The sequence below is a fragment of the Hypanus sabinus genome, chromosome 6, assembly GCF_030144855.1.
Source record: "Hypanus sabinus isolate sHypSab1 chromosome 6, sHypSab1.hap1, whole genome shotgun sequence".
In the NCBI taxonomy this organism is placed as follows: Eukaryota; Metazoa; Chordata; class Chondrichthyes; order Myliobatiformes; family Dasyatidae; genus Hypanus; species Hypanus sabinus.
This window is the reverse complement of record NC_082711.1, coordinates 157,048,530-157,336,887: the sequence shown is the minus strand read 5'-3', so window position 1 is coordinate 157,336,887 and position 288,358 is coordinate 157,048,530. Positions and strand designations below refer to the sequence as shown.

Genomic DNA, 288,358 nt, shown 5'->3' with positions numbered 1-288,358 from the left:
CTCTATTTCCTGCTGCCATCAAGAAAAAGGTACAGGAGCCTTAGGATCCACAGCAACAGGTTCAGGTCCAGTTATTACCCTTCAACCACCAGCCTCTTGAACCAGAAGAGTTAACTTAGCTCAACTTCACCTGCCCCATCACTGAACTGTTCCAACTGAACTGGATTCACTTTCAAGGACTCCTCACCTTATGTTCTCAATATTTATTGTTTATTAATTATTGTTAGTATTATTTCTTCTTGTCTCTTTTTATATTTGTACAGCTGTTGTTGGTTGTTGTCTGCCCACTTTGGGTGTTGTCTTTCAATTCATTCTATTGTGTTTCTTGTATTTATTGAGATTGCCTGCAAGAAATGGAATCTTAGGTGTTATTAAATGTACTTCGAAAATAAATTTGCTTTGAACTTTGAATTCAAACATGGCTCATTTATTTTTCAGCAATACACATTTAAATACAAACAACATTCAAAAATCACCATTAAAACTTAGAGGATTTCTACCTTATAAAAGATTTCACAATTACAAACCATTTTTAAAACACTAAGGATTTCTAAAACACAGGTAAAATTCCTATAATTTGAAAAGGCTTACCCATGAATTGCAGATGAACCAGTCATCTATCACAGAAATCAAAGACAAATAGATTCTAGTTCACCCCATTTTTCTGTCATTCTTCTTTATGCTCTTTAACCTATTGATGCTAATAAACCTGAACTCTCTTCATTTATACTAATTTTCTTCACTTGGGAGACTTCTCACAAATATGATATTCTTTAAGACATCTTTTCATACTGGTAGGCTGAAAGCTTCTAGGGCAGGGGTTTCCAACTTGTTTTATGCCATTAACCGAGGGGTCCATGGAACTCTGGTTGGGAACCTGTTCTAAGGACAGAGTTCCCAGGTACCTGCAATTAATACTGTGAAGCTGAATCTCTGAGCACAAAACTCTCCCAACTATTAACAGATAAGCTATTTGATGTGATAAATGATTCTATCAATCTGGTCCGTAAGCTAAATAACTTAGCCAGTGTTTGTGGTTTGAAACAAACCCAATTAAATAACCCATTCACTTACATTTCAACTCTTGAGCAGTCAGCCCAGGTGGTGTGGGCAGGCAAGTCTGCTCTATAGATACTGCTTGCTTGCAAAGCTGTCCTTTTAATTTCAAACTGAGTATTGCTTGTCATTTACATTGAGAACTGAAGACTGGCTCCCATTTAGAACCAGAAGCTGAACAAAGAATGTTGGTTGGATGTTTAATATACTTAAAAATAACCATCTGATTGTTAGAAATTCATGTTGGCTATGAGAGCAAGCTAAGCTTGGCAAAACAGAAGGGCCCCTCTAACCCTGGCCAGTGTATATCTATCACATGGAGAATGGCTAGGGTGAGTGGGATCCTTGATTATGTTAGCTGCTTTCCTGAAGCAGCAGAAGGTATGGACAGAGACAATGGAGGGGTGAGTGTTTCTTTTCATATGACAGACTGAGCTATGTTCACAACTCTGAAATTTGTTGCAGTTCTAGGTAAGTTTAATATCACTGGGATATGCCATGAAATCTGCTGTATGTGACAGCTGTACATTGCAGTCCTAATAACTTTTAAAAACTATATATTTGAATAAGAAATATGTATAGATAAAATTAAATTAAGTAGTGCAAATCAAGTGCAAAAAAGGTGAGGTGGTCCACTTAGAAATCAGATGCCAGAGGGGAAGAAGCTGTTCCTGAAACACTGAATGTGCCTCCAGGCTCCTGTACTTCCTCCTTGATGTAGCAATGCAAAGAGGACACTTCCTGGGTGATGTGGTTTCTTAACGATAGATGCTGTCTTCTTGAGGCATCGCCTTCCCTGATACTGGACAGGCAGGTTCCCCTGATGGGGCTGACTCTGTGCAGCTTTTTCTGATCCTGAGCCCTTTTATGCCAGACAACGATGCAACCATTTAGAATGCTCTCCACAGTACACCTGTCTAAACTTGTGAGAGTTGCTGGTGACATACCAAGTCTCCAAAACTCCAAAGAAATATAGCTGCTGTCAGGCCTTCTTCATAATTGCATTACTATGTTTGACCCAGCATAGATCTTCAGAGATGTTGACACCCAGGTTTTTGAAACTGCTCACCTTTTCCATTGCTGATGGACTGGTGTGTATTCCTTCAATTTCTTGTTCCTGAAATCCACATTCAATTCCTTAGTCTTACTAACGTTGAGTGCAAGGTTGTTGTTGTGACACCACTCAACTAGTTGAACTATTTTACTCCTATACATCTCCTTGTCACCATCTGAAATTCTACTAACGATGTCATCGGCAAATTTATAGATGGCATTTCAGCTGTGCCTAGTCATACAGTTATGGGTATAGACAGACTAGAGCAGTGGGCTAAGCACTCTTCCTTAAGGTGTACCAGTGTTGATTGTCATCTAGGTTCTGATGTTATTTCCAATCCACACTGAACTGTGATCTCCTGGCGAGGAAGTCAAAAATCCGATTGAATAGGGATGTCCAGGTTTTGGAGCTTGTTAATGCGAAATGAGGGTAGGACTGTGTTTTACGCAGACCTGTAATCACTAAACAGAACACTGAGGTAGGTATTGTTATTGTCCAGCTGATCCAAGGCCGAGTGGAGAACCAGTGCGACTGCATCTGCTGTAGATCTACAGTAGCGATAGGCAAATTGCAGAGGGTCCAGGTCCTTACTGTGATGAAGTGCTTTGAGATTCTGGCCATGATCAACCTCTCAAAGCATCTCATCACCGTAGAGTTGAATGCAACTGGGGGATAGTCATTGAGCCAGCTCTCTCTACTCTTCTTGGGCATCAGTATGATTGTCACGTTTTTGAAGTAGGTGGGGACTTACGATTGCAGCAGTAAAAGATTGAAGATGTCCTTGAACATTCCAACCAGTTGGCTGGCACAGACTTTTAATGCCCTACCAGGTACACCATCTGGTCCTAACGCCTTGCAAGAGTTCGCCCTCTTGAAAAATGTTCTGACCTCAGTATCCGAGGCATAGATCACAGGGTTACCAGAAACTGCAGAGATTCACACAGGTGTGGTTTTATTCTCTCTTTCAAAGAGTGCATAAAAGGCATTCAGCTCATCTGAGAATGAAACATCATAGCTATTCATCTTAGGTTTTGCCTGGTAGGAAGTGATAGCCGGCACACCCCATCAGAATCTGATTCAGTCTCTGACATCAACTGGAATTGAAAAGGGAGTTAATGCTTTTTCCATTTACGATGGAGATGGAGAAGAATGGCTCCCTTCCTTTCCTGGACATTCTAATATGACGGAAACTGGACAGTAACCTGGGGCATGGCGTCTATTGGAAATCCACTCACATGGACTTATACCTCAAAATTAATAGTCACCATCACACCTCTCAACATAGAATGGTTCTTTCTACTTTGAGTAACTGTGTGAAAACTATTTTGGACACAGAGATTCTTCATGAAGAAATAAGACAATTATGCATGATGTTCCCACAGAATGGTTACAAGGTGCAGGAAATCAATTGGGCCCTTAAAAGGGATGACAGAAAAACCAGAAACCTAGCAACAAGGAGGAGCCCATCGCTACCACCTGACTTCCCCCTATTTCCACACTTTCTGGAAAGATTGCCTGGATCCTGAAGAAATATCAGATTTTTATCATCCACAAACCCGTAAGAAAGCTCAAATCCCAGCTTATGTGGGTCAAAGATGACCTGGGTCTTAGGAAGGCTGGCATTTACAGGATTCCCTGTGAATGTGGAGCAGCATACACAGGCAGGAAGGTGGAAACCTGCTTCATGGAGCATAGGAGGAGTACCCGCTTGGGTTACCTAGAGAAATCAGCAGTTGCAGAACATTGTATCCGCAATGGGCATAAAATTGATTTCAACAGCATGAGCTACTGTACCACACCAATGACTTTTGGGACCGGCTGGTGAAGGAAGCCGTTGAAATAAAACTAGAGAAAAGGAATTTTAACAAAGATGAAAGGTTTGATCTAAGTAAGAACTGGAATGTGATTGTAAACTAGGTGGGACAGTGGAAATCTGATTGGTTGAGGACTAACTCAATCAGGAGAGATGGATAATGGGGGTATATTTACCACTGGACTAGACATTCCTAGATGTCATCCCTGATAAAGATGGCAGTGTCTGTCATTGAAATGTTGGTTAAAATCAATACCTCTCCCTGACTGGAGGCCCCAAAAGAGTTTATTCTTCAACTGGAATTGTTTATTTGCCCTTAAAATGACCTTCTGTAGGTCAAACCTGGACTTCTTGTACAGTGTTGGATTACTAGCCTTGAATGTCTCAGATCTTGCCCATGAGCCAGATCAAGCACAACCACTTACTTAAAGCAGCTCTCAATGCAGTCTTTCAGTTGTGCCAAGTTTGGATTTAGTAATGAAGTTTATTGAACCTAGAATTAGATTTGTGCCAAGACCATGCCACACTAATAGGAGGGATGTTAACCTAATCTGCCCAGCAGGAAACTGACTGAGGTGTACTCTAATTTATTTTGCTTTTCATTGTGGTGGATCGATTCAAAAAAACCTTCCAATGTTTCCACAGTGGAAATTTGGCAGCACCATATAAATACCATATACCATATATATACCATATAAATATTTCTAGATGCACAGGGAGGGACTACATCAGGTTGGCTGGTTTCTAAATATTGCTTCTCCAGCTATCAAAGTCGTGCAAAGCAGCAAATCCTAACCACTGAAAATGAGCTTGCAAATATTTTCTTCAGTAACAAGTTCCTGTCATTTGTCAATTCATGAGGTAATGGCCACTTAAATGCAGCTCCCCTAGAGATCTGGACAACCTACGTGATTGATATTACCAACTATGCCATCACAAGACACAACATACCAAATCAATACAAAATGTGAGAAGGCAAAGGAAGCAAGTCAGCAATTATAACAACACTTCACTGCCAACAAAGGGCCTTTGATGTGATTTCACTGTTGCATTGCAGCAAAATGAGGTAACGATTTTATACATAGCAAGTTTCCACACATATCAAAGGAACAATGACTGGGTAATTTAGTTCAGGCATTGATTTAGGGATAAATATTGGCTGGAACACAATATAAACACTGGTTGGAATCATGGAAGATTTGCAACTCACCTGGAGACAATTCAGCCTCTTGTGCTCAAGCTAGTAGAAAAAGAACTAGCTAGCCTACTCCCTCCAGTGCTGTTCATAGCAATATTTCAACTAAACACTGTGTATATATATATATACTGGAGATTTCTGTCTTGACCACCCTTTTAAGCAGTGAGTTCAAGACCCTCACCGACCTCATTGAAAAAATCTGTGCTCCATGTCTCTGCTTGAGGCAATAGGCCCTTCCCAGGCTGATTATTATACTATACATCTGAATTAAGTCTGCACTCATTCTCTTCTGTTCCAAAGAAAACAGCGTGAACAAGGTGATGTCTTGTTTTCATTGCTACTATCAGGAAGCCTGAAGGCTTCAGGGACAGCTTTTTCCATTCTGCCGTCCAATTTCTGAATGGACGTTGAACACATGAGCACAACCTGACTACTGTTTCATTTCTATTTTTGCACTACTTATTTAATTTAACTATTTATTATATAAATACTTATTGTAATTTAGTTTTTTATTATTATTGCACTGTACTCCTGCCACAAAAACAACTAATTTCACGACATATCAAGTCAAGTCAAGTCAACAGGTATAATAACAGGGGTCATATGCCCCTGCTATTACACCTGATTCTGATTAGCTTATGTAGTACTTGCTGGAAACACTCAGCAAGCTCTTGTAGAAAGAGACACATTTAATTTCAAAGGAGTCTGATGAAGGGCCTTCAAATTAAATCCCAAATCTATGTCTCTCTGTGCAGATGCTGCCTGACCTGTCGTGTGTTTTCTGTTTTCATTTCACATTTCCAGTCTCGACAGTTTTTTGGATTTTCAGCAAGGTTATTTACACTTTCTTCATAACTACAATTTCCAATTTCTGGTAACATTCTTTTAAGTCTCTGTACCTGCTCCAGTTTAATCACAGTCGATGTGGTGACTAGAACTGTATGTGTTTCTCACACTGTGGTTCAGATTTGCCAATCTTCTGTGAAGCAGACTAGACCATCTATATCTCTTGCAGTCTGAAGGTTTAATTCTCACTATCAACTGCATGGCCAATTTCTTTATTATGTCTCCTACACTGAAGTCCGTGCTGCAAAACGAATGTGTCTGACTACTGAGTTCTGCAGAGACGCACTGGCGACAGAGATCCAGTCACATAATGTTCCATTCAGCAATTACCTTCTGCTTCCTACCATTTAGTCACCTTGATACTTAATTTACCAACCACAAATCCCATGAGCACTTGATTTTGTGATCAGCTTGCCAGGTGGAATTTTATCAAAAACCTTATTTAAATCCATGTAGCTGAGAACAAATGTTCCATTCTCTCTGAAACTTCTTATTCGTGCCTAAATAAAGCTCTACCTGGTTAATGGATACAGACTTTCCTTAGCTCTGTTTGCTCTCCCATTGAACTAGAAGGAAGACAGGACTACTGTCTACTAAAAGCTGTGTATAAAATACCAGGTCAAAGGATAGGTGTTGACCAAGTGTTCTACCTTCCAACTCCCCACAGAAATCAGGAATGCAAAGAAAAAATTCTCCACTTGCATGGATACAGTTTTTGTAATATTTGACAAGTTTGACACAATTCTGGACAGAATATCCTGATAAGTGGCAACTTTTTAGGGGTAACACTTTACAGCGCCAACTGTAAGATCAGGGTTCAATTTCCGCTGCTGTCTATAAGAAGTTCATGACTATGTGGGTTTCCTCTGGGTGTTACTGTTTCCTCCCATTTTCCAAAGGTGTACAAGTTAGGGTTTGTAAAGTTGTAGGCAGACTGTTTTGGCACCAAAAGCACGCCAACACTTATGTCTTTCACTGTATGTTCTGAAGTACATGTCACAAATAAAGCTAATCTTTATAACTTTATTTTTAATTCACCGCACTAAACAATCACTTGCTCTACCACCAACTGTGTTAATCATCTACAAGATGAATCGCAACAGATTGCCAAGCTTATTCAAAACTTTACCACCTAGATGGCCAAGTAGAGCAATGTTAAGGGATTGCCTACAGCTGTAAATTCCTTTCTAGGTTATCATGTCACGTATGACTTGGAAATACATTACTGACCTCTCACAAAATGCTGGAGGATCTCAGCAGGCTGGGCAGCATCTATGGAAAGGAGTACGGTCGATCCTTTGGGCTGAGGCCCTTCAGCAGGATAGGTGAAGGGTCTCGGCCCGAATCGTCAACTGTACTTTTTGCCATAGATGCTGCCTGGCCTGATGAGTTCCTCCAGCACTTTGTGTGTGTGGCTTGGATTTCCAGCATCTGCAGATTTTCTCTTCTTTGTTACTGACCCCTCAATACTTTTGCATCCGAGTCATTGACATCTTGTTGAATTCAGTTCCCAGAATTAATAGCTAAATTTGTTAAGAACATTGAATATCTGAAAATGTTTTAGGTATTTTCAAATATTCAAAAAATTCAAAAACTATGAGAAGGTTAACAATGCTCCTTTTTCTCAGTGGAGAGATAAGTGGTTTAAAAATGTAAACACAGACAGCAGGAATCAAATAAAAGCAGAATTCATTTAAATAAATTCACTTTGGTTACCTTGTATTTGTACTTCTGTTTGTAGTCACTTCTTTGAGGTCACATTGATGGATTTGCTGGACTTGTACCAGATTAACCAGTCACATTACAGATTCAGCAGGTGGACTTCCTAGAAGAGGTGCTGGCAAAACTTGGGAAATTTATGACGGCACATTGGACTAAACAAGGAGTGCAATGGCAGAATAGAGATGCCCAGGGATGGTGGCACTCAGTTGCATAAAATTTCATGGCTTCACCCTTAACTGGGAATCCTAAACTTCTACCTAATTATGTAGGAAGAAGCCGAATGAACCAAATAGAACTGCCAACTTTTTAATATCAATGCACTGAATTTACAGAATAGCAGGCCATTTAGCCCAATTCAGCCTATGCTGTTGTTTATAGTGTGCATCACTCTCCAATCCCAGCCTTGAATCTACCCTAATGTATATATTTTTCTGTTTCTTTCTTCCTCTTTGCTAACCACTGTCTGGATAAAGAAACTGGCTGTTTTATCTTTCTGCTAGTGATGATTTCAGGTCTGCAAGATTTGTGAATAATAATTTGCCTTCAAATAAATATTAATGCCAACATTTGGCTAAGTTTCTGTTAGTGATGATTCACTCTCCCTATTCATGAACTCTGAGCATCTATGATATTTGCTCCAAAGACAATTGATGAAAAACTGAATGAATAATAATACTACTTATTGTGCCAATCAATCTTTCATTGATGTATTTAGCCAGTGCCGGCCGAGCATTTTCCATTTTATGCAAATTCTGTAAGCAATTACCTTGTCTATCCAAAGCATGATATCGTAATATTTTACTAGCTGAAATACATTCATACATTAACTGTTGGAGGCAGAATGCTAAGTATTCGCCAAAAATAAAAATGGCGGAGCTCAAAGCATCTCTGATTCCTGGAAGATAACATTTTTCCTAAGAAATGTTTATCTGACTTTGACATTTTTACTGTTCAATTTGAAGTACCTAATTAGTAAAGTGTAAACATTTGTCAAAGTTGGGCAATTTATTGTGACCAATGTCTTTGCTGTATTCATTTAGCGGACAGCAATTTGCAGGTGAAGTTCACAGTAAGTGAATTGAATTACAGTAGATATCCATTTGTTTATCGAGCATATGACAGAGCGTCTCCTTGTAACGGATGCAGCAACTGCCCTCTCTGCAGATATTTTGATAAGTGCATGGTTGGAAGCTAGAATATTATTAATTTGTATCATCCCCTTAAAAATTGGTTTTTCAATTAAAAATCTTATAATGAGACTGGACAGCCTTGCTGACAGTGATATCCACTGATGAATTATTTAAGCATAAGAGCAGTTAGAATGTGAGATATTTTGACTGAAAGCCTCAAAGGGAGATTGGGTGAGTAAGTGTTCTTGAGAAACAGGGCCAGAGCCATATTGGATATTGATGGAGGGTTAAAGGCCATTTACCACAATAACACGGCAAAACAAGAAATCTATTTCAATTCCTTGCACTCTTTATCAATATGAAGTCACCACAATGAGAGCACCGTTGCCTTCACGACGCAGGAGAAAGGACTTTGTGGAGTAGGTCAGATGCAGTAGATTGAGGGGAAAAATTCCCAGCAGGAATAACTTGGCTCAAACTGGCCCAAGAATAACATGGTAATCTTCCTCAGTAATTATCATCCAGTAGTGTCTTGCATCCACTGTAATAAAGTGCTTTGACAGATTACTCATGAGACATATCAGCTCCTGCCTGAGGAGTGATCTCTACAGATGCACCACGGTGAGTATCCTAACTGATGCATCATGGTCTGGTATGTAAACACCAACACCAATGAATGGAAAAGCCTACAAAAAGTAGTAGATACAGCCCAGTCCATCAGAGGAAACGCTCTCTTTACCATTGAGCACATCTACAAAGAGCACCACCACACGAAAGAAATATCCATCATCGAGGACAACCACCATCCAGGCCATGCTCTGTTCTTGCTACTGTCATCTGGAAGGAGATTCAGCAGCCTTAGGTCCCTCACTACCCATTTCAGGAACTACGCATCTATAGATGGTTTTCAAAGTTTGGATGGCATGCCAAATCCGCACAAACTTCTAAGAAGGTTGAAGACCTACCATACCTTCTTTGCAATGGTATTTAGGTGCTGGTGCCGAGACCGATTCTCTGGTATAACACCTGGGAATATAAAGTTACTGACCCTCTCCACATCCATTCCCTTAATAAGTATTGGCTCACAGACCCCCATTTTCTTCCTCCTGTAGTCAATAATCAGCTCAATTGGTTTTGCTAACCATCAGGCTACTAAACCAGTGTGGATAACTTCACTCACTGAACTGAACTGATTCCACAACCTCAACTTCACTTCAACAATGTACTGATTCCACAACCTGTGGATTCACTTTCAAGGAATTTACAACTCACGTTCTCAATATTAGTTAATTACATTTATTCTCTTTTTTACCAGGCATGCCCGCAAGAAAAATGAATCTCGGAGTAGTATATATTGACATGTATGTACTTTGATAATGAATTTACTTTGAACTTTTAAATGGTTTGTTTTTTAAGTTGCAAGTTCTCTGCAACATTTTCCTGTCCAGATTATTATTTTCTAGTTTCAACTACCACTACTGATTATTTAGATGTCAGATAAACCTAAAAATCAAGTATATTTTAGTGTTGTCAATAAATTTTAGGCTGCTTGCACTCGCTGGGTTCCTAGTCCTTAGGTCTGGAATTTATTTCCTCAATGATCTTTGAATGGCATTATGTTCCTATTACATCTCACAGTTCAAAGTACATATATGTCACCACTTACAACGTTGAAAGTCACTTTCTTGAGAACATATTCAATAAATTCAATAAAGTAGAATAATATCCATAATAGAATCAATGAAAGACTTCACTAACTTGGATGTTCAACCAGTATGCAAAAGACAACAAACTGTGCAAATACAAAAAGAAAGGAATAGCAATAATATGTAAATAAATATCGAGAATATGAGATCAAGAGTCCATAAGACCATAAGATTTAGGAGCAGAATTAGGCCATTTGGTCTGCTCCGCTCCATCAGGTCCTTGAAAGAGAGTCTGTATATTGTGAGAACATTTCAATAATCGGGCAGGTGAAGTTGAGTGAAGTTCTGTGGTGTAACTTGAGATATTTTCCCACATTTTAAGCATGATATCAATGGCATTTGGTGCTAAAAACAAAATGGAAATAGAAATATAAAACCTGCAATCTCTGTGCCATATCTGTGTTGTGTGCTGTTCTTTCAAATTCCAATCACATTTAAGTGCTTCTTATATTTGAAATTTTAAAATTGCAGATGCTGCACATCTGAAATTTTAGAAAAACAGAAAATTCTGGGACAATTCTGAAAATACTGGGGAGGCGGCATCCGTTTAAAAAAAAGACTATTTAATATTTCAGGATGAGGAAATTTTATTGGGATGAAGGATAGAAAGCAAGTTAGACCAGTTAGCAGAGGAGGAAGGCCCTGAGCGATCAATGGATCAAAAGGAATGTGTGTAACAGGGAAACATAATATAACCATTAAATAGACAGCTTACCTCCGTCATAAACACAAGAGATTCTGCAGATTCTGGGAATCCAGAGCAACACATGCACAAAAATGCTGGAGGAACTCAGACACACAAAATGCAGGAGAATCTCGGCATGTCAGGCAGCATCTATGGAAAGGAATAAACAGTTGACATTTCAGACAGAGACCTTTCATCAGTACTCAATTTTTCTCTTGTCTATGTAATGTGTTGCTGATATTATATTATTGTACCCATTATTGTTGGACCAATAAATCATCAAAAACAATTACTCATTAATAATTACTAATTGCCAGAGCCCATATTGAAATGCAACACTTTTGAAATTATCCTATTTCACTTCTCCATTTTTTTCTCTATTTCATAAGCTTATGTTAGTTTTTGATGGTACTGATAGCTGGAATTGTGCAAAATTAATTTTGTCCTGGATTTTCTTCTTTGTTCTGTAATGAAACAGTTATCAATTAAAACCATACAATAACCAGGTACTAAAGTAGTGTCCATTAACTTATTTACAGTTAGTACAAAAATTTGCATATACAGATTCATTATCCCCTCTTCAAGGTTTTGAGAAAATCATTAAATCCTCTTATTAGGCAGAGTCATTGAATAAAACAGCATGGAAACAGGCTTGACATTGAGTTCAAGATGCCTATTTACACTAATCCTACACTGATCCCATTTTATTCTGTCCACCTTTCCAGATTCCACCATTCATCCATATTTTATGTGCAATTCATAGTAGCCAATTGATCCAGCTAATGCACGTGTCATTGGAGTGTGGGAGAAGCTGGAACGAAACCTACTGGTCTTTCTGCTTTCATTGAGAAACTTGGTTTGGTTGGGACTGAACTGGAGAAAATAAAGAAACCAACAAAGTAAAAGAATGGGTTCAGCTCCTTCGAACAGAGTTCCAAATTGCATCTTCTTGTATAAAGAAGGGAAGATGCAGAGGAAGTTATTCCTGTTCTTACACCTTAAAACAGAAGCAAATTGGAAACTTGGCTACTAAATGCAATGAGAATCTAACTGGAGCCACTACTGAGTGTCACAACCACGGGCTCTGTTGTGGGGTCTACGCACCCCCACGGGATAGCTGCACAGCAGGTTTGGCAAATGTGCTTGTGAATACTCACGTTCCAGTTAATTACTGTTTCATTATAGCAGCATGTAACTCCCTTCTTTTCATTGTAGTCTTGTCAAGACTTGACCAAAATCATTGTTACACTCCCTGCTTGGCCTCATACTTGTCTGGGAAAGGAGGGGTTTTTGTTTAGTTCTTAGATAACTGTTTTCAGCTGCGGTGTTGGCATTTTATTTTCCATTTGAAAGCTTGAGTTAATGGCTTGTTGGCCTAGCATTTATTATTTTCCTTTTCTTGAAATTCTGAAACAATTCTTATTAAAATCAGTGAACTGTCGACCCACTTCAGTGATCCTCTCCGAACCTGGGCCCTATTCAAATGTTCTGACTCTGAGGGGACACAAGAGACTGCATATGCTGGAATCTGAAGCAACAGACAACCTGCTAGAAGAACGCAGCAGGTCAGGTAACACCCGTGGGAAGAAAGGAATTGCTGGTGTTTCAGGTTGAAACCTACATCAGAAACCCCATCTGACTTCATGATTTCAATGAGCTTTGTCCTATCAAATAGGTTGGACTGAAATCATGCCTGGTTCTAGCAACCTATGAAAAGGTTAAACCACTTAGCTCCTAAAATCTGTTTCACTACTTGGAAGGTTTATGCTGGGATTCAGACATTGCCATTAGAAGCGTTGTTTTACAGCTGCTAGCGAAACAATACCATTATACTGGTCACACATGCTGTTTAATGCACATATATAGTTGCGAATTTGACTGATATCATTGTTAGACTCCAAGATCAAAAGTTTTTAATTTTTTAAAGATTCAGATAAATACTCATAATTTTCTCCTCACGTATTTTGAATATTTCCAACCAGTTTCTTGACATTTGGAATTATTTCAAAGAACCTACTATGGATTAACAACACAAAAGAAATGACAATCATCACATGAAAGAAATATCTCTGAATATATAACAAGCCAAACCAAAGTAGATATCAAACAGCAAGTAGAGAATCTTTAGGAGACAACTCAAAATTATGGATAAAAGTGAAGGTAGAGTATTTTTGAAGGCAAGGTAAGTATCCAATTAAAATGATGCCCTGAAATTGAAGTTTCATTCCAGTGTGGAATCATCAGGAGGCCATGGTCAGAACTTTGGAATCAGAAAAAGAGAATATAATGAGTAATGGGAGTTGAAGTCATTTACGATGTTATTAGAGTAAAGTTGCTGTAAATGGTTTCATTGTGTGTTGAGATTACATTGCAGTCTTACTAAACGCTATGCATATTTTAAGAAATAAAAAGACTGATTTTTTCAACAACTTATAAAATAATGTGTTCATATGTATTGTTTTTTTCATTATTCTGGTATTTATCCTATTGTGATTTTTTTTTGTGCTGCATCGAATCTGAAGTAGCAATTAATTTGTTTCCCCTTTATATTGTGTACTGGAAATGACATTAAACATACTTGAACTGAACAATGATGGAGTAACTGTAGTTTGCATTAACCCTTTAATGTTTACTGCATTTTCAGCCCATCCTTGCTAATTAATCTGTCCAGGGAGAGGAATGTTGCTGCTAGTGGAAATATCTATTGCATCAATCACATATCTATTCTCAGGTCGTTGGTAAAAACACAATTTGTCTTGGTCAAGTTCAGTAAGGGAAGATCCAAACTGAGATCCAGACTTCCATTTTAAAATTCTGATTCAGAAAGTCATTTAAACGGGTTTCAGAAGAACTCTAAAAATGCATTAGATTGTCTGATGGAAAGTTACTGGCAAAGAGAGAACCTTCTTACCCAATCACGGAATAGCAAGAAAGGAAATGGTATTAAGGCTTTGGGACATTAGGCATAGAACTAAATGAAGTGAGAATGTAAACATGGCAGCGATGAGGAGGCTGAAAAAATTCATGCAGGCAGCAGCTCTAGAGGTGCACAAACGGCCCACTGTTCACTCAAAAGTACGTGGCAGAAATCATGCAGTGCAGGAAAACACAGCCAACGATTTGCACGTTGCTGCTTTTAAATAGATTATGATGTTAATGGCATCTAACACTCTGAAAATGTAACGTGATCCCTTAGGGTCATTATTCAAACTGAGTGTTAGAGCAGATTCAGCAATGTTACTTGCAATGACTATTGTAGAATATCTGGCTGTATTAAATTCAACTGAAATTAACACTATTTGGAGCAAAAAAAACTGGTTTTGATTCAGTGGCTCAAGCAGCATGTGTGGAGGCAAAGGGACAGTCAACATTTTGGGTCAAAACCCTTCATCAGGACCTATTGAATTTCTCCATCAGTTTGTTTCCTGCTCCGGGATCAAAATCAAGTTTAATATCATGGGCATAAGTAATGAGATTTGTTGTCTTTGTGGCAGCAGTACAATGCAATACATACTAATAGAAAACAGTGTGAATGACAGTAAATATATGTATATTAAATAGTTAAAATAAATAATTAGTGCAAAAATATAAATAAAAAGTAGTGAGGTAAGTGTTCATGGATTCAATGACCATTCAGAAATCAGATGGCAGAGGAGAAGAAGCTGTTTCTGAATCAGTGAATCTGTGCATTCTTGCTTCTATACCTCCTTCCTGATGGTAGCAATGAGAACAAAGTATGAACCGGTTGATGGGGGTCCTTAACGATGGATGATACCTCATGTACCATTTTCAAAACACCTTTCCTTTTTCAGCAATCCAGATACAGAGCTGCATCAGTAAAGAAAGATTATAAGCAAGAGCAAGAGGTAGCCATGTGACCTCTTAAGCCCAGCCTGTTATTTAACAAGGTCAGAGATGACTCTCTTTCCTCATCATAGCCCTCTATTGTTTCATTCTGTAAAAGCATTACATGGTACCTTCGAACTCAGAGTACATAGTCAGTTCTTCAGTTTGTTCTTGTCAACACACTGAACCAGCAATGGCATGTGTACTGTTTATTTTCTCACCCAAATGTTTCTAACTTATCAATATGTCACAGAAAATGTATCTTCCTGCGTAAAGTTTCGTCAGTCTTCCTGGTGCAAGTGTCAGAATATGTGTAAAGTTTAAGCAGATGCTAGATTTATTGTGCCAGAATCGAGTAACTTTTTTCTCAGCCAGCATCAAACCCCATTTTGTACTCTGCAATCTAGCCCAGATTTGAACCTTCGGGTACACTCAAAAGTCCTGACAGACTCTGGCAGTTGCCAATGATGTTGTTGTGCCTCCAGGGCTTCCTCACCAAATATAGTTCAGGACTGTAGTGAGACAAGGAGCAGTTACATGAAGTCATCACTAAAGCAGGCTCTTTGTCCCATCACATCCATGTTGATATTATGTACTCATCTATGTTCACCCATTTTACAAAGAAGACACAAAATGAACTGATGAAGGCAGATCAGACTTAGCCTTGCCAATTCAAGTGCTCATCTAGATATTTAAATTTGAGCATACCTGTGTCCACTGTGCAGTCAGACAGATTTCAGCCAGTATCCAGATAAAAATATTCTTCTACAGATCCCTGCTCAATCTCTTTTTCCCTTTCATAAACCTGTGTCCTCTAATTTTGACCCCTTTGCAGTGGAAAAAAATCATTAAAGCTGTTAACAAACATAAAGGGTTCCAGCATTGATTTCTGTTGTACATCACTGATCAGAGACTTCCAATCTCAAACACAACCGTCCATCATCAACCTCTTCCTCACGTTACCGACCCACTTTTCAATCTATATGCTAAATTGCTTCAGATTCCATGGGCTCGAAACTTTTGGGCTAGTTTCTCAAATATGATATTGTCAAAAGCCTTACAGAAGTCTATATAGATAATAAAAACTTCACTGCCTTCATCAGTTCATATCTTGTTCCTTTTAAAAAACCAGTTAAATTGGTTAGAAATAAACTCCACCAAACAAGGTCATACTGACTGTTTGATTAATTCATGCCTTTCTAACTATAGATTAATATGTCGCCCATAGCATTCTCCAATAACTTCCTGAACACTGGTGCTAGACTCATAGGTCAGGAAATTACCAGGCCTATCCCTGCTGCCTTTACCCTCCAGTCATTTGGCATCTCATGATGATTTAATAATCTCTGTGAAGGCTCTAGCTATCTGCTTCCTCAACTCCCATAGCAGGCTGGAATCTATCTCAGCCAGCCTGGATATTTAATCACCTTAAAGTCTGCTTAGATGTCACAACCCTCAAATTAATAATAGTATTTTTCAAATTTCATTGTCCCTCTCCCTAAACTCTCAAAACTACAACATCCTTTGCCTTGGTGAGTACAGGTAAGGGAAATTTATCTTACCACCTCACCTGAATCCTGTGGTTCCATTCATAGATTAACACTTTGTACTCTAATGGGATCTACTCTTTCCCTATTACTAATTTTTCCTTAAGTATACTTACTAAAAGCTTTGGGATTTTCCTTAATCATAACCACCAGTGATAACCTGTTTCAGCACTTTGCGCTCCTGCTCTTAAGTATTACTGCCACCCAGATTTCAGATTTCTTCATCACATGTACATTGAAACATACAGTGAAATGTGCAATCTATGTTAAGAACCAGCTTGCGCAAGGATGTGTTAGGGGCAGCCAGCAAGTGTCTCCACACACTCCGGCACCAGCAGAGCGTGGCTACAATGTTCCACAGAACAACATTAGGAGCAAAAGACACAAAAACATAACAAAACAAGACCACAGCAAAAAGAAAACCCCTCCTTTTTCATCCCACCCACCCACTGGCACACCCAGATAGGCCTCCAACACCAGGACAGGCCATCTTTAGGCCTTCAGTACTTCTCACTGGATTCTCAGATTCACAGACATCGAGCTTCCTACATCAGACTTCTCCCCAGGACACTGATCATGGGTTGCATCTTTAGGCCTTGACTTCTAGACTTGCACAGACCTCCAACTCCGATGACCTGAGTCCCTGTGACTTTTTCAGACCATCATGACTACTTTGACCTTCAACTTTAGTTTATAATAAAACAACAAAAATAACTGGGCCCAGAACACACACACTCTTACAGCTCAAGCACACTTTAACAGTTTGTGCACAAGGAGAACAGCATGGCTCCTGTCACCACAGTGTTCTGAAGCCAGGACAGAAAACTGTTCTTTTAATACAGAGTTGGATTATCAGTTATTGATATTAACCATTTGGTGAATGGTGTATAGTTGGACTCCTGACCTGCAAGATCAATTACCATCCACAACAGAGATGTTAGAAGTCAATACAAACTACTAACTGACAACCAATGTCACTTTGAAGTTAATAAAGCAATTTGTCCCTTATTTGTAGGGTGTGTTTCACGTCTTTCCATTATTCCTATCTTGTCTGTCTCTGGCACCGCTTACTGTGTAAAGAGAAGCTATGCTCTTCCAGGTTGATTACACACTACCACAGTCATTTTCAGGTAACTCACCTGCAGTAATAAGGCTGGCTCCAGTGATGTAACTTCAAAAGTCTCCCTTGACTACAGCTGCCCCTAACTGTACTTGCTTGTACATTGTCTTTAACCCTTGCCGTACCCCAATATCCACACTCCCTCCTCTTTGTCCTATAGAGGACAACATAAATCTTACAGAATTTCAATAGCATTAAGTCTCTGAAACTCAGTGGCAGTTTCATCAGGAATAACTAGAGTGGGTAGGCGGTACAGTTACGGTATTACATTGGCCAGGTAACAACAACCCCTCCATGGATTCAGTTCAGGCCAAAGATCCCATTTTAGACGGGGTACCCCTTGCAGCCAGTGACAGACCTGATGGCCACATACCCAGTAAATCCCAACAACAGGATTCAGGCAAGGATGTAGGCTTCTGCTCAGGTTTAAAGGTTCAGTTGCTTGAGCAGAACAGGAGGGAAGGTAGTTGTGCCACCTCAACTCCTAAACAAGCAACACATACTCTGTTTCCTCTAGGATTTTCCACTAAAGTTTTCCCCAGTATCAGATCAAGAGGAAAAGACATCATAGAAAAACTAGGCCAGATGGGTATACATCAGGTGATATTTTAGAACAGGCAGAATTAAAATTGTACAAGTTCTTAGGTACAATCCGGGAATAGATTATTTTAAGTAAACTGCATAGCCTATTGTGCTGGCTGAGGCAGCAACTGCTATCAAAGTTGCCTTGGCCTGAGGGAATCTTTGAGCTCGGTAGCCAGGTTCTCCACATAGAAAACATACCCATTGCAGACATCCCAATGTTCTACACCTACCATGTTTATCATCCATTCCATGTTTGTTAGGTGAATCAAAAAACTACAAATGTTGTATAAAATATACATTTAGAACAGCATATTTTAAAAATACGTATATGCTGTGCAAAACAAAAATAGTACCAGTCAAAGTAGGTCACACAAACCATATGTGTATAAAGCAGATCATATAAAAATAAGTTTCCAAAAAATTTTAAACTGATGTTGATTTGGTCATTGTAATTGTGTTTAAATTCAAAGCTTCCAGTTAAAATAACATTCAAATTGTATGGGACGATACCACAATACTTATAAAACAATGTACAGTATTGCCCAGAGGCTATAATGGAGTTGCTAGGAATTCTCACAAAAGTATTGTCCCCATTCCCCTAACAGGTTCAATCCTTTGATGTTAAAATTTCATTTGGCAATATCGTGAAATGCTCACAATTTTGGTTAACTCTCTCATCTTACATAAGTAACAGTATATGTTTTCCTTTAACCTAGGTTGCAACTTACTTAAGTAAAACTTATAGAATAGGTGTCCCTGCTTTCCTTATGCCAATATACTGAGCAAGGGAAACATTATCCTAGAACTCCTACCAGATCAGTTACCAGTACACTTAAGTCGACATTTCACTCATCCCCTGCACCTCCCGTCTCCTGCTGTGCTACTGGGAGTCAGTACCAGTGGAAGGACACTGGCTGATGGCAGCCTCACTGACTACTCACCATGGGCTTTGTTGAAACCATTCCTGGGATAAGAAGAGGAACAGCATCTAGTTCATCCTCATACTCTGGTGCTAATGGGTCGAGGTTGGAGGGTGGATGTTTAGATAGTGCTGAGGAAGCAATGCAATCGCAGCAGGACTTAGACAAATGGGCAAAAGAGCGGCAGATTGAATACAGTGTTAGGAAATGTATGATCATGCGTTTTGGTAAAAGGAACAGTAGTGTGGACTGTTATCTAAATGGGGAGAAGGTTCAAACATCAGAGGTGCAGAGGGACTTAGGAGTCCTCTACAAGTCTTCCAGAAGGTTATTTTACAGGTTGAGTTGTAGCAAAGAAGGCAACTGCAATGTTAGCATTTATTTCAAGGGGAATAGAATATAAAGGCAAGGAGATAATGCCGAGGCTTTATAAGACACCAGTCAGGCCTCACTTGGAGTATTCTTCAACAGTTTTTTTTGACCCCATACCTCAGAAAAGATGTGTTGTCATTGGAAAGAGTCCAGAGGAGGTTCAGGAGGATGATTCCAGGAATGAAGGGGTTAAGATATGAGGAGCATTTGACGGCATTGTACCTATACTCACTGGAATTTAGAAGAATGTGGGGGGCATCTAATTGAAACCTACCGAATACTGAAAGGACTAGATAGGGTGGATGTGAAGAGGATGTTTCCTGTGGTGGGGTATCCAAAACCCAAGAATACAGCCTCAAAACAGAGGGGCAACCTTTTAAAACAAAGGAAAGGAGGAATTTTTTTAGCCAGAGGACAGTGAATCTATGGAATATGCTGCCACAGTCTGTGACAGAGGCCAAGTCCGTGGGTATACTTAAGGTGGGAATTGATAGTTTCCTGATTGGTGAGGGCATCAAAAGATAGGGTGAGAAGACAGGTGTATTGGGTTGAGTGGGATCGTGGGTCAGCCATGATGAAATGGTGAGCAGACTCAATGGGCTGAATGGCCCAATTCTGCTCTTATGTCTTATGCTTCTTTTCAAACACTGAGGTAGACACTGTTGTTTTTTGCCTGTTCTTTCTGTGCTTTTTTAAAAACTTTTTTAACCTTTCCACACTTTCTCTGCTTTTTTTAAATACAGGATTCATTATTTAACTGTTTTTGTATTTCACATCAGTATTGAACAGTCATAGTTCACCCTACAGTCTTCTCACATTGTCCTTTCTCTAACAACATGTCTGTAGACAGTCATTCAGTCCATTCCACCCATCCAACATACTTCTCAACATACTCAATGCTTTTTGGCCCATAATGTATAAACAAGCACTCTACCAGAGTCCTGGAATAGAGGATGTTCACGTTACCATTGTGTATTTAATGTATCAGAAATATTTGAGTAATATTGCAAATATATTGGTTGATTAAGCATTTTTTGAATATTTAAACAATTCATTGCAGGTTTTATGTAAATGTACATGAATGGCATAAGTAATTACTCCACCACATCATACATGCGTGCACCTCACTAGAAGTAAAATTAAGCTAAGCATACACTGTTAAATAAGCTAAACCTATTCCCAGCACTGTGCTTTCCTTTCAATTAGTTTTATGTCTTGGAGTTTCATAAACAGCGGTGACGAGGAAGTTTTAAATAAACCCTTTTATCTACCTAATGCTGTGCAATGAGAACCTGAGTTTAAAAAAACTGCAATAAGTCATTCGAATTTTAAAAAAGTGCAGTGAAAAACGGTCGAGTAAAAAAATGCAGCTTGTGCTTCAGCGAGAAGGGACAGACTTAATCAAAAATGCAGAAAAAGGGTTAAATTCATGGGTTCATAAATAGGGAGTACTACGTGATGAAATTAATAAATTCAATAAAACAGAAATGCTGGCTGGCTACATCAGAAAGATAGACATGTTTGAATCCACAAAAGATAATTGGATATTGTATACTGAGCAAATTGAACAATATTTTGAAGCAAATAAAATAGCCAATGAAAAGTGAGTGCCAGTTTTGCAAGTGCGTTGGGTGGAACAGCATACAGTTTGCTTTGAAGTTTATCTGCTCAAACAAAACCAGCCAAAAAGAGCTTTGCTGATATTGAAAAGGTAATGCAGCAACATTTAAAAACAAAACCATAATTGACAGCAGAATGACTTAGGTTTCCCTAGTGGAATCAATTGAAAACGGAGTCCATTTCAGCATATGCAGCTGAATTTGAGACATGGAGCACTGCCAATTCAGTGATGAGCTTGGGCTTACACTGAGAGATTGTTTAGTTTGTGGGATCTTACAAGAAAGCATTCAAAAATGGCTCCAACTTGAAGCACAACTCACATTTAAGAGAGCAAATGAAATTGCTGTATCAATAGAAGTAGCGGCCAGAAATGCAGTTAAGTTGCATTCAGGAATGAAAGTAAAAGTGAACAAAATTGCAATGTCTAAGCAGAAACCCAACTGGCTGAACAAATTGTGTTACTGTTGTAGTGGGGCTCACATGCACCAAACCAATGCAAGTTTAAAGGGGAAAGTTGCAGAAAATGCAACAAAGTAGGACACGTACAAAGAACATGTAGTACTGCACATGGAAAAGAAAAAGATAAAAAGTCAAGTTACAGTTTAAAAAGGGCTCTAATCTACATGCTGTTGTTGAAAGATATGATAATGATGAAAGTGATACGAGACTGGAAGCTCTGAGATATACAATGTGAAAGCTAACAGTATGTAAACAATATGGCTTACACCAGAAGTGAAAGGCAAATTAATTTAAATGGACTTGAACACAGGCTTGGCTGTTTCAGCCATTCCACAAAATGTGCTAGAACAGCATTTCAAAATTACTGAACTGAAGCCTGCCGGTGTTCAACTAAGAACTTATAATGGAGAAAGACAACTCCTGTGAAAATGACATTCATAACATTGAGTTACAACAACCAACAAGCCAGATTGGGTTAAAAACAGAAAGGCTAGCATTGATTGTGAGTGTCTAAGACAAATACAACTTGTTTGGAGATCCATCCGCCATTTGAATGCCACATCCCCTGCAAAAGAGTCAACTGAATGCAGATTAAGAAAGATACTGGATGATGCCACAGCATTGGAAAGCTCAAATATGTCAAAGGTAAAATAGTATTAAATGAAAGTGCCACACCCATGTTCTACAAACCCCATTCAGTTCCTTATATCATCTCTGATAAAGTAGACAGGAAGCTAGATTGCAATGGACAAAACAGTGTGAGATGGCTTTCAAAAAGTTAAAGAAAATGGTGATATCAGAAATGTACTGTATGTTCACCATCATCCAGTGAAGCTTGTTTGTGACACTCCACCTTATGCTATGTGTTGGCGCGTGGCCTAGTGGGCAAGGCATCAGACATCAAATGCAGAGATGGGCTCTGCTTCTTGGAGGACACAATTACAAGTTTGAATTCAAGAGGAGAGCTAATTATAGAAATGCAGATAAATTGTCCCATTTACTCCTTCGAGAAAAAAACCTAAAAATTTTTTTCAAAAAGTCACTCTTGTTGACATATTCTCCTACTGCGAGTCAAAAGTCTCCCTATTATGGCAAGGATTATCCAAAGAGAAACCAGAAAAGACCTCAAACTGTCTCAGGTCTACATGGTCACCCAAAATGGTCGGAATGTGCAACAGAAATTCCAGTTCCCTCATTTTTACCCATGCCGGGATGAACTTGCTCTTGACAGAGGTTGTCTTACGTGAGGATTGAGAGATGTTGTACCATCCAAGCTGAGAGCTGAGGTTTTGAGGAACTATGTGCTGTTCATCTAGGTGTGGTCAAAATACAAAAAAAACATTGGCTCAAAGCTTAGTCTGGTGGCCAGGGATAGATCAACGGATTGAGAAGTTTGCCATGCACTGTTCAGGATACCAGCACATCCAGAAGATGCCCAGAACAGTGCCTTTACTTTGAATGGCCTGCATTGCCCTAGCAGAGAATTCATGTGGATTTTTCCAGACCATTCATTCATGGGCACAAGTTTCTTAGTAGTAGTGGATGCAGCTACAAAGTGGCCACAATTATCCCTGATAGCCTTTACTGCATCCTTACACGCTGTCGAGGTGTTGAAAAGCCTCTTCTCAAGGACTGGTGTTCCAGAACACTTCGTCAGTGACCGCAGTTTGTTGTGGAACAGTTTCAGTCATTCCTGAAAGTGAACTTAATAGGGCATATTACATCTACACTGTCCCACCCAGCTACAAATGACTTGGCAGAATAGTTTGTCCAGAGTCTAAAGTAAACATTATGAGCAATGTTAGCAGAACACATTAAACTGAATCAGAAGCTCACCAGTTTCCTCCTTGTATTTCACAGTGCAGCACACTCCACAACCAATAACTCACAGCTATGCTGTTCCTGGACTGTCACTTGCATTCATGCTTGGATCTTCTCAAACCCCATTTCAGAAGGAGTATGCCAGACAAACAGCTGAGACAATTTCAGGGCTTTTTGAACATGTTTCACTTCCAAACAAGCAGTCCTGGTGACGTACTACAGTGGTGATCAAGATTGTGCATTTGGGAAAATTAAAAACAGAATTGGGAACTCTCCTATACCATGAAGATTGCATCTGATGTCATTTGGAAATGATGCATTGAACAGTTGAGGAGAACGGGGTCAATTGTTAGAGAAGAAAAATCTCCAGAGCTGTCAGAACTACTTCCTACAGTCCCAGAGTCAACTCCGACAACCACCATGGAGGAGAGCCCAGAACCTGAGATTCTTTCATAGCCACAAGTCTCTCCTGCCAAGCAGAATGACCCCACTTCTCAGTAAAGATGTTATCCCACAACAGTTAGAAATCCTCCACCGTGATTAAATCTTTTGGCCTGAATGGGACAATTTTAAAATTGACTGTGCTGTGGAGGTTGTATTATATTGTATACTCTGTATACAAGGGCTGATTGATAAGTTTGTGGCCTAAGGTAGAAGGTGGCAAGTTACACAGCTCTTGTTACAGGCACGTGCAGTTCAACTCTTTGAGTGATTATGCAGAAAGTTTGAAGTTAATAACTCATCTCCTTCTACCTTATCAATCACCCCAAGTTGTGGACCACCTCTGGTGGTGCAAGACGCCAACTTCTACTAAGGGATCTGTATGCTCCACAACCGTTGGACTAAGTGTGTAAATGTAGGGAAAATAAATATGCTAGGTTTTCTAAAATTTACCTTAAGTCATGAACTTATCAATCACCCGTATAGTTGGGGTACATTCTACATTAAGTTATGTGTTTTTAATATATCAGTAATATTTTGAATAATATTATAAATGCCTTGTTTGATTAAGCATTCTTTGTTTGCTTAAATAATTCATTATGGGTTGTATGCAAAAATACATGAACAGCACACATCGTTATACCACCATGTCATTCATGCGCATGTATTGCTAAAAGTGAAATTAATTTAAATGTACACGAGTTATTCTCAACTCCATGGTTTCCTTTCAGTTAGTCTTATGTTTTGGAGTTACAAAACATAACAACTAACAATCATGCACACATAATAAAGGCACACACACACACACAGGCACACGTACACGCATACACGCACACACACAGACACACACACACACACAGACATACAGACATGCACATTTTGGAACTCCTTTGTTTTTAACATACAATTAGGCAAAATTTTCCCATACTCCTCATGGGACCCAACCTGGACCCAGGCAACTTCGTGCGGGACCCGGTCCAGACCAACAGCAGCTTCTTACTTCCCGGCGGGACCTGACCTAGACCAGCCTAACTATTTTAATGCTGCAGCTTCCCTATGCCAGTGAGTAAGATGCTGGTGAACCTTGACTGCTGCACACAGGAGGAAATACGCTTTCCAGCAGCAGACTCAGGCTCTTGCTCAGATATGAGCAGCCTAGCATTTAGGACTAAGCTGCTACTGGGATTGAATTCCTTTCTCCTGTATAATGAAATCAAGGGTTAGCCATCTTAGTGGAACCTCCAAGTACTACCATTGCCCATAGTAACTAAAAAACTGGGTCCAGAAAACACACATATACACAAACATACTTTATTTACTTGCGTGCAAGGAGAACAACATGGCCCCTGTAGCCACACTGCTCTGAAGCCAGGACAGAAAACCATTGTATTCATACAGAATTGGCTTACAAATTATGAATAGGGGCATTTGGTAAATTGTACACATATGCTTGAATTCTTTACTTGAAAGAACAATTGCCATTTGCAATAGAGATGTTAAAAAATAATGGAAATTGCGAGCTGACATCCAATAGCATTCTGAAGTTAGTAAAGTAATTGTTCCTCAGTTGCAGGGTGTATTTTTACATCCTTCCATTATTCCGGTCTCACCCCCTACTGTGTAAAGGGAAACTCTGTCCTTCTAAGTTGATTACACACTACTACAGTTATTTTCACCAATCTCATCTGCAGTGAGTAAGGTTAGCTCCAGGAGTCTCACTTCAAAGGTCTCACTTTAATACAGCTGCCCCAGGTTACCCTTGTGTTACCCCCTTCATCAGGCTTCTATGCAAACTTGGCTTGTTTGCCGGCTCTGCTAACATCCAAAGGGACTCAACGGCGAGAAGGCCACCTTTATCTATCTAGGGTCAGTATGATTTGGGGCTCAACCAAGCAGGAACGTCTTGGTGGTCAAATTATAGAAACTTGGATTTGAGTGAATGTTGTGTAAGTACTGCCCATACACAATTATCAGTCTGCAAGAACTAACAAGTCGTACACTGCATAAAATTAAAGAAAGTATATTTACAAATTTCAGCTTTATCAAACAGTTAGTAGAAAAAAAAGAAAAAAAAAGAAAAGAGCCCATTACAGTAAACCCAGTCCAATTGTGCACATAAAGCTGAAGCTCATGACTAGACCCACGGAAAGCACACACCACTTTCTGAACTTCACTCCAAATCCATCTCCAACAAGCAGACTCTTCTCAGGAGTATTGCCCAGTCCTCCTTGGAGCCATTTATCTGCGCAAAGCACTTCATACAGTAGGGACGCTCCTTCCCATGGCATTCTCAGCCATCTTCCCTCCTGTCCTCTCTGCAGCTCCCGCCAAAAAGACCCTGAACCAGACTACTGTCCGTCACAAGCCTCTCTCCGCTCTGCTCTCTCAAACTTTCTCCAGATGCCACCATCCTGATTGGCCGATCCAACATTCCTAAGTTGGGCTGCAGGGCTTCTTCTCTCTCGCCGAAACCAAAACGTTCTACCAGCAGGACACACTGCTTATGCAGAAGCTGCTAAAATGAAATATCTACAGCATAACAGTAAAATTCTTAACCAGGGCATTACATTTGCCTGGACATTGTCTTTAACCCTTGCCTTACTGCAACACCCTCATGACTATTGCACATACAGGACCTGTAGATCGCTCATCTTCTCAGTGCCTGAGATACGGCTTCTGGGATTGCTGACATTTAACCATGGAGCAACCTGAACTGGACGCAGACTCCTACCCAGGCTTTTCATTTGCTATCGCTGACCTCTAACCCTCTCACATTTCTGACCCCCAAACCCTAACCTGTTTGCTACCGATTCTCTCTGACCCCAAAACCATCCCTACAAGCTTAACAAAAATAATTAAGTCTGAGTCACAATACTGACAGACGTTACAGCTCAACACCATCTTCACTTCCCATCCTCTTGCAAGGCTCAATTTGCAATTATCCAAAAACTAGCAACAATGCTTCTTTCTTTTCTCTTGATCCAGGCTTTACTATTTCTTGGCAGGATTCATGAGACTTTGCTGCTGTCTAGCTCCCACGGAGAGTATTGAAATCACTAAAATTGATCTTCAGTGAGGTTTTCAAGCACATTGGTCTGAATCACCAATAAAGTTCTTTTCTCACAGAAGAACTAGCTTTTCACTAACATTGAAGTCTCCACAGGAAACATCATGCGTGTATTTGTGTACTTTAATGAGATCATCTCTCATTCCTCTAAGCTAGAGAACATGCCCACTCAGGAATCCACCTCTAATACGCTCCATCCATCGCAAGCATATTCCTCCTAAGGGTGGGGGATCCAGGATTGCATAATATTCAGCTGTGGTCTCACCAGTGGTCTATATAATTGAAGTAAGATTTCTTCATTCTTATACTCAAGTTCTCTAGCAATAATGGCCAACATAGCATTGCCTTCCTAATTACTTGCATAGCCCCTTGCTAACTTTCAGTAATTATGTCCAGGTTCCTCGAAGCACCAAAACATACATTATTTAAGAAATGCTCCACTTTTCTATTTTTCTATCACAATGGACAACCGCACATTTTTTCCAAATGATGTTCTTGGCGCTTTCACTTAATCTATCTATATCCCCCTGAATCCTCTCTAATTCTCCTTACAACCGGCACTGGAAATCAGACGTTCCATTCTCTCATCCTGTTTATTGATAGAGATTGTGAATAGTGGCACTCTCCACACTAATGCCTGCACTATGCAACTAGTTGCAACATTTCAGTTTGAAAATTACCCATTTGTTTCTATTCTATTTTCTATTCAAACAGGCAATAAAACAATTCCATGATAAGTTTAGAGATTGCTAATACTGCTTTAACACCAGAAAGCCCAGATAGAATTCCTAAAGCACTAACTTTTAGATGATCCATTAAATAGAAGACTTACCTGCCCTCGCAGATGACTATGATCAATCTTGGCTAACAAAGAATGGCAGAAAAGTAACCCCAGATCTCTTGCTCAGTTTGTATTATCAATCCACATTAAAACACATTATCCGGTAATTATTGTAAGTTTGGTGGCTTGTTTAGTTTAAATTAGCTGCCATGTACTTTACCCTACATTACAACAGATTGGGTGTAAAGCACATTGAGACATCGTAAAAGGGAGGTATAATATACTATATAAATACATGCATATTTGTTAAAAATCACTTTGAATAAAAATATCTACTTCTCAAAGCTCTTATCTTATTTATTCATGCACCAGATGGCACAGTGCTTTGCTTCAGAAGTCAGTGAATCACATTTTTATCTCTTCCTTGTAAAAATCATCATGAGTTTGCAAGTTTATACAGTAAACTTCTGTCACATCATACAAAAGAGTTTAAACCCAGCATTAATTTATTCACCATACATTAGTCCTTAGAATTAATTCTGTGGCTTTTGTCCTCACTGCATTACTTTGATAAACACATTTGTATGATGTTTTCTTAGGACAGGATAGCTTTTTTAATGTCTTCTGCCAAACTATGCTTTTATGAGCTTAATGAATTAAATACGAACGAGGAAATTCAGCTTATAGACAATCAGTTCAATCTAAAAGACCAATCAAAAGATGAAACAACTTGTAAAGTCGTCAACATTATCCTTTATGAGTTGATGAATGAAGCATAATTTTCAGGTCATCCATTTCTGATGTTAAAGTCCTTACTTATTGGATTGTACTGCCTAATCAGTAAAGAATGAAAAAGGACAGAACCAACTCATTCTCCAGTTCAAGCTTATTTCTAAAAAGAATTGCATTTGGAAAAGTTGCTAATTTCAGCACTCTGAGGTGTTAACAGGATTGGAATCTAGAATATTGAAGATCAGCATGGAGCCAAAAATTGAAGATCAATGCGTGGAGCCAAAAGAGATAGGAGAGATCTTAAGTGGATTTTTATGTATTTGTATTTACTTGGGAGATGGCCACAGAATTTGTAGAACTGAGGCAAAACAGTAGTGAGGTCATAGAACATATCTGGATTTCAGAAGGGGAGACATTTTTAGAACTCTTGAGGCAAATTAGTGTGGAGAATTATTCAGGACCTGACAAGGTGTCCCCTCAAATCTCATGGAAGGCTAGTGCAGAAATTGCACGGTGCTTGGCAGATGTATTTAAAACATTCTTAGCCATAGGTGAGGTGCCAGAGCACTGGAGGATAGCTAATGTTGTTCCATTGTTCAACAAAGTCTCTTAAAATAAGCTGGCAAATTATACTTAGTGAGCCTGACGTAAACAGTAGGAAATTATTGTAAGGTTTTCTAAGGGACAAGATATTTAAGTATTTGGATAGAAAGAGCCTGATTAAGGATAGTCAGCCTGGCTTTGTGCGTGGTAGGTTATGTCTAAGAAATCTTATAGAGTATATTGAGGAGGTTACCAGTATATTGATGAAGGAAAGACAGTGGACATTGTCTACATGGATGTCATGGATTGTTTATAAGCATGCCCTTACACAAAGTCCCACATGCGAATCTGGTCCAGAAGATTCCACTGATTGGCATTCAGGATGAAGTAGTAAACTAGATTCAACATCAGCCTGGCATGAGAAACCAGAGGTGGCATTAGAAGGTTGCATTCTGACTTGTGTGACTGACAGTAAACCGAAAGGAAGCTACTGACATGATGAAGGAAGCTGTGAACACCATCAGTGAAGGAAGACCTTCATTGCTGCCCTAGATGCCCGAGGTGTAATGGACAAAAGAAGTGTGAGATGTTGCAACTTGGAAGGAGGCCTATCACTAATGGTAAGCTGCAGGGGTCAGTGCTAGGTCCGTCACTGTGGTAAACTGGATCAGAAAATACGCGGATGTCACCGAGACTGAGGGTATAGTAGACAACAAAAATGGCTATGGTAGCATGCAGCAGGATCTGGATGAGCTGGGAAAACTGGACGAGAAAAGGCAGATGGAATTTAATGAAGATATGTGAGACCTTCTTAGAGGTCCTCAACCTTGTCATGGTTTGGAGGCACGCATGCCTCAATCACCCAGAGAGTTACATTGGCTGGAGTCAGAGATTTATGCTTTGGCCCTTGGTAGGGTCACCCATGCCAAACAGGTCAAAGGTTAGAGTCCAGACTATGAATGGTCCATCGACCCTCCAGGTTCGGGGGTACAGCTCAGGGCTAGCAACTCTATCTGGTCAAACAAAGCTGCTATGGAAAAAGTGCAATGAAGAATCCTTCTATATCTGAGTGCAATGGTATTCCTGAGTCCCTACCCAGGACTTGCATTACTGACAGTAAACCGAGAGGAAGCTACTGACACGATGAAGGAAGCTGGGAACACCATCAGTGAAGGAAGACTTTCATTGCTGCCCTAGATGCCCAAGGTGTAATGGGCAAAGAAAGTGTGAGATGTTGCAACTTGGAAGGACAAACCAAGATAGCTTTTGACACATCACAAATAGAGAATTGAGGATCGGAGCTGGGATGGTAGATTGAAGTTTTATAAGACTTTGGTAAGGCAAAATTTAGAGTATTGTCTGTAGTTCTGGCCACCTATAGGAAAGATATCAATAAGATTGAAAGAGTACAGAATAAATTACAAGGCTGTTGCTGGACCTGAGTTACAGAGAATGGTTGAATAGGTTCGGACATTTATCCCTGAAGCATTGGAGACTGAGGAGTGATTTGATAGAGGTATATATTTATTAGGGGTAGACATAGGGTAAGTACAAACAGGCTTTTTCCACTGATATTCTGTGAGATTAGATATACTGGAGGTGATAGATTAAGGATAAAAGGTGAAATATTTAAAGGAACCCTGAGGAAGAACTTCTTCACTCAGAAGGTGGTAACTCCGTGGAGCAATTACAAGCCGAAGTGGAGGAATGGGGTTTAACTGCAACCTTAAGGGGACAACACAGTAGCGTAGGGGTTAGCACAATGCTTTACAGTACAGGTGACCCGGGTTCAGTTCCGGCTGCTGCCTGTAAGGAGGTTGTACATTCTCCCCATGGCTGTGTGGGTTTCCTCCAGGTGCTCTGGTTTCCACCTGCTGTCCAAAGATGTATTGGTTGGTTGGTCACTGTAAACTCTCCCGTGATTAGGCTAGCATTAAAATTGGAGGAATGCTGGGCAGCATGGCTCAAAAGGGCAGAAGGGCCTACTTCATGCTGTATCTCTATAAAAAAATAAAAAATAAGAGAAGTTTGTGTAACTACATATATGGAAGGCGTATGGATGACTATGGACCAGGTGTGGGTTGATGGGACCAAATAGAATTACAGTTCAGCATGGACTAGATGGGCCAAAGGCCTTGTTTCTGTGCTGTACTTTCCCATGACTCTGTAATATTGGTTTCCTGCCATATTGAAAGTCACTTTAGTATATTTAAATGTTAGAACTCTAATGCTTAAAGGAAAGTTTTGTTTTATTGCTGGTAGTAACATTTTCTACTGTGAATTCCTTCCTCTCTATGGAAGAAAAAAAGTACAACTGTCGCAAAACATACAGTACACTGAAGTGCATTTGCTGCTATAGATTTTAACATAACTAGAATCTAAGTGGGAAATTAATCTAGTTTTAAAAAGCCTTTTAAAGAACAAATGAATGTTTGTTCAATGAAAACGTAAGTACTGGCACAGCAGATTTTTCACTCAATAATGGATTTCCTGTACAACTTTATTTGGTAAGCAGCTCCATATTGTTTACTCACTCATTAATGAAACATTTATTTTCCTAACCTTTCAGGTTAAGATAGAATACATAACAGTAATCAGACTGGAAATATATTTGTTATTAGCATTCCAGCTGATTAATTGTTGAACTCTCATTATAATCTACAAATACAGTTACTATTTCAGGTGAAAAAAACTTGCAAGGTTACAACAACAGTCTGCATTTAAATCCCTCTTTGCATGTAGAAAAATATCCGAACATACTGCATTTCGCAAAAGTGTTATCAAACAACATTAAGCACCGAACCACATATCAATATAATAGGGCTGGCCAGAGTGGTCAGCCTTGAGCATTTTGAAGGGATTCAGCTTATTTTAGCAGAGACACATTAATTGGCATCACAGGTAAGGCTGAATAATTGAAGCTGAACATGTTAAATCTATCCTAGAGGAAGTGGAAAGGTGTAGGGAGGGAAGTGTAGGGTCTAAGAAACTGAAGATGAGACAGCATTACTTTTTAATCATAGAGCTGATTTGATTATGCAACTAAGTACTTTCACTGGGCATTTAGTGAAAAAAAAATCTCATGAATGTAATGATGCTGTGATCACTACTGAGCACTGACTGAACATTAAAAATTGATTAGCACAGTTGTGACTAAGGGCACAATTTTCCAAGATTATACCTCAGTATAATTTTAATATGTTTAACTAGTGTTGTTTGTTTGACTGTGTTTTTCATTATCACAACCCAGTTATGACTAAAAAAAAGTGGAGGTGGGCCATCTAGTTTACCCACCAGCATCATGTCAGGCCCTTGTACACATTTTTTTTAATGTCCGAGTATAGCTTTTCTCAACCAGCATGCAGAGGATTGTCATAGCATCATAGAGTCGTTCAGCATGGAAAAGGACTCTTTGTCCCAAGCAAAATGTCCATCTTAGTTCTATTTGCCCACAATTGCCCCATGTCCTTTTAAACTTTTCCAATCAATGTACCTGCCCAAGTACTTTTTAAATGCTGCTAATGTCTTGTTAAACATTGTTCATTATTCCCATCCGGTGTGGAGAGGACTGTCATAAAGAGTTATGGAGTCATATTGTTGATTGTGTAATGCCCCTGCAAATAAGCCCTGTAAATGATTAAATCTGTTTTTGTGCATGCCACCAAACTCTAATCACCCCATTCCCCTATTGAAAGTACCCTGCTGTTAACGTAAGAAGTTGCAGAAGTTTCTGTTTCCATTCCTCTTCAAGCAGACTGTTTTCTGAGTAAATTAGCCCCATCCAGACAACAACTCATAGCTCGTGCAGCATTGCCAGTAGACATGTGTTTTCCTTTGGAAGTAAGACTGAACCACTAATGATGGAGTGAAGAATGACATGAAGTGCAAGTTTAAAAAATAAATTAATTTGAATGCAAATTGTCTGAACTGCGCAATTAAATAAATGAGGATATGTTGGAGTAATTGTCGTACAAATACAGAAGCTGTGCACCACATTCAGTATGTAATCAGCACAGAGTTTACGGTACCTCATGGACAATTTGATGACCTACAACCTGTTTAATGGCTAAATTCTAAAGGCCCATTAATTTGAGAATGAAGTCCTCTTGACGACCTCCTTCACAGAATTTGTTTCTGTACCAGTGGGGCAGTTGCTTGGTATGGGATTACTCAGAGGTTTCCATTCAGCTTCTTGAGATGTGGTACATTAAAAAAATTAGTTAATTCAACTTCCAGGTCATATGTCATGGCACACGAAGAGTTTATTTTCAAAATAATATATTTATTCCAATTTTCTAAGTCAAAGCATAAGTAACAGAACATTTCTTGTAGTAATAACTTAGAAAGAGGTAGCAGGGGAAGTTGAAAAGAGCTTTGAGATGAAAGAAGAGCTTGTCAGACCAGGAGCAAACTTGTCCTCTGGATACTTAAACCTCCATCTTCTTTTTCAGCCAGTGTTTCTCACTGGGCTAATGTTCTCTGCACTAAAGTCTGGTGCAGCCTTTTGAAGATTGCAACAAATTAATTCTCCAAAAAAAAAGAAACTATTCTGTCACTTAACCAGGCTGAAACCAGCAGGAAGGTAGAAACACAACAAATATAAACTGAAGAGGCAGGTTAGCATGTGGCAGGATATTTGTACAGATTAAAAGGCTCATTACCTGCTTAAAAGGTGCTGAAGGATTATCTGTAGAGATGCCCATGATAATTGTTTGCTAAAATCTCAGCTGCATTAACAAAGCAATATTTCAGAATCATGGTTTTCTTAGCAGGACTCAAATTATGAGTTACTTCATATCAATAAATAGTACTATCACATTGCCATTCCTTACATAATGATGTGTATCATGCAAAAATCTCGATACAAAGAGGTAATTCCTGATTCCAAAGGTTCAGAACTGTGCGATAAGAGTGATGTCACAGCAAACTAAGATCAGACAAAATTTCTTCCTCAACAGGCTAGATAATCTGTGGAATTCTCTTCCCTGGAATGCAATAGACTTCAAGACATTCAATTCTGAATATTCAAGAAAGTATGTATGTATTTCTGAAGACACAAAGGATCCAAGCATACGATGAGAACGGGGGAAGAAAGTACTGAAGTGGATGATCAACTACCATCAATAGGACTTAAGACAGTGTAACGATTAGTATAATGTTTTACAACACCAGTGATGGGAAAATCAGGGCTCGCTTCCCACTGTAAGGAGTTTGTACATTGTTCCTGTGACCATGTGGTTTTCCACTGGGTGATCCGGTTTCCTCCCCAAGACATAAGAATTAAGGTTAGTAGATGGTGAACATATTACGTTGGCGCCGGAAGCAGAGCAACACTTACAGGCTATTTCTAACACGTCCTCGACTGTGCTGGTCATTGATGCAAGTGCTGCATTACACCATTTGTTTCGATGTAAGTGTGACAAATAATGCTAACCGTTGATCTTTAATCTACTCCTGCTCCTATTTTCCATGTTTCTATATGAGCGTGCTGCCGCCTAACTCCCTGGGGAAACTCTCAAGTTCGGTGATGACTTTGCTGATTCCATATTATACATGCAAAGAACACAAAATTTCTAAACACTGACTTGCCTTGATCTGTAAAACTGTCCAAGTTTAATTGCCTAGAAATTGGACAATACTCTCTTTACTTGCGGTATAGAATTTAACTTTGCTAAATATAATAGAAAGTCAGTGGCTTTACGTTTGTGGCAATTGTATTTCACTTTCATAACTTTGAATCCTACATTCATAGCTCAGAACTTCAGCCGCTCACTGTGACGCCTGCTTCCATGTAACTTGAAGGAAATCCACCTGACCTGGTCCTAGACTGGTGACCCTTAAGGTTGAAACATAAGTGGCACGAATTGAGAACCCAATTCCTCCCCCAACATCCTTGGAACATTCCTGGGGCAATGCTTGTCCTCAAGCTCACAATCCACACATGACCCATTTCCCACCAAACAGTCAGATTCCTACTGATTTTCACCCACAAAACCTCTCTCCCAGATTCCAGCTTTTAGTTATAACTCTGATTACCACATCTAAGCCGACTATCTAACTTAACCTACTACACTTCCATCTGTCATCCTAAGTCTTCCACTTCTGACCTTGGCAGCTAAGACTTTTATTCTCCTCCAGTAACACTGCCAGTCCCACACCCAGCCTCTGCCCTGGATTTACTTGACTTTCTTTGCCACTATGTGTAACCCCCTGGGTCACCTCAGGCTCGCTCACACTCGTTCTCGTCTAGGGCGAGCAGCCTTCGGCCCCGCCAAACTGGGTAATCAGCTGGTGTGGATGCTGTGTGATGTCCTCGCCTCGCCCAAAAACAGACAGTACACCATATGCGATTAAATGAGTACAAGTTATAAAGGTTACTATAACTAAGTGATTAATAACGACACAGTATATATGAAGAGAAAAAAAATAAAGAAAAGGCGCCAAGCTTATCAAAGTCCAAACCACTTCGTGCACAACCGTTGGAGCTCAATTTCTGAAGTCTTCTGGCCACCATTCGATCCCCTCCGAACTCCTCGACTCGCAGCTCAGGACCCTCCGAACTCCTCGACTCACAGCTCAGGACCCTCCGAGTGGTCAACCAAGCACATCTAGCTTCATCCCCCCCTCCTCGGAGTACCTCCCGGCCTCGGACCCCCGATTGGGATCCGATCCTCGCCCAGCTTACAGCATTGCGTCCTCTCTCTCGACCCTCTCGTACCGATCTGCCCAAAAGCCCGTCAACAAAAGCTTACAGACTCAGAAGAAAGAACATTAATCCTCATTTGGTTTACAAAGGAATACATTTCTCCCAGCACTCTCTCGCAACAAAGAAGCATTCCTGCTAGTTAACAAGATAAAAGAAGCCCTTTTGATTACATACACAGTAACAAAGAAAAAAACCCCTTTACAATGTATTTACAAAAAAAAGGCCATGATTGTGTATAGTGGCATCGCGAGATACAACATGGAAACAGGCCATTCAACCTGCTGAGAGGATCACTGGGACATTTATCAGAAGTGCTGCATGTACAAGGCCCTCCCTTGGCATGGTCAAGCATCCTCCCATCCGTCCCAGAATCTCAAGGACCACTACTATCAGGAAGGAGGTATGGTAGCTTTAAGACAAGGACTGTTAGAATGGGAAACAGCTTCTTCCCTCAGACCAAGAGACTCTTAACTCCCCGCCACCACCCAGGTGTCATCACAAATGAAGCGCCAGTAGCATTATACTGCTTACTTTTCAACTTGTTCGTAAATGCTAAATGTCAATCTTCTGGAATATACTTTATTATTTGCTAATTTATTTTAGTAATATTACTTTGTGTACTGTGTTGTGCATCTTGGTTCGGAGGAACATTGTTTTGTTTGGGGGTATACATGTATGCAGGTATATAACAATAAACTTCAACTTGAATTTCAAAGTCCAAAGCAAATTTATTATCAAAAACAACATATGTCACCATATGCAAGTCTGAGATTCATTTTCTTGTGAGCATACTCAATAAATCTACAATAGAATAATGATCAAAATAGAATCAATGAAAGAACACACCAGCTCATGTGCAAAAGACACAAACAGTACAATAAAAAAAGAAAGAAATTATAATAACAAGTAAATAAGCAACAAATATCATGAACATGAGAAGAAGAGTCCTTGAAAATGAGTCCATAGGTTGTGGGAGAATTGAAGTTGAAAGAAGTTATCCCCTTTGGTTCAAGAGCCTAATGATTGAGGGATAATATCTGTTGCTAGACCTGGTGGTGGGAATATTGAAGGCTTCTGTACGTTCTTCCAGATGACAGCAATGTGAATCCAACACATTGTCCTGGGTGGTTGACGACCCTGATGATGGATGCTGCTCTCCTGCAACAAAATCTCATGTAGATGTGCTCAATGGTGGGAAGGGCTTTGCCCAAAAAATACTGTAGGAAATCAGCAGACCAGGCAGCAACTATGGAAAAGAGTAAACAATGGACGTTTTGGACTGAGAGCCTTCTTCAGGACTCTCGCTTTGGATTTCCAGCATTCACAGATTTTGTCGTGTTTGTAGGGCTTTACCCACGATGGACTGAACTGTATCCACTACTTTTTGTATGATTTTATGTCCAAAGGCTTTGAACATTGTTTCCTTACCAGGCTGCGATGCAGCCAGTCAATATACACTCGACCATACATTTATAGAAGTTTGTCAAAGTTTCAGAAGTCATTCCGAATCTTCACAAACTCCTGAAGAAGTAGAGTTGCTGCCATGCTTTCTTCATAACTGCGCATATCTGCTGGGCCTAGGACAGATCCTCCAAAATAAAAACACTCGGGAATTTGAAGTTGCTGACCCTCTCCACCTCTGAGGTGTGGCTCATGAAGCTCAGGTTTATTCCTCCTGAATTCAATAATCAGCTCCTTGGTCTTGCTGACTGAGTGAGGGGTTGTTGTTATAGCACCACTCAGCCAGATTTTTAACCTCCCTGATTCATCACCACCTTTGATTTGGCCAAAGACAGTGGCGTCATCCGCAAACTTGATTATGGCATTGGCGCTGTGCTTAGCCATGCAGTCATTAGTGTAAATCAAGTAGAACAGAGGGCTAAGCACACAGCCTTGAGGTGCACCTATGCTGATGGAGATTGTGGAAGAGATGCTTTGAGAATCTGAACTGACTGAGGTCTGCAAGTAAGGAAATCAAGGATCCAATTGCCCAAGGAGGTATTGTGGCTTATTGATTAGCTTTGAGGGGACAATGGTATTGAATGCTGAGCTGTGGTTGACAAAGTGAATTCTGACATGTGCACTTTTGCCATCAAGATGTTTCAGGGCTGAGTGAAGAGCCAGTGAGATAGCATCTGCTGAGGGCCTGTTGCTCCAGTAGGCAAATTGGAGTGGATCCAAATCACTTCTCAGGCAGGAATTGATACATTTCATCACCAACCTCTCAAAGCATTTTATTACAGTGGATGTAAGTGCTACTGGATGACAGTCATTGAGGCAGGTTCCACGTTCTACTGAAGCCTGCTTGTAGCAAGTGGGTACCTCAGGCTGCTGAAGCAAGAGGTTAAAGATCTCAGTGAACACTCCAACCAGCTGACCAGCACAGGTTTTTACTACTTGGCCAAGTACCTCACCTGGGCCGGATGTTTTCATGGGTTTACCCTCCTGAAGGCTGCTTGGACACTGGACTCAGAGGATAATCAGAGGTTGTAGGAGTTTGTGATGGTTCCTCCGTGTTTTGATGATCAAAGCAAGCATCAAAGGCATTGAGCTCAACTGGAAGCGAAGCCCTGTTGTTGTCTATGTCACTTGATTTAATTTTATAAGAGGTGATAATAATCAAGTCCTGTCACAACTGTAGAGCTTATTCAAGTTTAGTCTGGAATCGCCACTTAGCATGTGAAATGGCTTTCCAGAGATTGTACCTGGACCACTTGTAACTTTCTTGGTCACTTGACTTGAATGTCTCTGGCCCTCAGCAGATCAGATTGACTCTGTCTATATGCAGGGAGGGGTAGGACAGCCAAACAATAATTTTTTACCAAAATGCAGTCAAGGCATGGAACAATAGGCATTCCTTATCTTAATTGTAATCTCTGGTGCTACAGGTTACATTTTGATGGTAACTGAGCAGGGTTTTCTTCAAACAAGCCTGATCATAGTTCCCAATTATGATTTGAAATGCATTGAGATGAACTATTTCTTGTTTAGAGATGGCATAGTGCAGATGATATGCACACTGTGGTCAGGATTATGGAAGCAAACTCTCTAAGTAAATTAAATGGATGGCACTTAACTGTGAGATGTTCAAGTCTGGAGGAAAATGAGTTCGACAAAACCTCCACTTTGGAGCACCACCAAGAGTTTATCATGAAACACACACCTCCACCGTTTTTTCTTTTCCAAAGCAGCAGTTTGATCCGTCCTAGAAACTTCTGGCCTGATCACTGAATTTGGCATGCCGGCAGAAAGCCATCTGGTAGTGTTTTATGATTTTATATGAATAATGTTAAAGTCGTTGCATATTAGAGCTCTTTCTCCTGATTAAACATAAAAAGATAAATATACTCATTAGGAGCATGAATAGGTCACTTGGCCACAAGAGCCTCCACATCAAATCAATAAGCTTTTGTCTGATCTGAGTGTAACCTCAGATCTATATTCTGCTTGCACCATAACACTTCACTCTTTTGAATGTTAAGAATTTATCTGTCACTGTTCGAAAAGACTCTTCTTGCACTTTGAAGAAAGTGTTCCTTCTATGATTGATTGAAGTCTGTTAAAAAAATATGAAGGTATATCATTGTTCATGTCAAAACCATCACAGCTTCCAAGTCTATGCAACAAGGCCATGTATCCAGAATCATCCTATTGATCAATATTCAAGAACATTGGCTGCTAATTTTAACTGAGCTAGTGAGGTTAGCACTGGCTTGTCACAGATACCCCAGAAAAGATCAATACTGCTTGGGTTCTTTGATCTGTCAAAGGCACCACTAATGCTATAATTTAGTACAAGGTGGAAACAAACTGAAGGAAGTTTAAAGTAAAATGAAATGTGAAAGCTTCTAATAGGGTTTGACGAGATTGATTCCCCATGGGGGAATTTTTGAGGTAGGTAAATGGTTCCAGAATAAAGAATTACTCACTTTAGGCAGAGATAAAGAAGTATTACTGCTCTCATAGGGAAATGAATCTTTGGAATTATTTCCTTCAGACAGCTTGGAGACTGAGATATGGACAGTCTCTAGATGCAATGGGAAGTCAAGGGTTATAGAAATTGTGAAGAGACTAAACGTGAGTCAAGATCAGATTAGTCATTATAGACTGGGGGCCATATGGCTTATTCTTGCTCCTCTTTTTTTACAACCTTGTGTTGAATATTTTCAGTCTCATTAAGAGAAGATGGTCATGGAAACCTTTAAGTATAGAATGCATTGGGTGGATCAAAGGTCTCTCCAAATACATTAAAGTGCATAAATTGGTTGGAACTAGACACTGAATATTTGAACTCAAAACAATGTTTTCTTTCTCAGCTAATGCCCTTGGAGGAATATTCATACTGAATGCATAGTACGCAAATAGTACGTGGTTACTGAAAATCACTGTTATGATATTAGGTTTCTTCCAACCAGATGGTATTTTACATTAACACTGTGAAGATGCAGCTAAGGCAAGGTCTTGATCCTAAATGTCAATTATTGCTCTGCCTTCACAGAATTTGCTCCAACCACTGAATCCCTTCAGCAGTCTGTTATTTTTGCCCCTGATTCTAGCACATGCAGTTTTTACTGTCTTTGTGATAAAGCTGATTGCCCCAAGCACCATTCCCTGCATTTATTCATCTCTGCTGATAATAAATTGGCTTGGACAAGAATAAATAGGCTACAGTTCAGAGATGTTCTTTTCAAATGATAGGTGCTCTGCAGTTATGATTTTCCTTGATGTTTCCTTCACAGCACCTTTACAGTAATTTCTGATGGGGATAATTGCCATACAAATGTACTTAATGATGGCAATTGATAATTTATTTTATTGATCCACAGACCTGAGAACTTTATCTAATTATCTCCGCCCTTTGAGCAGAGGGTTTATCGCATTTCTATGCGGGGATGGAATTAGTCATTTCCTAGGCTGAATAAAAATGTCAGACCTCCTTTCATGAAGCACTTTACCAAAGCAATTGAATTTTTAAAACAGTTTGTAAGAGTAGTAAGATAGATGGATAGATAAATAGTTAAGTAAATAAATAAATAAGCTGTCAGATTGATCAATAAATAATTAAACAAAAAAAACGAAGGTAAAAATTAATAATATACACAATATTTGAAGCATTAGTTCGTGTTATTGCTCTTAATGTAATGGGGCTTTGTTTAAGTCCTGGTTTTGATATCTTCCAGCAATCTCCTGCATGATAGATTGTTGTGAGTGTGTATACCATAGTATTTAATGCGTGCTTCTCTGTTCTGAGTTTGCATGTTGGTGGAATAACAAAACGTCGATACTTCAGCTGAACAGTGGAGAGTAAAGGACACCCCAGGCGATAATTTTCAGCAGTGATGAACCTGCAGTCTCTACCTCGGCATAAGTATCATGGACCGTTGTAGGGTTTAAAAAGCCAAAGGCTCTGTTTTGTGAATGGTGTTTTTGTATTCATTTCTGAGCTTTTTAAAATATTTTTATTACCTTTCTACTGATTTTCCAAGTGGTGAAGCAGTAAATCATTCATGCATAAATGATATTCTGATAGGTTTTAAAACGTTAAAGCCACAAGTTCCAAAAGATGTATATTGTTACAGGTAAGTGCCAATGACTTTCGTTTCCACAGCACCTTTCCCATCACAATGTCCAAGACTATTGACCAGCAGTAAGGTTCTTTGCAAGTGCTGGTAGAGGTTGCAATGTAGGAGTGAATCTGCATGCATGAAAAGCAGGGAGTTTGGAGATAATTTGCCCTTGTGACAGTGATGGAGGAATTGCATGCTGCATGAAGGCTACCTCCACTGTGCCTCAGTGAACAGGTGGTAGTTGTAAAAGGAAAGACTGAACAACTAAAAGACCCAACCATTAGCTACAGCCACCATTTACTCTTGCAAACACTGCACCAGAATATGTGGATCCTAAATTAGCCTCTACAGCCACCCAAGGACATGCCAATAGATAACAGGGGTTCACAGACCCCTTGGTTAATGGTGAGGCTCCATGGCATAAAGGTTGGGAACTCCTGCCTTAGAAGAACACCATACTTGAGAGATCACACTACGACTACTTAGAAATTACTATTGACTAATAAATCGGGGATCACCTTAGAAATAGCTCATGGATTGTTTATACAAGAAATAGGAACATGAGCAGGCACCTCTACTCTCTTCTGCCAGCCAATAAGATCATAGGTAATCCAAGTTTGGCCCCAAACAGTTTCTCCATACCCCTTGATTCCCTTGTCATTCCAACATCTCTCAAATTCTATTATGCTTTAACCTTCACCAATTTTTATAGATGCACCACAGAAGGCATCTAATCCGGATGCATCATGGCTTGCTATGGCAAATTCTCTGCCAGAGATCACAAGAAACTGCAGAGGTTTGTGGACAGAGCTCAGCGAATCACAGGAACTAGACTCTGTCTACACTTCTTGCTCCTTTGGAGCCAACATATCGAAACATTCCACACTCCTCAGACATTCCCTCTTCTCCCATCCCATCAGACAGAAGATGCAAAAAGCCTGAAAGCCTGCACCACCAGACTCAAGGACAGTTTCCACAACCCTGTTATAAGACTACGGAATGGTCTGTGTCACGTTCTCCTTCGGGTGTAACGAAACGCCGAATTTAACGTCCGGATAAACCACAGTTAATAAGAACCAGATCGCAGTAAGATTAACCATTTACTGTTCACTCTTCACATTAACATATGGTGAAAACTGTTGATAAAACAATACAAGATTGATACAGTATTTGTTCCTTCCTTAATATCACATTTCAAGTGTAAATACTTGCAAAGGTGACTATAACTACATTACACTAAGGTGCAGTATACAGGGAGAGTTTACCTGCTCCATTGACTACTTTAAATACACTTCCATGCAAACTATCCGCGACTCTTTAACTAACGAAAGCATAAACATTATCTACCGTCGTTACCTCTAACAGGATCAGCATTAATATCTTAGTTCAATATATCGATTATCTATTAACTTACAGCGTTGCTCTCACTGTGATTTCTCATGCCTGCAAAACTGCTTGTGCTCAGGTGAGCCTCGTGGAAAGCCCCCACCCTCGCGCTAATTTCAAACCGGTGTTTTCCCACAAGACGCAGCGAAACCGGATGTGACGTCATCGCATGCCGATATATTTTACATGCAATGAATACACTTTAAACACTTCTAATTCTAACTAGAAAATACTATTGAATGAATTACTAAGCGAAAATATTATAAACTAAATAACTGTCGTAAAGACAGCACACTCCCCGCTTGACCTTCGTAAGGTCACAATGAGCAGAGTACAAAACTTAGTCTCTTAATCAGTCATTGGGTAGAAGTAGAATAACTTCTGTAACTGGCCCTTGGTAAATTTTCACATCGCCTTGGTCGGTAGTCTTCAATTCGATCTTCCTGACATGTCCATCCCCGCTAGGGAATGTAGCAGTGATTCTGGCCGTTGGCCAGCTGTTGCGAGCGACTTGCTTGTCCCTGAGCAGGACTAAGTCTCCAACTTGAAGATTCCTTCGGGGTTCTGTCCACTTTTGTCTCTGTTGCAACAAAGGTAGATATTTTTGTCTCCAGCGAGGCCAGAACTGATTTGCCAGAGCCTGGACTTGTCTCCATTGCTTTGTGTACAAATCCTTGTCTGAAAAGTCTCCTGGTGGAGGAGGTGCTCCTGCCTTCTGCGTAAGGAGCGTTGATGGCGAAAGTATAAAGGGGTTTTCTGGGTCAGAAGACACAGGTAGGAATGATTGTGCGTTTATAATGGCTGTGACCTCTGCCATTAGGGTGCACAGTACCTCGTGGGCCAATCGGGTGTGTTGCTGCATCTCAGGTTTCCTTTTCTGGGTTTTCCGTAAGGACGTGAACCGTTTGACTGCCTGCTCTTTGTTATCTGGTGAGCGCTGGCGTGGTTCTCTGATTGGCAATGGGGCAACCCCATTATTTGCTTCATCTCTGAAGACCTTGGTGTCTTTGGGTTTTAAAGAAATGGTATCTTGAGCTGATTGTGCAAGTTTGTTTCCGTGCTCGGTTTGAACGAAAACTGACTGACCTAGCGTCTCGTCGGTTACTTTACGCTTGGTAATGTCTTGTTGTGCTTCTTTAGGGTACACCTCAGTGAGGCAGATCTCGGAACAAGAACGGCTTGACTGAGTTTGACCGCAAACTTCTGTACAGTTCGAGCTGACAATTGTTGTCCTGGAGTGAACCTCTCCCTCCCCGCCGTCCTGTTGTGGGGGTGAAGGAGCGTTGTCGGTTCTTTCATTCTTGACTTCATCACGGAGCCGTGAGGGTAAATTTCCTTCCTCGTATGGATGTGATGCAATCGTGACTCTCTGAGGTTCCTCGTAGCTGGGGAAGTTATCGAATACGTATGGAGAGGGGAGACGAGCCTGCCTGTCTATTTGAGATTGTACATAGTCGCTTGTGCGTTCCAGTCTGGTCCTTTCTAAAGTAGATCTTGCTGCGGTCAGATCACGCGACCCTTCAGCTTCTTCTATGTACTTTGCTTCCGCCATGGCAGCAGCTTCTTCTCTTTCTAGCTGCAGCACTTGCAACTCTGTCGATATTTTTGCCATTTCCAACTGGATTTCGGCTTCTCGGGCGGCCGCTTTCCTTTGTCTGGCGGCCTTTTCCTTCTGGATTTCGGCTTCTCTGGCGGCCCTTTCTTTCTGGATTTCGGCTTCTCTGGCGGCCCTTTCTTTCTGGATTTCGGCTTCTCTGGCGGCCCTTTCTTTCTGGATTTCGGCTTCTCTGGCGGCCCTTTCTTTCTGGATTTCGGCTTCTCTGGCAGCCTTTTCTTTTTCTCTGGCAGCCTCTTCTCTTTGTCTGGCGGCCCTTTCGGCCTCTTTGGTGGCCAGTTTCATTTTCAAAACTGCCTCTTGTTTGGCGTAATGCAGTCGCACCTTGGCGGCTTCTGCCTTGGCTCTTGCCTGTGTGGACTTACTTGATGTCGTTCTACTGCCCTTGTCGCTGGGCGCCATCGACTTGATCCCGGATCGAGCTGACATTGCAGCACTTGGAACACCTGATAACGCCTGGGTGGGCTTACTTGATGTCGGTTTACTGCCCTTGTCGCTGGGCGGCGTCGACTTGATGCTGGATTGAGCTGACATTGCAGCACTTGAAACACCTGATAATGCCGCTTTTTCACTGTCACGTTCTCCTTCGGGTGTAACGAAACGCCGAATTTAACGTCCGGATAAACCACAGTTAATAAGAACCAGATCGCAGTAAGATTAACCATTTACTGTTCACTCTTCACATTAACATATGGTGAAAACTGTTGATAAAACAATACAAGATTGATACAGTATTTGTTCCTTCCTTAATATCACATTTCAAGTGTAAATACTTGCAAAGGTGACTATAACTACATTACACTAAGGTGCAGTATACAGGGAGAGTTTACCTGCTCCATTGACTACTTTAAATACACTTCCATGCAAACTATCCGCGACTCTTTAACTAACGAAAGCATAAACATTATCTACCGTCGTTACCTCTAACAGGATCAGCATTAATATCTTAGTTCAATATATCGATTATCTATTAACTTACAGCGTTGCTCTCACTGTGATTTCTCATGCCTGCAAAACTGCTTGTGCTCAGGTGAGCCTCGTGGAAAGCCCCCACCCTCGCGCTAATTTCAAACCGGTGTTTTCCCACAAGACGCAGCGAAACCGGATGTGACGTCATCGCATGCCGATATATTTTACATGCAATGAATACACTTTAAACACTTCTAATTCTAACTAGAAAATACTATTGAATGAATTACTAAGCGAAAATATTATAAACTAAATAACTGTCGTAAAGACAGCACAGTCTGCTAACATGATAAGATGTGATAACACTTTTGATCTGGATGGCCTGCAAAACAAGACTCTTCTCTGTACTTGTGATGATAATAAACCAACTTACCAATTTACCACTTTCAACTTCTGCTTTTAGAACTCTCTGAGGTAGAGAATTTCACTCTCGGCCCTGAGACGAGGATTCCTCCTCATGTCTTAAATGGGTGTTGCCTAATTTGGACATTCCAGTTCTAGATAATCTCAATGGGGCAGCATCTTCCCACATCAGAATATTCCATGTTTCAATGTAAACAACCCCAGTCTTCTACACTCCATCAAGCATAGGGCCAATCTGCTCATTGTCTCTTCTTACACTAACCCCTTCATCCCTGGAATTAACCCAGTTAATATTCTCTGCACTGGCATCACTGACAGTATACCCTTTCATTAAAACTATATATAGAAGTTTATACCGTACCAATCCCCCAGCTGTGATCTCACCTGTGCCCTGCAAAGCTGCACCAAAACTTCCTGGTTTACATCCTCAAATCCCTTTGCAACAAAGCCCAAAAATCCCATTAGAAATCTTCAAATTACTTGTTGAACTTAAACAGCAAACCTTTGTGCTACATCCACTTGGAGCCCAGGGTTCCTTTATACCTCAGAGAGCAGCAATGCTCTGGTTTAAATATCCTTAGTAGGGCAACTACAACAGTAGCACACTCTTTATTTTATCTTTACATTGGACTTGATCTCTGGCCTCGTGACTCAGGGGTGAGGGAGGCACCACTGAACCAGGGTTGACACACTGATGCAGAAAAGTAAACAGGAACACAGCAGTGAACCAACAATGAGAATAGATGGGATTATAAAGCAAAGTTACCAGGATATACAGTCTTTCCTTCTTTGACTGACAACATTGATTACTGAGCGAGCACTTTCCAACATTAGTTTCAAAGTGCCATGAGGCAATGTCTGACAGATATGGGTCTTTAGGCTACAGTATGCAGTTTCCATTATTAGTTCTAGCTTTTCTAACCACACACACACTTCACCAACAGCAGAAAGCCATAAACCCCTACCCATTCTGGACTACATTCTGTGGCGAAAGTTGACTAATTGTCCTATTGAAACCTTGATAAAATCATCTCCAAACTGCTCTTCCCTTCTTGTGCCATGGGCAATTTTTAAAATATATTTGATTACATAAAAATCTGCAGCTGAGTGCATCTATTACATGCTCTGCTCTGATTCCATTGGCTGCGGAAAATTTATCTCCAGGTGAGACAAAGCCAGAAGACCTGTCAATGCTAATGTTTGCTGCAACAAAGCTGTCCAATTAAACAATGTTTAACTATGTATTTAACCCTCTTTGTAAAGGAAGAAGAGTTCCAAGTGATTCTGTACTATGGTAAATTTATACTCTACATACATTTTTGAATAAAAGAAAATATTGACATTAATTAAATATTGATGCATTTGTTGCAGTTATATGTATATCTCTGGTATGAAGATATAATGCCAGGATTTCACTATGATTGTATGTAGAACTGACAGCTTGGTCACATCTTCAAAATATTATAAAGAATGTATTTGACAAGAAGTAGACAAACTTCATTTTGGCAAATCTTCTTAATGACATTGAATTCACTGAGACAAGGGACAAGAGATAATTCTGCAGTTTGCCAAACAGGATTATAATATTCCATTTTTTTTGTACAGTATGACTGCTGTTGATTTTCTCAGGCAATGATAATTTTTCTTAAGGTTTCTTTCAGTATTTTTGAATGACTTATACAGCCTGCTTCATATAAATGCAAATGCTTTCTCTTCCCTTCTTGCTTCAGTAGAACACCAGCAAAATCACTGAGATGGATGCTTGTAATCAAAGGTAGCTGGTTGCAGATGAGTATGAAACATTACTAGGAAGTTTCTCCAGTAGAACTATTGACATGATTTTCACAGCACTGAGGATTAAAGAGCATTTATAAAACCATTCTATTTCTATCTGGTTATACAGATTTCTCAGCTGCACGATTATGCCTCACACTGTAAAGATTTGTAGCCTAATGCAACAATGGCTACAGCACACCTGCATAATGTTTGTTTCAGAGCTGGCCACATGACGTTTGCATAATCCTCTACTAGTTCCGGCTTTCATATCTAGAAACCCTATGTCATCTGAGTCAGTATTCAGAAAGGATCTCTTTCCAAATACATTAGAATGTTTATGATTGCTCTCAATTACAAATTTTCACACTCTGATGTATATAATACACTAAAGTACTTCCTCCAATATCTCTGTGGACAAACCTAAACTCCTGCAAGTACTTGTGAGCGAAAGTATATAGCTACTTCCTCTCTATGCCTTGTAGCGCATTGGGGAGCAACTTTGTCATTTTTTAGTATTTTTCAGTTTTTGTTTATAAGGCCAAGTTGCTAGCTCAACACTCAACTAGCACGGATGGAAAGCATGCATGGAACTGGCTGGATTTGAACCCAGAACCACTTGCCTCAAAGCCCAGTGTGGATGCCACTACACCATCTGCTGGCTTGGAAGCTATATGTTATGGAAATATTCTTTCTGAGGTCATCTTGTATAAGTTCATCAGCTAATATATCTGTCCAGTTTCTTGGTTATCAGCCCAGCCCTCTTTGCCAAGTCAAAAAGCTTTGGATACAATACTCATTCCAGATACATAAACACAAAACTTCAACTGACATTTACCTGTTGTAGCAAGGATTACATAGTCAGAGAATTATATTTTAAAATCAAAGTCTCATTTGCTCTTTAGGTTTAATATAAAATGCCCCATGGCAATACATTAATGAAGAGTTTTTTTCATTGGTGACTTCAATCAGCAACTCCAAATGCATTGGATACAACGAAGCTATGAGCCCTGACTCTGTTCTAGCAATTGTATTGAGGATCTGTGCTCTAGAACTTGTCAAGTTCCAAGTACAACCACAAAATTTCTACCCAACAATGTGGAAATTGCCCAGTTAAGCCCCAGGAAGCAGGCAGGACATCTCCAACACATCACTTACTGCCCAATTAAATGACTCTTGATTAGCAACAAAATGATGGAAGGGATAATTAATTGGCACTTGTTTAACAACAATTTCCTCATGGACGTACAGTTTTAGTTCCCACAAAGTCACTCAGCAACTGACCTCATGACAGACTTGGTCCAACGTGGACAAAAGAGCTGAACTCCAGAGATCAAGTGAAGATAGTTGTCCTTGACATTAAGGCGGTATTCAATTGAGTAGGGTATCAAGGAGCCCTGGCTCAAAGAAAATCAGAGGTGAAATCCTCCATTGATTAGAACCATACTAGCACAAATGAAGATGGCTGCGTGGTGGATGGAGATAAATCATCTCTGCAGGGGTTCCTCAGGATGATGTCCTAGGCCCAGCCATCTTCAGCTGCTGCATCGATTACCTTCCTTCACCTGGAAGGTCAGAAGCATGGATATTCACTGATGATTGCTCAATGCTCAGCACCATTTGAGATTCCTCCGATAATGAAGCAGCCAATCCAAATGCAGCGAGACCTGTTAGGTGGTGTGGTGCATTCAAGCAACACAAGTGCCAGGCAGTGACGATATCCAATGAAAGAAAATCAAGCAATCGCCCTTTGAGTTCATTTCTCACTGTCAATATCTTGGGGAGGGGGTGCTGACCATAGATCAGAAACTGAACTAGAAAAGATATATACATATGAGCAAGTCAGCGGCTAGGAATCTTGCAACTCACTCCTAACTTCCCAAACCCTGACTTTCATCTACAAGCCTCAAGTCAGGAGTGTGATGGAATACTCTCCACTAGCCTGGATGAGGGCAGCTTAACAACATTCAAGAAGTTTACTGCCGTATTGAACATTGTAGCCCACTTGATCAGCACCCCATCCACATCTATTCACTCACTCTTTCACCAGCGCACAGTAGTAGCAGATTGTACCATCTACAGGATGTACTGCTGCAAGTTACCATGAATCCTCCGTCAAACCCACCATCTTAGACATGCCTCCCTGACATCATTGTGGGTAGAACCACACCTCAAGGACTGCAATGATTTAATAAGGTACAGTGGCTACCATCACCTTCTCTAGGGTTGTTAGAAATGGCCAAGTAAAAGCTGACTTAGTCTGCAAAGCCCAAATCCCCTGAATGAATGAATGAATCACAGATGATTGCATTGATGTTTATAGAATAAATTTATTGGCTGTGTCAATAAATGTATCAGTTGGTAAGAGCTTAGTTTATAAAAGTCTTGATAACACTTCAAGGGTATTGCTTCAGTACTTGTAAATTCTCTTTCGGAACACTTCATTCTTTTAAAAATCTGGCTGGTTCTTCAGCAGATTTTTTTGACGTTTAAAATGTCAGGTGGCATGTGCCATATGAAACAATTGCTGCACACTTTTTGTCTCAGCGTGCTTGGTTTCACTCATGTTTCTTTCAAAAGTCTGAAATTGTTTTGTAGGAAGTGAACATTGTACCTAAACAAATTTACATTTTCTTTTTCAATTTTTGCTCCGTGTTCTCACTTGATATGATAATATCATCTATTATACCTATCACTCCTGTGTATACCTTAGCATCAACGATACACTGTTTCTGAAAGCTGGGGAACTGAGATATTCAGAGAGGGTGTTTGGATTTGTGCAGTTCTGTCAAAGAGACTATTAGAAGTGCGAAATCTCTGACAGATGCTCATCCAAATGCTTTCTGCAATAGCCTCAGATTGCAGCAAGACCCAATCAAAAAGAAGGCACGTCATAACCCTTGCAAGGACAACCAGAGATTTACAGCAGATGCCAGCAAAGTCTACTTCGTGAGAGCTGTTTGGATGTTTGACATGCAAGAACTGTCTGCTTCTCAACTTGCGAATTCAGAATGTGCCACTAGCCTTTATCCTGACTGTCATATTTCATTTGACAACTTTTTTTTAAAACACAAATAATTTAAAGATAGCACTTCCTTTAAATATTTATTGAAGAAAATGTATTCTTATTATTCTTTTTTTGAAAAGTAGCACCTGGCTGAAAAGTGTTGATCTGCTAAAAGGAGCCATTTCATGGTTGACAGAAACAAGACTGACTTTTAACTTCTCTTTGACATGATCTACCAAACAGTTACATCAGAGTGGAAAAAAAAAATGATGGATCACCTAGCATTTGTTTACAACTTGGATTTAGATACAGCAATAGTTTCCCTTTCGCATTCAGCTTTGGGACAGGTTGGTATGTTGGCAGGATTGTCCTATTAACCAGCCAGACAGACATACTCACAGAGGTAGATTGTGAACTATTATCTCACAAACTTCCATCATAAACCCCTGGGCATTTATGTTCAGTCCCATTAACAGGACTGACACAGAGCAATGAATCAGTCCAATGATAACAATGATGTGAGGAAGGCATCCTTAGCACCCTTAATGTTGACTCCAGGTCACCAAGATTGAGTTCATAGCACTGTCACTGAGCAAACTGGTTGAGCCCTAAAAGACACTGTTCCCACACCGGTCTTGTACAGCTGATATCAGAGACCCCGTCACGTCGAGTTTATTGTCATGTTCACAATTATAGTGAGGTACAGGTACACACTGGAAAGCTTGCATGCAGCAATGTCATAGGCAACACACAGAATATTAATTATACATAAATTATACAAGTCAATACTGTGCAAAATAAAATATTACTTCAAAGACTATAATTTGAATCAAGTTGTTGGAAGTGCAGGAGATGGCCATAGTGTTCCATTAGGATTGTGAAGGCTGCTTCGAGAAATCGAAGGGGATGAGAGGAAGTACAGGAGCCTGATGAACTGTGCTCAACGTTTCAAGAGCAGCTTCTTCCCCTTCATCATGAGATTTCTGAATGGTCCATGACTGCATGAATATGACTTCTCTATTCAACACCCACAAAATGCTAGAAGAACTCAGCAGGCCAGGCAACATCTATAAATATAAAAAAGTACAGTTGATGTTTAAGGCCGAGACCGCTCTATTCCTCTTTTGCACAAATTATTTGTTGTAACTTATAGTAATTTCTATGTTTTTCCCTGTACTACTGCAATAAAACAACAATTTTCATGACATATATTATGTCAGTGTTAATAATCAGATTCTGACTCTGGTTGTAGGAAAGTAGCTGTTTCTGAACCCAGTGGTGTGAGGCCTCAGGCTTCTGCATCTCCCTACTGACAGTAACAAGGAGAAAAGGCATGGCTCATGTGGTGGGGATCCTTGCTGAGAGATGATGTCTTTTGAGGCAGCACCTCCTGTAGACACTTTTGATGGTGATGCTGTTTTCAACAACAATGTACCAAATGCAGAAGCATTTGTCTACAATGTCATTGACAGAAATGGCTACCACAGAGTGGAGACAAAGATGTGCCTGTGGTGAACTACATATACCTGTCTGGACACGCCCCCTGCTGACTGCTCCTGTGGCTCCTCCCACAGACTCCGGTATAAAGGCGATTGAGGCCGGAGCCCGGCCTCTCTGTCTCCAGGATGTAGTATGGTGGTCACTCACTGCTTGTTCCTTCTTCCAGTCAATAAAAGCCGATATCTCGCCTTCACGTCTCAGAGAGAGTTATTGATGGTGCATCAGTGCCTTAACAACAAGGATGCTTACTGATAAGTGAAGTGGAATGTGTTAAAAACAGTGTGAGGTGCCAACTGAATAAAGCTGTGAGCATTCAACAAATGACAAGTAACGTTCATACCACTTAAATGGCAGGCATCGACCATACTCTGATCAGAAGAATAGGTCGGAAGCTGGGAATTCTGTAGCAAATAATTCATTTCCTGACTTTCCAAAATGTCCGCCATATCAAAGATGCATGTCAGGAGGTTGAGGGAACATTCTTCACTTGTCCGCAAGAGTGTAATCTCTGCAACATTAAAAAAAGTCAATGTCCTCCAAACCGGAGTTGCCCACTGGATCTGCAACCAAACCGTTGCACCAAACATTCAATCTCTCCACAACCGGGGCACTTTAGCTGCAGTGTATACAAAATGCACTGCAGTTTCTCTCAGCAAGCCAGGCACTAATCATTGTGTCAAGCATGCTATGGTATATCTACTTTGAGCCTTTACTAGTATGGTTGGAGCTACACTACCAACCCATAATGTCCTGTGCTTCCTGTGTACAATACCAGAGAGTTAAGATACTGTTTGGTACCTGAAAATCACATGATTTTTCCATGCCCATAAACTTAGCTTGAGTACATTCCAGTAGAGTTTTTTGGGTCTCTACTTAGCTTGTGAAATTCACATCACATGGACCTTTAAATGTGACCACACAAACCATTTTTGTTCAGTAATCAGCCTTTGAGTTTTCATTTATTATCATATCTTGATGTGTTTCTCCTTGTCTGTGAAAGATTTGCACTCCCAAGATTGGCCTTTTGTGTTAGACTGTTACAAACCAATCAATATATTCTCCTTAAGCTCAAAAGATTGTGTCAAAAGAGTTACAGTAACCTTCTAACTCTGACTCCTCATCTTTTTTTCTTCAGTCCTGATGCAGGGTCTCAGCTCAAAACATATTGACTGTACTCTTTTCTACAGAGATTGCTTGATCTGTTGAGTTCCTGCAGCAGATTTTCAAAAGACTTTCACATGTTATGTTCTATTAAGCTTTGAAACTTTCTTCATGCTTGCTCACTGTAGACATACATGTCCATTGTCACTTGCAAACAACAAAGTGTTTATGTGTCCATGTTGGTTGTGGCTGAAAGCACTTCTAAACCCTTGGCTTCTGATTTCTCCATATTTCATGATATTCCTTTCAATTCCCTCAGGGTTTTGATCTTTTTTACTACAGATCGTGCCCTTAGATACAAAGCATCTGTCACCAAGTAGACATTTAAACACTCATCAGAAGACTTTCTGCAGTATGGCACAAACAGATACAGTACAGATTGGCTTAATTCCAACTGAAATGGTAGCACGTTGGGACAATTGAGATTCAAATGCTGTAGACCTGTTTAATTGCTGTATTTTTTTTCCTCCTGAGAGCATGGTACATCCATACCAAATCACTCACTCTAAATTATGGAGAGCTTAACAAATGTGACATATAGAAGGGAATTAAAACATTTCTATTAAAATAGCTACCTTTTTTTAGTTGAATGTCTGAGGCTGCTCTTCAATTGGTGTTTCCCTTAGTTCTGAGCAAGAAAATATTCCTAGATCTGGAATGTAACCTGTGTTTTGGCTACAGTCTAGACTGGGTAGTGCTGATGCACAGCTAGTGGTTCTGTAGAGAATCATGCTAGCGTATGGTACGGCAGGGGACAACACCAGCAGAGCAGTAAGCGTAATCATTTTTACAGTGCAAGCGATCACCGATTGGTAAGGTGATCGGTAAGATCACCACTCTCTGTAAGGAGTTTACAACACAAGTTTCCTCTGGGTGCTCTGGTTTCCTCCCACATTCCAAAGACATACAGTTAAAAAAAATAGGGTTAGTGAATTGTGCACATGCTATGTTAGCGCCGAAAGTGTAGCAACATTTGTGGGCCTCCCCCAGCACAATTGCTGCTAATTTGAGTTGATGCAAATGACACACTTCACCGTATGCTTTGATGTACATGTGACAAATGAAGCTAATTTTCTATTTTTAAAAAAAAATCTCCAACTAACTCCAGCATACAGTATATAGTCATGCATTCCTGATCTCCAAGTCCTCACATGGCAGAGCGGAATTGGAGAATGCAATCAAATTCAAATACACCTAGATTTGACATATTGCTCCACCTCTGGCCTCACTGGTGCATTTGGGGGCCTTCTGAATAGCATATGCTTCCTGCCAGCAAGAGCTGGTGCATAAAATGCAAATCCTCTGAAATGAATAGGATCACTGATCTTAATCTAGAATGCAAACTTAAAATCTTGCAACATTTCTTTATGATATATTTTTGATATTAACAGCAATTGTGTTCTAGTTTCAAAGGTTTCAAAGGCACATTTAATGTCAGAGAAATGTATACAATAAACATCCAGAAATTCTTTTTCGTCGCAACCATCCACAAAAACAGAGGAGTGCCCCCAAAGAATGAACGACAGTTGAATGTTAGAACCTCAAAGTCCCTCTCCTCCACTCCTCTCCCTCCCGCACATAAGCGGCAGCAAGCAACAATCCCCCCTCCCTTCACCAGCAAAAAAAATGCTTATGCTCTTGAGGTTCCATTTTTTTTAAAACATATATTATTTTCTTTTTTTTACGTTTTAAAATTTCTCATTTTGAGAGAATGAAGAGCGAGAGACTCCTTTGACTGATTTCTGGGGAGGTTATTTGTTTCTACTGCCGGCCTGTTCCCAACTTAGTACTCTCAGCCCACAATGCCTTGTAGAGGCAGCAAAATGCACCATGAGAGCTGGAGAGATACAATGTTTTAAACTTATTTAAGTTTAATTCTATGTTAATTTATGTTTGTCAAGTTCGTAATAGACAATAGACAATAGATGCAGAAGTAGACCATTCGGTCCTCTGAGCTTGCACCGTCATTCTGAGATCATGGCTGATCATCTACTATCAATACCCGGTTCCTGCCTTGTTCCCATATCCCTTGATTCCCCTATCCATAAGATACCTATCTAGCTCCTTCTTCAAAGCATCCAGAGAATTGGCCTCCACTGCCTTCTGAGTTAGTGCATTCCAGGCCCCCACAACTCTCTGGGAGAAGAAGTTTTTCCTTAACTATTGCTTTGCTTCTGTAGAAAGTTAATTTTTCATGGCATTTATACTCTGAGCATGTAAACCTATGGCAACAATAAATTTGGACTTGATTGAGCGAAATCTTGGAGTGAGGGCAATCATCTTCCACAGCATGTAGGCCAAGACCACTGCAATTAAGTCCACTCCATTAAAGGATTGTTTAGGGTACTAACTGCTGATTGAAGACCAATAAATTAAATTGAAAATAAATAATCTAACACAGAACTTGAGAGAAATTAGTTACCTAGGATAAATTAGGAAGGACATGAGGAAAAACCTTTACCTTTAAATAGGGTGTGTTGTAGGAATTGGGAATCCTTTGCTTATGGACCAGGTGCGTTCCATTGTGGCCATCAGGAGGGGGCTGGATGGATGTGTGATGGAGAAATATTTGCAAGGCTACAGAGAAAGAGACCATGAACGGATTAAGAGCGTTGTGCTGGTAGAGAGTTAGAAATGTTGGGCTGAATGGCTTCCTTCTATGTTGTAACCATTCTCTGATTTTTCAGAAGCCCTGTATTTGACCTCCTGCTCATATGTGCTGCAGTACTGAGCCCTGGAAGGTACAAGAATATACACTGCAGATAATCAACTGTTCTCTGTACAGTCATCAGTATAACCCAGCCCAATGATACACACACTACCTCTAAAGAGAAAGGGTTACAAACAGAACAAATAAATGAGACAGTAGTTTTTTTATTAACAACATTTAATGATTAGATTCCAAAATCTTATTACCACCTTCGGAATGAACGCAGAAGATCTTCAGGATGATAGCTTGGATTGAGAGTTCCCATGGAAACAAACTGGTCTTAATCTAGTGCCTGTCTCCCAAGTGTCTCTGTGTCAGCAACTGTGAAGAACCTTTTGGCTTCTCTACCAGATAAACCCAAGATTGTTTTGTCGAGAGTGACCTGGAACTAATTAAATGTGAATGTTCATGGGGAAAAAAAAATTCTCAAAGGGCAAACATAGAAATTTACACTACCTGGAGGCTGAGGTCCAACAAAATGCCCTCAAGGTAAACAACAGATGGTGTGTGGAATTAATGCAGGAGATGCAACAACAAACTGACATCCATGATATGGGTGGAATCTTCAGTGTTGACAAAACAGTCTACAGCTCAAATACCTAAAAATCAATCTTGCTGAGAGCCAAGATGACAAAGACAGAGAGGCAGTCAGTGCCCACTAGAGGGAGCACAGCAAGGATTCCTCAGTTGAGACCATCTTTGATCTGCTTGTCTTTGACTCAATCCCACAGCTGTCTATAAAGGCAAAGTGCCGGAGGAACTCAGCGGGTCTGACAGCACCTATGGAAAAGAGTGAACAGTTGATGTTTCAGGCCAACACCCTTCATCAGGACTGGAGAGAAAAGATGAAAAGTCAGAGTAAGAAGGTGGGGGAAGGGGAGGAAGAAATACAAAGTAGTGGATGATTGGTGAATCTGGGAGAGGGGGATGGGTGAAGTAAAGAGCTGGGAAGTCGATTGGTACATGAGAGAAATGTCTGGAGAAGGGGGAATCTGATAGGAGAGGCTAGAAGGCCATGGAGGGAAGGGAAGGGGGAGGAGCAGCAGAGGGAGGTGATGGGCAGGTAAGGAGATAAGGTGAGAGAGGGAAAGGGGAATGGTGAAGGAGAGAGGATGGGGACATTACTGGAAGTTCAAGAAATCAATGTTCATGCCATCAGGTCGCCCTGCCACAGGGAAGAATTCTCAACTACTTAATCTTAGTGGCAGTGTAACCCCTCCCAAAATCAGAGTGAATTCTATTTTTTGAGAGAACAATGGACATGATCTTCATGAAGCAACACATCCAAGAAAATATTGGGATCAGAATCAACAACTCACTGGAATGATGAAGAATTCTTTTGAAATCAATCTGCCCTCAGAAATGCATGGCCTTTTTCTCTGCCATGTATGACACGCAAGACCCAATTCTAGTCAATGCATTCACCACGGACACAAACCAACTGTAAATGGGGATCAAGCAAAGCATTGTCACTTGAGCAATTCTCTTGACCCACAATTTGGTTGGATCTCAAATTTGATCTACACTGTGTGGTCAGTTTATTATGTACTTCTTGTACCCTGTAAAATGGCACAGAGTCATGGTCTTCTGCTGCTGTAGCCCATCCACTTCAATGTTCAATGTGTTGTGTGTTTGGAGATGCTCTTCTGCACACCACTGTTGCAATGCATAATTATTTGAGTTATTGTCACCTTCCTGTCAGCTGTCATCCAATAACTAGTGTGTTCCTCAGGAGCTGGTGTTGGGACCACTTCTTTCTATGATGTATATCTATGATTTAGATGATAGAATAGGTGGCTTTGTGGCCAGGTTTGCAGATGATAATAAGGTTGGTGGAGGAACAGATAGTATTGAGGAAATAGGTAGGATGCAGAGAGACTTAGATTTGAGGAATGGGCAAGTAAGTGGCAAATGAAATACAATGTTGGAAAATACATGGTCATGCACCTTGGTAGTAAAAATAAATGTGTGGACTATTTTCTAAATGGGGAGAAAATCCAAAAATCTGAGGTGCAAAGGGACTTGGGAGTCCTTGTGCAGAACACCCTAAAGGTTAACTTGCAGGTTGAGTTGGTGGTGAGGAAGGCAAATGCAATATCAGCATTCATTTCAAGAGGTCTAGAATACAAGAGCATGAATATGATGCTGAGGCTTTATAGGGCACTGGTGAGGCCTCACCTTGAGTATTGTGAACAGTTCTGGGCACCTAATCTTAGAAAAGATGTGCTGGCATTGGAGAGGGTCCAGAGAAGGTTCACAAGGTTGATTCCAGGAATGAAAGGGTTCTCATACAAGGAACGTTTGATGGCTCTGGGTCTGTACTTGCTGGAATTCAGAAGGATGAGGGAGAATCTCATTGGATCCTTTCAAATGTTAAAAGGTCTAGTCAGAGTAAATGTGGAAAGGATGTTTCCCATGGTGAGAGTCTAGGGCACAGCCTCAGGATAGAGGGGCACTCTTTCAAAGCAGGGATGCAGAGAAATTTCTTGAGCAAAAGGGTGGTGAATTTGTGGAATTTGTTGCCACATGCAGCTATAGAGGCCAGGTCATTAGGTGCATTTAAGGCAGAGATTGATAGGTTCTTGATTGGACATGGCATTAAAGGTTACGGAGAGAAGACCAGGAACTGGGGTTGAGGAGGCGAAGAAAAAAGGATCAGTCCTGATTGAATGTTGGAGCAGACTTTATGGGCCAGATGGCCTAACTCTGCTATGTCTTATGGCCTTATGGTCTCAAAATTAATAAGGCATTTTCGTCCACAGAACTGGCACTCACTGGATGTTTTTTTGGGGGGTTTTTTGCACCCTTTCTATAAATTTGAGAGACTGTTAAAATCCCTGGAGATCAACAGTTTCTGAGAAACTCAAAATTGGGGGAGATATACCCAAAATGGTAGGTGAAGATGCTTATTGTGGTGAACTACATATCCCTGTCTGGACATGCCCCTACCCCCCCCCCCCCCCCCGCTGTCTGCTCCTGTGGCTCCTCCCATGGACCCCGGTATAAAGGTGATTGGAGACACCCGCTCTGGCCTCAGTCTCCAGGATGCAGTGTGGTGGTCAATTGTGGCTTGTTCTTCCTTCCAGTCAATAAAAGCGTATATCTCGCCTCACGTCTCTGAAGGTTATTGATGGTGCATCACTTAAACTATCTGCAACTTCTAAATTAGAATAGAGTTAAGTTGAGGAGGCATGAGAAGGAAAATGAATGGGTATTATATTTACATAGCTGCTGCTAGGACTCGAAGGAGGTTGTGCAACCTAGAATATTATTCCTCAGAATGTAGAAGATTGAGGGGTGACTTTACGGAGATGTATACAATCATGAGGAGCATAGATATGGGGAATACACAGTCTTTTTCCCAGGGAAGGGGAACTAAATACCAGAGGGCAGAGGTTTAAGGTGAGAGGTGAAAGATTTAAAAGAGTCCTGAGGAGCAAACACATCACTGAAAGGGTGGGCTGCATACAGGAAGTGGTTCAGGTAGATACAATAACAATATTAAACAGATATTGGATAAGTATATGGATGGGAGGGGCTTAGATAGACATGAAAGAACCAGATTCACAGACAAGTGGGGCCAGTTTGGTAGCCATCATGACTGGCTTGTACACAATAGGCTGAAAGGCCTCTTTCCATGCAGTTATTCTGTGACTGCATTGGCATTCCTCCCTCATAGATTTTTGCGAGATATTCTGTTCTTCCTCTCTTGCCGAATGCCTGGATTACATGGGGAGATGATAAAGCAAAGCAAAATGAATAGGACTGTTTCCCAAGGTGATTTCACCATGACAAAATGCAGATCACTTTAAAGTACATACTCTGAATGAAAATCATACCCTGGATTTTCACCTAGTAGCTTAACACCATGCCACCTATCAAATATGAATAGATAATACATTTTTTCAAATGACTTTGGCAACGATGAAGCCATGAAAGCCTTAAGAAACTGTGCCATGCATCACTGTCACCGTGAGGTAAAAATTGGACTTTACTCCATCATCTTGCAAGCATGAAATGAGAGCGACAGAAACTAATTTTCTGTGACGACTAAATTGAGCCCCAAAGTCCATTGAAAATGTATGATCTGATTATATTTTGATCAATGGTATAATGAATAAGTTAATGGATGAACATAATGGAAGAGCTTAGAACTATAGAGTAATAGTGAGAAAGCAGGGAAACAGCGCTTCATCCCAAATCATCCATGCCAAGCGACTTGCTTCTTGAACTACTCCTATTTGTCTGCATTAGGCCCATATCCCTCTAAACCTTTCCTACCTATGTCCAGCTGAAATTTCATTTAAAAGTTGTAATGGTACGAGCTTCTACCGCTTCCTCTGATAGTTTGTTCCATAAACCCACACCTCTGCCTGAAAATATTGTTCTCATGTCCCCTTTAAATCTTATTCCTGTCACAGTAAGCCTATGCCCTCTTGTTTTATACATCCTGGGGAAAAGACTGTAACCATTCACCTTATCTATCTCCCTCATCATTTTATATACTTCTATAAGGTCATCCCTCAGCCTCCTGCACTCCAGGATAAGAAGTCCCAACCTATCCAGTCTCTCCTTATAATTCAAGCTCTTCAGTTCTGGTAAAAGCTTCATGAGCCTTTTCTACTCCCTTTCTCTCTGACAGATATCTTTCCTATTGCTAGGTGACCAGAAAAGCACACAATGTTCCAAGTATGTTCTCACACACCTGAAACGTGACAGCCCATCTCTTGTATCTGTGGCAGCTGAGGAATTTAAATTCAAGTGATTAAATAAATTTCGAATGAAGGCTATTAACAACAATGAAATCGCAATACTACCAGACTGTTGTAAAAAAAAACAAATCTGTTCCATTAATGTTCCTCTGGACAAGAAATCTGCCACCTTTATCACAATCAGGCCTACCTGGGACTCCAGCTCAAGCAATGTATTTGACTGTAAACTGCCTCTTCAGTAGAAAAGTGGAGGGGCAGTAAACGCTGACATTGCCAGTGATGTCCACATCTCATGTCAATAAATAACTAAACAGAAGAAATGTCGGATATGGAGGTGGCCTCTTCAAATAAACCAAGTGCTTGTTTCAGGAAAATTGGGAAGATAAGATTCCTTCGCATTTCCCTGGGCATCTTTCTGGTGTTGCAGAAATTTCTTCCAGCGCTTTATTTCAGATTTAGAGAGTCACAGAGCTGGATCATCATACAGGATGGAAACAGGTCCTTCTGCCAGATTGGTCCATGCTGTTGAAGAACGCATCTCAGCTAGTCCCATTTTCCAGTAGTTAGACCATATCCCACTAAACCAGGGGTTCTCAACTGGGGGTCCCTGGACCTCTTGATTACAGGTATTGGTCCATGGCATAAAAAGGTTGGGAACCCCTGCTCAAAGCCTTTTCTTTTCATGTACCTGTCCAAGCACCTTTATAATATTAGTATACCAAACTCAACCACTTCCCTATCAACTCATTCCATATACTGATCATATTCCATATACTGAAAATGTTTCTCCTCAGGGTCCTATTAAATCTCTCCATTCTCACCTTAAGCCTAACTCCATAGTTTTTGATTCCCCAACCCTGACACTATGTGCACTCACTCTATGTATACCTATCAAGATATTCTGCACCTCTATAAGATCACCCCTCACTCTCCTACATTCCAGTGTAAAAATCTATCCTGCTCAAACTCTCTCCATAACCCAGTCCTTCAAGTCCAGGCAACATCCTGGGAAGTCTCCTTTGCACTCTTCCCAGATTTCTAATGTCACTGATGTCAGTAAGTGTTCATTCCACATGCAAGTAATCTATCAGTCGCTACTGATTGAACATGCTCATAATATAGTAAAAAAGTCATGTCTCTGTTCTCCTTGGAAAGTCATTTTTCAAATTGATTTGCTGCCTTATATCATTGTTCCATCACCACAGTGTCCTGCTTATACTGAAGCACCTTCTACAAATAGAATACTTGGAAAATAGCAATCTTTTGTCCCTGTCTAATTGTCAGAACTGATGCTGAGAATGACAGGACATTGATAAAATCTTGAATTCAGTCAATTTTGTTTTCCAGATAACTTTCAGCTTTTTCAATCATCTGGGTGCAATTAAAATTCTCCAGCTGACGTCTGCTGAACATCCATCAATCTCGGGAAAGGCTCTGCCTAACCAGATAAATAAATCTATTTATTTGATCCGACATTATCCTAGTATACAGTATGTGCCTGCTGTTATATGAATAGTAGTGATTGGTTGGGTTCTTAAGTACAATCCAAAATTTCTATTGACCGTATCCACTGACCTACCTTCATCATCATGCAATTAATGTCAAATCATCTTCAAATTCAAGCTTCCAAGGACACCAATACTGATTTACATACCCCGTCATTAATAATTAATGACATTTTGGGATTGCATCGAAAAATAATGTGACAATACACGTGCTTCTCCAACCTTGGCATTTGATTTAAACTGTCTATAACTACAATGCCTTTATACTCGGTGGCCAGTTTAATAGGTACACTTGGTTGTTAATGGAAATATCTAATCAACCAATTATGTGGCAGCAACTCAGTGCATCAAAGAATGCAGACTTGGTCAAGAGGTTCGGTTGTTGTTCACACCAAACAAAAGAACAGGGAAGAAATGTGAGTTAGGTGACTTTGACCGTGGAATGATGGTGTGGCTTGACTATCTCAGAAACTGCTGATCTGTTGGCATTTTTATCACTAGCAGTCTCTAGAGTTCACAGTGGTGGAAAAAAACCAAAACAAAACATTGTAGAGAAAAACAAAAAAAAACGTAGAAGAATGAGGGAAGATTTGATAGAGTTGTATAAAGTTATGATGGGTATAGATAGAGTGAATGCAAGCAGACTTTTTCCACTGAGGCTGGGGAGAAAAAAAAACAAAGGACATGGGTTAAGGGTGAAAAGGGAAAAGTTTAAAGGGAACATTAGGGGGGGCTTCTTCACACAGAGATTAGTGGGAGTGTGGAATGAGCTGCCAGTTGAAATAGTGAATGCAGGCTCACTTTTAACATTTAAGAAAAAATTGGGCAGGTACATGGATGAGAGAAGTATGAAGGGATATGGTCTAGGTGCAGGTCAGTGGGACTAGACAGAAAAATGGTTTGGCACAGCAAAGAAGGGCCAAAAGGCTTTTTTCTGTGCTGTAATGTTCTATGGTTCAATGGCTCTATCCAGCGAGCAAAAATGCCTTGTTAATGAGAGGTCAGAGGAGAATGGCCAGAATAGTTCAACTTCACAGAAGGGTGACAGTAACTCAAATAACCACATGTTACAACAGTCAATGTCAAAGTCAAAGTAAATTTATCAAAGTACATATACAGTGCCTGTTAAAAGTATTCACTCCCTTCCCCCGGAATTTTTCATGTTTTATTGTTTTAAAACATTGATTCACAATGGATTTAATTTGGCTTTTTTGACACTGGTCAGCAGAAGACTCTTTCATGTCAAAGTGAAAACAGATCTCTACAAAGTGATCTAGATTAATTACAAATATAAAACAAAAAAAATTGATTACATAAGTATTCATCCCCCTTTTATATGGCACACCAAATCATCACTGCAGCCAATTGATTTTAGAAGTCACATAATTAGTTAAATGGAGATTTGTTCTTGGAGACCAGTGTGCAGTCAAAGTGTTTCAATTGGCTATAGTCAAAATACACCCGTATCTAGAAAGTCAAACTGCTGATGAGTCAGTTTCTTGGCAAAAACTACACCATGAAGACAAAAGAACACTTCAAGTTACTCTGCGAAAAGGTTATTGAAAAACATAAGTCTGGAGTAGGATACAAGAAAACTTCCAAGTCACTGAATATCCCTTGGAGTACAGCTGAAAAAAAACCTCACATGAAATCTCCATTAGAGTTTGCCAGAGGGCATGTGGGAGACTCTGAAGTCAGCTAGAAGAAGGTTCTATGGTCTGATGAAACCAAAATTGATCTTTCTGGCCATCAGACTAAGCACTATGTTTGGCATCATCACACATCACCAAAACCACACCATTCCAACCGTGAAGCATGGTGGTGGCTGCGTCATGCTGTGGGGATAATTCAATGCAGCAGGCCCTGGTGGGCTTGTGAAATGAATTCAGCAAAATATAAGGAAATCCTGGAGGAAAATCTGAAGCTGTCTACAAGAGAACTGCAACTTGCATGAAGATTTGTTTTCCAGCAAGACAATGACCCCAAGCATGAAGCTAAAGCTACACGGGAATGGCTTGAAAACAAAGTTAATGTCCTGGAGTGGCCAAGTTATAGTCCAGACCTTAATCTAATTGAATATTTGTGGCTGGACTTGAAAAGGACTGTTCACTCATGACCCCTATGCAATCTGACAGAGCTTGAGCAGTTTTGTAAAGAATGGGGAAAAACTGCAGTGCCCAGATGTGCAAAGCTGATAGAGACCTATTCACATAGACTCAAGACTGTAATTGCTGCTAAAGGTACATCTACTAAGTACTGACTTAAAACAGGTTAATACTTATGCAATCAATTATTTTGTGTTTTATACTTGTAATTAATTTAGATCACTTTCTAGCAATCTGTTTTCACTTTGACGCAAGAGAATCATTTTCTGTTGGTCAGCCTCAAAGAAAAGCCAAATTAAATCCACTGTGATTCAATGTTATAAAACAGTAAAACATGAAAACTTCTGGGGGGTGGTGAGGGGTGAATACTTTTTACACTGCATGTTGCCTTGTACTACCCTGATTCATTTTCTTGTGGGCATTCACAAGAAACACAATAAAATCAATTTAAAGACCACACCAAACAAGATGGTTAAATACCACTGTGCAAAAGACAACCAAATGTGCAATTTAAAAAAGAAAAAGAGTAATAAATAAATAATATTGAGAACATCGGATGAAGAGTCCTTGAAAGTGAGTACATAGGCTGTGGGAACAGTTCAGTGATCATGTGAGTGAATTTGAGTGGTTATCCCCTCTTGTTCAAGAATTTGATGGTTGAAGTGTGATAACTGTTCCTGAACCTGATGGTGTGGGTCCTGCGGCTCCTGTACCCCTTTCCTGGTGCCAGCAGTGAGAAGAGAGCATAGCCTGGATGGTGTGGGGCCTTGATGATAGATGCTATTATCCTGCAATGGCGCTGCATGTAGGTATGCTCAAAGGTGTTGAAGGCTTTGCTCGTGATGGACTGGACCATATCCACCACATTTTGTAAGATTTTCTATACAGTGGTATTGGTGCTTCCATACCAGGCCATGATGCAACTAATCAATACATTCTCCAGTGCATATCTATGGAAGTTTGTCAAAGTTTTACATGATGTGCTGAAATTTTGCAAATTTCTAGGTGACTAGAGGAGCTGCCATGCTTTCTTTGTAATGGTACTTATGTGTGGGACCCAGGACAAATCCTCAGAAATTAAAAAAATGAGGAATTTAGAGTTTCAGACCTCCTCCATGTCTAATCTCCTGATGAGGACTGGCTCATGGACCTGAGTTTCCTCTTCCTGTAAGTCAACGATGAGCTCTTTGGTCTTCCTGAGAGTTTGCTGTGGTGGCACCACTCAGACATATTTTCAATCTCCCTCTTACATCTTGACTCATCACCACTTCTGTTTCGGCCAATGACAGTGGTGTCAGCAGTCTTAAATATGGATTGGAGCTGAGCTTAGTCTTGCAGTCATAAGTATAATGCAAGTGGATCAGGGGGCGAAGCACACAGCCTTCTGATGTATCTGTATTGATGGTGATTGCAGGTTGTGGTATTGTTGCCAATCTGAACTGAATGTAGTCTCCAAGTGGGGCAGTTGAGGGTCCAGTTGCACAAGGAGGTAATGAGGCCAAGGTCTTGAAGCTTACCGATTATTTTTGAGAGGAATATGGTATTAAATGCCGAGCTGTGGTCCATGAAGTGCATTCTGCATCTTCACTGTCCAGATGTTCGAGGATTAAGTGAAGAGCCAATGAGATGGCACCTGCTGTTGACCTGTTGTGACAGTAGGCAAATTAGAGTGGATCCAAGTCACTTCTCAGGCAGTAGTTGATACATTTCATCAGCAACCTCTCAAAGAACTTCATCACAGTGGATGTAAATGCTACTGGATGATAGGCTTTGAGGCAGGTTACCACATTCTTCTTGGGCACCAGGTATAATTGAAGCTCACTTGAAGGAGCAGTGTACCTCAGACTGCTGAAGTAAGATGTTGAAGACATCAGTGAACAGTCCAGTCAGTTCATCAGCACAGATCATTAGTACTCAGCCAAATGCCCTATCTGGGCCAGAGGCTTTCCATGGGTTCACCCTGAGATGCTCTCATGTAGGCCTCAGATACTGAAATCACAGATCATTGGGGGCTATGGGAGTTGATGAAGGATCCTCCATGTTTTGGTAATCAAAGCAAGCATAAAGGCATTGAGTTTATCTGGGAACAATGCTTTGTTGTCACCTATGTCACCTGTTTTACTTTGTAGGAGGTTGATAGTATTCAGTCCCTGCCATAGTTGTCGAGCACGCTGTAGTGATTCAAGTTTGGTCCGGAACTGCTACTTCACATGTGAAATGACTCCCCGGAGGCTGTTCCTATTTCCCTTGGTCACCAGACCTGAACACCACTGATCTGGCCCTCAGCAGATTGCAGATCTCATGATTTATTTAGTGAGGCAGTATAGAGTAGGCCCATGGTGCCCCAGCAATCTCACAACCGCAATTAACCCTAATCTAATTACAGGACAATTTAAAACAACCAATTACCTACCTGGTATGTCTTTGGACTGTGAGAGGAAACCAGGGCACCCAGAGAAAACCCTAATGCATCCCACGGGGAGGACTCACCGCAGAATAGTGCTGGAATTGATTTCCTAACTCTGGAACGCCCCGAGCTGTAATAGTGTCGCTCTAACCGCTAGGCTGCTGTGGCACCCAAATACATCTGCAATGGACTTACTACTACATTGCCAATCTTACTTCGATGCCAGACCTGAAGGCACTGATCTGGCACTCAGTAGATAATGGATCTCATGGTTCATCCTAAGCTTCTGGTGGGGGAATATTCTGAATGATATTGTGGGGACACACTTGTCTAGAGCTAATGTAATGAAGTCTTTGATAATCGTGGTATATTCATTCAGATCTTCTGATGAGCCCTTGAAAACATTCCATTGACTCAAAGCTGCTTCTCTGCCTCCCGGCACCACCTCCCCCCCCCGCAACCACCTCTGGAGTCTTGCTCTTTAGCATCTACTTGTATACATGTAGGAAGGGGACAGCCAGATGATCAGATTTTCTGAAATACAGTCTAAGTATTGGTTAAAGTAATGGTTAAAGTTAAAGTCTATCCTGAGACTTTAGGGTCATCAGGCCAGTTCTTATGCCGGTTTCTGTGGCGTGAAGTGACTGAGAGTACGAGACTCCGAGACTGCCCCCCCCCCCCCCCCCCCGCCGGATGGGACACCAGTCTATCGCGAGGTTAACCCCCAGCAGTTTGCCAGTACCCATTTTCAGCTGGGTGGACTGGAGCAGTGTGTGGTTAAATGCCTTGCTCAAGGACACAACACATTGCCTCGGCTGAGACTCGAACCTTCAGATCGCTAGTCGAACGCCTTTACCACTTGGCCATGTGCCCACACTGGTATTGAACGGTGGGCATTCCTAATCATAGTATAACAGTGGTCAAGTGTGTTGGAGCCCCTGGTGCTGCAGATGATATCTTGATGATAATTAGGCAGAGATTTCCTTAAGCAAGACTGATTGAAGCTCCCGACAATAATTTGAGGTAGTCTACTTCTTGTTTGAAGATGGCAGCATTCAAACATTGAGTCCTTGCCTCACATTAGCCTTTGCTGTTTTGTAAACTGCGATGTGCAGAAGAGCATCTTTGAATGCACAGCACCTCAAAACTTAAGGTGGGCTGAAGTAGCAGAAGACCACGGACATACACTCACTGGCCACTTTATTAGGTACAGGTCATACCTAAAAAAAAATGGCCACTGACAGTATAATACATGTTATAGGGTGCTATCAAAATCATCAATAAGAATATTTCTCGCAGACATGTTGTAAACTCTTATAACTTCAGACATAGTCTGTTTGCTTCAAAGATCTATTTATTTATCATTGCAGATATCAATATTATCTGAAATTGATTAATAGGTTTCCTATGTGCTGATTTGGCCTATAGTGAATAATTGATGGTTGCACTGTAGCCGCTAAGAAGTTTTACTGATTGGATTAATTCCCCTCCCACTATAAATCAGTGCAATAGGTCATCTATCCATATTCCTGAAGACATTTTTGCATATTCCAAAATGCACGGCATCAAATGAACCTGATGCACCTCGACTTTCAGTGTAGCATTTGTGAAATGTTCCCTCTACCCCAACGGTTCTGTTTCCTTGCAGCTCCATCACCTCCTCTCTTTAGCCCTCTACCTTGGTTTCCAGAGGGTTTTTTTGTGGGTGTCACAATATCATAAATATTTGAATCCATCATATTTTGTTGACTGCATTGTTGCCATCACTGCCTCTGGCTGTCATCCTAATTACTGTCTGCAAATTGTTGACTTTTGTTGACCATGTAGCTGCTTTGCAACTCTAGGAGGACCCATGGGAATATGCAGGTTTCAAGCAGAATCACTCTACCTTTTCTTTTTAAACCTTACAGTTATCACAGAAAGCCATCCTCCTAATCGTATTAAGATGTTTCCAGGTAAACACTGAGACAACTGTTGGCCTTTCCTCTGGAACTCCAAAACGTGCATCGTTTAATTAACTAACCTAACACTTTCACATTAGCCTTGGAGAAGTAACCTCTTCCCCTCTTTAGTGTTTCCTATTTCACTCCATCATCTGTTCTGCACTTTAAATCACTTGGGCTATTTACAAAGGAAATTATGACCCCATCCACTCTTACCTGATTATCTGGGCATTCTCCCTCTTCTGCTTGTTTGACTACCTCATTATTTCATATGGCCTATGGGAAAAATTTCCAACAGTGCAACCTCCTGTGCCAACTTTCAGCAGAAACAAGGTTACCCCCAGCAACCTTAACACTACCAGGTAGTCACCCAGCAATCATAGTCATAGTCCTAAAATCATAGAGCAGAAAACAGACCTGCCCAAGTCCACCCTGTCCTCTACTATCTGTGCTAACCCGATATACCCATTCTGTTCATCTCTGCACCTGGTTCACCCTAGGCGGTTCCCTGGGCCATCACCCTTTCACATCTACTTCAGCCATGTCACTTGCAGGTCCACCCTTTCATCACCTTTTTACGTCTACATGAGCCCCACCCAGCCTCATCGCTCTTTCAGGTCTGCATTGAGTTACCTACGCCTTGTAGGTTACCACCGTACCGTTAGCTGCAGCTTGCTCTCACCCTTTCCCATCCTCATGAGTTCCATACCATCATGTCTCTTTAGTTCTACCTGAGTCCCATACTGCCACATCTATTCCAGGTCCGCGTGAGCTCCTCAGGTCTGTACCTGTATCAAACCACGGTCTTCCATTCGCAGCCAATCTTGACATCAGATTGGATCATGCTGAGAGTTCCAGACCGGACCTCTTGCTTCACCACACAACTACAAATTGACACAGCTGACATTTCTTGCACAGCCCCAATTCATTTGAATGGCATCACTGACTATTAAAAAGAAAAGACTTATTTGCTTTAATATTGCTGCTTCAATTAATTAACAATTGTTGAGTCTTTATATGTTTTAATTATTGAATTTTTAATATTTAACTTATTTTTCCATCTTTTAATGCCTCCTACAATCCAAGACTTCTGCGAACATAGAAAATGCCCTTGGTCAGCACAGGGTAATTTGTGGATGGAGTCTTACTTTCTGCCATCTGTGGTGTAGTCACAACTGAAAGCCCGCTGTGCTTCATGGAAAGACTGCAGTTACTAACGTTGGCAGTGCTTTAGGTTATCTGCAGGATGTATACCAGGCTCAGCATGATTCAGTTCACTAGAAGCATTTCAGCCTAGAGTGAGAATGTGAGAATTGCATTAACAACACCTTGGAGATCTTGATAGCTTGCCACCTAATGACCCATTGAGTCTATTGTTAGAATCTAATAGATTTTTATATAGATTCCGGATTGGACATCTCCCTAATAAAGTTCACAACAATCATCAAAATAACACTTTGCTAACAGAAGAACATTGTATTCACTTTTCTTGATGTTTATTTTCTATTTCTTGGTGGATAGATTTTACCAGGAATTGGATTAATGAAATAGCCCTGCATTTGTAAGTGAGGAACCTTATGTCAAGAATTATAAAGGCTTTTCATTTATTTCTAGATGAATTATTTCAGAAGATCGCCACATAAACTGCTTCATCAAAATTAATTATCATGGCTAATCCTTTATCAAAGGTTTATACTTAATAATAAAAGGAATTAACTATATCACAGTGACACTGTTCAGAGGATGAAAAATAACCTGGAAAGATTTGACATGGCAGGAGGACTGAAAGGCAATTAGTTTTCATTTTATTTCAGTTTTGTTTCCACCCAAAGGTTGTCCCTCAAAGAGAGACTGTGTCGCGTTATCAATCAATTGATTGTACGAATATAGTATTTTTTTTAAATCGCCAGGAATTGATAATTAAAAAGATAAGAAAAAATTTATATATACTTGTCTGAATGAATAGGCTTTGAATCAGAATGAGGATTAGTGGAGATTTAAAAGGGAAAAGGCTTGCAGTGGTTACTGAATTGTATAGACTCTCTCAGTAAGTTGTACCTGCAGAACTTGCCTGCAGTTGTCAGTCAGAGCAACTGACATTTATTCTTCTATATAGAAGTAAGTCCAGGTCTTCCCTGCAATCATATTCGGACATAAATGTCATGAACCTATTGGAAAATTTGGAATGCAAAACATGACTGCTTGTTTCACAATGCCTCAGCATTTGCACTGGGAGATAGCTTCTTGGATTCTAAACTGAATCAGAATGGGGGCAGGATTCGTGATGGTATCAACTTAAATAGTGAATCTAAAACTATGAAAATGAAGTAAAGGAGATAAACTCATTCCTTTTCTAATTGAGATTTAGTTTAATCTTTTAATTACTTTTGCATTTTAGAAGCTTTTAGTTTTTCCAAAAATGTAATTCTATAACAGATAACAGTACAGAAGTATTTGGTTAACTGTGCTAGTTCTAGTCCTTTGAAGAAGCTATCCAATTCGTTCCACTTTCTAGATCTTTCCCACTGTCCTGCGATTTTCTCCTCTTCAAGAATGTTCATCCTGCCGGAGTGCAAATTTAAATCAATTTCAACAAATTTAGTAGTATGTCCAGGTGCATTTTATATCCCTATTAAAGTGCACATACAAATTTAAAAGAAAGCTTTAAGTTGTTGACGCTGGCTTTGCTGATGAAACCAGCTCCTGATCTACACCTGTTACCGCAGGAACAAGGAATGAAAGGGAGCTGCTTATCTAAATTTTTGATATGCAGGGAATTAACATTGCAATGGGAGCAATATAACGATGTCCTTTTTCAAATGAATGACAGGTTTTCAAATACAATGGATGCTGTTCAAGAATTTTGAGAGGTGTTTTTTGGTTCGGCAATCTTAGGCAAACTTGAAACATGATGCTATTGTAGAGAACGGAACAAACCCAAACGTAGGACATTGGCACGGAGATTGAGTTGGGATGCAGACGAGGGTGTGGGAGTGGCTGGAGCTGAAAGGCAAACCGGAGGGTGAACAGGAAAGCAGGAGGCAGGCAGAACTTATCTTGACATGGAGCATAGAAAGGCAAGCGACAGACAATACTTTTCTTGACATGGAGAGATGGAGTTACACAGGTAATCCTCGGTACTGAAGTAAAACTTAGAATACACAATCCTAAGTGGCTGGGAATGTTAATTATCAAACTGGATAAAACAACAATCTGGCAACAAGTGGATGCAAAGCCAGGGTTTTTTATGCTGCCGGTCTTGATGAGAACCAGGTGTGCCACCATCAAAGGGAATTAGGAGAAAATGAGAAATTAACGATCTGGACCATGACAGATGCTGTTCAAGTATCTACTGATGAAAAGTAATGACTCCCTTTTTGACTATACTCTTGTGCTATTCCCCATGGTCACACTTTAACATGTTGTGATGCCCCCGATGGTTTGGGGGCATCAGCCATGAGGCTGAATTGGCCACAAGTAGTGACTAGATCTCAGGTAATAGAACTATGACCTTATTTCCCAGGAATGTCCTGATAACCTTTTAACAGCATATGTTGTCAGAGGCTTTTTCCATTACCTCTGTGACCAGAGATAATTTGAAGTAGTTGATATAAATCAGTGGCCACTTTATTAGGTACACCAGTTGACTTGCTCACTAATGAAATATCTAATCAGCCAATTATGTGGTGGCAGCTCAGTACATGAAAGCATGCAGACATGGTCAAGAGGATCAGTTGTTGTTCAGACCAAACATCAGAATGGGAACAAAATGAGATATAAGTGACTTTGACTGCGGAATGGTTGTTGGTTGCTGGACGGAGTGGTTTGAGGATCTCAGAAACTGCTTATCACCTGGGATTTTCACATGCAGCAGTCTTTAGAGTTTACAGAGAATAGAGTGAAATATAAACACCATTAAGTGGGTGACATTTCTGGGGTGAAGTGCCTGGGTAATTAGAGAGATCAGAGGAGAATTGCAAGACTGGTTCAAGCTGACAGGGAGGTGAGAGTAACTCAAAATAATCACACATTACAACAATGATGTGCAGAAGAGCATCTTTGAATCCATAACACATGAAAGTGGATGGAATATAGAGGCAGAAGACCACACCAGATTCTACTCTTGTACCTAATAACATGACCACAAGATAATGAAAACAACTTTTTAAATAATCCTAAAAGATTATAAGACATTATAAACATAAATTTGTTGTAAACTTTAATATTAATTAAAAACAAGTGAAATCACTTAGCATCACTTGCCTTTTTAATGAATGTTAGTATCCCCGTTTAAATGGGGATACCCCCGCTAGATGTGGCTGGTGTGGAACTGAAGGATCAGGTACAAATCTCATCTAGTCCTTCATCTTAGAATGATCAGAAACCAGCCTTGGATTCAGTCTTGTTTCAGTATTTTCACGCTGCATTGCAGATACAGATCCACGGCTAACTACAGAAATGCTGGCTACCCATCAACACAAGCTAGACCTCCTTCTGTTGTCAAAACCAACCATGCCAAGTAACCCCAACTGTTCTCAGTTTATATATTTATGACAAGCCTACAAAATGCTTTAGCGGTGCTAAGTAATGTTGATGCAGCATAGTGGGTCACCTAACTCTGCTCATGGAAGTCTGATAAATCAGTTAGGAGGTTCACAACACCGTGTTGTTAGGCTCCTCTGCTTTAGTTTCTGTGTGCTGCATTCCAAGGAAAATAATTCTAAAAGGTCAGGAGTCAAATTCTGCAGAGGGCCTCACAGATGCCCTCAATGTCGCTCTACTCCAAATGCAGTTTGGATAACTTCATAAATGGAGGAATATCTAGACTATGGTTTAAAAGCTGAATGATTCTCAATCTGACCCACAGCTCCCACTTACCACCCTACCTCATCAACTATGCTAATCCCATACCTGCACGTCCCTGCCACCATTTCCAGGTGCAATGCACAACACTTTTGGGATTGTTCATAAGATTTTATAGACCATGGTGAATGAAACGAATAATGCTCAATATGACTTTTACCATGAGGCATTGATCGTGTGGACAGTCAGAGACTTTTTCCCAGAGCTGAAATGGTTGCCACAAGAGGACACAGGCTGGGGAGTAGGTACAGAGGAGATGTCAGGGTAAGTTTTTTATTCAGAGAGTGGTGAGTGCATGGAATGGGCTGCCAGCAATGGTGGTGGAGGTGGATACGATAGGGTCTTTTAAGAGACTTTTGGATAGGTACATGGAACTTAAAAAAATAGAGGGCTATGGGTAAGCCTAGTAATTTCTAAGGCAGGGACATGTTCGGAACAATTTTGTGGGCCGAAGGGCCTATATTGTGCAGTAGGTTTTCTATGCTAATGCCGTAGCTGAACATCCCTTCGCAAATCCTACAGAAACAAAATGGAGCATCAGTCTGGTAGCCTTTGACAGCTCACTAGCATCCAAGGTATTTTCACTGCTTTTAAATGCCTCCTCTCAGAATGAACTGGAACTGGCTCTGGTGCCGTATAAAGTCCAGTTAGAAGGTGGGAGCTCAGAAGTGGCAACACCAGATCTCCAGCTGTTCCGGGTGTCCGTGTGGTGCAGGTGCAGAAGCTGTGCTGTACATGGAAGCTGGGTGGTCGGTGTTCCCTGCAGAACTACTACCCACATCAAAAGTCATCAAAACCCAACATTCTCCATGCCCTTTTCAAAACAGTCCCATGCAGTTGTGATGACACTTGGCTCTGCAGGTGTGATTTATAGCTCTTCAAACTCTAAACAGATTATGGCAGAGAAAAGCATTAAAACATCTAAAAGAGAACTATTTCGTACAAAAAAAGCTGTTGCTGGGAGTCAAGGGACTGAATTAGGGAGAGAGTCTGAGCTGGTTGTGACTTTATTCCACTGGAGAAATGTATAAAATTATGAGGAGCACAATGAGATGAATGCGCAGCATTGTGGAATCAAGAACCGGAGTGTATAAATTTGAGGCAATACCCCTATCAAGTCTCTCCTTAAGGAATTAAGTCTTAACCTAGACAGTCTATTGGGCCTCCACTGTAGCATAGCTATCACAGCTCAAGGCATCGGAGTTTAGAGTTCAATTCCGCTGTCCTCTGTAGCTAGTTTTTACATCCTTCACATGTGCGCATCTGTTGTACCTGGGGCTGAACAGAACTTGGGATGAACAGCTGATCCGAAGGACCGTTCCTAGGAATCTCCCCTTATGCTTGGGCCTTGCGAACAAAAGCCTTGGTTCCCCAACAAATTGGTGCTACCACCCTGGCTTGGAGCAAAATGGTGGTAGGCTGCTCCTCTCATTCCTGTTCATCAAACTGACAGGACAAGGCATCTGGCTTCTGGTTCTTTGACCCTGGTCGATAGGTCAAGATGAAATCAAAGCAGTTAAAGAATAAAGACCACCTGGTCTTCATGGAATTCAGCCTCTTAGCCTCCTGAACGTAAGTCAGGTTCTTGTGGTTAGACCAAACAATAAAAGGATTCTTAGCCCCCTCTAGCCAGTGATGCCATTCCTCCAAAACTACCGTTACCGCAAGAAGCTCCCGATTCCTGGTATCATTGTTCCACTCTGCCAGGGATAGCCAACTGGAGAAGGAATGCACATTTACCGCCTAAAGGTGATCATTGAGACAAGACAGTACCCAGTGCGATGTCTGAGGTGTCCACCTCTACGATGAAGGGATGGTCCGAGTTTGGAGAAACCAAGATGGGATCTGTTGTGAACCACTGTCTAAGCTCTGCCAAAGCAGCCTCCGCTTCAGTAGTCCAGACAGAAGGGCCCGTGGATTTCTAAGTTGCTGCTGTCAGCAGAGCTGCCATTGACCTGAAGTTCTTGATGAGCTTCCGGTAGAATTTGGCAAACACCAGGAATTGTTTGGGCTTGTTTGAAACTGGGTGGTGGTGGGCCTTGGTAGGGTCCATCTTGTGATTGCCATTGAAACCCAAAAATGAAACAGTCTTCATGTGATACTTGGACTTCTCCAAGTCCGTGGTCCAGAAGCTTCTTTAAAATGTCCCTGATATGAGCGACATGTTCCTCCATGGACCTTGAGAAGATTAGAATTTCATTCGTGTAGATGAAGGCATACTTATGGAGTCTCCCCAAGCACATTGTTTATAAAGGCCAGAAAAATGGCTGGAGTGTTCCTAAGGCCGATGGGCATAACTAAGTATATGTAGTTTCCTGTCAGTGTAATGAATGAAGTCTTCCAGTTATTGCCTTCCTTTATACAGACCAGATTGGGTCTGGTAGGACTAGTTTTGTGAATGCTCTCGCTTCTTGGAGCATCTTGAGGGCCGTATTCATGAGTGGAAGGGGGTAACAATTCTTGGCCATTATGTGGTTTAATCCCCTATAATCAATGCACGACTTCAGGCTCCCATCTTTCTTTTTTACGTAGAAGAACCCTGCACCAGTGGGTGTGCAGGAGGGCCAAATGAAATCCATGGCAAGAGTCTCCTTTATATACTCTTCCATTGCACTTCTCTCTGGGCCCGAGAGCATGTATAATTGACCCTGCAGGTTACAAGTCCCGGGCAGCAGATCAAGAGCACAGTCAGTGCGATGGAAGAGTCAAGGCCTTTCCTTTGCTAAAAACCTCCTCCAAGTCCTTATAGACAGAAGGGATTTTGACCAGGTTGGGTGTTACTATCTCCTCTAGTCCTTCCTTTGAGAATGACTCCCGAGGCTCTGTAGGTAGCAGGGGTTACTCGACAGGCCTCAGAGTACAAAGTTCATTCGCAGAAGCGGTGGCCAAATCAGAGTCCAAATCCCCGTCTGTATCCTCAGACAATGGCCGTGTCGCGTTACAGATGGTTCTTGCCCCACCCCGAGGATTAAGCTTCAAGGATCAGCGTAAAGGAGCCATTCCTTTCCTTGAAACCTGACAGCTGAATTCCTTAAGCTTAGCTGCAAATCTTCCAGACTGCTCAGACACATCTTTGGCCCTCTCCTGAACTAGAGATTCCCTCTCTCTAGTTCCCATGTGGTCCCAACTAGACAGTGTCAGGACTCACACAGTCCTGTTGGCCAGAGCTGGCTCATCTGTTCTTCAGGGCAGGACTAGGTCTCTAGAACATCTCAGGTTCCTTTGCACTGAGGGCTGCCCCCTTATTGGTCATCGGTCAAAGCGGTGTCTGAGTGTCAGAACACCATGCCACAAACAAACCCTCTTACACTGATTGGACCAAGCAATGATTCTCCCCTCCCTCCAGTCCAAGGATGGGACAACCAAGGGTACCTAAGGATCAGGGGTATGAGTGGAGAGTCAATAATGTAGAAACTAATATCTTCCACATGATTCCCTATCCTCCTCTGCAAAACCACAGCCTGTTGCTGGATCTACCCAGAGTCTAGCAGGCGGCCGTCCAAGGCAGTTGTGGGCGTGGACTGGCTCAACTCTTGCAGTAGTATGTTGTACTGATGGGCAGTTCCTAAATCTAGAAAATCACCCTCTGCCCCTGAGTCCACAAAAGCCTTCACCTGCCTCAAGTTCCTAACCCAGGTAAACTCTGTCTTCAATACAAAACCAGAATCCATGGGATTGGGTGTAGAGGCTGCTACCATCACGGCGCTCCCAACACTGGATGATCTTAGCAGTTTTCCCACCAGCTGCAGCCTGGGATATTCGGCCCACAGGTGACCTGCTTTCCCACAGTAAAAGCAGCTACCTTGCCTCCTGATGCACCATCAATAACTCTTGGAGACGTGAGGCGAAATATAGGCTTTTATTGGCTGGAAGAAAGAACAAGCAGCAATTGACCATCACACTGCATCCTGGAGACCGAGGCCGGGGCAGAGTCCCCAACCGCCTTTATACAGGGGTCTGTGGGAGGAGCCACAGGAGCAGTCAGCGGTGGGGGGGGGGCATGTCCAGACAGGTATATGTAGTTCACCACACCTCCGACGCCGGGACCTCTTATCGGTGAGGAGTCTAGTGCAGCCAACCTGCACAGGCTCGTCAGGATTTTGAGCAGGAGACGGGCTGGTCATGGTCGGAGGTTGGGGAGCGGAGCTGTGATGCATTGGGACTGGGCTCAGAGCTGGTCTCTCGACCTTCTGAAGTAGTCCCTTTTTTGCTCAGCTGGGCGAGTATCGAGACAATTGGACTGGTCGACCAGAACCTCTGAGCACTCTGCTGGCTTTCCCAAGGCAAAGGTGCCCTTCAGTTCATCTCGGAGTCCATGGCAGTATAAAGTGTCCAAGGCTTCCCTGTTCCAACCACTCTCTTGGGCCAAGGTCTGAATTTCGATCACTTAGTTGCCGCTGACCATCCACCTTGTCGATCTTCATCAGGTGGTCAAAGACTTGTCTGACTCTGGCGGAGTAATGGAACACCTTTCCTATGGTGGCCATGAATTCCTCTGAATCCAAGCAAACCTCTGACCTGCATTCCCAAAGCAGAGAGGCTCAGGCCAGGGTTGTTCCAGTCGAAAGAGAGATATTGAAGTCCACCTTTCCACACTCGGATGACTGGAGTTCAAGCAGTAATGAGCATTGGATGAGGAAGCCATGCCAAGAACCCAGGTCAGCGTGCAATCTCTCCAGGGTTGGAAGATGAACCGGCTCCGCAGAGCGACTGACTGGCTCTCCCCAGCAAATCTGACTTCTCGCTTGTGAAAGTTGACAATGGCCACCTGGAGGTCATGAGTCTCCAGGCTCTGTCTGGAAATTCTCTCACTGTGCTCGGCACAGCGGACAAAAGACTCCGATATTCTGCTGGGTCCATGCTGACTCAATCGTACTGTGACAAGTATCCCTGACAAGGATGGTTTGGACCCAAATGCAGAAGTAGCTGAAGCAAGGATCAAGACATGATATCAGACTGGATCGAGAACTGAGCACAGGGCAAACTCTAGACAATATCACTCGTAAGGTTTATGACTGAACCCTGAGGCTCCATTCAGGTGCTCTTTAAGTTTCAGTTCTTGCCATCTAAAACATGATTGCCAATTAGCGGGACTGTTCTGAACCCTTCAAGGGGTCACGCCAGCTATCCATACTCCGGAGAGTTTGAACGTCTAAATCCCGGAAGCTGGCGTGGATAGAGGCATCTGATAATAGATGGGAGTTATATGCAGGCCTCCGGAAAGTAGCCAGGATGTGGACTATAAATTACAGTACAGTACAACAAGAAGAAAAACAAATACAAATGTTGAATGTACTCAGCAGGTCAAGCAGCACCTGTGGAGGGAAATGCTGCCTGGTCCGTGAACATTCCCACGGTTTTTAATACAAAGAGCTGAGAACATAAGAGATCAATCCAACAATCATCCCATGTGCATGGATGTGAATTAGCACATTGAAGTGTTTATTGTGTTTACTATAAAGTTTGTCCACAGATCCTTGATAAATGGCTCTTGAGTGTTTTAATGAATTACTATTTATGCAATATGTAGTCAGTAGTGCATGCATTGTTATGGAAAGCTCTATATGAATAGTTCAGTCAGATTAGCTATTTATTACAACACAACTTAAGAGAATGGTCTATCCATTCATACATTTAAGTGGGTTATACACTTCCATTCATATGAATGTCATATTGCATAGGTTATGTTTTATAACTTCAAAATATTAAATTAATTCAAAAGGAAGTACAGAGTCTGAAGTGCGGGTGCGGCTTGAGATTACTCTAAGCGAAGCACCCACATATCACATGATAGTGTGATGACATATGCGATTAACGTAGTTGTACATATAATCTGTAATGAATTATTTAAACAAACAAGAATACTGAATCAAGTAATATATATACAAGACTACTCAAGTATTATTGAAATATTAAATCCACGGGGGTATGGGTTTAGGGGTGGGGTGGGGTAGCTTAAAGGTGAGCATAATCACTTTCGTTGTGGGAATGCTATGATTGACGTTGGAAGCATGACGCAAAACAACACATTGCTCTTTATGTTTTAATGTTCCAATGTGCCTGTGTCAAATAAAGCTGATCTTCTTAATCTAACGTGGAGAGATGCATGTAGAAACTTAAATTATAGGGTAACCCGACTGAAAATTGGAGTTTAAAGACCTTGTTTGGTACATTGAGATAGGCTACCAATGGCACTATGATCCATGTTGTTAAAGTTATTACCTACAGAGTCTGAAATGCTGTACTTCCAATTACCTTTCAGAAAGATCAAACAATCGCATAGAGGATAGATTTTATATTCAAGAGTATCAGGGGATAGGAGCAAGTGGAGAAAATTGTCGGTGTGGTGAAAGACCAGCCAATGATCTTGCAGGTGAACATGAAGGGTTAATTGGGCTACTCCTGCCCTGATCTCTTACATTCTCACCTCTTTGTATTAAAAACAGGAAACAGTGAGAACGTTCAGCAGACCAGGCAGCATTTTCCTCCACGGATGCTGATTGACCTGCTGTGTACATTCAGCATTTCTATTTGTTTCCCTGCTCTACCTTGATTTTCTATTGACACACTCATACTTTCAGCATCTTTTCCTCCCCCTAATAATCACTAAATATCTCAGAAAATAACAGCAATGCAGCACCATGATCAGGCATAATTATCCATTTTCAAAGTGCCTTTTGAGGATATGAGTATAAATTTGATAGTATCCACATACCCAATTGGTGATGCCTGTTTTCTTAGTCACTCCAATTTGTATCAATGATGGCATGCAGAAGGGCTAAAATATATTAATCCCTTTGGTACAGGTGTACACATGCAACACTTCTCTTCATCCTTTTTTTAGCACATCACACGAACTATCAGTTACTGTTTCAGTAAGACTTCTTGTTGAAAATTTGTTAAGCTAAAGGAATGGAATTATACATTGCTGAGTGGTTTCTGAACCTCATCGTGCTCAGGAGACTTCCAATTATTTTTGCTGCGCACTTCATTCCAAAGCATTTCTAACTCATTGGCATGTCGCCCTGGTATCACAGTCTAATTTGTCTATTTCAGGATTTAGCTGAATACCAAGATATATTCAGCTAAATTGCAAATATTTTCAGCTTTAAAATGCATTGCAGAAAGAACTGTACACTGTAAATGACAATTTAACATCCTTTTCACTGTGATGTATAAACTCACAGAGCATTGACTTTATTTGTCATACAATCTCGTGATTTCATTCTAAATTAAATACTTTAACCCAGTTTATGTGCACTAAACCATTCCATGAACTATTCTACAAAGTTCAATGAAAGTATGCAAAGAAAAACAGCATTTTCTTTTCTTTTTGTTGTCCTCCGGACCTGTTTGTACATACTTTTTTCACCTCAGTGATCTCATACATACAGATTCAAGTTCTTTCAATTTGTAGAGCAGAAATTATAAAGAATCTTGCGTTCAGAAACTTGAGATTATGAAAATGTTTGAAAACAAATTCTTTTTTGCAATCATATTCAGATGATTTTCCCAAACAAATTATTATATTCTCCCTTTCTTTATCCATCTACTGTATCTATCATCTGCCAGTTCTGGTTCCACCCATACCCCTCACCTCGTTATACTGACAATCTCTCCTCCCTCCGTCGAGATGAAGGGTTGACCTGAAATGACAGCTTCCCATTTCCCTCCACAAATGCTGCCTGGCCCACTGAGTTCCTCACGAAGTTTGCTTTTGCTTGTCCAGAATTTACTGCTAGTGAAGAGCTGTTCCATTTGCCATTGATGTACAAGCCTTATGTCACAGGGAGGACCAGAACACATAGCCCAGATCAAATAGCTAAAAAAATACTGGATGAGCAGGTAAATCATATCAGTGGACTCATCAAACTGTCAAAGCTCTCAAATATTAATTGTTTCATTTCTAAGTATCTTTGCCATTTGGGGCCATTGACGGGACATAGGACAGTACAACATAGGAACAGGCCCTTGGGCTCAAGTTATCTACATCAAATATGATGCCAAATTAAACCAGTCCTCATCTTTCTGTACTTGATTCATATCCCTTGATTCCTGCATATTCATGTGTCAATCTAACAGATTCTTCAACACTACTATCAGATTCTCTTCCACCATTACTCCCAGCAACCCATCCCAGGAACCTACCATTTTTGGTGTTAAAAAATGCCCAATGCATCTTGTTAAAACTCTTTTCCTTGTGCTAAACTTCTTTTCCTCATGCCTTCTCCACATGTCATCTAGTATTTGATATTTCCACCTTGGGAATAAGATATTTCTGCCTTCCCTATCTACATCTCTTAGCTTCTATCAAGTCTTTCCATGACCTCCAACAATCTAGAAAAACAAATCCAAGTTTGCCCAATCTCTTCTTTTTACTCAGACCCGTTAATTCAGGCAACATCTTGGTAAACCGCTTCTGCATCTTATCCAAGCTACTCAAAGCCATTAAGATCCAAACAATTATTTTCTTTAAAACAATTATAAGATTTAATCAAATAAAGAAAAAAAAACAATGCAAGAACACTCCATATTAGGAATTACCTAACTAAATTAATTGAAAAGTAATAATAATCGATAAAAGATCCAAATAGTTCTTGGTATCACAATTGATTCGAAACTGGGACTCAAAATGTCAGTCTAAGAAATCTCGATTTTCTGTGTTCAAGTATTAATCACAGCTGTTCAAATCACTAGCAGAAAGGTGTCTGTAGATAATAGAGGAAACTGGTATATTATTGCAAACTGGCTGACTAAAGTTGGGCTGCTGAGAGAGCCTCCAGATGGCTATGGATCAAGAGGTGTAACCCGTGGACCAGTGCTGCTGGGACACAAGGCAGGGCCTGATCAGCAGCTTGGGCAACAGTGTCTGATGTTGAATGACCCAAAACACCTGCTGACTCCAGGTCACATCACTGATGATGTGTCCCACCGCATTCCAGCATGAATCTCAGCATCAGGTACAGCAATTGAAAACAACTGTATTTATCTTATCAATTTTCCCCATTCGTTCGACCAGAAACACATTGAAAGAAAAAGTCTGGAATACATAACCATCTGTAATAAATTTATACAATAATGCAAGTCTCTGCCAGGTTTGGATAAAGTTATACCTTGCACAATAGAAAAGCCACCTTCAAAATCACTGATCAAACTTTGTCAACCATGCACGCATAAGAAAGACAACAGGAAACAGCCCAACATATTTTAATCCAGGAGCTTTCTTGATTTAAATTGTACATGTTATATTTTGCCATTGGCAGATGGCACATTTGAAGAAGCCTGTGCACGGAATCAGGAGCAAATCCCTCCCAACTGATGCTACAATTACCATTAATTGCTTCTGGTCATGTGTAATGTCCCTCATCTGTCTCTATGGTAAGATTTTCAAAAGGTAAATAAAAAGACCTTTTTTTTCTGCTTTAAGTAATTCACTTGATAAAATTTCAACAAAAGTTTAATAATAATACAGCTATTATGATTTTCTTGAAAATTAAGCATGATGATATAATTGAATACAAATACTATTAGTGTATTTTTGGTTAAAAGAGTCATTTATACCTTCTAACAAAATAGAAGTAAGGAACTATCTTAATTTCACCAGGAGACATTTAAATTATTTTCATGGACTTAGATTGTACATTGCAAACTTATTCCAGACTACTGAAGCTTCTGTGGATCTGTATAAGGTGTGAAATATCAGTACTGTAGTGTGAAGCCTACTTGTAAGGTTTAATGAGTTCGCTATGATACCATTCGTATTATCATGAGAATCAGCAGTAATGTGATTTCATGCCATTGGGTTACACTTAGCAGAAACAGATAACTTGGAAAATTTTGTTCATTACACATTTATTATTCAAAGGAATATTTGCATCTTCAAGCACCTGCCTTGCAGAGGTCCATCGAGAAAGTCATAGTCTTATGTGCATCTGTAAATTTAAAATTGGAAGCTGGAGGAAAATTTATTCATAACCATAATATTTTCCCTAATATATGCAATATCTACTGAGAAATACTATCTGAAATTAAGCCATATGAACAGTCAATATTTTAGGAAGAAATTCCTCTGTTACTGAATTGGTGTGTGACTCTATTTTTAATTACTTGACCTTCAGATTACTTTAAATGTGAAAAAGACCATAAGTAATGCTTAATCTTTGTCATCGAGTCCATAATGTTGGCTCACATGTGAAATTGAAATGCCACACTGATTCAATGGCCCACTTTCCGACATTTAAGGTTAAATGATAAAGTCAGGTCAGGACCAGAGAGAGTACAATCTGTAACTAACCGAAATGAAAAAAATATATATTCTATTCATCTTCATGATTGCAAAAACTATCCAAGGAACACTAAGAGAACAAAATGTGCACAAACTTCAACTCATTGATTTGGAGATTTGGGTCAGTGATGAAGGGACACCACTCATAACCAACCTTGAAGAAAAGAGCCAGTGAAGCTTAAGTACCATGTAGTTCAGTTCCCCCTTTGCTGATGAGAATGTTGTCAGGTGCTTTCTGCATGGAATCTGCAGCATCAACACAGCCTGAGTACATCTGAAAGCCTCTCCGTTTTCACAGTGTAGAATTAGACACGTTCACAGAACAGAAGGAGGACAATATGTCCATTGTCACCAATTCATCCTTTTAAAAAAAAACCTTGAGACTAATCTCACTTCCCACTTCATTGTCTATGATCCTGTAGACACAGCAAGTTCTTTTTGCATGCATTGAGGCTTACTGCCTCCAGCACTCTATCGGGCAATATGTTCAAGAGCTCCGTAGTCTTCAGTTCTTTCTAACCCTTCCACCAATTACATTTGTTCTGTGCTATCTGTTTATGAAGTCTTGCTACTAAGGGATATTACTCCTATATTTCCATCCTTTCAGGGATTTTAATAATTGCCTTTGTAAAATGGAATTTCCACTCTGTCTCTTTTGTTCCGAAAGAACTGAATCCAGCCTAACCAAACTTACTTCTTTGACTAAAATTCTTATGCCCTGGCAATGTTCTCAACAATCTCCCCTTCATCCTCACCAAGGTAATTACACCCTTCCTGTAACCTGGCATCTGAAATATTATGCCATAACTAAGTATGGCCTAACTAGTGATGAATGTAGTTCTAACTTAATATTGTGTTCTTACACTTGTTGCCTCAGCTAGTTAGGGAAAGTGTCCACATTGCAACAGAGCTGGGAATTCGGTAAGTTGTTCTGCTTTTGAATTTTTAAAATGGAGAATGAGATAGAGAGATAGATAGATAGATAGAGGGAGTGAGAGAGAGAGAGAGAGAGAGAGAGAGAGAGAGAGAGAGAATTGGAAAGCATCATATGAGGAAAATGAGGAAATTGTCCACTTAAAGTCATCCATAGGATGGAGCTGACTGGTGGATCACCAGAGAGTGATTTGGCTTTTCAATTCTAATTGCTGCTTTCATGATAATAAATTGAAAATAATATAGTGGTTAGGCAGAGCACCTCAGAGAGGTACATCCTGCACCATTTGGGAATGCCGGGGTGCTTCCTTGGCCCGGACAGCCACAGGAGCAGAAACAATTCAGAAGATCACATTTCAAAGAAAATTTATTGTCAAAGTACATATATGTCACTGTTTACTTGAAATTCATTTTGCTGCAGGTATTCACAGTAGGACAAAGAAATACAATAGAATCAATGAAAAACTACACACACAAAGACTGAAAAACAGCCATTGTGCATGAGAAGACAACCTGTGCAAATACAAACAATAAGTAGGTAGATAGAGAAAGAATATTGAGAACATGAGTTGTAGGGTCCTTGAAATTGAGTCCATATCAGTTCAGAGTTGAGGTGAGTGAGGTTTTACACACCGGTTTAGGAGCGTGATGACTGAAGAATAGTCCTCAGGAAGCAGAGAGGCTTCTGCGGCTTGTGCAGCTGTTGATTTTCTGGCCCTGTGGAGCTTGTTACCACAGAAATATCTCTGAATTGGATCGAATTGTGCAGCCAAACATAGAGAGCTTGTATCCTATCTCAAAAAGGAGGCGATGAGAGAAAATCACACAATCAAGGTGATCAGTCAATACATAGAGCAGCCGCTAATGCTTCCCAGTAGCAGTTTGTACTCACTGCACTGGTCGGGTGTGCTCCTGAGCCCTGTACTTTAATACTAAGCATCCAGTAATTTGCCCCACCCCGATAAAAACCAGCTCTCACTGCATGCTGCCACAATGGAAAACTCCATACCGAATTCTGTAATGGTAAAGTCACCTTAACTGTTTCATTGCTGTGTTCAGCACTGTGTACATTATTGAGTACTCCAGGGCTCCTACAACGGTGGCACAGCCAGTCAAGTGTCTCTGTATATAAAATGCTATAATGATCAGCTTTCAGTGCAATTCCATTATCACTGAAATCCTGAGAATGCATCCCGAACACTAAGCATGCTACCGGTGTACCTCACACTGAGCAATCTTGCAGTTAATATAAAAACAGATGATAAAATCTATTATAAAATATGTAATTGGGAAAAACACAGCAAAAAAAAATACTAATTCAAACCCCTTAGAGTCTAAGACAGAAGAAATATTTGGAAATACGGAAACAGCAGAGACATGATAATGAAAATATACTCTATTCATGTACATAGACGGAGGCAGAAAAACATCGTGAAGTGATGGGAAGACCATAGCTTGTGGGTGAATGAAGAGCAGAGAGAAATTAACAAGAGGTAAAAGGTAAATACTCAAGAAATAAGGGCCAATAAAAGTCTTCAGCATCTGAAAACTTGTTTCCCAAATTTTTGACAGAACTTGTCACGCTTGCACAGGCAGCAACCTTCCAGTCTCCAGTCAGGTAAAAGGAGTCATTTCCAACTCAGCTACTGCAGCTTACTTAAACCCAGCTCTCATCCACAGTCCTTGCTTACCCATTCAAACAGCCAGCCTCAACCAGTTTCTCCTAGCTTTAGTTATTTTGTTGACTGTGGTGTTTAGTATCTGTTCACTCTCATTTTGTGGCCCCTTGTGCCTGTTATTTTTGTAGTCTATTATTAAAGTTATCATTCATCACTAACTTACCTCCGCTGCTCTGTTTTTGAATCCACACTTCTTGACAGGAAGAGTAAACCAGCAATTGACCCAGCAGAGTTTGCTCTCCAGAGAAAGTTGTCTGCTGACATGAATGTACAGAAAATTATTGACCATCTGCTTTCCACTTTAAACCAACTCTCCGACTTTTACAGCAACCCTGTGCCACTTCCTCCCTCGATGCTCCAGATTTCCAGATTCTGTTGCCTGAATGTTCGGTTGGATCCCGAAACCAAAGCTACTACTTCTGGTTCCAGTGCATCTAACACCTCGAGTTCCAGCCACCTCCGTTTTCTCTGGGCCAAGCCAAGGTCGCCTTCATCGCCCCTCTCTCAGCTAGGTGAACTCTGACCTGGGCCGCCGATAACTGGAGCAATAAAGTTACCATTTCCAATATATATCAGGTGCTCAATGCTGAGATGTGCTCGGTTTTCGACCATCCAGGAAGTGGAAGGGAGGCAGCGCATCGGATTTTTTACCTGCCTCAAGGCTCATGCTAGTTCAGGACCTGTGCTAAGGAGTGTGGCTGGAATGCAGAACCACCACAGGCCTATTATCATCACGTCCTCTTGGATCACTTGAAAGACCCAGCTGTCTACCTGGGACATGCCCAACGACCTTGAAAGCCTCATCACTCTGGCCTTCCATATTCTTTATGGAACGATCATCCAGATATCTCTAGTTTTCTCTAGTTCTCTCAAAATTCTAGTTCTTTTCCCAGAACCCGTTCAGGCTACACATCAGCAATGTCACCAGAACTCATGCAGTTAGGGAGAGCTCCCTTAACCCCCTCCAAGAGTGTGTGCGTCAGTGGCGAAGCAACTTGTGCGCTTACGGTGGAGCAGCCGATCACCGGCATATCAAACGCCAACTGCTTCCAGGAAACAGGACCACCAGGTAGAAGCAAGGGGCCTTCTATCTGGTAAGCTCCCCCAAGCCCCTTGTTCCATCACCTCTGCCTAACTCACTCTCGCTATCTTCCATTCCTTGATGACTCTATGTACACAGGAAGCTCTGGTGGATTCCGACGCAGCAGATAACTTTCTGGACTGCACTCCGGTTGTGTGGCTTGGACTCCCTACTGAACCTGAACCTCTTCCCTTCTTCATCCATAGACAAACATCCGTTGGGTCTGGGGTGGTCAGAGCATGTACATGACCTGTGAACATGAGCTTGAGAGAGCACTGCAAGGGCATGCAATTCCTCCTTATCGACTCACCCAACACTCCTTTCATTCTGGGTTACTCCTGGCTCCCCACGCATGACCCTCACTTTGCCCAGTCATCCAGTTCATTGTTGAGTTGGGGACCCCCCTGCCTGCATCCTCAGTTGACTGCACCCTGTAAATCCGTGGAGACGGAGAAAGCCCTCAACCTCACCAAACTCCCACAGGAATACTATAATGTAGCCGTTGCCTTCAGTAATAGGAAAGCTAGCACCCCCTCACAGACCACACAACCGCGCAATCAACTTCCTCCCAAGCACTACCCCTGCCTGAAGTCAGGACACTGTGTCGGACGAGGGTCGCAATTAATCTCCCACCTCTGGCTCCCTCCTCAGCACTGCAGTGAGTCTGTGCTCTGGCTATCATCCACAGAACAACAGTCAGTGAGAAAGAGCCAAACAGCAAATGGATAAGGTTCTGCAGTGCTTCATTACCTCCAACACTTCCACATGGAAGAAGTACCTGCTCTGGGCTGACCTGTCCCACAAACTACACACCTCCTCTGCAATGGGTATGTCTCCCTTTGAAGTGCCAGCCCCCTTTTCCCCCATGGAGGAGCTAACGATGGAGGTCCCGTCACCAGGGCACAGGCTTACCACTGCTAGAGTGCTTGAAAGAGGGCACAGAGTGTCACCCTGGCTGCCAACTGAGCCTACTGCCACCGTGCCAACTGCGGGCAGTGTCCAGCCAGACTAATCTAACCTGGGGGCCAAGTCTGGTTGTCCACCCGAGATCTGCCCCGCACCACGACTCCTGTAAGCTCTCACCCCAGTTCATTGGTCCCTTCAAAATTACTCGTCGCATTCATCCTGTCACTTACGGTCTCCAGCTGCCACCGTCCCTCAGGGTCAGCCCTACCTTCCACGTGTCCTGCCACAAGCCTGTTGTCGATAGACCACTTAACCCACGTGAGCCTGCATCTCCAGAACTTAGGGTGGGTGGAATGGGTTGCATGGTTCACCGGCTGATGGATTCATGTCATCGTGGACGATGTATATAGTATCTGGTCAAGTGAGAGTGGTACAGTTCAGAGGAGAATTCGTGGATCCATTCAGTTTCACCTAGGTTCTTTCACTTATTGAGGAGTTCCACCGAACCCATCCAGATCATCTGGGGCAGTTGAGTGCCAGCCTTAGGAGGGGTCCTCCCGTCAAGCCTGCATACTTCAGGCATCTCCCAGTCTCCACCCACCTGACAGGAGTCACCTGCCCCCCACTTCCGACTCATCACCTGCAGCCTATATAAACACAGTGCTCATCCACTGTCCTTGTTCACCCATTGAACCAGACAACCTTAACCATTGCCTCCTAGCCTTCAGTTACCTTGTTGCTTGTGGTGTTTAGCATCTATTTCCTCTTGTTTAGTGGCCCTCATGGCTTGTTATTTTTGCAGTCTATTATTACAGTTATTGTTCTCCACTGACTCATCTCCACTGCTCTGCTTTTGGGTCAAGCCTCCTCTACATTTTTGACAGAAGTGACTATGGAGGTTGTGGAGGTTCCATCAATTCTGGGACACATATCACTGACTGTAGGTCGGAGAATGTAATCCAATTATTTAGTAAAAGATAGAGAACAAAATAATGAATAACAAGCTGAATCCAAAAAATAAAACAAATCAACCTTTAGGTGCTGTACCTAGCAGAATTGATAAGGGGAACACAGAGAAGGTGAAGTATTCAGACATTCAGAAGTCTTCACCAAGCTGCCACAATAGAGATTATTAAACACAATTAAAGGGTATGGATTGAGGAGTGGGGAATGGGCAGAAATCAGAGGAAAGTGAAAGGATGCAGAAAAATGTCATGGGGATATAGATAGGCTAAGTGAATGCATGAGGTCAAGTAGAGTACAATGTGGGAAAATGCAAGATAATTCATCCACTTTAGTAAAAGAAAAGAAATGTGTTTAAATGTTGAGAGACTGAAAGGCGTTGATATTCAGAAGACCTGAATATCCTTGTACATGAATCACTGAAGGTTATCACACAGGTGCAGCAAGCAATTGCAAAGTCATATAGCATGTTGCTCTTTCTTTGTAACAGGATCTGTGTACAAGAGTAAAGATGCCTCACTGGACCTGTATGAGACCCTGGTGAAACCATAGCTGGAATACTATGTACAAGTTTTTTCTCCATACCAAGACAAAGATATACCTGTGATGGAGGAAGTGCAATGGAGGTTAATCAGATTGATTCCTGAGATGGCATATTTGTTCAAGGAATGAATCATCTCCAGAGATCATCTTATTGAAATTAATTTAATTTTAATTTTTTTAATGAAGCTTCATATGATAGAAGAAAGATTATGTTTATCCTGGCCAGGACTTCTAGAACTGGGGTCGCACTCTAAAAGTAAAAGATAAGAAAAAACTTCTTCGTCCAGATAGTAATTAATTTTTGGAAGCTTTGTTGTGGAGTATATTTAAGATAAAGAACAATACATTTTTAGATATTAAAGAAATGAAGTAATATGCAGCTCATCTAATCAAGTGGTATTGTGATAGGTGAAAGATTAGCTATGAGTCTTTTAACTGTGGAATACTTTTGAATTGTCAAATGACCTTTTTCTATTCCTGCTTCGATTTGTTATCTTGTTAAGTTCTCATGAATTCCAATAGCTTCCTTTCTAACCCATCTGTCTCATATGTAAAAGGTATATGATGTTTACCAGTTCAGTATGTCAGAACAGTATTTCATTTAGCATGTTGCATTACAACTGGAATTGTGGAAAAATAGCTTTTCTTAAAAGTTAATAAAACATTTTCATTGGCGCATTAACTACATTGAATCTTCCAATGCAGTCATTCTTTGGAGTATTAATCACAAATTATATCAGCTGCCAAAAGACAAATAAATGTCATTGACAAATGATGTTTGAAATGACCTTTCCCTATTTTATGCAAGTAGTGATGCATTAACAATAAGCATATAAATTTTACTGCACATTTTCATTGTAAGAATCATATTTGGTTGTAATAGCTTTGCATTCAATTGTAGTTGATTGCATTCATGAAGATACAACAGCTATTATTTCTGTTAAGTAAATAGCAATAAATACAAGCACAGCCTAATAAATTGCATCTTAGTGCACTTTCCCGCCAGAGTGACATCACAAAAGAGTAGAGTTCAGAGCAGGTAATGTAACAAATTTGCTTTTTCCGAACAAGCTTCATGAATAAAAGCCAATATGGCATTTGCTTTTCTAACCACTTGCTGCATCTGCCTGTTAGTGCAGATGCAGATGTTTTTGTGATTTGTGCACAAGAACACCTCTGTACTTTTCTCTTCTTCAGTCTTTCTCCATTTAGATATTAGTCTTCCTTTAGATTCCTCATAATTACTTACACTTTCCAACATTAAACCCCATGTACCTGTTTGGAGTTGTCCAGTCATTCTGTCCATCTACACCCTGTTGCGGAGCACACATATCCTCATCACAACACATCTTTCCACCTATTTTCATGTTCAAGTTCAATATCAAGTTTAGGATTAAGTTCAAGTTTATTATAATCTAACTGTACATCCATACAACCAAACAAAACATCAGCAAACTTGGATAATTCACACTCAACCTCAAAAACTGCTGATCTTCTGGGATTTTCACACAAAACAACCTCTGGAGTTTACAGAGAATGGTGCGTAAAACAAAAGGCATCCGTTGAATGGCAGTTCTGTGGGCAAAACAAACTTGTTAATGAGAGAGGGCTGCGGAGAATGGCTAGTTTGGTTCAAGCTGGCAGGAAGGGGTCAGTAACTCAGATAACTATGTGTTGCAACAGTGGTGTCTGAATACACAACATATTGAGCATAGAATTGAAGGGGTTGCAGCAGCAAAAGACCACACCAGGTTCCACTCATACACCTAAGGATTCTACTGAGCGCAGAATTTATAAATACAAGTATTTAAATAAATCTAGGACAAAAACATAATATCAGTGATAATGCTTTCTTCCACATTCCAAAGGCGTACAGTTAGGATTAGGGTTAGTGAGTCAAGTGCATGTTATATTGGCACTGGAAGCATGGCAACACTTGTGGATGGCCACTAGCACAATTGCCGGAGATTTGATTTGGTGGAGATGATGCACTTTATTGTGTGTTTCAATGTACATGTGACAAATAAATCTCCCAAACAGGGTCCCAAAATTGAAAGCACTTCAAATGCTGAAAATCTGAAATAAGAACAAACATTGCTGAAAGGCCACCCCCCATGGGAAGAGAAAGAGAGCTACTGTTTCAGGCCAAAAGTCCGAAAGGACTGATGAGCAAGAAGAAGCATGTTAAACTGCGAGGAAGAGTGGAGTAGTGATTGGATGTTTCTGGAAGAGAGAAATTGATGTACCCATGGTGATAAGTTGCAAACAAAGTTATCTACTTAAACAGTGAATAGGAGCACTTAGAGAGTAAGAACATTAACAAAATAATGTAGGCAAAAGAGCCTAGGAGTTGTGAAATGTGGAGCAAGACATGCCCAGCAGGTCAATCTGGGTAAGTCCTCCACTCCCAGAGGGAAAAATGGAAAGCTAGTCTAAATCAGGTCTAGAAGCCATTTTGAAATGCCATAATCCTTTATTACAGAAATAGTAGTAGAATATTAGAAAACCATAGTACATTGTCACATGTCTGAGAATGTGCGTTTTTTAGTGTTCTTTGATGATATAACAAGCAGGGTAGATAAGGGGGAATAGACAGATGTTGCGTAAATAGATTGCTAGAAGTTATTCAATAAGAATTTTTAATATCATAAAATGATTTTTAAAAAACACTTGATGACTGTGATTGTGATGCATACTAGCAGGGGTGGGAGATTGGCTAACTAGAAAATAGAATTGGGAAAAATATCAGACAAAATATTGGAGGAACTCAGCAAGTCAGACCTCATCTATGGAGCACAAAGAACAGTTGACATTTTGGGTCAAGAATCATCATCATCTTCCTCTCTTTCTTATCAACTTCCTTCTCCTAGATTCTACCACTCACCACGGGCAATTTACAGTGGCCAGTTAGCCTATCAGCTCACAAATCTCAAGATGCAGGGGGAAGCCAGAGCACCTGGACACATCTACATAAGTCAAGGGGAGTCTGCACAAGCACCATCCAGAAAGTGGCTGGGTATAGATGTGTGATGTGTAAATGTAGCAAATTATTTGCAATACAAATAGAAAGTTTGCTATTATTCCATGAAGGATGGTGTATTAAAGAAGAGAAGCTTTGCTAGAACTGTCAGACTGTTAATGAGACCATTGTAGCCCTGGTTAATTAAACCCAAAGTTGCAATGTAGGAAGTTCTGCCTGCCGAGGGATGAAAGCGAGGTTTCCCGATTTTAAAAAAAGAGAATTTGAAAGAAGCACTATGCAAGGGTAGGGCGGACTGGACACAGGACGGACAAGGAGAGAAATGCAGCAATGATTAGAAGCTGAAGACATGAACTGTTTAGAGTGGAATTCGTAGTGAGTACCTTTACCCTACTAACTTGAAAACCTCAGAGTGAAGGAGAGACAATAACGATAAAAGATTTGTTGAAGCTACGGCTATTACACGCAGTGGCTTTAACGAGACAATATCGGCAGAGACCAGTGTCCAAAATCCCTCCCATGTAGTCAGGAATTCATTCTGCAAAATCATACAATGGCATTTAGTCAAGTTTTGTACAAGTTTGTGAATTGACTTACTGTGAATGATCAACTATTTCATTCCAACAACCCATGAAATATGATGGCGAGCCAGCCAACAATCTAAGAACCAGCGCAGGAATGAAATGTGTAATGATGCAGAGGATTTAATGCGGTTGGATCTGTAAGTTTATTTTCATTCAAAAAATCTGAATTTGATTTTCTGCAAGAACTGATTTTTTTGCAAAGACTTGGATAAGTGAATGAGATTTATTTTGTTTAAGAGTTGTGATGTAGGAGAATTGTCGTGAAAGGCATTAGATTGTGTATATATAATTTTTGAATTTGAATTTAAACTTGCAGATATACTGCCTGGAACTGAAACTGAAGTTAACTATAATTATTGAGAATAGGAATTGCATTTGGTTTTCTAACTAACAAGGAATAAGAAAAAAGGGAAGTTTGGTCTGTAAACTTTTAAAAAGGGAATAATGCTAGATCTAATTAGTTAGAGAAATTGGAGTAACAAAGGTAATTCTAATGAATATCATTGATTCTAACTGAATAGGAATTTGGCTTTTGTTGATATCTAAGATTTGAAACCTAAACAGAATATTGAATTTTGAATTGTTCTTGCTCACGTAAATATTTTATACATATTGTTTTTTTTCCTTATAAACAAAACCTTATTTCCAAAAGTGTGTGGTTTCCATTCACTGTCTCCTGCTGATACCTAGAACCTTCTGATGGCCTACTAGCACCTAGTGTAATTTGATTTTCTCTAAAGAGTGTGGCGACTAATCACACGGTAAGACTTGTGCTACACAGGTGTTACACCATACCTGGATTACCGCATACATTTCAGCTTGCTTATTGAAGGAGGAATATATTAACACTGAAGGGGTTCATAGATTCCTGACATGAAAGGGTTGAGGAAAAGTTGAGCAGATTGGACCTATTCCCACTAGAAGATAGAGAACTTTTCTTACTGACACTTTTGGAATTGTGAGGGGTAATTTGGAATTGGGTATAGATGCTGAGAGGATTTAGATCCAGGAATATGGATGCAGAATAAGGGGTTGCCCACTTAAGATGGAGATCAGGAAGAATATCTTGCCCTCAGGGCCACTAACTCTTTGGAATCTAAATAATTGAATAAGTTCAAAGCTGAGGCAGATTGATTTTTTTTAGACTATAGTGGAGCCAGAGGTTTTGGGGAACAAACAAGAAACTGAAGCCAATGCCCAGATCAAATTAGCCATAATCTTATAGGAGATCCATGGTCAGTGTGTTGAAGCCCCAAACACCTGCCAGTATCGCTGTTAAGGGCTATTTGTCAAATTAAAATAGACCATTTTCCTCTCTTAATGAGGGGATGGTTTAGTGTGTGGTTTAGGATTTTCAGCACATGGTCTTTATCCAATCAGGTTTAATGCAAAAGTTGGGAGATTAACATCGGGGTTCCAACACTCCATCACATTGAACACATTTAAAAGCAACCCATGCCCCAACCTACACCCAAATTGATCAAGTAAGTTAAATGGGCCAGCTTAAAATTTTGTCTGTAATTTATAACATTTAGAAACAATGTGTTGGAGATTGTTGAAGCACCCACTGTGATGGAAATTCACTATCCTGGGCAGGAGGTCTCATGTTTGCTAAACTTGTTTTCTAAACACAAGCAGTTCTCAGTTAAAAGATCAAAAGCAGATGTTACTAAACTTCCAACTATCAGTTCGTTTAACTTCTGGTCATAAATAGAAGTCAGATCTTAATTTTTAAGATGTAAATAGAAAGCAGATTTTAATTTGAAGTTAAGACAAGCACATTCTGTAGAGCAGCTTTACAAACAAGTTCTGTATTTAGAAGATGCTCTGTCTATTAGAAAACAAATGCTAGTCACAGCACTTGCTTTATTACTGTTGAAAGATGTAGTGTAAGACAATGGGAGGTATAATTTGGGTTGTTTCAAACAGATGAGCTGACTCTTCAGTTACTTATTTCTAGGAAGCTTGCTGACCAAATGGATAATATCATATCAATAATGGAAGTGATTTTAGTTCGGAAGCTTTGTGTGCTTAAGAAAAATAGTGGAGTTAAGAAACTGCAAGGGTAACAAGAAAATGATGGGCATACTGACCTTTGAACAGTAGCCAGGATGTGGGCTACAAATTACAGTAGGAGACAGAAAATGCATACCAATAGAGAAATGTTACGATAATCGTAGGGGATTTCAATATGCAGGTAGATTGGGAAGATCAGATAAATACTGATTTTGGATCTAAAAAGAGAGTATTTGCAGAGTGCTTCTGAGATAAATCTTTAGAGCAGCTTGTGGTTGAGCCCAGTAGAGACAGACAGACAGACAAACATACTTTATTGATCCCGAGGGAAATTGGGTTTTGTTACAGCCGCACCAACCAAGAATAGTGAAGAAATACAGCAATATAAAACCATAAATAATTAAATAATAATAATTAGTTAATCATGCCAAGTGGAAGTAAGTCCAGGACCAGCCTATTGGCTCAGGGTGTCTGACACGCTGAGGACAGCTATTCTGGATTGAGTGTTATGTATGAATGGAATTTGATTAGGGAACAGAGGGTAAAGGAACCCTTAGGAGGCAGTGATCTTTATATGATAAAATTCACTCTGAAATTAGAGAGGGAGAAGCTAAAGACAAATCTATGAGAATTATAGTGGCGGAAAGGGAATTACAGAGGCATGAGTGAGGAACTGGTCAAAGTTGATTGGAAAGGGACACTAGCAGGGATGGAGGAAGAGCAGTAATGGCTGGAATTTCTGGGAGAAATCTGAAGGTTGCACAATAGATACATCCCAAAGAAGTAGTACTCTAAAGGCAGGATGATGCAATTATGTCTGATAAGGGCCATCAAAGCCAACCTGAAAGCAAAAGAGGAGGGTTTCAAGGTAAAGCAAAATTTAGTGTGAAGTTGGAGGATTGGGAAGCTTTTAAAAATCAACAGAAGGCAGCTAAAAAGGCCAAAAGGAGGGAAAAGATAAAATATGAAGCTAAGATTATAAGTAATATCACAAAGGATACCAAAGGATTTTGCAGATATATAAAGAGCAAAGGAGAGGCGAGAGTAGATATCAGACAGCTGGAAAATGACACTGGAGAGGTAGTGTAATGGGGGACAAGGAAATAATGGATGAACTGAATAAGTATTTTGCATCTGTCTTTTCTGTGGAAGGCACCAACAGTTTGTTACACAAGTGTGGTGGTGGACGATCCCAAGTGCAGGACACGGGTGTGGAGGCAGAGTCAGGAGGCATTACTAACATAGTGAGCGTGGAGTCAGTATCCAGGAGTGATGCTTGACCTAGAACTGGCAGTCCTAAGAATCTTGAAACAATATTACTCACACCAGACTCAACCAACAAACCAGCAGCTCCTTGTTGTGATCACAAGGTTTTTATACTTCATTTGCTGATGGAAAGCAGGTGTTTGTAGTTAGTGGAAACTGGGAATGATTGGAACTAAATGAGGTGATTGAGGCCCAATTCCTGAGGTAAATAGCCAGGTGGGTGATTGCCAGAAGGGACCATGATACAGTTAGGCAAAAGTTCAAGAGTGTCAGGGGGCAGAAGTGAGTGCAGTTGTTATTACTAGGGAGAAAGTAATTGGGAAACTGAAGGGTCTGCAGTTAGATAAGTCACCTGGACCAGATGGTCTACATCCCCCAGTTTTGAAACAAGTGGTTGAAGAGATTGTGGAGGCATTAGTAATAATCTTTCGAGGGTCACTAGATTCTGGCATGGTTCCGGAGGACTGGAAAATTGCAGATGTCAGTCCAATCTTCAAGAATGGAGGGAGGAAGGAGAAAGGAAATTATTGTCCAGTTAGCCTGACCTCAGTGGTTGGGAAGATGTTAGAGTCAATTGGTAAGGATGTGATCTTGGGGGTACTTGGAGGCACTTGATAAAATACGCCAAAATCAGCATGGTTTCTTTAAGGGAAATTCTTGCCTGACAGCTAAGTTGGATGTTGAATAAATAATAAGCAAGATAGACAAAGGTTCTTTGTAGAAATAACAAACAGAATAGTCAAAGCAGAATTGATAAAGGCCTTTGATAAGATGCCACACATGAGGCTGCTTAGCAGGATAGGAGCACATGGTATTACAGAAAAGATACTAACACGGTTAGGGCATTAGCATTAGCCTCAACAGTTTCTCCTTTGGCTCTTCCCTCTTTTTCCACATTCATAGGGTAATCATGCACACTCACATGGACTGCAGCTCTGCCTGTCTTTTCATTGGCAACGTAGAACAGTCCATGTTGCAAGCTTTCCCCAGTAATGCTCCCCAACTCTTCCTCCACTACTTTGATAACTGCATCAGTGTTGCTTCATGTATCCATGCTGCAGTCGTCAATTTCATCAACTTTGCCTTTAGCTTTCACCCTGCCCTTAAATTCACTTGGTCCATTTCTGACACCTCCTCCCATTTCTCGATCTCTCTGTCTCCATCTCTAAAGACAAACTCAACTATACCTCTTCCCATCCTATCTCCTGTAAACATGCTATTCTCTTTTCTCATTTTCCCAGGATGCAGCTTTCCATTTCAGGACACCAGAGATGTCCTCCTTCTTCAAAGAATGAAGCTTCCTTTCCTCCACTATTAATGCTACCCTCTCTTACATCCTCTCCATTTCCCAAATATCCACACCCACCCCATCTTCTTACCACCTGAATAGTGATAGAGTTCCTCTTGTCCTTATGTACCACCCCATGAACCTCCACAACCAACACACCATTGTCTACAACTTCCACCAGCTCTAAAGGGATCCTGCCACTGAACACATCTTTAGCTCCTGCCCACTGTCTGCATTCTGCAGGGGACGTTCCCTCTCTTGTCCATTCATCCTACCCCACTAGTCTCCTCCCAGCACTTATCCCTGCAAGCGGCCAAAGTGCTACAAATGCCCATTCACCTCCTCCCTCCCCTCCATTCAGGACCGCAAACAGTCCTTCCAGCTGAAGCAACACCTCACCTGTGAATCTGGTGGGGTCGTCTGTTGCATCCAGTGCTTCCGATGTGGCCTCTTCTACATTGGTGCGACCCACCGTTAATTGGGGGAAAGATTCGTCAAGCATCTCTATTCCTTCAAAAGCAAAACTTCCCAGGGATACAACATTTTAATTCCGATTCCCATTCCCACTCCGACCTGTTGGTTCTTTGCCTCCTCTTGTGTCACAATAAGGCCAACTTCACGGTGGAGAAAAAACATCGTGTATTCTGTCTGGGTGGCCTTTAACCTGATGGTATGAATATCGATTTTTCCTTCCAGTAAAAAAAAATTCCCTACCCTTCCCCTCTTCTATTCCCCATTCTGGCCTCTTAATTCTTCTCACCTGTGTGTCACCTCCTCTTAGTGCCCGTCTTCCTTGCCTTTCTCCTATGGTCCACTCTCCTCTGCTATCAGATTCCTTCATCCCTGCCCTTTACTTTTCCCAACCATCTGGCTTCTAGTAGCATTTTCTAGCCATCCCTTTACTCCTCCCCTACTTTTTTTAATTCTAGCATCTTCTCCCTTCCTTTCCAGTCTAGAAGAAGTTTCTCAGACTGAAACATCGACTGTTTATACATTTCCATTAATGCTACCTGACCTGCTGAGTTCCACCAGCATTTTGTATGTGTTACTATCGATAAAGCGTTGGCTGACTGGCAGAAGGCAAAGAGTGTGAATAAAGGGAGCTTTATCTGATTGGCTGCTGGTGACTACTGCTGTTGCAGTTGTCAACGTCCATACTGCTTCGTTTCACTTTGCACATCAATCATTTAGATGGCTGAATTGATGACTTTGTGGCCAAGTTTGAGGATGATATGAAGATAGTGGAGGAGCAGGTAACATTGAGGCTGCAGAAGGACTGGTGAGATTAATGTCTTAAGGTCTTATGATCTTACAGAAGTTAACTTCAGGCATTTACAGGCTTCGTTAAAAACTATGCTTCCAGGCCCATTTGTGTTAAAAGGATGTCTGAAGAAATATCAAATGCATGTGAAGTCAGCCAGGTGGGTGAGAATCTGTATAAATGTAGAGAGAGTTTCAGGTTTATTAAGAATGGAGTTAGGAACATCAAGAAATATGAAAGAAAAACAGGGTGGACGAATACCTGTTCCTTCAGCTTCAGTTTCTGAAAAAGATGACTTGTTTGTCTGCATCTTGGTTTGTCTTTTCAGTATATAGAAATTGTAGCTGTGTTTTGGAAATCTTTGATCCTTTATGTTTAAGAAATCATTTGTGCTTTGGAAATGGTTTGTGTTTTAGAAATGGTATGTGATTCGGAAATGTTTAAGATAGATATCCACTGTGAATTTTAAATGTTTTTAAATGTGTATCACTGAAAATAAATGAACTGTGTCTTAAGCTGGCTGCTCTGTTAGCTGGAACAATCTTCTCCTTGGTAGGAAGAGGGGACCCACCACTTAAATAGTGGGTATTGGCAGCTAACACTCACTGTGAAGAATAAACAGGGAAGTTACCTAGTCTTTGAAGGTTGGGTGGTCACAGTCTAATGCCCTTTAATAAGAGTATTCATGGCTATTTATAAATGATATGACTTAAGGTCTTTGTTTGAGTTTAGAACTTTGTGGTCAACAAACCCAATACCATCACAACCCAAATGCATTTATTAATCAACTATTCTGACAATTTTATCCATACTTTTTCAATTCAGGTCCAAAATGTACTAGAGAAAATGTGGAAATCATAATCATTCAATTTGCAAGGATAAAAGTAAAAAATGCCTCCCATAGGAAAAATAAAAATAAAGAGAGACAAGCTTTTGGTTTACAGCCAAAGCAACACGCTTTTTCAAGATTGAGATGAGATCAAATTTAAGATGATTTCCAGAGTGAAAGTAACATGTTAAGTGTAAGTGCAACTGGATAGCATCAAGTGTTTTGTGGAGAGCCTGTTTCTGTAACTGTGATGAGAAATTATTTTATATATAGAACCCACCTACACATAGTAAATAACAGATACCCAAAACTGCTGGAAGTAAGCAACAGTTGAAAACGTCATATTGGCACTATGTTGATGCGGATTATAAATTAACTCACTGCTGGGAATAGCAGCCGATGATTCCAAGAAAGTGATAGACATAGGAGGCCCAATTTCACAAGTGTGTCTTATTGTAGCGATGTGCTACACACAGCGCCTAAATAACGACACGCAGTCGGTAAGTGGTTTCAAGACTGGTTCATTCAAACTTCGCAGCGCTGGCATTTAATCCCTAGCGCCCGCCCTCTCTGGGTGGAAATGACGTCAGAGGTGCATTACCGAAGTCTCCCCCAACGCGCTGGCTATTTGTGAGCCAGTTCGCCTGCGCAGAAAGTAGGTCGCCACATAACAACCCCCCCCCCCCCCCGAACCGGTGATACACCCCCCAATGTCCATAGTCTGGATCAGCCTCTGTTTGGGAGGTCTGCCTCTGTGCCGCGGTGCCTGAACCTCGACCAGCTGCGCCAAATCCACATGGGCTGGTTTGAATCAGTCCACCGTGAAAACCTCCTCTTTTCTCCCAATGTCCAGAACGTACGTGGACCCGTTGTCATTGATCACCTTGAACGGCCCCTCGTACGGCCACTGTAGCGGTGCCCGGTGTCTGCCCCTTCGTACAAACACAAACTTACAGTTCTGCAGGTCTTTGGGTACATGGGTCGGGGTCCGTCCGTGCTGTGAAGTCGGTACGGGGGCCAGGTTGCCGAGTCTTTTGCGTAGTCTGTCCAGGACTGCTGCAGTTTCTTCCTCTTGCCCCCTTGGGGCTGGTATGAACTCTCCCGGGATGGCCAGGAGTGCACCGTACACCAACTCGGACGACGAGGCATGCAGATCCTCTTTGGGTGCTGTGTGAATTCCAAGCAGGACCCAGGGAAGCTTGTCCACCCAGTTAGGTCCTCTCAGGTGGGCCATGAGAGCCGACTTCAAGTGACGGTGGAAGTGTTCCACTATTCCGTTCGACTATGGGTGGTAGGCAGTAGTGTGGTGTAGCTGCGTTCCCAACAGGCTGGCCACAGCCGACCACAGGCTGGAGGTGAACTGGGTGCCTCTGTCGGAGGTAATGTGGGCACGCTACCCAGGTTGCAATCAGTGCTCGGGCGCAGGAATCGGCAGATGTGTCGGTGAGCGGGACCGCCTCTGGCCACCTCGTGAACCGGTCTACCATAGTTAGGAGGTACCGCGCTCCTCGGGACACTGGTATGGGGCCCACGATATCCACATGAATGTGGTTGAACCTCCGCTGGGTGGGTTTGAACTGCTGCAGTGGAGCTTTAGTGTACCGCTGCACCTTGGCTGCGCACACGTTCTGGCCCATTCACTGACCTGCTTGCAAAGTCCGTGCCACGCGAACTTGCTGGAGACCAGTCGGACGGTTGTCCTGATAGATGGGTGTGCCAAACCATGTATGGAGTCGAAAACTCGCCGCCTCCAGGCTGCCAGGATGGTGGAGCAAGGTTGGCCGGTAGCCACATCACACAGGAGAGTCCTCTCACCTGGGCCTACGAGAAAGTCCTGCAGCTGCAAACCCGAGACTGCAGTCCTGTAGCTGGGCATCTCGTCGTCTGCCTGCTGCGCCTCCGCCAGTGCTGCATAGTCCACCCCAGGGACAGGGCCTAGACAGCTGGTCTGGAGAGTGCGTCAGCCACGACGTTGTCCTTTCCCGAGACATGCTGGACGTCCGTCGTGTACTCGGAGATGTAGGACAGATGTTGCTGCTGGCGAGCCGACCAGGGATCGGACACCTTCATGAACGTGAAGGTCAATGGTTTGTGGTCTGTGAGCGCGGTGAACGGCCTGCCTTCTAAGAAGTATCTGAAATGCCGGATTGCCAGATACAGTGCCAACAGCTCCTGGTTGAAAGCACTGTACTTGAGTTCGGGTGGTCGTAGGTGCTTGCTGAAGAATGCCAGGGGTTGCCAGCACCCTTCGATGAGTTGCTCCAGCACCCCACCGACTGCTGTGTCGGATGCATCCACCGTGAGGGCGGTCAGAACGTCTGTTCTGGGGTGCACCAGCATCGTGGCATCTGCCAAGGCCTCCTTGGCTTTAATGAAAGTGGCCTCGGCCCCCTCGTCCCAAGTAGTCCTTCCCTTTACCCGACATCAGGGTGTATGAAGGGCGCATGATACCGGCTGCTGACGGGAGGAAATGGTGGTAGAAGTTCACCATACCAATGAACTCCTGTAGGCTTTTGACCATGTTGGGCCGGGCAAAGTGGCAGATCGCGTCTACCTTGGTAGGCAGAGGTGTTGCCCCGTCTTTGGTAATCCTGTGGCCCAGGAAGTCGATGGTATCGAGACTGAACTGGCATTTGGCCGGGTTGATCGTGAGGCCGAAATCACTCAGGCGGGAGTAGAGTTGACGGAGGTGGGACAGATGCTCCTGGTGACCACTGCTGGCTATAAGGATGTCATCCAAATAGATGAACGCAAAGTCCAGGTCGCGTCCCACCACATCCATTAGCCGCTGGAATGTCTGTGTGGCATTCTTCAGGCCGAACGGCATTCGGAGGAACTCGAACAGGCCACACCAGGTGATGAGTGCTGTTTTGGAGATGCCTTCGGGGTGCACCGGGACTTGATGGTATCCCTGGACGAGGTCTATTTTGGAAAATATTCTTGCCCCGCGCAGATTTGCTGCAAAGTCCTGTATGTGCAGCACGGGGTAGTGGTCTGGAGTTGTAGTCTCGTTCAGTCTGCGGTAGTCGCCACATTGTCTCCAACCCCCAGCTGCTTTGGGCACCATGTGCAGGGGGGAGGCCCATGGGCTGTTGGACCTCCGTACGATCCCCAATTCCTCCATCCTCTTGAACTCCTCCTTCACCAGGCGGAGCTTTCCAGGGGAAGCCTTCGAGCACAGGCGTGGAGGGGTGGTCCCTGGGTCGGGATGTGGTGCTGAACCCCGTGTCTGGGCATGGCTGCCGTGAACTGCGGTGCCAGAATCGATGGCAAGTCTGCCAGGACTCTGGCGAATTCGTTGTTCGACAGCCTGATGGAATCCAGGTATGGGGCCGGCAACTTGGCTTCACCCAGGGAGAATGTCTGGAAAGTCTCAGCATGTCTTTTCCCTTGCAGGTCGACCAGCAGGCTGTGAGCTCGCTAGAAGTCTGCCCCCAGGAGTGGTTGGGCCATGGCGGCCAGTGTGAAGTCCCACGTGAACCGGCTGGCGCCAAACTGCAGCTGCACTGTGCAGGTGCCATAGGTCCGTATTGTGCTGCCATTTGCGGCCCTCAGGGTGGGTCTTAGCTTCCTGTTGTGGGTGTCGTACCCCGTCGGGGGCAAGAAGCTGATTTCCGCTCCGGTGTTGACCAAGAAGCGGCGTACAAGAGGCTGTCCTGTTGGCCAGCCGCCATAGTCATTAGCGGCAGCTGGCCCTTGTAGGACTGGCGACAACGGCGGGCTTTTGTGCCCCACCGCTTGTGGTAGAAACACCACTGTTCACTGACCTCCTCACTCCTGCCTCTGTGTTGTGTGTGCCCCCCTGCCAGGCCTGGTCTGGTCCGCTGTTGAGCGCATGGCCTAGAAATCTGACCGACGGACGCCACTTTCTCCCTCTTGGCTTTCCACAGCACATCTGCCCGGGCCGCCACCTTCCAGGGGTCGCTGAAATCTGCGTCAGCCAGCAGCAGACGTATGTCCCTGGGCAGTTGCTCTAGGAATGCTTGTTTGAACATGAGGCAGGGCTTGTGTCCGTCAGCCAGGGCCAGCATCTCGTTCATCAATGCTGACAGCAGTCTGTCTCCCAAACCATCTAGGTGAGTGAGAGGCCAAAGGTCCCAATGAGCAGCACTTTGAATGCTTCATATTTGCCTTCTTCTGGGGGCAACTGTATGAAATCCGCAACCTGGCAGCCATCTCCTGGTCAAGGGCGCTCACCACGTGGTAGTAACACATGGAATCAGAGGATATCTGCTGAATCTGGAACTGGGCTTCTTCTTGGCTAAACCAGACGCGTGGTCGCAGCGTCCAGAAAGTCGGCAGTTTTAGCGAAACTGCGTGAACAGATGAAGAGTCGGTCATCTTTGGTCTAAATCTCGTTTGGACCGTCGGGGTCACCAATGTAGCGATCTGCTACACACAGCGCTGAAATAACGACACGCAGTCGGTAAGTCGTTTTGAGACTAGTTTATTCAAACTTGGCGGCGCTGGCATTTAATCCTTAGTGCCCACCCTAATGAAATGACGTCAGAGGTGCATTACCAAACTCTCAGAAATAGCACGCTGCACAGAAAGTGGGTCGCCACATTATTGGCATCAAACACTCAGCTGGCAGCCGTATGTCTCAGGAAATCGTGGGGTGAGCCTCCCATATCTTTGCATTCATTAAAATGAATGGAAGGAAATCACAGTTTGCTAATGCATGTTGCCAGCTCTCCTAAAGGGATCCAGCACCCACTGCCCAGGAAAGTGGGTGAGGGTAGAAACTCAAAACACATTCAATTTAATGTAGGAAAGTGTGAGGTTCTGCACTTCAGAAGGAAGAGCCAAAGGGCCGATTATTATCGAAATGCAGAGAGACTTCAAATAACTGAATATCTAAACATTATTGTCAAGGAAACACAACAAAATACTACTGCAGGTACATCAGGGAATTAAGAAGGTGAAAGGTATGTTGGCCTAAATTATTAGAGGGTTGGAATTGATAAAGAGAAGTATTGTTACAATTTTACCTGCTGATGGTGAAATAAGATATACGGTACATTACACTGTATTAGCCTCCTTCTTTAAAATAAAGGATATACTAACATTATAGGCAGTGAAGAAGAGATTTAATAGGCTAATTCCTGAGATGAAAAGCTGATTCTATCATGAGCAGATAAAGTAGTATAGCTATTGTATATTCCTTGGAGTTTAGATGAATGAGGGATCATCTTGCTATAACGCACAAGATCTTTAGTGTATGACAGGGTAGAAGTTAAAATGTTTTTAGTAGTGGGAGAATCTTATATGAGGATGTGATTAAAATGGAGGTGTACAGAAAGTTGAAGATATTTCAAGAGAAGATGGATGGAATTTTGAAAGATCAATCGGAATTGTGCACCGTGAGGAACAGGTGTCGAAGAGTAGATGAGGCATAGCTTGAGACCAGAGTCGTGATCTTATTGAATAGTTGGGCAGGTTTGGGGGACCAAGAGGCCTACTCCTGCTATTTTTTTAATGTTCATATGTCATGATGAATTTTACAGCAGGAACGATGTGGTAATCCAATATTTAAGAAATCATGCATTATTTATATATAGGGAAGAAATAGATCATTTCCTGGTTACATACAGTATTCTAAAGGGCGACTGGGTAAAATTAAGTATCTCCTTTTAAAAATAAGCTACCAGAGGAATGTGGTGGAGACTGAGCAAAACCCATTTCTACCACGAGCGGGGAGTGAAACTGCAGTGCCATTTAAATTAGCTCAGGTAAATGTCAGATATGAATCATATTGCAGGAAATTAAATTGAAGGCCCACTGTCTTTAACAGAAACTTTTTTTCTTTGTTTCCATTCACCCATTTTAGAAAGGTGGAAGAACTCATTAAGTAAGAAACAATTTATCTGTCAATTAATTTACTCACAACTACTTTTGCTAAGATTACCATCCCAAAATACACGTAATTTGTGTCTATTTCTGTGAATAAATCCTCTTGGAATTTATTGTTTTGTGCTTTATAAATGCTGGCCAATAAAACGATTTATTTACCTAGATTCCCACCAACAGATTCTTTGCTAAGGGATAAACCAGTTGTGCAATCTAAGTATCAAGAAAGGTAAAATACTTTTATATCATTTCTCTTCTTGCAAACATCACAGCACTCAAAACTTCTGAATTCACATTTTCTACAGAAGTAGAGGTCTGACTTAATTTTTTTATCAGGAAACTTGCATCTGAATAAAAATCTTCAAAAGCACTGCCGTTATAATGAGTGCAAGTCTTAATAGGGAAACACAATTCAATTTTTAGATTTCCAATAAACCAGCCATTTTGATTTTTTTCTAAGCTATTTCTATGTGTTACATTAGCTGCTGAAGTACAGTACATTTGTCTGAAGATGATAATGGTTTTAAAATTTTCTATTATTTCTTCCTTTAAAACTTTCGGCAGAAATTGTGAGATTCGTAATTATAGGTCTGCCCTTGGGACTTCCAGTATGAGAATATTTTTCCTCATCCTACAGCCAATGAATAAAGTTACATTTTTTTCTATGCAAACCAATCTTTGACGTTATTTACCATAAATGTCAAGTTATTGCATAAGATCTCATAGATGGCATTATAATAACTGCTGCAATTTATAGTGAAATGCACTTTCAATGGTAATATTCCGCTGACTGCTGTACAGGGTCTTTCAGTAGGAAACTGTATTAAAAAGGATTTTTATAAAGCAGATTGAAGTTGCATTGTTACAATTTCTTTTCAAAACATTTGCCAAATACACTTTCAGTTATTACACAATGTGACAGGGTTTCTTAACTATGGTAAAGTTTTAACCTATTGAAAAGTCATCTTTGTAAAGTACTTTTGAATGAATAGAGAGAAAAAAAACATTTACTGTAGGCATCAAGTTATAGGTTGTTGTTCTTTTCTTTACATCAAAGGAGTGCAGCTTAATTATTTCAGCTTATACTAGCTACATCACAGCCTGGTATGGAAGCATCAATGCCCTTGAACAGAATACCCTACAAAAGGATACAGCCCAGCCCATCACGGGGAAATCCCTGCCAATCATTGAGCATATCTACATGAAAGACTGTTACAGGAAAGCAGCATCCATCATCAGAAATCCTCCCCACAGCCCAACCACCAACCAAGGCACACTGCCTTCTCACTGCTGCCAACAGAAAGAAGGTAAGGAGCCTCAGGACTCACACCACCAAGTTCAGGAATAGTTACTACCCTTCAACTATCAGGCTCTTGAACCAAAGCGGATTAACTTCACTCAACTTCCCTTGCCCCTTCATTGAAGTGTTCCCACAGCCAATGGGTCCATTTTCAAGGACTCTTCATCTCAATATTTATTATTTGTTTATTTATTTATTTATTATTATTTCTTCTTTTAGTACTTGTATAGTTTCTTGTCTTCCGTACTCTCGTTGAAAGCCCAGTTTGGGTGGTCTTTCATTAATTCTGTTATGGTTATTATTCTATCGACTTATTGAGTATGCCCACAGGAAAATGGATCTTGAGGTTGTATATGGTGACATATATATACTTTGATAATAGAATTTACTTTGAGCATTGAACTTTAGTAAATGGGAATTTTAAATAAGTTGTACAATCATGCATGTTGGAAAGATGGTGTTAGCTCTCAATTATTTTAAGCTTAAATATTATGAGTGATTTCACAAGATGTGAAAAGAATTTGATTATTCATTCTTCAGAACATTCAGGGTATTAGAGCTGACTTTGGCACAAAATTGACCATTAATTCAGAGATGGTGAAATTGTCGCAAATTTTTCAGAGCACCAAGCTTTCTTCCCTGTCCAGGACCCAGGATAGATAAACGAACCTGGGCAGAAAATGGAGTTAGCCACTCATTCATTATCTCAATTCAAAACTAATTTCACTCTCACTCCTCCACACCGTATCACATTTCCTTGGGAATGATAACAACATGGGCCTTGTCAATTCTGTCATGTACTGGAACTGAAATCCCTGGCCAGTTCCTTGCTCGCTCCCTCAATGTCCAGATGTTCTGTGACTATGCACAATGGCTCATGTAGGTTAAGATGGCTGTCGGCTTGTCGCCTTCATTCAGCAGCAAAGCAACATGCTACTTCCATTCAGCCACCAGTACAAACCAAGTGATTGATAAATGCTATCTATCCATTTATAGCAAAGATCACAACTCTACATGCAGCCAGAATCATTCAAGGAATTGGGCTATATAGATAGACAGATATATATATATATTTTGCATGACTCTATGTATGCTCCCTATCTTGAATGTGCTGTAACCAACTCACAAACAAGAGGGAATCTGCAGATGCTGGAAATCCGAGCAACACACACAAAAGGCTGGGGGAGCTCAGCAGGCCAGGCAGCATCTATGGAAAAGAGTATAGTCGACCTTTCGAGCCGATACCCTTCGGCAGGACTGAATGTGCTGCGTATGTTTTGCACCTTAACTCCAGAGGAACATTATTTCCTACAGCTCTATTCATGTATGGTTGAATGATAATTAAACTTAAATTTGATTTGAAGACAAAGAGATAGGGTACATTGTTGGGACTCAAATATTATCACTCCAGGTGAATCCTATAGGATTCTGTTCCATGGTGAGAAGTTGCAATCGGGAACGTAGAGGGAAAGAATATAAAGAAGAAACATACCGTCACGATGTGCGTTGGCAATATCGGAACCCAAGTGCAGAGAAACAACTAATTCAGATGTAAAGACGGTGATGAAAGTTTATTTTTAATTCCAAAGGAACACTGATAGCTCAGCCAAACGTCACCACGAGAAGTAACTTTCTCAAAATTACAACTCAGAGATTAGTGCTAATTGGGCATCCGCTTAAATAATACAAGTAACACAGAATCCCTGAGCCTAAAACAAAATAAACCCAAAGCTTAACCTGAAGGCAGCAGGATATCGCATTGCAAAGAATGAATCGCTCAATAAAAACACAAGGATCGCTAAACAGTTACCCACTGTTATTAAACAACAATTAACCAACTCAGGTGCTATTAAAGTCTCAGAACCCAATGCTCTCTTCACAGGATCGAAGAACTCATTACACATACATAAATAAGAAAGAAACAGAGTAAAGGACAAGAAATACATCTGGAAAGGTCATAGTCATATTGAATTTTGGGGTGAGCTTGAAGGGCTGAGGGATCGACTTCAGGTCTTTTTTTTATCTTCTCATTTCAGTGAAGATTTATTTTGGATGAGATAAACAAAGTATAGTCTAGCACTCCATCCACCTGCAGATTATAATTGAATAAATGTTGCTGTGGGCTTAATGGCAGTATTATTTTGAACCAGATTTCAAATGAAAATAGGTTGTTAATCACCATGTTAATTTATGCTTGTGCAATATTACAAGACTATTGAACAAAATTGTAATGTTGTCATATTTCTACCGCATTTTTCAGTTAAACATCATTTATAGTTTTGTATTCCATAATTTGGTTTTCATTGGCCAAAACCTATCATTTTCCCTGTTCAGCGATTCCAGTCAACATTCAGAATTATTTATCATCCTGTCTCTACTTATGGCATATGTTTCTTCAAATTTTAAATAGGCATTGGAGAGTATTCAGAGGAGGTTTACAAGAATGATACTGGGAATGAAACTGTTTAATTTATGAGAAGCATTTGATGCCCATGGGCCTGTACTCGCTGGAGTACAGAATGAATGTGGATGAAGGTGGATCTCACTGAAACCCTCTGAGAATTGAAAGTCTTGGGTAGAGTGGTGATGGGCAGAATATTTGCAATAGTGGGAGAGTCTAGGACCACAGAGCACAGGCACAGAGTAGAAGGTCATCTCCTTTAGAACAGAGATGGAGGAACCTCTTAAGTCAGGGTAGTGATCCCGCGGAATTCATTGTCACAGTTGGTTGTGGAGGCCAAATCATTAGGTATATCTAAAGCTGAAGTTGATAGGTTCATGATCAGTAAGGTTATCAAAGGTTACAGAGAAAAGAAAAGAGACTGGGGTTGAGCGGGAAAATAAAATCAGCTATGAATCAGTGGGCCAAATAGTTTAATTCTGCTCCTACATCTTATGGTCATATGGATTATTCTGTTTTCTAAAGTTCTATTTCCTCTTCAACCAAAAGATCTTTAATAGCATTTTGAGCAGCAGTTTATTGCTGATTACCACTAGAACAGCTAAAGGTGGTCAGATGTTAATTAGTGAATGCATCTTCATCTGCATCTAAGCACTGGCATTGATGAGTCAAATTGCAGCTGAAGAAGAAGATCAAACCCTTCATTTTCTGACTGTGGATGATCTCTGCCAGTCTACAATTGGCTCTAATAATCAATTTCTGTGGTTGAAGCTGAAATGCCAAGGTCCAATTTGATCCAGAGATGTCATCAGTTTGACCTGTGCATTAGTCCCCATATCCTTCAATTGCTTTCACTATTTTTAGACATATATTAGTCTCTTTTTCTAAATTCATGGAGGGAGAGATTACTGCACAGCAGAGGCAGTCGATTGGGATGATGGCCTTCATTATGAGAGGAGTTGAATACAAGAGTAAATGTGTCATAAAGTCATAGAGCTTGGAAAACAGGCCCTTTGCTCCAACAGGTCCAGGCTGACCAAATTGCCTTACTGAGCTAGTTCCACTTGCCTACACTTGGCCACTACACCCTGAGTCCTGCAGGCCTCTGTGGCTTGTCGTAAAAAATTTACTACACGTTACCTTAACAAGAGTCGTTAAGCCCTTATGCTTTCGGTTTAACCTTGTCAAGTTAATTGTGACTGGCATGTGCTGTTCCTCCACACGTGGGTCCAGCCCTGCGAGCGCACACCGTGATGCCTTATCCCCCCCCCCCCCAAACCTTTCCTGTCTATCTCTGTCCAAATACCTTTGTAAATGTTGTAATTGTACCCACCTCTACCACTTCCTCGTGCACACACCTCCTTCCATATAGGCATCTCCCTCTGTGTAAAAAATTTGCTCCTCAGGTCCCTTCTTTAAATCTTTCCCTCACAGTGTAAACGTATGCTGTCAAGTTTTGGAGCCCCTTAACCTGGGGAAAAGACTGTGACTATTCACCTTGTCTGTGTCCCTCATGAATTTCTAAACCTCTATGAGTTCACCCAGCCTCCAGAACTCCAAGGAAAGAAGCTCCAGTCTGTCCAGCCTCAAGTCCTTGGAATAAACTTGTATTTGCTTTTCATTTTATTGACATTATTCCTATTGAAGGGAGACCAGAACTGAACATAGAACTCCAAAAGTGGCCACAGTGATGTGAACCTTTGTCTGACCATATCTCTGGGCTATTGTGCACATCCTGACCTGCTTTCATAAATAAATAATATAAATGACACCAACAAATATTAATTAGATTGTTTTTTGGGATAGCGTGCCTCTCAACTGAGGAGGAATTGAGTATCTAGACCTCTAGTTCTAGAGTTTAGAAGAATGAGAGGCGATCTCATTGAAATGTACACAGATCTCTGAAGGATGGGCAGTAGGATGCAGTGAGGATGTTTTCCCTAACTGAGGCATTTTGAACTAGGGTCACACTATCAAAATTAGCAGTGGGCCTTTTAGGGCTTAAAAGAGGAAAGATTTCTCCACTCTGAAGTTAATGAATTGTTGGAATTGCCTACCCTGATGGCTGAGTTCATTCAAAGCAGAAACTGCTAAGATTTGTAGAAACACAAACATGAGGAAATCTGCGGATGCTGGGAATTCAAGCAACACACACAAAATGGTGGTGGAATGCAGCAAGTCAGGCAGCATCTATAGGAAGAAGTACAGTCAACGTTTCGGGCCGAGACCCTTTGTCAGGACTGACGAAGGGTCTCGGCCCAAAATGTCGACTGTATTTCTTCCTACAGATGCTACCTGGATTGCTGAGTTCCACCAAGATTAGTAGGAATGTAGACAGTTCAGAAATCATTGTTTAAGGTAGCCTGGGCATGATGTTGTTGAATAATGAGCAGGTTCAAAGGGCCAGTTGTTCTTCGATTCCATGTCTTCCTAGATCATGGTTTCCCTGCATTCCCCGCACACTCCCAATCCAGCCACGGTGTTGGCCAGGCTGTGATATTATCTAAGGATCCTATAATCCCTGCCTGTAACAGAGCGCCATGAAGCACAATTTCCATGCCAAAGCTGTGCAGTGTCTGGACTCTCGTGTCTAAGCCCACGTGTCTCAAGTGCTGCTGAAGAGTTCAATGGAGGGCTAACAGCCAAGACAATCATTGGAGCCTCACAGCTACTTTCAGATATCCCACTGAGCAGGGAACTGGAATTTCTAGGTAAAAGTGTGCATTGTAATTTGTGTGGCCGACCATTGTCAAACCTGGATATTCCAGGTTTGAGTATAGTGTGCAGTTTTTTTGCAGTTTCTTGTGGAAGCAGCCCGTTCACTGGACAAATGATGGATTTTCCATGCAGGAATAACCTGTAATATTTCAAAATCAGACTGTTTCAATTCAATTATTCTGCATTATCTATAAGGAACCAGCAGTAAAATATTTTTTTCTCGGTTAGCCAGCATAGTAATGAAATTCTCTGCAGCTCCACTGCGCTGTACACCCAAAGTTGAACTCTAACATTGGTCAAATACATTGTGGGTGAAATGAGTTCTCTTTTTATTATCATTGAACTTTGACTTATGATATTAAATGGCTTCTATTTACTTGTCATCCCTGATTAATCTTCTACAATGATTACTTCACTTTCTGAGACAGTCTCCAGGATGTCCTTTCATTTAGTATTGACACTCTATTTGCCTAACAGTCATTTATAACTTTTATAATTACCATCAACAATGGTGCTATTTTGAGTACTCTTTTCAGCAGAGCTTTCAACAATTTTGGAAAAAGATTGCTTTCTTGGGTGACTCAGTATAGATTCAAAATATTGGATTTAAAATATAAATGATCTCACTTTTATGATAATCAGAACAATAACTGTGCTGTCTTTACGACAGTTATTTAGTTTATAATATTTTCGCTTAGTAATTCATTCAATAGTATTTTCTAGTTAGAATTAGAAGTGTTTAAAGTGTATTCATTGCATGTAAAATATATCGGCATGCGATGACGTCACATCCGGTTTCGCCGCGTCTTGTGGGAAAACACCGGTTTGAAATTAGCGCGAGGGTGGGGGCTCACCACGAGGCACACCTGAGCAGAAGCAGTTTTGCAGGCATGAGAAATCACAGTGAGAGCAACGCTGTAAGTTAATAGATAATCGATATATTGAACTAAGATGTTAATGCCGATCCTGTTAGAAGTAACGATGGTAGATAATGTTTATGCTTTCGTTAGTTAAAGAGTCGCGGATAGTTTGCATGGAAGTGTATTTAAAGTAGTCAATGGAGCAGGTAAACTCTCCCTGTATACTGCACCTTAGTGTAATGTAGTTATAGTCACCTTTGCAAGTATTTACACTTGAAATGTGATATTAAGGAAGGAACAAATACTGTATCAATCTTGTATTGTTTTATCAACAGTTTTCACCATATGTTAATGTGAAGAGTGAACAGTAAATGGTTAATCTTACTGCGATCTGGTTTGCATTGGCTGTGGTTTATCCGGACGTTAAATTCGGCGTTTCGTTACACCCGAAGGAGAACGTTACAGTGAAAAAGCGGCATTATCAGGTGTTTCAAGTGCTGCAATGTCAGCTCAATCCAGCATCAAGTCGACGCCGCCCAGCGACAAGGGCAGTAAACCGACATCAAGTAAGCCCACCCAGGCGTTATCAGGTGTTCCAAGTGCTGCAATGTCAGCTCGATCCGGGATCAAGTCGATGGCGCCCAGCGACAAGGGCAGTAGAACGACATCAAGTAAGTCCACAAAGGCAAGAGCCAAGGCAGAAGCCGCCAAGGTGCGACTGCATTACGCCAAACAAGAGGCAGTTTTGAAAATGAAACTGGCCACCAAAGAAGCCGAAAGGGCCGCCAGACAAAGAGAAGAGGCTGCCAGAGAAGCCGAAATCCAGAAAGAAAGGGCCGCCAAAGAAGCCGAAAGGGCCGCCAGACAAAGAGAAGAGGCTGCCAGAGAAGCCGAAATCCAGAAAGAAAGGGCCGCCAGAGAAGCCGAAGAGGCCGAAACCCAGTTGGAAATGACAAAAATATCGACAGAGTTGCATGTGCTGCAGCTAGAAGGAGAAGGAGAAGCTGCCAGGGTGAAAGCAGAGTACATAGAAGAAGCTGAAGGGTCGCGTGATCTGACCGAAACAAGTTCTGCTTTGGAAAGGACCAGACTGGAACGCACGAGCGACTATGTACAATATCAAGCAGACAGGCAGGCTCGTCTCCCCTCTCCATACCTATTCGATAACTTCCCCAGCTACGAGGAAGAGAATTTACCCTCGCGGCCCCGCGATGAAGTCAAGAATGAAAGAGCTGACAACCGATATACTTTGACACCAAAGTTACAAAGTTCGATGCGAAGAGACGCGGAGGTTGAATCCAGGATGGCAAATTCCATGAGAAACGTGCGTTCTCAGTCATATGGGCGCCAACGTACTTCTCCAGCCCGCATGCCGCTTGCAGCCGATCCCACGCTGCAGTATTTAGCACGACGGGATCTCGTCACTTCGGGACTGTACCAGTTTGACGATAAACCCGAAAATTACCGTGCTTGGCTCTCCACATTCACCAACGTGATTGACGGGGTCCAGCTCAGTGCAACCCAAAGGTTGGACCTTATGGCGAAATGGCTGGGGAAAGAATCACGCGACCAGGTGAGACGCATGCGTTCAGTGTACATCAACAAACCTGAGCTAGCCTTAAGCGAAGCGTGGGAGAGACTTTGGGAGAGATATGGGGCCCCCGACATTATTGAAGCGGCGCTATATCGACGTCTGTGAAACTTTCCTAAGGTGTCAGCCAAAGATCACTTTAAGTTAAGAGAATTCGGAGATTTACTCATGGAGATCCAAGGCGCCAAAGAAGATGGCTATTCAGCTGGTTTAGTATTCCTAGATACTCCATCCGGGATTAGACCAATTGTGGACAAACTTCCATTTGGGCTGCAGGACAAGTGGCTGACTGTTGCCTCAGAGTACAAGGAAGACCACGATGGTCGATTTCCTCCCTTTGAGCTCCTCACTAGGTTTGTGTGCAAGGAGGCGAAGAGGTGAAACGACCCTAGCCTTGTAGGTCCAGGAAGCAGTTCGATTTACACCGAGCCAGGCAGATCCGTTTCGAATGTTTTCAACATTGATAAACCCGTGTCAGTGCTCAAGACCGAAGCCCTTACGACTAACAACGACCCTGGCAAGTATTGTCCATTGCATAACAAACCTCACCCCCTGAAAGCATGCAGAATGTTTAGGGAAAAACCCCTTGAAGAGAGGACGGCTCTTCTCAAGGAGAAAAGAATATGTTTTAGATGCTGTTCCTCAACCTCTCACCTCGCCAGAGAGTGTACGATCGCCGTGAAGTGTCCGGAATGTGGCAGCCCAGATCACGTCGAGGCCATGCATCCCGACCTGTCACCACAAACCGAGAGCGCTCCTTCACCCCCACAACAGAACGGCGGGGAGGGAGAGGCTCATTCTAGGTCAATAGCTGTCAGCACGAACTGTACAGAAGTTTGCGGTCAAACTCAGTCAAGTCGTTCTTGTTCCAAGATCTGCCTCACTAAGGTGTACCCTAAAGGAGCCAAAGACAAGGCCATCAAAGCCTATGTGATTCTGGACGATCAGAGCAATCGTTCACTAGTCAGTCCAGAGTTCTTTAAATTGTTCAACATTGAGAGTGAGCGGTTCCCATACTACCTCAAAACTTGCTCAGGCAACATGGAAACCCAAGGAAGGAAGGCAGAAGGCATCCAGATCGAGTCCCTGGATGGTAAAGTCGTCATCTGTCTCCCTCCGCTCTTAGAGTGCAATGAAATCATGAATAACCGCGCTGGGATCCCGACACCAAGTGCGGTGCTACACCAGCCGCATCTCCACCACATCGCCAAACACATCCCAGAACTGGATCCGAAAGCGGAAATACTCCTGCTATTAGGAAGAGATGTTATCCAGGTACACAAGGTTAGGCAGCAGATCAATGGACCACTCAACGCTCCCTTCGCGCAACGTCTGGATCTGGGCTGGGTGGTGATAGGAGAGGTGTGTCTCGGTGACGTACACAAACCGATGGTTAACACACTCAAGACCAATGTGCTAGAGAGTGGCCGCCATTCAATCTTTCAACCCTGCCCGAGTGTCCCGTGCATCAAGGAAGCACAACAAGGCGTTAACAAGCGCGAGGCAAGCGACGAGTCGCTGGGCCAGTCAGTCTTCGCTCTAACGAAGTATGACAACAAACTTGCACAATCAGCTCAAGATACCATTTCTTTAAAAACCAAAGACACCAAGGTCTTCAGAGATGAAGCAAATAATGGGGTTGCCCCATTGCCAATCAGAGAACCACGCCAGCGCTCACCAGATAACAAAGAGCAGGCAGTCAAACGGTTCACGTCCTTACGGAAAACCCGGAAAAGGAAACCCGAGATGCAGCAACGCACCCGATTGGCCCACGAGGTACTGTGCACCCTAATGGCAGAGGTCACAGCCATTATAAACGCACAATCATTCCTACCTGTGTCTTCTGACCCAGAAAACCCCTTTATACTTTCGCCATCAACGCTCCTTACGCAGAAGGCAGGAGCACCTCCTCCACCAGGAGACTTCTCAGACAAGGATTTGTACACAAAGCAATGGAGACAAGTCCAGGCTCTGGCAAATCAGTTCTGGCCCCGCTGGAGACAGGAATATCTACCCTCGTTGCAACAGAGACGAAAGTGGACAGAACCCCGCAGGAATCTTCAAGTCGGAGACCTAGTCCTGCTCAGGGACAAGCAGATCACCCGCAACAGCTGGCCAATGGCCAGAATCACTGCTACATTCCCTAGCGAGGATGGACATGTCAGGAAGATCGAATTGAAGACTACCGACCAAGGCGATGTGAAAATTTACCAAGGGCCCGTTACAGAAGTTATTCTACTTCTACCCAATGACTGATTAAGAGACTAAGTTTTGTACTCTGCTCATTGTGACCTTACGAAGGTCAAGCGGGGAGTGTGCTGTCTTTACGACAGTTATTTAGTTTATAATATTTTCGCTTAGTAATTCATTCAATAGTATTTTCTAGTTAGAATTAGAAGTGTTTATAGTGTATTCATTGCATGTAAAATATATCGGCATGCGATGACGTCACATCCGGTTTCGCCGCGTCTTGTGGGAAAACACCGGTTTGAAATTAGCGCGAGGGTGGGGGCTCACCACGAGGCACACCTGAGCAGAAGCAGTTTTGCAGGCATGAGAAATCACAGTGAGAGCAACGCTGTAAGTTAATAGATAATCGATATATTGAACTAAGATGTTAATGCCGATCCTGTTAGAAGTAACGACGGTAGATAATGTTTATGCTTTCGTTAGTTAAAGAGTCGCGGATAGTTTGCATGGAAGTGTATTTAAAGTAGTCAATGGAGCAGGTAAACTCTCCCTGTATACTGCACCTTAGTGTAATGTAGTTATAGTCACCTTTGCAAGTATTTACACTTGAAATGTGATATTAAGGAAGGAACAAATACTGTATCAATCTTGTATTGTTTTATCAACAGTTTTCACCATATGTTAATGTGAAGAGTGAACAGTAAATGGTTAATCTTACTGCGATCTGGTTTGCATTGGCTGTGGTTTATCCGGACGTTAAATTCGGCGTTTCGTTACACCCGAAGGAGAACGTTACAATAACTATTTGGATTTTGTTCAGTAAGTCTACAAAGGAGATTTTATTTAAGACTGTCAGTGCATCTAAATTAGATGTTGAAGCAAGTTCTCTTGACATATAATTTTTGGTATCAGGGTATATTGGACTCAAAATAACTGGAAATATTGACATTTTATTCTACTTTTTATACTTTTAAGGAAACATTTCTTATTTCATAAAGAATTCCACTTCTGTCATCTTTTTAAAGATATGTTCCGATAAAACTAATTAGGCTTATGGACCTCATAATCTCTCCTGGGAACTAAGAACATTCAAAAACAGAAACCTCAAAACCATTGGATGTCCCGTGTCAGCAATTCCACTTGTTTGTTCTGACACAGGAGCATAAATGGGCTGTGGTTTCCCCAGGAGTTATACTGTGGGGAATGTGCCCACTGAAAGAGCGCCAGGTCGAATCTGCAACAGGAAATGAATATTTGTTTATCTGAAAGGAATAAACTCTGAGGAACTAAATGTAAAGTAATTTCCTTCTTTGAGTAATTGAGATCGTTTAGATGCTTTTAGTTGCGCAAAATCAGAATTGAAATTGTTTATTATCACTGAACTATGCCGTGAAATTTGTTGTTTTTTGAAGCAGTGCAGTGCAAGACATAAAAGTATTAGTATAAGTTACGTTAAAAATAAATTGTGCAAAAGAGGGACAGCAAGGTAGTATTCATGAAGGGCCAGAAAAGGGCAGCTTTTGGCTGAGGAGGAAAGAGATAAATTGGGGGACTGACAATCCCCACTGGAAGCTGCAAGGGTGGCAAGCAGATGTCCCCACCACCAGGAGATGTGCCAGGGCTAAGGGAATGAAACATCAATGGATGGTGTTTTCTGGCTAATGACCCTGCAGCTGACCTAAGGGCACTGTTGGAGGTACGGCAGGTGGCAACACCATGTAGGAAACATTATTCTTGCAGTATTAAGATCTTTACAGTCCTTCATATTTCTGACAATTGACTCAAGTTTAGGAACCTAGTTTATCCAGCTATCAATATATTCACTGCTATTTCACCCCCAGCCCACCCACCATCACACAATGACATTGCAGAACTCTGCAGGCAATGCTGAGCCTGCAATGGGATTGACATCAGGCAGCCAGCGCTGACAGATTCGGAAATGATAGGTCCACGCTTGGCACGTAGGTCAGCAAAGAGCAAGGCAGCAAACTCTTGCTCAAACACTCAGCAGGTCAGGTGATATCCGAGCTATGAGAAATACTTAAATGTGTCAGAACTGGAAAAGAGTGAAAAAGGGTTAGTTTTATGGTGTGGGAGGCTCTGATAGTACAAAAAGAATATCTCTAATAGCATTTGGCTAGGAATATCACATCAACAAGTTGGTAATGGAGTTAAATGAGAAAAGTTAGAGAAACAAACAAATAACTAAGAAAATCTATGAATAGCAGGCCATTACCTAAGGTAGGAGAAATAAAAATTGAGAATGAACAAAGCAAAGCAGACAGAAAGACCACTACGGAGAGAACATAGAACATAGAACAGTACAGCACAGTACAGGCCCTTCGGCCCATAATGTTGTGCCAACCCTCAAACCCTGCCTCCCATATAACCCCCCACCTTAACTTACTCCATATACCTGTCTAAGTAGTCTCTTAAACTTTACTAGTGTATCTGTCTCCACCACTGACTCAGGCAGTGCATTCCACGCACCAACCACTCTCTGAGTGAGAAACCTTCCTTTAATATCCCCCTTGAACTTCCCTCCCCTTACCTTAAAGCCATGTCCTCTTGTATTGAGCAGTGGTGCCCTGGGGAAGAGGCGCTGGCTGTCCACTCTGTCTATTCCTCTTAATATCTTGTACACCTCTATCATGTCTCCTCTCATCCTCCTTCTCTCCAAAGAGTAAAGCCCTAGCTCCCTTAATCTCTGATCATAATCCATACACTCTAAACCAGGCAGCATCCTGGTAAATCTCCTCTGTACCCTTTCCAATGCTTCCACATCCTTCCTAGAGTGAGGCGACCAGAACTGAACACAGTACTCCAAGTGTGGCCTAACTAGAGTTTTATAAAGCTGCATCATGACATCACGTCTCTTAAACTCTATTCCTCGACTTATGAAAGCTAACACCCCATAAGCTTTCTTAACTACCCTATCTACTTGTGAGGCAACTTTCAGGGATCTGTGGACATGTAGCCCCAGATCCCTCTGCACCTCCACACTACCACGTATCTTGCCATTTACTTTGTACTCTGCCTTGGAGTTTGTCCTTCCAAAATGTACCACCTCACACTTCTCCGGGTTGAACTCCATCTGCCACTTCTCAGCCCACTTCTGCATCCTATCAATGTCCCTCTGCAATCTTCGACAGTCCTCAACACTATCTCCAACACCACCAACCTTTGTGTCGCCTGCAAACTTGCCACCCCACCCTTCTACCCCCATATCCAGGTCGTTAATAAAAATCACGAAAAGTAGAGGTCCCAGAACAGATCCTTGTGGGACACCACTTCGTCACAACCTTCCAATCTGAATGTACTCCCTCCACCATGACCTTCTGCCTTCTGCAGGCAAGCCAATTCTGAATCCACCTGACCAAACTTCCCTGGATCCCATGCCTTCTGACTTTCTGAATAAGCCTACCGTGTGGAACCTTGTCAAATGCCTTACTAAAATCCATGTAGATCACATCCACTGCACTACCCTCATCTATATGCCTGGTCACCTCCTCAACGTATTCTATCAGGCTTGTTAGACATGATCTGCCCTTCACAAAGCCATGCTGACTGTCCCTGATCAGACCATGATTCTCTAAATGCCCATAGATCCTATCTCTAAGAATCATTTCCAACAGCTTTCCCACCACAGACATAAGGCTCACTGGTCTATAATTACCCGGACTATCCCTACTAGCTCTTTTGAACAAGGGGACAAAATTTGTCTCCCTCCAATCCTCCGGTACCATTCCCATGGACAACAAGGACATAAAGATCCTAGCCAGAGGCTCAGCAATCTCTTCCCTCGCCTCGCGGAGCAGCCTGGGGAATATTCCATCAGGCGCCGGGGACTTATCTATCCTAATGTATTTTAACAGCTCCAACACCTCCTCTCCCTTAATATCAACATGCTCCAGAACATCAAGCTCACTCATATTGTCCTCACCGTCATCAAGTTCCCTCTCAGTGGTGAAAACCGAAGAGAAGTATTCATTGAGGACCTCGCTCACTTACACAGCCTCCAGGCGCATCTTCCCACCTTTATCTCTAATCAGTCCTCTCTTCACTCCTGTCATCCTTTTGTTCTTCACATAATTGAAGAATGCCTTGGGGTTTTCCCTTACCCTACTCGCCAAGGACTTCTCATGCCCCCTTCTTGCTCTTTTCAGCCCCTTCTTAAGCTCCTTTCTTGCTACCCTATATTCCTCAATAGACCCATCTGATCCTTGCTTCCTAAACCTCATGTATGCTGCCTTCTTCCACCTGACTAGATTTTCCACATCACTTGTCACCCATGGTTCCTTCACCCTACCATTCTTTATCTTCCTCACCAGGGCAAATTTATCCCTAACATCCTGCAAGATATTCCTAAACATTGACCACATGTCCATAGTACATTTCCCTGCAAAAACATCATCCCAATTCACACCTGCAAGTTCTAGCCTTATAGCCTCATAATTTGCCCTCCCCCAATTAAAATTTTTTTCTGTCCTCTCTGATTCTAACCTTTTCCATGATAATGCTAAAGGTCAGGGAGCAGTGATCACTGTCCCCCAGATGCTCACCCACTGACAGATCTGTGACCTGACCCGGTTTGTTACCTAATACTAGATCTAGTATGGCATTCCCCCTCGTTGGCCTGTCCACATACTGTGACAGGAATCCATCCTGGACACACTTAACAAACTTTGCCCCATCTAAACCCTTGGAACTAATCAAGTGCCAATCAATATTAGGGAAGTTAAAGTCACCCATGATAACAACCCTGTTACTTTTGCACCTTTCCAAATTTGCCTCCCAATCTGCTCCTCGGTATCTCTGCTGCTACCAGGGGGCCTATAGAATACCCCCAGTAGAGTAACTGCTCCCTTCCTGTTCCTGACTTACACCCATACTGACTCAAAAGAGAATCCTGCTACATTACCCACCCTTTCTGCAGCTGTAATAGTATCCCTGACCAGTAATGCCACCACTCCTCCCTTTCCCCCCCTCTCTATCCCTTTTAAAGCACTAAAATCCAGGAATATTGAGAATCCATTCCTGCCCTGGTGCCAGCCAAGTCTCCGTAATGGCCACTACATCATAATTCCATGTATGTATCCAAGCTCTCAGTTCATCACCTTTGTTCCTGATGCTTCTTGCATTGAAGTACACACACTTTAGCCCTTCTACCTTACTACCTTTACACCCTTTATTCTGCTGCTTTTTCCTCAAAGCCTCTCTATATGTTAGATCTGGCTTTACTCCATGCACTTCTTTCACTGCTCTATCGCTCCGGGTCCCATCCCCCTTGCAAATTAGTTTAAACCCTCCCGAACCATGCTAGCAAACCTACCTGCAAGGATATTGCTCCCCTTGCAGGTAGGTTTGCTAGCATGGTTCGGAAGGGTTTAAACTAATTGAAGGTTGTTTATTTTGTGTTTCCAGAATCTTCCGTTTTTATTATAAATTTCCAACATCCACAGTTTTCAGTTTTTCCTTTTAAAATACATCACATTATCTAGCAATGCCAATCATCGGGGGGGGGGGGGGGGCAGCTTGGACATTGCACTGTTCAAGTCATTCTGTTTTTAAAGTTAGTTAAGAAGCTCAATAAAACAAAAAAAACTAAAATCCAAATATCATACCTGTTGCAACACACACAAAGTGGTGGAGGAACTCAACAGGACAGGTTGTCAAGCCATTCATAACTTGTAGCAAAAGACAAATGTGCACTTTAGTTCCATCATGAATATTCCAGTGCAAAATCTTATAGTTTTATTCTTTCATTTACTTGTTATCCACCAGCCAATTAGACCAGTTAGATTTATACGTAGAAATAATTACTTCAATTACTTTAACTAATAGCTTTCCCAACTGTCAAATATCTGAAAACATGGCATTGTTCAGAGAAACTTTCTTAGTATATGATCATAAATCATTTTGGTATGTCATTGTATCTAATTAAGAAGATCGCTGCAGCACAGCATTAAACAAATGCTTCTCAGAAAAAGTGGAAAGAATTTCAATTACAGGCTCAAAGAGTAATCTTGTAGTTTCATATTTCACATCAGAATGTACAGCAGATTAAGATATTTGAAGACTTTCTATGCCTAATTTAAGTCATATATGAATAAGAATTACAATTATAAAACGATCTAGAGTTGAGATTTCAAAGTAATCTTTATTCAAACGTTGCTTCTTCTTTAAGGGAGGTCCAGAATGATTGTGCAACTTAAGCCTTACAGGTACTCAGCTCGTTTGACACCGCAAATGAGATAACAATAAAAAAAAACATTTCTGATCAACAAATACAAAATGCTGGAGGAACTCAGCTGGTTAGGAGAGGAATAAACAGTCTGACTGTTTCAGACTGAGACCCTTCATCAGGACCCATCAGGATTTCCAGTGTCCCTTGATGGGCTTGAACCACCAATCTTCCGGTTAACAGCAGAAGGTTCTGACCATTGCGCCAGAGAGACAGCCTTGGAGCAATGGAGAATGCGGCCATTGATCGCACTACCTCTCGCATGCTAAACAAGCGCTCGACCATTTTAGCTAGTGCTCACTTTGCCAGTACAGATGCTAAAATTGGAATGATACAGAAAGGATGGGCATCACCCCTACACATGGATGACATGTAAATTCGTGAAGCATTCCTTCATCAGGACGCATCAGGCATTCAGAATTTGATGCCTCTGCAGATGAGTTTTATGCTGAAGTAACAAGGATCGTAAGGGTTAGCACAACGCTTTACAGTACAGGCGACCCGAGTTCATTTCCTATTGCTGCCTGTAAGGAGTTAGTACATTCTCCTCGTGACCACGTGGGCTTCCTCTGGGTGCCCTGGTTTCCTCCCACAGTCCAAAGACACACTGGTTGGTAGGTTAATTGGTTAATTGGGACTTGTAACTTGTCCCATGATTAGTCTGGGGTTAAATAGGGGGATTGCTGGCTGGCACGGCTCAAAGGGGCAGAAGGGCCTCTTCTGCACTGTATCTCAATAAATAAAATAAATACATTTTCTGGATCTTGTTGCTTTTGTTTTTATTGAAGCGCAAACTGATAAAACTGTCAATGTGTACTTTTAAAATGGAAACATAGCAGTATATAAATTGCAGGAATCTACTATACAAGGATAAACATGCTGCCCTTGCTGAACTACAAGTTGTGGTCAAAACAGTAAATCTCAATTCTGCTGACACCATCAGCGTAGCGCTAAAGATACTGGAGAAGCAGTGTGTTGTGGAAACATTATTTCTTCATCCACCAATAACTATGTTGTGTTATACAACATATCTGCTGAGTAAAAAATCAAAATGTTGAGATACAACATATACTCCTATTATGAAATAATAAAATGTACAGACTAATCAATCCTAAAATACATAGACCTAATGAGAAGCAAATATAGAAAAATATAGGATTCATTGGAAGTTTTTCCAAGTCGTACTGCAATGCATTTGTTACAAAAATATATTTAAGTAAAAATTTTCAAAAACCAGTAAAAACCTTGGTGGGGAGCTCTGTAACATATTCTGACATCATAATGTAACTTTCATATAAATATATTCAAACTGATGACCCAAGTATAGTTAATTGTAAACTCTGTGTTTGTACTCCGACATTATTTAAAGCATATCTTTTCTTATAACCTGGGAGTTTGGGACTCAAAATCATATGTGATGTATTAACAATTATTTCAAACAGCTTGGTACTTCCTCACCGTTGCATATCAAAGGGGTGCTTCTAAATTATTGTATGCACGATTACACTCGTGATATCCAATTTACTTTCTGATCAGGGAGATCTTGGAAGTAAAGCTGCACCATATGACCTCAATAATATTGCAAAACTTACGAGAAATTCCTCAGGACCTCTTAAACACTCTATTGAGGTTAAGACATAGTTGGAGATAGAGGAGTAACACAGAAACATAGAGACAATGAAAACCTACAGCACAATACAGGCCCTTTTGCTCACAATGCTGTGCTGAACATGTACTTACTTTGAAATTACCTAGGCCTCTATTTTTCTGAGCTGCATGTACCTCTCCAAGAGACTCTTAAAAGACCCTATTGTATCTGCCTCCATCATCATCGCCGACAGCCTATTCCACACTCTCATCACTCTCTGCAAAAAAACTTTACCCTGACATCTCCTCTGTACCTACTTCCAAGCACCTTAAAACTGTGTCCTCTCATGTTAACCATTTTATTCCTGGGGAAAAAGCCTCTGACTATCCACATGATCAATGCCCCTCGTCATCTTGTACACCTCTTTCAGTTTACCTCTCATCTTTCGCTGCTTCAAGGAGAAAAGGCCAAGTTCAATCAACCTATTCTCATAAGACATGCTCCCCAGTCCAGGCAACATCCTTGTAAATCTTCTCTGCACGCTTTCTATGGCTTCCACATTCTTCCTGTAGTGAGGTGACCAGAACTGAGCACAGTACTCCAAATGGAGTCTGACCTATAAAGCTGCAACGTTACCTCACTGCTCTTGAATTCAGTCCCACAGTTCATGAAGGCCAATACACAGTACGCCTTCTTAACCACAGAGTCAACCTACGCAGTATCTTTGAATGTCCTATGGACTCAGACCCCAAGATCCCTCTGATCCTCCACACCGCCAAGAGTCTTACCATTAATACTATATTCTGCCATCATATTTGACCTACCAGAATGAACCACTTCACACCTATCTGGATTGAACTCCATCTGCCACTTCTCAGCCCAGTTTTGCATCCTATCAATGTCCTGCTGTAAGCTCTGACAGCCCTCCACACTATCCACAACACCCCCAACCTTTGTGTCATCAGCAAATTTACTAATCAACCCCTCAATTACTCATCCAGGCCATTTATAAAAATCACGAAGAGAAGGGGCTGCAGAACAGATCCCTGAGACTCACCACTGGTCACCGACCTCCATGCAGAATGTGACCCATCTGCAACCACTCTGTCCTTTGTCAATTGAGAAAGCATTTTGCCTGAAATGGGAAATATCACATTCAGTGACAAGATGAGGAAAGCTCATTGGATTATATTAGCTTAGCACTGAAATGACTCTTCAAAGATTCCAATCCATTTGTTTCCAGAGTGAACCCAGAGCCCTCTAAAATGATAGGGATGCAGCCTGTGAGGTCTGCATTTGATTGTTATCATGGAGATGTTCATGAGCCAGCTACCTAAAACTTTACAGTACATAGAGGGAAGCCTGCAAACTGTTGATATCCCCTTGACCCTGCTGCCATTGTGCATTATTTTACATTTCAAAAATAAACTTTATTCATAATTTAAAAGATACAAACGAGTAAACTCAGTGCAAAATATTTTACTTGGTCAATCATTCAATATAGCGTTATCTTTTTTTTTAAAATGCCACCGCGGCATCTTGGAATGATATGGCATTTCAACGATCGGCAGGCTTACCTAGCGGACTCTGCCACTCTATCTGCTGTAGCAAAAAGAGCCTAGACTGTGGCCCTTCCCGAAAAAGCCTTTGCCTTGGCTGCAGCAAGCTTCAGTGCACGCCTCTGCGTGTACTCCCGCAGACTCGACTCTGCAGCATTCCCTCACAGACATCTTGCTGAGCTCTAAGATCAACAAGTTTCGGGCAGACCAAAGAGTGTCTTTGATCGATCAATGGGACAGTAACATTTGATGTCTATTTCAAAGAAGCCCCTGGGAACAGAGACCTCTAAAGCTGGCACCGGTGACGTGATGGCTAGCATAACACTTAACAGCACCAGTGATCGGAGTTCATTTCCCACTGCAGTCTGTAACAAGCTTGTACTTACTTCCCATGACTGCATGGGTTTCCTCCAGGTGCTCTGGTTTCCTCCCACAGTCCAAAGATGTATAGATTAGTAAAGAGAAGTTCTGGGAGTGCAATGTTGGAGCAGGAAGCCTGTTGACACTTGCAGGATGCTCCCTGTACATCCTCAAACTGTGTTCATTGTTGATGTAAATAATATATTTCACTATAGTTTTTGACAGCCATGTGACAAATAAAGCTAATCTTTATCTTTAATTGTTACACAGCTCCTTGAGATGAACCAAGGCAAGGACCCTTGCACCCATCTCCACACCCTCTTAGTAAATCCACAGTCTGCAAACGAGCTGCAAACTATCTCTTTCCCAACAGAACTGCCCTGAGAGCAGCGGGTATTGGGGATAATATTTTGTCCACACAGAATGGATCTGACTGGGAGGGCTCCCTATCACCACCAGTGAAGGAAGGTTCTGGTGCTTTGTGATAGTAAGGACTAGCGGTTATTTGTTTGGGAGTGCTGGTGAAGATGTCTTAGCAAGTTGCTGCAATGCATTTATAAAAGGCGATATATATTAAAGCCGGGTGTGCTTTCAGGACTGAATATTTAAAGTGGTAACTAGGGGGACATTTGTTACCTTGTCCTTTAAGGTATCACGTTTCTTCAGTGCAGTTAGAACAGCATTCATCCTGGTAATTGGAACATTTTCCAATGCTCCTCACCATGATGTTTTATGTGTGAACCTTTTCTGAATTAAAAAAGTGCAAAACAAAATGCAGTAAAACTTCCTCTGCATCATGTCGGAGTACCTGTATGTTAGATTACTATTTAATTTAAGAGGTTTCTCAAGTTATTTGACATATTACATCATTTATATGAATTATCTATCCATTATTTTTTCCTCCCTTTCTCCATTATATAACTATTATCTCTCAGTGCATGTTTCAAACATTGTACCCATCACACTGCTGTCATAAACATGGACTGACTTGCTTTGCAATTCCAGCTACTCTGGTCTTTATGTCAAACGGTAACATTGTTCAGTCATTCAGTTCACTGGTTAAGGGTTCTGTAACAATGCAGAGACACACATGGTAACTGGAAGAAAACTCTTAATGTGTGAAAATCCTCTGGATATTCCCACTTGACTATTTTACTGTCAGGTTAAATGGTCCTCAAGTGTTCATCATGATGTTTTAATTTCAGTATGCTGTATAAATTTTTCTTTAAGTGATGCAGATAATTCAATGTACTTTGTAATATTGCTGTGCTCTATAAATTTGTCATTGTATTCTCACTGAAATGTAAATTGATGTTAGTTTTTGTTATTCACTTAAATTTCTAGGATATGCACTGTAATGGTCAAGAATCATTATAAAGTACGAAACCAATGCAGTGTTTCATATTTAAGGTTAGATATTATAGTGAGAGAACTCAACAACGCTCCATACCAATAAAAGGAAAGTCTTGATAAACAAAGCTAGGTTTGTATGGGCTACATATTTATATATTTCATTTTGAAATACAGCGCTGTAACAGGCCTTTCCAGCCCTACGAGCCCGTGTCACTTAATTACACCCACGTGAACAATTAACTTACTAACCCGTACGTCTTTGGAACGTGGGAGGGAAGTCGCGTGATCACGGGGGGAACATGCAAACTCCTTTCAGACAGCGGCGGTAATTGAACCCGCGTCACTGGCACTGTAATAGGTTTAAGCTAACCGCTACGCTACTGTGACACCTCATAGTTCACAGCAGATGGGATTCTCACACAATTGTGGAGTTAATGAATTACTTGATCTGGGAAATTTATAGTTTTGGTTTATTATCGTCACATGTACCAAGACACAGTGAAAAGCTTGTCTTCCATACTGTTCACACAGATCAAATGATTACACAGCACATTGAGGTGGAACAATGTAACACAACAACACTGTGCAGAATAAAGTGCAAAAGCTGCAGAGAAAATGCATTGCTGATAAACAATAAAATGCAAGATTGTAACAAGGTAGATTGTGAGCTCAAGGTTTGATCTTATTGCAGGAAAAGGTCCATTCAAGAGCCTGAGAACAGAAGGATAGAAGCTGTCCTTGACCCTAGTGGTACTATGCTTTTTGTTTTTTCTGCCTGGTGGAAGAGGGAAGAAGAGAGGACTCGGGATGAGTGGGGCTTTTAAAAGCAATGGATTCATAAAATCATTCTGGAGCCTTATCCTCTTCAGAAGAGTTAAGTAATCAGTCCATTCCCTTTCTAGTCACTAGCTCCATTGTCGCATATCGCTGCACTTTCTCCAAGGTTTTGATGTCCTCCCTAACACACGGTGCATGGAAGGGACATATACTTCAGCTGAGGTCCAATCTATGATTTGCAAAGCATAAACAGCTGTAGAAGCTCAGCGTTTCAGGCAGCATCCGTGGAGGCAGAAGGGTGGTCGACGTTTCAGGTTGAGACCTTGCATCAGGAGTGAGAAAGTAAAGGGAAGATAGGTAGTGCAAAGAGGTGGAAGGAGAAGTAGAACGGGCTGGTAGGTGATAGGTGGAACCAGGAAAGGTGGGGCTGACAAGCAGTAGGATCCAGTTTGTGGGTGATAGATGGAAACAGATAAGGGGAAATAACGTAAATCAGAATCAGGTTTATTATCACTGACAAATGTTGTGGTACTTGTTGTTTTGTGGCAGCAGGACAGTGCAAATCGAATGGCGATGCTGCCTTCTTCGGGCATGGTCTTCTGAAGATGCCCTCGGTGTACTCATAGACAGATAGATCCGGATGAAGAAGGGAGGGAAGAGCAAAGGCAGAGTCAGAGGCTGGAATAGTAACGTGGATCTAGAAAACAGAGAAACAATGGGGAGATGGGTCCAGAAAGAGAGACGGAATGTGAAGAAGTATAGCAAGGGGGAAGAAACAGAGGCAGGTGTGTCAGCGATAGGCTGATGGAAGCAGGTGGGAGAGTGTTTGAAAAAAGGGAACAAAGCAAGAGAAAATCTAGATGGATCTGTAGGAGTGGGAAAGATATGGGCTACCCAAAGTTGGTAAAACCAGTGCCCACATGTTTGGGTTGTAGGCTACACAAATGAAGTAAGATGTATCGCTCTTCTAGTTTATGTTTAGCCTCATCTCTCTGGGGTGGGGTTAGAGCAGACTTCTAGGAAATAGTGGAAGTGTGATTGAGGGCTCCATCAGCTATGGTAGAGGGAAACCCTGTTTCCAGAGAAGGAACAGTGGAACTACCCGCAGTCCCTTGTATCTCTACAATTTGTAAAGGCTTGCAATAAGATGTCCTTTCAGTATTAGCAATATTCATAGATTTAAATTGCATATTGTTAACCAAGTGCCTCTATTCTTTTATGCCAAGCTACACTTAACTTTTATAACCCAAAATTATATACAGTATAATTGTTTAGAACAATTTTAGTCAATCTCCTACTGTTACCAAACTGATGTTATCTAGTATTCAACATGTAAACTCAGCCAAGCAAATTTTCCATGGGGATGGTTTAATATTTAAAGGAAATATCTGTGTGAAATTTTATTATAAAAGTGATTGGTTACTTCTAATACTGAGGAACAGGCTGTAGAAATGTCTTGATTTCCAGGGATTTGTTTGCATTGGATGTACAAAGTTAACTACATACTGACATTTAACTACCGTATCAATAATGTAGTATGGATGTAAGTCTAATGGGACACAGCAAAAAATTGTTCTTCAGCCTTAGTCTCTGTGTTGAGGTGAAATTGAGGTAATATAGAACACAATTGGATAAACACAGAAATATTTGCTTACAGCAGAGTGCAATTTTCCACTTGGCTCTCTGGTGAGGCAGAAGCAAAGTCAAGCACATGTATATTTAAAATAAAAACAAGAAGTGCCCGTAAAACTCAGCAGGTCAGGCTGTATCTGTGGGAAGAGAAGCTGAATTAATGTTTTAAATCAAAGACCTTCATTTTCACATTCACATTTACATCGCAGCTCAGGCTTCTATGAACTGACATTCAAATGCCTCCTGTGGATTTATTATTAGCGAGAAATCCAAAGAAAAGTTTACTTCTTAGTGAAGTTAGAGGGAAATAAATTCCCCTGTTCCTGAAAATGTGTACAGTGATGGGATTCTTTACAATCCATGTTCTCAGTGTTATTTTTATTACGGAGTTTGTCTTCTTTTGCAGATTGGCTGTTTATTGGTCTTTTTTAATGTTTCAATTTTCATAAAATTCTATTGCATTTTTCCTGTAGATGAGTGTAAGAAAATGAACTTCTAGTATATGGTAATCTATAGGCCCCTTGATAATAAATTGACTTTGAATTTTCAGCTTAATGAGGGATTAACCTGGGTCTGTTGCTTTTGGTGAAGACATCATACTAACTTCAACTACATTGATTACAGAAGGTAGCCAGCCATAACCAGTTGTTAGGTGGCTGTGTGTCTCACCTGAGAGTGGGAAGTTCTAAGACTGGTAACACTTGGAGAGGGTTTCCAAAACATATTTTCTCATATTAGTCATATTTTCTTATAACTGGAAGGAAGCCTTTCAGTGCATGCTGCCCCTTCAGACTATTTTCAGCAGTCCCATTCCCTCACTTATTTAATATTCCACATTATTTAATGAGTTTTAACTCCACAGCAACTTTGGCAGCCTCCAGATTGTTAGCCCAGGCCTCTAGATTAATATACTGATTTTCCCCACTGCATTACAACAACCATATCCAATTGAACTCACAGATTGTACTTTTTAAAGAGACTACAAAGCCATAAGACATAGGAGCAGAGGAGGTGCATTGCTGTTGCAGCAATGAAGGGGTTAATGAGGGACTCATTTTAACCCTGAAGCACATTTAATAATGTCACGACATGGGAGAAAGCAGGCTTGAATAAGTGTCCAGTCTTGGCGTGTCCTCATAACAGACATTGTACCAAAGTACATAATGTTGCTGGTCACCCAGTAACATGATTTTTCCAATCCTCTTCTAATTGACTTGGAGAACTAACACTCCATTCACTTACAGTACTTGCAGGAAAGCAGGAGCTGCAAAGCTGTTGTTACTGTGAAGTCACAGTTCTTGTGAAAGCTGAAAGGCAGTGATATCATTCCTGCTTTTGTAATAAAAGAGCTGCCATGTGGCAAGATGTAGGGCGATGACAGGAAATTCACTGCGATTTTCATAAGAACAAGAAAATTTCCAGGTGGTGATTACTACTCAAGAGATTTTAAGCATACACTATTTGTTAATAGTTAAAAACATTTTTAAACATGCTCCATTAAAGTGAAAGGTTAAAAAGAGAATTTAAAAGTGAACCTAACAATTCATTTTGCCATCATGAACCATAGGCATTGAGTTTAAGAGTCAGAAAATTATGTTGCAGCTTTATAATTCTGGTCACCCTATTATAGGAAGGATGTAGAGGCTTTGGAGAGGTTATTTCATTTCGTTTAGAGATACAGAGTGAGGCAGTTCCTTCCAGCCCATCCAGCCACTCTGCCTCGGCAACCCACCTATTAAGCACTAGCCTAAATCACAGGACAATTTATAATGGCCAAGTAACCTACTAGTTGTTATGCCATGCGGTCACAGGGAGAGCATACAAACTCCTTACAGACTGAACTCCAAACACTGATGCCCCAAGCTGTAGGAGCATCATGCTGACTGCTATCCACCATGGTGGGTGCACAAGAGGTTTCCCAGAATACTGCCTGGATTAGAGGGCATGTGCTATAAAGAGAGGTTGGCCACATTAGGATTATTTTCTCCGAAGCAGCAGAGAGTGAGGTGAGTCCAAACAAAAGTTTATAAAATTAGGAGAGGCATAGAATGTGTAGACAGGTGGTACCTTTTTTTCAAGTTCGAAATGTCTGATGTTGGAGAACTTGAATTTAAGGTGAGAGGGGGTAAGTTCAAAGAAATGGTGCAGGGAAAGTTAAGTTTGCATAGAGGGGTGGGTGCCTGGCATATGCTGCGGGAGGTAGACATGATTGGAGATATTTAAGAGGCTCTTTGGTAGACACATGAATATGCAGAGAATGAAGGGAAATGGACCATGTGTAAGCAGAAGGAATTAGTTTAATTAGGTGAAATTTGCTTAATTAGTTTAGTATAACACTATGGCCGAACAGCTCCTTCTTATGCTGCACTGTTTATATTCTATGAAACATCTTTATCAGTTATTTCATGATAACTTGAATCAATCTCCATGGACTGTATTGTGGTCTAGCTGTCAAGTGATATTATGAACACTCTGCATACTCTATTATTAACAGTATTCTTGGTAGATACTTCACTTAAGTACAATTATAATAGAATCAAAACTAAAAATCTGCAACATAAAAGTCTTTCTGCAGTTTCAGTTTTATGCAGGATAGGTAATTACCCATAGCTATTTACCTGCATTATCATAAAGGGATATAATTACCAGAACATTTTGTAGCAAAAGGAAATAATGGTTCTTTCTTTTTCCACAGGAGTACAAGATTTAAGACTTCTCCAAGCACAGAGAGCAGCACACATAGTTACAGAATTCCTGGCATTATCTTTATAATAAGCATCAAATTGTAACTTTAAATAAGGGGTATCAGAAATGATGAAATATGTACATTTTAACAAGTTTGAGATCCCCTACTTCAATAATAAAGCACAATGGAATTAAATACAGGTATTGTTCCACCAAAAGATCCAATAATTTATCCTACAATATATTCTAAGGATTCCCCATGTTTGTGGATCCTTACAATATATTGTTTTGTAAAATATGGGAAAAGAGTAGTAAATGTAATAAAAATAATAGAAGAACATGCCCTATCTTTAAAATATGTATTTCAATCTTTAAAGACCAGATTAAGAAATATGTAAGATTTTTGAACTGAAAATAATAAGCATATTTGACTATTCTATCCAACTTAAATAAATGTATTTGTTAAAAAAAACCTCGGAGTAATGATACAGACATTATGTCAAGATTCCATTCATCACTGAACAGTAATCTGTTAGATTTAATGTTATCCAGAGTCTCGGTACCATATTACAATTGTTATTTTGAAATTCATATATTATCTACAAGATTAGAAAATTTCAGTTTCTATTCACTAGTTAAAAAAGAAACATAATATATGGCACATGGATTATAGAAAATATGCTTCATATCATTAACATCAACAGCTTGCAATGAAATGTTGTTACATTAAGGGACAACTGGTTTGCTGAAATTCATATGCTGCATGTATTTGGTGCTCATCTATCTCACCACTTTTTGCTGTCAGGTAATAGATGATCACTACAATTCATCATTAACAATGCTTTCCTTTTCAAGTTGCTGTTGAGTAGTCTGCCACCGTAGCCTGATACAATTTTTTTTAGCTTTTAGACAATATATTCATGAGTTCAAGTTGCTATTTCATAGCTGATTTGTGCTGTGATGATATGCAGAGGCATAGTCGTAGCAAGTGAATTGGATAGCTATCCAATTCATTGTCAATAAAACTGAACTTTTGAAAGAAATAAGAAGTGAAGACTTTAGAGAGACAATTTTTTCTTCATTCTCATATGAATGTTCATCACACAGGTTGTAGAATGAATAATTTACTATCACAATGGGGTGATTCTGTTTCTCCAATAATGGCTGAGATGCAACATACATTAAATATATTCTAACTGATAAATTAGTTCTGAAACAGTTTCCTTTTCTCTTGTGTTTTTGGCTTTCTTTACTTCATCCATTTATACAAAATTTATTTTATTCATGTTGATGTGTTTTCCAGTTAATTAAATGAGATGATCACTCAAGAAACTGGAACAGACTGCTTTGTGACCATCAAACTCTACTACAGGTATCACCACTCCAACCAGTCTGGGTCAATGTCTGCAGGACACAGTACTCCAAATTCAGCTTAACCAAAGATTTGTAAAACTGAAACATGACTTCCTAACTTTTGTATTCAATGCCCCACCCAATGAAGGCAAGCATGTCGTACACCTTCATTGGTCATCAGGAGCTTTGGGACAGGGATCAGGAAAGTTACTCCATACTGGGACCTTTCCAAGCTTTGGTCATGACACCTGGGCTTTGATAGCCAACATAACTGATCCTGGCAAAGTGTGGAAAGCTGTTGATGATAGCAATTGGGGCTCTCCCCAACCAATCTGGGTCATTATCTGCAAGACTCAGTACTCCAAGTTCAGCCTAAGCAAAGTTTTATGCAATTGCAACATGACTTCCTGGCTGAGTGGTCTAAGGCACAGCTTTCAAATTGCAGTCTCAACTAGAAACCTGGGTTTAAAATCCTATTCCTGACAGTTCAATATTTAAATCATGGAGCAAACACTAAGAGTTTTCTTCCCTATAAGAGAAGAACACTTTTTAAAAAAGTAAAATCACTTGTTATGTTGAAGTCCAAATTTCTAGTTTTTGACAACATTTATTAACCTGTGTTATAATCATTCATTATTTTACTCTTTATTGAACCCAGATCATACTAATTAACTTATGTATTTAACATAGAATTCCAACTGCTATTAATAAAGTATTTAAAGGAGAGCCACCATGTTAATGAATTCTCGATCCATACAGATCATTCACATCTGGGACATATTTCAACTAAACTGTAATGCAAATGTGTTCTATGAACTTATTCAGGAGTCCTTGTTGGGCAGTCTCACTCCTTACAAATTCCTTACTGGTCTTTGGTAATTACAGCAGCCTAAGTCTAACTTTATTGCTTCATTAAAAAAAAACTCAATTGGGTGCAAAAATATTCCGTGGAAATAAATTGCATTAAAAAAAAATTATCTGGCCCCATAAGTGAAATGTCTAGTTCTAGCCCTTTCAAGGTATAGTAGTTTGAGCCGGGAGAACTCCAATCGGTGCATTCGGCCAGGATAAATTATGAAGTCCCAGTTCGAGTAACTTTGAGGTTCTACAATTCTGAGCCCCGCCCACCAGAGAAGACGTATGGTTTGTTTGCCCTTCGTTTGATGGGTATTGAATATGGGAGTCAGGAAGTCATGTTGTGGTTGTATAAACTCTTGGTGAGGCTGTACTTGGAGTACTGTATGTAGCTCTGGTAACCCCGTTACTGGAAGTTTTGGAAAAGGTACAGAACTGGTTCACCAGTGTGCTACCTGGATTAGAGGGTATTAGCTACAAGGAGAGGTTGGCCAAACTTGGGTATTTTCCCTGGCGTGTCTGGATGGAGACCCGGTATAAAAGTTAATAGATAGGGTAGTTTTGAAATGTCAGATATTTGACTTGCATTTAAAACGGATGTGGATGGAGTTTAGTTTGTTTTTGCACAGATCGTCCTGGGTGCCTGGAACATGGCGGCCAGCCGTAGTTCTGGGAGCAGATATAGCAGTGGCATTCAGGAGGCTTTTAGACCCATGGATCTTCAGGGAATGGAGAGAGATGGATCATGTACAGGCAGAAGAGGTTTAGTTTGATTTGGCATCGTGCTGGGCGCAAACATCGTGGGCCGAAGGGCCTGTTCCTATGTTAGCCGGCAGGGTGGGGGCAGTGAAGTTGGGAATCTTTACATTTATTTATCTCGTATTTTCAGAAGTAATAAAACGCCATTAAAATAATGCAAATAATTAAAAGTTTTAAAGCATGTCAATATAAAGTGCACAAAAGTAAAATCACGTTAAAAGAACACAGCATTCAGCCGTAAATCCTGGTGGAATGAGTGGTATGTCGATTCGCCCTCGGGCATGGCTGCCCGAGGACCGCCCGCTGCCAGCAAGACCGGGCTGCTCGTCAGATTCCGCGTGGGGACCGCGACGCAGTTGCAATGGGTAAGACGGGTAAACGGGGAAATCAGCCTGGCTCCTAAACCCGCCGGTGTCCCTTGTTCCGTTCTGTCATCGAGGCAGTTTTCCAGTTTAGGGGCGCCTCTATAAATGCAAGTTGCCATTGCTGCTCTACTAGTGAGCGGTGTCTATAGTTACTGACAGGGTGGAAAAAAAACCGCTCTCCGTTAGTGAAAAGGCTTAAAGGTTGCTGACGGCTATGCTCTCTGCTTTTGTTATTGCTAATTGATGCTGCCAGCGGCCGATAATGAATAAATCACTCTCGGACTCAGAATGCATGAAGTAACCTAACTTTTCAAACTCCTCATACTAATGCCGGCTCTGATCACAGTCTGCTTCGTAGAGTCCTGTTCCAGCTCAGCACCCTGTCCCCAATTTTAATGCACCCCGTTCTGTGTTACAGGCAGCCTAGATAACACCGGTACAATTGATTATCATAAAACTAACTGGATAGATTATTGGATCCAAATTATTCAGATTATTTCTTCACATTTTGTTTTTACTTTCATCACGAAATAAGTACATCTGTTAGCGGTAATTGACTATGCTTATGAGAGGTTATGACAATTTTATGTAGCGTATGTTTGGAACAATTTGCATATATACTTTAAAAATAAGTCAAATAATCCGCAATTAATATTCCTTCTGGACAATTATATTCGGATATTTCTCCAACGTGTTTGCTAGATTTGGTATTTACCACAGGTAATATTTGTAGTTTGGCTTTAATTTTGAACCCACTGATCCTTGGGGTGGGGAGGATGGATGCATCTCCAAAAAATAGATTTTTACATGGCCAACGTTAATGAACTGATTATTAAGAAGTAGACACGGTTAAACCAAAGTCTTAGGGAGTTTATTTTGTCCCTTTCGGGCAACTGTGCTTTCTTAAAGAGCGATGAGGATCGGAGGGTTGTTAGGACCCGGAAGACATCTCAGTAAGTGGTCGGGCCGACACTGCGCATGAACACAATTGTATTCCAAAAGAAATGAACTTAAAGAGCGGAAAGAGACGAAAACAGTAGGAGGTGGAAACTCCACAGTATTAGCATTGGTGAACATATCAAAGTGAAGCTGAGTTAGGATCTGTCCTTCATACTGACTGTAAAACACATCAGCAGTTACAGCGCGCGAAAGCTGCAGAGCTGCTTTTACTGGGATCGAGTCTTTGCAGTTTATGAATTGGCTTCAGGAGCGAGAGAATCGTTGGTGCAGAAGGTGAGTTGTGGTTTTTTTAATTCAAAATATACGGTAATTCTCCTGACTCTAATTCGAAATCGAAGATTTGATTTGTGTTTTAATCCCCTAGACGCCTTCCAATTTCCAGACGCCAGATATGTTTTGAGTTTGTGTTTTTTTTCCAATTAACAAAAACATTAGCTTACTGTTTGAGGAAAGCAGACTGCAGTGTCAATTCTAAAATGAAAAGAGGCTGAGGGAGAGAGTTGTGTAGCGCAAGGTTAAATCTGGAGAGGCTCCTGAACCGGGGCAGTTCTTAATTCCCACACAAGGGGACGCAGAGTCTCTATCTCAGCACCGTTTAACCCCGCTCTGTTGAAGAGAGACGCTGCCCGTTCACTCCTGTACATGGGAGTAACGGGGAAAGGCAGGTGGTGGCGGAGGATGAAAGCACTGCTTTATTCTGACAGAAGTTTATGGGTTTCCGTTGTCCGGCTCGTATCGTTCATACGCCTTTATCCAAAGTACTTTTGCGCCTACTTTAATTGGCATATCAATGTTAAGTCTGTCACTTGTAGCAATCCTCCCTGTATTTCTGGAAGAGTACTTCATAGTGACCCCCCCCTTAAAATTTATTTGTAATCTCAGAGATAAAGGCGGAAGATATCTGAGCCACACGCGAATGGAATTGATATCGGAACAGACCATTTAGTGTTAAAGTACTTAATTTGGATTGCAGTTCAAAAGCAAGAGTGATTCTGGGCCGACTCTGCTTAATCCGTGGTGTTCACCCTTTCCATTTAAATTGTGTATGTTTCTCTACGGCCTTACTGCCTCATGACTTAATGATATGATTCAGCGAGGAGGAACAGCTTTTTTTTACCAATACAGCGGGCGATTAGGGGCGACCAGTGTTAACACGTACCCTTTTTTTAATGCCGCATTATTTTATAGCCGGGTGACGCATTGCTAATGATACAAAAATCATCGTCCGGTTTAAATGAGATGCCAACTCCGGTTCAGATAAACGCGTAGAAGGGCGAATAAGTGCCTTCCAATACACTGGGCTAAGGTACAATTTCTGTTTTTTTTCTTTTCCCATTTAAATTAAGCATTCTATTACTAAATTGGTGGCAGGCTATTATAAACACCATCTAGTGTCAGTAACTGTGCTGTTGTCTAAGTCGCTTTTTGGAATCTCGTGTACACAGAGGCGCAGGTAAAGATTAACTTCCAAGCTGATGCCAACGCACTTTGTATTTTGTCGGTGGTACATCAAACCGAATCGTAGTCAGGACATCTCGACACTGCAGAACGAATCCTTGCATTCAACGGGTTGTAGCGCTAAAAACACAGTTTAGCACTCCTTGAGCCCCATTATTTTTTGGGGGGGGGGGGGTTAATTGGACAGGAGCCCTTTCATTCAGAATTTCTTCCGAGAGTTCACGATTGAAGAAACTCTTCCCGAGACAAGACGAGACATCGGATTATACCGGGGGGGGGGGGGGGGGGGGAAGAAAAGCCCTTTGATGGAGTTCTGTGTTTATAACTGGTGCAAAACTCGGCTTGCTCGCAGTGATGCCGAGGGTACCCGCGGAATTGGTTCCTCAAAATCTCTCCTTAAAAAAAAATTGAACACTGCGGAAATAACTTGTTAGTTAATTTAAATCAATTACTTCTAAAATATCCCAGCGAGATCATCCAGCGACATCATGGAAGTGTCATTTGAAGCTTGAGATGAAATGTTTACTTATCTGTCCCTTACACCATCCAATTTTAAGAAGTGAACTCCAGACAGTAATATTATAAATTTATCTCAGCGTGTTGCTGTGCGATGGTCAGGGATGTCCTGATTCATATCAACAGCTGGGGGCTCCATTCAGTTAGAGTGTGATAACCTGCCACCAAGACCCTTGTTCCTTTCACAAAGCCACGGGAGGCCTTTTATTCCGGAGGTGGCGCCTACAGAATACTGTCTTCTGTTTAGAAGATTAACTGTGGAATATAATCGTTCCTTTCAAAATAATTTGCGATATGCCTCTAATAGAAGATCTGCTGCATAAGTAATTAAATTATTTTTGGATCACTTGTATCTGATTTTATGGCAAATATATATCGATGAGTTACTAATATGCAATTAATTTTCAGGCAGCAGAGTAAATAACACATTTAACAATCTCTTTTGAGGTAGTGAAATATTTCATATTATCGGAGAAAAATTGATACAAAGGCAATGAAGGTTGCCCAAAGGGGTAAGTTTTAAGGGCATCTTAAAAGATGCATTTGGCAGTCCATTTGTTTTCCCTCGCTATTGGAATAGAATTTATGCAATGTAACATTATGTAAGCATGAAGGATATGTGTAATTACACTAGTTTCTAGTCGCTAAAATTCATTGAAGCCTATAGAATGCATTCTTTGTTATGAAAAATATAGTGACAACATTATATTGGAATAAAAAAAACAGAAATAAGAGCAAGCAGAAACGGGAAGGGCAGTGAAGTTCCTTCCATTGAATGTGCTGCATTCCATTATTTTCATCAAACACTGAGATTGTTAGCCAAGGCTTGACAATGGTTGCAGACTTTCTGTTCGTAAATTAAACAATTATATGCCTACAAAATCTGTCTGAGTTTGCATGTAAGTTTCAATGGAAGTGGCAGTCAAAGCCTCAATGGTGATTGTACTTTTAAAGTTCAAAGTAAGTTTATTATCAAAGAATATATATGTCACTAGATACAATGCTGAGATTCATTTTCTTGCGGGCATACTCAATAAATCGATATTAGTATTATAACCATGATAAAACCAATGACAGACTGCACCAACTTGAGTGTTCAACCAGTATGCAAAAGATAAGAAACTGTGCATATACAAAAGGAAGTTAATAAAAATAAATAAGCAATAAATATTGTGAACATGAGATGAAGAGTCCTTGAAATTAAGTTCATAGGTTGTGCATGCATTTCAATGTTGGGGCAAGTGAAGTTATCCCCTCTGGTTCAAGAACCTGGTGGTTGGCAGATGATAATTGGTGGTGTGGATCCTAAGGGTACTGTACCACCTTCCTGATGAGAGCAGTGAGAAGAGAGCATGACATGGGTGATGGGGATACCTGATGATAGATGCTGCTTTCATGTGACAATGCTTTGTGTGCTAAGGTTATTTTACCTTGGTTAAAGTCAATGTTGCAAGACAAATGAAGCAGTATAACTGAAACAGTATCATGCTGCAGTGGTATACCTGACTACTAGACAGGTATATGGAGGAATTTAAGGTAGGGGGGTTATATGGGAGGCAGGGTTTGAGGGTCGGCACAACATTGTGGGCTGAAGGGCCTGTAATGTGCTGTACTATTCTATGTATTGGGAGAATGAGGTAGTGGGTAGATACAAAACCAGGTGGCGGTGTATTAAGAAATGGACACCAATCTGGACGTGGACCTGGATGTCTATTTCTACCAGCAGAATAGTTCCTCCATAAGAATGAAACATTGAAATATCGACTGTTTCTTCCCCTTGATAGATGCTGCCTGACTTGCTGAGTTTCGGCAGCATTTTGTTTGTGTATGTTGCTCAGGATTTCTCACATCTGCACGATCTCGTGTTTAGAATTACTTTAGAGAAATATACCTCACAGGGATTTCAGATATATCTAAAGATGAGGAAGGATTTTTAATCGAGCCTTGGTTATTATTCCAAACCTGTACCAAGCTTTGTCCGACAACTATTGCCTATGTTGAAATTTTGAGTGGTATACGCAAGAAATGTAAAGCAAGGTTGTGTTTGGGGCAGGAGAGAGAAAACTAAAAGGTGGAGGACCTTGAGTCCTAGTCAAAGTAAATGGATCTTAAGTGTTTTTTTGAATAAATTGGAGGAATATATGGGGAATGATATACAGTACAGTAGGCGGTAAAGACTAGAGCAAAACAAAGGAGCAAAGGAGTTTAAGTTTAATGGAAACTGTTAGAAGCATATCATTGAGGGAGGGTGGTTTAACCATGGTTGATCTTGAAGGAAAGAATGAGAATCTTCAGGTCGATTTGTTACTGCTGGCAAGCAGTTGGTGCCCAGGGCAAATTGGGGTAACAACGAAGGGAAAAAACTGTTGAGTATTCATGAAGTTTGGAGACAATGGAACTGTTAGGGAAATGGTGAGGAAGGAACTAGTCAAATATGAGGTGGTGAATGTAGAGAGCTTCTATAAAGTGCATCAGCTGTCTGCTACTTAAATATTTGTATTGCGTTTCTATGCCAATTTATTTTGAGGAAGTGGACCTGGAATAGATTACAGATGAAAATAATGAACATTAATAATACATCAGATTTTAAATATCTTTGAACTTGGTTAACCGGATTCACTTTTGGAAGTTCTGCCAAATATAAAATAAATCTTGTGGTCTTGTAAAAAAGTGAAGTTTTACATATGGCAACACTCGTTGAAGCTAATCCTGTTGTTATTTTACGTCTCTCATCACTTCCAGCTCTCAGTTGTAAAAACTGCTAAGTTTATTCTGTTTTGCCATATTTTCTGCAGATTATTTGAAAAAAGACACCATTCTCTGAGTACTTGAAGTAGTCTTTATATTTATATTTTACTTGTGAAGTGGTGAATGCTAAGGTTTATTGCCTATGCCACTAGTTCAGGGGTTCCCAGCCTGGGGTCCACAGGCTCCTCGGTTAATGGTAGGGGTCCATAGCATAAAAAATGTTGGGAATCCCTGCGCTAGTTCCGATCATTTGGTGGATTGATGCAACATTTAAATGTAGTTTGATATAAATTAATGAATTGTCAGACCACTTTGGAGGAAGGTTTAAAGAAAACTATTTTGTTTAGGGACTGGGGAGTTGTGTATAGATTACATGGGTGAGCATGATAGGTCTCCATCAAGAATTCTTCATCTTAGCCCATCACCCCTAGTGGGGTATAGGCCACTGAGAGCAGCTCACTGGTGTCTTTGTCCTGAGGCAGTTTTTCAAGTTGTTCCCAGGTGTAGCCCATCTTCAAAGTTCCTTCCTTTTCCCTGGGATGAGGTCTTGGGAGCCACGGTTCATATTTCTGTAGTTCTGAGTTTTTAATGGATGGGTTGCTAACCCCATGCTAACCTCCTCCTTTCACAGCTGGGCTTGGGTCAGTCCATGACGGAGATCTCCATTATGAATGGACAGTGGTAAATCAGATGTTCTTGCTGTGACTTAGTCACTTTTATTACCACCTTTTATATACTGTATTCAGGAAAATGAAGATTGCAAAGTTCATGCATTGCAGTTGAGATTTTAATGTGTCCTCTGTGTTACTGTGCCAGTAATGGAGCTACTGTGTTACTGTGTTCATTGTTGCACAGATGATTGCATTGTCAGAGAATTTACCAGCCATGTTTTCCTACTGTTTGCACAGTCCATACCTAGCTCCTGCTGCAGGGGAAGAATATGAGAAATTTTCTTTATTATTGTATTTTTTTTAGCTTTTCATGATCACTTCATTACATTTGTCTGAACAGTAGTATGTAAACACACAGGGTCTGTTTTTAAAGAAGCTTATTCAGTTCAGTGAGCAACTTCTTCAATTGTCCCCTCCCATCATGGCTACATTTCTGGGATCTGTATGATTTGATGCCATGAATACAATGTTGATTCCGATTTTCACCGGCATCTCCTCACGAATCTCCAGACTTGAGACCTTGAACTCTGCAGGAAATTTAGCAATATCTTGTAGTTAGTTATCCATTCTCTTCAATTTTTTGATCACACATCGTTAGTAGTCAGTATTAAATTTATATGTTTCAATATTAATAGTTATATGGTAAAGATTGTGATATTCTGATTGAGATTTCCCCTTGACAATAAGTGAAACTTGTCATTTCTGTTCATTGGTTGCATCTACTGTAACTCTTAGTAAAAGATCTATTGTGAGGATATCATCAGCTCCTCCGTAAATTGTGTACACAAGGCAACACAGCGGATTCCAGTCAATTGGGGAACATCGGGTCCAGAACATTTTGGCCCAATTAATCGGCTACCCCAATTAGCCAAAGTTTTATGGAAATAGTTAAAAGGGTATAAAAACGGCAAATCTCCATTTAGTGCATTATTGATATCAGTTACAGCCTGGTTAAATGGTGGCATGTTTGATCATGGAGTTAACAAAATTTCATGGAAATAGTTAAAAAGGTATAAAAAAAAGACAAACCACCATTTAATTGAGAAACAAATTTTTTTTAATGTAATGCTGAATAAATGAAAATATTACCAAAACTACTACCCAACTGTAAAAGTGTTTATTAGTTCCTAACAGTTATAAATGGAGGAACGAGAACATCTTATCTGAGTCTCAACATGGACAAGACAAAAGAGATGATTGTGGACTTCAGGAACGCACAGGACGACCACTGTCTGTTGCACATAAATGGCTCTGCAATGGACAGAGTGTAGTGCACAAAGATCCTTAGTGTGCACATAACAGATGATATAAGCTGGACCCAAAACAGTTTCTTACTAGTCAAGAAGGCACAGCAGTATTTACACTTTCTGAAGAGATTGAGACATACAAGGCTCCCTGCCTCCATTATAATAACTTTCTGCAGGAGCACCATTGAGAGTGTCCTGTCTGGTGCCTCATGGTGTTGTATGAAGGCTGCAATGGATAGTTAAAACCACTGAGAGGATCAGCAGAATCTCCCTCCACCCATGACATTTACCAGGAGCATTGCAGATGAACGGCAGAAAGCATTGTTGACACCCTCAACACCCATGCCATAATCTCTACCGTCAGGAAGGAGGTAGAAAAGGATCAGTACAAGGACTACCAGGCAGGGCAAAACCTTCTTCCCTTAGGCTGCAAGACTAATGAATACACTACCACCACTGTAGCCTGTATATTGTGCTGTTTACTGTTCACCTGTAAATTTTGGAATATATTTTATTAGCTTAATTATGATAATATTTGGCTTTATGTGCCTTGTGTGTTATATAGTATGTTTTGCAGGTGCAATGTGGTCTGGAGGAACATTTCATTTGGTTGTATATGTACAGTCAGGTGACAATAAACTTGAACTCGAATTTATTCAGTGTCTGCTGCTGTGTTCTTTTGATTGACTGTAAATGAGGAAAATCAGTGAAGAGTCTTAATGCAGATAAGGGACTGCCTTCAAGAAGTGCTTTCAATGATTGTCTCCTCCAGGTCTTCCTTTCAGTTGTAGCTTTCAAGATGATTGATGGTACATTCAAATTCTTTGTAGTTTCTAACTCGAAGTAGTGAAATCGTTTCATTTTCTCTCCCTGCCATTTTTGACATCCTGAGTGCTTGAAACTGCCGTGAGCAAAACAGTTCTGAATTGTTTCACTCTTTATTACTTGCCAACTATCAGTGATAAGAATCACCACTTATTGAACACAAACAAATGCAATGGACACTATTTAAAAACTTATTGCTTTAAGCAAGGTGTAGTGTCTAACGTTCACCAGACATGCACACGACTGACGCTGGTTAGAAAATGTTTGGCAAAGTCTCCTGCCCTAATTAAGTGGCACAATGTCTGAAATAAATGAAGACAATCCTGGCTATTTTTTTCAACTAGTATTTGTTCTTTCAGAGTTGTCCCAAATAAGCAGCTGCCCCAATTAACCAAGGGCATAATTAACCCAAATCCTCTGTACCTCCATTGCAAGTAGGAACGAAAAATCCAGTTTGATCTTTCAGGATTGAAAGAAGTTACAGAGAGTTGTAAAATTAGTCAGCCCCATCTTGAGTACTAGCTTTGTAGTATCCAAGACATCTTCAAGGAACGGTGCTTCAGAACTATTAAGAGCTCCCATCACCCAGGACGTGTCCTCTTCTTCAGTGCTCGCAGCAGGAGGGAGGTACAGAAGCCTGAAGGCACACACTCAGCAATTTAGGAACAGCTTTGTCCTCTCGGCCATACAATTCCTAAATGGACATTGAACCCATGAACACTACCTCACTTTTTTTGCTATTTCTATTTTTGCGCTATTTTAATGTAACTGTTCAAATACATGTATATATTTTAATTGATTTTTCTATATTATCATGTATTACATTGTACTGCTGCTGCTAAGTTAACAAATTTCATGATATGCCAGTGATATTAAACCTGATTCTGATTCCTTCTGAAAAATAGCAAGGTGATGGAAGTGGAGCTCATTACCATGGCCTCTGTTTTAGCAGGCTCATGGGTTCTGCTGAGACAGAAGACACTGACTGAATAATATTCAACAAACAAATACTTAGCTAAGAATGCGCATGGGCCTTCTAAGTCTGGAGTATACATTCCCACTGGTTCTTCAGCATTGGTTGAGACCTCAGTGTGAAGAGCCCCTGGAGACAAAAGGAAAGAGAGACCAAGTCTTCCGCTTGCACTATTGTTATACTTGAGGTGTCTGAAACTGGACACCGGTGCCATGGCACACAAGGCGACCAGTGGGAAAAGATGGGTCAAATGGGTTAATCGATGACCAGCACGATGGAAGTGGCTTTCAACCAACAAGTGAACTAACCTTCCACATGACACCATTCCTGATCTCATTGAGGCCTGTAAAGACAACATGAGGTGGAAAAGTGCTTCCCCCTCAGTAGCTGTCAACCTTGTCCACTTCAAAAAAAAGTTGTAAATTCAAAATAAATGTATTACCAAAGTATGTATACCATGTAAGACCATAAGACACAGCAGCAGAATTAGACCACTTGGTTCATTGAGTCTGCCCGTCTGTTTCATCATTTCATCACGGCTGATCAATTTTCCCTCTCGACCACATTCTCCTGCCTTCTCCCTGGAAACTTCCATGCCTTGACAATCAAGAACCTATCAACCTTCGCCTAAAATACACTCAATTACCTAGCGTCCACAGCTGCCTGTGACAAGAATTTCCACAGATTCACCACCCTGTGGCTAAAGAAATTCCTCCTTATCTCCAGTCTAAATGGATGTCCCTCTATTCTAAAGCTGTACCCTCTGGTCCTAGATTCCCCCACGATAGCAAACATCCTGTACATTCTACCTAGGCCTTTGGATATATGATTGGTTTCAATGACAACCTCCTGATTTTTATAAATTCCAGCAAGTACAGGCTCAGAGCCGTCAAACGCTTATCATACGGCAGACTTTCATTCCCAGAATCATTGTTGTGAAAACCCTCAACCCTTTTCAACGTCAGCATATCCTTTCTTAGATAAGTGGCTCAAAACTGCTCACAGTACTCCAAATGGAACTTCACTAGTGGCCTTTTAAATCATCAGCATTACATCCTTACTTTTATATTCTAGATCTCTCGAAATGACAGCCGGCATCACATTTGCCTGACTCAGCACCGACTCGGCCTGCAGGTTAACCTTTTGGGTTCTTCCTGCATGAGGACTCTCAAGTCCCTTTCCATCTCGGAGTTTTGAATTGTCTGCCCGTTTAGAAAATAATCTACATTTTTGTTCTTTTTACTAAAGCATATGACCATACACTTCTCAACACTGCATTCCATCTGCCACCTCTTTTTGTCCATTATCCAAACTGTCTTAGCCCTTCTGCAGACTCCCTGCTTCCTCAGCACTTCTTACCCCTCCATCTATCAATCGATGCAAAACCATACATAGCAAAGGCAGAGTCATTGTTCCTGGTGTGGTGGGACTCAAGACTCCTGCATCTCCTGCCTAATGGTATGCGTGAGAAAGTACCATCCCTCCACTTGCCTTTAGAGATTGGTAGAGGCCTACAGCATGTGGTCTTCTTGTCCTTTCAAATAAACCATTGAATTTTGCATAAGTTTGAGGACAAAAGAAGAAAATATCTCAAAAATGGTAGAAATAAAAAGAGTGAGGAGATGAAACACAACATTCTCTTTGAATAAAACAAAGATTGCTGGAACTATTCAACAGTCTACACCATCTGTGGTGAGAAAAACAGATTTAATGTTTCAGGTTAATAATATTTCATCAAGAAAGTTTATGCTGACAGGTCATTAATTGGAAACAAAACAATCAGTTTTTTTTTTATCCCCCTCCACAGATGCTGCCTGACCTACTTACAGTTTTCAGAATTTTGTTTTAGTTTCAGATTTACAACATTTGCAATTTTTTTAGTTTTGATTTCATCTAATTGAGTGAGTTATGTGATAGTTGACTGAATCCCAAAACAAAATTGTAGCCTTGAGATCTGTTTCACTGAAAGAGGCACCTTTTTTCAAGGCTTTACCCCAAAATGCTTTATGCCAATTAATTAACATGATCAAGAAATGTGGCTGTCTGTTGGGCACATGTTCCCACAACGTGATAATGTCCTGATAATTTATCTATCTTGTTATTTGAGTCATAAATGTTGACTAGAACACTAGAAATAACTCCTCTACTGATCTTTAAAGCAATGTTATGAAGTCACATGTCTGCCTATAACAACTGGCACAGTCATGATTATATGTCAGAAAATGACACTTTCAAGGGTGTAACTACATTTCACCTTAACTACTAGCTGAATTTGTGTGTTTAGCCTTTTTTTATATGATGTGTGCAGTAGCTTTTGGAGTTACTGGTTGTTTTGTTCACTCAGCAGTGAACTCCATGACATGGTGGAAGAGGAAAATAACATTAAATTGTATTGTTCTGATTATGATTGTGCATTGTGTTAACCCTTCTATTAGAAGTTAGTGTCCTTTTCAGGTTTTTTTAATCCAACATATCTATAAAGTAGTTCTGTGTTAATGAAAGCGTTAACATCTTGTCTGTGGTTTTCACAGTCATAGAATGTTTTAAGACTGTCAAGTCCTGCTATTCATGATCTAACATGTTTCTGTTAGCAGAGAACAGATTTTATTTCCAAGTCTGGTTTATAGCAAACCTGATTAAAAAGAGCAAACTGCAATGGGAAAGTGAGAGAGATGGGGGGGGGGGGGGGGAAGGGGGGAGCAGCGAGCGGGTGAGTGAACCCTTTGAGTTCCTCTGTGCTTTCCTGAGTCTTTTTCATATAAAGTAAGGGAGGTGGGGTTTCCTGTATTCTGTAGAATCCATTGCAAAACACAACAGCAAGCACACAATGAGCTTTTATGTTGGTCAATAAATATGTGTGGCTTGGGGTTTGGCAATCAGATCGCTCAGGAGCCAGCTATTGACCTGCTCTTCATTATAGCAGCTTTTCATGGCTTAGCAATAAATCTGTAAATTCAACCATGCCAAAAGCATTGCAAGGTATAAATAAAAAGATAGCTTTCCCATATGAAGTACTAGCTGCATCTTTTAATATAATGGGCAGTAATCAATGCAACTCTCATATTCCACTTTCCAATGTAGGTATATATGAAACTTACTTGAAGCAGCTCTTATGGAGGTAATGTGTTAACAGATGGATTACTTATGTTACCTTTTCCACAATCAATGCAGAATCAATACTTTTGAGATAAAGAAACACTGGGGGGGGGGAGGAGTTGTTTTTTCCCCTCTTTCATATGCATTTCCTTTCGTCTAGTATGCACATTCCACATTGCACTTGTCATTATTCATGCATTAGTGTTTTGACCGTAGAGACTGAAAATGGATTTTAATACTATTGATATTTTTAAACAGTTTGACTAGTACTATTTGAAGTTGCTGTTCACTCAAAATGAGATGTTTTGAAATGATTTAATATTAGTAGCAGTATGACTTAGCTCAGCATTAAGATGGGGATATTAAATAATTATTTTTACCATGGAATATCTGGTGATTTGGATTTGAATACTTTGATTTTGTGGAATTAAATTTGCCAAAGTTATAACCTTTGTATACAGATGTTAGAACCAAAGACATACCAGTTGGTAGGATAATTGGTCATTGTAAGTTGTCCTGTGATTAGTTAAGTTGAAGTCTGCCCCGAGCCTTATAGGCTCATCAGACTGGTGCCAGTTTCAGTGGCGTGAAGTGACTGAGAGTACAAGACTCCCCCCGGATCGGATGCCAGTCTATTGCGAGGTTGACCCCAGCGTTTTGCTGGTACCCATTTTCAGCTGGGTGGACTGGAGCAATGTGTGGTTCAATGTCTTGCTCAAGGATACAACATGCTGCCTCGGCTAGGGCTCAAACTCACGACCTTCAGATCGCTAGTCCAACACCTTAACCACTTGGCCACGTGCCATACAATCCTGTGATTAGGCTAGAATTAAATAGTTGGGTTGTTGGGTGGCATATCTTGTTGGGCTGAAGATGCCTCTTCCATGCTATATCTCAATAAATAATCTCTAGCTGATTCAATCCAATTTAAGTTTAATCATCATTCATGAATGCCCTTGAATATAGCCAAATGACACAGTGTTGCTTTGGAACCACAGTTGTGTAGCAGTTAGCACGACGCTTTACAGTACCAAACCAGTGTCCCAGGTTCAATTCCTGCCACTGCCAGTAAGGTATGTTTTCCTCGTGACCACTTGGGGTTCCTCCCACCGTCCAAAGACGTATCGGTTAGTATGTTAATTGGTCATTGTAAATTGTCCTGTGATTAGGCTAGTGTTAAATAGGTGGGTGGTGTGGCTTGTTGGGCCAAAGGGCCTTTTCCATGCTGTTACTCAGTGATTAGATAAATAAACCTTAGCTGACTCAATTCAATTCAAGTGTAATTGTCATTCAACCATATATGATACGGTCAAATGAGATAGCATTACTCCGGGACCAAGATGCAAAATGCAGTGCCAACAGTCACACACAGCACAAAGCACACATAGCGCATTCAAGATAGTGTGCACTTGTAAGAGATCAGTAAAATACAGCCACGAGAAAAAGAAGTCCAGATGATAAGTCCATGAATGCCACGGAAATCTAGTTGACCACTATACAGCTTGTCTTCTGCCGAGTGAACACTGGGGTCAGCATGGACTTCAGCCTGGACACTGCACCACACCGCCCCCGGAGGAGTGCACCGGGTTCTACCCCTCTCCCCTGGCAGCTGTAAACAGGAACACCATGGTTTGAGGCCCTGAGTCTGTGAATGCCGCAGATATCCGCAGTTGACCACAATACAGCTTGTCTTCTGCCGAGCGAATACAGAGGGGTAGCACCGCTCCAGCCTAAATGCTGTGCCACAGCATCCCCGGTGGAGCGCATTGGCCTTGCGTCTCTCCTGGTGTCTGTAAACAGGTGACACTGCGGCTTGAGGACTAGTGCTTGCTACAGTTGAGGCCACACAACTTCCCCGCCACGTACCCCTGCTGTCCACCAATAAATCAGTGAATCAGACGTGCAGTATTCCACAATAACCATGTTCTAAAGGGTCTCGTGATCATGAGAAAAACAACTAAGACAGTCACTTGCTATTTAACTGCTGTCTCCTTTGCACACTGACCCCTCTGAAGCCTCTCGGATGCAAACAGCAGCACAATCTGCACCAAGTTCAGCTCCTTCAGTTTCTCCAACTTGCTGCTGGGGTAGACCTGCAGTATTTCAAGTTCTTAATCTCTAGCAGGATCTTGCGATCATAAAATGTATGTTTTAAAAAGGACAGTAGTGCCCTTTGTTGACCCATAGAATTAAATTTAATAACATTTTCTTCCCTGTTGATTTCCATATTTCTGCCATCTTACTGGACTGTAACTGATATTTAATGATATTATCTTCCTTGTTAATTTCATATCTCCTTATGGCATAGAAGGAAGTCTGTTTGCCCCATCAGTTCATGAGAAATCCCATTTTGTACTAATTTCCTTTGTAACCTATTCTCCCCACGTTCCTGTCAATTCCCCAGTTAAAACCGATAGTAATTTATAAAATCCTTAAAATTGTCTTAAAGGCAGGGTTTGTTAATATTCAGTATGGACTTTATTAAATTTAAGTAATGGGAGATCTCTGGTTGGTTAAGGATTAAGGTTTATGTATTTGTTAAATCTAAGGCAAAATGTCCAAGTTTAAAGTTGAGACTAAAATGTCAATGAAATTGCACTTTAGGGTGAGCCGTCAGGTTGAATTTGTTAGTTATTGATCATGATTTTTTAAAAATCAAAATACAGATAATTTAACCTGGGATATTTGATATCTGGCCATTGCATTGTGTGTAGATGCTTCCAACATTTGAATGAATGAATGCATTGGAAACATTCTTCAGATGATTCAGGAGCAGTAAAATGCAAAATCTTGTGTGTCTCAACAGGTTTCTCGTACAGGAGAAGACATGAGACAACAATAAGTTTTGCAGTTTGCATGAATACGGGTTCAAAATATGCTTAAGTAGTGTAGCATAAACCATTGACTGAGTTCCTGTAAGGGTTATGAGTAAAAGTGCTTCCAAACTCAAATATTGCAGACTTCAAATGATATAAAGTGCCAGTGTGCAGTCTGACATGGTGATAGATGCAGTAATCTGCATGGGGTAACCGTGGGGAGAGAAAAATAGAATCCAGGTTACACAAGATGGTGGAGGATTCTTTGCCTCACATGCTGGCTCTTTATACTAATCCAATTTTATTCTCCACATTCCGTTCAACTTACCCCAGATTCTACCATTTGCCTACACACCAGGAACATTTGGCGGCCAGTTTACCGACAAACAAGGTGGGAGGAAGCCACCACACGCAGGGAAATCTGCAGGAGACCACAGAGAGTATACACGCTCCAAACACACAGCACCGTAGGACAGGATTAAACTGTGGTTGCTGGAGGTGTGAGGAGGCAGTGGCTCTACAGCTACGCCACGATTGCACCGTTCACACAAGTACTTTAAGGTGGGGGGGGGGAGGAACCTGCAGCTGCGGGGAGGAAAATAAGCATAGCAGAGTTTTGGAATCTCTTGTGAGCATACCACAAGAATCCAAGATTTTTTTGGGGGGAATTATTCACCCAGAAGGTAATTTGTTTAGGATAAACAGAAATGCTGATAGAACTTTAAATGCAGCCCAGACACTTAAACAATTCTTAAGTTGTGCTGTCTGGTTTGAAAAAGAATTGCCAGTTGCTTCGAAGATTCAATTTGCCGTCGTCGATATATTTCTGACTTGTGAAACCTGACGCTGGGGTATTCCACACCATTTGAAATCATTTGACCTTTAATGACTGCATCAGCTAAACTTGATGTAATAGGCTGTAAAATGTCATAACCTTGACTCCTGGAAATGGCCATTTAAGCCTCATTATACTTGTTCTCTCCTTTTAAAGGGAAATCATAGATGACCAATTACTGCACTGTGGGTTGCCACCATATAGTACAGGTTGAAGCTCAAGGTATTTTCTGGCTGAGAAACAGTCAGGAATTAACTAGAGAAGTAGAAACAATTTTATACAACAGGTAATTTAACCTTTTCATACTCTTTGAAACTGAGAGGCTGGTGTTTTGCTTTCAAATAAAGGTTTAATTTTCATTATTTTATTAAAAAATAGTAGGTTCAAATCTTGATAAAGACTTCTATGCAGCGGTGTGCAAAGCTTGATATGAAAAAGCAAGGCCAGAAAACATTCTCAATGAAAAACAGGAATGTGAACTCCTGAATGGAAAAGTGTACATGACCATTTAGAGCAGGGGTTCCCAACCTGGGGTCCATAGACCCTTCAGTTAAAGGTAAGACCATAAGTTATAGGAGCAGAGTTATACCATTTGGCCCATCACATCTGCTCTGTCTTTCATCATGGCTGATCCATTTTCCTTTTCAGCCCCAATCTCTCACCTTCTCCCCATATCCCTTCATGCCCTGACCAATCAAGAATCTATCAATGTCAGACTTAAATATATGTAAAGACTTGGCTTCCATGGGATAAGGCCTCATGACTTAATAAAGGTTGGGAGCCCCTGATTTGGAGTACTGAGCAATGAGATAGTGGATTTTAAATAAGACATTTCAATTAACTTGTGTTGGCCAATAGAAGGACTTGGAATAAGGACTTAATGCTGTTCTTTGAAGAGAATCAAAGAACATTTGAAGAGAATGGTGATAATGATGAATGTAAATGAATGATTCATTATATATATATCACCATAAACAACAACCCTGAGATTTGTTTCTTTGTGGGTGTACTCAGCAAATCTATATAACTATAACAGGATCAATGAATGACCACCCAACTGAGGTGTTCAAAAATGTGCAAAAGGCAAGAAACTCTGCAAATACAGAAAGAAGAATCAATAATTAATAAATAAATAAATAAATAAATAAGCAATAAATCTTGAGAACATGAGAGTTCATTGTTTTGTGGGAACGTTAGAATTTGATTGAAGTTATCTCCTTTTTTTTTAAGAGGTAATAACTTTTCCTGAACCTTACAGTGTGCATCCTGAGGTCCCTGTACCGTCTTTCTGAAAGCAGCACGAAGAATGCCTGTGCTGGATGTTGGGGTTCCCTGATGATAGATGATACTTTTCCTGTGGCACCATCTCACACTGAGGTGCTCAGTGGTTGGGAGGATGTTACCCGTGATGGACTGGGCCATATCCGTGACTTTTGGAAGGATCTTGCATTCAAGGGCATTAGTGTTTCCATACCAGGCTGTGATGCAGTCAGTCAATATTCTCTCCACTACATATATATTTAGAAGTTCGTCAAAGTTTTAGATGTCATGCCGAATCTCTGCAAACTTTTAAAGAAGTAGAGCCATGCTGCTAGAATGAATTTCATGAAGCCAAGCAAAGGTTTTACCCATGTGTTAATATGTTGCTGTATCATTTTAATGGCTTTAAAAGGGCAAAGATAACATGAATGCAATCATTAGATACTCAGGAATGAGCAGAGTATTAAGAAAGCACTGTGAGTACCAGTGAAGGGAGGGGTGGAGATGGTAATGTAATGAAAAGTGAAGAATTACAGCAAAGTGAGGCCATTTCAGGAGAAGCCTTTGACCAATTGTCAGTGGTACATGGTCCTGATGAAGAGTCTCAGTACAAAACATTGACTGTTTACTCTTTCCCATAGATGTTGCCTGACCTGTCAAGTTCCTCCAGCATTTTGTGTGTGCTGCATGGTCTAATGCCCTTCCCTTGGACAACATCGGTGGCATGGAGAGGGGAGACTTGCAGCTTGGGCAACTGCCGGTCTTCCATACAATCTTGCCCATGCTTGTGCCCTGGAAACTTCCCACGGCGCAAATCCTTGGTCTCACGAGACTAATGGAGGCTTACACGCGTGCGCACACACACACACACTGCAGCTTTAAAAGATACCAGCATTCAGGTGAAGGAGAGATTGTTTGAAGGACCTATTGCATACAGTGGAACACATAAATCTGTGCTTTATCTGTTAAAACATTGTATTCATTCACACTCTGAAGAAGTGATTTGCAATCGATTTAGTGACAGCACCATCAATAATACACCAGACCTTCTCTTTATCACTGGTTATAAATGTTTATTGGTTATACTTTACAGTTTCAGTTGAATATTACACATTGGAGAACTATTAACACAGAATATGAAAAAAATCCATAATGTGCAATCTTGTGTTGCTGAAGGTAAAGGTATGGGACATTATTAGTGAAAGGAAGTAAGATAAAATGGAATGGCAAGGCTGTTGGAGTCAATCATTGTGTAAGAGATTTAGACCATAAGTCTTAAGAGCAGAATTAGGCCATTAATCCATCAACTCTGCTCAGCCATTTCATCATGGCTGATCCATTTCCCTTTCAACCCCATTCTCCTGTCTTCTCCCTGTAACCTTTCACTTCCTGTTTAATAAGTTGAACCTATCAGCCTCTACCTTAAACACATCTAATGACCTGTCCTCCTGTGGCAATGAATTCCACAGTTTCATCAACCCCTAAAGAAATTCCTCCTTATCTCTGTTTTAAATGGACATTCCTGTACTCTGAGGATGTGCCATCTGGTCCTTCACTCCCCCCACTATAGAAAGACTCTCTCCACATCCACTCTATCTTGGCCTTTCAACATTTGATAGGTTTCAATGAGATCCCCCATCATTCTTCTAAATTCCAGCGATTAAAGACTGAGAGCCATCAATCGCTCCTCATATGCTGAACCTTTCATTCCCAGAACCTCCTCTGAACTCTCTTCCATGTCAGCACATCCGTTCTTGGATAAGAGGCCCAAAGCTTTGCACAATATTGAACTGAGGTCTCATCAGAGCGTTAAAAAGCATCAGCATTATATCCTTGCTTTTATATTCTAGTCCTCCCAATGACTGCTAAAATTTCACTTGCCTTTCTCACTACTGGCTCAACCTGCAAATTAACCTTTAGAGAATCCTGCACCATGACTTTCATGTCCCTTTAATTTTCAGATTTTTGAAATTTCTTCCTGTTCAGAAAATAGTCTATACTTTTACCAAAATACATGACCATACACTTCCTGACACTGTATTCCATTGTCACTACTTTGCCTATTCTTCTAATCTGTTCAAGACTTTCTGCAGCCCCCCCCCCCCCACTTCCTCAACACTACCTGCCCCTCCACCTATCTTTTTTTTGTCCGCAAACTTGGTCACAAAGCCATAGGTTTTGTTATCCAAATCATTGACGTGCAACAAAAAAGAAGCAGTCCCAACACTGACCCCTGTGTAACACCAGTAGTTAATGGCAGCCAATCAGAAAAGGCTTCATTTATTCCCACTCTTTGCCTCTTGCCAATCAGCTAATGCTCTATCTGTGTCAGTATCTTTTCTGTAATACCACGGTCTCTTATTTTGTTAAACAGCCTTAAACAACACCTTGCCTTTTGAAAATCCAAGTACACAACAACCACTGATTCTCCTTTGTCTATCCTGCTTGTTATTTCCTTAAAAAATCTCAACAGGTTTGTCAGGCAACATTTTCCCTTAAGGAAACTATTCTGACTTTGGCCTATTTTATCATATGCCTCCAACTACTCTGAAGCCACATACTTCACAATCAACTCCAACAATTTCTCAACCATTGAAGTCAGGCAAACTGGCTTATAATTTCCTTTATTCTGCTTCCCTCCTTTCTTGAAAAGTGAGTGACATTTTCAATTTCTAGTTCTCTGGAATCAATCCAGAATCTCGTGATTTTTGAAAGATCATTACCAAGGCCTCCACAATCTCTTCATCTACCTTATTCAGAACCTCGAGGTGTAGTCCATCTAGTCCAGGTGACTTATTTAGCAACTGCATTCACTTCTGCCCCCTGACACTCTTGAATTTCCGGCATACTGCTAGTGTTTTCCACAGGGAAGGCTGATGCAAAATACTTATTCAGTTCATCTGCCATTTCTTTGTCCTGCATTTTTACCTCTCCAGAGTAATTTTCCAGTGGTCTGATATCTACTCTCGCCTCTCTTTACTCTGTATACTTTTTTAAAAAAAAACTTAAGAGTTTCCTCTTTGATGTTGTTGAATAGCTTACCTTAATATTCCTGTTGCTTTTTGATGAACTTTAAAAGCTTTCCTATCCTATAACTTCCCACTAATTTTTGCTGTATTATATGCCGTCTCTCTTGCTTTTATTTTGCTTTTGAATTCCATTGTCAGCCATGGTTGTGTCAGACTGCCTTTAGAATATTACTTTTAGATGTATCTATTATGCTCCCAGGAACTCCAGCCATTGCTGCTTTGCCATCGTCCCTGCTGGTGTCCCCTTCAAATTAACTTTGACCAGCTTCTCTCTCATACCTCTGTAATTACCTTTACTCCGCTGTAATAGTGATACATTTGTCTTTAGCTTCTCCCTTTCTTTGATTACTCTGAGTATTTATACACAATCTTCACTCTGATTGCTGGGTAGGTTAAAACTAATATTTGAGAAGAATGCATTTGGTGATCCAAAGACCATTACTTTTTAATTGTCTGTCAGCATTTTGTCCCTAACATAAATAACTTATCATTTAAAAAAATTACTTGATATTATGAGGTTTACAAAAAAAGAGAGTTTTGAACTGAATTGACTTTATTACTTACATCCTTCATATACATCATGAGTAAATGTCCTTATGTTACATCTCTGCCTAAATGTGCAACATGCAATTTATTGCAAATCATAATAAATAGTATGTACAACAGGACAGTCAATATAACATACAATTGTATCAGCATGAATTAATCGGTCTGATGGCCTGGTGGAAGAAGCTGTCCCGGAGCCTGTTGGTCCTGGCTTTTATGCTGTGGTACCATTTCCCATGGGTCTTGTGGTAGCAGCTGGAACAGTTTGTGGTTGGGGTGACTTGGGTCCCCAATGATCCTTCAGGCCCTTTTTACATACCTGTCTTTGTAAATGTCCTGAATAGTGGGAAGTTCACATCTACAGATGCCCTGGGCTGTCCGCACCACTCTCTGCAGGGTCCTGCGATTGAGGGAAGTATAGTTCCCATACCAGGCAATGATGCAGACAGTCAGGATGCACTCAGTTGTGCCCCTGTACAATTCAAAGCAATTTGTACATTAATCTAGTGTGTTTGAAATGCATGTATGTTTCCAGCAACACTGGAACCAAGTAAGTCACAAGGTGACATTAAGGTCAGGCATAGCTGCCGAAGTCAGATCTTCACCCGTACAACATTTTTGATTGGCGTTCAGATCAGACATGCTTTAAATCCAACATTTTAACATTAAATTTTAAATAATTGTTACTATGCTGAAGATTGTTAGCTGAGACACAATGATACCATTTAAGATTGTAGTTATGGAAAATTACAGCACAGAAACAGGCCCTTCAGCCCATATTTACTGATAGGTACTTAGCATTAATTATCAACTTTATAGAAAGAAATTTTTCCTCTGATTTTCCTTATCATTATCTACCGTAGGATGCAATAATCTATTATCTTATTGGTTGTCAATCAGAAAACTGTTTCATATTTTAGGAGTCAAATTGTTTTTATCGAACATAATCTTTTTTATCAAAGATAAAGCTATATTTTGAGAGGCATTCTATCCGGAAGATTTAGGGTCCAATCATTACCTGATCTGCACCTACCTGTCTTCTCTCAACACTTGGCTGGGTCTTGATTTAGTGGGCAACCCCTCTCTCATTATTCAGAGCCCAGTAGCAAGGCCTATGTAGATGTACAGGCAGAGATGTCCAACTCCCAAATTGCTTTGGAGACTGATGTTACCAAAGTACTGCCTCAGGCAATGCTGATTCTGAAGGATTTTTAGTAGATTTTAAAATGTCAGACACTTCAAAAACTGCCAAGATTGAATAATATAGCCTCAATCAAAATGAGTCATAGACCACTACCGCATTGAAACAGAGCCTTTGGCCTATCTAGTCCATACTGAACTATTGATCTGCCTAGTCCCATTGACCTGCATCTGGACAATAACCCTGTCTATCCCACCCATCCATGTACCTGTCCAAATTTCTCTTAAATGTTGAAATTGAAATTATATCCACCACTTGTGCTAACAGCTTATTCCATACACTTACCACCATCTGAGTGGAAAAAGTTCCTCTTCATATTTTTCTTAAACATTTCACCTTTCATCCTTAATCCACGACCTCTAGTTCCAGTGTCACCCAACCTCTGTAGAAAAAGCTTGCTTACATTTACTCTATCTATACCTCTCTGAATTTGGTCTATATCTCTCAAATTTCTCATCATTTTTCTATACTCCAGAGAATAATGTCCTACCCTATACAACCTTTCCCTATAACTCAGGTTCTCAAGTCCTGGCAACATCCTTGTAAATTTTCACAACAATCTTTCAATCTTATTGATCTCTTTGCTATAGATAGGAACCCAAAATTGCATACAAATTAGGCTTCACCAATGTCTTATACAACTTCAACATAACATCCCAGCTCCTGAACTCATCAGATGGATATTCAGTTCCTGAGTCATGGCTGTCAGCTTTCTAAACACAGCGGCTGCCACCTGCCAAAATAAAACATTTGTAACGAGTCTTCCAACTATATACTTTATTTAACTTCTTGCTGTCAACGGGAGCCAGTCTTCAGTTATTAAAATGTAAACAGCAAACAATATTCAGCTTGAAGTTGCTTTACAAACAATTTCTGCCTATGGAACAGACTGATAGCCCACTACAGCTTGGTTATTGCTGCCCAAGAGGTGCAGTATATGATAATGGGTTATTTAATTAGGCTTGTTTCAAAACACAATTCTAACTTGCTTAGTTCAAGGAAGCTTTTAGACCAGATTGACACTAACGTATAGTATACCAACTGATGTGTTTTTAGTTGGAAGATTTGTGTACTCAGGGTAGTTAGCTTTACAATATTAATTACGGGTACTTAGGAACTACATCTTAAAGCTTTTACGTGGTTTATGCAAGAAGGTTATCTGAGGAAATATCCCACATGTGTGAAGAGACCCAACTGGCAAAAAAAAGGGTATATTTGTAGAGAACAGTTCAAATTTGTTAGGAAGGGTAAGAAACATCAGGAAGCTTGAAAGAAACATGGTGTGACTACAATCCATTTCTCTAGCTTTGATTTCTATGACAGATGATTTGTTTGTCTCCACCATTGGTATTTCTTTTTAGCTTCTTAGCAATTGTCCCTGTATTTTGTAATTTGGAAATGTTTTGTAAGCTAGAAATCCTCTGGGCGTTTAAAAGTGTTTTAAGAATGTTCTTTGAATTTCAACATGTATCTCTGAAAATAAATGAACTGTTTTAAACTATAGTGCTTTGTCAGCTGGAAGTATCCTCTCCTTGGTAAGGAGAGGGGCACACCGCTCATATAGTGGGTATTGACAGCTAAAACTCACAATGGAGAGTAAACAGGGAATTAAACTAGTCTTTGAAGATTAGGTGATTACAGCCTAATCCCCCTTTATTGCAAGTACTCATGGCTATTTATAACCAACAGGGCTTAAGTTCTTTGTCTGAGTTTAGAACTTCATGGTCAGCAAACTCAATACCATCACACTCAATACTTCGATTTGTGAAGGTCAATGTGCAAAAAGCTTCCTTTATGACCCTATCTACTGTACCTGTGACTTCACTTCCAATACATTTTAGATCTGTATTCCCAGATATCTTTGTTCTACAGCACTCCTCAGTACTTTACCACTCACTGTGTAAGTCCTACCCTGGTTTCTCCTAACAACCTGTAACACTTCACACTTGTCTGCATTAACTTCCATCTGCCATTTTTTCAGCCCATTGTTCCAGCTGATCCAGATCCTGCTGCTAGGTTTGATGGTCTTTCTCGCTGTTCACTACGCCTCCACCCTTGCTGTCACCCACAGATTTGCTGATCCAATTCACCACATTATCACCCAGATCATTGATATAGATGAGAGACAACACCGGACCTGGCACCGATCCCTGCCGCAGACCACTGGATGCAAGCCTCCAGTTAGAGAGGCAACCATGCACAACCACCCTTTGTTTTCTCTGGTTAAGCCAATGTCTAATCAAATTTATTACTTCATCTTGATTGCCAAATGATTTAACCTATTTGACCAACCTCCCACTGGGTTCCTTGTCAGAGGCCTTGCTAAAGTCCATGTAGACAGCATGTGCTGCCTTGCTATCATCAAGGTTATTTCCTGAAAATACTCTGAGATCCGTTAGACATGACCCACCATGCACAAAGTCATGTTGACTATTCCTAATCAACCCCTGTCTATCCAAATGCTTATAGATCCGGTCCTTAAGAAGACCTTCTGATAATAGAACCACTACTGATGCCAGGCTCATTAGCCTATGGTGTCCTGGCTTATTCCGAAACAGCGGACCATAAGTTACCCTCCAGCCCTTAGACGCTTCTCCTGTGGCCAAGGACATTTTAAAAACTGTAGTTTATTACAAACAATAAAACACATTATACAAGAACAAAAAATAGGTAATAGGCAGTCCCCTTCGTTCTGATATAGGGAATGGGTGGAGAGATGCCCATATGGGGTGATTGCTCCAAATGGGCCAATTTACTTCTAAGAAGTTGGGATGGAACAGTGAAGAAAGAAACCAAAGGAACAACACACCATGCAGAGAGTTAGAAGCACATGTGATGTGGGAGGGAAAAGGCAGCGGACAGGGATGTAGGGAGGTGGGGCAAATTGAGGGGGTTGGTGGTTGGGAAAGGGGACAGTTAAGAGAGGGAGGTGGATGAGAGTATGGTGGGGAAGGAAAAGCCAAGTGTTTGATTCCTGCATTTGGACTAATCTTTTTTTTTTTTTTTTTTTTTTTTTTTTTTTTTTTGGACTAATCTGATGGAAGATCCAAAAAGTGATTTGCTTTCCTTTTTCCTCCCCCACCAAGTGTAGTTCTGAGGAAGGCTGGACTCCGTTGCCCCATTGCTGGGGTCTACAAGTGATTTGGTGATAGAGCAACCTTGTACACTTGGAGCACCAGCTGCATTAGGGACCTGGGATCTGTATGTTTGTCAATGCGCAAGAGTTTTGTAAGTAGGGATTGATTAGGGTGTTACTGTGCCTCATTTATATCATGTGAGGGCCCGATGCCACTCAGAATCATTTCCCTCAGCTCCAAGTGGCCTGGTCAACAAGATTAGATTTTTGGACAGGCAGTAAGTAAAAGTGGCATATTTTTGTTCTTAAAGGCATATGAACTTATTCCTTCAAGGACATTTATGTTTTTTTAATGGATGCACTTTAACCAATGTGCCTACTCTGTTAGTCATACAGTACACTGCATTCCATTTAAAAAGTTAATGAAAAATGGTTCCCAGTTTGTGAGTGGCTAGTCAGTCAGCCTGATGTCAGTTATTGGTCACCGGAGATCTCTTTTGAACTTGTTTCTGTTTGCAGTAGGTGAGGTAAAGGGGAAGTTTTTGCTGCAGGAATTGCTTGATCTTTGTGTCTTTCAGTGCCACTGCATTATGTTCCAGAAAATTCAACAAATTCGAACTAGAGATCTAATAGAGATGTAGTCTGCAAATGAAACAGAAATAAAGCTTTAAATTTCCATGAAGAGTGCATCTTTATGAGTAATGCACTCATATGTAGCATTTGTTGCATTTGGGCCTGTACTCACTGGAGTTTAGATGAATGAGGCGGGACCTTTTTGAAACCTGCCAAATATTGAAAGGTCCAGAGAGAGTGGACATGGAGGTAGTATTTCCTATGCCAAGGGAGTCTAGGCCCAGAGGGAACAGCCTCACAATGGAAGAAATAGAATGGAGATGAGGAGGAATTCCTTTAGCCAGAGGGTGGTGAATCTGTGGAACTCATTGTCACAGACGGCTGTGGAGGACAATTCATTCGTTATATTTGAAGCAGTGCTTGATAGGTTTTGATTAGTAAAGGTATCTAAGCTTGTGGAGAGATGGCAGGAGAATGGGATTGAGAGGGAAAGTAAATCAGCCATGATGGAATGGCAGAGCAGACTTGATGAACCAAATGGCCTAATTCTGCTCCTTTGTCGTGTGTGTGTGTGTGTGTGTGTGTGTTAATGTAATTGGTGGAAATATATGCATAATTCACAACCACAGACAGGGAGTTTAAAGTTCACTTTAAGACACGATGACATAATGACATGAAGTTTTTATCTGCGGTTTAAATTCTGTGTTTAGTTGACAATAAGAGTTCTTACGGCTTCTCTTAAAACTTAAAAAGTCTCTGCCGTTTAATTTCAAAAACCTATACATGAATGAACAATAACTATTTAATAACATTCAGATTTTTACATTGTAACTTGTTATTAATATTCTCTAAACAATTTTTTTCTGGAGAACAATAGGTGCTACAGAAGAGAAGGGGTCCTTTTGTTAGATGTTCATTCTGCCAATTAATGCCTTTCTTCCAAGTTTTTGTTTTGAGAATTGCAAAATACATTCAACAAGAATTTAGGCAGTGTGGGCTAAGTATTGCTTGTGATATATTGCCTGGTGTTAATTGTAATGGTAACAAGTACAATTCCCTGCATCTAGGTCTAGAAAAGTTCCTGATTGACCTGGTGGTGAATATAGTGATGAACGTGGAAATGCTCAAGTTGGCTTGAATGATTTTGTAATTAACTAGTCAATTTCCCGTGGCTTTGTATTTGCAGCATCGATTTGAACTCTGTTATTCAGATAAGCAGAAGTAGAGAATGGAGGGAGAGAACCCAAATGGGGAAGGGGTTGAATTTTTAAGATGGAGGGAAAAAGATTTGGAATGAAATTGGATTGGAAAGGAACTGTAGAGGCAGTCTAGACCAGAGCCAATGTTGGTGGGGGGTCATGCGTCACAGAGTTAGTGCTGAGTAAGGATATAGGTAGAAGCAAGGATAGATGGTTGCTATAAATGGTCTTGCATATGAAATAAGCATGAACTGGACTGTCCTGGGGTATCTGTCCTTGTAATTTGAAGAAAATGATGATGTCCATAGAGGAAGAAGAGGAATTACAGAGAACGAAGTCTTGGTCAGTGGAACGGTGTGTATGATGATTGTCCTGAGAGAAGACAAGAACAATCCTTTTAATCCCATTTCACCTTCCTTATTGCACTATTTCTGCAACTTGTTCCCTTTCGTTCTTGTCCATTGATTCTTTTCCCCTGTGTGAAATAGTCAGTGAATTCACTACCATAAATTACCACCAAATTTTACATGATAATCACTTGGGTTTAGAGCTGGTAAATTGGAGGAGCAAATAGAAATGTTTCATCCACTGTTTCAAATTTGGTTTGTATCCCTATAATCAAGTCCTTTGTTAACATCAATTAGTTCACAGCACTGGCTCAGTAAAGGGCGAGGTGCCCTACAAAGCCCATTAAACTAGAGTTTATTGATTAGAAACAGTAGATCAAATGACTGAACAAATGATTTTAGTAAAGGACAAATGTTACACAAAACTTTAACGGTTCAAAATTCAACGCATCTATTATCAAAGTATATATATGTTATCCAACCTTAAGATTAGTCTCCTTACAGGCAGCCACAAAGCAAAAAAACCCAGAACAACCCATTTAGAGATAGATTGCCAAGCATTCAATGTGCAGAGAGGGAAAAAAAAAACAAATTGTGCAAACAATAAAGTAAGCAAAGAGCATCCAGAACAAAAGTGGGTTCATAGTTCATCGCTTAATTATGGTATTTGGCACTAGATGGCTTATTGGATAATGATTAGATGGAGATGATTTTTCCCAATTAATTTTCTGAAGCTCCTAACTTGAAGTTAAAATTTGCAGTGAATTTGAAACCACCTTAAGGCAAAGAAATATCATTAGGAACAAAAATAATTTAGTTAGATAATATGAGAGGAAAGAATGAAGACATCAGGGAAACTTGAGCTCTATCATTGAGCTGAATTGGTTGCTCTGCTGCAGGTGGTGTTAACTACAAATTATCCTAGGAACCATTGGTATCTGTTCATCTTGGTTGCCTACAGCCAGTTTTATCACATAATTAAATGATTGATGTATTTTTTGAAACTCACTGTAGACAATCTTCTCAAAGAGTATATGGGAAATAATGAATTCCCCAGCATTGAAATTGATAATTATTGGCTATAGTATTTTTCCCACACTATGAAAATGTATTGAGCCAAGAAAGGAACCCAACTGATACCATGGAAGTTAAGTATTGCAAGAAGTTTTGAATGGAGGCAGTGGTACTGGGGCTGATGCTATCCATGAACTGAAGCAATTCTATTTTTAAGAGCTGTAGTCAAAGATGTGTTCTGCAAATTAAAAGCAAACAACTTTGTAAATCTAAATTCTAAACAGAAAATGCTAGAAGCACTGTTCATGTGTGAAAGAAGATGAGTTAACATTTCAGGTTGAAGACCATTCATCAGAACGAGGAAAGTTTGGACTCTTTCATTGAAGTGACTTCAATAACATCAGTTTGGACTTCTTTCGTTGCAGGGACTGGTGCATGTTGGTGAGATAAACCGAGATCGTGTTTTCCTTCTGATGTAAAAGAGCCAGGCAGATTTCTACGTGTTCCACAATTAGTTTTCAGGGATCCATGTAGTGAATGAAACCAAGCCACATGTCTCAGAGTGGAAAGTGGAACTTTAAGTACAGATACTGTTATTAACTGAAATTAAAATCTTGGAAAGAAATTTAATTTTTAAACTTAAAGTTTAATGAACAATGAGGTAACTACAAGAAAATGCACCATTCCATTGAAGTCTCAGAATCTCGGAAACAAAGGAGCTGATTGTGGACTACAGGAGGAATGGAGACAGGCTAACCCCTATTGACATCAATGAATCTGGGGTTGAGAGAGTGAACAGCTTTAAATTCCTTTTCATACACATCACTGAGGATCTCATGTGGTCTGTACCTACTGGCTGTGTGGTGAAAAATGCACAACAGTGCCTCCTTCACCTTGGATGGTTGAAGAAATTTGGTATGTGCTCCCAAATCCTAAGAACTTTGTACAAGGGCACAATTGAGAGCATCCTCACTGGCTGCATCATTGCTTGGTATAGGAAATATACCTCCCTCAATCACAGGACTGCAGAGAGTGGTGCGGACAGTCCAGGGCATCTGTAGATGTGAACTTTCCACTATTCAGGACATTTACAAAGACAGGTGTGTAAAAAGGGCCCAAAGGTTCATTGGGGACCTGAATCACCCCAACCACAAACTGTTCCAGCTGCTACCATCTGGAAAATGGTACCACAGCATAAAAGCCAGGACCAACAGGCTCCGGGACAGCTTCTTCCAACAGGCCATCAGACCGATTAATTCATGCTGATACAATTGTATGTTATATTGACTGTCCTGTTGTACATACTATTTATTATAAATTGCACATTTAGAAGGGAACGTAAAGATTTTTACTCCTGTATTTGAAGGATGTAAGATATAAAGTCAATTCAATTCAGTTTTGCTGTAATTAAAGACTTTGCGCAGAGAAAGCAGAAAGGAAATAATATGCCCTTACTAAAATTATTTGTGTGTTTTGTTGCCTCTCCCTCCCATCTCCCAACCAGGCTACCTTTCCTCCCACTCCACTTTTTATTATTGGCAAGATATGCTTTCCCTTTGTCAGACTTGCTGGTTAAAGGAGATTTACATTTATACAGAGCCTCCCATGTTATTTTTGAATCATTCCAAAGCACCTTACAGCCAGGTGAGTATTTGCAATGTGTAACTACATATGCATTGTAGGAATTGTGTAAGGTGTGCATAGCACGCTTCAACAAACATTTGACGAGGGCATCAGGGGTATTTGCTCTGTACTTCAAAATGATGCCTCTGGACATTTCCCTGTGAAACATGAGGCTGAAGTACAAGGTTCAAAAAAATAAATTCTGGAACAATTGCTTTTGACCTTTAGAAGATACTGGTGCTTCAATAAGTAACACTATGTCCTGTAGATATACTTTGCAGGTACATCCATTGCAGTGCTTAATACACTGGGGAATACATTTAATTAGCTACATCTTTGTAGATGGGTCAAAACTGGAGATGCTGCAAAGTTAAATAACCCACAGTGCCACAATCGTTCTGGACTGTTCACTCCCAATTCTGTTGCTTAGCTCTATGGTTATGTCTGCACGTGTGCTCAAAGGTAGTTTTGTGTAATATTTCTGTAATCAAAAATGCTATGTTGCTTTCTAATGTATATTACAAAATAAAAAATAATCCCAAAGCACACACACTTCCTATTCTAAGTTTGATTAAAGATGAGATTTAAAAGCCTCTGAGTATAGTCAAGATTTAATAATCTCTTCATTATGTTTTATTTTTGAACACAATACCACTTTGACTTAGCCTATGAGGAAACACAACATTTGAGTAAGTGTTCTTGACTTGGATTCTGAAAAATGGGTTAGGCACCTCCATCTTCTGCTTGGACCTTTAGACAAAATTACACATTGGGTTCTAATTACACCTCCTGCCTTATCTGATTAGGGTTTCACTATCCGATTTGCTTTAAGTTGCAGTTAGAGAGTTTGGTGTGAGAGTAGAGTTAATAGGTTTGCTGGTTTCAATATAATCCCCATTGCTAAACAGTCCCTTTGCAACCCTTTGGACTCCACTAGGTGAAGGGTTAATAAAATTGCTGCAACAGGGTAAAAGTGTGTGGCAACATTTAACACAGCCTTCTGTTGTGGGAAGGTACTGCACCATTCATTTGACCTTTACTATTGGCAGAATCCTATCTATAGGATTCAGCAAAAAAAAATCCCTCAGGGTGACATAAACCTTTGAACAGCCAGCTTTGTTTTGGTATAATTATATTAAAAAAATATGAGCACTTTATGTGCAGACAAAAACAAAGTTAGCTCAGTTGACAATGCCATTCTTTTTTAAGGAAAGAACAATACCTTTTTTTTATATATAGTATTAAGTGCCCAATGGTTTACCTGTTCAAAAAATACCCCTGCCAGTTTTAACTTGTATTTAACTCATGCCATTACTATATATCATAGAAAAATGTGGTAATACTTAAAGATGTTACTAGTGATGTTAGCTTGACAAGGAGGACTGATATTGATCAACTTTATGAAGCATTCCAGGAAGGATACTCTGTATCACTATAGTTATGCTGTTCATTGAATTTTGCATTCTATTTTAAAACAAAATCTAACTTTTAATAAGGTTGAATCTACATGTTAATTCAAATAGGGAAGACTGTTTTGGCTATGAGTGGTATGGAGATGCATAAGGGCAAGATTGCTTGGTGAAAGACTTGATGGGACGGTCAGGAGGGGCATAACATAACATGATGGCATCATGGAAATCTAAGGAAATGCTCCCTGGCTTAAGGTGTTCTGAGGGGAAAAAAATTGGTATAGAGGATAATGGAAGGCTCTTTTAGTGAATGGAATCTGTGAGCTGTGTATAGTGTAGAAGAAAGTGCTGGAATCCTTATTGTTATGTACAACAGTAATTTGTATATGAATATCAGAAGCTTGAAGATGATTCAGTGATGTTGACAGAATAAAGGATAGCTGCAAGCTAAAGTGTGATAATTGATCAGTTGGTGAGATGGACAGAGGGATAGCAGATGGAATTGACTCCTGGTGTAAGTGTAAAGTGATGCAGTTTGGGTGGACTAATAAGGGCAAGATGTGCAGTACACAAGAATTCAGGAATGTAAAGGGACATAGAGGGGTCAAAGGCCATAGGATACAGCAGAGGGTTGTGGGCACAGTTCAGCAGATGAGGGAAACCAGTCTCCCCTCCGTAGAAGCTGTCTATACCTCAAAAAGTCTTGATGAAGCAGCCCACATAATTAAAGACACCACCCACCCAAACATTCTCTTTTCCCCTCCCTCCCATTGGACAGAAGATGCAAGAGCCTCTAAGTATGTGTACCATCAGCCTGAAGGATATGACTATTACTTCTCACTGTTATAAGACTATTGAATGGTCCCCTAGTATGATAAGGATGGACTTGTGACCTAACAATCTACTTCATTATGGCCTTGCACCTTACTGCACACTTGCACTGCCCTCTCTCTGTAACTATAATACTGTTTTTCATTCTGTTATTGTTTTCCCTTGTAAAAACAATAACAGAATGCACTGATGTGATGAAATGATCTCCATGGAAGGAATACAGAGCAGTTTTTTCACCGTCCTTCAGCACATGGGACAGTAATAAACCAATTTATTAAGTCACTTTATGATACAGTGGTTTGACCACTGCCGGAGTACTGCATGCTGATCTGTTCACCACACTGTAGAAAAGATGCGACTGCATTGGTGAGAATGTAGATGAGGTTAACCAGGATGTTCCAATGGATGGAATGTTTCAGTTATGAAGTGAAATCGGATAGTATTGATTCATTTTCTTTGGAACAGACAAGGCTGAGGAAGTCCTGATATATAAGTCCCTCATAACTCTATACATCTTTAAGTATTTTTTTTTAAGACAGAGAATAAGGGGAAAGAAGTTAAGAAGGAATCTGAGAAAGAACTTTTTCACTCAGACTGTGGTTGGAATCTTGAGTGTCTGGTGAAGACAGGTACCCTCTTAACATTTAAAAAGTATCTAGACAGGTACTTAAATCACTAAAGCATAGAAGTGTAAGGACCAAATGCTAGTAAATTATTATGGATAGTTACTTGTTGCTAATAGGAACATAGTGTGCTGAAAGGATGAATAATTCTGTGACAACTGAGACAGCGCAAGGAGATGGGAACGTTGTGTGGGATTGGGGGAAATATTCTTCAAACACCGACTGTCTCCAGCTCATAAGCAAATTGTTAATTCCATTATTCGCCTGCCTTCTGGTATTAAAGCAAGGTTGTTACATAATCTAGCAGAAGTTTTATATGATCGGGGTAATTAGAAATGGACAATAAATGGTGACCTTGCCAACAATGTCAACCCATCCCTTTCCTTAATGTACTCTTCCAGCAATAGTTTATAGCTGGAATACTATAACTTACAAATAGTACCAATTTACTTGACTTATAACAATACAAGTTCTGGAAAGCTTATTTGAGAAAACCAAAGAGAATCTTTAAGCCAATTAAGTGCAATTTCTGATAGACCAGAGTACTTTTTATGTAGTAATTATCCAGCTTATGGGAGGCATAAGCTTATGGGCGATGAATCTGGTGGTGGATTGTGGCTTCCCTGATGAAAAGGATATGCATAAACTCGAAGCGGTTTAGATGGTTAGTGCCAGGGTGGGCACGCCACCTTCGATAAGGAAGTGTGAATAATCAGTGGATAGGCATGAATCCATTTGAATTGCCTCTCTGAAAATGGTCAGACTTAAACTTCCATACAGTCTTGCTGTGGTCTAGCAGTTCCTACTGCAAAGCACATTTTCCAACAAGCTAGGCTTCAACTCTCTAAACAAGTGGCTTGTTGAAAGATGCTTCTTGTAGCAGGAAGTGCCAGACAGGAGGTAAATAAGAGGTACCCGAAAGATTCCCCTGTAGAAACCATTGGGAACATTAACTCCATTAAGATATTTTCCCTTAGTAATCTTGATATTGCTGCTGTTTTTGTTTTTGAGGGAATAGGGAGTGGGGATAAAATAGAGGAAGAGAAAATTACTTCACTTTTCCCAGAGGTCTTCGCTATGCATTTGGATCATAATGATTCCGAGCTTTCTAAAATCTGTTGTGCCATTTTATTGCTGAATAATAAGCTGGTCTGTACATTTATAATAAGGTATGATACGTGCAAAGCCAATTATATTGCTGATAATGGTTGTGTAGGTGTCAGATTCATACAGATAATTCTGTTTCCACAGCAGTGACGCAAAACTTGCAGCTGCTTCTGTGTAGCAATGACTATGCAATGAGCAACAAAAGCAAAAAATACTGTAAACACTCAGAAGGTCTGGTGGCATCTGTGGAAAGCAAAATAGACTTGACATTTCAGGTTGACCTATTGTTTGGACTGGAATAGAGAACAATTTTTGATTCGTCATTCTATGGAATGTGCTGGACCTTACCACAGCTCATCTTATGGCTTGTTTTAAGGAAATGAAACGGACTTCAACAGACAAGCATACAAAGAAAATATTTTAAATTAAAAATCTGGTGCATGTCAGTAATAACAATGTCACCTTGAGATTACCTTAGGAGAGGCAAAAATACTTAAGTTAGTATTAGTACTTCAATGACATGAGACTCAAATGCATAAATCTGGAACAAGGATCACTGCTGGAGTAACTGAACAAGTTGAGCAGGATCAGAATTGGGGATAAGAATTGTCGACATTTTGTGTCAAAACTGTTTTCTGATGCAATTAATAAATTGATCTATTTGTACCAGACCAGTCCTATATTTGGCCTCCTATTGATTCAGCTTGGACAACATATATGTACCACATTTGTTGTCTAGAGAACATCTGTCAGCTGAATGAAGGAGAATGAAAGGTTTTATGTCCTGTAACTCCAGAAACTAATCAAAACAAAAAAAAAAAATCGGTGCTGGGATATGTTTTGTCTACATGTTTTATTTTTACCTTTTCTTTAGCGAGGCATTCACTTATAACGTATGCCATTCACATACTTCTTTCTTATAACCCATAACTAATTACATAAACAAAGAATGATTAATCAAACAAAACACATATGTACAATATTACTGATATATTAAATACGCTACTATTAAATTAAATACTACTATTATATACTACACTACTATTATATTAAATGCATCAAAATAACATGATTCATGACTTTAGCAAGTCCACACACTTTCACAAAGAAATATTCTCATGGTGCAGTCACTGTTGCACAGGAAATTGGGTAGCAGTTATTTGTGTACAGCAAAATCCCAAAGGATGAAGTAATTTTTAATTCAGTATCCACCCAAGGAAAATGGCTGGCATGACATCTGATAAGATGCAGCAGATACTCATTTACCACACTGGACTATCCTCTTGAATTCTGTACCCAATTTCCTGATGTAAGAACTGATTTCACAACTTTTCCAAGTTCAAGTTTATTGTTGTTAAAGGCATACATACACTATGAAAATTAGCCTTTTGCAGCAGATAGGACAGTACGTTACAAAGTGAGAACAAAGGTTGACAGAAACTAAAACTAATAAATTACATATAATTTGCACATGTGCAAAATAAACATGATGCTAGTGCAAGATTAAGAGTGACAGAGAAAAAAATTCTAAAGTAGTGTTATGATTTTTCAGATTGGTTCAAGACCCTGATGGCAGTGGGGGAAAAAGCTGCTGTAAAACCTTGAAACGTGAATCTTAAAGCTCCAAGACCCTCCTGCTCAATGACAGCATTGAGAAGGTGTGGCCAGATGATGGGGGTCCTTAATGACGGATTCTTCCATCCTGAGACTTTATAACATAGAATCAAAATTACTCCCTGCTGTGATACAGCTGTGGCTCCATTGGTGTCCTTAACACATCTGAGAAAGAATAATTTCCATTTTTTTTTCTGTACTTGTACTTGTTAGGTTGCTCTTTGCTGGGAGAATGAGATATTTTACCACAAACAGTATGAAAATAAGGTTCCTGGGAGTATGACATTTCAGTCCCTGCAGTGATTGATATATTAATGAGCATCATATTTATTAATTGGATGGAACTGTACCAGTCCATAGACAATGCATTGCAGCTGTGTTTGACTACAGGATCTGTACTTGACCTTCATCATGACTACTCTTATATAACGTAGGCTTACTGCTATTCACTATATTTTTACAACAATTTAGATTGCTGATTGAACATCAGTGAGTTTTCTTAAGCAAGTGAAAAACAAAATGATCCAATTAATTCCAGGTTGCTTAATAATTTTCATGAAATTACAACATTTTAAAAATTCTGGAACAAGGTGTACAGTTCAGCAAATGATGTGTAAAGATCAGAACTAATGCTTCATTAGCGAAAGGCAAGGAGTCAATAAATACGTGCTAATTACTACTTCAGAATAATATACTGAGGTGGACTTTGAGGTAACAAGTATTTGCAGTAATGATCCTTGATTATCTGTGCTCTTCTCATAAGTGATGTGAAAGACTCGATGGGTTGAATGGCCTAATTCTGCTCCTATGTCTTACAATATCAGTGGCTAGAAATGACCACTGATATGAACAGCTGAACTGAGGAACATCCCTTGCTCATTGTCTGAGTGTGTGCTTTGACCTTCTTAAGCAATGGAATGTCATCTAAATCTCTGAACGTAAGCACATCACTGTACATTGTTGTTCTTTGGTAATTAATTCACCGGATGCAGACATTGCCAAGATCTGTAATCACCCCGTGAACTTGAGTGTTTATTTTAAGTCATTTTAGGAAACATTACAGCTCCAACATATTGTGTCTGGGTAAGGTTGGCAGATTTCCTCAAGCTATCAGTGAAGTAGATGAACTTTCTTTATTTGGAGATACAGCACAGCAGCAGGCTCATTAGGCCTGAATCCACCCTGCCCAGTTATACCTGCAAATTAACCTACTAAAGGGTGTTACTTTGGAACGTAGGAGGAAAGCAGAACAAACAGAGATCATGGGGGGAAATGCGAGCTCCTCGCAGACTGTGGTAAATTGGACTCAGGTCATTGTCGCTGTAATAGATTTATGCTAACCACTACTTCACCATGCCATAACCAAAATTTATGAAAATTTTACAGTGGTCATTCCCAATTCTAGGTTTTCTCTTAAATTCTGAATGTGTTTAATTAACTGAATTTAAAGCCCTCCCCAGTCACAGTGATTGGGCCTCTGGCACTGAGTTTGCTTCTGTGACTCGGAAGAAACGGGGGGGTGGGGGGAAGAGGATTGGTGTAGTGTTAGGGGATTCCATAGTTGGAGTAGACAGGGGATCCTATGGGTGTGAAAGAAACACCCAGGTGGTATATTGCATCCCAGGTGCCAGGGTCTTGGACGTCTTGGTTCAGGTCCACAGCATTCTAAAGGGGGAGGGTGATCAGCCAGAAGTCCTCGTACATATTAGTACCAATCACATAGATAGGAAAAAAGACGAGGTCCTGAAGAGTGAAAATGGGGAATTTGGTAGAAAGCTGGACATCCGGGGTAGTAATCTCTGGATTGCTGCCTGTGCTATGTGCCAGTGAAGGTAAGAATAGGATGATGTAGCATATGAATGCATGGCTGAGGAATTGGCGCAGAGGGCAGGGTTTCAGATTTCCAGATCATCTTCTGGGGAAGATGTGATCTGCACAAAAAGGATGGATTACAGCTCAACTCAAGGGAGACGAATTTCCTTGTGGGCAGGTATACTAGAACTGTTGAGGAGGATTTAAGCTGATTTGGGGGTGGAGGGGATAGAAACTGGAGTGGGGCAGTTGGTACATAGGTCGATACAATGTGTAGTGGCACTAAGGAAGGACAGGCAGATGGTAAGGAAAATTGTCAATCTGTGGAATGAGTGGAGGAGTAACATGGGGACAAAATCAAAAAGGACGATGAATGCAGAACTGAAGGTGTTATATTTGAATACACACTGTGTATGGATTAAGGTGAATGATCTTGTGCACAGTATGAGATTAGCGGGTAGGACATTGTGGGTGTCATTAAGTCAAGGCTGAAAGAAGATCATAGTTGGAAGCTTAACATCCAAAGATACACATTGTATCAAAAGGACAGGTAGGTAGGTAGAGTGGGTGGAGTGGCTCTGTTGATGAAAAATCAAATCAAATCCTTAGAAAGAGGTAACATAGATCGGAAGATGTAGAATCCCTGTGAGTAGAATCAAGAAATTGAAAAGATCAAAAGACCTCAATGAGAGTTATTTTCAGGCCTCTAAATAGTAGCAAAGATATGGGATACAATTTACATTGGGATATAGAAAAGGCATGTCAAAGGGGAATGTTACGATAGTCACAGGTGATTTTAACGTGCATGTAGGTTGGGAAAATTAGGTTGGTGCTGGATCCCAAGAGAGGGAACTTGTAAAATGCCCTCAAGATGGCATTTTTAAAGCAGCTTCTGATCGAACCCAGTCAGCGAAAAGCAATTCTGGATTGTATGTTGTGTAATGAACCAGAGTTGATTGGGGAGCTTGAGGTAAAGGAACCTTTTGGAATCAGTGATCATAACATGATATGAGTGAGTGAGTGAGTGTGAGAGAGAGAATAGTCAGATGCATCACTGGTACTGTGCAGCAAAGAAAGTTACAGAGAGATGAAAGGAGTAGGCCAAAGTTGATTGGAAGGGGACAATAACAGGGATGATGGCAGCACAGCAATAGCTGGAGGTTCTGGGGGCAAGTTGGAAAGCACAGAAAAGATGTATACCAATGATGAAGTATTCTAAAGGGCAGCTGAGGCAGCTGAGGCAACTGTGGCTGATAAGTGAAGCCAAGGACAGCATAAAAGGAAAAGAGAGGGCATATAATATGTCAAGAATTAGTAGGAAGTTAGATGAATGGAGAGTTTTTAAAAAAAAGGCAACAAAGAAATCCATAAGGAGAGAAAAGATGAAATATGAAGATAAGCTAACCAATAGTATACCAGGGGATACCAAAGGGTTTTTTTCAGCTGTATATATAAACAGTAAAAAAAAGAGGGGAGAGTGGATATTGGATGGCTGGGAAATGATGCTGGAGATGTAGCAATGGGGACAGAGAAATGGCCAACTGAATAACTATTTTGCATCAGTCTTCTCTGTGGAAGACATTCACAGTATGCCAGAAATTCGAGTGTGTCAGGGGGCAGACATGAGTGTAGGTTACGCTTCCAGGGTGCACTGGCCTGATGTGCACGAGTTGTGCTTGCATTTCTGCTAGATGGTCAATGAGTGGGAGAGTGACTGTGGTTCCCTGTCCCCACAGCAGTCCCTGACTCTGCTTTATTGCTGCCTGACAGCAAACTGCATGACTGTGAGCTTGTGAAAAATGATGCCAGCTCCTCTCTCACCTAATTTGAAATGCCCTATTGCCACAGGACGTGCAAGTAAGTGGCACTTCCCAGTAGATGCCGTAGGCAATGATTCGAACAGTCAGGGCCATGACTGATGGATTTCTTTAAGATCACTGAGTACAAAGCTAAACTCTCTTGTACCTCTGTGTCTCTGGATGAGTTTGAAGGGTTATGTACCTTTTGACATGTGTTTACTTAAATGTAGTGGACCCTTTGGTGACTTTAATCTTATTGCTTAAATTAAATTTCTTTGATTATTGCTTGAAGTTCTTATACTAACTCAAAATAGCAGTTATTTGACACAAAGCAAACAATTAATTCTATTTGGAATTTATTAAATTCGAAGCATGTGAACATTTATAGTCCTGTTTTGACAGAGCTGAACACAATTCAGAATTGCTGTGTGGATAACTGTGGAGATTTTCATTGGGTTTATTTAATGTTTTGGTAATACTGAAAGAATCTTTAGGCTGACTGCATTCCTTGCAAAACCTCAACCATAGTTGGTGGGCAGAATCTATCTCATTTAATTCAGCATCAGGAAATCGTGGAGTCTATGCTTGATGTTATGTTTTGGGGTGACCCTGGGACCCCTCAGAACATTGTTGCAAACTCAGGATATTCAACAGCTGAATGAAAGAATTTCTCCCCCCCCCCCCCGCCCCCCGGCTATATAAAAAGTAGAAGGAATGTAAAAGTGGATATCAGACCCCCTGGAAAATGAAGCTGGAGGGGTAGAAAGGGAGGCAAGAAATGACAGGGAAACCTAATAAGTATTTTGCTTCTGTATTCACTGTGGAAGACACTAACAGTATGCCAGTAATTCGAGTGTGTCAGGGAACAGAAGTGAGTGTGGTTGCTATTACTAAAGAGAATGTGAGAAGCTGAAATGTCTGAAGGTAGATAGGTGACCTGGACCAGATGGACCACAGCGCAGGTTCTGAAAGAGAAAGCTGAAGAGATTGCGGAGGCATTAGTAATGATCTTTCAGGGACCATTATAATCTGGAATGGTTCCAGAAGATGGCTCCGTCTAGCAGATCTTGTCCCCACTCTTAATAACTTCTTCTTTGGCTCCTTCCACTTAACTCAAACAAAAGGCATAGCCTTGGACCATGCCTGACTTATTGTTAGTTACATGGGACAGTCAGTGTTCCAAGCCTAAACTGGCGCCCTCCTCCACTTTTCCTACGCTACATCACTGACGGCATTGGTGCTGCGTGCTCCACCTATGCTGAACTCGTTGACTTCAGCTGCTCCTCCAACTTCCACTCTGCCCTCAAGTTCACCTGGTCTATTTTTGATGCCTCCCTTCCCTTTCTTGATATCTCTGTCTCTGTCTCCAGAGACAGCTTATCCACCGATGTCTATTGCACGGGACTCACACTGCTACCTGGATTATACCTCGTCCCAACCTGTTACTTGTAAGAACGCCATCCCCTTCTCTCAATTCCTCTGTTACCTCTGCATCTGCTTGCAGGAAGAGGCTTTTCATTCCAGAAAGATGTCCTCCATTTTCAAAGAAAGGGACTTCCCTTTCTCCACCATCAACGCTGCCCTCAACCATTTCACACACATCTGCTCTTATCCATTCCTCACGCCACCCTACCAAGGATAGAGTTCCTCTTGTCCTCAACCATCAAATACATCTTTCCCTCCCCCACCCACCCCCACTTTCTGCAGGGAACACTCCCTATGTGACTCCCTTGTCCGTTTGTCCTCCCCATTGATCTCTGCCCCCCGGCACTTATCCTTGCAAGCGGAACAAGTGCTTCACCTGCCCGTCCACTTTCTCTCTTAATACCATTCAGATCCCTAAACATTTCTTCCAGGTGAGGTGACACTTCACCTGTGAATCTGTTGGGGTCATATACTGTGTCCAGTACTCTCTGTGTGGCCTCCTGTATATCGGTGATATCCGAGCACCTATGCTCCATCCTCCAGAAAAATTGGGATATCCCAGTGGCCGCCCATTTTAATTCCACTTCATATTCCCATTTTGATATATCAGGCCAAGGCCTCCACTACTGTTGAGGTGAAGCCACACTCAACTTGGAGGAACAATACCTTATAATCCATCTGGGTAGCCTCCAAACTGATAGCGTGAATATTGATTTCTCAAACTTCCACAAATGACCCCCATCCCCTGTCCTTCACTATTCCCCATCCTTTTGTCCCTCTCTCATCTTACCTCCTTGCTCATCTAATCTCATTGCCTCCCTCCAGTGCTCCTCCCCCTTTTCTTTTTCTCATGGCCTTCTGCCTCCTTCTATTAGATCTTCCCCTTCTCCAGCCCTCTATCTCTTTCACCAATCAACTTTCCAGCTCTTTACTTCATCCCTTCCCTTCCCTTCCCAGTTCCACCTATCACCTATCACTTTTAAATCTGCTCCTCATCATTTTTTCTCCTTCATGCCAAAGGGTCTTGGCCCGAAATGTCAACTGTACTTTTTTTGCATAGATGCTACCTGGCCTACTGAGTTCCTCCAGCATTTTGTGTGTTTTGCTTGGATTTCCAACATCTTCACATTTTGACTTGTTTCTTTAGCCAAAGTGGAGTAAAACTGTGGAGGCCAAGTATATTTAAAGTGGAAGTTGGTAGGTTTTTGTTTAGTCAGGGTGCTTAGAAGTTACGGGGATGAGGCAGGAGAATGGGGTTGAGAAGGATTATAATCAGCCACGATTGAATGGTGGAGTCAACTGGATGGACCAAATGGCCTAATTCTGCTGCTATTTCTTATGGTCTTCTAGTTTGTTTAATGTGATTCAAACCCATGTTTCTGGATTAATAATATCACTATCTGGATACTAGTCCAGTTGCTTAACTACTATATTAGAGTAATACTATAAAACTGGCTAAATTATACGCCATATTTTGTATCAACATGACTTGGAAGCTTCTAAATTATTTGTTAAAATCTGTATGTTATTAATTAATCAATACATTGTAAGCATTTTAACTTATACTCCACACTAAATGAACATGAAGAAAATTGCTTCAAGTCTGGTGAATGATTAATCTTTTAAGAGCTATTATACTTGAAATAATTCATACAGAGAGCTGTAGGATAAAAGGTCCATGTCTTGCTTTGTTCGTTTTTTTTAAAGAAAACTGTCTTCACCCTCTAGTGGAGTGGAAGAGGAATTGTATGACTGCAGGTACTGCCAGCTACAATAGTCTTAAAATGCATAGAAATAACTTCATAATCTGATAAGTTGTACTTTGTTTAAAATCCGTTAATCTTTTTTTATAGAAAGTGACTATTTCTCAGAATGCTTGCCATCTTTTGAAATTACTTTTCCATATTGTGAAATCTGTTATTGTTAGGATGTAACTGGGCCACTATGTGGGATGTAAAAGCTGCTGCCTTCTCCCTCTTCCAAATGCTTGATGACCAGCTGAAGCCCTGCAGCTGATGATAGCATCAATTTATTACTTGAGTGCATCTGACCTCCTAAATATTTAAATAACCTTAAATAATCAAAGCAACACACACACAAAATACTGGAGGAACTCGGTAGGCCAGGTAGCATCATTGGGGAAAAAAAAGTACAGTCGACACTTTGGCCTGAATCATCAATTGTACTTTTCTCCATAGATGCTGCCTGGTCTGCTGAGTTCCTCCAGAATTTTGTGCGTGTGTTGCCCAGATTTCCAGCATCTGCAGATTTTCTCTTAATTTGTGGTTTAAATAATCAAAGGTCCTGTATGAGTTCAAAAGGCCAAATTATTTTTTGTTAGGGATTTGACATGTCAAACATTTTGGGCAATAAGTGGGAGGGAAGGGGGAAGAAAAGCGATTTTTAGATTGGTTTAACTGAGATATTCAAGGTTCCAAAGAGAGCTTGGCCAAAGATATTCCATACGACATACAATTCGAACAGCTTGCTTTTATATTATACCAACTGGATATGAAATGGTGGTTTTGCCAGTGAAGCTGATATCTTGGGTGTGTCTCAGATAGAATAACAAACAAGGACTGTTGAGCAGGGGATGCGGGGAGTGTCTGGAGGGAAGAGCTGAGGGTCGGGGGTGGGGGTGGGTGGAGAGGCAATCTGTGACAAATTCTAAGGACTCAGTGATAGGTGGAATGGCGGTTGATTGGCTTAGTCCCCAGATATGAGGTGGAGGAAGGAAGGTGACAGAGCAGGATGAGGCTCTGTGGTTATTCCCTACAATAGATCATTTGAGAGGCTTCTGAGAAGGGCAAAACAGAGGAGAGGATTTAATTGATACTGGGGTGACAATGGGAAGTAAAGGTTTGCTAATGGGTTGCCATATCATTTAGCAGTTGTCCAAAGGATCAGAATGCATGTTTTGAAAACTGTCCATGTATGGAACAGCTAAAAAGGCAACCTGAAGATGAAATGCATTGGCATTTCTAGAGACAGTCCACAAGTTGCAGTACTTCATAAAAAGCTAGTACAAAAGGCACAAGACCCTGTGAGACTCTCAGAGTCAAACTGCCCAGAAACAGGCTTCTTTGGCTCATTAAGTCCACCATTAAGCACCCATTTAAGCTCATCCAGTTTTTAAAATTCTCCCTACCTTCCTATCAGCTGTCCTCCTATTCTCGCCTGTACACCAGGGTCAGCTTACAGTGGCCAGTTATGGCCATTAGCTCCATTCTTAAATGCCAGTGCATGGCCTCCTTTTGTGCCAAGATGCAATCACCCTCGGGGTGGAGGAGCAACACCTTGTATATCATTGATTTAGCCTCCAATATGATGGCATGAATATCGATTTCTCCCCCTTCGACTTTTCTTCTATTCCCCATTCTGGCCTTTTACCTTTTCATCTGCCTATCACCTCACCCCTCCTTCCCTTTCTCTTCAGGTCCATTCTCCCTTTCCTATCAGATTCCTTATCTCCAGCCCTTTACCTTTTCTACCACCTGTCTTCACCTGTCACCTATCTGTTCTCCTGCCTCTCCCACATCTTTCTTTGTTCTGGTGCCTTCCCACTTCCTTTCCAGTTCAGAAGAAGTACCTTGGCCCAAATCATCAACTGCCTTTTCATTTCCTTAGATGTTGCCTGACCTGCTGAGTTCTTCCTGTGTGTCGTGTGTGTGTTACATAGGTTAGAGTTTTAAAATGGAGAAGTATTATCTTAAAATGGACAAGTTTTGTTCTAATTGTACAAAGTTGTATTGGGGAACACCTGGAGTTCTGTGCACAGTTTTGGTCTCAGAGGACATACCAGCATTAGAGACAGTCGTAAACAACCTTAGTTAGTTCCTGTGATGAAAGGGCTGTCCTTTCATGAGCAGCTTGAAGGATTAGACCTGTATTCTTAGGTGTTTAGGAGAATGAGAAGCAATCTTATTAAGACATAGAAGATCCCGGGGGGGAACTGATAGGGTAGAAGTTGAAATCCATCCAATGGAAAGAGAATCTCAAATGTGATGACATATTTGCAATATATTGGTGGAGTCTTTTAAAACTGGGATTTGTTCCATAAGTATGGTGAATCTCTTGAATTCTCTAATCCAGGTGACTGCAGATGCCAGAAGGCTGGAGGTACTTAATCATGGTCTGTTGTAAATATGCACATTTAGGGGACAGTATTATTATATACATTGCTGGAAACTGCTTGTGTTTGGGGACAGCCCATCAAATAGAATCTGTCTGGGTTTGCAGGATTTAATGTCAGTTTACAGGATGCTGGAATCTTCCTGTGTTTGAGACAGTGGATCAATATGCCCACTACTGAAACAGTCCACAGGCAGGCATTCATTCAGTGCTGTAAACTCTCCTTGATTGGCGAGCCTGAGCATCAGAGATGCTGTCCATGTTCAGTATACAGGCCGTCACCCTGCTGGACACTGTGTGTGGGGATATTGTATCAGCGAGACTGCTGCTGGGAGCTGTCCATCTCTGATAAACTGAACTTCGTAGCGTGCCCGCGAACGGATGCTGCTCTTGTTCTGCGTGATTTGCTGTCAGTGCCTGCACGGCCCGAAACTGTCAGTGTTTGCCGGACTGACCTTTAGTTCATCCATTCCTACAAAAGTGTCCTTCTGGAGAACTGAACATGGATGCACACACAGCTGGGAACTATCTGCATTCCAAGGGCTGTGTTGTCATTGCATACTCATAAGATGTAGGAGCAGATTAAAGCCTTTATGCTCAACCTTCTCAACCCATTCTTCTACCTTCTGCCCATAACCTGTGATGTCTTTACTAATCAAGAGGCTATCAACCTCCATTTTAAATATACCCAATGAATTGGCCAATTGTGGCCATGAGTTCACCACCCTCAGGCTAATGAAGTTGCTCCTCACTTCTGTTCTAAAAGGACATCTTTTTATTCTGAGGCTGCACCCTCTGGTCCTAGATCTCCCCACTACATGAAACATCTCAACATCTGCTATATCGAGGCCTTTCAATATTTGATAGGTTTCAATGAGATGCACCCTCATTTTTCTAATCTGCTGGAACCGTCTGTGCTTTGGGAGATGGGCCATCGTCGTATGCTCAGCTTTAAACTCTCCGGTGCACAGAGCACCTGTGCTCTGCTGGTGGTAGTCTATATCTGATGAGTGATAATTATTGCGTATATGTCTGCAAACTGTTCCTGTTTGGGGGACTGTACCAGCAGCACTCAGAGTTGTTCATATGTACTGTATAGTACACAACGTTATACTCGAAATCTCAGGAACTTCAAGCCTCCCTACCATAGCAGGGTGACGATCCTTGGAGAAACTTACCTCCTGGTAGGGTCACCCGTGGTGGTAAGGCCAAGGGGACGATTCCAGACCAAGAGTGATCCAACCAAGACCTCAACAGGTTTGCTGCTGGAAGGTGATGATACCTCACAATGTTGGTGGGTAGTGAAGGTGGAGGAAGGCTGCAGCAGTGAAGGGTCCCCAGTTCATGCCACTGGACCCTTGCCCCAATCCATCAAGGACCGTGTGGTGGCTGACTGCGCATCATCCTCCCCACGTTAAACACAGTCACGCACAGCCATTCTCCATTAAGGAAGTCCGCCCTGGCTTCCCAGATTAAGTAAGTACTAAGGTGAAAGGGGCAAGGTTGCAGCACCTGGAAGCCCTTAGTCACAAGCTGGCAGCTGGAAGACCCAATAGGCAAATGCTGAGGAGAACATTATACTTAACCCAAGTGACCGCTCTACTGCACACTGCTGAATACAGTCATTGCATGGGAGGTGATGCATCGCTCTGAAAGCTGCTGGAAGCGGTTTTTTTACAGCACCGACCCTAATATGACTACATCTGGATTCTGTCCTGTGTTTGTAGGACAGAACATCATTAGTGTACTGCCGGCAAAAGTGTTTTTGGTATACAGTACCTCATGTGAATGTGGCCTTTGTTGGAAAATGCATATGTTAGCAGGAATTGGCATCAGTGCCTGCACCACTGCAGACAATGTACCTGTGCGTGCAGTTATGCAATATATCGGTGTTTCGGAGGGAAAAGCATTACTGCTCTCTCTGCTGGTTAACTGTTTGTGTTTGCGGGACTGGGAATGAGCACATTGCTGAAAATGAGCAGGCTCGGGAAGAGAATCAGGAGGCTGCAGAGATTGGTAACTGCTCTTGTGATTATCCTCTGCTTTTGATCACACATTTCCATTGTGATGTCGTAACATGAATTTAGAAATCGTTGGATTAGCAGGGATAATGAGGACAACAAGTAATAGATTTTAAAAAAATATTAATCATTTGGGAAATGGTCATTGCTGGTGAAACCAACATTTTATTGCTCGTACCTAACTATCCTGGAGAAGGTTGTGAGTTGCCTTGAATGGCTGCAGTCCTTTTGATCCCCTAGTTCTGTTAGGGAAGGAGCTCCAGGATATAGACCCAGTATTCGTGAATAGTAGTGCGTTCCCAGGTATGTAGTAAGTGACTTGGAGACGGTGTTCTAATTAACATGTTAACCTTGTCCCTGGTGGCGGAGGTATTGAGTTTGAATACTCCTAGCAAACATGGAAGAGATCAGCAGTGGAAAGGGTGAGCAGTTTCAAGTTCCCAAGTGTCAACATTGCTGAAGATCCATCCTGGGCCCAACATACTGATGCAATTACAAAGAAGGTGCAACAGTGGCTGTACTTCATTAGGAGTTTGAGGAGGCTTTGGTATTGTCACCAAAAACTCGGGCAAGCTTCTACAGATGTACCATGGAGAGCATTGTAACTAGTTGCATCATTATCTAGTATCGAAGGGCCATCAAACGTTTGCGTTGTACTATTGCCGCAAACGATGTATTTCACAACGTACGCCAGTGATATTAAACCTGATTCTGATGAATAATGAACGGTGTGTGGGTAAAACGATTTTCATTTGTGAGACAGTAGGTGTATTCCAGAAAGAGGAGTGCTTTGAAGATGCAACGTGACAACAGTCCCCTCCAGTCTATTCAGGCCACATCAGCCAAATACACCCACATGACCAATTAACATACTAACGTGTACATCTTTGGAATGTAGGAAGAAACAGGAGCACCTGAGGGAAAACCCACATGATCACAGGGAGAACTTACCAGCTCCTGACATGCAGTGGTAGAATTGAACCTGGACCACTGGCACTATAACAGCATTAGACTAACTGCTACACTACCATGTTGCCCCACAGTTGTTGGATAAAGGAGAAGGCAGAATTGAAGTCTTCTTTAAAATAAAATCTGTCCTTTGATAATCTTTTTCCTCATTGTTTCTCTTGTAAATGAATTTCATTGTGTGTATTTTTATATAAAAAGAATATTTATTTAAAATTGTAAATGAGAGTGATTTGTATTTCTGATATTCTTCACTGATATTCAGATGGCATATACATTAATTCTCATTATCCCCACAGCTGTGGTTAGTTCCTGGGCATTAACAGTCTGGCCACTGACAACATAATGGAAACATTCAGCAGTTAATTTCAGCTCGAGCTGTATATCAGATAACATTCCCTGTAAGCGTTCTCAATTTTCTTAAATCTTCTAGTCCATCAAAATGCAGAATGATCTTGTCACAGGCTGCTAATGAACAATTAAAATCTGAAAAATCTCACAAAAGGATTGTCAAAATTCTTTAAAACATGATTCCCATCAAGCAACTTGTCTCTGCTCAACGTGCTGCTGTTCTGTGAGCCTCCTGATTCAGTATTTTGCTGCATTTGAAGAAAAATAGACTCTATCCCACAGCAAATCAGTTCTCTGCGGAGAAAGCAATCGAATCGCTATCCTTATGGTAACACCCATTGACAACACTTCTTCCCTTACAATTCCTGCCCCATTTTACTAAGGAATGCGGTGGTGGTGTAGGGCAGGGAAGTATGGTCATATCAAATGTGCGAAATGAAAAGGCATAATTTTATTATTGTGCATAATAAATGGAATTGAACTCCTATGCTAATATGCCCATTCATTTTGTGTCAACGAAGATGAAGACAACAGGTGCATGGAATCCACAGCACCTAAAATTTCCAACACTCCTCCCCAACTTGTACACACCATATCACCTTTCCTTCACGTTGTCCGCAATAGTTTCTAGACCTTAACATTCCAGGCCATGAGATGTGCATGCTTCCTCCTGTAAACAGTTCAGTGAATTTCAAGCTGTTATTTCTATTAAATCAGCTGCTATCAGAAGTTAGTTGAGTGATACAGCAAGTTAAGTTGGTGACGTCAGATTTTACTGATGCTCGGAATCTTGAGCAGCTATAAAAATGCTGGGGGAGCTCGGCAAATCAGGCAGCATCTATGGATAGTGAGTGTTTCAGACTTATCCTGAAATGTCCTGTGTTTAGTTTCCTTCATATATGCTGCCTGAATTGCTGAGTTTCTCAAGAATTTTGTAGTTGATTTGAACTTGGATGTGGAGTTTTTTTGGAACAAAATGAAGAGGAACTAACTTGAGTGGCAAAGCAACATCATTATTGGAATGTACACTCAACAATACAGATCTGACTAGGAGACTCAACACAACATCTCAGAATCAGGTTTAATATCATTGGCCTATGTCGTGAAGTTTATTGTTTTGTGGCTGCAGTACAATACATAATTTAAAAGAAACACTAAATTCCAATAAAATATATAAAATAATTAGATAAGTAGTGCAAAAAGAGAGAAAAAAATAGGTAGTGTACATGGATTCATTGCTGTTCAGAAATCTAATGGCAGAGGAGAAGAAGCTGTTCCTAAAACATTGAGTGTTTGTCTTCAGGCTCCTGTATCTCCTCGATGGTAGCCGTCCTGGGTGATATGGGCCCTTAATGATGGATTGTACTTTTTTGAGACATCGCCTTTTCAAGATGTCTACGATGCTGGGGAGGCTAATGCCCATGGCTGGTTTTTAACTTCCTGCAGCTTTTCCTTTTCCTGTATTGGCCCCTCCATACCAGACAGTTAGAATGAACTCTGTAGAAATTTGCTAGAGTCTTAGATGATATACAAAACTTCTTCACACTCCTATTAAAATATAGCCACTGGCATTTCTTCTTCATATTTGGTTAGGCCTAGATTAGATCTTGAGACGTGTTGACACCCAGGAGCTTGAAGCTGCTCACCCTTTCCACTGCTGATCCCTCGATGAGGCCTGGTGTGTGTTCCCTCGACTTGCCCTTCCTGAAGTCCACAATCAACTTGTTAGTTTTATTGAAGTTGCGTGCAAGGTTGTTGCTGTGACACTACTCAACCAGCTGATCTATCTCACTTCTGTGACACAAGCAATAGTTGTATCATTGGCAAGTTTATAGATGGCATTTGAGCTGTGCCTAGCCACAAAGCCATGGTTATGCAGTGAATAGAGCAGTGGGCAATGCACATTTCTCTTGAATTCATTCAAATAAATGAGGAGCACCTGAGAGATTTTGTTCAGAGAATGTAGCCGCTGCTCATTAAAATTTTTATTGTTTCTTTTCCCATTCTGTTCCCTTTGAACTGAGTAGCTTGTTCGACTATTTCAAAAAAAAGTAGTCAGCCACTTAACTGTGGTTTAATTTCTTGCAGTCCGGCTAAAGAGTAGATTCCTTACCCTGAAGGGCAATAGTGAACCAAATGAGTTTTCATGGCAATCCAGCAATTTCATGGTCACCACTACAAATTTATTTATTTAATGGTTAAATTGAAATAGGCCAGATGTCACCATGAGATTGAACTCATGTCTTCAGATCAGTGGTCTGTGATCTGGACATGTGAAGTAACTTATCCACTATACCTACTGTACCCCATGGCATAGTTCGCCCGATCTCTGGAGATCTATGTCACCCTCCATATAGAAGCATTGGTGTGTCAAACTGACTGGAAATTAATGCAATTAAGACCCAAAGCATTCGTGTAGCAGATAAGAAAGTTGAGGCAAATACAGAAGTTAAAGTGAACATAAAGTAGGCAGGAGCAGAGTGGGTAGGGAGGAAGTCTGAAAGCCTAATGTGTATTTACTTTCATGCAAGGACTTGGGGCATGAATTGATACATGGGTTGTGTTGAAGCTATTACAGAAACGTGGTTGAGAGAATAAATGGGAGTACAGATGCTAAAGGCAGGATGGAAGTGGAGGTAAGATGGGGGAGAGTGGGAAATTAAGGGAAACATCATGTCCATGCGTGGGGCAGGAAAAGTATCCAGTGAGGGTACATGGGTGGATCTCAAAAATAAAAAAACTTATGCAGGGCCTATAAGAATGTAATTGGTAATCTATGTGTGATTGTTGATTTCTTAAATGTATTTTTCTCATTTGTATTTACTGTAGTCTTGGATGCTAAGGGAAGAGAATTGTCAAACCAAAATAACAGATAAATTCTTGTGGCCTAACCAAGTGTATCCTAGGATAGAAACAGTTAACGTTTTTGGCCAAGTTCCTTCATTAAGCCTGCCCTGCTGAGTTCCTCCAGCACTTTGTGTGTGTTCTGCAGAATCTTTCGTATTCTAGGACATTATGGTAAGCCAGGGAAGCAATTGTTGGCATACTGGCAGAGATATTTGTATTGTCAAGATAAACTGGTAAACTGATAAACTGCAGGCCAATGAGCCTGACATCACTGGTGGGAAAAGTTACTGCAGCAAGTTTTTTTTTTTTTTTTTAATAATTTTTTATTGCATTTTTAAATGATTACAAAGTATGAAAAAACAATGTATATAACCCATACCCCCTCCCCTTAACCCCTCCCCCCTAAGAAGACAGAATTTACCTATGTGAAGGTAAGGACTGATTAAGGATAGCCAACATGGCTTTGAGATTGAGAAATTGTCTCAAAAGTTTGATCTGAATTGTTTTGAAGAGCTGACCAAGAAGATTAATGGGGACAGGATGATAGACGTCTATGTGGACTTTCACAAGGCTTTTTGAGGCCCCACATACCAGGATGAACCCGAAGGTTAGCTCACATTGGATCCCGAGTGAACCATGGGGGGAGGGGTGCGGATAACCAGCTTGGTGGTAGGGTTCAAAGGGTGTTAGTGGGGGGGGGGGGTGTTGCTTGTCAGATTAGGGCCTGTGATCAGCCGTATATCAGAGAGATAGGTTCACTGTTTGTCATTTATATTAACAAGTTAGGTGAGAATGTAATTGGCATGGCCATCTGCAATTGAAATTAATATTCAATTTTTGAAGGAAAAATTGGGACAGGGAACTATCAGTGGAAAGGAATTGTTTGTTAACTGCAGGTGACACCAAAATTACTGGTATAATGGATGGTGCAGAAAGATATTTAAGATTGCAACAGAGTATCAAACAACTGAAAAATGAACCAATGGATGGCAAACAGAATTTAACTCTGTTAATGGTTAATGGAGAGTTTTGTTGTAGAACGGTGACTGAAGTGTACCACACTGAAAGTGGTAAAGCAGATGGACAGAGTGGTGATGAAGGTGTCTGGTACAGCCTGGTCCATCACGGGCACAGCCCCCACCACAGGCATCTACAAGGAGGTGCTGCCTCACCATGGTGGCATCTACCATCAAGGAACCTCACCATCTGGGCCAGGCCCTCTTCTCGCTGTTGCAGTTAGGCAAGAGGGAGAGAAGCCTCAAGATCTTCACCATCGGGTTCATGAACAGCACAAGCATCAAGTTCTTGAAACAACCTGCACAACGCAAACACTAACTCAGCATGAATCACAATGTACCTCCTTGTGAACTAACATGGATTTGTCTGTGTGTCTCTTCTTTTACTCTAAAGTCTTGTTTCTTTCATAGGGTTTCTCTGGCCTCACAGACTTGTAGAATTTATATGTAATTTATATTCTGTGTGTAGTGTATGCCCATGTGCCAGTAATGCTGCTGTAAACAAGATTTTCATTGTACCTGTACCTCAGTGTACTTGTGAACATGATGAATTTCTCTTGACTTCAGGGTATTTAGTACAAGGGTTAAGATGTTTTATTATGACTGTATAAGGTGCAGATGAAACCACACTTGGAGTATTATGTGCAGTTCTGGTCACCAAGCTATGGGAAGAATATCATTAAGCTGGATAGGATACAGGAAAAATGCACAAGGATATTGGAATTTGGAGTTATGGGATAGGCCAGGGCTTGTCCTCCTGGAGCACAGAAGGCTGAGGGGTGATCATTGCAGACAGGTACAGGTTAGCGTAATACTATTACAGCGCAAGCGGCCCAGGTTCAAATCTGCCGCTGTGTGTCAGGAGTTTGTACTTCCTCCCTGTGACTCCCGCGTTCCAAAAATATACCGGTTAGCAGGTTAATTGTTCACGTGAGTGGAACTCGGCAGCACGGTCTCGTTGGGCCAGAAGGACCTGTTACAGTGCTATATCTCAAAGTAAATAAATGTAACGCTGTGAGGGGCAGAGATCAGCTGAATGGTCAATATCTTTTTTCCCTGGGCAGGGGTCCTAAAACTAGAGAGTAGCTTTTATGTAATGAGGGAAAGTTTAAAGAGATTGGGAGGGGCAACTTTTTTCACATGGATGGAGGGTACAGGATTCAGATACAGATTTATTTATACTATATATATTAAAACATTCAGTGAAGTGCATCATTTGCATTAGCAACCAACACACCCATGGATGTGCTGGGGATAGCCCGCAAGTGTTGCCACACTTTCTGGTGCCAACTTGGCATGTTCACAATGATCAGCAGAACAACACAGCAACAACAACAACAATCACAAAACAAGACAACAGCAGCAAAACAATCCCCTATCCCACCTTCCCTCCTGCCCACCCACTCACAGACACAGACAGGCTTCCAACCCCAGGACAAGCTACCCTGGAATGTCCTTGATCTCAAACTCTTAGACTTGTGGAAATCAGGGCTCTGACCTTCAGGCTTTTACTTATGGACTTAAAGACTTCTGCTTTGCCTTCCGGACTTTTCCAGCCTCTGAGTATTGAGCCTCGGATTCTCTGATCACACGTTTGACCTTCGGGTCTTGACTTCCAGAATTGCACATCCTCCTACTCTGGTACCCTGGAGAGTCACCAGCCCTCGTGACTTCCAACCCAGGAATTTTCAACTTGGGGATCGCTGGTTTCCTCAGCACCTGCTGACTCAACCTCCAAGATCACTGACCTTTGACTGTGGAGTCCTTCGACTTGGACTTCAAGTACCAGCACCTGCCCTGACTCTTCATTTAACACCCCTGACTTCGAAGTCTCCATCAAATTTCTATCCCTAAACCCTAACCTGACCCCTAACTACCCATTGTGTCCCCAAAACCATTACAACAAACCTAAAAAAAAAACAACGATGGACATCACAGCTCAGCGCCATCTTGACCAGAAGATGATATGATATGTGGAAGTGGTAGAGGCAGTACATTTACAATAGTTAAATAGCATTTAGACAGGCTTAACAGGATTATGGACAAAATATAGGCAAATAAGACTAGCAAAGTTAGGCAACTGGTTGGGATGAATGAGATGGGCTGAAGGCCCATTTTGGTGCGGCATAGCTCCAGATGTTCCAATGATTCATTCCCTGAATGAATGGTGGGAGCACATTTATTAGTAGTGTTCGCATGAGACCTGGATAAGTAGCTGAAAGGAGACAAGGTTGCATGTTTCTAGGGACAGAGCAGGAAAAAACTTATAAATGGATTCTGAGCTCGAACAAAAAGCTGTCACATGTAAAGTGGTTTGAAATGCCTCTACTATTTTAGAAATATTTAGTTATTCCACACTCTGTGCTATGGCCTATATTTGTGATTGATTATATAAATTCACAGCTGAGAATGACATGAAGTCTTATTGCCATGCATGATATACTGGGCATGTTCAAAACTATACAAGGATCTCAAAAAGAAAGTTAATTATTTAAAAAGGGAAATTTAATATGGTTATAGAACAAAAATTTAACAACAATGCAAAACAAACTGACAATATCACTGGAGAATATACAACTCATATATAAGGAAAGGAAGATAATGAACAATACGAGGACAGACGTGTCTGGGGGCTAATAGGAGGTACTCCAGGAGGAGAAAGCTGAAACCTGGGAACTGGTGCTTTGCTTTGATCTTGTTTAGATAAGGTTCCAGAGGGATCATTTGTAACCACTGCTCCCACCCCAAGCCCTTACATTCTACCCTTGCATGTACAGTACTTTTGGGCATTCCTCTGGCATCTGTTGGTGATGATGTAGTTACCTTGTCGTGCACACCTTCAGAGTTGCACAGTTTCAAAGCTGTCTTCTTAGATGCAGAGGGAGCTCCAGCATCCACCCATATATTAAATGGATGGAACTAATCCCCTTAGAAGTGGGGAAATCAGGCCAAGGTTCACAGCACTATCAGGAGAGCTGCCAGCCTTGCATTTAGCAACATAGCCATCATTGAATGGGAGTTTGAGAGCAATCTCTCTGACAGCAGAAATTCAGTTCAACTTAAGTGACAGCTGTGGACATTTCTTATTATTGATCCTGTATCTAATTCCTTCTTGTGATCATGGTGTACAATTCAAATGTCTAAGTGCAAAACCGACTATATTTTAAAGGAGGAGAGAGATGTAGAGGATTATATACTCAAACCACAAATACCTCAGGACAGGTCAATAAAGATATTATGTTTTAAATAAGCATCCAAAATAGTTGGCTTCATAAATGGAGGCATAGAATATAAAAGGAAAATAGTTCATACTCTGGATTTTCCTCCTGGAGCTTCAGCTTGGCAATGGCGACCACTTCTCAAAGGACATCAAGTTCTTGGAGCAGTTGCAGGGGAGAGCTGCTCAAGAGAAATTATGGTGAACAGACATCAGGAAAGACCAGGAAAACTGGGAGGGAAGCTGTGCCAGGGAGTTTGGATAGCATTATAAAAGAAAGTCTGTTGCTCTCTTGTGTGCTGTTTCCAAATTTTCATAATAACTGAGGCAAGGTTCACATCAGGAGTATTATTGGATATTGGCTGGGCTGGTCTGGACATACTTTTAGGAATTGCTATCTGCTGACCGTGCACTTGTTTGGCCCAGATGTGGAGGTCAGTCTCAGTGTCCTGCCCTTTATGTACTGGAGGCAGACAGTAACGAGACCTTTGGTGACGTAGTGAAGAGATTTGACCCCTGGAACATTTTGGTGGGTACGGACAGAGGATTTAGCTAAGGTGGGGCTTTGTTTTCTGTCAAAGCTGTCATTGAAGTTATCAATGTTTCCAGTATCTCTGACAAACAATAAAAAAGAAATAATACAATAAAAAGATAAGAAACGGGAACAAGGGAAAGCCACTAACTAATCAAATCATTGCCTCAGCTCCACCTTCCTGCCCATGACCCATAATCCTTGATTTGATAAAGCACAAGTTACTATTTCTCTGTCTATTCAGTGACTCACCTTCACAACTCTGGGCAGAGAATTCCAGAGGTTCACTATCCTCGGAGAGAAGAAATTCTCCCTCATCCTCATTTTAAATAAAACTGCCGCCAAGTCATCAAGAAACATTAAACTTTTTTTTCCTGAATGATTACATTTTACTTTTTCCTTTGTTTCCTAATCTGCAGGCCAAAAATTCTCAGTCAGATCATTGGGACTTTACATCCCTCAACAATCCTGGGACCAGATGCAATTGATGGTGGACTTTCAAGCCCATCGGGAGTTTAGTGACAGGTTTGTGACCTCTAAACCAAGTCTACCAGCAGGTCTGGACTTGCAGAGCATGTGTAATGCTCGGACTTGTCTCTGTTTGAAAGGCTGATTGCCTGCATTTCCAAACAGCATTTTTCAATCCCATGATTTTTTGTAGAAAACATGGCTTATTGACCTGAAACACGTTCCTGCTCAACAATTGTAGCCTAATTATTAAGTATTTTCAGTAATCTCTATTTGTCTTGGTATCTCTTGCATCTGTAGTTATTACTGGCTCCTGTATACAGATTATGTTGGATAAACTAGAGGTGAAGAGGAGAACTCTCAGAAAGCTAGAATATAGAAATATTTTTACAAATACTGTCCAATCCTAATATGAAGCCCTTTCTGGCTCTTCAAAGGGAGATTAACAGAAAGTAGAATGAATGATTTTTATCTCTAATTGAATGATGACCCTATAGGTCAATGCTATCTGGAGGCCAAATTCTTTCGAGTAGAAAACGTTACTTGTATACTGGCAATGCTTGATCACTGTTGCAATGATAGGCAAATAACCCATTGCTTTGGGCTAGAATATGCCCATGCCTGGCTTGCTGGCTGGTCTGACCAGATCTGCAATATGGAATTCCAAGCTTAGACACTATAGCATAGATCAGAAATGCATTTTCTTCCTGGATTCCCCATTGGCTCTAGGAGTGCTTCAGTAGTTGCTGGGCTAGGGGGAGATAAGTGTATTTCATGTCTGGACTATTACCTTACAGGAGCCAATTAAGTCGAAGTCAATCACATGCATTCATTCGAATGGAGTCACTGACCTTTTAAAGATTAGTCAAAGAGTCATACAGACTAGAAACAGGCCCTTTATTCCAATTTACCCATGCTGGTCAAGATGTCCATCTCAGCTATTCCTGTTAGCCAGCTTTTGACCGATATTACTCTAAATTTCCCTATCCATGTAGCTGTCTAAATATCTCTTAGATTTTGTTATTGTACCTGCATTCATCACTTTGCCTGGCACCTCATTCCATACAAGTACCGCCCCCTGTGTGGAGAAAATTGCCCATTGGGCTCCAATTAAATCTCTTTCATCTCTAATTTTTGATTTTCAAGCCAAGGAGAAAAAGACTCTGCATTCACCTTTCTCTACACACCTCATGATTTTTCTAATACTTCAAAATTGCATCTTGGGTACTGCGCTCCAAGGAATAATATCCTACCCTTCCCAGCCTCTCCCTATGACCCAGTCATCCATGCCCTGGCAACATCCTCACATCTTTTCTGCTGTCTTTCCAGCTGAATGGCATCTTTGCTCTAGCAAGATGAGTGACACTGTACACAATGCTGTGTGTTGTCTCACCACTGTCTAGAGCATATTATCCCAACTTCAATATACAGTGCCCAGACTGGTGAAGACAAACATACCAAAAGCCTTCTCCACTACCCTCTCTATCTAGTATTTTTTTACTCTATGTTTCTAAATTAACTACAGAATTTTGGTGTATAAATAACTTCTACTTTTTTAAATGATTTCAAACACATGCAAGTTACTCTGAACTTTTTGAAGCAGGGAAATAATGTTCTATTATGCTATTCTATCCTTTCTTGGGGAGCAAAGGGACCAAATCTGTACACAGTACTCTAGATGTGGCCTTGATACAGTTAACAATACAATAGAGAGAATTGCAGGAGGGGATCATTGAAGAATTAAAACAAGGATCATTCCACATATTCTACAAAACAAACATTAGCATCCAACTAAACATGACAGGAGTAAACAAATGGGGTTAAAGGAGAAGTTGCTCAAACAGAAGGTGGAGCGGGATTGGTTGATCCTCTGTTCAAGGAAGAAATTAAGTATTCTCAGACCACCTTGGTATGTGGTGGAAACAGAGTGGAACCAGATACCCATGGTGAAGATAAACTGGTTGGAGTTTGAGACCTGGAAAATGCTGACATGCCAGAGGCTACCAGATCTTTTAGAGATGGAAGTGGGAAGGTGCTCAACTGGGAGAAAGGTACGAACAAATACAGTTGAGTACTGAAGCCTTTGGCCCAGGATGCCTAAGACTTTTGCACAATACTATATTTGTCAATGTGGAGCAGAGGGCGAGTTTGCAAATCTGGCAGGAGCAAAGAATGTTGGGAATGGTGAGGGTGGAGAGCCATGGGAGGAATGTGGAGCAGGTAGCAGAGAAGGAGTGCCAGGGGTGGGGGATGGCACAGGTGCAGACACACCCAACACTGAGACACCAAGCAAGGTCATTTGATTCCAAACAATTGGTTCTTTGATCATTACAGAGGAACATTCCTCTGCTACTTCCTGTTCCCTCCCCTCCCCTCTCCCTTCCCCTCCAACCATGCTTCCCTTCTCCTTGCCCCCCTTCCACTCTCAGTCCACAATAGAGACCCATATCAGAATCAGGTATATAATTACATATGTCATGAACTACTATTGCAGCAACAGCAGTATAGTGCAATACGTAAAATTACTACAGCACTGTGCAAATGTCTCAGGCACCCGAGCTCTATATATATATAGATATGTGCCTAAGACTTTTGCACAGTACTGTAAGTTTGGTGATGTAAGAGCCATTTGAAAGCAAGTATGATTAGACTACAACACACACAAAATGCTGGTGGAACACAGCAGGCCAGGCAGCATCTATAGGGAGAAGCGCTGTCGACGTTTTGGACCGAGACCCTTCGTCCTGGAAAAGGGTCTTGGCCCAAAACATTGACAGTGCTTCTCCTTATAGATGCTGCCTGGCCTGCTGTGTTCCACCAGCATTTTGTGTGTGTTGTTGTTTGAATTTCCAGCATCTGCAGATTTCCTCATGTATGATTAGACTATTCTGTTTGCAGATCTTGGAGAGTTAATAGAAGCAGGCACAGCAGGTTGGTAGATTGGTGCTGAAGACGATGGAGGGAAGATATCCTGAGGAAATAAGGTCTGAGTCCATCTGCGAGACAGGGGCCTGATATTCCGTAGTGGGTTCATGGTTGAGCAGGCAATAGGAAGAGGTGTCTGAACAGTGATATTCAGCTTCCACAAATTAGAGATTTATATCCTAAACCACCAGAGTGCTGCCCTTATCAGCAAGTCTGACAGTGACGTTAGGATTGTTTTTTGTAGTGGAGTCATGCTGTTTGTTAGTGGGTAGAGTGAACAAGAGCGTAGGAAAAATTGAGATGGTCAATATCAAAGTTCAAAGAAAATTTATTAACAGAGAACATATATATCACATTGGCAGCTGGTGACAAATCCAGAGAGGGTAAGAGGCTGGAAGGAAAAGCCCAGTAGAATGAAGCATTCTAAAGAAGGGTTCTGCGCAGAAATAAAATTCTGGAGCTCAGAAAATCAACTAAGTTCATCGGTTTCCTTCGTATATTTCAAGCACACAGGGAAAACCAACTGAAACCTTGAAATAATTCCTCAGACACTGATGAACTAATGCAACAACAAGAAAACACAATGCTTTGGGTGGCAGAAAATCTACACTGAAAGCATTAAATGCTGGAAGAAAGCAGTAGATCAGGCAGCATCTGCGGAGTAGGGAACAGATTTAACATTTGTGTTCAGTGGCTCTCCATCACAGCAGGACTCATACATTATTAATGTATTGCGCAAGTATTGGCAGAGATTTGTCTCCCCAGTGTATTCTCCTAATGGCTCGCCATTCAGACAGAATAAATTTATTCATTCTACTTTCTGCCAATGCAGCACATATTAACAATTCAGCTGGTAGTTCATCTTTCTCTTTGCTTAACTAGTTTTGGAACAAAGGCATTTTGAAAACTGATAAGGGAAGATATCTTCCGTTTCATCAAGTTTTTTTTTCAAGACAGATGTTTCACCGTATTATTGGCATGATGAAGATCCCTTATGGGATAAGATGGATAAGAAATAGGATAATAGATCTATTAAATTATTCAATTATTCATTACTCAAGCAAAAGGCAATTGAAGCAGTTTGATTTTGAAACAAAATAATACATATTTGGCAATGGGAGAGTTTGCAAATACTTGAAATTTTGGGTTTCTTTTCACCTGGACCATATTGTTCTGGACCTGGAGTCCACAGACCCCTCGTTTAATGGTCGGGGTCCATTGCATAAGCAAGGTTGGGAACCCCTGCTCCAGAGCCTAGAAAACTAAACCTGATATCCTTAATGTGAGATTGTGGTGGGAGGGATTTTATCTTTAACATAAAATTTGAAACCAAGTTTCTGTATACTTTATTGGGTGAATGCAAAATGATCCCAATTCCCGTGGATAATATTTATTCTTCAAGCTGCGTTTTGTAAAATACATCTGGTCATTAACAGTGTGGGATCTTGCTGTGCACAGGTTGGTGGTTGGGCTTCTTGCTAAAAACACCTCGACAAGATTCTAAAAAGGACGTGAAAGATAACATAGAAGGGAGTTTCTATTAAAATTGGATAAGTGCCTTTTTGAAGAAATATGATAGATACAACGAACATAAATATCAAAACAAAGTTTCCAAAAGTAACAGCAGCTAAACATAAAATGTTTCCTCTAAATTTTAACTTGAAGTATTTTATAGTTGGATCTTTCTCCTGGGATCTCCAATCATTCTATCATTAAGTTTATGAGAAGCTATTGGATGAATCAGTAGTTCCTGGTCCACTGAAACTTGAGATTCAGGTCTAGACAGGTTGAGTGATGCTGTACATATTTATAATTTTTGAGATTTATATATAGAATCAAAACTCAAATGATGATAATATTCATATATTGCCATATATGCTTCTTGGCTACTTTATTATGTAGGTACATAATAAAGTGGACACTTTGTGTATTTTTGCATGTTCGTGCTACTCTTCTGCTGCTGTAGCCCATCCACTTCAAGGTTTGAAATGTTGTGCATTCAGAGATGCTCTTCTGCACACCACTGTTGTAACACATGGTTAGTTGAGTTATTAAGTGTAAAGAGGGTTTCTTCTTTTTGTTAACTAGCAGGAATGCTAATTTACTGATAACGAGAATGGTATTCCTTTGTAAACCAAATGGGGATTAATGTTCTTTCTTCTGAGTCTGTAAGCTTTTGTTGATGGGCTTTTGGGCAGATCGGTGCGAGGGGGTCGAGAGAGAGGACGCAATGCTCTAAGCTGGGTGAGGATCGGACCCCAAAGGGGGGTCCGAGGCCGGGAGATTCTCCGAGGAGGGGGGGGGATGAAGCTAGATGTGCTTGGTTGACCACTCGGAGGGTCCTGAGCTGTTTGGAGAGTCCGAGGAGTTTGGAGGGTCCTGAGCTGAGAGTCGAGGAGTTTGGAGGGGATCGAATGGTGGCCAGAAGACTTCAGAAATTGAGCTCCAACGGCTGTGCACGAAGTGGTTTGGACTTTGATAAGTTTGGCGCCTTTTCTTTAATTTTCTCTTCATATATACTGTATCGTTATTAATCACTTAGTTATAGTAACCTTTATAAATTGTACTCATTTAATCACATATGGTGTACTGTCTGTTTTTGGGTGAGGCGGGGACCTCACACAGCATCCAAACCAGCTGATTACCCAGTTTGGCGGGGCCGAAGGCTGCTCCCCCTAGACGAGAACGAGCTGAGCGAGCCTGAGGCGACCCAGGGTGTTACACATGGTTAGTTGAGTTATTAACAGCCTTCCTGTCAGCTTGAACCAGTTTGGCTCTTCTCCTCTGTTAACAATAACAAGGTGTTTTTGTCCACAGTATTACGACTCACAGAATGTTTTTTTTTTGTTTGTTTGTTTTTTGCATTATTCTCTGTAAACATTAGAGCCTGTTGTGCGTGAAAGTCCCTAGAGATCAGCAGTTTTTGTGGATTGAGTATCTCATATTTCTCATATTTCACCTATAGCTTATATTTCTGCCCCATTCTGATGTTTGACCTGAACAACTGAACCTCTTGACCATGTTTTCATGCTTTTATGCATTAAAGTTGCTGCCATACGGTTGGCTGATTAGATGTTTGCATTAATAAACCACTGAGTGTATTGTCAGATGTTTTGAATTTTCACTGTTTCATTTTAGCAGGAAATCCACTATACATATAATAGGACATCAGTCAAACCCACTATCTGGCCTAGTTCCAATACAACGCATTTTTAGAAATAAAAAATTAAAACAGAAAATGCTGATCAGAGAAAGAATAGATCCTGAAGTACCCTAAAATTGAATTTACTATAAGTATCAGTTATGAAATCTAAAACTATAAAGCATGTATAGGTATAAATTCTTCAAATTATCCACCCATTTGGCTGATCATTTATCAAAAGAAATTTGCATTTCCATTCTAAGAGAAAATGGGGTACTAGAAATCAGATGTATTTTATTTCTTGGCTCTTAAGATCTGCATTTTTACCCCAATAGCATTTGGCAGATTTCCTCTGAGCACTAAATGCATTAAAGCATAAGCACATTGAGAAAGCCATAAAGCTGTCAGTAGGAGCCACAAGTGTTCATCTGGGGGCATTTTGGTCAGAAAATTCTTTTCCTGACTTGGATATCTTTGGAAAGCACTCAACATCTTCTTGATATTATTCTCAAGGCAATAATGAATAAAGCAGTTACTGGCGCTTATTCTTTTATTAAGTAGACCACAAAACTAATAAATGTCATTTGGAAAGAAATGACATGTGTAATTTTATTCCAAGTTGGTTATTACAGCTAATGCTTTATTTTAGTTTTGACACTATGTATGTTACATATCAGTGATGTCATATTCATGTTGTTACAAATGAGTTGGCGTTGTTTGAATTGCTTACCATATTGCAAATGGTTAGGAATACTTAGATAATCAAACAGAAATAAAGACAAGTTCAAATGATATACTTTCTAGGTTTCTAAATTGCTTTTGAATTAATTAACTTGTCACCTTATTTCTTCAGAGAGGCTTCACAATGCATTGGCTAAATATCTGCCTCAAGGGAGAGGATGCTCTCAGTGCTCAGTATTTTCAGCGCTTGGAAACTTCACTCATTCACACGTGGTGATGTATGTTGCTTCACTATCAGTCAAAGAGGAACTGGTCAAGTTTAACAAAATGCAGCTGCTGCAAAAACTGCTTCACTGAGATGGAATGAATACCAGCCGCGAAGTCTAACCGCACTCGGCTTGAAGTTAGGGAGAAGGGGCATGGCCAAACCCTTTGTCAGACTACAGAGGTTTCTCCGACGGACACCCATACTCTTTGTTTTCCTCATTGTCGCTTACTTTATGGCTGGCAGTTTGCTGCTACTGCAACGGTCGGGATTCTCCATCCCACTGGGCCAGCGCAGTGCCTCCGATGGACTGGGAGTGCCAGCTTCTGCCTCAGCTGCCATAGAGAACTATGCTCCTGATACAGAAGTGATGTACAAGATGAAATACAAGTCCAGAATGCCTGTAAGCATGCAGATGTGGGATGAGCCCGTTCCTAATAGGAAATTTGGGCCACGGTGGCTGATTTCAGGACATCCAGAAATCGGACATTTGAGAAGGAGGTGGTTTAACAGCTTTGTGAAGGAACAAGAACCAAGGCTACAGCTGGAGATTGGAACGGTGAAGAAGACTGTTGGAAGCAAAGGTACTGTTTGAAATCACTAATCTATTTTCTCCTTCTTTTGACTGCTTTCTTTAAATTAGATAATTGACTTTTCTGGATTAAAATGTTGGCAGTTGGCAGATAATGAAATATTTCTCCAATGAGTAATATTGAAACTGAGCTAAGCTGAGCTTTGCATAACTAATACTACTCCTATGCTCCATAGGGTTCAGGATAGTGTAGTTCACTTTGTTGCATGGTAATCTAAATAGCCAATAGTACTTTGACAAGCAAGAAAAACTGTAATAGATAATGGTATATGATGCTGGGTATCTGATGTTAACACTCTTTTGTGTAGAGAGTGGATATTCCTTTGGCCCCGGTGGTGGTAATTAAGTGAGATGAGTTTGTGACTTTTTAATGCTGTCTTTCCAATTTCATAACTACTGCTTGGCAAAGTATGGCCACTCTCATCTTTAATTATAAATGGGTGTTGTCTATGATTAACTGGACTTCGACAAATCATTGCCATCATTCTTCAACCAGACCTTATTTACTTATGCACAAGGAGAACAGCCCGGCTCCAGGTTCTGAACTGCTCTGCAGTTACAGCTCAGAATGGTCCATTATCCTACAGTTATTGATCCTCATGCAACTTCTAATTCCATATCTTCACAGAAAATACCAATCATAATACATATTTTATGGGTTAATAACCAATTAAGTCTACATGTTCAAGGCCAGTAGTACTTCAGAATTAGAAAAATAACCATTGCTATCAAATCCTTCACTCACGCCTTCATCTCGTCATCTCGTCTCGGTACGTTGGTGAACTTGGTTCCCAGGCTTAAAAATGTATACCAAAGCGAGTCAAGCTCTTTAAGATTTTGTTCGGCATGAATCTGTGTTCTGTCAACACACCATATTAACCCTTGCCTTGCTGCAACTTCCACACTGGGAGCAACTTCACAGTCAGATACTAGGCCTTTTGACCCTGCTGGGGAAAGAAATGCTGGTAAGTGTGGCTAGAGCTAAAATTCTAGACTCTTGAATGATGTGAGGTCACCTTCAATCCTCTTAAATGGTTCAAAATCTTGTGAGCAGATTGCACACTCTTTTTATCGCTTGATACGATTGAGATAAAATGGAAGCTAATTCTAGGTAGTCGTTCTGAAAATAGCAAGTGGTCATGTTACTACCTAAGTGGTGAAAGTGAAAATTGCTTGCTGGGAGGCGATGACTGTGAATACTTTGGAATTTAAATTTTGTTGATTCTGCTTTAAATGAAAAGGGGAAAAGTCTTTTTTTGTGTTTGAGTTGCTTGTTATGGGTGATTTTACTTCCAAGATGCACTGGCCTGATATCCACGAGTTGCACTTGTGTTTCTGCCAGTTGTAGAGTGGGCGAGTTAACTCCATTTACCTGTCTCCACAACAGTCCCTGACTGCTTCCTCGCTACCCAACAGTAAACTGCTTAACTGTGGGCTTGTGACAAATGATGCCAGTTTCTTTCTTTCTCACCTCATTTGAAGTTCCCCATTACCACAGGACTTGCAAATTAGTGGCACTTCCCAGTAGGTGCCCCAGGCAGTGACTCCAACAGTCAGGACCATAACAGAGTGTGTTTGAAGTGTTAGGTACCTTTTGAAATGTGTTTGCTTAATTGTAGTGAACTCTATGTTATGTCCTTGAGCAAGGCACTTAACCACACGTTGCTCTATGAAGACACCAGTGCCAAGCTGTATTTGCCCTTGCCCTTCCCTTGGACAACGTCAGTGACTTGGAGAGGGGAGACTTGCAGCTTGGGCAACTGCTGGTCTCCCAAACAATCCTAACCAGGCCTGCACCCTGGAAACTTTCCAAGGCGCAAATTCATGGTTTCCCGAGACTAACGGATGCCTATTAGTGGACTCTGGTGACTTTATCTCTTATTGTTTCTTAAATCTATTTTCTTTGACTGTTGATTAAAGTTTCTCACACTAACTCAAAATAACAGTTCCTTGATATGAAACAGTTAATCCTATTTTCAATTTTTTCAAACAGGTAAACATTTGCAATTCTATATTAAAGGTGCTGAACAAAAATTCAGAGTTGCTGTGGAGATTTCCACTAGTTTACTTGATAGCTCATACTGGAAAGAAAGTCTTTAGGCTGACTCAAACCCTTGCAAGACCTCACCTATAGTCAATGGGATGAATCCAATCTCATTCAATTCAACATCAGCAAGTCTTGAGGTCCATGCTTGATGTCATGGTTCAGGTGACCCTAGGACCCCATTGAACGTAAATTCTAACTCAGGACATTCAAGAGCTGAATTATTTTTTTATTTAGATATAAGTAGATTAAAAGAGTAAAAATGAAGCTTGAGAGGTAGTAATGAGAGCCAGAGAAATGGCAGACAAACTTGAAGAGTGAAAGTTTGTTTGACTGCCGAGCTTGGCAAAATGCTTCCAGACATTTCGGTCCCATTCGAGTATCAGTGTATTGTGCATCTGTCTTGATTGTTGAATACACAACCAGTATGCCAAATATTCAAGCGTTTCAGGGGATGGATGTGAGTATAGTTGCTATTACTAAGGAAAAGGTGCTTGTGAAATTGAAAGGTCTGAAGGTAGGTAAGTCACCTGGATCAAATGGACTACACCACAGGGTTCAATTCTTACCACTGACTGTAAGGAGTTTGTATGTTCTCCCATGACCTTGTTGATTTCCTCCAGGTGCTCTGGTTTTCTCCCAAATTCCAAAGGCGTATGGATTAGTAGGTTAATTAGTTACATGAATGTAATTCAGTGACACGGCTCATTGGTCTGGAAAGGCCTGTTCTGTAAAGAAAAATAAAATAAAATTTCTTCTCCTTGTGGAGTCCATTGAGGAATGAAGTTATGATTTTCACTTTTTCAGTGGAAATCCACAAAGACATGCTGGGCAAAGCTGAGCTTAGTACAGGCACAGCTTCGTCATTGAAATCAGTGGGACTAAGTAATATTTAACTTGGATTTGTTTTAAATTGTTTGGTTTTTTTAGTGATGGTTTTTGAATGTGTCTAAATATTTTAAATGTTTTGGATTTTAATCTTCAGACTTTCTGTGGTCTGATTAATTTTTAATATATTGTGTAGATTTCTGAATATCGGAAGCATTCGCTGTTGTTGACAGTGTGTTAACATCTGTAGATCGTTGCCTTGTTCTTCTCCCATCTCCCATCCAGTGCAGCTCCTCAGCTTGAGTGTGGGACTGTGTTCTTTGTGTGGAGGAGGGAGCTTTGTTTGAAAACTCTGTGCATTGGTTATTTAGTTCATCAGTATCTTGGTTATCTACGGAAATTATGTTGTGTTTTTATGTGCTGCGGTTTCATTTACCCAGCTGTTCTCACTGTTTGGAACCTATTAATATAACAAATAATCTTAAAAGTCATTCATCTGGAAACAATTGTAGACAGATTTTTTTGGAGTGGTTATCTTTTTTAGAACACAATTTGAAATGTAAATAGAAAACAAAAAAAAGCATTTCAAAAATATTTTAAAAAGCACAATTTTTGTCACATGAAATTTTGCAAAGTGCAGGATAAACACCTCTGGTTTTGAATGAATTCAATTTTCTGTAGTTGTCAAGCTCAAAAGGCCCGTTAGGAGGACATTGGAGGAAGCTTCTTCTAGGAGAAGAGAGCTTCAGTTGAGGGTTTGCTTTGGGCATTAGGATTGTTGATGGAGGTTTGGATTCAGATTTTAACGTTACCTCTGCTCTAACTTGAGGAAATGGATTACTGTGTGAGGATATAGGGAGCCAAAAATTAATTAAAATTACCATGAATTTAACACGGCTTCTCTGATCTTATTCAAAAGCTCATTAATTGTTAATAATGGCTTTAACCTTCTGTTTCGATTAGAACGTCAGCCCACTTAACTGACGCCCACTCCCCCACCATCGTTTCCCTCCGATGGTACACTGCTGCTGCACACAGAGTTTACTCCAGAAGCTGCTCCTGACCCAACCTCTATCATCTGGAAGGATAAAGGAAGCAGTGAAGAAAAACGTCACCATTTTTGGGGTTCTTCCTCAAGTCAAGCACCATCTTGATTGAGGAAATATCACTGGCCCCACGTTATTGCTGGCCCCAAATTCTGCAGGTCTCTCCATCACCCCTCACCTCACCCCACTGCTCACTCCAACAACTCTGAGAATCTTTACCACCACCTTCAAAGGGGCACTGATGGCTAGGCAAGAAATGGTAGTCTTGCCTGCATAGCCACCATCCATAAAAAGGAAATAATCAAAACTAAAAGCTAGTCGTTCCCTTTCTTTGCAGTTGCAAAGAATCTTGGCTTGAAGTTGAGCTAATCCATCAGGAGCTGATAAAAAATTAACAACTTGGATAGGTAATTGATGTTCCTGCAGCCTCCGTGCATTATAAAGGCAAAGTTAGTTGAGGTGAGTTACCTGAGCTCCTGTATTCTATGATTTGGCCCACTGGTTAAGGTGACAAATAGAATGCATTAGACATCTGAGTCACTAACAACACGTTATTCATTGTGAAAGAGTTTCTGCAGTCTAGCAGTAACTAGCAGGGTACCCATATAATACCATCATACAAATATTGATATTGACGTTCATTCCAAATCAAGGACTTCCAATTAAACTACTTTTTGAGATTGTATCAGAACTAATCAGTTCTATCCTGCAGAGTGTTTCAAGCATTCTCCCTTTGTTCTGAAATTTCAGTAATGGAAGTGCTCTGTATCTAACAGTTTTACTTTTGCTTCTTGCCCTTGATATCACAGAACATTTGCAATTAAAAAGTCTTCGCCACTCTCTCACAGCTGGCATCAACAGTCCACTTGTGTTGCAGCCTCTCCTGGCATCTCCATTAATTCTGATATTCCCTTTCTTCTGTCCAACCCCTGCCTTTCTTCTGACTTATAACAAACTTGTTTCATAACTTTACTCAGCTCCAAGGAAACGATGTTGAGCCAATGCCTTAACTCTCCTTTACTCATTTTGCAGATAGTGCTGGACCTGCTGAGTACTGTCTTTATTTTTAGTATTGTGTCTCTTTTTTTCAAAAATAAAAGGCATCCACTCTAAGTTTATAGCCTTTGAAGCTATATACTCTATGTATTTCTTTTTCAAAATCCATTGTATCTTGAGGCCACATCCATCAACCCCCTGAAAGTTGCCATGCAAGTTGATATGGCTGTTAAGATATCTGATGTTTTGACTTTCATAAGTCGGGGAATTGAGTTCAAGAATCAAGAGGTAATATTGCAGCTCTATAAAACAGGTCAGACCACAAATGGAATATTTTATTCAGTTGTGGACAACTTATCATAGCAAGAGTGCAGATAAGATTTACAAGGATGCTACCTGGACTGGATGGCATGTCTTAGGAAGGTAGGTTGAACAAGCTAGGGGTTGCTGTTTGGAGAAAACGAAGATGATAGGTGACCTGGTCGAGGTTTACAAGATGATAAGTATCATAGCTGGAGTGGGTAGTCAGAGACATTCCCCCCCCCCCCACCCCGGGTGGAAATAGCTAATACAAGCGGTCATAATTTTAAGGAGATTGGAGGAGAGTATAGAGGAGATGCTAGTGGTAAGTTCTTTACACAGAGATTGGTGAATGAATGGAATGCTAATGGCTAATGTCTGCACTGAATTTAACTTTCCTCATTATTATGTCCCATCTACCATCTTCACAAGGACACAAGAATAGCAGGAGTAAGCTATTTGGCCCATCAAACTTGGCCTGCCACTCAAAATTTATCATGGTTGATCTACCCCAGGCCTCAGCACTCCTATGCCAATTGTAGCTCAAAAGTGTATCCACTTCCAGTTTAAATCTCTTCAATAATTTACCCTCCAAAACTATCTGGGGTAGATTTCCTGTGACTCATCAGTATGTTCATCTTTGGTTGGGTGTCTCACAGCTATAATCTGATTTCATGATCTTTGTTTATTTTCTATTCTGTCTATTGAAGGCAGAGTGTTGATTATTAATAACTGTTCCTTGCAGTGACATAAATAGAATTTTGGCAGCTATATGGTCCCTGCTGCTAATGTTTTGCTGGTTTCTGCAGGAAAAGCAGCTACAAAATTGGAGCTGTAAGGTGCTCCTAAAGGGTGTCATAGTGGGAATGAAAAGCAAGCAGGAGAATTAAGAAAATCCAAAAATCTGCAGATTTGCAAGTCTGAAATATATATAGAAAAGCAAAAGTGCTGGAGGCACTGTGTGGGTCAAGCAAAGAGAGAGACAAAATTAATGTTTCAGGCTGCATGGCTTACATGAAAGTGTTAAGCATTTGCCTCTAGAACATAGTACGAGAACAGGCTGGTGATGCCTTCATCGAACACAATGTCCATTCCCTATTCACATGCCTATCTGATGGCCTCTTTATTAAATGCCATTATCAACCTATTTTTTCCACTATTGCATTCCAGGCACTGTATATTTAAAACAAAACTTGTCCTGCATATCTCCTCTAAATTTTCCTCCTCTCACCTTCAAAGTTCAAAGCACGTACTGTGTATGTCACTGTATAATACCTTATGATTCATTTTCTTGCAGGCATTCACATAACACAAAGAAATACAATGGAATTGCTGAAAATCTACACACAAGGACTGACAAACAACCAATGTGCAAAATAAGACAAACAGTGCAAATAAAATTAAATAATACTGAGAACTTTTGTATACTTAGGTTACTTAACATACTCAATAAAATTAGTTTTTTTGAACACCGAGCACCTTGAATGCATGACCTGTATTTGATATTTTTATCCTGGGAAAAATTTTGGACTACCTATCCTATCTATGCCTCGCATGAACTTCTATCCGGTCTTCCTTTTGCCTCTGACATTCCAAAGAAAGCAACCAAGTTTGTTCAGCCCCATCTAACTGAATTTAGAGTAGAGCTCACAGAGGAATATTTACCCACTTTACTGCATAGTTTGACATTAAAGTGACTGAATTGTTTCCAGAAGAAAAATTGGAGGTGGGGAGGGGGCAACTAGAAAGGCCCTCAGCAATATCTACACCCAAGCAGTCAGGCCAAGAGCCAACATGATGAATTGTGGATCCTACTCTGCATCCAAGTGCTGCAGATGCAGTGAGGCACCCTCAAATAAACGCCATTTGGTGTATCCACGGTTGAAAAACCAAGGCTTTACCCAAGCTCGCTTTGTGAGCATTGAGCTGGACTCTAACTACTGACGTAAACAGAAATGAAGATATACATCATCTTTAATGTAAGACAAAGTCTCGTGGTGTTTCACAGGAGGGTAACAACAGGAATAGAATCTTCTTTTACACCACACACTGGGATGACACTATCATATCACAGACATTAATTCCAAGCACCAGATATCACTGCTGTGACCATCTGCAGCTTTTGTAACTACTTCATAATCCAACTTGTATTTCAGACCTTTACCACATTCTCCATCGACTCTCTAAACTGTTTGTTTTGACAACATTATTTATTTCAAAAAAATTTTTGGGGTCAGAATTGCATCCCACAGTTGAAACATCTGTGCAAGATTTTTTAAACAACTGCATCTGATGAATGGCAGGCATGTTCATCGGTGGTAGATTTACTGGACTAATTGACATTCATTGCAGCAGATTAAAAGCTTCTTGATTGCTTTTTAATTATCTTTAATAAGCCTTTAACTCATACTAATTTGGTAAATGATATAACAGTTTGTCATTTTGCCCTGTTGACATTTTAAAATGCATTGTACAAATTAGGTTCACTTGAACGGGGTGCACTTCAAGAGAGTGACTACACAGTATTAACCTCTTCTGAAGAGTTGTTATTCTCCTGCCACAAATTAACATTCCTCGTGTCTTCTGTAGTCGTAATCCAATAGAAAGTGCAGCAGCAGATAAATCAAGTTTTTGTGTCATAGCCATTGTGGCTTTTGTTATAAAGAATAGCTTGTGCTAAACATAATTAAGCAAATACTTAACCACTGAAATCGAACTTCAACATACAAACATACATTATGCCTACTGGAGCAGGCTTGGATTACACATTTTGGAAGGACACTTTCTTACCTTTTACCCTGTATATCTACCTACCTCATCAATCTGGATTGAAGGCCTACCATTTTAAAATCAACATCTTTGAGTGGAATAAAAACTTTCTCTGATGAAATTTTATGTGAAAAGAAGTAAATTAGTAAACTTTTTTTTAAACCAGCTGTTATTTTATGACGGGTGCTGGTGACTTGCCTGATGGAAAATCATGATGTGGATGGTTTTCTAAGGACGAAATGTTGTTGTTGCCCTTCTTCAGGCCTTGTGGCGCATCGGGCGCCATTTTTCCATTTCCGTAGCATTTGACTGTTTTTTGAAGAGGCTAAGTTGCTAGCTCGATGTTCAACCGAGCACAGATGGAAAGCGTGCAAGAAGCTGGCCAGATTCAAACTCAGGACCATTTGCTTCAAAGTCCTGTGTTAATGCCGCTACACCACCAGCTGGCTAAAGAGAAAAATTCACTCCTGCTTAATTTGGGGATGGTGGGGGGAGGGGTGTCACCTATATTTGAGTAAGTGCTGAATAATTAATAATGCATAAGATTGACGAAATGAGTTGTGGTATAGAGGGGGAAGGTAAGAAAGCTTCTTTTCAAAACAGTTAATCTCAGGCATCCCACCTCTCCCAGAAGTTCCGAGAGTCTCCCGTATGTTGATAGCAGCTCCCTGACACCCACAAATTATATACAATGTTACGTATTCAGGCAACAATAAATATATGAGTTAGGCAAGGGTTTATATAACAAACAACGCGTTTATTAAACACTGAAAACAAACCCTCCAAAAGTAAACAAACACTAACGTAACCGGAAACAGCTGCTGTGCGGCAGCTTGAACAGTTCTTAAAGCGATGCAGCTCAAACAGTTCTTAAAGCATGTTGCAAAAACAGTTCTTTAAAGTAGTATTGCCAAAAAGTAAAAATGCTCACAGTCCATTTAAAGGAGAGACTTTTTAAGACAATTTAAATTCTCTTTCATGTCGTCTTGCTTCAGTCCCCGACGTCGAACTTTTCCCATGAAAAATTTACTAAACGAAACGGCTTAAAGGCACTGACCTTTCCTTTATCACACTGTCCTCAATCTTCTGCTATCCCACAGAGATTAACACGAGAAGTCAACGAATTCCTTCTGAATAAGGATTAAACAAGGTCGAATCCGTTTCACCATCGGAAATAGATTCTCCTCGATCTTTAACTCCCAAACTCTGATCTTCACTCGCCAGAAATTCTCAACTAGCAGTATTGTAAAGAAACTGCTGGCCATGACCTTTTAAACTTTAGGCATTAGATAAAAACTTCATCCTTCAACTAAACTGCGTCATCACATTAAATCATGCAGTGGCATGAAGTCAACATGGCAAATCCAGCCACGAACTGCCCCTCCTCACAGGGTGGGGTCTTCCTTTTATACCCTGTAAAAAAAAACCTGTCACATGATCTCTACTGGCGGGAAAATGACATCACTCCTCCATCACAAGACCATTACCTCAAGTCCAGTATAGCTTCAACCCCAGTCACGTGACACAAGGGTACCACTGTCATGTGTCACAAGTACGTAACAACAATATCCCAGAAATAGATATTTTTGAGAGGGAGAGGGTGAGGGAGAGGAAGAGGAACAGTGAGAGTGAGCATCCTGATTGGTCTCTCTTCGTGCTAAGTAGACCTATCAGGTTTCGCTGTGGGCGGCCTTTACAGTCAACCTCAACAATAATGACAGTGTTGCTTGCTGCACTGTTTGCAACAGTGACTTTTCTTTTGCCCAAGGTGGGTTAAAATGTAAAAGACATGTTGAGGTGAGTTTAACAGGTATCATTCGTTCGTTAGTATAGCTAACGTTATTTAAACCAACTGCGAAAGAGTTACTGTATTGATGTCCTACGTGATGGGGCCAAACTCCCTGAAGACTTGCTTAAAGTTGTAATGGAATAAAAAAACAGCTCCATGATCATATAATTACGTATTTTAATGTCACATTTTCTGCACATGCTGCCCAACTTGGTTTACAGATTAGACAAAGTCACTAAACAAGGTATTACATACACCCTTGGAGGTCGACTGCCCGGGGGTGTTTTGGAATATGGGGTTGCAGGGGGCAGGGGTGCTACCTCCCTGAAATGAGTATTTGCAGGGTGGGATGTCTGTGTTCTAAACCTGTTCCTGACTATGATGGAACCAACAGAGCAGCAGCCTACATAGAGAACAAGGGAGGACTGGGGAGAGACTAGATTCAGAATAAAATGAGATGTTGCTCTTTGCCGCACACAAATGGGCTGTCATTTTTAAAACTTATTACAACAGTGACCAAAGCTGCTCTAGAGGCTGCACAGTGCATTGGAATGAACTGAGGTGGTGAAAGGCTCTTCAAAAATACGAGCACCTTTTCCTTTTGAGCTATTTATTTTGCATTAATGCATTTGCTTGTACAAGGCATGTGTTTCTTTGCAAATAAATCCTTTTGGGATTCACAAGCATTCAGCACAGAATGTTAAATTGTCACTGTATGTTCATTTTTCTTTGAAGCTGTAATAATGGTGTGCTGCTTTTGTGGTCCGTAAAGTAAAATACCTTGAATATATTTATAATTTAATCTGTTTTACAGGCCACCATGCTGTAGTAAGGATGTAATTTTAATCCAAAGAGGGTGCAGAAAAGAATCTTAACGTTGTTGTGAGGAGTATAGGACATAGTTGCAGGCAGAGTCCAGCTAGATTGGGATTGTTTACCAGGGAGCAAAGAGGAATCAGGTGACCTCGAAGATTTTATATGAAGGGCACTGATAGAAAGTCCATCTTTTTTTCTAAGATGAGATTGGGGTCTAAAAGCAAAGAACACAATTTTATGATTAGTCAGCAGATGATTTTTAAAGGGGTTCTGAGGGGCAAATTTTCAAGCAGAGGGTGGTGGGTATATGGAATGAACTGCCAGAGGACATGTTAAAGGCAGTTATAATTACAATATCTTGACAAAAAGATAACTTGGACATGGATAGGAAACTCTTGAGGGATGTGGGCCAAAGGATTTTTTTCTTTATAACTCCATGAATATATTACTGTCTGCATTGTAGTTGCAATTGTTGGGTAGTGGTTTTGCATCTTGGAGATTTCTCCCAAGGGAAAGTCAGTTAATAAAAAGAGATGCAAATTACACTAGTTGTTAAATTCAAGGTACAATTCTGAAATCCTGCAAACCTTTACCTTGGCTTTAGGGCCCTTTTTTAACCTGAACAACAAAATTAAAAAAGAATTACATTTCATAAAACACACAATAATATAATCACTTTCACATTAAATATAAAGAAGTTAAAATGAAATAATTAAGACTTCCAGTTATAATGGTGCTACCAAACACATGCAGCAGCTTACTGATAGTATAAATGGCAAGAAATTTGACTAAAATATCAATAAAAACATCTTTACTGAGGAAAATTGTGTTAAATTTGCCCCCCAAACAGACAGGGATGAGCAATGGCGAGGTGAGTTCGGGGGTGGGGGGGAGTCAAGCTGGGCTGGTGTGTTGCAGAACCAATGCAACTGGAGTGAGCCGTTCAGAAAGGAGATGTTGGCGATGAGGCAGAGGAGTTCTGTTGTCCATACAACTTCCCTGGGTGGGAGGTTGGATTGCCCTAGGCGCCGAGCAGATTTGAAGAACTTGAGAACGGCTTCGGGCTGCGCGGTAAAATCTGAGCCCGGAACAAGTCGATGGGCAGCCTGTTCAAGGCTTCACAGCAGCCAAATCCTACTGTGAGGCATGATCCGCTGTTTAGACAATTTAAATGCAGGCCCAGATCGGAGGTGACTGCTGACTTTGCTCACTCTCCGCGATATTCATTCCTCTTTCCAGGTGCCAGAGTCTGTTGCTGCAGTGGTTCCGGGGGACAGTGCGAGGTACAATCCATTGTTTGGTCAATTTAAGCGCTGGCCCAGATAGACCTAAAAGACAGGGTGTCTGGATCCGAGGCGAGAGCTGATTTTGCTCACTCTCCGCAATTGTCACTCCTCTCTCCGGGACACTGAAGCTACGATGACTGCCACGGCTGCTGTGCTTCATGCCTGCTCATATGGTGAACTGCTAAGCCTACTCTGGGACTCAGATCTGAGAACAGTTTGGTGCAGGGTGTTGTTGCTCACTTCAATTGTTTGCATGATTTGTATTTTTTTCCCCTTTCTCTTGGGCATCGGGTGTTGGTCTTTTTAAAAATTTTTTAAAACTGGCTTCCTTTGGGTTTCTTGCTTTGTGGCTACCTGTGAGCAAACAAATCTCAAAGTTTGAAAGCTTATGTATTCCTTGATAATCAATATACAGCACTTTGAACTTTAAATGCCAGTTACCTCTTGGGGAATTTGGACTAAGAATCCCACAGGCAAGAAACTGATGTAGCAAAAATTAGCGCCCTCGCACTCGAGGATATGCTTTTACTAATTGCCTAATTTTTGGCAACTTCCAATAGTATCGTGCAGTTAAACTGAATTACCTGTCCTGCTCTCAAAAGTGATTCTTGAAATGGCATGCCATCAACTGACTTGTCTTTTAACAAATTTGAATGCATACACTTGCAGCTTAACTTCACGGATGCAACAGGAGTATAAAGTGGGTCTGTTGGTTGGTAGGTCTGAACCTCATCAAAACAACCTCTCTGCCAAGCAAAATTTAAGTATTACTTGTGTACAATTTAATTTTTTTCTCATTTTTATCACTGGATATCTTGCTTATGAAACCAGTATTTTGATCACAGTAAGTTCCTATGTCAAATATCATGGAATGTTGAAGAGGAAGTCCAAATTAAGTAATGCCGTGACAGAAGATAATGGCCCATTAATAGTTAGATGTAATGTAGTACATTCATCATCCATCACATTATGTCCTCACCAGACAGAGGCATCGCAGTAAATCAAGGCAATTGTTATTATCAGCACCAAACAGTTGACTGAGTTCATGAAAGACAGCTGAAAACCAAGAATTTTTCTTTGAATATTTGAATGAAATTTAGTTTCAGTCTTAAATTTTCAGTAGTCTATTTCAAATAAATCATCCTTGGAATCTCAAGCAGCAAGTGTGGTGTGGAATTTAAGGCAGATTTGTTCTTTACAGCTACACACATAGGATGCTTCAGAGATGAGCTGAAGGAGAAGGCTCTGAAAGGAGCGGTGTTTTATGACTTCCGTAAAATGACGGTTTCGCAGTGTCAAGACAGTTGTGCAGAAAGGTAAGGGAAGATGTGTTCAACATCAACTTTATGTATTTACCTTTTTTCATGTTCCTGCATTTTTCCTAAACAGCTGTGACTATGAGAGGAACCCTATTAAAGTTATACCGAATTTGTAAAAAGACTGGTTGGTCTTAAAATGCCTGGTCCTCTCTTCAGTCAGCTAATGTCACCAGTCCTTTAAATGACCTTTGGTGATTCGAAGATAGGTGGAAGGGTAGGCATTGCTGAGGAAGCAATGCGATTACAGCAGGACTTGGGCAAATTGGAAGAATGGGCAAAAAAGTGGCAGATGGAATACAGTGTTGGGAAATGTATGAAAATGCATTTTGGTAAAAAGGAACAGTAGTGTGGACTAATAACTAAATGGGGAGAAGTTCAAACATCAGAGGTGCAGGGGAACTTGGAAGTCCTCGTGCAAGACTCTCAGAAGGTTAATTTACAGGTTGGGTCTGTGGTAAAGCAAGCAAATGCAATGTTGGCATTTATTTCAAGGGAAATAGAATATAAAAGCAAGGAGATAATGCTGAGCCTTTATAAGATACTAGTCAGGCTCGACTTTGTCAACATTATTAACAGTTTTGGGCCCCATATCTCAGAAAGCAAGTATTGTCATTGGAGAAAGTCCAGAGGAGGTTCACGAAGATTATTCTGGGAATGAAGGAGTTAACATATGAGGAGCTTTTGGCAGCTTTGGGCCTGTACTCACCGGAATTTAGAAGAATGCATGGGGATCTCATTGAAACCTACCAAATGTTGAAAAGTCTAGATGGGGGAGATGTGGAGAGGATGTTCCCTATGGTGGCACACAGCCTCAAAATTGAGGAATGACCCTTTAGGACAAAGGCAAGGAAAATGTTTTTAGCCAGAGAGTAGGAAATCTGAGGAATGCTCTGCCACAGACTGCGGTGGAGCCCAAGTATTTGTGTTTATTTAAGGCGGAAGTGGATCATTCCCTGATCAGTCAGGGCATCAAAGGATATGGCCAGAAGGCAGATGTATGGGGTTGAGTGGGATCTGAGTTCAGCCATGATGGAATGGTGGAGACTTGATGGGCTGAATGGCCTAATTCTGCTTCTGTGTCTTACTGTCTTTATATTAACGTCCTTTATGTTGGGAATTTTGTAACATATTAAATCTGTTAGGGCATGTGACTATGTCTTCATTCATTTTATGAGATTATACAGAGACAACACCTTAAGGAAAAGCAGCATTCATTATGTTGCAGCAGCACAAAAAAAATGCTGGACGAACTCAGCAGTTTGGGCAGTATGTAGGGAGAGAAATGAACAGTTGATGCCTTGGCCAAAGACCCATCTTCAAAACTGATAAGAAAGAGAGCAAAAGTCAAAATAAAAGGGTGGGGGTGGGAGGAGAGCAGAAGCTGGTGGGTGATAAGATGGTGCTCCTAGCTTGCAAGATCATTGGAGTCAGTTCGTGTTGAGAATCAGATAACTTTAGAACACTTTTTTAAAAGACTTCCTTTGTAATCTGATGGCAAATTTGTCTTCACAGAGGTTACCTTTATGCTGGTCTGGAATACGGTGCAGAATGTTACTGTGGAAATCGAGTTACGTCAGCGAGTGCAAGACAGGGGGATTGCAACATGGAGTGTAAAGGGGAGAAGCACACAGTCTGCGGTGGTGTCAATCGACTGTCGGTGTACAAAGTAGAAGACCTTCGACCAAGCAACAAACGATGTATGTTTCTTTCTTGGAAGTATTTAAAGGAAGAGCATCCAACAGCAAGTTATAGAATGGTGCTAATTTATGTAGCAGTACCTTAAACCCCTTAGTGGCTTGCTTCTAAACTCAAGAAAACATCAGCCAATTTACTTGTATTTATTTATGTTGCCCTGCATTTGGCACGTTCTTCACTGTATATTAATTCAGGACTTTTATCTATTATTTTTATGTGTTCTTTGTGATGTGAGTATGGGGAAACAGCTATATGCTGCCAGGAAATAAGATGAGCATTTCTTTAAAAGGTTCCAAAGCTGAAATTCAAATGATCTGTCCTCATTATGTCTCTGAGGGTCCCCCGATGAATCATCATCTTTTTCATCTGTTTGTTGGTTTTAGTCCCAGCATAAGTTATCCATCTTTAAGGAAAGCCTTTCAATATAAGCTTTTGATTTGCTTGTACTGCTCTGCATCTGTCCTTTTCCTAAAAGGATAGATGTGACGTCAAAAAGAGAGCCCTCTCAGAAATGGGCTGTCCCACAGACGGGTTCACTCCAACGTTGACCACCTTTCCGGTCAAGATGGTGCCTGCGTACAATGTTCCTTTGATCGACATTTTCTGAATAGATCATGAAAGCACCTATATTTTACCCTAATCATACAATCAGCCCATTTTAAAAATTCTCTCCATGTTTGCTTTGATTGTCCCAGATTCCACCACTCACGTACATATCCGAGGGAATTTACAGCGGTCACTTAACCAACTCATCTGTAGGTCTTTGGGTTGTGGGAGGAGTCCAGAGCAGTCAGAGAATGCTGATGCAGTCACTTGGAGAAGGTGCAAACTGCACATTGTGAGGTTAGGTTTGAACCCGGGTCTCTGGTGCTCCGGGTAGAAGTTCTTCTGAGTGTGTCAGTGTGTCGCCTCATAATGTGCTCAACATGGGGCTTGAATGTCTAACCCTGAGGTTAAGAGTCTTGTAGTCATAGAGTATTGTACTGACTAATCCGACTGGCCTCCTTTTCAATTCCCTCTTGGGGCAAGATCCCATACTTTTTCTAAAGAGGAGACGAATTGGGTACCACAGCCAAAATTTTAGTCCATATTTGAATTTCCATTGCAGAACAGAAAATATTTACTTGTTTCAAAATTCCTACCTACTTGACAACTGTATAATCATGTCAGTATAGCTCTCTCTGCCTCAGTTCACTGTACTGACATTGAATCTTGGAGGCAAAGGCATGCTAAATCTGGGATTAAATTATCATCTATTTATTTATAGTTGCTGAAATATAATCAACACCATTGTCTTCAATAAGTCATTATAATATCTGTGCTTATGTTTATGACTGTGTTTATAATGGACATTTCCTCAGCGGCTAGCTTGCCAGCCCTTCTCACCAGAAGAGCTTGAGTATAGTTTTTCTCTTTTGTAAAACAAGGTAACACAACAAATAGATTAAATTCTGGTGCATAAGCCACATTTGTGGATAAGTAGCTCTCCTTTGTGAGGTATTTAATTTTAGGAAAAAGTGTACCTTCAGTGTAAACTCCAGTATCTGCTCACAATTTAACCAGCAACTGAAAGTTATAACCACTAACACGAGGTGCACAACGTGAGAAATCTAAGGCAGGTGGAGCACCAAGGTCACCGCTGGTAGTTGGGTAGTGGTGTAGAGTATGCTGTGCTCCACTGGGAACTGAGAAGCCTTCCTGGCACTTGTAGTGGGAGCAGGGAGATTGTCTGGCTGCATGAATGGGAGTGGAAGATGGGACATCAGAGGCAATGTGATCTCAGATGATTGTCATGACAGCCCAGGATAGATTTCAAACTTGTATCTTTCCCAGCAAACCACAGATGTCCATGGAGCTGGAGAGTAGTGTGAGATTCATAGGTACCATAGATTTCTTGGAGTATTTTATTTTTTTCTAGCACTACTGAAAAGCTATTGACCAGAGCAAAGTTTAATCAAGGTGGCAGGAATGGAAACATGGCCTAACAGCCTGGGAATGGTCATTCTGGCACTGGATATGGCAAATGGAGTGCGCAGACCTCCACTAGGAGTGGAGAGGCAGATTGCCCTATCCTCTACTGGGAATTGAAAAGCCTTGCTTCCTCCACTTGAAGTGGGAACAGAGATATGGACTGGCAGCAATGAATGGGAGGGGAAGGTGGGACATCAGACATAATGTGATCTCAACTGATGTCCTGACTGTCAGGATGGAAAGTTTATTGATGTACAGGTGGCTAGAACTTGTGCACAACCCTGTCCTTCCACTAACTTTATGCAATTCTCGAAAACAAATACTGGAGAATTGGCAGATTTAATTGCATTTCTTGATCAGAACATCATTTTAAATTACCAAGTAGAAATTTATTTGATTTAATAGTGAATTTTTAGTCAATTTACTGCTGTATGAGAAGTTTCCTACAGTTTCTATTCCAACAGTACTGAAAACAAAATTTCTTATATAGGTCTGTTATGTGCAATTTCTGTGATTTGATGAGAGTACAATAAATACTCCACATTAAACTGATTGAAATTAAGGCAATTATCATTACATTTGTCAACCACTGACTTCCAGTAGAGACTGCTCATGGTTTGGAGAGGATCATGTGTAAATTATCTGTGTTCAGTCAAGGGTTCTTAACCTTTTAAAAGGTCCATTGCAGAGTGTATTGTCTTATATACGTGAAACATGAAGAGTTCAAAGGAAGTGTGCACTGTTTATGTAAGAGCTCTTCACAGTCTGTCTCCCAGGAATTTTCTGTAAATTATAAATTTTTACAACCCAGTCAGTCACAAGGCAAAATCCTCGTAATATTCCTCAGCCCATTTTATAACAACTACAGCATGATCCTCCCTGGATCTGAAGGAGCCCCTTCTGATTTCAAAGCAACAAAAACAAAACAATGCAGATGTTCTGCATCTGAAATATATATTTTTTAAAAAACTGCTCAAGATATTTAGCAGGTCGGGTAGTATATGTGAAGGCAAAAAAAAAGAGAGTGAATGCTTGTATCCTTGCAGTTGTAGTACATTTTAGGCCACATTTGGACTGCTGTGTGTGTGCATTTCTGGTCATTACATTACAGGAAGGATGTAGAGGCTTTGGAGGATGTGCAGAAGAGGTTTGCCAGGATGTTGCCTGGATTAGAATGTATTGGCTATGAAGAGAGTTTGGACAAAATTAGATTGTTTTCTCTGGAGTGCCAGAGACTGAGGGAGATCCAATAGAAGCATATAAAAGTTTGAGAGGCACAGCTAGGACAGATGATCTTTTCTTCCCTGGGTAGTCATGTCTTTCAGCTCAAAAGCCAGATCCAAATTATAATGAGGCAATATTATTTCTTCTGAAATTTAAATGGTTGACACTAAATAGTAGCAGGTGGAGACTAATCAGAGAGCCGAGGAAAAGTACATGGATTCACCCCCTATAGTTGTACAAATCAACATCTCCTGACGCTTGTAATATCTCCTCTTTAAGCTGATCCTGACAGCATCTGCTTTTTTTGTTTACAGAAAGTCATCATCACAATGCCAAGACTTTGCTCCATTCCAGAGGCCTGTCAGTCTTATTATAAATAATGCTTGTCGACTAAGTAAAGTTGTTTCTTGAACTTGCACTGCAGCAGTGATTTCACGTCCATTCCTTAAGACCATAAGACATAGGAGAATAGAGGGGCGTTCATTTAGAGTGGAGATGGAGAGGAATTTCTTTAGCCAGAGGATAATGAACCTGTGGAATTAATTGCCACAGGCAGCTGTGAAAGCCAAGTTATTTGGTGTGTTTAAGGTGGAGGTTGATGGGCTCTTGAATAGGCAGGGCACGAAAGATTACGGGAGGAAAGCAGGAGACTGGGGTTGAGAGGGAAATGGTTCAGCCATGATGAAATAGTGAAGTGACTTCATGGACTGAATGGCTTAATTCTCCAATGTCTAAAATATCTGAATTGGGCCGTCAGTTAATTGGAGCAGCTGCTAATTTGGGACAATTCTTAAAGAACAAAAACTAATCGAGGAAATAACAGGGGTTCTCTTCATTTATTTGGGACAATATGCTCCTTAATTGGAACGGGAGTCTTTAAATTTTTTTTTGAAGTGGATAGTTTCACAGCTGCTGATTTCTCTCTACTTCCATCTAATGCTATCTAATCCACCTCATGTGATTGGGGATTTCCAAAGCAGAGGGCAGAAGTCAGGGTAGTGAGTTCAACTTCCATCATCTAGTTACTTTTCATTCAATAAGGGACAGTGGATTCCAGTTAATTGCACTATCAGTTAGTTAGGGCAGCCACTTGTTTGGGACAACTCTTAAAGAACAAAAGCAAATCAAGAAAATTCCCTTTGTTAATATGAGACACCATGCCATGACAGACAGCTATTGCCAAAAATGTTCTAACTAGTGTCAGTCACGTGCACATCGTGAGGTCATTAAACATTACACTACTTAGCGAGAGCAGTTTTTAAACAGCATCAGTTGCAAGTGTTTTTGTTCAAAAAGCCATGATTTTTGGCACTGATGGTGGGCAAGAAATAGGCAGTTAGGCAATCCAGAATTACTTTGCTCACCGCGGTTACGAGCATTCAGTCTTGGAGATGCCAGGAATGGCTGAGAGTGAAAGTGAAACAATTTCACTACTTCAACAGGTTAGCAACCATGAAGAATTTGAAGGTATTGACACTCACTTTGAATGCTACAATGAAAATGAAAAATTTGGAAGACGCAAATGTTGAAAGTATTGTATGAACAGTCTATAATCTGTACTAGGTGTCTGCCCTGATTTTGCTCATTTACAGTCAATCAAAAGAAGATGGCAGCACACCCTGAATGAATTAGGAGCTAAGACACAGTTTTATAGCACCGCAATAGCATTGGTAATATTCTAATTTGTTCTGTATTTCAAATGATAGAATTTGTTCCTCAGTGAAATGGTAGATTGTCAGTTTTTTTAGACTATTTTAACCATTTCCATAAAACTTTGGCCATTTGGGACAGCCACTTAATTGGTCCAAAATGTACTGGTCCCAATATGTCCCAATTAACAGGAATCCACTGTATTTGTATTAAGGAGCAGGCATGGGGTGCACCTAATAAAGTGGCCACTCAATGTATGTTGAAAGGTTTGATGATCACCTTGTACATTTTGTTTCATTTTCAAAGATTTCACATTTTCTCTAACTTGCATCAGTTAGAGCAAACCAGCATTTCTGATCCATTAAGTTTCTTGATCTTTCTTTCATTTGAGTCTGAACTTTCCCCCTTTTTAGTCCTTTTTGGTCTTTTCTTTGATTCTTTTTTTGGTCCCTCTGAGTTGTAGAAAAGGCAGGCCACAGATACTTGATTGAATACTTTCACAGGATCTCAAAACCTATAATTATCTTATCTCCCCATCTTCTATTCCTCAGAGGCCCTGTAGCTCCTTGAGACCTTAAGCTAAATCCACGTTCTGGTTTATTTCACCTGCTTTGCTATTTTAAGCTCTAACACTGATGGTCTTGATCTCTTCATTTTGTTTTCTCCATCTAAAAAAAGCATCAAGTTCACCTTTAAGGAATAGATCATCTTAGAAAAATTACTTACAATGTGATTATTTTGTGCATACTGTATATCCTGCACCGTATAGAGAAAATGCTTGTAATCTGAAACCTCCCTTGATGCCTGTTAGCTATTTTTGCAGGTCCTATGGTTCTGCAAATGCAGTTGATGCTTTTAAACTAGAATCCATCTGTGTTATCAAATTTTATTTAGAAATCAAAATATAACATCTTAAGATGCACTACTTCAGTGTTAGTTTCCCATTATCTGTTAGATGTATGAGATGGTGCAAAATTAACACGACCCTCAGTTTTTCTCTGCCTCTGTCTACATTCAGCTTTTGATAAAGTGATAGATATTGCATTATCAAAATCCTTCCAGATACTGAAAATAATTACCATGAGTAAATAGAGCCAAAGTTTCAAATTGTTCTTCTTTTTGATTAATATTCTCTTTCTCTCGCTTTGGGCTCTGATTCTACTCAGAATTGAGAGGTCAGATTCATTTATTTAGCAAATGTACAGTACATCGAAACACACAGAGAAATATGTTGTTTGCGTTAACAACGCAAGGATATGCCGGGGGCAGACTGCAAGTGTCGTAGCATTTCCAGAGCAACATTCTTTTAAAAACACAAATATTTGAAGTCTAGCTCCAACCTGGGTTTAAAAGAGGCTGGACAAGAAAGAGTCAGTTCAGTTCATAGTGTATCTGAGTTTGATTGCAACATTTATGAAAGGTATTGGATAGGTACATGAATGCAAGGTGTTTGGAGGCTGATCGTCCAGGTGTGCATCAATTAGACTAAGCAGAATAACAGGTTTGTCACAGACTCGATGGGCCAAAGGGCCTGTTTCTGTACTGTAGTGCTCCATGACTGGGTTAAGTCAGTAAGTTATTGATACTAACACTTCTGATCTATAAACTTAATAGAACTTAGGGAAGCTAGGAGCTAAAGGCAGGTGAAGACAGCTACTGCAGGGAAGTGAGCAATTCTCACCTTGTCCTCCCAATTTCCACTCCCTCAGTCCCTCAAATCATCCTCTTCCAATGAGGTCAGGTGTCAAATCACACAGCTATGATCAGTGTGCTCCTGCACTCCCAGAGAAGCACAACACACAACTTACTATAAGAGTTCTCTGCTCTGGAGGTGCGCACTATAAGATTAGAAGACGAAAACCAACCAAGAAGATCAACTTCTATAAACACAAAGTCTTCAGAAGCTAGAAATCCAAAGCAACACATAAGAAATGTTGGTGGAACTCAGCAGGTCAGGCAGCATCTGCGGAAAATAATAAACAGTCAATGTTTTGGGCCGAGGCCCTTCTTCAGGACTAAGAAAGGGAGGAGATGCCAGAATAAAAAGGTGGGGAGATAGGAAGGAGGCTAGCTGGATATTATTCTCTATTGTGTTATGGCAACCTCCATAATATGCAGGGAATCTGAAATCTTCGCTTTTCCCAACAGAACCTACCCCTCTCTGCTCACAGAGCTTGCTGCTGTTAAAACTCAATTCTGAATTCTACTGCATCTCAGTTGACTCTTAATTCACCTGTTCTAAATGACACTTCCTTCTCAGTTCCTGCATTATTTTCATAGTCCTCCATTCTTATTGGTTAGTGAGACATCCAGTGGTGGGTTCTGAACAATCAGCCAACAAAATATCTAATCAAAAGGCAGTTAAGTAACGGCAGAAGCTGTTACCTGGCCTGAAGCTGCAAATTACAGCCCAATATATTGAAAGTATTTATATCCGTACATTCATTTGACAGTGCACAATGGTTAACATATCTTTTATGTAAGGGCCCTTGCCAGTAACTTTGTATTCTGCATGAGGCCCAAGACCTCACATGCAGTGAAATGGGTGGAGAGGGAATGGGGTAGAGGAACGGTTGGTGCATCAATGCAGGAGTGGATGACTGGGTGAGGTGGAGGGGAGGTGTGGTCATGGACAAGATAGGATTGGATTGTTGGGGATTGGAGAAGCAAGGAAGAGACTCAGCAAGGGGTCTGTAACATAAAGATCTACCTGTGTGCAGGTAGATCTAGGCACTGAACTTGATAGGCCTGGATGTGCCCCAGGAATTTAGTGATCAACAAAGTAGGCATTACTTTCTCAGTTAACTTCCCACAGAGGCATTCCAACAACCACAACGTGCCTTTGGATACAACTGCACAGATCCTAGGACCCATGTCCAGTTGTGTTCGGAAAATCGGAGAGGAAAATTTCAAACCTTGTCGACCACGCATAGGGCAACTAAATGCCGTGCCACAAAATAGCACTTCTGGGTCATGTTATCTGACACTTTAACAAAAACTTACCTTTATCAAAAATTTTTTTATTGAAGTGGAGCAGCACCGTGCAGCGGTCAGCAGAACACTATTACTACACCAGTGTGGGTGTCCTCCGGTTTCCTCTCACGTTTCAAAGACGTGCACGTGGTTAGAGTTTGTAAGTTGTAGACGTGCTATGGTGGCGCTGGAAGCATAGCGATATTTGTGGGCTGTCCCAGCACAATCCTCGCTGATTTGATTTGACGCAAATGAGGCATTGCACTGTATGTTTCAATGTACATGTGACAAATAAAGCTAATCTTATCTTACCAATCTTACAGAAAGAAGTTTACTCTAATAGCATTTTGCAGTCAAAATTTAGCCCCAAGCTACAAAGGGCAAGCAATCTAAAGTTTTCAAAAAGGGTTAAATTTTTAAGGAGAGACAGAGGGGTTTAGAGAGGGACATTCAGTGCATAAGATCTGGGCAAGCTGGCCAGGCCTGAAAAAACAGTTTCTAATGTCTTATACAATAACGTTAGGGAAAGGAAAGAGGCCGCAATTAAGTGGTAAAATGGAGATCTTGGGGAAATACAGTGTTGCAGGAGGTTCCGGACATTAGGAGGAATATAGCAATGGGTGATACTACTCTGAAACTGTTAAATTTGAAGCCTGCTAGTACATGAAGTACAGTTGATCTGAAACTAGAGGGAGGATGGGTGAATGGCGAATGCCTGAGGACAAGAGTAATTGTTTTCTTCATGGCTTTGGTTAAATGATGTTACATCACATCTTGCTTGGAAAAATTATACAATGTTCCATAATTGATGATCAAACTCAGTAGATTGGGGCCCATGCCGAGAGTTGCAAACCTCCAGATATCTTGGTTGGTTTGCGCCACCTCACCTGTTGCTTTTCATAGGGGCTTCCCTTTATCTTGCTCATTATATGAAATAACTTGCTGGATATGCACAGAAGCTCTCTGCTGTGAGCTTAATGAAAAATTAAGGCTTGTAATTCAGAGTATAAGAAACCTTTTGGAAAACATAATTTTAATGTCTTGCTAATCCAAGTCTCCGTCATTAAAAATGAACAATTCGATCTTCTCTATTTACATTTAGTAGCCAATTTATTAGGTACACCTGAACACCTGCTCATTAATGCAGATACTGCAGATCAGTCGATCAGATGGCAGCAACTCATCGAGTAAAAGCTATGCAGACATGGCCAAGAGTTTCAGCTGTTATTCGGAGCAAACACCAGAAAGGGGAAAAAATGTGACTTAAGTGAATTTAACTGTGGAATGATTGTTGGTGCCAGATGGGGCGGTTAGTGTATCTCAGAAATTGCGGATCTGCTGGGATTTTCGTGTACAACAGTCTCTAGTGTTTACTGGTGTGAGAAACAAAAAAAAAATCTAGTGAGCGGCAGTTCTGTGGGAGAAAATGTCTTCCTAATGAGAGAGGTTGGTGGAGAATGGCCAGACTGCTTCAAGCTGACAGCAACTCAGATAACCAGGTGTTACGGTAGTGCTGTCTCTGAAAGCGCATGTCAAATATTGAAGTGATGGGCTACAGCAGCAGAAGACCACGAACATACACTCAGTGGCTACTTTATTAGGTACAGGAGGGAACTAAAAATGTGCCCACTGAGCGTAGATCCAGGAATACTAGATATTCACAGCACATACCAGTACTTTGAGTTGTTGTACTTGATGCAATGCAACAAATATGTTAGAATTTACAAATAATTTCCGGTGTTACAAACACAAGAGATTCTCCAGATGCTGAAAATTTTGCATAACAATACTGGAGGAACTCAGCAAGTTAGGCAGCATCTATTGTGGGGAATAAACAGTCAACGTTTCGGGCCAAGATCCTTCAGCTGGACTCAATTTGTTACATTTATTTTGTCCCGTGTCTTTTTCTCTCTCCAAATCTGATACTTCTCTCCTTTTCATTTTTATTCTCTCTATTTTGAATCCGTTTAACTCCCAATCCTCACTCCATCAATAAAAAAAAGATAGTTTTTTCTGCTTTAAACTCATCTTGCCCATTTCCACCTATCCCTCCAAAATTACCTCCATCTTCAGGAGGGAATAGTCCAAAATAAAAAAAAAGACACAGACCTGTAAGGATTGTTGAAACCGAAAGGGAGACGAAGTAGGTTACTACGAGCTAGTTAGTTCTATATCTGTCGGGGCGGAGGGGGATATTTAAAAAGCTATTTGTAAAGCCATTTTAGCAAGTCACTTAAGATTTCTTTTAAAAAATCAAGCTAATAGGGCAATGGTTCGGTCAAAGAGAAATCATGTTGAAGTCACCTGTAAGAGCTCCTTGAAGAAGGAACATGCTGTTGATAAAGGGGAGCTGTGAAATTGCAATAATTTGATTTCAAAAGGCAATTTATACATTACTGCAACAAAGAGTATTGTGGAAAATAGAAGCCCGTGGTATAGCTTATAGAAAATGGGTTGGTTATCCGGAAACAAGAGGAAGCATAAACTGATCTTTTACTGGTTGGTAAGGTGTAACACCAGGCCCCAGTGGTGATTACAATTAATTCAAACAACCTGTGGTATGGTTACTAAACCTGCTGATGTCACAAAGTTAGACAGTTTACTGTATTGTGTAGAGCACATGAGGTGATGCTGTCTAATCTGCTGAGTTTCTCCAGTATTTTGTGTATGTTGACCGTAAACTGATATAGATTGATTAAGTGAGTAGTGAAAATTCTGTCAAATGGAATATAATATAATAAAATGCAAAAATTGTCCATTTGGCAGGAGAATGCAGAGACCTGAAGTGTAAAGGAATCAAGGTGTCTGAGTGTATGCTTGAAAAAAGGCTAGAGTGCTGGTTTCAGCAAGTCATTAGGCGAACTAACAGAACATCATGGTTTATTGCCGAGGAATTGAATACATGCTTCAGTCTCAGCTTTGGGAAACTCACGCCTGGAGTACTGTGTGCAACGTCAGTTTCTGTATCTAGAGAAGGATGTTAATGCATTGGCAGCATTTCAGAGAAGGTCCAAAGGATCAAAGATTCAAAGTACATTTATTATCCAAGTCTGTATGCTGTATAGAACCCTGGGATTCGCCTTCCCACAGACAGTCACAGAACAAAGAATCACCATGAGACCTGTTCAAAGAAAACATTAAGCACCCAACACGTAAGATGAAAGAACAATTCATACAAGCTGCAAAAATGAGCAAAAACACAGAATATAAAACATCAAACCGCTACGTCTTTGAACTGATCTAGGAATATTCAGTTCAGTTCACTTCAGTTCAGTTTAGCACTGTGTCATTCATTGACTGTAGGCCACAGAGCCAGTCTCCCTCGATCAAAATTGCACAGCACAACAATCTTAAAAAAGGAGTAACCACAAACCACATCACAACAAGAGCTACAGAGTTCAATTTACAAACTGCGCTGATTAAACTTTTCCCAAGACCCAGGACCCCCAGCACATCCTCTAGCAGCTTTGAGCGAGAGGGCGAGAGTAACCAGTCAAATACTGTTAGACCACGCGGAACATCTGCTCACCGTCCATTTGCATCCTCAAAGATTTCAGTTCTGCCAGATGCTTCAATTGGTGAGATCAGCGAGAAATTTATTACATCTATACATTGAACCGGCATGTTCTGTGAGATGAGGTTGGGCATGCTGTCTTCTATGTGCTATAGTTTAGAAGAGTGAGTGGGGATGACTGAAGATGTTGGAACCCTGAGGATCTTGTTTCAACATGGATATGAAGAGGATGTTTCTTCTTATGAGAAATAGAGGTCACTGTTCAATGTGAGAGTTGCCTTAAGTGCCATGGTGATTTTTCTCTTCCTTCAAAGGGTTGTGAATCTTCAGAACACTCTTCCTCAAAGTCAGTGGAAGCAGAATGTTTTTATTTTTAAGGCTGAGGTTGAAAGATGCTAGGTAAAACCAAAGAGTATAGGGGGTTAAACTTGGAGTAGGTAGGCCGGAATGCAGAGCTGAGGTGAACTATGATCTTGGTAAATGATGGAGTCAGCTTGAAAGGCCAAATGCCCACTCCTGGTCCTAATTTATATGTCTCTATGTATCATGTGCAGCAACCACACCTATCTGACCCACCCCCCACCAACCCCAATCCAATAAAATAGGTCCAATATTCCTGCTTCCTTCATATAATGCATTCTGTAAAACATAAGACATTGGTAAGATGAAAGAAATATGTTAGTATGTACAACTCTAACGATGATGGGGTTTTAATGACCAAATACTGAGGAAATGTTGATGAAAAGCTTATTTTGACAACTACTGACTTGTTTACATTGGCTATGAAATTTCAAGGTTATGAGTGCAATCCAATGTCTGGCATGATATAATTCAGTCCAGCTAGTATTACACAGCTCTAAATAATTGATTCTGTATTCTGTATCGCCCTGCATTTCAGATTTTTGTTTATTAAATTATTTACTAATTTTGCTGCAAACATTGACGCAAGATGGTCAGGTTGAACCCTTTTTGGATCAGTGCAAAAGGGGACAGTCTGCAAATCTATTTTTTAAGTGCAAACCTTCCTTTGATGTTACAGCTCATGCCGGTGTTCCCATAGTGAAAGAGTAGGAGATGACCTATCTAAGGGAAGAAAATTCAATGTAGTGATCATTTTATCCAGAATTGAAATGACAAATATATCACAACATGAGTCGGGCATTAATTATTGCAAGCGCAAAAAAAATACACTGAATTGTAGGGAGAGAGATTTCAGAATATTTAATTAGGCAGTGCGTCTCTAATCTCAAGTACATGTTTTATTTTGCTGGAAGACTGCACTGTTGACTTGAATTCTTGTTCTCTCAAGATGTAACAACAATTTCCCTTGTTTTAACTTAATTGTTTTGTCACGTAATGTAATTATATTGGTTGTTATTATACAATTCATTAAAGTGAACACTTGAATAGCAGCGGAGGAGGTACTGCTGTGAGGAAAGGAGCGTGTTCAGCTTCAGATGCAGATTTGGGTTGGCAGGGTGGAGGGGGAGTTGCAGGAAGACTGCAAACACAAGCTCCATAGCATTAGCTAGATATCTTGAGATACAAAGATGGTGTTTTTCTGTAGCGGGGAGTTCTGGTGGTGGTGGTGAGATTTTGATATTAAGAAGGGTGCCGCAGTTTTACTAATTTTTGTGCAGGTGTTAGTGTCATGGAGTATTACAGCACCAAAACAGGCCCTTCAGCCTATCTAGTCCATGCCGACCTGTTTCTCTGCACCCACTCTCAGAGCCAGCTCTCCATACCTCTTCTTCCACATAACTATCCAAATTTCTCTTCAATGTTGCAGTTGAACTGGCATCTACCACTTCTGCTGGCAGCTCGTTCCACATTCACCTCACCATCTGAGTGGAAAAAGATCCCACTCAGGTTCCCTTAAATCTTTCACCTTTCACCCTCAACCAAAGATTGTGTCACACAAACTCAGGGGAAAATGCCTGCATACATTCACTCTGTCTATGCCCCTCTTAATTCTGTGCACCTCTAAGATTCCACCTCATTCTCCTACCCTCCAGATGAAAATCCTAACCTATTCAAACTTTCCCTATAATTCAGGCCTTCAGATCCCAGCAACATCTATTGATTTATGAAGGACAATGAGCCCCGTTGGAGGGTCTCAGCCTGAAATGTCAACAGTACTGTTTTCCATAGATGCTGCCGGGCCTGCTGAGTTCCGCCAGCATTTCGAATGTGCCAAAAGCTGTCTTTGCTGACCTATCTACATCTGACATTACTTTCAAGGAATTATGGATTTCTGTTCTTAGATCTCTCTGTTCTACCTCATACCTCATTGCGCTATCATTCACTGCGCAAGTCCTACCCTGCTTTGTCCTCCCAAAATGCAACACCTCACACTTGCCATTTTGCAGCCCATTTTCCCAGCTGGTCCAAATCATGCTCCAAACTTTAGCCTTCTTTGCTGCTTACTATGCACCCAATCTTGGTACCAATCACATTTGCTGAGCCAGTGTATCATCTAGATCTAGAATGTAGATGGTAACAACAGATGCAACACCAATCCCTGAAGCTCACTGCTGTGTTGGGCACTTTCTACATGAACTCTAATGGGAGTTTCTCTACCTCTATCTACCTCTTTCTTAACTGTCTGTTGCAGCCTGACCTGCCGAGTATTGTAATGTCTGTTTTCAGATTTCCGTCATCTGCCGTTTTGATTGTTTTGACTAGCAGCTCGACCTTGCTCTTGTCCTAAGCATTCGGTTGTCAGATACTAGGCTAAACCTAAGTCCTGCCAGGCAAACAACAAAGGTCTTGTGCCCAAGCTGATGAAGAGTATAGAGATCTTCTGGCATCCAGCTCAGGTATCCTCTCACCAGCAATTATCAACAAAAGTATTATTAAGCGGCTGTTCAGCTCATTCCTGTCTTGTGAGACCTTGTTGGATTAGAATACCTGCACTTCAAAGTAATTTGCAGTGTGTGGACCTTTTGAGGTATGTTAATAGGGCAAGGTACCCTACAAATGCATTTTACAGGTTGAGCACCCCTTTCAAAAATGCTTGGGGCCAGGAGTGTCTCAGATTTTGGAATATTTGTATCTGATATTCCTTGGGGATTGGACCCAAGTCTAAACACAAAATCCATTTACATCACATATACAACTTATACATATACCTTGAAGGTAGTTTTATATCATATTTTAATGGCTATCACTACATTGGTCACACAGGTGGACAGTCAGTGGTTGTTTGGCATTGCTATCATTCCCAACTGTATGTGGCAAGATGGCGCCAGTGACCAATGCAACTGATGATGTCCTGCAAACAGTTCACAAAGATACGTCTCTTTCTTCTTTTAACTGTATGTCTAATACTAATCTGTGTATGATTGGAGCCTGCAATTTACATTTTGACGGTGTGTTTTTGGGCCGACTGAGCGATCTGTTGCTTTTGCTATCTGAGGGAATTCGGCCTGTTCCGGAGCGAGGTTGATAAATTAATATGCAGCCTAATGGCAGACCGCAAACCTATGACTGGCTCCATTACTCGCCGATCCTGCCTGTTAAAGCATCGAGCAAATGAGAGTGGAAGGTGAGCGGGCGTTCAGCACCATCTGCTATGTTTCATCGGTCTCTCTCTGCCTCTTGCTTGCTGCTGCCAGAGGAAGGTGCAGGAGTCTTGGCTCTTGGGCAAGGATTGATCGGCAGTTTGCGGATTGGATTCATTTTTTTAGGGGACTCTGCAGTGCTTGTTATGTGTCTTTTTTGTTTCGGGTTACATCATTTTTATTGCTATTTTGATCGGGGTACTTCGATGCGGACTGGCTCTGCAGCCTACAGTCAACGAACAATGCAGTGTTAAATTAGACTGAAATGAACTAGGCTGAACATTCTTATACTGTTTCAATAACTCTGCAGTTTGATGTTTAATATTCTGTGTGTTGTTCCCTCATTTTTTTTGCTGTCTGTGTAATTTGTTCTTTTTTAGCGCAGACAGTGATGTTTTTCTTTGAACAGGGTTCCATGGTGCTTCTTGATTTTGGGGCTGCCTGCAGGAAGAGCGTGTACATACTTCGATAATAAATGTTCTTTGAATCTTTGAATTTGAATTATCTGTTACTAGTAAGCAGTTTTTGCCTTACACTTACAAGGAAGTCTGTAGATGCTGAAAATCCAAGTATCGCACACAAAATTCTGGAAGAACTCAGCAGGCCAGGCAGCATCTATGTAAAAGAGTAAACAGTTGGCATTTCAGGCCAAGACTCTTCATCAGATGTGATGAAAGGTCTTGCCCGAAACGTCGATGCTACCTAGCCTGCTGAGTTCTTCCAACATTGTGTGTGTGTTGTTTGTCTTACATTTGTTCATCAGACTTATGTACTGACGCAGCCATTCAGCATGCCAGATTTTTGTCAGCAACTATCTTGGCAAACTCATCAATGAATTTCTTTGCTGCTTTGTGATCACCTGACATTTTATCACCACAAATCTCTAAAAATCTAATGCCATCCATTTTCTGAAATGTTTGCAACCAGCCTGCTGAATATTCACAATTACCTTCAATTTTCAGTTTGTCATGATAGATCTTTGCTTGTTTCACCCTCAGGACATCGTTAAGCAGCATATGTTCACTCTGACACTGACAAATCCACTCTTTCAATACACAATCAAATATCTTCATTTCTCGCTTTATGCAGTGTTTTTCTATTTTTCATTAACTTCTGTTCATTACATATGAGGGGTAACTGATAAGTTCGTGGCCTAAGGTAGGAGTCAATTTTAGAAAACCTAGCCCATTTATTTTTCAACATAGTCCCCTCCTACATTTACAGACTTAGTCCAGCGGTCGTGGAGCATACGGACCTCCAGAAAGTGTCCGCAGATGGGGTGATTGATAAGTTTGTGGCCTAAGGTAGAACGAGATGAGTTATACAGCCCTCGTTACATGCACATGGTCAACTCTGAGTGATTATAGAGAAAGTTTGAAGTTAATAACTCATCGGGGTGATTGATAAGTTCGTGGCCTGACAGAAGGAGATGAGTTATTAACTTCAGACTTTCTGCATAATCACTCAAAGAGTTGAACTGTATGTGCATGTAATGAGGGCTGCTTAACATCTCCTTCTAGCTTAGGCCACGAACTTATCAATCACCCCTGCTGTGGACACTTTCTGGAGGTCCAAGATCCGAATGCTCCACGACCGCTGGACTGTGTGTGTAAATGTGGGGGGGGGGGGGGGGGGCGGAGAACTATGTTGAAAAATAAGTGTGCTAGGTTTTCTAAAATTGACTCCTTTTACCTTAGGCCACAAACTTATCAAATCACCCCTGGTCGGTGAGGTCACCTCTCAGAATTGCAGTGCACCAAGACCTGCTTGAACGTCACTTGGGAACCTTCCCAGTGCCTTATGGAATTTTCTATTTGTGACATTATGCCAGCGCTCAAAACAATTTCTGATTTCTGAGGTTTTCAGATTCTGAAATTTCGGATAAGGGGTGCTTAACCTGTACTATTGTTGCTGCCTCAACCTGTATAGTACTGTTGTTTCAAACTTTGCAACAGACACTGCCAGTCTTGCATTGCTCTTGTCAGCCACAGATGGTGCTACATCAACAACATAGATAGCGAGAACACAATATCCATGGTCGACCTAAACCAGCGAAAGGCCATACAATATAACCAGTTTACATTCTATGCATAGAATATTTAGCAGCAGGAAACATGCATAAACAGATGCAGGTGAACTTTCCTTTAGGATCATCTTGGCCTGTCAAGACATTAAAACCATATGCAAGACTTAATGAAGTTTAAGGAGAATAGTGCAATTTAAAAATATAGTTTAGTTCTGTTTACTATTGACAAAAATCTTGGAATAGATCTGAAATTTTGGAAGTGTTCAGCAGGTGAGGCAGCTTCCATGGAGAGGAAATCAGAACTCATGTGCAGTTCAGTGATCTTTGAAAAGAATAGTTATATTAAACCAAGAAATCATCAACATGTAATATTAACTATTTTTCTTTTTACAGATATTTGACTTTGCATTCTTCCAGCATCTTCAATTTCTCTTTAGATTTTTAGCATCTGCAATTTGTTCTTATATAAATGTGACTGAAAGAGGCAAATAAAAAATAATTATGAAATTACAACTTTCTGTAGATTGGAATGGAACTAAAGCCAAGCATGCTGCTTAGAAGCTGATAATGATTAATACTCTAATTGAGTTGAAATCAGTGGGATAAACAGAAATCTGTTTGCGATCAGTTGATGTGATGAACCATGTTGTGATTATTAAACAGAGCTCAGCTTTTTAAAACAAATCACCGTGGATCAATTTGTAATTCTGGTATCTGCTTGGATTTTATTTGGAAACGGAACAGAATTAATTTGATCCATTGCAAGAGCAAGAACTTGCATTCAAACGCTACTTTTAATGGATAACACAGTCCAATTTGATTCATGGGCGTCCTCCATGTGACAAAAAATCAAAGAAAGAAATGTTCGAGGAAAGTTGTACCTTGATCAGAGAAATATTTTGACAGTGGATCTTAAGGAAGAATGGATAGAGAAAGAGTGAGAGAAGGGCATAACACTAATCGGGGTCTTATAAACTAATGAAAAAAAAATTAAAGGACAAGAAATGTGACTATTCAATATTTATTAGGATTAGATCAATAAAGGAAACAATGCTCTTTCGAACTTTAATCCTTTTATTCTTAAATCAAAAGTAGCATATATATTTTGGGCAACATTTCAAGATAAAATATTACCACTGGCAGACACAGTACACTTTCTTTTCATTCAAATAAAATGTAATTGCTGTGTCAGTCAGCAGCTAATCATCACTACACATTATCTGATGACTCTTATGGACATAGCCATGAGTGAAATTCTGTTCAGTTCTCAGTAATTGTTTAGCAACCCCTTAATTCTGCAGTTCTATTCAGATTAATTTATTGAACTATGAGATAACCTCTATCATATGAAGTATCACTTCATCACCCTCTCCATGTTGTCACATTCTTAAGTTTTTAGTATCAATTCTATGACATTAATTGAGGTTTTTGTCACTGCTCCTCATTTGTCTTGGTTTTATCTTTTGTATTGATTACGCTCCGCAAAGCAACCAAATGTTTTTTCCTTCTATTTAATTCAAGTTGTTGCTGTTATCCATATGTATTGAGTGCCATTCTTAGTGTTTGAGAAGGTTGTGAAGTGTTTCTTCAGTAATCTCCCAGAGACCACCAAACTAAAGCTGCAGTCTCTGGTGTGTGTGAGCAGCACTTCCAACGCAGTTAGCAGAGTCATAGCTTATGCTCATTTATGAAAATAAATTGTCTTTTCAGTAAATGCTTCTACAGTCCCATTGTTGTTGACTTAAAGTAATAAGCCCTTTTATGTTGCTTCAGATAGGAATGTTCTCTATCGAGGATGTTTCAAGATACCTGCGAATCTAACGGAAACCTTCCCAGTCTATTCGATCCAGCCTAACCTGACTGTTGTTAAATGCACTGAGTTCTGTACTAAAAAGGTAAGTGCAATCTTCCACTATAGAAGACCAGTGATGTAATGGCAGATAGGTTTTGGGTCTTTGTTTGAAATGTGTAAAGGCTGAAGGTTTAAGATTTACAAAATTCCCAGGCAAAAACGGAAGTTCCCACTTGATACAACTCCTCATGCAGTGTCTGTGGCGTAAGCTAAAGTTCCTGAATTGATTCTAGCTGGTTTTGCTCCTCGACCAACTAAAGATTAAACCTTTGAAAATAAAAATGCTTGCTCAAAAAGTGTGAAGGCAAAATCAAAAAGTATATTGAAGTCACATGTTCTCCTTTTCTTGACCTGCTGTCATACAATGTTGAGGGGAAAATATACTTTGCTTGGCTTTTTCACATGCTTGCAGCAAGCCGACATCCATTGGTTCGTGAATCTTATCTTAACGTATTCTCTGAGAGCCGTGTATCGATTTCTTCCATTGTACCATCTCTGGGAGGGCACTTTCCCCTCTCCTCACCAGCCAATCCTTTTTCTGAAACAGAAACACAAACAAAAAGAGGAGTAAACACGAGGAAATCTGCAGATGCTGGAGATTCATGCAACACAAACAAAATGCTGGTGGAACACAGCAGGCCAGGCAGCACCTATAGGGAGAAGCACTGTCGGAGAAGGTAGTACTATCCTTCCTTTCAGTTAGTCCTGATGAAGGGTTTTGGCCCAAAACGTCGACAGTGCTTCTCCTTATAGATGCTGCCTGGCCTGCTGTGTTCCACCAGCATTTTATGTGTGTTGTTCAAAAAGAGGAGTAGGTCATTTGATCATTCAAACCTGATGGACAACTTAAGGTGCTCACAGCTGATTTTTTTAAAATTCAAAACCTTGGCTGGGGTATATAAAGGAGGAGGAGGAGAAAGAAACTTGCCTGGAGACCAAGCCCTGTTGGCAGTGTTAATTGTTTTATACAGTAACTACACGTAATACACTTAAATTTATTTCCTTTGTAATGTCATCCTTGGATAAATGTCTGTCCAATGATACTTGATCATTATCATCTGAGCATCATTGCATGGGATAGTATTTCCCTGTGTTTTGTTACATTAGTGTGCCTTTTTTTCTGCCCTTTGACAATGGACCAACTTTGTTTATAGTATTTTTCTTTACACTTCAGCTTTTTTTCAGATTCGGATTCATTTTCAATGAAGTGATGGGCCTGAACGTAATATTGAGGAAAATTGACAAAGATTAACTATTGCTTGTAACATGAGAGCTGAAATCAGTGGATTTATGTCATTGGGTATGGTTACACAATGTAGTTACAGTGATGAGCTGTGTAAGTACAGGGGAAGCTAATACCTGATGTGGTATTTTCTACGATCATAATGAAACACTGCTTGTGAGCATTGTGGTTAATCCTTTGGAACGAAATTACAATGAATTACAGCAGAGAAGGAAGTAAGTAAGATAGTACATACCAACAAGCAGCTGTTCTTTTGCAGCTATTGGGCATAAAAAGTCTAAACCGGTTGGTCACAAACTATCTCTGGCCTTCAGATTAGTTACAGCCCTTCAAACCAAAAGGCGGAGCCTCAGCAGGGGGAGGGAGCTGATCCCAAGTGAGCTATGTGGTCCCATTCAGAACAGTAAGATGCTGCATTCTGAAAATCAGGACAAGTCACTTTTGTTCTTTACCATTGTGTCATGAGATCTTACCATGCACGTGCTGCAATCAAGCTACCTTCCTTTGCCTTCTCATTAAGATATTTAAAAGGCAAGGAAAGAATAGCTCTGTGTTAAAATCAGTCACTAAAGTCCCTCAGTCATCCTCTTGCCAGCAATTTTAACCTGCTCTCCTGATCTGGCATTTGGGCATTTCCTGTGGGTCCAAATGAGAGTGTGACTCGAAAGGCTGGAGAAAGTAAATCTCCTGACTCCAGTTGATAAGTAGGGTAAGGCCGTGGGTATTAGTATTCAGAGAAGTTTTCTATACTGGTAATTATCTGTGAATCAGGATCATTCATTTGATATGTGGGAAGTTAAAAATGCTGAGGGTCTGCACTGGTTCACCTCTGAATAATTGATCTGTTACCCTCAAGAGTAGAATTACATTTATGATAGTAACCATCCAGTGTATTGAGAATCTTGTAAAAGCAATGAAAGGAATAGTCATTTTATCTGTTTTTCATGGTATTGGTGGAGGAATGAATATTGATCACAGCATCAGGCAACACAGTGAGATCAGTCACACTTACTGGAACTGTACCAGGATGAGATGGCAAGAAAATTATCTTAAGCTCTAATTTGGGCTAAGAGGAACTGAAAATGCTGCATAGTCACCATCCTGACCTAGACCCCAGAGACAATCCTCCATCTTGGGCTTGGTAGCATAGCAGTAGGCATAGTGCTCCCGAAGCACCTGCAACCCTGGTTCACTTCCACCATGGTCCGTAAGGAGTTTGTACATTCTCACACCATGTGTGTTTCCTCCAGATGCTCTGATTTCCTCCCACGTTCCAAAGAAGAGTGGGTGAGTAGGTCGATTTGTCACATGGCTTTAACTGGGTGACATGGGCTCACTGGAACTGAAAGGTCTGTTCCTGTGCTGTATTGCTAAACTGAAGTATACAATCTGCTGATTCACCATTGGGACTGCAATGCCCAATGCTGTGAGGCCTATGTGAAGGAAACTACGTACTTACCATCCAAGGCTAGAGTGGGAAGTTCCCTTTTAATCCTATCAGTAATCCTGCAGAAGCAGTTTTGCATATGGTTGCTGTTATGGTATTGTTGGTGCACAGAGTGGTGAAGAAGCCTTTCGGGAACACTGGCCTTTATTATTCCGTGCATTGAGTACATCAGTTGGGATATTTTGTTGCAGTTGTACAAGATGTTGGTGAGGCCACATTTGAAATATCGTTTTCAGTTTTGTTCATCTTGCTATAGGAAAGATGCCTTTGAGCTGTAAAGAGTGCAGAGCAGATTTACGAGGATGTTGCTAGAACTTGAGGGACGAAGTTACGGGGAGGGGTTAAGCAGGTTGTGAATTTTTGCCTTGCTGCATAGGAGAATGAGGGATGATCTAATAGAGGAATTTAGATAGGATCTATGTGCACAGTCTTATTCCCGGGATTTAGGAATCAAGAGCTAGAAGGCAAAATTTTAAGGTGAATGGGTAAATATTTAATAGGAACCTGACAGGAATCTTTTTAAACCCAGCGGGTAGTGGGTATATGGACTGAGCTTCAGAAGAAATGATTGAGGGATGTACATTAACAACTTTTAAAAGGTATTTGGACAAGCACAAGGATAGAAAAGTTTTGGAGGAAGATATGGTTGAATGGGACCTGATTATAAGGGAATCTTGGTTGGCATGGATCAGCTCGGCCAAAGGGCCTCGTTCGGTGCTATATAGCTATTATTTACTGTTATTGTCTTAACTCAGTTTTTATTTGTGTTTTGAAGAATTGTGTATGAAGGCTCAAGTAATCTTTCACTGTTTATTGTTGTGTGTTTTGCAATGGTGTACTAAATTGCATTTACTTTTGTGGCCTTAAAAGCAACTTATTGAAGAATAACAACCATTAGAGTATAAGCCTGTTTTAATAGAGACCAGTAGGCTTAAAAATGGGATATTGCTGTCAGAAGTTAAGTATGGGTCCTGACAGTAAGCAAATTTTATACGGAACATAATTATGGCCCATATCCAAGCATTCTGTGCTTAGCTTAAAGTCAAGACATTTACAAGCCTTAATGTAAAAACTAATCATAAGTAGGCAAGATATTAAAAAATTTAAATTTTTTGACGCAGTTGTAAAAGTTGCAATGATGTCAAATTTCTCTTTTGATGTAAGTGCATATGAATGTAAGAACTAGGAGTAGGAATATACTAGTTGTATGTTTGAATCTAGAAAGACTGTAACTGACCTTTGTCTCAATTGTTTGCATTCCCCACCTATCCCTTATTTCACCCAGTCTCTTGAAATCTATGCCCTCATTTCTGTTCTAAGCAGTTTTCTCCTTGTTATGGTGCTGTATCCTCTGCCAAGGTAATGACAACCAAGGTAAAAATCCTCACTACATCCATCCTGTCAAAGCCTGTATTCACTTTGCAGCTTCAATTAAGACCAGAAGACATAGGAACATAACTAGACCATTCAGCCCATCGAGTGCTCTCCAGTATTTTATCATGGCTGATCCATTTCTCTCTGAACCTCATTATTCTGCCTTCTCCCCATAACCTTTCACGTCCTGACTAAACAAGAACCTATCAAACTCTGCCTTAAAAACAGGCAATGACTCAGCCTCCACAGCTGCTTGTGGCAACAAATTCCACAGATTCACCACCCCCCTGCTAAAGATCACCCCTCACTCATCGAAACTCTGTTGAAAGCAGACCTAGTTCACTCAATTGCTTCTTGAAGAGCAAACCTGACAATTCTGGAGCCAGTTTGATGAAGCTTGTTGCTGATCTTCTGTGGCAAGTGCACCATTTTTTTTTCAGGAAGGAGAGCAAAATACAGTACAATACTCCAGCTGTGATGATATCAAAATCCTAATTGTTAGATGACATCTTTATTCCTGATCAGCACACTATGTTAACTTATCTGATTTGAGGGTGTAATTTAGCTACTAAAAGTTGCTACAGTATCATTCGACAAAAAAGAAGTAAGCTGAGACAGTGCGTGGGGTCCCTGCGGAAAGTTACATGGATTGCCAACCGGTTAGAGGGAGCTGTGCGATCTTCTGTGACAGGCAGCTAGTATCCATGTGTATTGTGGCAGCTTCTTGAAGGGTCAAAGGGCTTTTGACCCTTCACAGCACTGTTGTCACAAACTTTATAAAAACAGTTATAGATGAATATGCCCCCTCAGAATCAATCAGAGTCTTCCCCAACCAGAAGCCCTGGATGAACAGTGAGATGCGGATCTGCAGAGGACCAGATCAGTGGCATTCATGTCCGGCAAACAAGTAAGAAACAAAAGGTCCAAGTACAGCTTCCAGAAAGCCATTTGAAGTGGCAACTCCCGATACTGAAGGATGCCCAACAGCTATGCCAGGGCTTGAATGATGTGAAATCAAGTGGCATATATCAAGGCTTCACCACCAGCTGAGCACAATGCCTTCTGTGCATTGTTACGAAATTCCCGTAACTGGATCACTTACCAACAAAGATAGAGAGGTCCGTTGAAGTCTGACGGTACTATTTTTAAAAGTCTTTATTTATAAAGGGGCACAAAATAAGATTAATACAGACATTCAGATAATATACATTGTTAATACTCAATCTAAAAACGCAGGTATAATAATAAACAATAGCTCTATCATTTGTCTAGGGGATATTGTATTGTCTGATGGAAAGATAAAAGTCACTGTCCTTCCAAGCTGCAGCTCTTTGGGTTTAAGAGAGACGGTTTGAAACTTGCATGAGTCTTTATGAGGCCAATCCGTTGAGTCGGGGGAGTTGGTTCCCCGTTGTTAGTTCCAAGTTGTTTTCCGTGGTACCAGCCACCAGCCCCCAGGCAAAGGAACGGAACACACATGGCTTCCTTCAAATGGCTTCCCGCTATTATGGGATCGCTAGCGTTTCTTCTGGTGCATCTGAGGGGCTGTCCCTACAGCCCCCCCCCCTTTTATCTTAATTTGCCGGGTAGTAGATGTCAATCAGGTTGGGGTGATGCAATCTCTCTCTCAACCAGCCCACTTTGCCCGAGGGCTTGCACGTAGCATAGTCCCCAATCCACAAATGTTGTCCCCAGGAGACAATGGCCATGTCTCTCTCTCATTTCCTGGGTCCTCTGACCCAACCCAATAATGCTCTTGCAATTCTCACAAAGGAGGGGGCTGCCCCACACCCTTCGGCCCCTCAGAGCTGTGGTACATTCATAACAGCTTGCCCTGACCATCATGGAGGAAACTTCACGAACTCTCACAGCCCATGATGATCCTCTGAGGCCAATGTGAGGGCATCCTTCAGAAGGGTGAACCCACAAAAAGCCAGATGGGGTACCTGGCTGAGTACTAATCAACTGGCTGGATATCTTTGACCTCTGACTTTGGTTGTCCGAGGACCCAACTGTTTCAGACTGGCTTCAGTTATACTGGTGCCTAAGAAGAACATGTTAACCTCTCTCAATGGCTATCATCCAGTAACACTTACAACCATTGTGATAAAGTATTGCAAAAGGTTGTTGATGAAACATATCAACTCCTGTTTGAGAAGTGACTTAGATCCACCCCAATTTGTGTACCGACACAACAGGTCCACAGCAGACACGATTTCACTGGCTCTTCACTCAACCCTGGAATATCTGAAAAGCAAAGATGCATATATCAGGATATTCTTTATCGACTACAGCTGTGCATTTAATACCATTGTCTCCTTAAAACTAATCAATAAGCTTCAAGACTTTGGTCTCAATACCTCCTTGTGCAATTGGATTCTCAATTTCCTCAGCTGCAGACCCCATCAATTCGGATTGGGAACAAAATCTCCTCCACAATCTCCATCAGCACAGGTGAACCACAAGGCTCAGTGCCTAGTCCCCTGCTTTACTCACTTTATACTTATGACTGTGAGGCTAAGCACAGCTCCAATGCCATATTTAAGTTTGCTCTCAACACCACAGTCGATGGCTGAATCAAAACTGGTCACAAATCAGCATTGAGGATGGAGATTGAAAATCTGGCTGAGTGATGCCAAGCAACTCAGAGGTGGAGAGGGTCAGCAACATTAAATACCTCAGAGTTATGCTGTAACTTCAGAGGATCTGTTCAAGGCCCCACACATAAGTATCATTAGATTCCCAGTTGCCCATATCTGTCATGCTTTGTTTCCCAACTGTCACTTAGTATCCCATCTGCTGATCTCTAATCTTGCTGTGCTTGTCTTTCACTCTCACAGGAACATACCGGCTTAGAATTCTCATTATCTCCCCTTTACAAGGCTCCCACATATTGCAATCCATGGGTCCTCTGTTCAACCACGCTGCCTGGACCCCCATGTTTATCCTACCTTTTGTTTATCTTCCCAAAGTACACCTCCTCACATTTGCTATTGCACTGCTTGACTTTCCAGCTGACATTTTTTCCTGCTGTCACCTTAATCAATTTTCCCTTCTATCCATATCATCAATTTTTGTATTATCTGCAAACTTAGTAGCCGTGTACATTCACGTCCAAGTAACAAACATCAGGTATCCCAGCATAGATCCTTGTACCTACAGTCACAGACTCCACCAGCAGCTCTTCACCACCACCTTATACCTCCTACTACCAAGCTAACTTTGCCAACTTGCCTTGAATCTCATTGACTTCAGCTTTTTGGATCTCTCCCTATCACCTTTTAAAAGACTGATGTTTATCTGGAGCTGTTTCACCTACAAGCAGCTGCACTCAATCCATTTTTGCCAGGTGTTGCATTATGCTATTGAGCAAAGGCTTTCCCTCCAATTTAGGACCCTGACTTGCAGACCATCTTTGTCCCTCTCCAAGTCTAATTTGAAGCTTATGGAATGATAATTACCATTCCCAAAATGTCCACTTTCTAGCATTTCCACCATTTGCTTGGCTTAATTTCCCAAAAAAATAAATCCAATACAGCACCTTGTCTGATATAATTATCTACATATTGCCTCAAATCTCCCTTGGAGAAGTTCACAAAATTTTCCCCTTCTAAGACCATTCTCAGTCAATATCAATAAAGTTAAAGTTCCCACAATAATAACCCAATTGCTTGTGCACCTTTCTGCAAAATTGTGTGTATTCACTCCTGCCTCTAAAGTATTTACAGAATTTGCCAATAGAGATGCAAACCTTGATACTGAAATGCTTTGCATGTTACCATTAATGGAACAAGATGATTTCCCTGAACGTTTTTGTGCAGCAGAAACATATTAAAAGGAAAAGCTAATCTTTTCCTTATAAAGATTAAATTGCAAGACCTTGGCAGGAAAGTATGAGATTAGCGATGGCCAAAATAACCCATGCTACAGAAATGCAAGTACATTTGCTCCATTCTGTGGGAATTTGCACCTTAAAGTTAATTCTGAAACCCAATCAAATCTCCTTTTCAGGTGTGCATTTATGCACGTTCTTTATTTTGTTAACCCATCTCTGCCAGTTCGCCCACTTATTTTTTCAAGTGTAATATGGGTAAGATAGAGCCCCAACAGGATGCAGAAACAAAACATTAATTTTGACGTTACGTGTGCTGATGATTTATAACCTCAAAACCTCAAAAAGTTAATTTCTTTAATTAGTGATGCAGAACAACATGTTTATCCTTAATTTATTTTAGTTTGGGGATCAAACAGATACTACGTTTATATTGTTTTGATAAAGTGGCATTGGTATATCAGATTTTGTCTGATCTTGTTTTTAGCATTTTTTATTTGTATTTCAGATTTCCAGAACACATGTTTTTTTTTTCTTTCTATATAATATCTAGATGACTGCTCCATCTAACATTTAATTTTTTTTTTGGGATACGGTGTGGAATTGGCCCTTTGAGCTGTGCCACCCGGCAGATTTAATCCCCCGATTTAGTCTTAGCCTAATCACGGAACAATTTACAATGGCCAGCTAACCTACCGGCCAGTATATCTTTGGGCTGTGGGAGGAAACAGGAGCACCCGGAGGAAATGTGAGACAAACAAATTAAAGCATGGGATCAGAAGTGGGTAAAATATGCTTTGTTGATCTGTGGGAATTTGCTGCATTTTGATTCCAGCTGATGTATCTCTGAGTGGTGGTATTAAAAATGAAATTAATATTCCATTAACAATTCCATTGCTGGTCATTTAAAGTTGCCATCCAGTTAATAACAATGTGATCAGTACTAGGAAAAAGTATTATTACTGGTACAAACTGCAAATAAAGGGAAATCAGTTCTCAAGTAGTATCAAGTAGGGTTGAGTCTCACATTGTTGGTTTGATTTCTACTTTTCAGAGGGAGATCTTGAATAAAAAACTATTTTTGTAATTTCAGAGCATTGCAGAACCTCTATGTTGTCAAGCATAATTTATTGTAGATAAAAAGGATAGGTAACCGTGGTAACAATACACTGAGGATTTTTTATTGCCAATTAGTTTGGGATTCAATATTGATATTTTGCAGGAGATTCCACTCTGTTGCTGTGAACTGTCATGTTCCTGTCTCAGCAGTTTTTTTTTATCTGTTCGTTCTGATGCCAAAGTAGATGTTTGATGGGGCTCGAGTGTGTTGTAGATAGTAAGAATCATATTTTAATTAGAAACTGTTAATAGTTTATGAAGCCCTTGATTATTGTATAATGTATTGCTCTGTTGCTATAGTCATTGAATAAGCCTTTGTTTAAAAGAAGTTTGATTGCAATTGTGCCCTAAGGTCGGTTGAATTCCTTGGGGTGAATGTCTTCAACCTTCATCTTATTTTTCTTGCAAATGTCATTGCTGACAATTTTTCAGAATGCATATAAAGTGTACACTGTGAACCCTCTCCATGAACCAGATTGTAAAAGCAGAGGACAACTACAACTTTAAGGCCATAAACCGCAGCAATTAACTGTGCCACTCTTCTGACTCTGTCATTTTCAACTTGTTCACTGAAGCACACAAGAGATAAAACCATTATGGAACACCACCCACCAGCAATGAGGGTCCATGTCACGCTCCTGAAGAATGCACGCCTCTTTCCAAGTTTCAAGGTCCACCCATCAGTGAAGCTAGACACTTATCAGTGAAATTTACTGTTCCATTTTCAATGCACCAGCACAGTCTCTGACAGTCTAAGTAAAGTAGTATTTAAAGTTCAAGACCTCAGATATGGAATAGAGCATATATTCTGCTGGGTAGCAGAGTTTCTTACTGCTCTGTGTGTTCTGAGAAGCAGATTATCCCCACTGCCAGTTTAAGTGAACCAATGCTGACATCCTCTGCCAGATCAACATCGCCAGCAATGAGGCCTTAATTATATTCTGCTAGAATAGGAAATCCATCTGGTTCTCGCACCCAACACCAGACTTTTTAAAACTGCTCGAAGCTCCATCGTGGTGAGAGATGACAGAGTAAAAATTCAGATCCTCGTGGGGAGCGGGGTGGTGGGTAAAGTGGTGAGGAAAAAAAAAGTGATATCTCACTGACCTAGCTCATCCGTTTTTAAAATGAGAAAGAGCATTCTGGTTAGTACTTCATTCAGTACCACCGTTGTTAGTAGTACACAAAAGCCCACTGCTCCATATATGACATATTGGTCCCATCAACCACATTGGAATCCACAGAACTGGAAATAGAAACAAGAAATTCTTGATCCTGATGGACTACTAGGCAGCACACTACCAGGAGTGCCTTCTTTTGATTGAAACGTTGAACAAGGACACTGACAACTGCTCCAAAGGAGGACAGTTGATCACTGTCCTAGCAAATATGTCTCCTTCAGTTAATATCATTACAATATAAAAAATTCATTAATACAAATTTCTCACATTTCCTGCACATGCGACAGTACTTCAAGGTTACCCAGTTGGTCGTGAAGTACTTTGTGATGTGTAGATTTTGTCTTTCATCTCAGCTGGGAAAAAGGATTACACTGGGTTTCAATGTGACAGAAAATGGCCAAGAGAAATCATTCCACATCTTGAAAAGCCATCTTGAACACTTCTCATTTTCCAGTTCCAGAAGCTAAAAATGTTTGAGATTGTTTTCAAAGCACCTTTGGAAGACTGTCATAACCCCAGTGGCTTGTTGAAGTATGATTCTCCTGTACCTTTTCTGGTTTTGACAAAGGATTTTTGATCTGAAATGCTAACAATGTTTCTATCTCTGTAGATGCTGCCTGGTCTGCTAAGTACCAAAAGCGTGGTGTTTTAATTTCACACAAGTGTTTTCCTACCTGTACAGAAATGTGAATAACTTGCATACAAACATCTTCCACTGGACTCCCATTCCTGCTGTAGGGCTTCATACCCTGGATCCATTCAAGTTGTGTTACATATGCACCTCAGCTCCAGCTGAATGACCGATTCATCTAATGTAATGGATCTATTATTGGCTGCAGCTAGAATTGATGACAAACTAACCTTCTGATAGCCATCATATGTTAAGGGAAATCTCTGGCATTTTGAAATTGGCCCAAATGTAGATTTCACAGGAGTAGTACATAAGAATGACAGTACCGGTAGACTACTTCTTATCCAAAATTACACAATCCAACAACTTCCAAAACCTGAATTTTTTTTTGAGCGTTGACATGACGCCACAAATGGAAAATTCCGCAAGACGTTGGGCAAGTTCCCAATAGTGGCCCAAGTCTTCGCTCACCACAGACAGTTCTGAGAAGTGACCTCACACATGTAATAAACAGAAGTTAATGAAAAATAGAAAAACACTCATTAAGTGAAAAATGAAGATCTGGATTGTGTATCTTAAAAGTGGATTCATCAGTATTGGAGTGAACATATGCCACTTAACAGTAAGCTGGTCATGAAGCAAAGATCTATCATGACGAACTGAAAATGGAAGGTAATTGTGAATATTCAGCAGGCTGGTTGCAGAGATTTAAGAAAAGGCACGACATTACTTTTATAAAGATTTGTGGGAATAAGGCATCTGCTGTTCACAAGGCAGCAGAGAAATTCATTGATGAGTTTGTCAAGATTGTCACTGATGAAAATTTAACATGCTGAACAGCTGCATCAGTACATACATGTGATGAACAAGTGTAAGGCCAAGGTTACTTGCTGATGGAACATAAATTCAGTCAGAGATGGTGGCGATCCCAAGCTATAATGTTATATATTCAGTTTTTTAAAGTCCAGAATCCAAAACGCTTCCTGCCCCAAGCATTTCAGATAAGGGGTACTGAGTCTGTATTTTGCATAATAAAAGAGAGATGCAAAGAACCCAACTGGGAATTGGATACCCTCAGTGTAGCCGGGACAGGTCAATATGAATTAATAATATATCTTAACAAAATATACTATGAAATTCTATGTAATAAATCTCATAACAGAATATTAAGCAATCAATCTTGGCAGCTATTATCATTAATGGCTTGGTTCATTGCATTAAAATTCCACTAAGCTGCAAAAAAATTATTGAATTTAAAGATAAAATGTAGCAGAAGATACCTTCACGAGATAAAATCACCTGGAAATGTATTCCCTGTCTATAGTGCAAAGCATGCTGTTTATTGAATAGATTTATACTCAAAGGATTGGCACCAGATAAAACTTTGTCAAGAAGTTTACTTTAGTGTCACTAACAAAAGGATAATTGCGAGGTGAAGTTTTCTTCATTAATTTTGGCAAATACTCGGGCTTTTAAATTCATTTATCATTGTTCTAAAACTCAGTAAAATTTGCATTGGATTACTGTTTATGAGCAATCTCACCAACATGCAAGCCAGGGTCTAAGCACTCCATTTTTATTTTGTGTAGAGCAACATGATTGCTTTTTTTTTAAGTGTGCAGTCAACAAGAAGAAAGAACTCTCTTCCTCACTTGACAGCAAAGATACAGCAACTTGCAGGGTACCAGCTTAAAAAGGGATTCGGGAGCCCATGTCACAATTTCATGTAATTTTCTTTGACAGGAATTTCCCCTCGTTGTCATCAGAAGAACAGAATGTTACTGTGGATTTGCCACAACTGACTTCACGCTTCATGACATTGTGAACGACCAGCTCTGTGGGAGGCTGTCAAGTGACACGACAACAGAGTTCTTAGGAGATGAGAATTATTGTGTTATCTACCAGACTCCTGTTCAAGGTAAACTGGAACATCACGTTCTGTGGCATAAAAGTGACATGTTGATTTTGAAACCTGAAGGCAACAGAAATTACTTCCAGTAGGTCCTGCATGCCACAGTTCTAGAGGAAACATTGGATTGCGAATAGAGAGAGAGAGAAACAGTTTAAAAGAAGTGAGCACAGGCACTCAGCACATTTTACATGTCACAGTTCCTGAGGAGATAATGGATTGTGTATAATTAGGTACTTGGCAAGATCCAGTAAAAACAAAATAGGTTTAAGTGAAGTGGCCATTGTGTGTGTTTGAACCAGTGTTAGAGTGGGGACTTGGGGCTTTTGATTATTGAGGATTTGGTGAGGAGAGGCGTAGGCCATCGGTAGATTTTTTTGTTGTTATTTATTCGTTCTTTCTGCACATTTAGGCATGGTAGTGGAATGCTCCTCTTATGGAATGATGGAAGGCTGGGAAACCTCCAGTGTCCCTGATGACTACACCTGTAAGAAGTGTATCTTGCTGCAGCATCTAACAGACTGTGTTAAGGAGTTGAAGCTGGAACAGGATGAACTCTGGATCATTTAAGAAGCTGAGGGGTTGATAGGCTGGACATACTGGGAGGCAGTTACACCCAAGGTGTAGGACACAGGTAGAGATAGGGTGACCATCAGGAGGGAGGGGGGTTAGGGGATTGGTAACCAATGTAGAGTACACCTGTGGCCATTCCTCTCAGCAGCAGGTGCTGTTTTAGACACTGTTGGGGGTTGTATATCCTAGCAGAGGAAAGCCACAGTTGTCAGATCTCTAGCACTGAGTCTGTCTCTGTGGCTCGGAAGGGAATGGGGGAGAAAATATACCATCCGGGAATCTCGGTCTTGTCTACAGAACCTCCTTTCTGTTTCCCTAACCAATGATTCCCTTGTTGTGAAAGGGGAACCATTGGTTAGGGAAACAGAAAGGAGGTTCTGTAGACAAGAACGAGATTCCCGGATGGTATATTGCCTCCAGGGTGCCGGGTTCAGTGACATCCTGTATCGAGTCCAAAGCAGTCATAAGTGGGAGGGTGAGGAGCCAGAGGCCGTGGTCTACATCAGTATCAATGACAGGGATAGGAATAATGAGGTACTGCAAAGTGAGCTCAGGGAATTAGGTGCTAAATTAAAGAATGGGACCTCTAGGGTTGTCATCTCAGGATTGCTACCTGGACTACATGTTAATGAGGCCAGAAATTAGAAGATCATAGAGATTAACGTATGGCTAAGGAATTGGTGTTGGCGAGAGGACTTCAGGAAAGGTGATGACTGTACAGATGGGATGGATTTCAGCTGAACTGGAGGGGGACTAATATGCTAATGGGAAGGTTTCTTAGTGATGCATGGTGGGATGGGGATGTGCTTAAACTAGAGTTGCATGGAAATGGGAACTAGAGCTCCACAACAGATAGTGGAGTGGTTATAGCGTAAGATATTGTTAGGCCTATAAACAAAGTCAGGAACCAAAAGGTTGAGCATGGTGGAACTAACGATCTGAGCTGCGTATATTCCAGTGCAAGGAGGATGGTAGGAAAGGCAGATGAGTTTGTAGCATGGATCAGCACATGGAGTTATGACATTGTAGCCATTAGTGAGACTTGGTTGCAGGAGGGGCAGGACTGGCAGCTCAGTGTTCTGGCGTTCTGTTGTTTTAGATGTGATAGAGTGGAAGGCATTAAAGGGGACATGGTGACATTACTAGTCAGGGAAAATGTCATGGCAATGCTCAGACAGGACAGGCTGGAGAGCTTGTCTAGTGAGGCTTTAAGGGTAGAACTGAGGAATAAGAAAGGTGTGACAATGTTAATGGATCATGTTATAGACCATCCAACAGTCCATGAGATTTGGATGAGCAAATTTGTAGAGAGATCACAGTCTGTCGCAGAAACATAAAATTGTGATAGCAGGTGATTTTAACTTTTTGCATTGTGAGGGGAATTCCAAAACATTTAAAGGGCTAGATAGGAAATAGTTTGTCAAATATGTTCAGGAAAATTTCCTTAATCGGTACACTGAAGTCCCAACTAGAGAGAGTGTGATACTGGATCTCCTATTAGGGAATGAGACTAGGCAGGTGACAGAAATTTGTGTAGGGGAAAACTACATCGAAGGATCATAATGCCATTAGTTTCTAGGTAATTATGGAAAAGGATAGGTCTGGTCATTAGGTTGAGATTCTAAATTAGAGAAAGGCCAAATCTGATGGTATCAAAAAGGATCTTGCAATTATGGATTGGGACGGGTTGATTTCTGGTAAAGGTGAACTTTGTAAGTAGGAGGCCTTCAAAAGTGAAATTTTGAGAGTACCAAGTTTGTATGTTCCTGTCATTGTAAAACGCAAGGACACAAATTTAGGAAACTTCTGTTTTTGAGAGATATTGAGGCCAGGATTAAGATAAAGAAGTGCGTGCATAACAGGTATAGTCAGGAAAGAACAAATGAGGTATTCGAGGAGTATAAAAAATGCAAAAGAACATTTGAGAAGGAAATCAGGAGGGCTAAAAGAAGGCATGAATTACTCTAGCAGGCAAGGTGAAGAAGACTCGTAATAGCGTCTACAGATATAGTAAGAAAAAAAAGATAGCAAGGGACAAAGTTGATCCTCTAGAAGATGTTTTCCATGCGTGGAACTGAAAGAGATGAGGGAAATCTTAATGGATTTTTTTTGTGTCTGTATTTACTTGGGAGACGGACAGAATCTAAAGAGTGAGACAAAGCGAGGACATGGACACTATACAAATTACAGAGGAGGTGTTTGCTGTGTTGAGGCAAATTTACCATCATCATCTTCATCATTATGTGACATGTCATATGCTGTAGGCAATCATGGTCCCATGACCATCCTTGTTCATGGCAAATCTTTCTTCAAAAGTGGTTTGCCATTGCCATCTTCTGGGCAATGTCTTTACAATACAATTCTCTTCAAAGATTATCTATCTACCTGACGTCAGTGATCGCACAACCAGGAATTGTGATAGTAACATAGAAACATAGAAAATAGGTGCAGGAGTAGGCCATTCAGCCCTTTGAGCCTGCACCGCCATTCAGTATGATCATGGCTGATCATCCAACTCAGAACCCTGTACCTGCTTTCTCTCCATACCCCCTCATCCCTTTAGCCACAAGGGACATATCTAACTTCCTTTTAAATATAGCCAATGAACTGGCCTCAACAGTTTCCTGTGGCAGAGAATTCCACAGATTCACCACTCTCTGTGTGAAGAAGTTTTTCCTCATCTCGGTCCTAAAAGGCTTCCCCTTTATCCTTAAACTGTGACCCCTCGTTCTGGACTTCCCCAACATCAGAAACAATCTTCCTGCATCTAGCCTGTCCAATCCCTTTAGAATTTTATACGTTTCAATAAGATCCCCCCCTCAATCCTGTAAATTCCAGTGAGTATAAGCCTAGTTGATCCAGTCTTTCTTCATATGAAAGTCCTGCCATCCCAGGAACCAATCTGGTGAACCTTCTCTGTACTCCCTCTATGGCAAGAATGTCTTTCCTCAGATTAGGGGACCAAAACTGCACACAATATTCTAGGTGCGTTCTCACCAAGGCCTTGTACAACTGCAGTAGAACCTCCCTGCTCCTGTACTCAAATCCTTTTGCTATGAATGCCAACATACCATTTGCCTTTTTCACTGCCTGCTGTACCTGCATGCCCACCTTCAATGACTGGTGTACAATGACACCCAGGTCTCGTTGCATCTCCCCTTTTCCTAATCGGCCATCGTTCAGATAATAATCTGTTTTACTGTTCTTGCAACCAAAGTGGATAACCTCACATTTATCCACATTAAATTGCATCTGCCATGAATTTGCCCACTCACCTAACCTATCCAAGTCACCCTGCATCCTCTTAGCATCCTCCTCACAGCTAACACCACCGCCCAGCTTCGTGTCAACCGCAAACTTGGAGATGCTACATTTAATTCCCTCATCTAAATCATTAATATAAATTGTAAAAAACTGGGTTCCCAGTACTAAGCCTTGCGATACCCCACTAGTCACTGCCTGCCATTCTGAAAAGGTCCCGTTTATTCCCACTCTTTGCTTCCTGTCTGCCAACCAATTCTCTATCCACATCAATACCATACCGCCAATATCGTGTGCTTTAAGTTTGCACACTAATCTCCTGTGTGGGACCTTGTCAAAAGCCTTTTGAAAATCTAAATATACCACATCCACTGGCTCTCCCCTATCCACTCTACTAGTTAAATCTGCAAAAAATTCTATAAGATTCGTCAGACATGATTTTCCTTTGCTGACTTTGTCCGATGATTTCACCTCTTTCCAAATGTGCTGTTATCACATCTTTGATAACCGACTCTAGCATTTTCCCCACCACCAATGTCAGACTAACTGGTCTATAATTCCCCGGTTTCTCTCTCCCTCATTTTTTAAAAAGTGGGGTTACATTAGCCACCCTCCAATCCTCAGGAACTAATCCAGAATCTAAAGAGTTTTGAAAAATTATCACTAATGCATCCACTATTTCTTGGGCTACTTCCTTTAGCACTCTGGGATGCAGACCAACTGGCCTTGGGGATTTATCTGCCTTTAATCCCTTCAATTTACCTAACACCACTTCCCTACTAACATGTATTTCCCTCTGTTCCTCCATTTCACCAGACCCTCAGTCCCTTACTATTTCTGGAAGATTATTTATGTCCTCCTTAGTGAAGACAGAACCAAAGTAGTTATTCAATTGGTCTGCCACGTCTTTGTTCCCTATGATCAATTCACCTGTTTCTGATTGTAAAGGACCTACATTTGTCTTAACCAATCTTTTTCTTTTCATGTATCTATAAAAGCTTTTACAGTCAGTTTTTATGTTCCCTGCCAGCTTTCTCTCATAATCTTTTTTCCCTTTCCTAATTAAGCCCTTTGTCCTCCTCTGCTGGTCTCTGAATTTCTCCCAGTCCCCAGGTGTGCTGCTTTTTTTTTGCTAATTTATATGTTTCTTCTTTGGACTTGCTACTATCCCTAATTTCCCTTGTCAGCCACAGGTGCACTACCTTCCCTGGTTTGTTCTTTTGCCAAACTGGGATGAACAATTGTTGTAGTTCATCCATGCGATCTTTAAATGCTTGTCATTGCATAACCACCATCAACCCTTTAAGTATCATTTGCCAGTCTATCTTAGCTAATTCACATCTCATACCTTCAAAGTTACCCTTCTTTAAATTCAGAACCTTTGTTTCTGAAATAACTATGTCACTCTCCATCTTAATGAAGAATTCCACCATATTATGTTCACTCTTACCCAAGGGGCCTCACACGACAAGATTGCTAACTAACCTTTCCTCATTGCTCAATACCCAATCTAGAATGGCCTGCTCTCTAGTTGGTTCCTCGACATGTTGGTTCAGAAAACCATCCCGCATACATTCCAAGAAATCCTCTTCCTCAGCACCCTTACCAATTTGGTTCACCCAATCTATATGTAGATTGAAGTCACCCATTATAATTACTGTTCCTTTATTGCACGCATTTCTAATTTCCTGTTTAATGCCATCCCCAACCTCACTACTACTGTTAGGTGGCCTGTACACAACTCCCACCAGCGTTTTCTGCCCCTTAATGTTATGCTGCTCTACCCATATCGATTCCACATCCTCCAGGCTAATGTCCTTCCTTTCTATTGCGTTAATCTCCTCTCTAACCAGCAATGCTACCCCACCTCCTTTTCTTTCCTGTCTATCCCTCCTGAATATTGAATATCCCTGGATGTTGAGCTCCCATTCTTGGTCACCCTGGAGCCATGTCTCTGTGATCCCAACTGTATCATATTCATTCATAACTATCTGCACATTCAATTCATCCACCTTGTTATGAATGCTCCTCGCATTGACACACAAAGCCTTCAGGCTTGTTTTTACAACACTCTTAGCCCTTATACAATTATGTTGAAAAGTGGCTCTTTTTGCTTTTTCCCCTGGATTTGCCTGCCTGCCAGCCACTTTTACTTTTCACCTTACTACTTTTTGCTTCTACCCTCATTTTACACCCCTCTGTCTCTCTGCACTTGTTCCCATCCCCCTGCCACATTAGTTTAAAGCCTCCTGAACAGCAGTAGCAAACGCTCCCCCTAGGACATTGGTTCCACTCCAGCCCAGGTGCAGACCGTCCTGTTTATACCAGTCCCACCTCCCCCAGAACTGGTTCCAATGCCCCAGAAGTTTGAATCCCTCCCCCTTGCACCATTTTTCAAGCCACGTATTCATCTGAAATATCCTCCTATTTCTACTCTGACTAGCACATGGCACTGGTAGTAATTCAGAGATTATTACCTTTGCAGTCCTACTTTTTAGTTTATCTCCTAACTCCCTAAATTCACCTTGTAGGACCTCATCCTGTATTTTACCTATATTGTTGGTACCTATGTACACCACGACGACTGGTTGTTCACCTTCCCATTCCAGAATGTCCTGCAGCCGCTCAGAGACATCCTTGACCCTTGCACCAGGATATGCACCAGCTGCTCATACGAATATCCTCCACCTGCTCCCATAGCTTCTCATGAAACTGATCAGGGAGATAATCAGGTGCTACACCTTGCCCAAAGATGGCCTGCAGGCTAGTGGAGGAAAGGAGCACCTTAAACCTCCTTTGCTGGAGACCTATCTCCACCTCATTGCCTGATGAACCCAATCAGGGTGGATACGTCCCCAGAGCCTGGCAGGGTGTTCCGTCTGACCCTGTGGAAGGCTGATATAAAAACTGCAAGGGCCCTAGCAGAGATATTTAAAACATCTGTAGCCACAGGTGAAATATCAGAGGATTGGAGATCCTCTAATTTTGTTCTGTTGTTTAAGAAATGCTCTAAGAATAAGTCAGGAAATTGTAGGTTGGTTAGACTGGTATGCTGTACTGGGAAAATTATTGAAAGTTATTCTAAGGAACAAGATATATAAATTCTTGGATAGACAGGGACTGATTAGGGATAGTCAACATAGCTTTTTGTGTGGTAGGTCATGTCTAACCAATCTCAGAGGTTTTTGCAAAAGTTATCAGGAAATTTGATGAAGGCAAGGTAATGGATGTTTGTGTACGTGGACTTTTAGCAAGGCCTTTGAGAATGTCCCACATGATCTCACATCCAAGCAACACACGCAAAGACGGTTTGGGCTGAAACCCTTTGGCAAGACCCAAATGTGAAGAGTTGAACTTTAGAAGGACCAACCAGGATAGGTTGTTCATGAAGAGCCATAGGGCATTGAGGTGTGTAGTAAAAGAGAGGGATCTGGGAATACAGATCCATAATTCCTTGAAGATGGTGTTACAGGTAGAAAGGGTCATAAAGAAAGCTTTTAGCATGTTACCCTTCATAAATGAATGTTTTAAGTACAGGAGTTGAGATGTTATGTTGAAATTGTACAAGATGTTGGTGAGGCCAAATTTGGAGTATTTTGGACAGCTATCTGCAGGAAAAATGTAATTAAGTTAGAAAGAGTGTAGAGAAAATAACAAGGATTTTATGAGGGCTTGAGGACCTGAGTTATAGGAAAAGGTTGAATAAGCTAGGACTTTATTTCCGAGAATGTAGAGGATTGAGGGGAGACTGGATAGAGGCATTCAAAATTACAAAAGGTATAGATAGGGTAAATGCAAGCAGGCTTTTTCCACTGAGGTTGGATGAGACTACAACTAGAGGGTTAAAGGTAAAAGGTGAAATGTTTAAGGGTACCTGAGGGGGAACCTCTTCACTCAAAGGGTAGTGAGAGTGTGGAATGAGCTGCCAGCAGAAGCAGCAAATGTAGGTTCAATTTCAACATTTAAGAGAAATTTGGATAAGCACATAAATGGGAGGGGTATGGAGGATGATGGCCCAGGTGCAGGTCAATGGGACGTAGTAGATTGATGGCTTGACACAAACTAGATGAGCCAATGAGCCTGTTTCTGTGCTGTAGTGTTCTATGACTCTGGGCTTATAACATGTGGCTAAATATTCTGGAACATTAGATCTGCATTTGGATCTAGACTTAGCTTTAGATTTATTTATCATATATACATCAAAACATCAGATTATTCACATTAATCCAGTTATTCTCCCTTTAAAGTTTTATTTGCTTTGTATCGGTAATTGTGCATGCACATTTTAAGCATTGTCAACATTGAAAAATGAAACCCTTTACAGTACAATCCAATAAGTGTTTTCATTAAGCACTTGGGTAAAGTATTTCTGCATGACTGCAAGGACCTGCAATAATGGAGCAAAATGTTCAGTCAGTCTACAATTGCTTTTCCAGTGAATCTCTCCTGCCCTGGCTTAAGCTCCAAAAAAACCTGCTCTAAGCTATTCTGATCTGCATTGTCTTCAAATAAATAGGATTTTGCCAACCAGTAGTTTCACTGTAGTCACACCGCCAGGCCTGAACGGATTCTCCAAGCTTTTACAAGGCTTGATTGATCACATTAAAACACAATTAAAAATAATCCCTCTTTACAACTAATTGTTAAAAGTAAAAGCATTAAAACAAAAAATTATGAAATGACTAAACATTAAGTTAGTTCAATTGACTAAAAAATAGGCAAACTGCCTTGTACTAGACCTTACTCTTCATGTACAAACCAGAAAATTCTGAGTAAGGAGTCCAATGTCAAGCTGCAATTGAAAAGAAAACAACAGCAATCAGCTTTGAGGAAATTCAGGATCTCCACTGTGGAACTGAAAGAATTAGAATCAGGCTTAATATCAGGTTTAATAGTGAGATAGGATTCATGGGTTCATTGTCCATTCAGAAATCTGATAGCAGAGGGGTAGAAGCAGTTCCTGAGACATTGAATGTGTTTCTTCAGGCTCCTGTATCTCCAACTTTGATGGTAGCAATGAGAAGAAGGTGTATTGTGGGTGATGGGGGTCCTTAATGATGGATTCCACTTTTTTGAAGCATCGCTTTTGAAGGTGTCCTGGATGCTGGGAAGGCTAGTGTTCATGTTGGACTTTCATATGGTGCTCCTAGTTTTTAAGGGGAAGTTTCAGGCCATTAATGCTCCTCAGAGCCACCTCAAAGTGGCCACTGACTACACCACTTCCAACTACCCTGCTGAGTAAGGTTAACCATGAAATATCCAGTTTGGAACATATTTGTGTTGTGCACTTATACTAGGTGAGTTTAAGATTAACACACTCATTTTGTGTAACTGAATGCACTAGCTGGGGAAGTTTCCATTCCCTGGCATTAAATGCTTAAGAATTCAAATCAACATAATCACACGGATTCATTGAACAGGGAAATATGGAATCTTGCTCATGACTAGTCAGGAAAGAAGGAAATCTGTGAACACTAACCAGCCCCTTGTTAATATATGTCTAATTAAATCCAGTATAGAATAAATGCAATAAAATATTAAAAGAAAAATCCATACTGGGTAGTATTAATTTGTTGTTGAAGACATATTTTGAGAAAAGTCTAGTTAACAAAAGATCTAAACGAAGGTGCATAAGCAAATTGCTTGAGTAATTCAGCAGGTGGTGCAGCATCTGTGGAGGCAAAGGGATGGTCAATACTGCAGGTTGAGAAGCTGAATCAACATCTAGTTTTCTTGTAGTCTCCAACAGTAAAAAGAGAGTTGAAAATAACAGTCATGCAATAAGACTGTAGTCATCCACTTTGGATTGTTTATAAAAACTTGAATCAATGTTTTTGTTAAGTTATAAATCCCAGTTTATGCTGAGTTAGTAGATTTACTGAAGATCAGCCTTGAGATGAGATCTACGTCTAACGTGAACAAGAACCCCAAGGGCCGCCTCCTATGGATATAGGAAAAAGCTCTGTCAGCATCAATATCTGGATCAAGGAACACAATAGAAACAACTTTTGCTTGATTACGGTTTTGTAAATGCTTGTATGTTGGAAAAGGATCATAAGTAGGTCTCCTTTGACTACATTGGCATAAATCAATTCCTGAAAAACTTTGAAGGATAGCTCTTGAATAGGGTACAGCCTTCCTGTGAGTGTTTAACACCAGCAGTATTCAAGAAAATATGAATAATTATTTCATGCTTTATTCCTTTTGTTCATGATATGTGATTGTTATTCTTCTGTGCTAGCCAAGATGCAGGGTATGCTGGGTAATATGAAAAGCTGGTGCATATCACAAGTCCTGCTTATGTGACCTCAGATACCAGGCAGACAATCTCTGCAGAGTATTGATAATGGCTGGGGTCACCCATCTTGTCAAGACATTGCCCAGAAGAAAGCAATGACAAACCACTTCAGTAGAAAAATTTACCAAGTTATTCATGATCATGGAAAGACTATGGCCACCCATGTCATACAACAGGGAATATAACAAACGAATGAACAAGCATCCATAGTTTAGTTTTGGCAAAATAAAGAACTCTCTGTATACGTTGTAACAAAAGGAAAAGGTTTTACCTTAAGAACATACAGAAGCATTCAAAATGTGTTGTTATAAGTACAGTGATCATTGCCATCCAAATCAGAATGACTGCCAAAACCTACATAAAAATAAAGTCTGCACTGGTCACTTTTGGGCTGATCCATATCCATATAGACTTGGTAACTTCTATACTAGTTGTCTCCAAGGCAACTCACTGGTTCTGAATTAGAATATTCTGTAGATAATTTTTTGCATGATCCTCTATTTATAGAGCAACATTTATTTGTAGAGGAAAATAACTCCCAAAATCTCTATTTAACAGGAATTAATTCAGACTTTCTTTTTAATGTGATCTATTGAATTTACCATTATTGGATGAACATATTGCATGCTCAGTCAATCCCTGACCAAGTGCATGGTTCTGATCATAAGTGCCACAATTTTAAATGTGATAAGGGGATATGTTGGCAGAGTTGTAGGTACTTCTTGCATGACAAGCCCCTACTGCAGCAGTGAGTGATTGCATAGTCCCTGAAGCCGCTGACAGATGGAAGCAATAATGGAAGCTAAGCAGCTGATAATCCAAGAGGGAATCAAGAATTTGCATCAGAATCTGAAGGCTGATAAAACACCAATAACAAACTTTTCAGTCCAGTGTAGAAGGAAATTGAGGGGCAACGTTTTGATCGAAGGCCTGATAACCCCATTCTTCTCCATTCCCTAATACTTGTCATTCAATTGAATTACCTGTATTATATTTGTGACACTTTCTCACAACTATATCTGATCATCTTGGGCCTGATCAAGATTAAAATGTTTATCTTTCAGTTTAAGTGTTCACTCTCTAAATGCTATGCAAAATCCAAGATTGACATACGTACAGATGGATGATCTTAGAGACGTCTGGCATAGCAGGTCACCAGATCAATGCCTGATGTTAGCATCTAATTGACCAACTGAAATATTATTGTAAACATAATTTGCTCACATTGCTTGGAATTAATCAGAATGCTTATAGAAATGCAACCAGTGGAGAGCGAGTATTTACAAATAACTTGACTAACTTGTCCATTTTTATTGAGGCTATTTTAATCTACATTTAAAACACTAGGAACCAGAAGTTGACTTATTTCTGACTTTAAATCCATTTCAAATTTAGCTTTTCAGTTGGGCAGTTGCCACTTTTCAATTTAAAATCCAGAAAGGGCAGATCGAGGTAAAACGAAAATAAGAATCCAAAGTTGGACAACTGTTGAGAGGCCAAGACTTTGGATATATCTAATATGGAGGTTGATAGGTACTGAATTAGTAAGGGTGTCAAAGGTTATGGGGAGGAGCCAGGAGAATGAGGTTGAGAGGGAAGATAAATCAGACATGATCAAATGGCACAGAACAGACCCAATTGGCCAAATGGCCTTATTTGCTCCTCTGCTTTTTGGTCTGAAATCCATTACAAGTGAATCACCGGAGTGCAATGGAAATGGTCTTACACAGATCAATTCACATGAATTTGCTTAACATAGTGGAAAAGCATGTAAATCCACCAGAGGGACTACTTTAAAAGATGGGACAATTCAGTGAAAATCTTTAGGCTACAGAATATGCAAAAGTTTGATCATTTTTTCACCAAAGAACTACAAAATACTGAATGGTATATGGACAGTATATTATCAGAGGTAACTCACTAGCACAAAGCACACTACTGCATGCATTTGAAAGCATTTCTTCATTCAAATCATCCAAAATTAAATGTTGCTTTTCTCCCTTCAGGTGTCTAATCCAATTCTCATTCAAGGTCATCGGCTAAAACGTTCTATCTCTCCATCGATGCTGCCCATTGTGAAATGTACTTCCAGCACATTTATTTTTATTTCTTATTTATAGATGTGCATTTTTTTTCAGTTAGTGTATTATGTGATCTGCAATGAAACTATCAGGCAAAAAAAAGACTCAAGATTGTTGAGATTTCAGACTCCCATTTCTTTTCCAGATACCAGATGTACTGACAGGAAATTTCTGCCCACCAAAACAAAGGCAATGGTTGCTCTCTCTAGTTTCCCGGGTGCTGGGAATACATGGGCCCGACATTTGATAGAACACAGCACTGGATTCTACACTGGAAGCTATTATTTTGATGGGACTCTTTATAACAAAGGTATATGCTGTTCCTTATCTTGCCATTTACCCAGCAACTGAATAGTAAAGTTCTAGCTCTAGAGAGCCATCTGCTTTAGTGATGGAAACCTCATGAGTAATGTAACTGTGTAATATATTGTTTAATAATATTATAAACATAATATAATGTTTAAAGTTAGTTTCAGAAACTCTATCAGTTAAATTGGTGAAACCTGTTTCATATGATTGTATTTAGGTTTGTGCAGACAGTAATAGTTCTTATTTGATTAGCAAAGTAGAGAAACAAAGCCAAATTCAGCATATCAATAGCATACAGTTGACGTGAATTTTAATTATAAATTGATATGAAATTTGCCACCCAATATAAAACCACTGGAATCATCAGCTCAAATTGAAATTTATATGTTACAATGTTTTGCATAAAAAAGTCTTCTACACTGCTTAGGAAACATATTTTCCTTAATGTCAGATCCAGATTTAACAAGTGTAAATAGATTTTAGGTGTGTGCACACTTGTTCTCTGAGAGCTTTGAGTGTAAATGATAAAGCACCATACATATAGGTCTTCTCTTTATCATATTGTATCCAACTTTAGACAATACCAATTGGATTACATACATTTAACTTCCTTTCCACTCAATATTGTGTAAAAAGACCTATCTATCAGGTATCTATATGATCTGAAACACTGATGCTTGCTTCAGTGCAATAAAGTGACGATGTTGTGGCAAGTCCCTTGTATCGCTTACAATCTAGTAAAGTGCACTTGATTTTTATAATATGATCTTGTGTGTATTGAACAATCCAAACACAAATTGATTGACAGCTTTGTGGAGCACCTGCTTTTTTGCCTACAAGCGATCCCCAGGCTCTAATTTGCTTGTCATTTTAATAGTCTATTCTCCTTCCATTCTGACCTACCTTGGTATGGCCTTCTGCAAAGTTATAGTAAGGCCCAATATAAGTTTGAGACCCAGGACCTCATCTTCCATCTAAGCATATTGAAGCCTTTTAGAATTAAAATAGAATTACACGATTTTCTAATAACTCACTGGTCAATTCCATTAAAAGCTCAATGGCCACTTTATTAGGTACCTGCTGTACTTAATAAAGTGAAAACTGAGTATGTTTGTGGTCTTCTGCTGCTGTAGCCCATCAGCTTTACGATTCAACATGTTTTGTGTTCAGAGATGCTGCTCTGCACTACTGTTGTAACACATTGTTATTTGAGGTACTGTATTAACTTCCTTTCAGTTTTTACCAGTCCGTCCATTCTCTTCTCACCTCTCTCATCAACAAGGCATTTTCACCCACAAAGCTGTCACTCAGTGGATGCTTTTTTTTTCCTTCGACCATTCTCTGTGAACTCTAGAGACGGCTGTGCATGAAAATCCCAAGAGATCTGCAATTTCAGAGATACTCAAACCACCCCGCCTGCCACCAACAATCATTCCACTGTCAAAGTTAGGTCACCTTTCTTCCCCATTTTGATGTTTGGTTTGAACAGCTGAACTTCTTGACCATGTCTACATGCGTTCAGTTGCTGCCATACGATTGGCTGATTAGATATTTGCATTGACCAATTTTGTGTGTATGTGTAACTAATAAAGTGGCCAATGAGTGTAGGTCATCATCCTCTAAGCTCTTCTCTCTTCACTAACATAACCTAAACACTGGGCAGGTCCTACAGCTCTGCATTTCACAGCTTTGTTTGTGTACTGTGTCTCAATCTACCTTCATTAACTTGTCAACCAGATGGCTTCATCAATTGCTTATAACCATGGCAACCCTGGCATCACTGTATTGGATAATTCCCCTTGTCCTATACCTCCTCCCTGACAGCATTTGCTTTATGATTTCCAGTTCTGACAGATGATTTTTGACCTAAAACGTATCTCTGGAAAGAGAAACAGTGACCGTTTATACCCTCTGTATTTTGAATTAACAAACAAACTGATTCCATATTTGTCAGGCTAGGTAGTATCTATGTTTTTTCAAGTCTTATTTCTAGTTAACATTGCTATAATTACTTAATTTCTTGCATCTGATGCATTTGCCTTTACACTGTACCTGAAAATAAGCAATATCAGTCCAGCTGATTTATAGTAGGAATAATATACAGGCAAAAGTCAAAATAGAATTATAGAAGGACAGTAATATTATTCTTTTAGGTATTGGCAGCTGTCACACACAAGAAGCTATTTTGCTAGCATTAGGCTTGCAACCAAACAACTTTAATCCTCCTTTTGAATAAACTCATCATTGTTTCATATGATAACATCTGCAAGATTCCTGTACGACAGTGTTAATTTTTATTTTTCGCCCTCTTAGGTTTCAAAGGGGAAAAGGACTACTGGAAAAGCGGCCGAACTATCTGTATAAAAACTCATGAGAGTGGGAAGAGAGAAATCGAAACATTTGATGCGGCCATCTTATTGATCAGAAACCCCTACAAGGCTTTGATGGCAGAGTTCAATAGAAAGCGTGCTGGCCACTTGGGGTATGCATCGGAACGCCACTGGAAAAGCAAAGGTAAATTGGTAGACCCTGCAAAGCTTTAGCAGTTGGATTTCTTATAGCAAATCAAAATCCCTGATATATCCAATGTACTTTTCAGGTCAGTGATTGATGGGAAATTTTCAGTAGTCTGACAGCGTGTTGGCAGATTCTACTCGTGCCTGGCCACGCGATGACCTCCCAAACGTCAAGTGAAGTCTAAGATATGACTGAACTGAGTGAAAGGGAAATCTCAAGGGAGAGTCACTTTGATCAAAACCTGCAGCAGTGGCAATATGTGATTATGCAGTATCTTTAGTGTACAAAATGCTCCATGAATATTCTGCTCTTCTGAGGCAGATAACCACAGGTTTATCCGAGAGATTAATTTCAGGAACATCAGAGATTCTGCAGGTGCTGGAAATCCAGAGCAACACACACAAAATGCTGGAGGAGCTCAGCAGGCCAGGCAGAATCTATGGTGAGGAATAAACAATCAATATTTCAGGCTCACACCCTAAACATCGACTGTTTCCTCTGTATAGATGCTGCCTGACCTGCTGATTTCCCCTAGCAATTTTGTTTGGTGTTCTTAATTTTCATGCCTTTTTTTTTAAGATACAAAGAGAAAACAAGTCCTGGATTTGTAAGGAACAAGAATTCAAGAGCTACACCAGCTAAGAGACTACAGATCTGAACTTTGTAGCAAAAGAAAAAAACAAACAGCTTAAAAAATGCAGTGAGTTGAGCAGCATTTGTGGAGATTTCATGCCAGTATTTGACAGCACGTCCTGAGGTAGGGTCTCAAACTGAAACATCGACTATTCCTCAGCAGATGCTACCTGATCCATGGGGTTTTTCCACCAGTTTAATTTTAGTGCATATTTTGTATGGGAGGGGGGAATAAAAATGGAAGATAGGTAGATGGCCAGACTTAAATGACCAGAAAATCAGAAGGGCATGAACCTGAAGTATTTTGGAGAATTGGTGAGTAGGATATAATGATGTATGTATGAATGGTGTTGAGAAGAAATAAAAACAGTCCTTGGTGTAAAACAGCTGAAATGAATCGAATTAAATGCACAAGTGGTTGACACTGTCTGAGTTTAGTGCTCTTGAATAGATACTAATTTCTCCCATTTTAATGCACCGAATAATCAGCTAGAGTAGAGGCAAAGTGCAGGTTTTAAATAAGCTTAGAGTTTATAGAAAGTGGAAGTCAAGTAATTGATTAGTAGAACAGGGGCAATCCTCTGGAATGTTTGGATCTAGCAACACATATGTCAGATTGGTTGAGGACTGTATATCATCTTCTAAAATGGATAACAGTGAGTCAAGTGGGTTTTTACAGATGTCCTTTTTTTAGTCACTGATGGCCTTCTTATTTTCATTGACAATATAATGGACTATAAACTTGTCTCCCGATCATTTGCCCAGTCCTTAGAATGACCAAGCATGTAGTAAAATTCTGAAGCTTCAGCTTCAAGCATGCATTATTAATTAGCTCAATTCAAACTCTTCCCCTGCAGAATGGCCAGAATTTGTAAACACCTATGCCTCCTGGTGGGCCTCCCATACACTGGATTGGTTGAAGTACTGCGGTCGGGTGCTAGTGGTTCACTACGAAGACTTGAAGAGAAATCTCCTTCCGGAGCTGAAGCGTATGGTTGAGTTCCTGAACGTCACGGTGTCAGATGACAGATTGTTGTGTGTCGAAACCCAGAAAGATGGAAACTTCAAACGATCCGGCCTGCGGCAGAGAGATTTTGATCCGTTCACATTGGAGATGAAAAATATCATTAACAGTTACATCAGAATGGTGGACGAAGCTCTTAAAAAGAAAAATCTCACAGGACTACCTGAGGAGTATGTTCCTGGGTGATGGAGCCAATGAGGTAAATCAGTTAAATCAGTACATCACCACTTCAAGCCTGTGTTTATAAGATACAGCAAGAATGACAACTGCATTTAAAGATCAGGTGGAAGGGGAAAGAGTGGGACCTCATCACACAAACAGATCAATAGCCTCATGCTGCAGAGGACTTGTGTCAAGAAAAAAAAATGTCTCAGTTGTCTTACATGACACAAAGTACCCTGACCTAAGTCTTGTCATCATACAACTCTGGAATTTTTACAAGGTGCAGGTAGATTTGATTTAACTCCTTCCTGGATGTTTTCCCCTTGCAGATAGATTAAAGCAAAGAGAACCTGCAGCTTGTTTATTCTACTATACCTGTCACTTTTCTAAGGAATGTGAAAATCTCTTCTGACAATTCATTTAGCCCTCCCTACAAGTTGGTTCTGCCTACAATGCGCCTTCCATTGCAAATGTGTTAAATCAAAAATTATCAATGAGAAGAGAGCTGTTGTTTTGAGGATGGTTAACATTAGATAGTTCCTTGAAAATATGTTTTACTGTAAGAATTGAGGACAGTTGGCATAGATGTTTTCTTAAAAAAATCTTTTACAGTGAGAATACTCACAGACCTTAATGAACCACCTTTCGCTGCAGAGCCAGTGCACAGAACCCACAAGCTTTGCAATCGCAGTCACATATACAATGTTCTTTCAACCATCTGTAAGTTAGTATTAAACCCCCTGTTTCAAAGCAATACACAGTAATTGCATTAAGAATATGGACACAAATATTTAATAGCAATTTCAAAGCTGTAGGATCTGAATTTACTTTGGCATTAAGCACATCTTTTTTTTCCATTGTCTCCTTCATTTTCTAAACTGCATCAATAAGTATTCCCCTAATGCAACCATTTTGCCTTAAAATGAAAATATTAGTCACCTTTTGCAAATGTTTAACTTTCTGGTTTTAAAAAGAGATTTCAGCAATTCTGTGTAAAACAACTCCCTGCTTAGTTATGGTGACATGTGACACATCATTATGAAGATAAACCTACATTGCAGTTATTGATTAGTGTCATCATCAGAACTGAATGAAGTAGGCATCTCTGTTAGTAATTGACTTGGAGTGGCTACATTTGCAACGACCTCTACTTGATATATGAATTACCCTACTGTTCTAATTGGTCCATTGATATAAACTGCAGCTGTAGCACTGTCCCTTTGTAACTTTTTCATTGTAAATTATGCTCTAATTCTTTGTTAAACCTGCACTTGCAGTTCCAGCTTTTGCAATTTCCTCAGATATACTGCCAATTTCATTTAGTAAATGGCAGCACTGTAAACACTGTTAATGTAAACAAGGTCCAATTAAATTAGAAAATTGGTTGATTGTTGACTGGATTGCCCAAAATCTTATTGTTAAGCTATTCAATCTTCATTGGTTTCAACCTTCACCCAGAATTCCACTGAAGATTAAATACACTTTTCCCACTGTAATTCTGTCTGGACTTCCCACCTTTTTGTACATCCACCGCAATGTCTGACTTTTTGTTCAAACTCACCTGTATCCTGGCAATTCTATTCCCATCCTTTGTAGTCTTCTCACATCTGTTGTCTGATTGTTCATCAGTGGCAGAATCTCCAACCGTCTCTGGCCACACTTTTGAACTGCATCTTCTGAAGTCTTTCCTCATTGCTGCATTCCTTCTCACTACAAAATAAACACTTATTAACCTCCTCTCTCACAATTACCTACTTGAGTTATGAAATGCTTTTACATATCTTGTTCAGTTGGAAGGATGGATGTGTTGTGTAGTTATTAAGATATTATTTAGTTGAAGAATATCCAATGCATTTAATTTGGTATTGTTGGAGTTTTTGGCTATCGGTTGGCATCTTTACAGCAGAAAAAGACCATGATTGCTCTCAATGTTAATATATAGTCTTGGGTTTTCCCCTGAATCAGTATCCATCAGTTAATAACTCACTGAGCCATTCTTCAGAGGTCTTACCATTACATAAGGACAACAGTACTCTCTACTGCTGGGGCACCCATCTTTAACTTCTCATGTGCGTATTAAATGAGTATGACCAGTTTCTTGTCTTGGGATGTGTTTGGGTTCTTTTCCAGTTGGATGACATGATTAATACGATGCAATACATGATATTTTAGAATCAGATTCATCACCAGTAGAGCCACTACCTGACATCATCAAAGAGCTGGGATTGACCCTGACCTTGGGTGATCCTGATGTGGTGTTCAGATGTTTTCCCTATGACAGCAGGGGTTTTCTTTGGTGTCCTGACTACTTTCTACTTCCTAGAGAGTGGCAGATTAGATGGCCACTATAAATTGCCCTAATATGTGTCTAAGTGGTAGAATCACAATGGAGAATGTAAAAGAGATACTTGATGTTTGATGCCTGTTCAGTGGACAGTTTGGTGATCTCTCACCAACTTGCAGCACAAAATCAGGCCCTTTGGCCCACTATATTCATGCTGACCCAGGGAGGATCTATTTTTACCAATTCTGTTGGTTCCTGCCCATCTATGCCTTGGTGATTCATTTACTTGAATGTTGTGGGTGCATCTGCCACAACTCACTCAGATGGTGTGTTTGGAAATATTATTATGCATTATTGCATTTACAAATTACAATTTGTAATTGGATTTCTCTGTAATGGTCATCATGGAAACATAGGGGTGCCACAGTGGCCTAGCACTTAGCACAGTTCCATACCAGCTCGAGACTTTCTGGAATTTGGAGTTCAATTCTGGCGCCATCTGTAAGGCCTCCCCATGGAATGTGTGAGTTTTCCCTGTGTGTTTCTGGGCTCCTCCATCAGACCATAGTCGTGCCTGGTGTGTTAGTTGGTCACCGTAAATTGTCCCATAATTAGGTTCGGGTTCTTTGGGTTTGTTAGCGGCTCAAGGGGCCAGAACGGATTACTCTGTGCTTTATCACTAAATAAATTTTAGGATTAGAAATAGCATTGAATCTCATAATTATTCCAGTAAGCTCATGGCTACTACTCTGGAGGTATTAATTGCAAAGCTAGTTCATTTTACTGCAGATCCATACATAACTTACCTAAAAATATAATCATATTAACTTTTTGAGGACAAATTGTACATTGAGGTAGACTTTTAGCTTGTCTTCCAAGCAGAAACTAGTAATATACAGAAGTATAAAATATATTTCATTTGTTAAGTTGAAATGTTAATTTATATTGTCACTCTGGTTTGAACTTTATTTGTTTCAACAAGTGACCCAAGAAGTGTTTATGTGATAACTCAGATTAACTGTGAAACAAAATTGCAGTCCCCATTGAGAGTGTGGAGGCCTACTGTAATGACCTAGACATATAAGTTTGAATACCGTCATGGTTATGGGAGAATTGAAGTTTAGTAAATCTGTAATAGCAAGTTAGAATCAGCATGTTTAATTGATTGTTGAAGAAAACATGTGGGTCCTGTAGAGAAGGAAATCAGCCATCCTCAGCTGGTCCTGTTTATGTGTGATTCCCTGCTGCCTTAATGATCCCAGTAAACCAATCCATTTCAGAGACAATGGATCTTATTTTTGCCAAGAGATTACATGAAAGAATAAAATGAACAAAATATAAAACTTATTTGCCATTTGGTGTAGAGCTGTTTTGAAAATCGTACCCCTCCAGTGATTTATTTCCAAGGTTTTCTGCAAGTTGTTTTTTTTTTGCTAGAGCAAACAATAGCATTTAGGTCATGTTAAATTCTGTGGAAAGGTTGAGTACAATTCGTGCTTTTGTTTCTGAGATAATTACAATTTTCTGACTGCAAAAACAGAGCATTAGCAATAGCACTTGAATAATTTGTGTTGATGGATGGACTGCATCATATCATGGCAGCAATATCACCACCTCAAACATTTACAGCCCACCCCACCCCCCAACCGCATCTGCACGTTTAAACTATGGTGTGCACTTCTTAAATGATTCACCAAAGCAACTTATCAACAGTGCCATCCAAACCTGGTTCATTGGTCGTGTGGAAAAATAGGAACATTTGGTGCATGGGAACATTGATTTCGGATTATTGCAAAACTCATGATATTCTGTAGTGCACTTTAATTGATGTTCCTCCAGCACAATAGGGAAGCTCCCCTACACAGACTGTATTAGCTAACCACTGCCTCCTCAAGGGCAGCTGACTGTCAGTGAAGTCACATTACAAAATATGTTTGCAAATGTATGGGATATTGGAACTGTGAGCAAGAGAAGGTCTCAATGCTTATTCTGACGCTCAAAGAGATTATTATTATTGATCTTTCATCCATCTCTTACTAAAGGATATTGGTTTCAGCCAGGTCTAACTTTACATTAGGATCTCAATTATAAAATTAACAATTAATTGAATATCAGTTGCTATTTGCAGAAGACATTGCCAAACATTTATCTGCCTGAGTGTTTCCAGCTCCCCTCCTGAAAGGACTGAACCTGATTTTTTTAAATTATGCCTCGTGGTGCTAGCCTCTTGTGTCACTGCAAAGAGTTTATTGGTATCTAACTCACTGCTTTCTTTCATTGCCTTGAAAATGTCAATCAAATCTCTCATTAACATATTATATTCCAGGGATTACTTTTGTTTTCTATAATAATTTAACTTTGAAGTCCCATATAGGATTTGAGCAAATCTTCACTGGAATCCCTCCAGTAATCCTCCTGGATTATGGTGGTCAGGTGGAGACGTACACTTGCTGGCTGCTTTATTAGGTACAGGAGTGAGACCGGGTGTGGCCTTCTGCTGCTGCAGCCCGTCCACTTCAAGGTTCGACATGTTGTGCATTCGGAAATACTGTTCTGCACACCGCTGTTGTCACATGTGGATGTTTGAGTTACTGTCGGCTTGAACCAGTCTGGCCCCTCTCCCCTGACTTCTCTCATTAACAGTGTGTCTTTGCCCACAGAACTGCCGCCCACTGGATGTGTGTGTTCTTTTTTAATTTTTTGCAACATTCTCTGTAAGCTCTAGAGACCATTGAGTGTTTAAATCCCACGAGACCAGCAGTTTCACACCACCCCATCTGGCACCAGCAATCATGCCATGTTAGATCCCATTTCTTCCCCATTCTGTTGTTTGGACTGAACAACAACTGAACCTCTTGACCATGTCTGCATGCTTATATCCATTGAGTTGCTGCCAGATGATTGGCTGATTAGATATTTGCATTAACGAGCAGCTGTACCTAAGGAGTGGCCAGTGAATGTACAGCATGGAACAGACCGTTCAGCCCACCGAGCATCAATCATTCAGTTTACACTTATCCACTTTTATTCTCCCCGCCTTCCTATCAATTCTCCCCTCAGCTGTTAGAACTCACCTAGTACTGGGGGCAATCAACAGAGAGAAATTCAACCCCTCAGCTTGTATGTGCGATTTCCCACATAGACTACAGTGCAGGTCAAAGCTGAACCTGTGTTGTGGCTGCTGTGAGTCAGCAGCTGAGTCATCTAACTTAAGGCATGTTCTAACCTGGATTTTATATAATTGCAACATAACATTAATGCTTTGTATTCAAGATTTATCAAAGGCATTCAATGTGTCTTTTGATTATTTTCCAGAAACCTGTGCCCTTCTTCAACATCCCACTCCAAGCCCCATCACTATTTCTAGTATAAGCAACTAGTTCAATATCTAAGTCTAAAAAGGGAAGACTTTCAAGTTCTTTAATCTTTGGTACAGATTTGACATTTGTTGGTTATTCAAATCATATAGGAGAGGTATGAAATGTGTCTGGTGACTCCGCTGTTGATCGACTCACTGTACAGCAGCTTTTGATTTGATCTCTTCCATCCGCCACTGCTGTTCAGATTGAATTTCACCATGAGACATTTTAGACAGTTACTTAAAGAAATATTGCATTTGATTTCATTTAATCTTCTATCAAATAGTTGCTGTAATGATGCCTGAAAAACTAATAAGGAGAATTTATTTTAAGTTGCAAGGTGGCTACCATGGCAACTTCTAATAAAATAATATCTGGACATCTCTGGAACAGAAACCTGACATTAGACTCCCCTGTTAATAACAAAAGTCATTATATTTTCATTGAAATATAGGAATTGGACAAGTTGTTATGGAAACACGGATATGTACCGTGTGTTTTTCTTATCACCGTTAATCTCATTTCTTTTTGCACAAGTAATTTTTGGAAAGACTGAAATTAATAATGCTTATTATATTAATAATATTACATCAACAATCTGGGACACATTTTGTATAAGTGTTAAGGGCCATAGATTGAGATGCCTGCAAAACATTGCATCCTATCATTTTACATATTAAAAAGTTTCACTACCTTTCCATCTACTGTGGATTAGTTGTACATTATCATTCATACATTGAACCTTCTTATTTGAAACAACTTACTTATTTCCTTAAGCCCATCACCCCAACTGGGGCATAGGCTGCCTCCAGCAGCTCCCCAGAGTCCCCCTGTCCTAGGCCAGACCTTCAAGTTATCTCCCAGTGTAATCCAATAAATATCCTTCCTCTCACAGGAATGAGGTCTCTGGAACTTCTGTTGGCGTTTCTGTAGCTCTGGGTTTTTATGGGTTGGGGTTGCTAGCCTCATGCCTAACCCTCATCCTTTCTCAGCTGGGCCTTGGACAGTCCGCGGCAGAGTTATTTAACGTAACCTTTGCACACAATTACGTTTGTATGTGTCCTTGAGACTGGAATGTAAGTACCACCAGTGATTGCAAGTTCCAATTCAGCCTCTTCTTGTCAACTGCTTTGCCTTCAAATACCAATACTAGTGTTTCTTGAAATGCTGTTAACCACTGTACTCTTCAGGGGTTAGGTAAGCACATAGAAACAAATCCTTGAATTAATGGAATGTTGATACAAGAGTTCGGCATCTTGAGGTCAGGCTTCTTCTTTCTTCACCTTCTCCATTTTTGGTTTCCCCTCAGCTACCATCACCAGCTCTATCACACCGTCCTACTCTGCCTCACATCACTCTGAAAGCAAGCTAATTAGAGGAGTTTGGTTGCAGTTCAATAGAATAATAATTGAATAAGCTTGAGGCGAGTGGTCCTGGGTTCGAATCCGGCCAGCTCCTTGAACGCTTTCCATCCGTGCTGGGTTGAGCATCGAGCTTCGTAAAAAACAGACAAAAATGCTCAAGAAGCAGTTAAGGTTGCAACCCAATATGCCACAGTGCATGGAAAGGAACAATAAATTTACTTAAACTATCTGTTATATAATAATGCAACATGTTCATTGCTTTGGTGTCCCTTCTGAGCGGTGCCACAGAAGATCAGCTGGACTATGCATGACACAGCAGCAAATACAAGCAATAAATCTTGAAGTTTCCCAATTCAAAGAAACCTTTTTCTCCTGTGTTTTTCTCCCTCTCCCTCCAACAATCCCATCCCCTTCTGATCTACCTATAGTCATTCCATTTTTGTCTCCTTCCCCATATCTTCCTCATTCATGTACACGTCCCTCCTCCATCCTGGCTCTATCCACCAACAGTACCTGCCCATTTGCTACAACCTCTCCACCAGATGCCCCGAATATCCTGCTGATCCCTGTCTTACCTATCCAATTTGGAAATGAAAGCCTTTGTATTCCTGCTCATCGCCATCCACCATCATTCTGCCCTTCATCTATCTAACTCCATCTACTTCCACCTATCACCCACTTCCTCTCTGCCAACTCCATCACCCCTCCCATCCACCACCAGATTCCTTTTGCCCATTATCCTTCAGCTCTCCCTGGTCCACCTGTCACCTACAGCCCTGTCTCACATCGCCCTCTCTTTGCTTTTTACTGGCTATCTCCCTTCTCTGTTCTCAGTCCCATGCAGGATGTTGACCTCAAATGTCAGCAACTCCTTTCTGCCATAAGTACAGCTAGACCCACTAAATTCCTCCAGTAGTTTGATATTTAGCCCCACTTCACCCCCAAGACTCTGATGACTCCAGTCTCTTTGTCTCTATTAACAAATATACTTCTTTCCCCTTCATGTCTGTGAAGAGGTTGTGCATCCGCCTCATGACCACCTGAGTTTCTTCTGGGTGCCCCGATTTCCACAGTCCAAAGACATACCAGTTGATAGGTTAATTTGCCAGTGTAAGATGTCCCACGATTAGTCTGGGGTTAAATTGGAGGATTGCGGGGCAACATGGTGTGAAGGACTGAATTATTCCGCACTGTATCTCAATAAGTAAAATACTAGTAAATAAATAAATAATTTGTTTAGGATGGAGAAAAAAAATCTACTTCAGCATTAGATTAGCTGCTTCAGAAAGAGAGCATCTGAGGTCGAGCCAGTTGAACTGGATTGAGTTTTGGTTTCGGACTGCAACAGGCATCTGTTAAGAGGTAAAGGGCAGAGGCCTATGCTTTGCTCCTTATCACACCTTCTGCCAAGCATCTGGAAGTGTAATGAACACGGGTTCAGCAGAGAAATAAGCAGGGTCTCCTGGGGGAAAAATGGGGAAATTCGGACAGTGATTCTTATGGTCTGCTCACCTATAATGTGTTCAGTGCATTTGTCATCTATGTTTGTACATGGTAAATGTTTAATTCTCGCGGTGGCTTCACTATTAATCTAGCATTTTATAAAACAAACTACCACCTAAACATGACTTGAGGGCATAAAGTATTATGGCAAATTAGCAGATTTAAAAACATGTCCATCAAAATGAAGAGTTTTAGTCTGGTTTCCCACTGTAGGGAAATCACTTTGATTGTGATACTGGAGCACAAAAATAAAACAATACCTTGAAATAAAATGAGACAATTTACCTAAATTTATCTTAGATCTGAAAATCACAAACACTTCCCTTAGAATAATGTCAGAAAAATCCAATAGAAGATAAAGAAATATTATTTTCTTTCTGCAGAAGTGCAAATTTAGCCTTGTAGATTTGGAATCTTGCTTTTCTTTTTGAACTCATTTATGCAACAGCAAAGTTTAAGAGGCATTTCGACCAGTACCTGAGCAGGCAAGAGATGAAGCGATAAAGACAACAACAGGCAGGTGGGATTAGCTTTAATTGGACATCATAATCAGAAGGGACAATGTGTTCTGTGTGTGTCTGTGTTCCACGTTCTACCCGTGGTATTGAAGGGATAAGTTTCTGCCTCTGTTTCTTGGGTCCAATGCCACCAAACCAAAAGGCCACTCACACACAGTCCTTGCCCACCCCCAGCTACAGGACCTGGGCACAAAAGACCAGATTAGCGAAGAAATAGATCGAGGGGCCCAAAATACACAGCTTTTTCCTTCACTCCCCGTCCAGCAACCCCAACTCTCCTCCGCACCCCACTCAACAACCCCCACAGAATCTCGGGGCCAATTACATCAGTCACCTGCCACTTTCTCTGAAATGTCGCCATATTTTTCATGGATTTAAGCACATAGTAATTCACAAGTAACCTCAGTGACATAATGCAAAGTTGTTTACAGCTACAGAATTAAACAGTGAGAAAGTTGTTGGGTATATCTCTAGGCCCCCAGAGCTATGGGTCATATAAGCTGTGGGAGGTATGGCAAAGACTGGTGGGAAGAGGAAGGACTTCAAAGAAAAAAAAAGGCCCTAAGTTGTGTCAGAACTGCTGACACCTGGCTTAATGTGGATTGGGGCCAAGCAGCTAATCTGGACACAAAAAATAATGGATATTGAAAAGGGAAAGCTGGTCATTTTCTTAACATAAACCTTGAGAGCATGAAATATATGCAGAGTCAAGGAGTTGACCCATGAGGTAAGGGCCTTTATTTCTCAGTTTGTGAGACAAAAGGAGCTCAAAGCTTAGTGATACTTCCCTTATCCAATCAATATACCTAATGTTGCTGATACCTCCTCACAGACATACTCGCTCTGACCACCATTGGGCACACAGCACAAATGCCTGATGGTTATTCTCCCCCTTCCATCGTATCTGGAATTGTGTCCCCTCACATTCATCAGTACCCAAGCAACTTTGATTCCATGCCTGCCAACCATGTAGTCTGTTTGCCAATCCTGCATTGCTTTTCTTCATTTCCATACTCTCAAATACTCTACTCCAGGGTGGCTCTCAACTTAAGGGCCTTAAGTCTATCCATGCAAAAGCCCCACTTAAAGACAATCCTAGCAAAAGTTTACAGGAGATCAGAAAACCTGTTAACTTGCCTTCCTGATCCTACAACTGTACTGATGTACCAGTTTCACCGGCGTGCACTGATCCTCAGACTTATACCATTCTCCAGCCATCAGTTCTGTTCCTTTCCTTGAATTGAAGAGTGACTGAATCAGACCCTTCTCAGTGTCATAATTTCATTCCAACATTATCTGCATACCACATTTCCACACTGTTTTTGAGGCAATTTGTTTCCACCTGTGTTGCAGTTACAACTCTGCCTTTTCTCACTTCCCTGCTGAAAATGGCCATTCAAGTCTTTGTAACATCTCAACCTGATAATTCCAATGCTTATTTCAAATTTCCTCTTTGTAAAGTTGAGGCCACCCAAAATGCTACAGACTTGTCTCATCTTGCACTGATCGCCTAACATCCGTGTGATCACGGACCAGGGATTTCCAGCTCAATGCTCCAAGATTTTGCCTTATCTTCCTCTAATTTAAAATAGCATTTGCTTGTAAATTTGTCAGTAGTTGGCCATGCCAAATGCGCTATATAGTGAAGAAAGCATGTTGTACTTTGCATTACATTTACAATTCATTTGGCTTTGGTATAATGCTGTAGATATAACGTGAAGCTTGTATCACAGCTAAGTGACAATGTCATGCAACATGAAATGAAGCCCTTTAACCCAACTGGTCCATGATGACTAAGCTGCCATTGAGGCTAGTCCCATTTGCCATCTTCTTCTTCTTCTTCTTGTAAAGTTTAAGCAAGTTGGCAGACCAACATAAGATGCGTTACCGCCACCTTCTGAGTTAGTGTGTGGAGTAAAGAGACAGGAAGTATACCCACTAAATTTCCCCCCTCACCAAAAAAAAAAATCAAATAATATCAAAATGATGCTTTTCAGGAACTCAAACATTATAATGGTAGTGATATTCAAACAAACTTTCCATGTTAAACTGTGTCTGCCCCAAAAAGATCTCAATTTAGCTATTAAATGTTTCCTTTGCACCTCAGAGGAACTGCTTTCAAGCAGTATATGCTGCGCTGTTTTTAACAAGTGTACTCCCTACAAATACTGATATCATGCATATTAATTCTGAACAAGGAATCATTTAGTCTAGTATGTACAATATGTTAATGTGTAGGTATAACTACTTCCCTCCTTTTTTACCCATCTTCCTGTTGAACTTCCACTCCCTCTTTTCCTTCGCCCAACTTTGTTGCCATAATGACCAAATAGAGTTTTTTAATTATTGCTTTCACCTTCCCTTTATGCAAAGGCATTACTGCATTTACATCCTTAATTTTAAGCGATTGCTTGTCCAGAACTTTTGCTTATTTCCTTTAACCACAACATGGGCAGGAACCCCTCAGAACTGCATGCACCAAATGAGAGAAACACACACAAGTTGCTGAAGGAACTCAGCAGGCCAGGCAGCATCTATGGAAAAGAGTAAACAGTCGACGTTACAGGCCAAGACCCTTCTTCATGTCTAGACCTTGCAGCCTCAACAGATGTTGTCTAATCTTAAGAAGAATATCCGGCATACAACTTGAAATCCACATTTTAATAGATATCAAAAGCTCAGAGTACAGAAGTACACAAACAGGGCATACTTATTTGACCCATTCCAAGGTTAAAATGATAGCAACCATCGCAGACATGAATACTGATATTTTGTATGATATCTTTTCCTAATAGTCACCTGACACTTTGGAACACTAACAGAAACTCCTGAATGACCTATCACTGGATCTTCTGAACCATCTGTTTAAATATGTAAGAAGCCTTAATATCTGCCTTGCTTATATTGCTGAACTACCTGTGCCACTGATATAAATCAATCTTGACTTTGAAGGATTTGACCCATAACCTTCCAATCCTTTCTTATCCATGCACCTGACCAACTGCATTTTAGAAAGTTGCTATTGTATCTACCTCAAATGCTTCCTCTGGAAGCTCATTCCACTCCTTTCTGTGTAAAACAAGATGCTGTGTCTTCAAGTTCCAATTAAACCTTTCTCTGCTCACCTCAAATCACAGCTCTTCATCTAAATCATTTCTTTTTCCAGCCAGTAGTTTTCACTCCTAGACATCTTTGCAAATGTAATGGCTACTTGATGCAAAAATATCTATGGCAAGATTACATGGTCCACATCTGCCTACATCTCAAGTTCATACTCCAGCTACTGCCGTGCATGATACAAAATTGGATGTGAATCAAATCTGATGTACTTAGATCTAAGAAGCTATAAAGTAATGCCTCTATCTTTAGTTGCAGTCATTAAATTTGTTCGGCTGTGGTTATTATAGAATTAACTGACAAACCATTAGCAGAAAACATTGACAAAACTGCAGAGACTAAACACAGGTGAAAATTAACATTATCTAAAATAAAATGGGTGGCTGTTAAAAGCAATTATCAAAGCGATTTCAACAGCAAAAACAATTATAGGAGCAGGTTAGTTGCCAAGTTAATGATGTGTCTTCCAGCACCTGGTCTGTGAGAACATTATCCATTGTCGGGGAGTAACTGCAAAAGATGAATTTAGAAAAGAACTACAAAGTGAAAACACCAAAGCTAACTCATCAGAAGTGGTCCCTCCACCACAGCTAATAAACAAGGTTGTAATAATAGAAATTGGATTGATCTACCTATGATAAACACCACAATTATTTCCCCCACGCTGAATTAAGCTTGATGTAATGCTTTTAACCATTTTAGATTATTTGCATAGCTATAATTTACTGCAGTCCAAGACTTTGCAGGAACACGCTATTATTTTCTGGTCTCGCCTGGCATAAATTGGTTTTTCCTCCAGTCAGCCAGGTCTCAAGGAGAGAAACAATATGTGCACAGGATTGGTAGGTAGCAGTCATGAATCAGGACTGTATCCACCAGGGAGGCAGTCAGCGTCTTGTCAAGTGGTGTCAGTATACAGCAGGGAAACAATGTGATGTTAGTATCTCATCTCACCATTGGAATGCGCTATTTGTTCCCTTCGCTACCTTGCCAATTCTCGTGCTTGCCTATCACCCCAGCAGCATGATGTTCTTCCCACTGGCACCATTGATTAGTTTATTATTTCATTTCCCTTTCCCTCCCATAAGAACCCTGTTAGTTCAGTAATAAGTTGTGCTGTGAGCTAACGACCAATGGGATTCCATGCAGACTTAAAATGTATAAGTTCACCTAGACATCATTTATTTTATGAACAATGGGTATAAAAGAAATAAAATAAGATTTCATTTTTTATAGATCCAAGTACTGAGCACCCACTGTTTTCTTCAGTGTTTATACTAACAAGAAGCTGAAAGATTTGTTTTGCCTGAGTTGGATTCTAGGGGAATAAGATCAATTCAGCCTGGAAGAGCAGCAGAAATCTAATTAACTGTAAACCATGATGTGTGCCTGACTGGTTTGTGTCTGTTCTATGAACGTACTGACTTCTGTGCCCACTATGTTTAACAGGGTCCTTATTGAATCCGTCTAAATTAACAAATACCTTCTTAAAACTAAAATACAAAGTATGGGCACATTACACAAAGTGAATGCAAGGTTTAGGTAGTTGCTTTCAATGTCACTTTGTGGAGGAACAAGCACAATTTTCTCTTCTTATCAGAGCTTGGGAGCTTATGTATTTTGCAGTTTGTCCCTAGTAACACTTCGTCAGTGCATTGCTCATCTAGTAAAGATAATTGTATGGCAGATGTTTGAATCAGGTAATTTTGTTTTCCTTTCATGATTCATCTCTTAAAGTGACAGTATAGGGTTTCATTATTTAGAAACAAAATATACACTGTTTTGCTGTATTTGCTGTTTTGCTCCTTAAATGCAATTCTAATTTTGCACAGAAACTAATCAATCAGCGAAGTGATTGCTTCCAATTTTGTATAAATAATCTATCCCACTATGTACTTCGAACTCAAGCATCAGCTACAGAAAAATAATTACAAATTAATTGGAGTTCATAAATGTGTTCTGGCAGAAGAAAGGGCCATTCAGCCCATCATGCTCTACTTTTATATAACAACCTTATCAAGCCCATTCCCCAATTAGCACTGAGGACTATTTTCCCTTAGGTGTCTGTCCAGATTCCTTTGTAAAATCCTATTACTATCCGCAAATGGGAACAGTTTCCTTCTCTTTGTTCATCTTAATCTTGTACACTTCTTTTCCACCATAATTGTCCCACTAAAAACATCACCTTCCCCAGTATGAACTTGACACCAGAACCTCTCATTGTGATGGTGGATCTTAGAATCACAGGATTATAGAAATCTACAGCACATTACAGGCCCTTTGGCCCACAATGTTGTGCTGACCACGTAACCTACTCTGGAAACTGGCTAGAATTACCCTACCACATAGCCCTCTATTTTTCTAAGCACCTTATTCCTATCTAAGAATCTCTTAAAAGACCCTATTGTATCTGCCTCCACCACTGTCGCTGGCAGTGTATTTCACATGCCCACCACTCCCTGTGTGAAAAAGATTACCTCTGACATCCCCCTTGTACCTACTTCCAATCATCTTAAAACTATGCCCCTTCGTGTTAGCCATTTCAGCCCTGAAGCGTCTGGTTATCCACACAATCAATGCCTCTCATCCTCTGTCACCCAAGGAGAAAAGGCCAAGTTCACTCAACCTATTCTCAGAAGGCATGCTCCCCAATCCAGGCAACACCTTAGTAAATATCCTCTGCACTTAAACCTTAATCATACTTTCTTGGATTTGCCATCTATTGGGGTGCGTATTGAGACTAATTCACTTGTGATTTTTAAACCAGTTACCCATATCTTAGTTTAATAATTGAGTAGAATTATATAATCAAAAATCTTGCAGCACAGAATGGTTGCTGTCCCTTGCCTCCTATGCCATTTGAATGAGCTGACCAATTAAATGTTTGTAACCCTGCAAATTTGCCAGTTGTGCAGAAGAAAATCCTGTTGGATCGTGCAAATGGCTACTGGATGCAGGTTCTGAGCTCCCACACTCTGCACTACATGTCCAGACCACCATAAGGTGAGGTGCTGGGTAAAGTTTAGATCTAGCCCGTCTGTTTTCCCTTAGTGTCAGCTGTTGAATCTGGAACAGTGAAACCCCGTTTTTTATTCCGCGGCCGTTTGAGTCCATAAAATGTCATTGTGAGAAAAGCGGGGTCGCGTTAAATCAGGGTACAAGAAAAGCAGCGTTCAAACTGACCCAATGAGTTTTTAATTCAGCTGGGTATTTGCTGGCAGCAGCACTGTTGGCTGAGCGAATTTCTCCTGACACTAACACTTGAGAAGTTTATCTTTCGCTGAAAAAGATTTCCTTTTTCTAGCAGTTTATTCCATTTTGAGCAAAAAAAAAGGTCCAATGACTCTCACAAAATGCTGGTGGAACGCAGCAGGCCAGGCAACATCTGGTCAAGACCCTTCGCCAGGACTATCGGAAAAAAGAGATAGTAAGAGATTTGAAAGTTGGAGGGGGAGGGAGAGACCTGAAATGATAGGAGAAGATAGGAGGGGGAGGCATGAAACCAAGAGCTGGGAAGTTAATTGGCAAAAGGGATACAGGGCTGGAGAAGGGGGAGTATGGATTGACATGGACATGGAGTCCAATTACTCATTACGTTATATCCGAATTCACTTTAAATCGGGGCGTGTAAAATCGGCATTTCACTGTATAACCACATTCATTTCATAGGATCACTAAGGGCAGTGCTTTTTAATTGATGTTTTAAATGTATAAATTCAGTATGGTTTCAAATTATTAATATTTTATGTTATGTAAATATTTTTAACTATTTCTAAATGTCAGTGATAATTAGAGACATTTGGGGACAGAGGAAAAGTCCTTTTATAGTATGAGCTTTTCTAAGCCATCAGGATGGTTGGTGGATAGAGCCAAAGTTCTTTTGCTGCTTGTAGCCTAATCGCTACTCATAAACGGTTCTGCTTTATGAATAGACCATGGCAGCAAGGCTAACAGGACATTGGAAGCCCTACAGACACTGTAGGAAAGTCCAACCATGAACACTCTGAAGAGGAAAAACAAGAAAAAGCAAGGCACATTAGACTATCAGATTCTCATGTACAGCAAATTATTTCAAATCCCCCTTGACCACGGAAGCATTTCTACCAACTTCTTTCTCCTTATCAAAATCTTTCATTACAGTGAGTATTGTTCTATTCTATTTTGATCTTCTTTACAGAAACAGAATTATCCCAGCTTCACCGTCACTCCAGAGAACTGGAGTCCCTCTGTTCTAGCTTTCTGTAAGAAACCTCTTCTGTTAATGCTCCAAGGTCTTGATCTATATTCCTATGTGAAGTGCTTAAAATTGTACATGGTCTTCTAATCAATGGTCCTCATTCATCACAATGCTTCTCTTTTACAATCAAAGCCCATCTGTTAAAACATTGCATTGAAAGCAAAAACTTTATATCTATAAAGTGCATCCTGATTCTCTAATTAGAACCCTTTGTTAGAATGTATGGGTCCAGCAATCCTATTTAATATTTTATAGATAATTTTTCCAGGGTTCATGCTATATTTTTCTATGTTCATTGGCAGCTGAGTGACCATCTCTGCAGCCCAGCACTCAAAATGTAGGTATTTGAAAAGTTGGCATGCTCTTCTCATTGATCCAACAAAATCAACCCATTTCACTTGACTGTGCAATTAATTGTAAACTGCTGGTAAATGTGGAGGAGATTAAAGTTGGTGAACACAGTTTCTTGCTTCTGGGTTTTCAATGGCAGAATGCCCGTGGAGAAACTCAGTGGTGAAACATCATCCATGAGGTTTACAAATGAAGACTGGTCAATTCTGCCAAAATAGCAGAGGTCCAGTTGTGCCTGCAGATGCGTTCAGCATAGATCACTCTTATTTCTTTTGCAAAGCAGGAAAATGGTGGATGGAGTGAGACATTTCCCTCATGGTTTATTTTATCAAGTTTTTCTCTCACTGTGGTAAACTCAAACTCAGATTTACTAGAACAAAATAAATGTGACTTGTAATAGTGTATTTTTTCTAACTGAAAATATATGAACAAGTATTTGGAATGCATAAACCATATGTTTTCATATAAATTTATTCAAAATGAATCAGAACTAGATCTTGATACTATTAAAATGCTACATAAAAAGGGCAAGTTACAAACACTTTAATGTTGCAATTTCCAAAAGGAATGTTTACAGGATCAGTTACTTGCATTTAAACCTAAGCATCTTTGTATTTAGAGAATCTAAACAACGGTTATCTGATGAAGAGAGAGAACCACATTCACAACCCATGAGCCACAAACCACTTTAAAATGAGAAAAAGAGAGGGAAGTGCAGTGATGTGCTGGAAATTTGAAAAAAAAAAGCATGAAAAATGCTTCCGCATTCCAGACAGCATCTGTGAAATGACAAACAAGAGCTAATGTTTCTGTTCGATTGATTGATTAATAGCAGAGATCCTTAAAACTGTTCAATGTTTATTAGTCTGATGACCTGAAATGTTAATGCTTCACTCTCTGGAGACATGTACTGAGAACTTCCTGCAATTTGTGTTTTTATCTTGGCAAAGAGAGTACTATTATGATTAAGCATGGTATTCCATTGATCAATGGCATAGGCAAATTCTAGCACTTTGTGCTTTATATCAAAATTGATCTTTTAAAGAGATTGTTCATGCAAATAGTGAAATTGAAGCACATCTAGGAACCGTTTGCCTTAACCTGTTGCATTCTGAACCCAGCTTAAGATTCACAGGAGGGAGCTTCTCTCTCTGCTCTAGGCTTCAGCATTGAATTTACAGCTCAGTTGTAAAATGATTTGGTTTTGCATCAACTCTGAACTCACTGCCTCCACCCACTGGAAGCAAGATAGCAGTGAGTTGAAAACACAACTGCTTCATGTAGCAATTAGACCCATTCCATCCTGGGCTGGCCAACTCCAATTTGGTCAGATACAATCAATATTGAAATCTATTAAGAATTGCTATTTTCATCTTTTAGTGCTTATGTGACTCTATCCAGCAGTAATCCAACATGCTTGCATTACTTTTGCAATGATTATATTTGGGGCTTAAAATAATATGATGTTGTATTAGAGATATACAATACAGTTATAGGACCTTTGGCCTTCAGTGTCCATAGAAACATCAAATAGGAGCTGGAGTTGGCCATCTGGCCCATTGAGCTTGCTCTGCCATTCAACGAGATCATAGCTGATCTGGCCATGGACTCAGTTCCATCTACCCAACTTTTCCCCAGAACTCATAATTCCTCTGCTATCCAAAATTTGATTTCAGTATGTCTTAAATATATTCAGTGAGGTAGCTTCTAATGCTTCCTTGGGCAGAGAATTTCACAGGTTCACTACTCTATGGGAAAAGCATTTTAAAGTCATTACAAAACAAAAAAAAAGACCCTTCAGCCCATCTAGCCTGTGCCAAACTGTTATTCAGTCTAGTCCAATCAATCCACACCCAGAAAATAGTACTCCCAACTATGTTCTTATTCAAGCTTCTCTTAAATGTTGCAATCAAACCTGCATCCTCCTCTTCTGCTGGCAGCTTGTTCACACTCACACAACTCGCTGAGTGAAGAAGTTCCCCTTAAATATTTCACCTTTCACCTGAACCTATGACCTCTTAATTCTAGTCTCACCCAACCTTAGTGCAGAAAGTCTACTTGTATTTATCCTATCTGTACATCTCATAGTGTTGTATACTTTTTTCAAATCTCCCTTCATTCTCTGTGCTTCAGGGAATAAAGTTCTTACCTATTAACTTTTCCCTATAGCTCTGGTCCTCAAGTCCTATTCATATTCTTGAATTTTCTCTGTACTCTTTCCATCTTATTAATACCACTCCTGCAGTTAGATGACCAGAACCGTATACAATTCTCCAAATTTGGCCTCGCCAATGTCTTATGGTACTTTAAAATAGCATCCCAATTCCTGTACTCAATACTTTGATTTATGAAGTCCATTGTGCCAAAAGCTCTCTTTACAACCCTATCTACCTGTGACACCACTTCCAAGGAGTTATGTATTTGTATTCCTATATCCCTTTTGTTCTTCTACACTCCTGTGCCCTTCTGTTTGCCGTATATATCCTACCTGGTCTGTCTTCCCAAAGTGTAACACCTCACACTTGACTGCATTAGGTTTGATAGCCTTACTCACTGTGCATTATGCCCCCAGTTTAGGCATAATCTGCAAATTTTCTGATCCAGTTTACCTCACTGTCGTTCAAGTAATAAAAACAGCAAACAACAGTAGACCCAGTACTGAATCCTAAGGCACAGCACTAGTCACAGGCCTCCATCAGAGAGACAGCTATCTACAACCACTCTCTGGCTTCCCTTGCTAAGCTAATATTGAATCCAACTTATTACTTCATCCTGAATGCCAAGCAATTGAACCTTCTCGACCCTCCTCCCATGCAGGATTCCTGGCTCCTGCAAGTGAAACTCTCAAGCAGTAAGAAAGAAAGAGAAACCTACTAGAAATTCATCTTAACTTCTGCTTCTTCATGTCCTTAAGTTCACCACGCTAACCCTGTAACAATGGCCACTTCCACTATGTGCACTCCATTTAAACCTTAAACACTTTTTTTTATTAAACCTCACAAACAACGAGACTTGCTGTTTTCAATGCTTCCACTCATGAACCTCCAAAGTATCTATTTATACCATTCAAATGTACTATCACTTCTTCCCTAGCCATCTATACCTTGGCAATTCAAGTGCTCTTCCAGATACTTTTTCAATGCAAGTAAGATGAAAATTTGAAGATCAAGACCAAGCCACTGGGCTCCCCATAACGTTAGAAAATAAACAGCCACTGTTCACTTAGATAACTTCAAATTTATTTCTAAATTTCATAGGATTACACTTTAATCCAATCATATGGGATTCTTCTGCCTTACTACAGATGATTGAACTCTGCATATGATCATAAGAGTGTGATCAAAGTTTCCACAATCACTATCAATCCATCTCTGTTAGTAATGGAAGAATGTAGAGAAAGTTATATGATTTCTATCATACTAGATTGTCAATTTGCCTTGATCTGTCACTAAAAACAGTAATTGGGACAAGGGTGAAAAACAAAACATATGAGAAACTTGTACAGGTCTAGTTTGCAAGTACAGTAGGCCTGAACCAAACTTGTGTCACAGCTCCAGTAGATTCTGGCCTCAGATGCTGTTTGTGTGGAGTCCGCATGTTCTTCCAATGATTGTATGGGTTAAAAACATTTAAAAGCTGTGCTGGTTGTTAGGTGAATTGGCTGCTGCAAATTGCCACTGGCATAGATTGTTGTTTAGGAATCAGGGAAGTGACAGACAGTAATGGGTGTGTGTGAGAGAATAGATTACAGGAAGATGAGTGGGTGAATGGGACTGATGGCTCTGAGAACCAGCATTGTCTCATTAGACTGGTGGGCATCCTTCTATATCACAGGTAAATATAAGTGGCAACATTATGCTTTTTCATTAACAATAAATTATGATTTGTTGACCAATTAGCACCTTTTGATGATGTGTAATCTTTATCCATATTTCAAGGATAAGCAACTCACTGTTAGTGTTTTACAGTTTACCATCCAAACTTAAAATAAATAGACCAGATATGGATAGGACAAAGGATTAGAAGCTTTTAAATTGATTTGGTGAAGAGGTTTCAATCATAAATATTAAATCTGTTTCTCCCTGTACAGATGGAGTATGATTTGCCGAGATTCTGCAGTATATTCAGATTACCATACTATTTTGCCCTCATGATATTTGTATGATCATAGGTCCTACCTAACCTCACTTGTTCAACGTTTTCTGATTTTCCAGTCAAGATGCAAATTTTTTCCTTTGTTTTACAGAAATCCTATCAGTATTAATGTCTGGTTAGTATCATTCACTGAAATTTAAGAAAAAAATCGGTCACGCTAAAAGTTGGCCTTATAATGCTAAATCAACAGCCTATATTATAGCTCTCCTAATTTGTCAATGGAAATCCAAGTTTTACATAATTACACAGTCATGAGCTATCCCATAGATAAAACGTTCAGATCTGGGTAAGTTTTTGATCTCGTTCTTGAGGGCAGGAGATGTTATAATTAATTTCAGTATATGTGAGGGTAGTCAAAGACCATGCTTCTCGCATTTCTGTTGAAGGAGCCCTGGCATATATTGTACACATAAGGATTAAAAGCATTTAAATTGAAGCAAATGCATTGAATCTGTTAAGCAAAATTAATGAAGAAATTTCAATCATAAACCTAAAACATTAACTAAGTTCCTCTCTGTACAGATAGAGTCTGGTTCAAATACTCCGCACCATTTTAAGTTAGTATTTCAGATTACCACATTATTTTGCCCTTATTGTATTTGTATAAGATTAAAATTGATCTTGGTACAGATGCCCTGCTTTAGTAGTTTCACATGTGGGTTGTGGAACTTCAGTGAGGTGCTGAGGCTTACTGGGCCCAGAGACCTGGCATCACAAGAACACCACTATGAAGTGGGGATCATGATGGGTCACTAATTTAATTTATGATATTAAATGTATAATTCAACATGAACGAAAACATTGCATTGAGGTCTGTGCTTTCAAAGTGATTTAGGTAAATAGAAAATCAACTGTTTTGATCTGGTAAGTCAGAGATATTTTGGATTGTTACTGTATATTTTTGTGAAAAATGGTTAGAAATAGCTAATTGATTATATGAAATAAAGATCTATCTGAATATGTGAAATGGTTCTAACATTGGTATTTTAATAGTTTAAATGTGCTGAAGGTTACAGTTCCTGTAAGATGACAAACATGCATTTATCCTTTTGTATCAACAGAATTTATTTTTGTACAAAGCACTTTTGTATAGCAGCTTTGAATCATGTATGACCAATGTAGAAATAAACATTTTTCAAAAACCTATATCTCTGACTTTATATAATCTTTTGCATTTGGATGGTCCTTCTTCTATGAATTAATACATAAATTGTGCTTCTCATTCTGTGTTGGTGCAAAGTTGTTTTGCATAATACTGCAGACGCTAATGCAAATTTATCCCAAAAGTTAGAAGCTGACCTTGCAACTGTGGATACGGAGCAAAGTGGCTTCTCACCAACATAATGATTATCATCACACAAAGTGGTAAATGTTCCGATAGATCCTTAATGACTCATAAAATTTTGATATTAACGGAAATCACTGATGGTTTCCTTCTCTTGGTTAGAAAGAAGAGTATAATTATCAGCCTAGAAGTTTGACTTTATCCACTGAGAAATATTTGTAAAAGAATCCCTCACTAAAGTAGAACTCTGTAGTTAATTACAGAAAATCATAAACATCCTTATCCATATAGAACAGATGAATTAGTAATAATGCCAGATGCAGCCTCAGTGTAGATGATTGGATGATTCTCCCTTTGATCAAATCCTGTGGCTGTATTGCTGTAAGTGATTGTGATTGCATTTTGGAGACAATTTAGCAATACCTTATTCTCTTTGGAGAAATAACCCTGCTTTTATAATAGATGCTGTAGTTTGTGTACCCTGTTACCTTGCTAAATTTACATCACTTTACTATTTCATGTCCTGTCCCACCTCCATTTCAATGGTCAGTGCAGTGCTTTAACACATTGAAATCTTGGAATTAAAAATATTTATTTCAATTTGAAAAAAATATTTTTATAGAATAAGTACACAGATTTGCCTTGCTCTGTTTTTTTATTATATGGTGCATTTTTTTTTCCAAACTATCAAACTGTTACCCAATCACTTTCAACTGAGTCGATGATAGATGTCGAATCTCAGTCTTCTGACCACAGCATTTAATCTTGTGTCCTGCCAGGTCAAGAGGAGGATTGAACACCACTTATCCTTTAATGAACACCCAGCAGCAAGTTTTATATAACTTATTGCTGTCTGTGGGAGATCACTGGGCACAAAGTGGCTACATAGTTTTCTTTAATTGAATAAGATCAAGCTTGATCCAGGATTGAAATGCACTTAAATGCCTATTTCATATAATCTTCAACTATTATTTTTTGTTTTGAATATATATAACTCTCCCACAGCAGAAAATTCTGGAGCTTCAACACCATCTGGGCAAGTAAATTCACATCATCTAAGTATTAAGTGAATTATTCTGAATCAGTTCTGCCAGTTCAATTTAAAGTTTATTGTCATCTGATCGTACATATACAACTAAATGAAACAATGTTCCTCTAATCCAGGGTGTACCCACAAAACATATAACACACACAGCACATAAACCAAAATAGTACCATAAATAAGTTAATAAAAATAATTCAAAATGTATGCAGCACAGGTAAGCAGTAGAGTATACAGTAAATAACACACTGACCTATTGATGAGACCTCAGTGGTGATGCACAGACTGTCAGTCCTAGTCCTGATGTTTCTGTACCTTCTTCCTGATAGTACTGAGTCAAAAAAGATTGTGGGATGGGTGGTGGGAATCCTCAACAATGCATTGAGCCCTTCACCTGCAATGCTCCCATTAAATCTCACAAACAGGGTTGAGGGAGACCCCGGTGATCCTCACAGTGGGTTTTAACAATCCTCTGTAGCGTCTTGTGTTCTGATGCCTTGCAGCCTCCGTACTTGATTCTCAGTTCTTGGTTCCACTGTTAGGAAGACATTCCCACTCAGCATTTATTTTAACAGACCTCCTTGGTAACAGGACCTTTAGCCCACTTCATCTGTAACAACCATCAAGCATTTATGTTAATCTTAAAATAATCTTATTTCATTCTCCCTTCTTTCCTATCAATTCTCACTCAGATTCTACCCTGTGTACTAAGAGCATTTAAAAATGGCAATTAAACTACCATCCCCATACTCCAACAGGCAACATCTGAGATTCCTTAAAGCAGTTGCACATAGAAATTGTACTCATCCCTGCAAACGGAAGAAGTGCTACACCTGCCCCCACACTTCTTCCCTCACCACCATCCCAGGCCCCAGACAGTCCTTTCAGGTGAGGCACCACTTCACCTGCGAGTCAACTGGGGTGATATACTGTATCCAGTGCTCCCGATGTGGCCATTTATACATTGGGGAGACCCGCCGCAGACTGGGAGACCGTTTCGCCGAACACCGGTGCTCAGTCCTCCAGCAGTGGTAGGATCTCCCTGTGGCCACACACTTCAATTCCACAGACCACTCCCATTCCGATATGTCTGTCCATGGCCTCCTCTACCGTCAAGATGAGGCCACACGCAGGTCGATGGAGCAATACCTTATCTCCCGCCTAGGTAGCCTCCTACCTGCCGGCATGAACATCCAACTCACAGACCTCCGTCGATACCCCTGCCCCGCCCCCTTACCCCATCCCTACATATAATTTTAGTCTGTTTCTCTTTCTCTCTCTTTTTCCCCCCCTCACTATAATCTCCCCTCAGTCCTACCTTTCTTTCTCTTTTATTTCCCATAATTCTCTACCTTCCCCCTAGCCCATTTCCCTTCAGCCTATCACTTCCCAGCTCTCTACTTCATCCCTCTCCCCACTTCTTATCCCCCCCTCGACCATCCCATGTTACTTCACTCCTGGTGAAGGGTTTCGGCCCGAAATGTCATCACTACCTCCTCCCATAGATGCTGTCTGGCCTGCTGAGTTCTGCCAGCATTTTGTGTTTTTATTTATTTCCAGCATCTGCAGATTCACTCACGTTATACATAGAAATTGATCATTTAAATGACGTGTCAGTGCACAATCGGCCATCAAAAAGGTAAGTGGTATGTGCAGGGAACATGAATTTAAGGTTCACAAGGAAAGAAAAT

General features: G+C 40.6%; 2 protein-coding genes and 1 non-coding gene across 3 annotated transcripts; 2 read left to right on the top strand and 1 right to left on the bottom strand.

Annotated features, from left to right (window-relative positions):
* Positions 1 to 42,374: 42,374 nt before the first annotated feature.
* On the bottom strand, positions 42,375 to 45,586 carry LOC132395105 (intersectin-1-like). The gene is made up of 2 exons (XM_059971414.1): positions 45,318 to 45,586; positions 42,375 to 45,039 (listed from the first exon to the last, which is right to left on the bottom strand). The coding sequence occupies exon 2, from the start codon at positions 44,870 to 44,872 to the stop codon at positions 43,076 to 43,078; it is 1,797 nt and encodes a 598-aa protein (XP_059827397.1). The 5' UTR covers positions 44,873 to 45,039; positions 45,318 to 45,586; the 3' UTR covers positions 42,375 to 43,075.
* A 77,831-nt stretch (positions 45,587 to 123,417) lies between these two features.
* On the top strand, positions 123,418 to 123,524 carry LOC132396222 (U6 spliceosomal RNA). Its single transcript, XR_009512912.1, has one exon. It is a non-coding gene; the product is annotated as a U6 spliceosomal RNA (small nuclear RNA).
* A 12,784-nt stretch (positions 123,525 to 136,308) lies between these two features.
* LOC132395103 (sialate:O-sulfotransferase 1-like) lies at positions 136,309 to 263,764 on the top strand. The gene is made up of 11 exons (XM_059971413.1): positions 136,309 to 136,410; positions 137,320 to 137,643; positions 192,544 to 192,649; positions 199,513 to 200,189; positions 213,273 to 213,387; positions 214,903 to 215,087; positions 233,780 to 233,901; positions 246,429 to 246,603; positions 258,953 to 259,117; positions 261,430 to 261,630; positions 263,124 to 263,764. The coding sequence occupies exons 4-11, from the start codon at positions 199,760 to 199,762 to the stop codon at positions 263,474 to 263,476; spliced, it is 1,746 nt and encodes a 581-aa protein (XP_059827396.1). The 5' UTR covers positions 136,309 to 136,410; positions 137,320 to 137,643; positions 192,544 to 192,649; positions 199,513 to 199,759; the 3' UTR covers positions 263,477 to 263,764.
* Positions 263,765 to 288,358: the final 24,594 nt, after the last annotated feature.

Bases quoted from the DNA above. Each gene is read 5' to 3' on its own strand.
- LOC132395103 (XM_059971413.1), top strand. From the start codon at position 199,760: ATGGCCAAACCCTTTGTCAGACTACAGAGGTTTCTCCGACGGACACCC. The intron at 215,088-233,779 runs GTATGTTTCTTT...ATGTTGCTTCAG, and splicing joins TCGACCAAGCAACAAACGAT to ATAGGAATGTTCTCTATCGA. The intron at 259,118-261,429 runs GTATATGCTGTT...TCGCCCTCTTAG, and splicing joins TGGGACTCTTTATAACAAAG to GTTTCAAAGGGGAAAAGGAC.
- LOC132395105 (XM_059971414.1), bottom strand. From the start codon at position 44,872: ATGTCAGCTCAATCCAGCATCAAGTCGACGCCGCCCAGCGACAAGGGC.